At 32.3% G+C, this 288,358-nt stretch overlaps 4 protein-coding genes and 2 long non-coding RNA genes across 10 annotated transcripts in view; 1 reads left to right on the top strand and 5 right to left on the bottom strand.

The window, feature by feature from the left end:
- Positions 1–1,748: 1,748 nt before the first annotated feature.
- LOC146996183 (heat shock cognate 71 kDa protein-like) lies at positions 1,749–2,522 on the bottom strand (the record flags this gene model as incomplete). Its single annotated transcript, XM_085821383.1, has 1 exon — positions 1,749–2,522. A coding segment is annotated over one exon (774 nt), but the record flags the coding sequence as incomplete, so codon positions are not given.
- Positions 2,523–13,460: 10,938 nt separating this feature from the next.
- Positions 13,461–14,225, bottom strand: LOC146996182 (heat shock cognate 71 kDa protein-like; the record flags this gene model as incomplete). Its single annotated transcript, XM_085821382.1, has 1 exon — positions 13,461–14,225. A coding segment is annotated over one exon (765 nt), but the record flags the coding sequence as incomplete, so codon positions are not given.
- A 5,106-nt stretch (positions 14,226–19,331) lies between these two features.
- Positions 19,332–20,096, bottom strand: LOC146996181 (heat shock cognate 71 kDa protein-like; the record flags this gene model as incomplete). The annotated part of the gene is made up of 1 exon (XM_085821381.1): positions 19,332–20,096. A coding segment is annotated over one exon (765 nt), but the record flags the coding sequence as incomplete, so codon positions are not given.
- A 45,488-nt stretch (positions 20,097–65,584) lies between these two features.
- LOC146996180 (uncharacterized) lies at positions 65,585–75,150 on the bottom strand. 3 transcript variants are annotated; one of them, XR_015042003.1, is made up of 4 exons: positions 75,018–75,150; positions 68,076–68,244; positions 66,601–66,681; positions 65,587–66,244 (listed from the first exon to the last, which is right to left on the bottom strand). It is a non-coding gene; the product is annotated as an uncharacterized LOC146996180 (long non-coding RNA). The 3 variants fall into 3 exon arrangements; XR_015042002.1 differs by having other exon boundaries at positions 68,076–68,663; positions 75,018–75,121; XR_015042004.1 differs by lacking the exons at positions 68,076–68,244; positions 75,018–75,150 and having other exon boundaries at positions 65,585–66,244; positions 66,601–68,067.
- Positions 69,222–258,680, top strand: LOC118195043 (solute carrier family 12 member 4-like). Of its 3 annotated transcripts, none has more exons than XM_085820197.1 (26): positions 69,222–69,590; positions 89,575–89,648; positions 90,183–90,287; positions 125,829–125,975; positions 135,008–135,062; positions 136,298–136,428; positions 143,143–143,375; positions 154,581–154,792; positions 165,518–165,679; positions 170,524–170,622; positions 178,906–178,963; positions 181,265–181,383; positions 184,442–184,616; positions 187,113–187,211; positions 190,038–190,157; positions 203,935–204,128; positions 211,033–211,112; positions 219,535–219,623; positions 220,775–220,881; positions 223,161–223,277; positions 233,135–233,224; positions 234,525–234,616; positions 237,101–237,214; positions 243,099–243,313; positions 243,887–244,020; positions 247,512–258,680. In XM_085820197.1, the coding sequence occupies exons 1-26, from the start codon at positions 69,464–69,466 to the stop codon at positions 247,601–247,603; spliced, it is 3,240 nt and encodes a 1,079-aa protein (XP_085676323.1). In that variant the 5' UTR covers positions 69,222–69,463; the 3' UTR covers positions 247,604–258,680. The 3 variants fall into 3 exon arrangements, 2 of the variants coding, with proteins under 2 accessions (XP_085676323.1, XP_085676322.1); XM_085820196.1 differs by lacking the exon at positions 69,222–69,590 and adding an exon at positions 75,191–75,562; XR_015042001.1 differs by lacking the exons at positions 69,222–69,590; positions 243,887–244,020; positions 247,512–258,680 and adding exons at positions 75,191–75,562; positions 234,834–234,885 and having other exon boundaries at positions 243,099–243,113.
- A 17,816-nt stretch (positions 258,681–276,496) lies between these two features.
- The window catches only part of LOC146996179 (uncharacterized), a 16,372-nt gene continuing 4,510 nt past the window's right edge, over positions 276,497–288,358 (bottom strand). The window contains exon 2 of the long non-coding RNA XR_015042000.1: positions 276,497–276,948. This is a non-coding gene — a long non-coding RNA (uncharacterized LOC146996179). The remainder of the gene's footprint in view (positions 276,949–288,358) is intronic.

Below are 288,358 nucleotides of genomic sequence, written 5' to 3'. Positions count from 1 at the left end.
TGTAACGTCAGAAACCTATGCCAATTGTCTAAAACAAATATTTCAAATACAAGTCCCCGAAAAAATTCTGAGTGACAGGAATGCAGCCTTCACTTCCTCTACATTCAAAAAAATTTCTTAAAAAGCATAATGTTAAACAACTTTAAACTTCATCTCACCATCCCCAGACAAATGGTAAAGTAGAAAGAGTAAATCAATCAATAGTAAGTCGACTAAAATGTAAAGTAAATTCTTCTTCTAAAAAAGTACCATGGACTAAAGTGCTAGAGCAAGTTGTTATCGAATATAACAACTCCCCTCATACGGTAACTAAGTTCACCCCAGCATACTTACTATTTGGTAACCTCCCTTTTGAATCTCCAATTGATCAAAATAAATACCCTTCCTTAAATGAAGCAAGGGCTTTTGCAAAGAAAAGAACTATCGAATACCACCGAAAGAATAAAACTAGATATGACATCAGATTTGTAGAATCTAAATTTCAACCTGGAGATTTTGTCCTTTACGAGGAATTTGAATACCCAAATACTAGAAAATTGACTTCACCCTATTCAGGCCCTTAGGATTATGAATAAATTATCTGAAGTTAATTATGAAATCGACAGGGAAAATGTTCACACGAAGAAACCAACTGAGATTGTACATGCGTCAAAATTAAGGTTCTATTATCCACCCGAGAACTTTAAATTACATCATGAATAAATCAAAATTTATAAATCAATAAACTATCCATAACCCTTCTTTTAGTTTTCATCCTGTTGTCCCCCTTAATAGTTGATTTATCTCTCAGTGTCTGAAAAGTTTGTCTGGCCTTTTCTTTTACTGGGCTTCTTCAAACTTGAGTTTCAGGTTCAATACACTTTCCGTGTGGGAAACACTCAATTGAGGCTATACTACAAGTAGAGTACTATACCCTCACATTTCCTTGAGCTCATGTTTTCCTATGTTTGTGTTATAAATTGTAGCAACAGTTGAAAAAGTTAAATTTCAGTTGTTGAAATTTCTGAATTTCATTTTATGTTTCTGCAGCATCGTGTACAAAAAACTGGTATGGATGTTGGAAGTTAAATTTTGTTTTGTTATCATTAATAAGAGAAAAATAGAGTGACAAAATATGTTAAAAACCTAGCAAAATGTGTATTTTCAACAAGAGTATAAGAGCTCTAGTATCGTGACATAAAACTCAAATGTTTTCAGTGCCAATGCTAATCCATAATTCTAGCGCTAATTAAATGATCCGGAGATCTCGAAAGACCAGTAAAAGACTGAAGATGAGCCTGAATGACAACTCTAATGATTGTACGGACTCTAATGATTACACAAACTGTGAATGGCATACCCTTAGATATAAACTTACAAATTCAGTTATATTACTATTTCCTACTGCCACGTAGCTAACCAGCAATATGTTATTAGTGCTTTATTTGTTCTGCACTTAGTTACTATATTATAATTTCATTAATCATTTATTATATTTTATATACTGTATTCATTATATTCAAATATTTTATGTCATATTTCATGTAAACATTTTGTGTGCCTTGAGATAAATCCAATCAGTTTTCCTACTAACTTAATTTCCTAATAACTAAATTTTCTGCTCTCAATATCTGGACTGACTTGGGTCGACGGCCGCGACTGCAAGCCTTTTCAGATGGGGGGGGGATAATCTGTAATGATATTTTTAAATCAATTGATTAAATTAAATTCTATGAATATTGCTTAATAACGTGTTGGCGATTCTCTACCTAAATTGCATCCCTGTTCCTAAATTTTAGCGAAATCCTTTCTTTATCATTCGTAATAGTGATCTTGTTCTCTTTTCCAGTACTCTTATCTACAGCAGACACATTCAATATGCCATTGGCATCAATATCGAAGGTAACTTCAATCTGTGGGACACCTCTAGGTGCAGGAGGAATGCCAGTTAATTCAAACTTTCGAAGAAGATTATTGTCCTTGGTCATTGCACGCTCACCCTCGTAAACTTGGATCAAGACACCTGGTTGATTATCAGAGTAAGTTGTAAATGTTTGTGTCTGACGAGTTGGAATGGTTGTATTACGTTTGATGAGCACAGTCATTACACCACCAGCAGTTTCAATTCCTAGAGACAGTGGGGTTACATCCAACAGCAACAGATCTTGCACTTGTTCAGATTTATCACCATTCAAAATTGCAGCTTGGACTGCAGCACCATATGCGACAGCTTCATCTGGATTAATACTTTTGTTAAGTTCTTTACAATTAAAGAAATCTTGCAGTAGCTTCTGAATTTTAGGAATACGAGTAGATCCACCTACCAGGACAATATCGTGGACTTGAGCTTTATCTAATTTTGCATCTTGCAAAGCCTTTTCAACAGGTTCCAATGTGCTTCTAAACAAATCAGCATTCAGTTCTTCAAAACGGGCTCTTGTTATGGTTGAATAGAAATCTACACCTTCAAAGAGAGAATCAATTTCGATGCTGGCTTGAGTACTTGAGGACAGGGTTCTCTTAGCCCTTTCACAGGCAGTATGTATGAGAAATTACATTTCATATATATAGAGAGAGACAGATATTGAAGACAGATAAATTTAAACACCTAAAACCAATATTAATTTGGAATCAAAGCAAGGCAATTCCTCAACAATATTAATAATCGCAACCTCGTATAAGAGTTTTAACACAATTATAAAAAATAATCGAAATTAAAATAAGAATTAATAATTGAACAAACTCGAAAAATAAAAATGCGAAAGGGAAAATATACAAATTGTTAACATGTAAGAATTAATCTCCTTTTAAAGAGCTCGGTTACCCAAAGAAAGTTTTCTCGGTTACATGAAATTCTAATTCATATTACAAGAATATATTAATTAAATAGTTCAGTATTTAAAATCATTCTCTGGGATTTGGATATACTTATGGATTACGAGGAAATGACGACGCCCTTATACTTATACTTATAGACTCCGCCCTAAGGGGGTCTGAAGTCTCGTAATTTTGCCTGAAAGGGCAATATTTTATGATTCATGCAGTGTCTCAAGAATAAAGCTTTGAATATTATAATGAATCATAAATAAATAATAATAAACGAAAATCCTTAATACAAATGAGATGAAAAGACGGAATGATTCAAATTTTATTGGAGAGCCAAAAGTGTTAATTTTACATTTAATTTTGAATAAAAGTCTAAACATTATAACGCGTTCGAAATTTTTTTTTTTGAAATAATAATAATAAATAAAATTGTAATGAAAAATATAATCAAAAATTTAAAAATAAGTAAATCAAGTTCAAAAATATAATAATAATAGTAATAAAATAAATAATATAAAAATTAATGGTAAGGAAAGTAAAATATTAAGAAGAAATAAATATAAAATGTAAAAAGTAACAATAAGAAAATACAAAAAACACAAAAGTAAATATTAATAAACAAATAAGTAAAAATAAATAGCATTAAAATTGAATATGATATAAAAATAGTAAAAAAATCCATTAAATGCAAAAATATACATAAAAAAGTTCTTAATCTTTAATTAAGGGCTTTAAGTTTGGCTAAAATGCACAGTTTAGTCGCATTCAAGCCGCATCCTTGGCTCCCCACTTCATGTCTTTTTTATTAAATAAATATAATTCAGCTTATGAGCTCAATTTTTTATCAGTCACAGGTCCGTCAAGGAGGTCCCCACTTAGTCACTCACTGGTCAATCAGCGTGCAATTTTTTAGCCAGCCACTGGTCAATCATCGAGATCGTCATTTAGTAAGTCTCTGGTGTGTCAATGAACAATTTTGGTCAGATTGATGTCATTTCGAACAAATTTATGACGAATATAAACTGAAAGTATGTCAACTTAGCTCAGATCTTGATAGGTTGCTTTAAAGTGTTGTGTTTATTTTTAATTTTCTTAGAGCAAAAATATTTGAGTAACGCTTTTCTTAGGTTTGAAAATGTGAAACGCCGGCTACGATGTGAGGAAGGAGGCTGAGTATTCTCGTCATCAACGTAGATAACAGCGACAGTATCAACGACGATATCAATAAGGCGTTCTTGAAATTCTTGAATTGGTTTCACTTCTATACTGTCCATTTTGCCTTTTATTTCTATTTCATTATTTGTGTTGATGAGATTGCCGAAATCGATGTCCCCTTGTGCTCCAAGATCGTTATGCGATACAAAGCATTCAGCATCCAATGATTTAATAGAGGTATTCAAACTGAGTTCTTCCTGGTTAAAGGTGGTTGTAGCGGTATTCATGCCTGTTTGATTACCTGAGTTATAATGTTTTGGAAAATCAAAATTCTTTTCTGTTTCTTGATGAAGGTAACTAAATTCATTTTCATCACTGAAAAGGTACACATCAGTGGGATTATTATCGAAATCATTTTGAAAAAGGTCGATGTGGTCAGTGGCACTATCAATATGCAAATTAAGATGGTTATTATCAAAAGCTACGTTAGAAACTTGGAGGAAATCGGTGTCATTGTCTATATCCACTTCAAAGGAATCGTCATTAAATTCATTAATATCAGCATATGAATCAAGGAAATCTACATTATGTACCTTCTTTCCGGCATTAAGGTTGCGTTCATTACGGTTAATGGTGTTTTCATCATTACTTTTCCGAGTTTTCTCTTCTCTTCGAGGAAACAAGATGAAGGCAGTCGCAAAACAAATAAGTATGCCCAATAGGCTGTCGATAAACGGTGTTGGTATAAAAACGTAACACAGTACTGTCAACAAAAAGAAGCCCATTTTAAAAATGGCCCCAATTCGATTTTAGCAATAAAAATAATATATTTAAGCAAATAAGATCCACACGTAAGATTTTAGCACCACTAGATTTGATATCTCTAATGATTATGGTTTATAAGCATTGTTAAAAAAGTATTCATTAACTTTGTTGTAATTCAACAGAAGCTGAAAAACAATTATTGGTAACTTGATTGTTACAAATCTTATTAAAAGAATTCTTTGAATATGTAGCAATGAAAGATCTTCTGATATATAATTCATAATAAAAAGGAAGTTTCTTTGTGTGTCTTTCGTTCATGCTGCGTGTAAGCTAATAGACCCAGGGCTACGAATTTGGTACATAGGTGCATCTAGGCAAGAGCCAGTGTACCTCGAAGGGAGTATTTCAAAATTGGAATATGTTTTTTTTATCGTATGTTTTTTCATGAAATCGCATCAAATCGATAATTCTCTGTCATTATATTAGCAATAATGCTATTGTATCACTATTGCCACTGTTTATTGTATCAGGACTGTTGCCATTCGGAAAGATTAAGGCGAAAATTAGCGTTTTAAGAGATTTTAATTAATATCTCTGATCTTTGCTATTTTTTTGGATAAAAGAGGAAGCGGAAAAGCGGACAAAAGAACGAACGCTAAACTACCGCTCCCATAAATATTCAAATAAATATTTTTTGGGGGTTTCTTGTGATACAAAACATAAACGTAATCCTCATATATATATATAACCAAAGATTATTATTATTATTAAAACGAAAATTATGGGAAACATATATTTCAATTGAAAAAATACTTTCAAAACTTGATGTTTTCCTGGTTTTATGAGTGCAAAGCGCAGAATATCATGTTTACCGTAGACTCTCATGCAAAGCGTTTCTTCTACCTTTGGTTACGTGAAAATGAATTTAAATATGAACACAATATAAAATATATAAAAATGTTTTTAATTCTTTAATAGGCACCTATTTATGATAAAATCAACTGATTAGCATAAAATTAACTTATATTAGCGTTATATTCTTAGTGGGAAGGTATTCATGCCTAGGAAGGCCTTTAAATGATAAGCTCAACAATATGCTTCCATACAAAACCATCACAAGACACAACATTCTGACATCATACCAGGCTACGACAGTCATAACAAACATTCTGAACATGGTAAACCGAGTGAATAGAATATAACGTGTCAATTCTCTACATTCCTCAAAAATAAGATATAATAATTTGAGTCAACGTGGAGTGTTCAGAACGCCTACATTACTAAGGGATTCAGCGAATGGATTTAAGTTCGCTCGTGCGATGGTCACTTTCTCGTCCAACAGATTATGACTAGAGAGTGGAAGGGAGAAAGGAATTTATATGTCATCTTCGGTGCACGAACAGAGCTAAATTATGCGCCTGCTTAAAGCTGTTAGGTGAATATCATTCTAACACTTACACACAAGCACGAAAAAATTCATGAGACTTAAAATGGAAATCTTTATTATCTTTATACTACTTAGTGGGTCACAATCACAGAGTTAAGGGAAGTGGGAGTTTAATTAAACTTTTCTTTTGTGTCTCCTCTAAAATCTCAGAATATTATATTGGATATAAAAAGTCTCACATCGCTTTTCCTCCTACTGAAACCCTTTGATTCTTATTAATATAAATAATAATAATTGTTTTCCGTCACTACTTACCTGACATGAACGTATATGTAATTTAGGCACACGCACCCAACAAAATATCTGATTTCGATACCACACGACTTCCCTGTAAGGACTACTAATTTATAGACATTTCTGCTTCAATTGATTTGCCCCTGTGTCCTCGAATTTTAATTAGATATATATTTATATTTCAATTAATTCAGTTCTCACTTCGCGGCGTAGCAAAAATCAATGGAGATTCAAAACACCTTCATTGAAAACTGTAAAATATATAAAAATCTAAAACATTAAATGCAGTTAAAAACAATTTTTACAATTAAAATTAGAGTTTCTGCGTCCAAACAAGCAACTCAACCAACAGGTAGACAGACCAAAATTTTTGGTGTACAGTTTGGAAAGTTAATGTTCAGTCTACCTTTGCAAAACGACATGGAAGTTGGCGCACCAAATGATTTAATCAACAGTTCTAATAACAGTGTCTGGCCTCGTTACGCCTACTATCACTTTTACATTGCTCATAATTCGAGAGCTATCGCATACACGAAAGGTGTAAAATCCATAACCGAAATATAAGAACAACATAAATCGACCTTTTAAAGGGTTAAAAGGCAAAAATGCAAAATTTATTAATATATAAGAACAAAAATACAGAGCTAAACGAGCCGGTGTAAGAAGACAGGAATATATATATATATTTATACATGTTAAAGTGACCGATTGCAAGGAAAAAGCGAGGAGTACAACTAGATGTTATAGCATTCCCGTATACTAAAACATTCTACGGCTACTCATTCTCGAGGTATTCGAGATACGTATCTCACGAAACGAAAATTCTTGAAAATACCGCTAATCTCTGTGCTGAATCTATTTTACAATCCGTTTTTATAAAAAAAGTGCGCCATATATTTTATGTCCAGATACTATGCCAAAACAAGTCATTCCAATTGATTTAAAGCGGTAGAAATGAATACTTTTCTTAAAATCTGCTACCCTAAATTTTTCGCAACTATAGTTCTTCATTTAACTCGTACAGGGAACTAGAAGGTGACAGTTTTGTAATTTCAATTCTGCAGAGCCGATTAACGGAATTTAGCTTGCATTTTTCATACCGAAAAAGCGCGTCTTATAATGCATCTTATTAATCTGTAATGATATTTTTAAATCAATTGATTAAATTAAATTCTATTAATATTGCTTAATAACGTGTTGGCGATTCTCTACCTAAATTGCATCCCTGTTCCTAAATTTTGGCGAAAACCTTTCTTTAGTATAAAATATATTAACCTGTTGGCGCCCGCCAAATCGCCAAACTCATAAATCTGTCATATTACATAAAGTTCTTAAGAACACTCCTGATGAGAAGATAGCGTCACCTCGTGATTTCAATTAATATCGCTGATTGGAGGAGCCTCGTGACGCACACATATGTATAAGTAGGGCTTCTGCTAAAGGTACGAGGAGAACGCTTGTGAGATGGATGCTAAAATAAACCTACCACTTTATATTCCAAAATTTGTCTCATTCCTGTTGCCCCGGCTGCACAAAACAAATAATGTATGAGAAATTACATTTCAGAAAGCCGGTAGGATACCACCTTCAAAGGGATTATCTAAAAAAGGAAGATACCCCAAGGATTATACGGATAAAATGTTACGCACTTAAGATGAATTTGCCGCTGTGCGACTTCTATGTTTCTACATTTTTCTCTAGGCGTTCTTGCTTCAAGAGAATCATCCTTCTGTTACCTGTATTCTGGTATTCTGCAGATTATTTTACGTCCAGAGAAGCACCCTTCTGCCCCCTGTGATGCGTGATCTGTGTTTCCATCGAAAGTTCGTCGTTCATCAAATGTGCTCTTACCGTTGACCTACGTTTGAGGATGGAAATCTTTCCCTACGTCTACGGCGTTCTGTGTTGCTCTCGAGAGCTTTGTGCTTGTGTGGTGATTGATCGTGTTTTGCGAAAATCTAATTAAGAGTGCACAAAAATGTGTATTTTCGTGTCGATTTCATCACTCGTATTCTCGTCACATTAAGTCAAACAGAAGCAATTAGTAAAAGGATTGGCGATGCAAATGATATTATTACTATTGAATTATAATTACTGATTTAATAATAGTGTCTTTATTTTGAAAATTTTAAAAAGTATTATTTTGGTATAAATGTATTTTAAATTTGGTATTTAAAGGATGTATTTTGGTTTTAATATTGTTTTGGGAAAATTTAAAGAGTATTATTTTTGAGTTAGTTTTATTTATGAAAGTATTATTAGTTTTATTTATGAAAGTATTATTGAAAGAATAATGGCTAATGAAAACCTCTCTGATCCTCATGTTTCATTAAGGGCAGCTAGCGCTGAACCTGAAACAAGTATAATTCCCTTTTACGCGCAGAATGATATGGATATAAATTCATGGCTTGAGTACTTTAACAAAACTCATTTAGATAAAGATGAAACGTGGAAGTTTAATAATGTAGCTCGATATCTAAAAGGTAATGCACTTAGCGTATATGTTAAAAACTGCCATAAAATTACTAAATATGTGGAGTTAGTCCAAATTTTAAAAGAAAATATTTTCGACTCCACTTTAACTACGTTTGGTGATTTTGCTAATTACAAGTACAATCATAAAGAGGACATAACGCAATATTTTCGCAAAAAATTAGATATTGGTAAAAAATTAAATCTAACTCATGAAATGATCTTGGAAGGTCTGACGGATGGCCTTCCTATAGAATTAAAATCCTTAATGACGGTCAACGCACCCTCTGACCCTATCTCTTGGCTTACTCATGTCCATAAGCTTATTAAGATTAGCGAAAATCAACAAATCAAAAGTGCACCTCCCAGATTTGTTACTCCGATTGGGAACAGTCCCCAAGATTACAATCGATTTAATAGAAGTAGAATTTCAGCTACTGTGAGACAAGATTCTCCTAGACCCAACAATTTCCAACATTTTCAGAGACCAAGTAATTTTTATAATCGGTTCAGTGGTCCAGGATTTACAAGTCATCATAATTATAATTCTCAAAATAGATTGCCATTGCCACCCAGTCCCTGTAGACTTTGCACCCGGAACGGAATCCCAAATGCTTTTCACTGGTTTAAGGTTTGTCCTTTCAGAGGGGAGAGATCTGATACACCTAATGTTACGCCCCTTGCAATAGAACCAACCCCAGAAACCCCTCACAGTAGTTGACTATTAAAGGTGTCGGGATATTTGTCCAATAAGAAACGTCTAGAGTGTGTTGTAGACAGTGGTGCAACTATATCGATAATTTCTTCCAAACGGCTAGACAATTACGTTTAAAAGTACAAAAAATTACGTTTAAAAGTACAAAGAGTTAGGTCATTTTCAGTAACCCAAACTAAAGGAAACATAATCTTTAATAAAATATGTTGTATACAAATGAAAATTGGACGGATTAGTAACCAAATTACCTTGTTTGTTCTTGATAATAATTTGAATTATGTAATTTTAGGACTTTATGAATGCAAATTATTTGAGTTGAGTATTGATTGTAGTAATTTAAAAATTAAACAGAGAGCTATTGTACTTGACTGCCATTTTGACAGCCGACCCATATCTCCACACCTCCAACTTCAAGGTGGTACAACAAATGTTTATCCATGTGTTAATAATGATGATGATGTAAGAAATTTTCCAACCTGTAAATATCGAACTACAAATCCAAAGGAATTAGTTTCTCAGTCTAACATTTATGTGAAAAATGCTGTTTCTAATACTGTCGATAACAAAGAGTATAACTTAAAAAAATTGTTAAATGATTATTCATCTGTGTTTTCTAAAAATAAGTATGATGTAGGAAAAATTACTATTGAACCTCAACGAATTAATTTAAATTCTGATTTGCCTGTATCATTAAGACCTTATAGAACATCCCCTATGGAAGAAGAGGAAATTAAGACCCAAATTGATCAAAAATGCACCTGCAATTTTTAAGAGAACAATTAGACGAATATTAACAAAAAATAAAATTAATTTCGCTTGCAGTTACATTGATGATATAATCGTTTACTCTTCCTCTGAGAAAGAACATTTAGAACATTTAAAAATTTTATTTGAGGTGTTTAAAGAGGAGCATATTAAATTGAATCGAAACAAGTGTGTGTTCGCCAGAGATCAGATCACATTTCTTGGCTATGAAATAAAAAAATGGTAGAATAATTCCCCATAACCATAATATAGAAGTTATTAAGAAACTTAAAAAACCCCAGTAACACCAAAGAGTTACAAAGAGTTTTGGGAAGTGTGAATGTGTATCATAGATTCATTCCGAATTATGCAACTATTAGAGCTCCATTAAACAGACTCTTGAAAAAAGATGTCAAGTGGAAATGGGATGACTAATGTCAAAAAGCTTTTGACGAAATGAAAAGAATACTGATTTGCAAACCTGTTTTACAATTGTATGATTCCAGTAGGCCATGTCATATTTTTGTTGACGCTTCTCAAACTGCTGTTGGAGCTGTTTTGAAACAACCAGATGAAAATGATGTCCTTCACCCTGTATCATATCATTCCCGAACTTTAAGAAATTATGAGAAAAATTATACGATTACTGAGTTAGAATGTTTGGCCATAGTAGATGCCCTAGACAAATTCTATTACTATCTGCATGGACAAAAATTTGTTATACATACGGACCATGCGGCCCTCGTTTGGCTCAAAAATGTTAAAAATTTAAAAGGTAGACTCTTCCGTTGGTCACTCAAACTACGTATGTTCAATTATGAAGTAAAGTATCAGAAGGGCTCTACCAATATTGAAGCTGACATGCTTTCTAGACATCCTGTTTCACAGCACCTCCAACATTATGTACATTTACGTGATAGAAATGAAATAATCCAACAACAAAAAACTGATAATGTCTGCGGAAAAAAATTACCAAGAGATAAATGATATGATGGTAATTAAGAAAAAGAATTTTTATAAAATTGTAGTACCTAAATCTTTAAGATTAAAATTGTTGAATAAAACCCATGAAAATTTTGGTCACCCGGGAGTTCAAATTATGCTTAACTTAATCAACCCTCAATATTATTGGCCTCATATTAGCGAAGATATCGGAAATTTTGTTAAACATTGTCATACTTGTCAACATAATAAAAAGAAAAAACAGAAAAAATTTGGTCTTATGCAAGACGTACCCCCAACCGACAAACCTTTCGAATGTCTCTCTATTGACACTGTGGGAGGATTTAATTATTATAATTCTACAAAAAAATATTTACATATAGTTATTGACCATGCAACAAGATATGTCTGGGCTTTTCCCTCGAAACGTGTAACTTCAGAAACCTATGCCAATTGTCTAAAACAAATATTTCAAATACAAGTCCCCGAAAAAATTCTGAGTGACAGGAATGCAGCCTTCACTTCCTCTACATTCAAAAAAATTTCTTAAAAAGCATAATATTAAACAACTTTAAACTTCATCTCACCATCCCCAGACAAATGGTAAAGTAGAAAGAGTAAATCAATCAATAGTAAGTCGACTAAAATGTAAAGTAAATTCTTCTTCTAAAAAAGTACCATGGACTAAAGTGCTAGAGCAAGTTGTTATCGAATATAACAACTCCCCTCATACGGTAACTAAGTTCACCCCAGCATACTTACTATTTGGTAGCCTCCCTTTTGAATCTCCAATTGATCAAAATAAATACCCTTCCTTAAATGAAGCAAGGGCTTTTGCAAAGAAAAGAACTATCGAATACCACCGAAAGAATAAAACTAGATATGACATCAGATTTGTAGAATCTAAATTTCAACCTGGAGATTTTGTCCTTTACGAGGAATTTGAATACCCAAATACTAGAAAATTGACTTCACCCTATTCAGGCCCTTAGGATTATGAATAAATTATCTGAAGTTAATTATGAAATCGACAGGGAAAATGTTCACACGAAGAAACCAACTGAGATTGTACATGCGTCAAAATTAAGGTTCTATTATCCACCCGAGAACTTTAAATTACATCATGAATAAATCAAAATTTATAAATCAATAAACTATCCATAACCCTTCTTTTAGTTTTCATCCTGTTGTCCCCCTTAATAGTTGATTTATCTCTCAGTGTCTGAAAAGTTTGTCTGGCCTTTTCTTTTACTGGGCTTCTTCAAACTTGAGTTTCAGGTTCAATACACTTTCCGTGTGGGAAACACTCAATTGAGGCTATACTACAAGTAGAGTACTATACCCTCACATTTCCTTGAGCTCATGTTTTCCTATGTTTGTGTTATAAATTGTAGCAACAGTTGAAAAAGTTAAATTTCAGTTGTTGAAATTTCTGAATTTCATTTTATGTTTCTGCAGCATCGTGTACATGCATGAACTGGTATGGATGTTGGAAGTTAAATTTTGTTTTGTTATCATTAATAAGAGAAAAATAGAGTGACAAAATATGTTAAAAACCTAGCAAAATGTGTATTTTCAACAAGAGTATAAGAGCTCTAGTATCGTGACATAAAAACTCAAATGTTTTCAGTGCCAATGCTAATCCATAATTCTAGCGCTAATTAAATGATCCGGAGATCTCCAAAGACCAGTAAAAGACTGAAGATGAGCCTGAATGACAACTCTAATGATTGTACGGACTCTAATGATTACACAAACTGTGAATGGCATACCCTAAGATATAAACTTACAAATTCAGTTATATTACTATTTCCTACTGCCACGTAGCTAACCAGCAATATGTTATTAGTGCTTTATTTGTTCTGCACTTAGTTACTATATTATAATTTCATTAATCATTTATTATATTTTATATACTGTATTCATTATATTCAAATATTTTATGTCATATTTCATGTAAACATTTTGTGTGCCTTGAGATAAATCCAATCAGTTTTCCTACTAACTTAATTTCCTAATAACTAAATTTTCTGCTCTCAATATCTGGACTGACTTGGGTCGACGGCCGCGACTGCAAGCCTTTTCAGATGGGGGGGGGATAATCTGTAATGATATTTTTAAATCAATTGATTAAATTAAATTCTATGAATATTGCTTAATAACGTGTTGGCGATTCTCTACCTAAATTGCATCCCTGTTCCTAAATTTTGGCGAAATCCTTTCTTTATCATTCGTAATAGTGATCTTGTTCTCTTTTCCAGTACTCTTATCTACAGCAGACACATTCAATATGCCATTGGCATCAATATCGAAGGTAACTTCAATCTGTGGGACACCTCTAGGTGCAGGAGGAATGCCAGTTAATTCAAACTTTCGAAGAAGATTATTGTCCTTGGTCATTGCACGCTCACCCTCGTAAACTTGGATCAAGACACCTGGTTGATTATCAGAGTAAGTTGTAAATGTTTGTGTCTGACGAGTTGGAATGGTTGTATTACGTTTGATGAGCACAGTCATTACACCACCAGCAGTTTCAATTCCTAGAGACAGTGGGGTTACATCCAACAGCAACAGATCTTGCACTTGTTCAGATTTATCACCATTCAAAATTGCAGCTTGGACTGCAGCACCATATGCGACAGCTTCATCTGGATTAATACTTTTGTTAAGTTCTTTACAATTAAAGAAATCTTGCAGTAGCTTCTGAATTTTAGGAATACGAGTAGATCCACCTACCAGGACAATATCGTGGACTTGAGCTTTATCTAATTTTGCATCTTGCAAAGCCTTTTCAACAGGTTCCAATGTGCTTCTAAACAAATCAGCATTCAGTTCTTCAAAACGGGCTCTTGTTATGGTTGAATAGAAATCTACACCTTCAAAGAGAGAATCAATTTCGATGCTGGCTTGAGTACTTGAGGACAGGGTTCTCTTAGCCCTTTCAAAGGCAGTATGTATGAGAAATTACATTTCATATATATATATAGAGAGATATATAGAAGACAGATAAATTTAAACACCTAAAACCAATATTAATTTGGAATCAAAGCAAGGCAATTCCTCAACAATATTAATAATCGCAACCTCGTATAAGAGTTTTAACAAAATTATAAAAAATAATCGAAATTAAAATAAGAATTAATAATTGAACAAACTCGAAAAGTAAAAATGCGAAAGGGAAAATATACAAATTGTTAACATGTAAGAATTAATCTCCTTTTAAAGAGCTCGGTTACCCAAAGAAAGTTTTCTCGGTTACATGAAATTCGAATTCATATTACAAGAATTTATTAAGTAAATAGTTCAGTATTTAAAATCATTCTCTGGGATTTGGATATACGTATGGATTACGAGGAAATGACGACGCACTTATACTTATAGACTCCGCCCTAAGGGGGTCTGAAGTCTCGTAATTTTGCCTGAAAGGGCAATATTTTATGATTCATGCAGTGTCTCAAGAATAAAGCTTTGAATATTATAATGAATCATAAATAAATAATAATAAACGAAAGTCCTTAATACAAATGAGATGAAAAGACGGAATGATTCAAATTTTATTGGAGAGCCAAAAGTGTTAATTTTACATTTAATTTTGAATAAAAGTCTAAACATTATAACGCGTTCGAAATTTTTTTTTTGAAATAATAATAATAAATAAAATTGTAATGAAAAATATAATCAAAAATTTAAAAATAAGTAAATCAAGTTCAAAAATATAATAATAATAGTAATAAAATAAATAATATAAAAATTAATGGTAAGGAAAGTAAAATATTAAGAAGAAATAAATATAAAATGTAAAAAGTAACAATAAGAAAATACAAAAAACACAAAAGTAAATATTAATAAACAAATAAGTAAAAATAAATAGCATTAAAATTGAATATGATATAAAAATAGTAAAAAAATCCATTAAATGCAAAAATATACATAAAAAAGTTCTTAATCTTTAATTAAGGGCTTTAAGTTTGGCTAAAATGCACAGTTTAGTCGCATTCAAGCCGCATCCTTGGCTCCCCACTTCATGTCTTTTTTATTAAATAAATATAATTCAGCTTATGAGCTCAATTTTTTATCAGTCACAGGTCCGTCAAGGAGGTCCCCACTTAGTCACTCACTGGTCAATCAGCGTGCAATTTTTTAGCCAGCCACTGGTCAATCATCGAGATCGTCATTTAGTAAGTCTCTGGTGTGTCAATGAACAATTTTGGTCAGATTGATGTCATTTCGAACAAATTTATGACGAATATAAACTGAAAGTATGTCAACTTAGCTCAGATCTTGATAGGTTGCTTTAAAGTGTTATGTTTATTTTTAATTTTCTTAGAGCAAAAATATTTGAGTAACGCTTTTCTTAGGTTTGAAAATGTGAAACGCCGGCTACGATGTGAGGAAGGAGGCTGAGTATTCTCGTCATCAACGTAGATAACAGCGACAGTATCAACGACGATATCAATAAGACGTTCTTGAAATTCTTGAATTGGTTTCCCTTCTATTCTGTCTACATGATCCATTTTGCCTTTTATTTCTATTTCATTATTTGTGTTGATGAGATTGCCGAAATCGATGTCCCCTTGTGCTCCAAGATCGTTATGCGATACAAAGCTTTCAGCATCCAATGATTTAATAGAGGTATTCAAACTGAGTTGTTCCTGGTTAAAGGTGGTTGTAGCGGTATTCATGCCTGTTTGATTACCTGAGTTATAAGGTTTTGGAAAATCAAAATTCTTTTCTGTTTCTTGATGAAGGTAACTAAATTCATTTTCATCACTGAAAAGGTACACATCAGTGGGATTATTATCGAAATCATTTTGAAAAAGGTCGATGTGGTCAGTGGCACTATCAATATGCAAATTAAGATGGTTATTATCAAAAGCTACGTTAGAAACTTGGAGGAAATCGGTGTCATTGTCTATATCCACTTCAAAGGAATCGTCATTAAATTCATTAATATCAGCATATGAATCAAGGAAATCTACATTATGTACCTTCTTTCCGGCATTAAGGTTGCGTTCATTACGGTTAATGGTGTTTTCATCATTACTTTTCCGAGTTTTCTCTTCTCTTCGAGGAAACAAGATGAAGGCAGTCGCAAAACAAATAAGTATGCCCAATAGGCTGTCGATAAACGGTGTTGGTATAAAAACGTAACACAGTACTGTCAACAAAAAGAAGCCCATTTTAAAAATGGCCCCAATTCGATTTTAGCAATAAAAATAATATATTTAAGCAAATAAGATCCACACGTAAGATTTTAGCACCACTAGATTTGATATCTCTAATGATTATGGTTTATAAGCATTGTTAAAAAAGTATTCATTAACTTTGTTGTAATTCAACAGAAGCTGAAAAACAATTATTGGTAACTTGATTGTTACAAATCTTATTAAAAGGATTCTTTGAATATGTAGCAATGAAAGATCTTCTGATATATAATTCATAATAAAAAGGAAGTTTCTTTGTGTGTCTTTCGTTCATGCTGCGTGTAAGCTAATAGACCCAGGGCTACGAATTTGGTACATAGGTGCATCTAGGCAAGAGCCAGTGTACCTCGAAGCGAGTATTTCAAAATTGGAATATGTTTTTTTTATCGTATGTTTTTTCATGAAATCGCATCAAATCGATAATTCTCTCTCATTATATCAGCAATAATGCTATTGTATCACTATTGCCACTGTTTATTGTATCAGGACTGTTGCCATTCGGAAAGATTAAGGCGAAAATTAGCGTTTTAAGAGATTTTAATTAATATCTCTGATCTTTGCTATTTTTTTGGATAAAAGAGGAAGCGGAAAAGCGGACAAAAGAACGAACGCTAAACTACCGCTCCCATAAATATTCAAATAAATATTTTTTGGGGGTTTCTTGTGATACAAAACATAAACGTAATCCTCATATATATATATAACCAAAGATTATTATTATTATTAAAACGAAAATTATGGGAAACATATATTTCAATTGAAAAAATACTTTCAAAACTTGATGTTTTCCTGGTTTTATGAGTGCAAAGCGCAGAATATCATGTTTACCGTAGACTCTCATGCAAAGCGTTTCTTCTACCTTTGGTTACGTGAAAATGAATTTAAATATGAACACAATATAAAATATATAAAAATGTTTTTAATTCTTTAATAGGCACCTATTTATGATAAAATCAACTGATTAGCATAAAATTAACTTATATTAGCGTTATATTCTTAGTGGGAAGGTATTCATGCCTAGGAAGGCCTTTAAATGATAAGCTCAACAATATGCTTCCATACAAAACCATCACAAGACACAACATTCTGACATCATACCAGGCTACGACAGTCATAACAAACATTCTGAACATGGTAAACCGAGTGAATAGAATATAACGTTTCAATTCTCTACATTCCTCAAAAATAAGATATAATAATTTGAGTCAACGTGGAGTGTTCAGAACGCCTACATTACTAAGGGATTCAGCGAATGGATTTAAGTTCGCTCGTGCGATGGTCACTTTCTCGTCCAACAGATTATGACTAGAGAGTGGAAGGGAGAAAGGAACTTATATGTCATCTTCGGTGCACGAACAGAGCTAAATTATGCGCCTGCTTAAAGCTGTTAGGTGAATATCATTCTAAGACTTACACACAAGCCTGAAAAAATTCATGAGACTTAAAATGGAAATCTTTATTATCTTTATACTGCTTAGTGGGTCACAATCACAGAGTTAAGGGAAGTGGGAGTTTAATTAAACTTTTCTTTTGTGTCTCCTCTAAAATCTCAGAATATTATATTGGATATAAAAAGTCTCACATCGCTTTTCCTCCTACTGAAACCCTTTGATTCTTATTAATATAAATAATAATAATTGTTTTCCGTCACTACTTACCTGACATGAACGTATATGTAATTTAGGCACACGCACCCAACAAAATATCTGATTTCGATACCACACGACTTCCCTGTAAGGACTACTAATTTATAGACATTTCTGCTTCAATTGATTTGCCCCTGTGTCCTCGAATTTTAATTAGATATATATTTATATTTCAATTAATTCAGTTCTCAATTCGCGGCGTAGCAAAAATCAATGGAGATTCAAAACACCTTCATTGAAAACTGTAAAATATATAAAAATCTAAAACATTAAATGCAGTTAAAAACAATTTTTACAATTAAAATTAGAGTTTCTGCGTCCAAACAAGCAACTCAACCAACAGGTAGACAGACCAAAATTTTTGGTGTACAGTTTTGAAAGTTAATGTTTAGTCTACCTTTGCAAAAAGACATGGAAGTTGGCGCACCAAATGACTTAATCAACAGTTCTAATAACAGTGTCTGGCCTCGTTACGCCTACTATCACTTTTACATTGCTCATAATTCGAGAGCTATCGCATACACGAAAGGTGTAAAATCCATAACCGAAATATAAGAACAACATAAATCGACCTTTTAAAGGGTTAAAAGGCAAAAATGCAAAATTTATTAATATATAAGAACAAAAATACAGAGCTAAACGAGCCGGTGTAAGAAGACAGGAATATATATATATATTTATGCATGTTAAAGTGACCGATTGCAAGGAAAAAGCGAGGAGTACAACTAGATGTTATAGCATTCCCGTATACTAAAACATTCTACGGCTACTCATTCTCGAGGTATTCGAGATACGTATCTCACGAAACGAAAATTCTTGAAAATACCGCTAATCTCTGTGATGAATCTATTTTACAATCCGTTTTTATAAAAAAGTGCGCCATATATTTTATGTCCAGATACTATGCCAAAACAAGTCATTCCAATTGATTTAAAGCGGTAGAAATGAATACTTTTCTTAAAATCTGCTACCCTAAATTTTTCGCAACTATAGTTCTTCATTTAACTCGTACAGGGAACTAGAAGGTGACAGTTTTGTAATTTCAATTCTGCAGAGACGATTAACGGAATTTAGCTTGCATTTTTCATACCGAAAAAGCGCGTCTTATGATGCATCTTATTAATCTGTAATGATATTTTTAAATCAATTGATTAAATTAAATTCTATGAATATTGCTTAATAACGTGTTGGCGATTCTCTACCTAAATTGCATCCCTGTTCCTAAATTTTGGCGAAATCCTTTCTTTATCATTCGTAATAGTGATCTTGTTCTCTTTTCCAGTACTCTTATCTACAGCAGACACATTCAATATGCCATTGGCATCAATATCGAAGGTAACTTCAATCTGTGGGACACCTCTAGGTGCAGGAGGAATGCCAGTTAATTCAAACTTTCGAAGAAGATTATTGTCCTTGGTCATTGCACGCTCACCCTCGTAAACTTGGATCAAGACACCTGGTTGATTATCAGAGTAAGTTGTAAATGTTTGTGTCTGACGAGTTGGAATGGTTGTATTACGTTTGATGAGCACAGTCATTACACCACCAGCAGTTTCAATTCCTAGAGACAGTGGGGTTACATCCAACAGCAACAGATCTTGCACTTGTTCAGATTTATCACCATTCAAAATTGCAGCTTGGACTGCAGCACCATATGCGACAGCTTCATCTGGATTAATACTTTTGTTAAGTTCTTTACAATTAAAGAAATCTTGCAGTAGCTTCTGAATTTTAGGAATACGAGTAGATCCACCTACCAGGACAATATCGTGGACTTGAGCTTTATCTAATTTTGCATCTTGCAAAGCCTTTTCAACAGGTTCCAATGTGCTTCTAAACAAATCAGCATTCAGTTCTTCAAAACGGGCTCTTGTTATGGTTGAATAGAAATCTACACCTTCAAAGAGAGAATCAATTTCGATGCTGGCTTGAGTACTTGAGGACAGGGTTCTCTTAGCCCTTTCAAAGGCAGTATGTATGAGAAATTACATTTCATATATATATATAGAGAGATATATAGAAGACAGATAAATTTAAACACCTAAAACCAATATTAATTTGGAATCAAAGCAAGGCAATTCCTCAACAATATTAATAATCGCAACCTCGTATAAGAGTTTTAACAAAATTATAAAAAATAATCGAAATTAAAATAAGAATTAATAATTGAACAAACTCGAAAAGTAAAAATGCGAAAGGGAAAATATACAAATTGTTAACATGTAAGAATTAATCTCCTTTTAAAGAGCTCGGTTACCCAAAGAAAGTTTTCTCGGTTACATGAAATTCGAATTCATATTACAAGAATTTATTAAGTAAATAGTTCAGTATTTAAAATCATTCTCTGGGATTTGGATATACGTATGGATTACGAGGAAATGACGACGCCCTTATACTTATAGACTCCGCCCTAAGGGGGTCTGAAGTCTCGTAATTTTGCCTGAAAGGGCAATATTTTATGATTCATGCAGTGTCTCAAGAATAAAGCTTTGAATATTATAATGAATCATAAATAAATAATAATAAACGAAAGTCCTTAATACAAATGAGATGAAAAGACGGAATGATTCAAATTTTATTGGAGAGCCAAAAGTGTTAATTTTACATTTAATTTTGAATAAAAGTCTAAACATTATAACGCGTTCGAAATTTTTTTTTTGAAATAATAATAATAAATAAAATTGTAATGAAAAATATAATCAAAAATTTAAAAATAAGTAAATCAAGTTCAAAAATATAATAATAATAGTAATAAAATAAATAATATAAAAATTAATGGTAAGGAAAGTAAAATATTAAGAAGAAATAAATATAAAATGTAAAAAGTAACAATAAGAAAATACAAAAAACACAAAAGTAAATATTAATAAACAAATAAGTAAAAATAAATAGCATTAAAATTGAATATGATATAAAAATAGTAAAAAAATCCATTAAATGCAAAAATATACATAAAAAAGTTCTTAATCTTTAATTAAGGGCTTTAAGTTTGGCTAAAATGCACAGTTTAGTCGCATTCAAGCCGCATCCTTGGCTCCCCACTTCATGTCTTTTTTATTAAATAAATATAATTCAGCTTATGAGCTCAATTTTTTATCAGTCACAGGTCCGTCAAGGAGGTCCCCACTTAGTCACTCACTGGTCAATCAGCGTGCAATTTTTTAGCCAGCCACTGGTCAATCATCGAGATCGTCATTTAGTAAGTCTCTGGTGTGTCAATGAACAATTTTGGTCAGATTGATGTCATTTCGAACAAATTTATGACGAATATAAACTGAAAGTATGTCAACTTAGCTCAGATCTTGATAGGTTGCTTTAAAGTGTTATGTTTATTTTTAATTTTCTTAGAGCAAAAATATTTGAGTAACGCTTTTCTTAGGTTTGAAAATGTGAAACGCCGGCTACGATGTGAGGAAGGAGGCTGAGTATTCTCGTCATCAACGTAGATAACAGCGACAGTATCAACGACGATATCAATAAGGCGTTCTTGAAATTCTTGAATTGGTTTCACTTCTATACTGTCCATTTTGCCTTTTATTTCTATTTCATTATTTGTGTTGATGAGATTGCCGAAATCGATGTCCCCTTGTGCTCCAAGATCGTTATGCGATACAAAGCATTCAGCATCCAATGATTTAATAGAGGTATTCAAACTGAGTTCTTCCTGGTTAAAGGTGGTTGTAGCGGTATTCATGCCTGTTTGATTACCTGAGTTATAATGTTTTGGAAAATCAAAATTCTTTTCTGTTTCTTGATGAAGGTAACTAAATTCATTTTCATCACTGAAAAGGTACACATCAGTGGGATTATTATCGAAATCATTTTGAAAAAGGTCGATGTGGTCAGTGGCACTATCAATATGCAAATTAAGATGGTTATTATCAAAAGCTACGTTAGAAACTTGGAGGAAATCGGTGTCATTGTCTATATCCACTTCAAAGGAATCGTCATTAAATTCATTAATATCAGCATATGAATCAAGGAAATCTACATTATGTACCTTCTTTCCGGCATTAAGGTTGCGTTCATTACGGTTAATGGTGTTTTCATCATTACTTTTCCGAGTTTTCTCTTCTCTTCGAGGAAACAAGATGAAGGCAGTCGCAAAACAAATAAGTATGCCCAATAGGCTGTCGATAAACGGTGTTGGTATAAAAACGTAACACAGTACTGTCAACAAAAAGAAGCCCATTTTAAAAATGGCCCCAATTCGATTTTAGCAATAAAAATAATATATTTAAGCAAATAAGATCCACACGTAAGATTTTAGCACCACTAGATTTGATATCTCTAATGATTATGGTTTATAAGCATTGTTAAAAAAGTATTCATTAACTTTGTTGTAATTCAACAGAAGCTGAAAAACAATTATTGGTAACTTGATTGTTACAAATCTTATTAAAAGGATTCTTTGAATATGTAGCAATGAAAGATCTTCTGATATATAATTCATAATAAAAAGGAAGTTTCTTTGTGTGTCTTTCGTTCATGCTGCGTGTAAGCTAATAGACCCAGGGCTACGAATTTGGTACATAGGTGCATCTAGGCAAGAGCCAGTGTACCTCGAAGCGAGTATTTCAAAATTGGAATATGTTTTTTTTATCGTATGTTTTTTCATGAAATCGCATCAAATCGATAATTCTCTCTCATTATATCAGCAATAATGCTATTGTATCACTATTGCCACTGTTTATTGTATCAGGACTGTTGCCATTCGGAAAGATTAAGGCGAAAATTAGCGTTTTAAGAGATTTTAATTAATATCTCTGATCTTTGCTATTTTTTTGGATAAAAGAGGAAGCGGAAAAGCGGACAAAAGAACGAACGCTAAACTACCGCTCCCATAAATATTCAAATAAATATTTTTTGGGGGTTTCTTGTGATACAAAACATAAACGTAATCCTCATATATATATATAACCAAAGATTATTATTATTATTAAAACGAAAATTATGGGAAACATATATTTCAATTGAAAAAATACTTTCAAAACTTGATGTTTTCCTGGTTTTATGAGTGCAAAGCGCAGAATATCATGTTTACCGTAGACTCTCATGCAAAGCGTTTCTTCTACCTTTGGTTACGTGAAAATGAATTTAAATATGAACACAATATAAAATATATAAAAATGTTTTTAATTCTTTAATAGGCACCTATTTATGATAAAATCAACTGATTAGCATAAAATTAACTTATATTAGCGTTATATTCTTAGTGGGAAGGTATTCATGCCTAGGAAGGCCTTTAAATGATAAGCTCAACAATATGCTTCCATACAAAACCATCACAAGACACAACATTCTGACATCATACCAGGCTACGACAGTCATAACAAACATTCTGAACATGGTAAACCGAGTGAATAGAATATAACGTTTCAATTCTCTACATTCCTCAAAAATAAGATATAATAATTTGAGTCAACGTGGAGTGTTCAGAACGCCTACATTACTAAGGGATTCAGCGAATGGATTTAAGTTCGCTCGTGCGATGGTCACTTTCTCGTCCAACAGATTATGACTAGAGAGTGGAAGGGAGAAAGGAACTTATATGTCATCTTCGGTGCACGAACAGAGCTAAATTATGCGCCTGCTTAAAGCTGTTAGGTGAATATCATTCTAAGACTTACACACAAGCCTGAAAAAATTCATGAGACTTAAAATGGAAATCTTTATTATCTTTATACTGCTTAGTGGGTCACAATCACAGAGTTAAGGGAAGTGGGAGTTTAATTAAACTTTTCTTTTGTGTCTCCTCTAAAATCTCAGAATATTATATTGGATATAAAAAGTCTCACATCGCTTTTCCTCCTACTGAAACCCTTTGATTCTTATTAATATAAATAATAATAATTGTTTTCCGTCACTACTTACCTGACATGAACGTATATGTAATTTAGGCACACGCACCCAACAAAATATCTGATTTCGATACCACACGACTTCCCTGTAAGGACTACTAATTTATAGACATTTCTGCTTCAATTGATTTGCCCCTGTGTCCTCGAATTTTAATTAGATATATATTTATATTTCAATTAATTCAGTTCTCAATTCGCGGCGTAGCAAAAATCAATGGAGATTCAAAACACCTTCATTGAAAACTGTAAAATATATAAAAATCTAAAACATTAAATGCAGTTAAAAACAATTTTTACAATTAAAATTAGAGTTTCTGCGTCCAAACAAGCAACTCAACCAACAGGTAGACAGACCAAAATTTTTGGTGTACAGTTTTGAAAGTTAATGTTTAGTCTACCTTTGCAAAAAGACATGGAAGTTGGCGCACCAAATGACTTAATCAACAGTTCTAATAACAGTGTCTGGCCTCGTTACGCCTACTATCACTTTTACATTGCTCATAATTCGAGAGCTATCGCATACACGAAAGGTGTAAAATCCATAACCGAAATATAAGAACAACATAAATCGACCTTTTAAAGGGTTAAAAGGCAAAAATGCAAAATTTATTAATATATAAGAACAAAAATACAGAGCTAAACGAGCCGGTGTAAGAAGACAGGAATATATATATATATTTATGCATGTTAAAGTGACCGATTGCAAGGAAAAAGCGAGGAGTACAACTAGATGTTATAGCATTCCCGTATACTAAAACATTCTACGGCTACTCATTCTCGAGGTATTCGAGATACGTATCTCACGAAACGAAAATTCTTGAAAATACCGCTAATCTCTGTGATGAATCTATTTTACAATCCGTTTTTATAAAAAAGTGCGCCATATATTTTATGTCCAGATACTATGCCAAAACAAGTCATTCCAATTGATTTAAAGCGGTAGAAATGAATACTTTTCTTAAAATCTGCTACCCTAAATTTTTCGCAACTATAGTTCTTCATTTAACTCGTACAGGGAACTAGAAGGTGACAGTTTTGTAATTTCAATTCTGCAGAGACGATTAACGGAATTTAGCTTGCATTTTTCATACCGAAAAAGCGCGTCTTATGATGCATCTTATTAATCTGTAATGATATTTTTAAATCAATTGATTAAATTAAATTCTATTAATATTGCTTAATAACGTGTTGGCGATTCTCTACCTAAATTGCATCCCTGTTCCTAAATTTTGGCGAAAACCTTTCTTTAGTATAAAATATATTAACCTGTTGGCGCCCGCCAAATCGCCAAACTCATAAATCTGTCATATTACATAAAGTTCTTAAGAACACTCCTGATGAGAAGATAGCGTCACCTCGTGATTTCAATTAATATCGCTGATTGGAGGAGCCTCGTGACGCACACATATGTATAAGTAGGGCTTCTGCTAAAGGTACGAGGAGAACGCTTGTGAGATGGATGCTAAAATAAACCTACCACTTTATATTCCAAAATTTGTCTCATTCCTGTTGCCCCGGCTGCACAAAACAAATAATGTATGAGAAATTACATTTCAGAAAGCCGGTAGGATACCACCTTCAAAGGGATTATCTAAAAAAGGAAGATACCCCAAGGATTATACGGATAAAATGTTACGACTTAAGATGAATTTGCCGCTGTGCGACTTCTATGTTTCTACATTTTTCTCTAGGCGTTCTTGCTTCAAGAGAATCATCCTTCTGTTACCTGTATTCTGATATTCTGCAGATTATTTTACGTCCAGAGAAGCACCCTTCTGCCCCCTGTGATGCGTGATCTGTGTTTCCATCGAAAGTTCGTCGTTCATCAAATGTGCTCTTACCGTTGACCTACTTTTGAGGATGGAAATCTTTCTTTACGTCTACGGCGTTCTGTGTTGCTCTCGAGAGCTTTGTGCTTGTGTGGTGATTGATCGTGTTTTGCGAAAATCTAATTAAGAGTGCACAAAAATGTGTATTTTCGTGTCGATTTCATCACTCGTATTCTCGTCACAATAAGTCAAACAGAAGCAATTAGTAAAAAGATTGGCGATGCAAATGATAATATTACTATTGAATTATAATTACTGATTTAATAATAGTGTTTTTATTTTGAAAATTTTAAAAGGTATTATTTTGGTATAAATGTATTTTAAATTTGGTATTTAAAGGATGTATTTTGGTTTTAATATTGTTTTGGGAAAATTTCAAGAGTAATATTTTTGAGTTAGTTTTATTTATAAAAGTATTATTAGTTTTATTTATGAAAGTATTATTAAAAGAATAATGGCTAATGAAAACCTCTCTGATCCTGATGATTCATTAAGGACAGCTAGCGCTAAACCTGAAACAAGTATAATTCCCTTTGACGCGCAGAATGGTATGGATATAAATTCATGGCTTGAGTACTTTAACAAAACTCATTTAGATAAAGATGAAACGTGGAAGCTTAATAATGTAGCTCGATATCTAAAAGGTAATGCACTTAGCGTATATGTCAAAAACTGCCATAAAATTACTAAATATGTGGAATTAGTCCAAATTTTAAAAGAAAATTTTTTCGACTCCACTTTAACTACGTTTGGTGATTTTGCCAATTACAAGTACAATCATAAAGAGGACATAACACAATATTTTCGCAAAAAATTAGATATTGGTAAAAAATTAAATCTAACTCATGAAATGATCTTGGAAGGTCTGACGGATGGCCTTCCTATAGAATTAAAATCCTTAATGACGGTCAACGCACCCTCTGACCCTATCTCTTGGCTTACTCAAGTCCATAAGCTTATTAAGATTAGCGAAAATCAACAAATCAAAAGTGCACCTCCCAGTTTTGTTACTCCGATTGGGAACAGTGCCCAAGATTACAATCGATTTAATAGAAGTAGAATTTCAGCTACTGTGAGACAAGATTCTCCTAGACCCAACAATTTCCAACGTTTTCAGAGACCAAGTAATTTTTATAATCGGTTCAGTGGTCCAGGATTTACAAGCCATCATAATTATAATTCTCAAAATAGATTGCCATTGCCACCCAGTCCCTGTAGACTTTGCACCCGGAACGGAATCCCAAATGCTTTTCACTGGTTTAAGGTTTGTCCTTTCAGAGGGGAGAGATCTGATACACCTAATGTTACGCCCCTTGCAATAGAACCAACCCCAGAAACCCCTCACAGTAGTTGACTATTAAAGGTGTCGGGATATTTGTCCAATAAGAAACGTCTAGAGTGTGTTGTAGACAGTGGTGCAACTATATCGATAATTTCTTCCAAACGGCTAGACAATTACATTTAAAAGTACAAAAAATTACGTTTAAAAGTACAAAGAGTTAGGTCATTTTCAGTAACCCAAACTAAAGGAAACATAATCTTTAATAAAATATGTTGTATACAAATGAAAATTGGACGGATTAGTAACCAAATTACCTTGTTTGTTCTTGATAATAATTTGAATTATGTAATTTTAGGACTTTTTGAATGCAAATTATTTGAGTATTGATTGTAGTAATTTAAAAATTAAACACAGAGCTATTGTACTTGACTGCCATTTTGACAGCCGACCCATATCTCCACACCTCCAACTTCAAGGTGGTACAACAAATGTTTATCCATGTGTTAATAATGATGATGATGTAAGAAATTTTCCAACCTGTAAATATCGAACTACAAATTCAAAGGAATTAGTTTCTCAGTCTAACATTTATGTGCAAAATGCTGTTTCTAATACTGTCGATAACAAAGAGTATAACTTAAAAAAAATGTTAAATGATTATTCATCTGTGTTTTCTAAAAATAAGTATGATGTAGGAAAAATTTATATTGAACCTCAACGAATTAATTTAAATTCTGATTTGCCTGTATCATTAAGACCTTATAGAACATCCCCTATGGAAGAAGAGGAAATTAAGACCCAAATTGATCAATTATTACAAGCAGGTATAATTAAAGAAAGTTGTAGCCCATATTCGTCCCCCGTGACTTTAGTATTTAAACGTGAGGAAGGTAAGAAAACTAGATTGTGTATAGATTATCGAAAATTGAATTCCCTGGCTAAAACAGATGCAAACCCTCTTCCTCGCATTGACACTTTGTTAGACAAATTAATTAAAGCAAAAGTATTTTCTACAATTGATTTGAGATCTGGTTTCTGGCATACCCCGATTCACCTTGCAGATACTGAGAAATTAGCTTTTTGCACGAATTTTGGATTATTCGAATGGTTAAGACTCCCTTTTGGTTTCAAAAATGCACCTGTAATTTTTAACAGAACAATTAGACGAATATTAACAAAAAATAAAATTAATTTCGCTTGCAGTTACTTTGATGATATAATCGTTTACTCTTCCTCTGAGAAAGAACATTTAGAACATTTAAAAATTTTATTTGAGGTGTTTAAAGAGGAGCATATTAAATTGAATCGAAACAAGTGTGTGTTCGCCAGAGATCAGATCACATTTCTTGGCTATGAAATAAAAAATGGTAGAATAATTCCCGATAACCATAATATAGAAGTTATTAAGAAACTTAAAAAACCCCAGTAACACCAAAGAGTTACAAAGAGTTTTGGGAAGTGTGAATGTGTATCATAGATTCATTCCGAATTATGCAACTATTAGAGCTCCATTAAACAGACTCTTGAAAAAAGATGTCAAGTGGAAATGGGATGACTAATGTCAAAAAGCTTTTGACGAAATGAAAAGAATACTGATTTCCAAACCTGTTTTACAATTGTATGATTCCAGTAGGCCATGTCATATTTTTGTTGACGCTTCTCAAACTGCTGTTGGAGCTGTTTTGAAACAACCAGATGAAAATGATGTCCTTCACCCTGTATCATATCATTCCCGAACTTTAAGAAATTATGAGAAAAATTATACGATTACTGAGTTAGAATGTTTGGCCATAGTAGATGCCCTAGACAAATTCTATTACTATCTGCATGGACAAAAATTTGTTATACATACGGACCATGCGGCCCTCGTTTGGCTCAAAAATGTTAAAAATTTAAAAGGTAGACTCATCCGTTGGTCACTCAAACTACGTATGTTCAATTATGAAGTAAAGTATCAGAAGGGCTCTACCAATATTGAAGCTGACATGCTTTCTAGACATCCTGTTTCACAGCACCTCCAACATTATGTACATTTACGTGATAGAAATGAAATAATCCAACAACAAAAAACTGATAATGTCTGCGGAAAAAAATTACCAAGAGATAAATGATATGATGGTAATTAAGAAAAAGAATTTTTATAAAATTGTAGTACCTAAATCTTTAAGATTAAAATTGTTGAATAAAACCCATGAAAATTTTGGTCACCCGGGAGTTCAAATTATGCTTAACTTAATCGCCCCTCAATATTATTGGCCTCATATTAGCGAAGATATCGGAAATTTTGTTAAACATTATCATACTTGTCAACTTAATAAAAAGTAAAGACAGAAAAAATTTGGTCTTATGCAAGACGTACCCCCAACCGACAAACCTTTCGATTGTCTCTCTATTGACACTGTGGGAGGATTTAATTATTATAATTCTACAAAAAAATATTTACATATAGTTATTGACCATGCAACAAGATATGTCTGGGCTTTTCCCTCGAAACGTGTAACTTCAGAAACCTATGCCAATTGTCTAAAACAAATATTTCAAATACAAGTCCCCCAAAAAATTCTGAGTGACAGGAATGCAGCCTTCACTTCCTCTAGATTCAAAAAAATTCCTTAAAAAGCATAATGTTAAACAACTTTTAACTTCATCTCACCATCCCCAGACAAATGGTAAAGTAGAAAGAGTAAATCAATCAATAGTAAGTCGACTAAAATGTAAAGTAAATTCTTCTTCTAAAAAAGTACCATGGACTAAAGTGCTAGAGCAAGATGTTATCGAATATAACAACTCCCCTCATACGGTAACTAAGTTCACCCCAGCATACTTACTTTTTGGTAACCTCCCTTTTGAATCTCCAATTGATCAAAATAAATACCCTTCCTTAAATGAAGCAAGGGCTTTAGCAAAGAAAAGAACTATCGAATACCACCGAAAGAATAAAACTAGATATGACATCAGATTTGTAGAATCTAAATTTCAACCTGGAGATTTTGTCCTTTACGAGGAATTTGAATACCCAGATACTAGAGAATTGACTTCACCCTATTCAGGCCCTTATCGGATTATGAATAAATTATCTGAAGTTAATTATGAAATCGACAGGGAAAATGTTCACACGAAGAAACCAACTGAGATTGTACTTGCGTCAAAATTAAGGTTTTATTATCCACCCGAGAACTTTAAATTACATCATGAATAAATCAAAATTTATAAATCAATAAACTATCCATAACCCTTCTTTTAGTTTTCATCCTGTTGTCCCCTTTAATAGTTGATTTATCTCTCAGTGTCTGAAAAGTTTGTCTGGCCTTTTCTTTTACTGGGCTCCTTCAAACTTGAGTTTCAGGTTCAATACACTTTCCGTGTGGGAAACACTCAATTGAGGCTATACTACAAGTAGAGTACTATACCCTCACGTTTCCTTGAGCTCATGTTTTCCTATGTTTGTGTTATAAATTGTAGCAACAGTTGAAAAAGTTAAATTTCAGTTGTTGAAATTTCTGAATTTCATTTTATGTTTCTGCAGCATCGTGTACATGCATGAACTGGTATGGATGTTGGAAGTTAAATTTTGTTTTGTTATCATTAATAAGAGAAAAATAGAGTGACAAAATATGTTAAAAACCTAGCAAAATGTGTATTTTCAACAAGAGTATAAGAGCTCTAGTATCGTGACATAAAAACTCAAATGTTTTCAGTGCCAATGCTAATCCATAATTCTAGCGCTAATTAAATGATCCGGAGATCTCCAAAGACCAGTAAAAGACTGAAGATGAGCCTGAATGACAACTCTAATGATTGTACGGACTCTAATGATTACACAAACTGTGAATGGCATGCCCTAAGATATAAACTTACAAATTCAGTTATATTACTATTTCCTATTGCCACGTAGCTAACCAGCAATATGTTATTAGTGCTTTATTTGTTCTGCACTTAGTTACTATATTATAATTTCATTAATCATTTATTATATTTTATATACTGTATTCATTATATTCAAATATTTTATGTCATATTTCATGTAAACATTTTGTGTGCCTTGAGATAAATCCAATCAGTTTTCCTACTAACTTAATTTCCTAATAACTAAATTTTCTGCTCTCACTATCTGGACTGACTTGGGTCGACGGCCGCGACTGCAAGCCTTTTCAGATGGGGGGGATAATCTGTAATGATATTTTTAAATCAATTGATTAAATTAAATTCTATTAATATTGCTTAATAACGTTGTAGGGTTTATATTTATTTTAACTAAGATTTATTTTAAGTTTAAACTATCTTTCCTGTCAAGCCTTACTTTCCCCTGGAACTGCCGATGCCGGAATATGTAAATTTGAGTAGAACGCGCAAGGATTCAAATTATCAGCGGAGGTATTCGGATTTAAATAGAAGGAAACAAGTTCGGTGTGAGAGATTCTCTTACTTAGCGAGCGCGGAGGTAGTTAGCGAGAATTGAAGAACCCCGCGTTGCGGCCTATGTGCTTGGCGGGAAGTAGTGGTCATCGTTCCAGTGAGCTTCAAGTCTGCTGAATTAGCAGCGGTATTGTAAAACGCGGTGAGTTAGTTATTTTAGAGAGCCTTGTAGTTAGAATCTTGTCTTTACTTTCTTTTCAGGTTATTATTTTTATTTTGACTGCCAAGTTGGCACAGTTTGTAAGCGTCAAGAGGACGCAATTGTAATTTATTACGTTGAATAAAAAGGGACTTAAACCCTTTACAAGACTCTGTGGTTTATACAAGCTTTCACAGTCACCTTTGGTTGCGTGCAAGTTGGAGGCGCGCAACGTTATATTGGCACCCGAACACTTATCGAACTGAAATGGCCGAAAACTGGATGGAAGCCGCTGGACAACACCAAGAAATGACAACGCAGTTAGAAGGATTTGGATACCTGGTCCAGACTTTGAGAGCATCAATCAAGCCAAACGTCTATTTCGACGGAAAAAATTCGGTGTCCGTATTTTTAGAAGGTATAGAAAACCACTTTCAGCTCTACCCTGTGCCTGAAAGACAAAAAGTTGCCATCGCCACATCAGCACTAAGAGGACAGGCCGCGCTATTGTGGAAAAATATAGGCAAATTTCTTCTAGGTGAATTTGGAAGCCCGACGTATACATTTGAAAATTTCAAAAAATCGTTAGTAAAGGCCTTTCCCATAGTGAAAGATCGCGCACGGCTGGAAGTCGAGCTATATAGTTTCTATCAACGGGATACAGGAGATTTGTCGGACTTTATTTTACGAAAAATCAAGCTAACGTATATGCTGTATGGGAAAAAACCCGATGCGGAGATTATTGAAATAATATTACCAAGATTGTTACCCGCTGTCCAAGACTACTTTGAAATTAGAAACCCAAACACATTGCAGGAACTTTTCGAATTGGCGGTGAAGTTTCAAAATCGCAGAATAGCGGAAAAAGCGAGAGGGGAAACATATTCTCAACATACCCGAAGGAAGGAGGAAACCAGAAATGGAAATCGCTCATATGGGGGAAAGAACTATCAAGCTAACGCATCGAAACTCTAAGGTCAAGGCCCAAAAAGAAAATTTGAAAATAAGCATCCGCGTACCCAGAAGACACAGATTGAAAGGAAAGCTTTAAACGACTAGAGGGGCCTGTGAAAGGGAGGGTCCAGACCCCGGAAGTTTTAAAAAAACCCTCAAATAGACATTTAAATACAATCATCGTAAAAAACTCACAGCTACCAATTATACAAGTCCTGGTTGGCGATGTACCAGTAGAAGCCCTCATCGATACAGGAGCAGAAGGAAATTTCATGAGTGAAAAGTTCTTCAAAAAGAATTTTTATAGGATAAGACTATTTAAAACCAGAAATACGGAAATTATAGCGGCGCAAGGAAAAACATGTCACTGCATCGGGAAAGTATCATTAAACGTACAGGTAAAAGAGGAAAATCTCAAAGTATTAATTTTTGTGGTGAAACACCTGCAACACTCTCTTATTTTAGGTATGGACTTTTTAAGGGCCGCGAGGGCCAAATTAAATTTTCAAGATAGTTTCGTGGTGCTGGAGATGGACCAGAGGGTGGTGGAACCTGTGGAGACACCTGAATTGGACCTTAGCCATTTGAATGACCAGGAAATTAAAGGAATACAGCAAGTGGTGAGTAATTTTTCTCATTTGTTTTCAGAAAAACCAGGAAACTGTCAAATCGTGACTCACAAGATTCAATTAAATGCCGAAAAACCTTGTAGGAGTAAACCGTATCGCTATGATAAACAAAAAGACTTAATCATCGAAGAACATATTCAGGAGATGTTAAAGAATAAAATAATAACGCCCATAAATAGTGAGTACGCGAGTCCAGTCGTACTATGTAGGAAAAAGAACGAGTTTCCTCCTTCCGATAAAAGGGCTTGGAGGTTTGCTATCGATTACAGAAAACTAAATAGCATTACTAAATTTCCAGTTTACCCTTTGCCGGTTATAGACGAGATCATTAGACAGATCAAATCGACAAGATATATGTCTACTTTGGACTTAACGTCTGGCTACTATCAAATAGCTATGAGACCCGAAGATATACATAAAACCACGTTTATAACAAAATCGGGTACTTATGCATTTTTACGCATGCCCTTTGGGTTGTGTGGGGCCCCATCAACATTCCAGAGAGCTATGGACATTGTTCTAAAGCCTGTCCTAGAAAAATCAACTTTAATTTATCTAGATGATATAATTATAACGAGTAGTACGTTGGAACAACACATTAATGACCTCGAACAAGTTTTTAAATTATTAAAAGAGGCCGGTCTTACAATTAACGCCTCAAAATGCAAGTTCGCAACTAAAGAACTTAAATATCTCGGTTATAAAATTTCGCAAAAGGGTATAGAAACGCAAGATTCAAAAATAAAGGCTATTAAGAATTTCCCACCGCCCAACACCGCCAAGAAACTTTCATCGTTCCTTGGATTATGTTCTTACTATCGATCTTTCATAAAAGATTTCGCTAATATTGTTGAACCACTCTTAGTAATCAAAAGAAAAAAGAGTAAATTTACGTGGACAGCGGAAGCTAACACAGCTTTTGAAAGATTAAAAGAAGCGCTTATTAATGCCCCTGTTTTAAAATTCCCTGAGGGGGACGAAAACCTAGAAATTGCGGCAGATGCGTCAGACTATGCGGTGGGTTTGGTTCTTATGCAAAATAACCATCCGCTGGCATTTTTTAGTAAAACATTGAATCAGACACAAAGGAATTATACAGCTACAGAAAGAGAAACATTAGCCGTATTAATGGCTGTACACAAATTTCGAGTTTATTTCGGCAAATCGCCAGTAACAGTCTTTTCGGATCATGCGGCTGTTGGTAGACTTTACTCGGGGAAAAATCTAACGCCCAGGTTAATAAGATGGGCTTTAAAACTCCAAGAATATAATATCACAATTAAATATAAACCGGGTAAGGAAAACAATGTAGCTGACGCACTTTTTCGTATAAAACTGGACGACGAAGGAAATGAACTTAAATGCGCTGTGTTGACTTCAAAAATTTTAGATTCTATAGAGATACGGTTATTACTGAACTGAAAGCTGATCCTGAATTTGGAAATATCTATGCTTATTTGAAAGACCCCGAAAGCTTTGAGCACACAGATATCGATGCGATAAGAAATAGAGCAAAAAACTATGAAATAATAGATAATTTATTATTCTATACGAAAACAACAAACGAAAATCTTGAGTATAAGCCAGTCATCCCAGCCTCGCTTCGATTAAGCATTTTGAGGGAGTTGCACGAAAAAAAAAAACAGCGGGCCACCTCGGGGTCAGAAAGACTATAAAAAGGGTACGCGAGGCGGTATATTTCCCGCAATTATACAAAATAGTAACGGCGTATGTCAGGTCCTGCAATCAATGTCAGTTAATAAATGATATTAATTACAGCCCGGCCGGGTACTTAAATAGCATTCGCGCTACATTTCCGAATGAAATTTTAGGAATAGATCTCCTTGGTCCCTTCCCCCAGAGCGAGTTAAATAAAAATCGTTTTCTTTTAGTAATAGTAGATCATTTTTCAAAATGGATAGAAATTGTTCCTCTTAAACGCGCGTCAGCCAAAACAGTCGCAGATGCATTCTTACACAGATACATTTTAAAATACGGTGCACCGATAAAAGTCATTAGCGATAACGGAAAACAATTCATTAGTCAAGTATTTGAAAACATATGCAATGGACTTGGCATACGCCATATCAAAATGGTTTCGTATAGACCACAGGCTAACATAGCAGAAAGAGTTAATAAAAACATAGTAAAAATAATTCGCAGTTACGTGAGCACACATCACAAGCGCTGGGATGGCTACATAAATGAATTAGCTTATGCTTTAAGAACGGCACATCATGATACTACGGGAAAAACTCCAGCAGAATTATTTTTAGGCAGAAAGTTAATTACGCCTTTAGATAAATTATTCTTTGTGCAACAAAGAGAGCAGGAGTTTAAACAACAAGATGTGCAAAAGTTGATTGATCAGGCGCTTAAAACCTCGGATACGGCAAGAAATAGACAAAAGTTATATTATGATAGAAAACGCCGTGAAGCAGATTTTAAAGTTGGGGATAAAGTATTGAAGCGGAAATTTTCTTTATCAAGTGCCCCAGACAATTTTATGGCAAAGCTAGCTCCAAAGTTTGAAGGCCCCTATGTAATTCAGGAAATCAAAGGGGTAGTATTATATCTTAAGAACGACAGAGGGGAAATCTGTAAAGCAAGTCCCGACCAGGTGAAAAAATACTATAATCCAAATGATTTTGAAATCCTTAAAAGTTTCTTGCAGGACTCAAGTCTAAACGAAATAGAAGGGCCAGAGACTGCAACAACTATTCCACCACCCAAGAAACGGAGAACTGAAGAGAGACCTAGCACTTCTACAACCCGGACGTCGGTATCAAAAAGAAAAAATGATTTTCAAACTCCGGCGTTTAAGAAAAGCAAAAATACAGAATAACCGGGTAAAGAAACCGTGGTAAAGACGAAAGCATCACCTACAAAGGATGTCAGGAGAAATTACACATCAAGGAGAACGCGCACACGGCCACAGAGTCAGGTGCCAGCAAGGCCGCCGTTCCGGAAACTGAAACGCCAGCAGGAGGCACAAAAATACGAGGAACAGAAGAAATTCAAGAAGGACTCCAGACCGGAGGACGTCAAGACCAGCCGCCCCAGGCAGAAACGCAAAGGCCAACAACCAGACGATTACTCCGTCAAGAGGCCAGCATGTAGAGGACGCAAAAGAAAGAGCAACGTGGACGACACTCGGAGATCAATAAGGAGAAGATTGACATCCATGAAACCTCTAACTTGGGATCAATTTTGCCAAAAACGGATGACGGAGTTTCAAGCATCGAAAACTCAAAGATAAGTTAAAACCTTCTATAAATTTTTTTTCTCTTTTGCTCCGAAATGTTATGCATAAGTACGAAGTTCTATGTTTTGACGAAAGTCAATATGTCTCGGTTGAGACTTAGTTTTGTTTTACTTTATTTAGCTAAGGCAAAAGTATTATTTTCTTTAAGTGTAAAAGCTAAAAACAAGCATTTTCTGTTGGTCGAAAGACTAATTCTGTTATGTTAAAGCCAAAATTTGGCCGAAGATAAAAATAACTTCGTATTCTTGTATTAATAAGAATTTTAGTTTCAGTGCCGCCAGCTTGGCGAAGAATGAGTAAAGTAAAAATTTATTTTCTCTTATTCATTTTATGGTAAATTGTAAAAAGCATATGTATAAAATTTTGTAAATGTATGTAAATACTTGAAGGTTATGTAAAAGTAGAATTTAGTCTAGAAGCATAAAATTGTAGATGCTAAAAGTGAATGCTTAAAAGCAATGAAGTCAAAATTTAAGTAGTAAATTGTAGATAAAGTCATGCTTTAGAGCGAAAGCCTGCATGTTTAAAGATGAATGAGGGGGAAGTTAGAATGAATGTGTTTTGTAGGGTTCTCCACCTACATTTGAATTTTTAAGACTATTAAAGTAGCTCATTGAGTTGTAGAATGTCGAGTAAGGTGTGTCTATTTGGTCGTTGAATTCTAACAAATCATGGTGGTTAGGGGAAGTGTTGTAAGACTAAAACACGAATATTCCCGTTTGACACCACACACGGTGGAGAGCCAGGGTAAAGTTAAATTAATACTTGAAAAATTGAATGAATGTGAAGTAAGCAATAACTAAGAAAAACGAATCGTTTAAAAACAAAAATTTATTGTGTCAAGAAAGTGTAAATTATAATGTATGTAGAAAGATACTGATACTTATTCCTTCCAGATGCTGGAAGGAAGGAAACAGATTGATTGCTGAAGTCCAGGAAAAGTTGCTGTAAGAAGAGAGAATTAAATAAGTATACACAGAAATTTATTATACCTTTTGTGAGATAACAGTTTTTTTTTTTTTTTTTTTTTTTTTTTTTTATGTAAACGAGGCTCTTAAAATTTAGTTCAGAATTGTAGAAACTTTTCAACAGGTCTTTTGTAGGACCTGCTTCCAAGTTTTCCAAATTCTGGCAGCGGCAAATGTATGGTTTATATTTATTTTAACTAACATTTATTTTAAGTTTAAACTATCTTTCTTGTCAAGCCTTACTTTCCCCTGGAATTGCCAATGCCAGAGTATGTAAATTTTAGTAGAACGCGCAAGGATTCAAATTATCAGCGGAAGTATTCTGAGTTAAATAGAAAGGAAACGAGTTCGAAGGAGTGCTTTCTTGCTTCACGAGTGTGGAGGTGGCTAGTTAGAAATTGAAGAACCACGCGTTTCGGCCTGTGTGCTTGCCTCGGCAAATTGTTAATCTTTCAACGTAATATTCAGAGTTTGCTGAATTATCAGCGGTATTTTAGAACGCGGTGAGGTTAGTTACGTTTAGAGAGCCTCGTTGTTAGTCACTTGTTATTATCTCTTTTCAGTTTCTTATTTTTATTTTATCGCCGGGTCGGCGTAGTTTGTGAGCGTCAAGAGCACGCATTTGTAATTTCTAAAGTTGAATAAAAAGGGATTTAAATCCTTCTCAAGACTTTGGTCTATTTCCAGTTCTCAGCAGTCACCACTTTGTTGCGTGCAGGTTGGAAGCGCGCAACTTTAAAGGTGTATGGAAACAGACTCTTGTCCATCGATCCCCCCCCCCATTTTGTTAAGAGTGGATTTTCAGTTAACTCATTTTTCACTATAGATCCTTCTCCCTGTTTCATCAAGCCCTCTCTATCGCTCTGCATGAAAGATATGTATCCATTAACTTCCCACGACCCCCTTTCCCTAGCCAAGATTGGATTCAAGAGGTTATCGAAAAAAACTGGGTTGAGTAAAGGAAAAAGTACATTGGATAAGACCCGTTTGTTTCTTCCTTTCCAATGTACTATTTCCTTCACTCAATGCGGTTTTTTTCGCCTCCTCCCTGACAGACGGGGAAAAAAACAAAGAGGAGGAGGTCCCGTATAAAGATCGTCCAAAATAATACCATCCCTTTTATATAGACCGCGTGATTCCACCTCATCTCATCATGATTTCTTTTTTTTATGGGGGAACTCGATGATGAAACTTTAATAATACAGGTGAGAGTCCAAGATGGGCTTAAAAAGCCATTGCATTGAGCATGCATAAATCTGCTCGAAATAATGTCGAATAAGAAGAAGAATATAAAAAAGGGGGAAGGGGGGATACGAGTCCTTTTCTCTCTATATAATATTTCTCTCGTTTTGGAAGGGTTTCAAGCCGACCCGTTCTCTTTTTTGAAAAAAAAAAAAAAAAAAAAACACTCTAACCAGATGAGTCTTTTTTTCGCCCCAAGGTGACCTTTACAGGATAACTCTTTCAGGGTCCATCCATCCTCTTACGTGAAACGGTGACCCTGACGAGATCGAGATAAACAAGTCCTGTGAGTTGTTTTGTGATCTTGACGCGATCCAAGAAAGACTTTTTGTTTTTTTGGAATAGGCGGGGGAGAAAACGTTCTCACGACCCTCAGATATCCTTTCATAAATATATTTTTTATCAAAGTGTTTCTTTCATCCCGATCCTTTTGAGAAAAAGGTTGGAATGACCCTGACATTTGGATGGGGTCGCGATCCCGACAGATGTCGCGCGAGTATAAAAGTGTGTGTCCTCCGCGAGATTTCTTCAGAGAACAGAAGACGTGAACTGAGCTGGTAAGTCCCTTTGGTCCTATGAATATGGTTATAAAATCGATTTGATTCTTTTTTTAATAATAATAATAATCATAATAATAACTTCATTTAAAGAACTCTCTTCTTAGCCCTTTGTGTATACGAGCCAGTTTCCCTTAGAAAGTCCTCCACGAAAGGCATCCCTCCCCTTAGGCAGATAGCCCTAGTGTGCTTTGCCATAATTAAATACACCAACACCAACAACCTTCTTAGCCCTTTGAAAAGAAAATGTCTCTTTCAGGACGATGATTCTAAAACGTTTTATTTTTTTTTCTTTCTAGATCTTCCCTGTTATATATATATATACCTTTTCGATTCTTTTTTTCCTGTTTGTGGGAGACATCACCGTATTTATCGCCATGGCGTGTTCAGAAAACTTTATCGTGCTCGATCTAGAGGGTTTCCAGTCCTACAACTACAAGAAGGGTGAATTTACCTACGTTTTAAAAGAATTGGGCTATGCGACAAAAGATTTTTGGACCGCTGGATCGTTGACGTTTGCTCCTCCTCAACCCTTCCACCAACTGAGTGACAAAAACCAAAAGAAGAATGCCTGGCTGACGAGAAACCGGTACGGGCTTCGTTGGAACGAGAGCCATATTCCCTACAACCATTTAGGACGCATTCTCCAATCGCTCACTCACAGCTTCTCCACGATTTATGTGGTGGGATGCCAGAAAGCTAAATTCTTTGCTTAAGCCTTGGACTATCAGAAACCCGTGACGGAAATGTATGTGCCATATGGAATCATTTGGAGGTATCGGGGAAAATGTGCCCGACATCATCAAAGGAGGAAATATTTTCATTGTGCCGAAAACAAAGTGCGCAACTATCGGTGGCACATTACGGAAGGGGATTTTCATATCAATCACGTCTATCCAGACGGAACGGAAGAGGAGAGGATCCAGGAGGAAGAAGACAATCCTCTGCAAGCTTTTGATAAGGCCTACGATCAGTTAGAGAAGGATCCGCCCCCGAAAGCGTATGCTGAGCTCCTCCAGAAATGGGATAATCTGTCCTGTTTCCAAGTGATGGAACATCCGGATGAGCATACGCCTTTCCACTTGATGGGCTCTCCTTCTTCGTCGTCATCGACTTCCTCCAATAGCTCGAAGAAGACGGAGGGTTGCTGAGACGTACCTGAAAATATTCCCCATTACGATCCAGCAGCCTGTTGGGACGAACCTCCCAAAGAATCTCTTGAGACCCCCAAAATATCTTCAGAGAATCCAAAGACAAAATCCACTGAGACTATGTCAGAGTGTTGGGACGATGACCTGAGGACCCATGCTCCAAAAGCCACTGAAACTATGTCAGAGTGTTGGGACGATGAACTGACGACCCATGCTCCAAAATCCACTGAGACTAAGTTAGAGTGTTGGGACGATGAAACCGAAAAGACGACAGAGAATTGCGATGACCGTTCTTAAAAGTATTTGAATTGATATATAAACTCAGGAAAAAGAAGATTTTTAGAAATAAGTAGGGAAAGGTTCTCCGCTTTCCCTATATTTGTGGAAATGGACTAAGAAGAGAGAGATAGACGAATCAGGAGACCAAAAATATGAGTCTTGGAAGAAATGAGTGCAAATGCGTTCGATTCCTTCCGAGACCCATTTTTTTGGGTCCCTCTCTCTCCTCCAATCTTGGAAAAGAACTTTGTCCTATTTTTCTAGGTCCATTCAAAAAGAAATGAATCCATCCATAAATTTTCTAAAAAAAGATCCTTCACCTCTTGACGGTCCAAAGTCGGGAATCTTGGAAAAAGTCATCCACTCTCCATCCAGTCAAGCTTCTCTGTAGAAAATCTAGTAGGTGCATCTGCATTCTTGAATACCCGGCAGTTATTATTGGACGCGAAACGTCGAATGCTGAAATAGTTAACAGTGAGCCCATTCTTAAAAAACGGTGATGTTTTATTCATCAAGTCGAGTGGGAAAAATTTCTGAGAGGCGGAAAAAAATTTCTCTGGCTAAAAGTTAAATATGAAAAAAAAAATTGTTAATTTTATCATGTCTTTTAGACATGATAAAAATTAATGACCTCCCTTTTTGTCTGGGAATGATGTCTCACCCTTTCGAAAAACAAACCGTGATTCATTCTTGAAATAATAGCAAGTAGAAAGAAATCGATTAAGGAAATTCCATTCTTAAAACAGTCTTTTCTTGTGAATTGACTGTGGGAAAAAAAAAGAATTACCCCCCTTTTCTCAATTGAAAATGATGTCTCAAATTTTTTGAAAAAACAAACCGTGACTCTATCTTACATTGGGTGCAATTAGAAAAATAAATTATGCTGTGTAGAGAATTTGTCTGATCGCGTTATAAAAACTAGGTGAATGATTTTCTGATTTATGGAAATCTTAATTTTATTTGATTCTGAATTATTTATTTTAATGCTTTAATTTTGGGGAAAAACAGATGCTTCTGGGAATATTATTTAGTTTAAAGGATATTATTTATTTTACTTTTATTTGCAATTTTTGTACAAGCTTTGATTCATTGTGAAAAGAAGCAAAGAAAGGAAGGCAATTTTGCTAAGTCTTGATTTCGCGCGCTTTGTCCTTTAGAATGTTCTAGAAAAAATTTCATTGTGCAGTTGATCTTAGGACAGGAAGTACGTGACAGAAGGGTCAGAGGTTGCCGCTTAACCTTCGATGGAAGTCATTCAGGTTTTGGCGATCGGAAGGTCCAGTTGTTAGCTAATTGAAGAGGGGCGCGCATGCGCGTTCACCCTTATTTCCTCATTCAGGGGTTGAAACGCAAAATTTGCCCAAATTAAGGGGGCGATAATTGAAGCCATAGTGGGAGCCCGCGTTTGTGAAGGAGAGGAAGAAAATTCGAGTTTGAATGACTTTTTCGTGCGAGACTTACTGTATGGATGTTACTCTTGAAACTTGCTCTGGGGTTGAGCTTTAGAAACGATGTAATTTACGAAGAGAGATGCTCCCCGGCCGCGTTTTGACTAAGAGGCGAGAGACTTTACTCACTTACTCTTGGAATCACTTACTGGGTGGACTTACTTACTTTTGGGCTAAGATTGTAACTTCGAGCTTGCTCTTGGGATGAGCGAGAGAAGGAGAGCTGTAATTGCCTAGAGAGACGTTTCCGGCAGGCTCCTGTTTCTGGTTTCCAGAGTGAAAATTGCTCCGTCGTTATGAAAACCAGTTACCTGCCGTGTGTGTTTCGCCAATAGTGCCAGGACAGGACGATGTCCTCTGAAACTTCCATTTGCAACCATGAATAAGTTCCGCCGACGTCAACTCTTATTAGGATACGAGTCCTCCACTTCAAGATGTACACCACAAGATAAGTTTCATTTTTTTGTGTGTTTGAACTTTAAGTAAGGTTTCAACAACTTCCTTGGAATGTAAAAACAATGTCGAATCTTAAATTAATTCTCAGACTTTCAATTGTTTCCCTTTCCCCTTCTAAATTACCGAGACAAACCTTAAGGTCTTTATATGAATTAGGATGTAATAATTTAAGTTGTTTGTGTAATCTTCCTTAGAACAGATGTGAATTGCAAATAATATGTTTTCTTTAACCTCTTAGAAATTATAGAACGGGTACCCGTTAAATTAAAAGAGTCATGTAATAGATTTGCAAATCATGAATTTAAATGTAACAAAAAGTAAATGACAAATTGAAGAATTCCCCTGTGTCTAAAATAAGTAAATTGAAAATGTAACACAAATAAGAAATTTGACTCTCTGATTAGGATAAGATTTAATTTTTATTGTGAGGAATTTGAATAAACTGATATTTAATCTGGAAACCTATTACTTATGTTTTCTTTATATCTGTTATGTGTTTTTCTTATATATATATTGGTTTTACATGTTGTTTATTCGATCCTCTCACGGCGTGGTCGCGGATGCATTTTCACAACGCAATGCATTAAAAATTCACTTATACGATCACTAAAAGTTTGGTAATTAGCAAACTCTTAAGAGTTTAGTTTCTCAGTTGATATTTAGTTAGTTGCGGTTTCACCTGTCTGTTTCTGCATTAGTTTCCTCCCTAAGAGGAAGTTGTAACACAGCATTGTTGCCCATGTTTTTTCGGCAAAGTAAAGAAGCAGAACACAGGTTCCTCTTACATAACAATTACCCCCCTTTTCGTCCGAAAATGATGTCTCACAATTTCGAAAAATTGAATACATCAATTTCAGACGACAAGGGGGGATATTTTTTTTTTTTTTTTTTTTTGTGAAATTATTAACAGTGAAACATCAATTTTTAAACAACATTTTTACTATTCTGTATCTTTTTCGTTTGTCTTTCCATCCTTACCTTTATGTACTATTACAAACTCGGGAATTTCTGTTTTATATTCTTGTAAACGATGAAAATAAACCAAAGCTTCCTGAGAAGCGCAATATTTTGTTCGGCCTAAATGTTTAGAACAAAACGATGTTTATGTATTTGTACAAGATACACTAGTTGAATCGCATAAATTTTCCTTTGAATCAGATAAATTTTCCCTCTCTGATCGAAAATTCACTATAACTGGACGAGCGAGAGTCTCAGATAAAAGATTAATCTTCCAATAATCAGGACAATAAATGGTTTTATATCTTTTAGTTAATGAAATAAGGAATGCTTGTACTTCATCATATGGTAAATGTCCTTCGTTCCACGAAAAGCCATGCGTGCTGTCAGCTAAAGGTAAGTAAATGGAAGTGAAACATTGTTGAGTAGAATAAGATAATTGTGTCCATGGTATAGGTGGTTCTACATAAATGATTCCTTTCGACTGGTCACTTGTTATATAAGCCAGTTCTTTTATTATGTATTTGGGAAGCTCATCGCTGCAAGACATATGCAACTCTTTGAGAGTTTTTTCATTTTCAATTTCAAAACCTTCGTAATTAAGAATAATATACGATTCCATATTTTTGCTATATATATCTTGATTGTTAAAAAAACTTAAATTTGAATACATCATTTTTAGACAAAACGTTTTTATGTATTCTTTCGGTAAGATGTAATTTTCATGGATCTCTTAATCATAGTATAAGAAGGATTTAAATTTCGATTAGGAAAAATGTAATTCAATTTTCGTTTTAATTGGGACAGATATGTCATGCGTGTTTTGGGGAAAATGGGACCACCTGGAATTGACGCTAAATATTCGTACAGGTACCGATTTTTTTTAATCTGATCTGGAGATCTTTCTTCCGGCCCTCAGAATTTTTTCCCAGCCAACTCGATGGACAAGATAGGATTCAATTCTTTCTAGAATGGACTCTCGCTTGCCCATTTAAACCCTTCAAGTTTCGCTTCAAATCCCTCTGTGTTGTGGAAACAGTTGGTAAATCATTCATTTCTCAAGTCATTACCCCTCAGTTCGCTTTTCAAGGGGGTTGGGGGTCTATCCAAAAGATTTTGTGTAGGAAATTTGGTTTCTTGAAGATTTAGCTATCTATATATAACATTATGTTTTCTTTTAAAAAAAAAATCCAGTCTTAATCGAAATGGACTTTACGCACAATTTATTGTGACCCCCTTTCCAAGATTGGCTTGAAGAAGTTATTAAAAAAAATGGGTCTGGAAGGAAAAGAGTGCATTTCGAGAAAAAAAGAGGACCCTCTTTTTCTCGCAATGCACCCGTTTCCTTCCAGACCCATTTCTTTTGCCTCCTCAAACCTCTCTTCCTTTTCTCCTCCCTCTCTCTCTTAAGAGGGATTGAAAGAAAGACGCTAGATGGGGAAGTTTCTTTTTTTCTTTCGAGAAGTAGTTGTTTTTTTTTAGAAGGTAATGACTTTGGTGACATTTAAAGAGACCACCAGGGGATCCGTTTGAGTCTCGGCGACCTTCTCTTGACGGTGGTCTGTCTGGCAATAAGCGCTGGCATATTGTTTAGGGTAAGTAGAAGAGTCCGTCATGCCTGGATGCGGAGGTATGTAGCGCACTCTCAGATTAAATAGCGTGATGAAGGGAAATCTCTCCCCCCGGATAGAGCAGTCGGTAAACGGGTTGACTGGGTACAACTCGAACCAGCGGCTGAGTTAAAATGCTATACACCCAGGCCAGAAGCTGATTATTTTTCGGATTATTTTCGGCCAGATGTAACATTTCTTCGCTGGAGAGGACATATCCCTCTTGAGAACTGCCGAGACTCTCAAGATCTTTTATTTTCCTGAAGACGTGGTGTTCGTCGAAAAACACGGAGAGAATGTCCCAGGTTCTTTTACTGGAAGTATGAATCAGAGGCAAAATGTCCGTAGCGTTCCAAAACAATCTTCCGTCATCCACATAACAGCGAATGCTCACAAACTCATTATATAAGACGCGGATCATCATCTTGAGTAGAAATATGGATACGCACAGCAGTCTCTCTCTCTGGGAAATAGAGTCTGTCTTCCACTCGCCTCTCTATATATACGAGAAGACGACGTGATGGGCGACGTGACGGTTGACTTCTAGAAAAAAAAATCAACTTTGTCTACCTCTCTCTATGACCTTCTATTTTTTTCCTAAAGGACACCCCGTCACCTTCTCAAAGGTCATGAGATTGAGAGGAACGAAAATATAACCATCCTTTCTATACTACCTATGACTTTCTCCTAGAGACCCCTATCATCTTCTTCTCGAAAGCTACGTGATGACAGCTTATTTTTTGTTCTAGAGTTTATCAACTTTGTAGACACATGACCCCGTCACCTTCTCAAAGGCCATGTCGTATGGAATGGGACCCTTTTGGTTTTTCTTTTGAGGAAATAAAAAATAAAACAACTTTATAGTCACCTCTCTATGACCTTCACAAACACTCATGTTTTATCATTTTTTTTATTTTAGGATTCATCAACTTTGTTCCTCCTCCCCTCTCCCTCTCTCTCTCTCTGAGGAGTCTATATAAACGGATCGCCAGCGAGCTCTTGTTCATATCAGACGAGTGTTTCGCCTTGAGAACGGAAAAACAAAAGCCATACTGCTCAAACTGGAATATAACGATGACTATTACGTGCACGTGTATGTGTATCTAGGATTTCTGTACTGGAATGCCAAAGATATCTTGACTCTCTCGCCTACGAACGTCTCGCATACGACGAGTGTTCTTTAAGTCTTTTTTCCCAATCAACACCATTTTCTTCGACTAGGCGATTTGGACAACTACTCCAAAGAATGGGGTCATTCGAACCAGATTGTCCTCACCTCGAATGAAGCGGCCTTCATCGCTTCGAAATCCCTACATAACAAGTCGCTCTTCCCTTGGATGTGTAAAATATTCATGAGACCTCTGACGAAAATCGTGGAGGACGGGGAAACGTATATCACCCTCCGAGAGACCGTGCAAGACGAACAAGAAAGGAAAAAGAGTCCCCTCTTTTTCCTCACTCAATTCGGGATCCATCACCTTCCCAAAATCATCCAGAGGCAACAAGCCTTAGTTGAAAAGTATGAGAAGGATGATGATGATGCGCTATGGTCTCCAGTCGCTTAAGGAAGGGGAAACGTTCTCCGCTTTCCCTATTCCATAGGCTGGAGAGTTGAATCAGGAGACCAAAAAGAAATGGGTCTTGGAAGGAATGAGTGTATTTCAAGATGCATTCGATTCCTTCCGAGACCCATTTTTTTGGGTCACTCTCTTCTCCAATCTTGGGAGAGAGAGAGAGAGAGAAAAGAAATTTATCCTCTCCTGTCCACCCAAAAAGAAGTTATGTATTTTTTTTCTAGATGCGGCCGAATTTGTATAGGAATCGTCTAGAAACCGGCCCTCAAGCCCATTTTCAGACTTTTCTATACACATTTGGTCATCAAGATGGTCCGTGGACGACTCTGTTTGGACTCAGCGATGACATCATTTCTATATAGACGGTGGAATTTGTATAGGAAGAGTCTAGAAACCGACTCGAACGCCCGTTTTCAGTATATTGCAATACAAATAGGGCTGTTCACAAAATAAAAAAGACATCATTTTTTCGTAAATAGAGCTCCATTTGTATAGAAATAGTCTAGAAACTGCCTCGAACGCCCGTTTTCAGTATATTGCAATACAAATAGGGGCCGCTCTCTCATCCAATCTTGGGAGAGAAAGATCCGGTTTCCATAGTCATTCTGTCCATTCAAAAACACATTCTTCTTGTTTCTGAATGCAACCGAATTTATATAGGAGTATACTAGAAAGCGGCCCCCAAGCCCATTTTCAGTATATTTCTATACAAATTCGGTATAAGATTGTCCGGGGACGACTTTGTCCGGGTAGACTCTGTTTGGACTCAACGATGACGTCATTTTGATACGGTGGAATGTGTATAGAAATAGTCTGAAAACAGACTCGAACGCCCGTTTTCAGTATATTCCAATACAAATTGGCTGTCCACAAAATAAATAAAGACATCATTTTTTTTCTTGGATTGAGCTCCATTTGTATTAGAATATACTGAAAACCGACTCGAACGCCCGTTTTCAGTATATTCCAATACAAAATTGGTTGTCCACAAAATAAAAAAAGACATCATTTTTTTCTTGGATCGGGCTCCATTTGTATTAGAATATACTGAAAACCGACTCGAACGCCCGTTTTCAGTATATTCCAATAAAATGGCTGTCCACAAAATAAAAAAAAGACATCTTTTTTTCTTGGATCGAGCTCCAATTGTGTAGAAATAGCCTAGAAATCGGTTAGAACTCCCGTTTGCACTATATTGTAATACAAATGAAATGACATGAAAAAATTCAAAAGAAGGAAAAGAGGAAAAGGAGCCTACCTTAAGGGAAATTCTATTCCAGAAGGGGGAAACTTGTATCCAGGTGGGCCCACAACACGGCCGGAACTCAAGCGAAACTCGATAGGCTGAAATCGATCCAGGAAATAACATTCTTATAAATCGGTGAAGTTTTATTCACATCGAATCGAGTCGGTTGTGAAATATTTTTGAGAGCCGGATAAAAATTTCTGTGGCTCAAAGTTAGATTTAAAAAAAAGAAAAGAAAAAAACCCACTTTTTGTTAATTTTTATCATGCCTTTTAGACATGATAAAAATTAATGAACCCACCTTTTTGTCCGGGAATGATGTCTCACTCTTTCGAAAAAAGAAACCGTGACACATTCTTGAAATAGTAGCAAGTAGAAAGAAATCGATCAAGGAAATGATGTCTCACAATTTCGAAAAATTGAAGACATCAATTTCAGACGAAAAGAGGGGTAATTTATTTTTCTAATTGCACCCAATGTAAGATAGAACCACGTTTTTGTTTTCAAAAAAATTGAGACATCATTTTCAGACGAAAAGGGGGGTAATTTTTTTTTCCTACAGTCAATCCACAAGGAATGAAATTTCCTTAATCGATTTCTTTCTACTTGCTATTATTTCAAGAATGAATCACGATTTGTTTTTCGAAAGGGTGAGACATCATTCCCAGACAAAAAGGGGGGTCATTAATTTTTATCATGTCTAAAAGACATAATAAAAATTAACAAAAAGGTTTTTTTTTTTCATATTTAGCTTTCAGCCAGAGAAATTTTTTTCCGGCTCTCAGAAATTTTTCCCACTCGACTTGATGAATAAAACATCACTGATTTTTAAGAATGGGCTCACTGTTAACTATTTCAGCATTCGACGTTTCGCGTCCAATAATAACTGTCGGTGTTCAAGAATGCAGATGCACCTACTAGATTTTCTACAGAGAAGCTTGACTGGATGGAGAGTGGATGACTTTTTCCAAGATTCCCGACTTCGGACCGTCAAGAGGTGAAGGATCTTTTTTTAGAAAATTTATGGATGGATTCATTTCTTTTTGAATGGACCTAGAAAAATAGGACAAAGTTCTTTTCCAAGATTGGATGAGAGAGGGACCCAACAAAATGGGTCTTGGAAGGAATCGAATGCATTTGCACTCATTCCTTCTAAGACCCATTTTTTGGTCTCCTGATTAGTCTCTCTCTCTCTTCTTAGTCTACTTCCATAAATATAGTTTCCATAAATTTATAATGTCTAAGACATGATAAAAATTAACAAAAAAAAATTTTTTTTTTTTGAGTTACAGAATTTTTTCTCAGCTCTGAAAATTTTTTTTTCAGCCGACTCGAGACTTTACCATTTATATTTACGAATGATCTTTGGATTATTTATTTATTTTCTTTTAAAAGAAAATTCTGAGCTAGACCTATCTATTGGCTTAACTTTCTGGTCATAGAAACAGTCTAGAAACTCATTTTTCGAGGCTAATGTACAGGTTCTCCAATCAAAAGGGTTACTATAAAAGGATTGGTTTGAATGCATTTATCTGCAAATGTTGTAAGATTCTGTTGTTGAGAGGGGGTGGGTATATTATTATGATGATTGTGACAGAGTCGTTTTCTACATGGAAGTCTAGTCTCATCCAAAGATCTTTTCTGAGGATCGTTGATAAATTATTTTTCAATAGGAATGGTTTCCCTCGGATCCTCAAGAGATATAGAGGGGCCTGTCTTGAGACAGGGAACGGTCTCTCCTCCTCCTCCTCGAGGAGTCTTGAGAAAGGGAGAGGAGTCTCGGTTCCCTTATCCTCGAGGGGCCTTGACAAATCGAGAGGCCCTCCTCTTCGAAAGGGAGAGATCTCTGCTCTTCGAGAAGTCTTGAGAAAGAGAGAGGAGTTTCGGTTCCCTTATCCCTGAGGGGTCTTGACAAATCGAAAGGTCCCTCCTTTTCGAGGGGTCTTGATAAATGGAGAGGTTTTTCATCTTCGAGGAGGTTTGACAAAGGAAAAGATCCCTCCTTCTCGAGCGGTCTTGAGAAAGGGAGAGGTTTTTCATCTTCGAGGAGGTTTGACAATGGGAGAGATCTCTCCTTCTCGAGGGGTCTCTCCTCCTCGAGGGGTCTTGAGAAAGGGAGAAGTTTTTCATCCTCGACGAGTTTTGACAAACGGAGAGGAATCTGAACAGGCTTCTCCTCATCCTCATCATCGAGGAGGATGAGGATAGGCTTTTGGAAAGGTTTCTTCTTTTTCTTCTGAACAGGCTCCTCCTGATTATCGGGGAGAGGGATGGGGTAGTTGTTCCACCATTCTATTTATTCTTGCTCGAGGATTATTTCAAAAGTCGTGGCCTGCTTAAGATAAGACGAAGGAGGAGAGTCCTCGAGAAGAATATAATAGGCATTCTTCCCAGTCCTCTCGATCGAGAGAGGTTCGTGCAGACATTTGTGTAACCATTCACTAAAATGAACGAGAATCCCCTTTTTCTTCTCAAGACGATCCATAATACTATTCATTTGCGAGACGGTTAGAAAGTTGGACGCGTAAAAATATTTGGCTCGTTTCATTAACAAAATTTGTGCATCCAAAGGTGGAATGTCACGAGACATCAAAACGTTTTCGTCGGACAAAAATTCGTCCCGCATCTTTTGACAGCTCCCCACGGTATGATAACCCGCACATTTTGAAAAATCGGAGGCTTTCAAGTAAACGACTCCTTGGATGATATAAAAAGAAAGGTCAACATATTTATATTTGGAAGGAATACACGTGGTGAGCTGGCGATGCCTCCTCATGATACACTTCGAGAAAAATATGACTTTTGGGCTCTCCCCTTTTATTCATATAGAGAATAAGAGTGTGACCTTCCCCCCCTTTCTCTCCCTTCTTCCTCGATCTCTGGACGTCCTTGGGATGGAAAGGGTGACTCTAAAAAAGGAAGGTCATGGTTGGTTAGATTTTAAAATAAATTATTACTTTCACTTCCTCATTCCCACCCACTCATCTTTAAAAAAACAGGTCATGGAGATAAGATTTCTTGGAAAGGAGAGAGAGAGAGAAACAAAAAACAAACAAATAAAACGGACGTCATAGAGCCTCTATGTGTCTGTGTGTGTGTATATTTATAAAAGGGAGAGATTACCGGGCGAGATCATTTCTTTCCATTGGGAGCCATGTCGCTGTTAGATGTTTTTCCGACTCAACGGATTTCGAACGGGGAGGATTTGAAGACGCTGAAGCATATCGCCAACCTGAAAATCTTTTTGGCGTGTCATTGTGCGACATTTTTTCCGCATTTACCAGCTCATCAAGAGATCGTTTCTTTCAATCAAGATGTCGAACCCTCCAACCTGCTCGTTCAAAATATATATAGAAATTTATTCGAATCGCAACAAACGAAAGAAGCATCTCGCTTCTCTTGGAACCGAATGGATCGAGCTTTGAGACGGCCCATTCAAAAAGACCGGAGATATACGGATCCGCGCACGAGTTTTCGGTGGGAGAATATTTTTCTCACGAAACGATACTTTACGTTTGGAGTGAGAACGACGGCCGAAGACGAAGTTCATATTGTTCAGACCACAGCCGCTCCCCTCGCCTATTACGAATCATCGTCCCCCAATCTGAAGGAAAGAAGTTTTAAAGTCACCGACAGGATGAAATATAAGAAATATATCCTAAGACCTTTCCAAAACTATGTCGTCCCTCCGAAAACGCAATATCTCATCGCCACGACCCAGAAGAGCCTCTTTCTCGTCGATCGGTGCTCGTGGACGCTTTGGAAACAATTGAAAAAGGAGATTCCTTTCCAATCGCCGATGGTGTTTCAAGAAGAAGAGAACCCGCAGCCAGCTTTACCCATCCCTTCCTTAGATGATAAGAGGAGCTGGACCAAACCGTCATGGCCCGAAACAAAATCGACCCGGCAACGGAATGAAATTGAAGTCATCATCGTCAAGATGAGGAGGAAGAAAAAAAATTACATCTTAGAAAACGGTCGACTTACCGCAACTTACCTGGCGTGCAAGATCCGCTCCAGAACCCAGAAGCTTCTTCTTCCCCGACTTGTTCAGACAGAAAGCCTCTTTCGGACTCCTCTCAGACAGAACCTCTTCCAGTATCCTCTTCTTCTTCTCCAACCTGTCCCGACATCGTAGAGGTAGAATGTCAGCCGGGTCCACAAATTTCAACGGGTCCAAAAATCATAGAGGTAGAATTTCAGCCGGGTCCACAAGCTCCAACGGGTCCAAAAATCATGGAGGCAGAATCACAGCCTGGTCCACAAGTTCCAACGGGTCCAGAAATCGTAGAGGTAGAATTTCAGCCGGGTCCAAAAGTTCCAACGGGTCCAGAAATTATGGAGGCAGAATCGCAGCTGGTTTCAGACATCCTAGATCCTTCCACTCATCCTAAAGAGACTCCAAGTGTTTCAAGGCAGCCTTGCAAGGATCCAGCCCTTCCCGTATGGAATGATTATATGGACTTACAAAGTTTGATGAAACAGGAAGAAGAAAATAATAATACGGATGGATGGGTCAAAGATTGTTTAGATCAGTTAACCTCAAATGAAATTGAACTGTTATGGAATTGCATTTCTGAAATCACATCGAAAATAGGATTTAAAAAAAATTTAACAAATTGGAGGAGGGTCTTGATATCAATAAAAAATATTATATAGAGTCCAATCTTGGTGGTTCACTTCAGTTTTCCAACAAGAGGTGCTCCACGTTTCCCGAAATATGGATCCCATTCAAAGAAAGATTGTATAGAGCCTTCACTTCAGTTCTTTTTCTACCAAGAGGAGAGGGTCAAAGAGAGAAGGTGTAGAGCGTTCATTTCAGTTTTCCGAAGTTAGGATGGGGGGGCGGAGAATCCTCCAAAATGGCTACTCATTTCAAAGAGAGAGAGAGAGAAGGTGTAGAGCGTTCATTTCAGTTTTCCAAGATTAGAAGGTCCCGAAATACCTTCTGAATTCAAAGAGAGGTTGTATATAGCGTTCATTTCCGATTCTCCAAGATCAGAAGAAGAGGGTCCGCTTTTCCCAAAATGGCTTCCCATTTCAAAGAGAGAGGGAGGGGCGTTCATTTCCGTTCTCCAAGATAGGGTCGTCTGCTTTTTACCAAAATGGCTTCCCAATTCAAAGAGAGAGAGAGAGAAAAGGTGTGTAGAGCGGTCATGTTCATTCTCCAAGATAGAGTCGTCTGCTTTTTCTCAAAAGGACCTCCCCATTCAGAGAGAGATCGTGACCATTTTTTCCAGTTTATTCCAAGATGGGGGAAGAAGAAAACTTAGGATGGAATAACACGACACACACAGAGAGAGAGAAAAAAACGCCATCTTGTCATTTTCTGATAGGGTACCGGTGTTCGAATACTTTTGTGGCCGACTGTACAAAAACGAACACAATCAAACTCAGCACAGACACTATCAACTCAAATTATCAAGTAGGAACACCTCAATACACAACACTAATAAACAGAATTTAACACTAAACATTATTACAACAAACCAAAATAACTACTCACCACAATCTACACAATGGAATACCTTTCAGTTTCGATTTCCGCGCAACATATATTCGCATATCGCCACACTATATTTTCACATAAAATTCGATGATACACATTATTACCATCACATTCTCACCCAACCCCACTCCTGACACCAAAAAATGTTCACCTCGTTTGTAAAGGGGGTAGAAATTGAACATTGAACTCCACACTCATCAAAAGATCGACGCTACCTTTCAGAACAACACATTTTTATTCCTACTCACTAACATATACTATGATACAGAAAAACTAGCAAGATTAAACAGCGCCCCTTACGGCGGGCAATGGGTGGCGTAACAGTTACAATTCCTGATCGTTACCCAGTCCCACGCATTCAAGACTGTATGCAAGTTTTAGAGGGAAAACTATTTTTACAACCCTTGATCTTGAGCGGGCGTATCACCAAGTGCCCGTTAACCCAGCTGATATTCCAAAAGCTGCGGTTATTACCTTTTGGACTATTTCAGTTTCCGGTCATGACTTTTGGTCTATGTAATGCTGCTCAAACGTTTCAACGCTTCATGAATCAGATGTTAATCGGCCTCGACTTTTGTGTACCTTATTTTGATGACGTCTTAATCGCATCCTCTTCAGAGCAAGAACACCTATCACATTTGAGAACAGTTTTTGAACGTTTTCAAAGATACGGTGTCAGTCTTAAGGCTTCCAAATGCGTTTTCGGCCAACCAAGAGTATCCTTTCTTGGTCATGAAATTTCCGCTGATGGCGTTCGACCCCTTCCAGATAGATTCACCGCTATCCGCGATATGCCCGAACCATCTACAGCGAAGATTTCTTGCTATGCTCAATTTTAAAGACTTTTTTACCTCATGCAGCAACCATACAAGCACCTCTAAATTCTTTTTTGGTTGGAAAAACGATAAACGTGTTATAACCTGGACCACAGAATCTCGCGAAGCGTTCCAAAAATGCAAAAATGATTTAATTTCGGCAACAAATTTGAAGTATCCTTCAGCATCTAAACCATTATCACTCTATGTTGACGCATCAGCAACAGGTATAGGAGCAGTTTTACAACAGAAAGATCAAGGGTTATGGAGACCATTTTCATATTTTTCTAAAAAACTCTCACCAGCACAAACCAGATACAGCACTTACGATCGCGAATTATTAGGAATTTATGAAGCTGTCAAATATTTTCGACATATGCTAGAGGGACGGGTTTTCATGATCTTCACAGATCCCAAACCCTTAACCTATGCTTTTCAAAAGCGTTCGGATAAAGCTTCTCCTCGTCAAATGAGACACCTAGACTTCATAGGGCAACTTTCAACAGATATCCGTTATATTGAGGTTTCGCAGAATATTGTTGCAGACACCTTGGTTTCGTATTGAAGAACTAGATGTTCCTTCGCCAATAAACTTTGCTGCCCTTGCGGATGAACAACACCGGGATTCAGAACTACAAACCCTCTTGAAAAGCAAATCTTCCACCAAACTCAACTTGCAGCCTATGCAGCTGTCACGTGAAAAACCACTTTATTGTGATGTTCAGGATTCAAGATTTCAACCTTATGTTCCCTCTGGATTTCGCCATGCCATTTTTAGTCAGTTACATCGTCTGTCACATCCTGGCATCAAGGCTTCGAGGAAACTGATACAACAACGTTTCGTATGGCCTAGCATGCAAAAGGATATATTAAGGCTACTCTAGACCAGGCTGAATCACCAACTTTTCCCTCTTGGCGAGTAAGGGAAAGCGCTGCCAATTTTGGCGCGTTAATCGCACACACTGGCTGAATGTCTGCTGTTTTTTTAAAGAAAGATTTTATAGACGAGCGGTATTTAGCGCATATAAACTTTTCTGATAATTTATTAGTTCTCCACTAGTATATAAACGTTTTCACTTAAATAAAAGTTTCGCTTATATTTTGTAAAACATATTCAAAATAACTTATGCTTTAGATGTTTCAGTTTAGTTAGCAGAGTAAAATAAATAAGATATGAATAAAAACTTTCAATAATGTCAAATGGGGAAGTAAAGTGTAGAGTGTGCAAATAAATTTATCTTAATGACATTTTAACAAAAATTTCAGTAGAAACATTGTAAATTCATACTCAAAAAATAACTTTAGAATATGTCGTCAGTTAAGACAGAGATATATGGAAATAATTATGCGAGACTCTGAAGAAACACTTTCTTTTAAATGTGTGAAATATTTCATAACATATATGGAAGAAGAAAGTACAGCATTCTAAGTTTTGGATGCTTTTCTCCAAATGTAATATAAATAGGAATTAGAAACCATAATAAAAAGCCCTTCCCCTCCAATCAGATCCCCTTTGTGTTGCATTGTATTTGTAAAACTTCTAAAAATCCAATTTTTACCTAAATTAAAAAACAATTATTACATTAAAGATAATAAATTTGAACGTATAAGAATGAATTTTGTGATTTGAGTTATGTTACAAAATAATTCATAGTTTAAATATTTTATACAAATAATTTAGATAAAATCTTCCTTTGACAATTTAAGAATGTGTGTTAACCACAGTCTTAACCTGTAAAAGGACGTTTTAACCACATGTAATTCATTTCAAAGCATAAAAGAAAGCCTATTTTTTTTTATTTTAAACAGCAGTTTCATGCAGTCAAGTTTTTTTAATTGCTAGTTATTATACATAATACTTAATTTTAAAAACATTCTTATTAGAAAGCATAACTAAGAAACCTCTTTTTAAAGCACAACAGTGATTACAAAGAACGTTGTTAAATTTGCATAAGTACTGAAGATATATTGAACAGCATTGTAACAAGAAAGTACTGTACAAAATATGTAAATTTAGCATGACTTTTTTTTAGTGTTTGCATAGTTTCCTCCAAATGAACCTTAATGGAAACTCATTTAAAATTTTAAAGTATTAAAATTTAAAAGTATTAAAATGGCCTCTAATTAAGATGTAACTACATTTATAATTATTTTGTAATTGTGAATAGATTATATTATTTCGATTAGATTATGCACTTACAACATAATTGCATAAAGTAATGAAATTAGGAGTTCACAGATACAATGTAATATAATTATAATGTAATTACCTAAATTGTAATTATAATCACTTATTTGATGCCACAATATTATTACAATTACAATATAATTTAAATTGTGTACTATAATTGCATACCCTCCACTCAAAAGGAGGTACTGATAAGCCTGGAAGTTGTTATCAACAAAAAGCCTGTTAAGGACAGTTTGATGACAATTTCCACCGGGCGGAAAGTACATTCTTAAGCCCAAGCAAATCATGACAATAAAAATAATTTAGTCTCATGATTCACTATATTTTCTATATATTTATCCATGTAAGTCCCATATCCTAAATTTGAATTCTGCACAAAATTATTTACCTATATTTTAACATACTTTATGAATTATTAGAGGCGATATGGCAAATATCTTCTAAAAATAACTGTCAAATATTTGTATCCATTAATTGATTCAGATACACACTTTTATTATTTAAGTATATCAAAATAACAGTTTGATGTTTCTGAAATACAAAAGTTATGGAAAAAGTTAAAGTAATATTCTTAGAAGCGTATGATACTAATCACAAGATGCAAAATTATAGTTAATTTTTTGCCATAAATACAAGTTTATTACACAGTAGTAAAATGTGTAACTTGACAATATGTTATATAAAAAATTAATGATAATAAGTTTATCAGAAGTGAATTAATTCTGCAAATAAACTTTCTGCACTTGAAAATTACTTGAAACTTTTCTACACCTGAAGGGAGGGGGAGGTCTAGTAGAATTAGATTTGTTATAACAATTGAAATTTTGTTATTATTTCATTTGGACCAAACACCTTCTCTCTCTCTATATATATACATATACACTGGTGTGCAAAAATTAAGGACGAAGTCGAAAAATTAGCATATCAGCTGAACGAAGAGGCAGAGCGGACAGAAAGACCAATCAGGAGATTAAGTAAGATGATGTACGGTAGCACATGCGCAGATATGCAGGTAGACGTAATGGGGGAGTGTCTGAGTAGTATAAAGCATGTTGTCGGTGTAAGATCAGTATTTCTGGCAAAGAGACTGCACGCCGTATAGCAGTTAAAATCACACCGAGTTGCTGCCTCAGAGAGAAATGGCGAATAATCAATCTTTTAGACGACATCTGGATGCTTTTACCCGAGGTCGAATCATTGGGAAGTTGGAGGAAGGCCGCAGTGTGACAAGTGTGGCTGCAGAGTTCGGAATTGCTCACAGCATCGTTTCACGACTTTGGAGACAATTTCAAACTACAAGAACAGCTATGCGGGGGTTTAGTGGTCGTCCACGAGGAACCACACCCGCAGATGACCGGTATATTGCCTTACAGGCCAGAAGAAACAGGCGGAAGACAGTGGGAGAAATCGCTAGACACACGACACAGGCGACTGGACGACCGATATCGCGTTTTACCGTGCCCAGAAGACTGCACGGTGATGGTCTGTTTGCACGACGTCCTGTACGGTGTGTACCTCTAACGCCTGCCCATCGGAGAAGGCGTTCTCTGTGGTGCCGGGAACACCGGAATTGGAGAGACAATGGGGACGAGTACTCTTTACAGATGAGAGTAGATTCAGTCTGAGTAGCGATTCTCATCGCATACTCATCTGGAGAGAGCGAGGAAGCCGCAATCATTCCTCGAACATCATTGAAAGGGACAGGTATGGAGGTGGCGGTGTTCTCGTTTGGGGAGGCATCATGCTTGGTAGTCGTACAGACCTTCACACCTTCGACGCAGGTTCAGTCAATGGGACCCGTTATTGTAACGAGATTCTTCTTAGATATGTGCGTCTTTTTAGAGGCGCTATGGGTCCGCAGTTCCTTTTCATGGACGACAATGCGCCATGTCATCGCACAGTAGCTGCCGAACAGTTCTTAGAGAGTGAGGATATTGAACGTATGGATTGGCCGACACGATCTCCGGATCTCAATCCCATCGAGCATGTATGGGATTTTCTAGGCAGACGCTTGGCAGCTCGTACCTTACCACCAGTAACGATTCCGGAGCTTCGATTGGCGCTGCAAGATGAATGGGCAGCAATACCTCAACAACTCATTGACACCCTCATTCTCAGCATGGGCAGACGCTGTGAAACCTGCCTAGCAGTCAGGGGAGATCATATCCCCTATTAAAGACCGGATGTTTCTTGCTGGACACCCATCACTGCGATGTTTCGGCCTTCAGTCGCATTGCGCTCCATGCTACTTTTTCAATAAAGCTTCTTTTTATCCCTCTGATTTCTCTTTTAGTAAGTGTTGCTTACATTACTCATGTCCTTACGTATTGGTGATCTTACGGTATTAAATGTGTTGATTTGGAAAGCTTTTGTACAAAGTTATATTGAAAAAACCGTCTCGTCCTTAATTTTTGCACACCAGTGTACATATATATATATATATATATGCATCACTAAAGAAATAAATAAAATTATCATGCTTAAAAAACAGATGAACATACCAGTTTTTTTTCCCTTGTTACCCTTTACATTGAGAAATAACACACAGTACAACGCCGAAAAATATTATCCTTGAAATTTTGTTAAAATGAAGGAACACACACCATCTTTTTATTTAAGCATTACACTTCGAAAACAGATATACACACCAATTTATTTTCACTATCCTTTATACTGAGAAATAACATGCCGTATAAAAATGAAAAAGTTTATCCTTGAAATTTAGAAAAATGAAGAAACACATACCATCTTTTATTCATGCATTACTAAAATAATAAATGAATACAACGATTTGCTTCAAAACAGGATACACATAATATACAGGATACACATTCTGACACATATTCATGAAGGTTTACTGACACAGCACAATCATCCAATACTTCAAATAAAGCAATATGGAATAACATAATGGGAAAATTTATGCACGCTGGACATCTTTTTTCTATTGCATGTTGTCTGACATGATCCACAAGTGCCTACAAATGTACACATTTCAATATTAACAAAAAAATTGGGAAAATAATTAGATATCATTCCAACGATATTGCAACTCATTATGTTACATATATCTTCAGCAAACATTCAGATTTTAACTTGCGTTTCCAAATTATTATTCTCAAATTAATTTTTATTTTTTAATAAATTTCAATATGCTAATGATTTTTATGTTACATTAGTATAAATTCCACAATTAACACAGGAAAACAAAATCTGCGCTTTAAATTAGAAGAGAAATTTTTTTTCCACATTCAAAACATCCACATTGGCGATGTTTGGCGACGGGTACATTAACCCTAGACCAATTTAATTATAGCTATTATGACAGAAATTAGCAGATACTTAGGTTATTGTACACAAGAATTTCACTTTACTTGCACATTATAAACATCGGAGAAGATATAAACTCTAAATGAAGGCGTAAATAATGTTATAGTTACTAAGCAAAGTTGAGCGCCTGGACCAGGTTTCCAATTTCCTCTTCGGCAATTATTTACCCATATTTCTCTTCTTTCTTCATTTTTAGGAAATTTTACCAATATATGACCTTTCCGTGAAGCGTAATGGCAGACGCACATTGAGTTGAACCCAAGGTTTCTAAAATATCCTAATTTTACTGTATTTTACTGATCTTGAGTTGAACCAAGGCCAACTTATACCAAATTATTTTTTGGCCCAGTACAGCCGATAGAAATATTTTGAAAATTTTACACTGAAATAGTACATGATCTGAAGCTATCTGTTAACTTCTTACTCTATAAATAATTAAAAAATAAGGTGTATACTCTGAATTACCTTTAAATTAGAATAAATAGTTGTAATGCGTACAATTCAGAATAGCGCATGTCTAGATGAAAGCAGGAATTAAAATCGAGATCAAATAGCTGGTGTTTATGTGTTAAAAAAAAAAGGTGAGATAGCTTAAAATTCCATGTTTTCCTTCTAATTAAAATATTTTTACTAATAAGAAATCAACAATTTCTGACTACTGTAGATTAATCGTTTTTAAACTTTGCATATAACAAGACAGAATTCGTTTTTGGTACTTTTCCGATTTTTGTAAACATCGCAAAGTGTAGCAGAATTGTAGCGCCATCTTGCGGTCAGTAGGAATATCACGCGGGCAACCGAAAACACAAAAGAATATTTTCACACTGGCAGGCCTTGAGTATAAGTTGGCCTTGGTGCCTGCCACACTGAACGAAATTCCGGTTCCCAGTTTACAGTGGCTTTCGCGAAATTCATCACTAGGTGGCGCTCGCATTCTGCTACAATTTTGCTATACGCTCACTATTTGTAACGTGGCTCGCTATTAACAAAAAGTGTATTTTCTGTCTAGCTGCTGTATATTTAAGGGCTATACTTAACAAGCTTGGTTTTTTTTGCGTAACTTTATATGCATATAGGTTTAAAATTGTGTATAAAGCTCATTGAACTCAGTTCTGAAATTCCTCATTCTGCTTATTTAATTCTGAAATCTTTGTGCATGTAATGCTGTTATTTTCAAAATTTTGTTTGTAACTTTCTTCTGATTAATCTGGAATGGGAATGGTACACATGGATTTATGTCAGGTAGTTACATGTAGGTAATGTATCAAGATGGCACTCATGTATATGTGTGCTTAATAGTGATAATATTGTTTTGTGAAATTCAGTAATTTTATTTCATGTATACATTATTCTTGATAATGAACTATATCAGTATCTCACGCTGCCAGCCATAAAATTTTGTACACATGTCATTCTGATAAATGTTGTATGTGTGTAAAAATGTCTACCTGCTGTATATTTAAGTGATGCATTTAATAAGCTTGTTTTTTTGCCTAACTTTAAATGCATATATATCTAAAATTGTGTATATACCTCATTCTACTTAGCATTGTGGGCATGTGTGATGGATATATTATTTATATTCAGCCATTGCAAGTTTTCAAATTTTATCCTTGATATACAGAACTGAACGTTTTCTTAATTATATATTGTGATTATGAGAGTTATTATTTTTTTGTGTGCTGTTAAAATATATTTTATGATGTTGTGTCTCTTTTATTTATAACAAAGAGATTGATTTGATCAATAGCTTTATCAAAAATTTCATTATTTTCATTTGGAAAATTGAAGTTTCTCTAACACTGAAAATGTAAATTGCTGCAATGCACTTAATTCAATTAATAGTTTCTTAATGTTAACATCAATGAAATTTAGAATACAAATGAAAGTGAAGAGAAACACACCTGTGTTATATTAAAATTAGTCAAAAAAGCAACTCTGGGTTTGAGTTTCATTCACAATCTATGCCACAGTAAGACTTTCTTTTTTATTTGCCTTATAATTTTAGAATGTCTTTGAATATCTGCAATGCAAATACTGCACAGAAATCAAAATCTGCATTATTTAAACTTTTATTGTTTAAGATTTCCTAAAAACAGTTATTTAATAATTAAAAAAAATTCTCCAGTATGTAAAAATTTCTTTAAGTAATATTTTTACTTTAATCTCTTTAAGTAATATTTTTACTCCAATGTCGTGAAAACAGGTATACAAATTTTAGATCACGGTGTATTAATATGCTAATTACATCTTTGATAGGGAATACTAAATTATTTTTTGGCCCAGTACAGCTGATAGAAATATTTTGAAAATGTTTCACTGAAATAGTACATGATCTGAAGCTATCTGTTAACTTCTTACTCTATAAATAATTAAAAAATAAGGTGTATACTCTGGATTACCTTTAAATTAAAATAAATAGTTGTAATGTGTACAATTCAGAATAGCGCATGTCTAGATGAAAGCAGGAATTAAATTCGAGATCAAATAGCTGGTGTTTATGTGTGAAAAAAAAAAGAAAAAAAAATAGGTGAGATAGCTTAAAATTACATGTTTTCCTTCTAATTAAAATAATTTTACTAATAAGAAATCAACAATTTCTGACTACTATAGATTAATCGTTTTTAAACTTTGCATATAACAAGACAGAATTCGTTTTTGGTAATTTTCCGATTTTTGTAAACATCGCAAAGTGTAGCAGAATTGTAGCGCCATCTTGCGGTCAGTAGGAATATCACGCAGGCAACCGAAAACACAAAAGAATATTTTCACACTGGCAGGCCTTGAGTATAAGTTGGCCTTGGTTCAACTCAATGTGCGGTCTGCCATTACGCTTCCGTGAATGATTTGAGCAATTAATAGCTGCACATCCGCCTATTTTACACAAAAAAGCACAAGAAATTGTTGCATCGCTAACTATGCAGCCGCCATTAATACTCCCACTTGGGATCCCGAATGCCTGATGATTTAGCCTGGTATATAGGAACCTTAAGACATAAGACAACTGGACACGTTCCTGCTTGGAGTGCCAAAAATCTAAAATTGTCAGACACACCACCAGCCAAGTTAAAAATTTTAATTTGCCCTCACCTTGCTTTAATCACGTGCACCTCGACTTGGTCGGGCCATTGCCGCCTTCTAATGGATATTCCTATATTCTTACTTGCATTGATCGATTTACTCGCTGGCCCGAAGCCGTTCCTTTGGTAGATATTTCAGCTGATACGGTGGCAAAGGCATTTTACACCGTTTAGATTTCTCGATTTGGAGCAGGGGTGGCCCAAGAGCGATGCGTAGTGCCGGGAGTAAATTATGCCGCGTGCGCATGACGTCATGTGAGTGACAGTCGTTAGTTCTTGGCGTTTGTTTACATTCGTTGCATCAACAGTTTCATTTGATTTGTGTTGTTGATTTGCTATTATACCTGGTCAGAAATTGAAAATTGTGCTGTATCGTTATGTCAGAATTTAGAAGGAAAACTAGAAGTCAGGGTATCACATACCATCGTTTTCCAAGTGAATCTAGAACTTCGTAAGTTTATGGATTGTTCGCGGCAAAAAAGCAGATAATTCCAACATCGAAAATGCAAGAATATGTGCTCTTCATTTTACACCTGATAACTACGTACGAGATCTAAATGCAAAATTGCTTGGTTCAACTTCTAAAAGGGTGCTGAAAGCCAATGCTGTTCCCACTTTACATCTCACATAATCATCGTGTGAAAATTATATATGTAGTACTTCAGAAAACAGAAATATTTCTAACACGAATGATTCATCCAAATTTATGCTAAAAAGAGATGGCGCAAGCAGGCGTCAGGCTCGCGAAACAAGGAAACGAGCATTGGAAAATTTAGCTTCCCTTTCCCCAAAAAAGAAAAGGCTATAAGCTGATAAGATAGACTGTGCAATTCAGTTTACACCCAGTGACAAATTTGAGTTAGTCATTACAACCAGATAAAATATCTGCTTACTTTTTTAATGAATTTATGTAGTTTTCATACATAACTGTGATCGAATGGATACATCATATATGTAATTGTACATTTATAGATCATTTTACTAATATTTTACATTTAATTTTTTTCTCACCTTAAATCACTTTTTATCATAATCTTCATTTTGTGAATGAGACTTATATCACAATGAGATATTTAAACTCAGTATCATGTTTACAAATATTGACTACCTAAATGATTAGCTAATTATTAAATTCGCTTATACAACTTCAATTACATGCCTATGTGTTTTGGTTACTTTCTTTAAATCCCAAAAGTAATTCTATATATGGAAGCAGTGTTTGGGTTAAGCATTGCGTACAAGGTAAACTGATATATGCTTCAGCCTGAAGAAAGAACAGTTTCTCGACCACACTACCATGCAAATATCGAATCAGTGAGTGACATATTCTCATCAGTGTTATTTAACTGAATCATATGTCTAATGTAATTTAATTAACATAACTAAGTGAATTTCCCCATGCTTGACCCTGAAGGAAAACAAATATGTGTATTGTGTTGGAATACAAATAGCGAAAGAGTAAGATATTCTCTTCAATGTTATTTAACTGCTGCATATGTTTTTAATTTTAATTCCATATAATTTGTTTTTAATTATAACAGAAAGAAAAATATTTAAATAATGAACACTATTTCGAGTATAACAAAAGCATTTTAAGAAACAAGGTGATATAAATACAATAGTTATTAAAAACATTTAATTTGTACGCAGGCTTAATTGAAATTAAGAATTAGGGAAAGAGTACTTTTAGATAGTACTGAAAATATATGTACTTCTGCTGACATCTGAAGTGAATCAATATAAGTCACTTTTCACCTTAAAAAGAATGTGATAAGTCTATTTAAAAAGTATACTGACGTGGTAAAGAAATTTGTAGAATTTTATATTAATTAAGTATGAATTTGGTGATTCAAATCATTTTATATATTTTTTTTATTTGAGATATGTAATTTAAACTGAAAATCACGTTCATATATTACTCACAGAGTATCAAAATTCATTTGTATTAAAAAAAGTGCATGAGCAATGAAAACATATGGGAAAATACTTTTTGATTATGTTATTACCATGGTTTTGGCAGTTCTGCCTTCATGTATTCTATTCAACAAGATTTATTAAGTGCAGGCAATGCAACGTAAATACCGCGTTTTGCAATACTTAGTTTCATTAACTGAAATATCATTTTTCATATTCTAAAGCTTTCCTTTAAGAAAAGGATGTTTACAATTATATAAGCATTTGTACGAATTTTTAATATAAAATAAACATTTGCTTTGACAAAATATTTAATAGGAAAGTATATACCCCGTATTTTAAATATGTTATTATACATACTACATATAAAATGATCATTTTGCTTTAGTTTACATTTTTTCCATTACTGAAATCATGCAGCAGACGCGTCGACCGATGTAACTTGTCAATCGGGTGACGTCACTACCAGCAACCAATGGCATGCTTTTTCCGTTCCTGGCCTAACCTTTAGTATATTAAAGAACCTTGGATTTGGAGTTCTGGAGCAGATTTCTACTGACCAGGGGCGTCAGTTCGAGTCCCAACTCTTCACGTCACTAAGTATTTGGGCACTTACAAAGTGAGAACCAGCCCCTACCATGCGTTGCGTAAGCTTTATTTCTTAAAAGCTTGGTATATTTTTATGTAAAAATAAGTAACATGTTGCAAACAAGACTGGAAATTATAAAAATAAATATACTGTATCTTTTAAGACTAAAATAAGCATTTATTTCATTTATGAAATGCTCTGGCTGATCAGTTTCGATTTCGCTTATTCATCAAATCCACACATACAATTCATAAATTCAACATGAAAATTAAGTTTTATTAGCGTTTTAGGTACATATTAGTAGTAGTATTACAATAACATTATTTTTTTATTTTCGTGAAATGCCTTGAAGCAATTTCTAGTAGTTGTAAAGCATAGAAAAACCTTGCAGTCTGTACATTGTACAGTTAAGGTCAAGCACTTCATATTACCTACACCTACTTTCATGAGTCCTATCTCCAGCCATTTCAGGCATGTGCCTAGCTTGTTTGTTACGAGCTGCTTGATGGAGAATGCAAGTCCTAACTCTGCGTTTTGGAGAGGCTCATCATTTTAATCTTCGGCTAACGAAGGTGTGGGAGATAGCTTTTTCAGTAAGCCGTGGATGAGTGTACTTGTAATACTGAGTGTAAACGCAAAATAGTCCAGCCTGTTTTCCCATTGAGTTGGAGCAGAAAAGTCAAAAGTTATATCCTGATCTTCATCATCATCATCCATCTCACTTCCATTACCGCTTTGATAATCACCTTCATCTGACAGTGAACTCAAATCAGAATCATCGCGATTCATCAGCTCTAAAATTTCATCTGGTGTCAAATATTTCACTGAAAAAAAAAAAAAAAAAACTTATGAACTAAAAAATTATTAAGAAAAAATGGGTAAAAATGGAAAGCAAACACCTCAACTAAAGATTTTAAGTTAAGAAATACTTCTATCAGTCTTCAAATCCCCCCAAAATATAACTAAAAATTAAAACAAAATTGACTTAAAAGTATGCTCATAAGTGATTGGGTCCCATTGTATAACAAGTGATACAAACAAATTTCACTTTGCTTCACAATGCTTTAATATTTTAGTAATTTTTTTTTCTGTTAACTAGTAAAAGGTACATATAGTACAAAGAAAAAGAATATTTTAAAAATAATTTAATATTTTTATATAAATAAGAAAAAATACTTACTTTGACGACGCGCAGACATCTTGCTTCGATTCAGAGACGCTACTAGAAATCGCTATCATGGACAGGTACTGCCAACTGTTGCTAAACGAGGAAATTATATGAAGTATTTCACTTTCATGTGAGACAGACAAAGTAGACAGATGTCTTTTGTTGCACCCACAAGTCTTTCTGCACCGATGGGCGAAAAATCAAGATAGGTGCGAAGGAAAGGTATATAGAATGGGGGGCAATTTTTCGTAATTCAGAGGAGAGTAAAAAGGAACTTCGTATATTTTATACGAGTTCGAAAGGCCAGGAAGAAAAGATGGGACAAAAAATAAATAAATAAATAAATAAATAGCCCAAAATTTTATATTAATATTAATAATTTAAAAAAAAGTGCCTATAGAAAGAAAAGGAAAGGAAGTAAGAGAATTTTCTTTTAAAAAGAAGGACGATTGTGTCCATGAGTGTAGTCAAAAAGGGGAGGAAGTTATCATTTACATTAAATAGAGTCTTCCAGGTGTGTGTAATGAGTGTGTTTTGTAAAGCTGAATAGATGTGAAGATGGGGGGAAAATTAATTATAAAAATATAAATATTGGGGGTACAGTGACATAACAATATAAGTCTAGTTTAGAAGCTAACTTTTGCTATGACAGGGAAACTAAAGTTTAAAGTTTTTAATTATTTATTTTTTTTAACATGGGAAACAATATGTTAGCCTCTACCTTGAGACACATAAGATCATAACAAAAGACACATAAGATCAAAATACATATAATATCAGGCAAAATTATATATTAACTAAAGTAACATCATCTATCGCGGTTTCCAACATATTCATACATTATTCAAAAAACAGAATCAGACAAAATCATAAATCCAAACAGTGCGAGAACATATCAACAAAAATAAATAAGTAAATAAATTAGAGTTTATTTTAATTTTAATAATAATTAATTAAAAAATATATAAGCATTTTATTTATTTATTAATTTAACCGTCATAATTTACTATATTTGAACTAGTTTATCAAGTTGAAGCACACTGTTTTAATATCTGCTTTTAATTTAAATAGATAGGAAATATAGATTAATCTTAATATGATAATCTAAATAGATTAATCTCTCACACGCGGAAGGAGCAAAACCGCAAATCTATACATTCATCGAGCCCAAGATCGTGTTTTTTCCCTCTCCAGAAATTCCTCAATCTATTCATCTAATAAACAGCACATCGCAAACGTATGAACTACAATATAATATAAACAATGTTAAATAAATAAAATGTTGTATTAACAATCACTTTGAAAAATCTGACACCACTTCTGAACTTCAATGTAAATTTTTAAGCAACTTGTTGCTCCTTTTAATGTTTCCCCATTTGTTAATATTTCAGTAGTCCATTATAAACGATGCAACTAACAACTATGATATGGCATTTTTATTTTGGCGATTCTAAATAATAAATTTTCGCCGAAAGTGGTAAACTTACACATAAGGCCCTAGCTCTAGTGTTAATGCCGACGTCCCAAGGAATGAAAACCACGTGACCTATATTAACCAATCAGCATTAGATATCGCATTTTCCTCTTCTGGTCTTGAGACGCTTCTGGCCCGATGGGTAGTGCTAACAGACGACACTACTGATAAGGATAGCGTCCCTACGAAATGGTAACCAAAAACAAAACAAAACAAAACAAAAAAAAAAAAAAAAAAAAAAAAAAAAAACCACATAGTTTAAAACAATTACTAAGTATTTAATGCCAGAACATAATAAATAAATGAGTTTAAAGGTACTTTACTGACAGATATTTGATTTAGTTTAGAGAAAAGAAGTTCTACTTATCTGAATGTTCCGTCTTCGTGCTGTAAAAGATAACAAGGAAGATAAGACCTATGGGTACAAGAGAACTTTCGGTTTTGAGAGCGAGACATTGTAGAGGATATTAGCGAAAATTTTTCTTAAGCAAATGAAAATTTTCTGAAAAACACATTTGAAAATTTAGGACCTCTTCTAAGATCCTGCCTCCATCGTACTTGATTACCGTCTCATGTCATACAACCAGTTCCAAATTTGTTTCTGCAGTTAAAAAATCACAAAAAATTATGAAACTTTTGTGTCACATGTGATACAAAAGAACCGAGGAGGCTAAAACACCACCACCTGTTTTATGAAAAGAAAAAGCATATCATAAAAAATTTTCGACTATTCAGATACTAGAAGTTTACGAAAGCAAAATTATAAAATGTTATATGGCATCTCGCTTCTAATTCTTAAGAATATGTTACATGTGAATAATTTTCGATATAACAAATACTGCAGTTTTTATTTTATACAAGGGGGAATTATTTCATTTTATTGAAAAGGAAAAAAAAAATCTAATTTACTGTTGCCAAACTTTTTCCTCCTCTACTTATTATGAATGATGTCATTGAACTAACCAAGCAAAGTTTTATTAAACTTCCAATTAAACTCGGCTTGGTTTCTTTCATATAACACGAGCCTTTACTAAAAACCTGATTTTTCATCCCTTTAATTTATATAAAATGCTAGGCATATATAATTTTATATAATTATCCTCAACTCGTAAAGACAAGCTTTTTTTTTTTTTTTTTTTTTTTACTTTATATTTTTTAAAGAAGCGCATTGAGCATTCAAGAAAAGAAACACATACAATCTCTCCATATAAGACTGTTATAGAAATGGAGAGCGTTACGTAAAGCTTTTGCTTCAAATATCCTTTCCAGTTAACCTATTTTCATTCATGCATTCACCCTTACGTGGGTGTTCGAATTAATGAGAAGTCATAATACGAAAGCCGCTGCGCGCAGCGGTCTTCTTTTCCATTGCAATCGTACTTACGAGGAAAATATCTAACGATGTCAGAGCGATTCACTGTCACTAAGTCATCGACAGATCAAAGGACTGTCACCGGATTGGAAAGAAATTACGGATCGACACAGTATTTTGACGAATCAGTTAGACTTCAGGATGACGCATGCTACGGTAGGTTAACGTGGCAAAATGTAAACAATGGCTTTTAAATATAGCTTGCTCAGCTGCTCTGCGACGAAACAGTCTGCTTCATGGGCTCACATGTATCTGATAAACCCTCCGATTTTAGCCAACACAGTAATGGGAAATGGGTATTTGTTTTATTAATAAGGCAAATAATGTTTCCTGTAATTTGAGTCAGGAAATGGTCTGCTCAAAAATAACCTTTTAAAAGGTTATTTTTAATAATGATACAAAGTGGTTATTTTTTAATATAACAGTATCATTATTTTTATTCCCAAAACTGAAGCTATACAGAATTTAACTTATGTGTTTAATAAAAACACACATGTTTAGGAAATAGAATGCATTAGCAATAAATTAATTTTAATAAACTAATTATTGGTAATAATTAAAGTATATTAACGAATCTTCAGAATTACACATTTTTATGCCTAATATATCACTAACTATTATTTACTCTATCACTAAATATTTCTATACTTTTAAAGTTGCTCTGAATACATTTTTAAATCATATTGTATCATCGTATTTTTTTTATTTTACATAATCATCATTATTTAAAATTTTTGTTTTTTTTCATATTACCATTAAGAGAATCTTTAATTTCGATGCAGTTATATAATGTTTTAAAATTCTGTACCATAAAGTTTGATGTACTTGAAAATATATTTCCTTCCTTATACCAAAATGCTTCTCATATTTTGAGAACACAAAACATTGTTTTTCCCAATAATGCTTCTTATGTTTAATTACAGTATATCGTCATTGACAAAAGTGTTTTCTGGATAACTCCCCCCCCACAAAAAAGAAAATAAATTTTTCTTTTGAATTTTAATGTAGAAATATGTCAATATTTCATGGAATAAATTTTCACCTGAAACTGGAAAAGAAATAGCTATCATTAGAATGCTTCAGAGTTCCATAATTGTAGCTTTCATATTGCCATTACACTTGCTATGTTTAGAAAAAGTATATTGTCTGATTTCTAAGTGTTATTTCCCTGTGCAAAGTAACATTTATGGATTTTTCTCTCTATGTGAGAGCCAACTATACTTATATCAAACATAAGTTTTGAATATATAAATGTTTTCTTTCATAATGTAGTACTTTATGCGTGCTTATAATTTATTTCTAGAAACCTGACATATCACTAAATGCTTAATTTAAGAGATTAATTAAAAATGAAGTTTATGAGATTGGTAATTTAAAACCACAAACTTCATGAATTCAAAATATGTATAATGCTGAAAAGTGAAAAAATTCAATCAGTAGGAAAATTTTTTATTTACATATTTTTCTTGTGATTTAAATATTTGAATAAAGATATTTATAAATCTGCACTCATTCTATACCTTTATTATAATTTAAAGTATTTCTTAAGGCTAGGAATATAGACCCAGAATCTGTAATATACAATTCATAGGCTTTCCAAGGTACTTTCAATATATTTCAGCACAAACAAAATATAGAAACATTTCACTGCATAAGAGCACTTTTTTATCACTGTGTGCAGTCTATCTAATTTATACTATATTATGCAATTGTACATAAAACTTGTACTATATTATGCAATTTAGATTGTTTACTGTTGTAATCTACAACAACTATGTTAACATAATGATTAAACAGTTGAAATTTTTAGGAATTGTTTAGTTTTATCTTGAATATAATTTAAAACAAATGCATCATGATCCTTTTATGAAATTTTCTATAAAAGTCATCAGAGTAAAAAAAAAAAAAAAAAAAAAAAAAAAAAACAGTTATTTAAACTTTATTTTTTAAAGTTTTATATTTAATCTCAAGAAATTCATTTAGTAATTTGTATACTTGCTTGGATAAATGGCACACAATAATGATAAAAACATAGTTAACATGTATATAGGAAAATAGGAATATGCAGTGGCTCTTAATACTCTTTGATATTCAACTTCAATTCAACCATATATTATATTACAATGATATTATTAAGTTTCTTTTTTGGAAATGTTAAATGGAACAGTAAAAACAGAATACTTCATTCTAATTTTACTGTTTGTGATGGAACATTTAAATGATCTTTTTAAATAATTCATATGAATTTAAATTTACATTTTTTCAAAATAAATAGCTGAAAGAAATTTTAAAATGTACTGGACTTTTCTAAATAACATACAACATTGAAAACTGCAATGCTTTTTGCAGTTTACATTCAGTACTCATTAAAAAACAAAATTCTGTAATTTTTTTTATTTATTCCTCAAGTTTTTAAGTTATTCCTTGAGAAAGCACAAAATTATTTTGCTACATATTGGAACACTTGTATCAGGCTGTAAAAAATTTATGGGGGAGGATTGGTTGATATTTAATTTTCTACCTGTAATTAACAGTAAGATGCTTTTATAAACTAGGAAATGAAATCACATTACTTAAAAAAAATAATATTACATATTATTATTATTAATTATAAATAGAAAGATAAAGTTTGTGTGGGGATCTAACCTGTATTCACCTGTTCTGTTTCTGTATACCTCCTAGCTATAGAGAGCTTCTGACATTTGACAGTCAAATTAAGCTGTGCTTAATAGTCACAATTTAATTACTATGTCTACAATTAATTTTAATTCTTAATTATTAAGCAGTAAATTACTTTTATGCAATATAATATTTGTTATGAAACAAAATACCTTTCTCAGTTTTTGATGCATATGAAAGAGAAATGTGTAGTTTTACCACAGGAACAATATACAAGATGATTTTAAGAGAAACGAGACTTTAATTATATCATATTTACATTATAAATAATATGATTTTAGATATTGTGTATGATATATTGAACAAATCTCCTGTTTTGAATTAAGTCCACTGATACAGAAAATTTAAGTCGTAACTTAATAATGGCTAATTTTCATATCACTTGTAGTGTTTGAGGTACTGTTCTGTTATTAGGACCAGGCTGAGAAATGTATATATATGTAAGTGCATATGTGTGTAACACATAGATTTGTGTGTACATATATATATGCATATACGAACACATGCATCCATACATACGTGCATAAATACATCCATTTCTGAACTTGGTCCTTATAACAGAATAGTACCCTGTTTAAGATCAGAAATACTGATAATAATAGCGATATTTTTCACGTGCATGTTTGAGAAAAATTTATAAATGCAAGTATATATAAATTAATGAAAGTATTATAGAAATTTTTTTACAACCAAAATATCACAAAATGCTGCTAAAAATTAATTAATTAATTAGAGACTAAAGATAGATCATAAATCATTTAATGAAAAAAAATTTTTAGGCATGCAGTGAGCTATTATATTAAATTTACCTTTATCATATCAGATTACATGAAATTAAAGAATGTATGTAGTATAGACAGTAAAATTTTTAGAGAAGGATAATGATTCAAAGTGCACAACAGCTGCTTTAATTCAATTAATACATTTTAAGATAAATTCTGTTTCAGTACATAAAATGATAATTGCATTAGACTGCCAGGACACAAGAGAGTTGTTTGGTTAAGCTCTATTTCCAGTTCTGAACAATTTCACAGGATCTAATCCAAGTGTTATTACTCCTATTTATCTTTATTATTAATTTCTTGAGAAGATTTTTCCTGTTTACAGATTTAGAGCATTTCTATTTCATAAAGATACAATACTCACATACATTTTTGCTTTGTTTGGTATTTTATTCTAAATCCAAACATATGGCAATCTATCTTCATGAACCAGCATACAAATATGCCAAATTAAATGCTGAATTATCAAAATGTATTAATCTTGTGTATTACTTGAAATATGATCTTCCTGCATTATGATAATGAAAGCATGATCAAATAATGAAACAAACAAATTGTAGAGAATTGTTTCAGATATAGGTTCAAGAGTGAATGTTGCATTCTTCGGATCTCTTTAATGCCAGAGAAAATTTTCTGGAGAGGCAATGTTAATTTTAAGAAGGGAAAGTAATTACAAGGACACAAGTCTAGAAAATAGGCATATGCTTTAGTATGTATAGTCATGAAAATAGGCATATGCTTGTTTTTGGTCCAGAAACTGCTGTACACAGACAGACCAGAAATTAAAAAAAAAAAATGCCTCCTTTTTTTAACCCCTTTAGAAAAAAGGGTAAAAAACCTTTTGTTATCCAAGTGAACAAAATATGTTATAAATGAGGTTGATTTGCTCATTTGTGTACAACGAGTACAGCGGTGTCTTGATTTTCCAACTACTGGAAGATGATCCCCAGTATTCAGGAAATTCATACTTTTTAACCCAGCAATAATTTTTAAACTTTTAGTGGGACATGTTCCACTAGTAGTCAAAAGGTTAAAATACTGGCAGACATTTAAATGCCTATAGTATTTTTACATAAAAAATGTGTTTGCACTAATGACTGCTTGATTAAAACTGGAAAATGCTAGTTTTTGCATATTTTTTTTATTAAACTGAGTACAGCTAAACGAAGGTACTTTTCACTCACAGTAGCTCCTTTATTCTAATTAGTCCAGTTTCCAGCATTTTTTGCACCTTAAACATTGATGCTGTGCTGGGCCGTTCTTAGCAGGGTGCAGAGCATTAAAGTAAAGCGGCCAAAATCAGGGGTAGACGGACTCTCGCGATACCATGTCTAAATATTTTAAATTCATTGTAAATACTTGTCATATATAAGTACTTTTTATACAATTTGTCATATGTAAGTACTTAGTGAGTATGAAATTTCATTTGAGCATTTTTTTTTTTTAAATTTGGGGGTGGCAATCTTAAGAAAGTATGTTGGCAGCCAATGGCCTAGGAATGACTCTGATGCCGTTAAGTTAAACAAGTTAATAATTATAAGTAAAGTATACATGAAAGTATATTGCATTTCTTAGTTTATTATTATTTATTATAACTGCATTTATTAAGTTGGAACAAATTAGCTAGTACCCTCTGAAATTCAGCTGTCTATTAACTTTCTGATTCTAATGACACCAAAGCTTTTATAATATTACTTTTTACTTCACAAATGCAAACATTGGTTGAATTAGCCGATACAGTGCAATTAAAGCATTAAAAAATTTAACAAAATATAAAACTGGAAAATTGACCAAGCAAATGAATTATTTATCATTTGACATATTAACTTATTTCCACAAAATAAATTATTATATATTAGGTTATATATTTTGCATTCATTCTGTTTGATATTACAAAGTCATTATTTATTGTTATGTCATTTTTTGGATAAATTACGCTTGATTCTGAAATTAATATATTAATTTATATAAAAACATAGTCCATAATATTTTTTTTTAATTACCGTCCAGTATTAAAGGAATTAAAATAATATTTTAATCAGAAGTTTAATCATTTCATTAAACTGAGTATAAAATAAATAATTAAAATGATTAATAACTATTAGCCAAAATTAAAAATTACCATTGCGAAAATTAGTTGCAGTGAGTAACCTGCCGGCTTTCATTCTGCACCGATTTATCAACTTTTCGCAGCTGGATGTGCAGTATATCAATATTTCACTTCCGTGTAAATAATATATGAAAAAGGAACCGATTGGGAACCACGTGTATAATTCTAGGGAAAATAGGGGTGAGGGTACATCGCACGCATGCGCACTTCAGATTTGAACTAACTATTGTTGACTGCCAGCTGAGTGTATATTGGGGTGTTAGTAACTTTCATTTGCGTAGCTCTGTTTTAATATAGTGACTGCATAGTTGATAAAGTTTGAAAGAAAATGCCACTTATTGACGATAAAGAAAGAACAGCAGATTACTCTGATTGTAGCAGCAATCATTCTTCACCACTTTTATTTGGCAGAAAATTTGAGATATTATGTGTGGACAATACGCCGGTAGAAGATAATGCATTCGATAACGAGTTGACAACACCGAACTCCGTTACATCACATGAGACTTCAGAAAACGTAGCAAATGATAAGAATGCATCAGATTTGTTGTTACAAGGTTAGTTTATCTTTTTCTCTTTTTGAGTTATCTCTTACTTGGGCGCCTTATTTATTTATTATTTTGGATGTTGGAGCTAAAGTGCCTCTCGTAGTTTCAGTTTCACATTGCTACGTAGAGGAGCATTTTTTTTCCTTAGTCATTCACAGTACGTTCAAATGATAGATGGTTATATTGGGTTTTAGGTGTACTTAAAAATTATTTCTGGCATAAATTCTTATCAAATTTCAGTTAAGATATTAGAATTTAAATTAAATCTTATTGCAGAAACTTAATTGTTCATATCACATGGTAAATTTGCTGTTAACTGCGCTGCGTGTTTTTTAATCATAGTACAGCTCACATCTGTTTTCGGACACTTAGTTTTTCAGATTTATTTGCAGATATTATTAGTGAAATTACTTTTATTTTTTTCTCATATACTGTCACATATGCATCTTTTTTTAAAACCTGCTTGTTTCGAAAATAATTATTTAAAATGTTTTTGGAAAATACAATAATTTAATTGGAAAGTTTTAAAAATGAGCTCACAAGTATCATTAATTTTTTGTAATATCTGCATCAATGTTACTTCATTCTTGCAACATTACTGTTTTTAGTTCGTTTTTTGTTTTAATGTTATGCCGTCTTGTAATTCTCTCCAGATGTGTTCTGTTGGGTTTAAATCTGATGTCTGAGGTAGTGTTTTCAGAACTTGAGGACAATTATAGACACACCAAAGGCAAACATTGAGGGCAGTGTGCTTAGGATCATTATTCTGATAAAAATTAAAGTTGTTTCCAGTATCTAAATTTTTAGGGAATAATTAAAAATTATCTTTTAAGATATTTAAATAAAGAGCATGGTTCATTTTGTGCTATCAATAAATAGTATATTATTTAATCCTGATGCTGACATGAATCCTCACACAAGAACACCTTCGCTGCTATACTTTATTGTTCCAACTAAGGTCTTCGGATTAAGTTTATCATTTTCCCTCCCTTACAGTTATATGCCCATCAGAACCAAAAATGTTAAATTTGCTTTCATCTGCAAATAATACAATTCTAATATGCTTCAGGCTTATTTACCACTGATTTTGCGAAGAAAGGTGTAAGGTCGGCTAATCTTCGGAATATGGTAACAGGTAGATTGGCGACATTTTGGAGGCGATAAAGGTTACTACCTAGGACTTTGGGAATAATGTGAGCAGTACTCAGTTCCAATTACGCATTATTTTGTGTGAGGGAAATGAGAGATCATGAGATATGTCATGTGACATTAATGGACGAATTACAGTTCTTTAATCAGAAAAGGTGGGAAATTTGGAAAAATATCTGCAGTACTATAGTATTTTGTATTAAGCTTCATTGTGTGTTGTGTGAAAGAGTGTTGATTAATTTTTGGATCACATGGTGCTATCTAAAGTGAATTCTAAATTTTTAATGCGTTTATCTGATAATTCAAAAGAATTGGTTGAATGGTGTATGAGTGTAGGATTAATTGCGGATAAGTATGAATGTCCAACATGTGGGAATGAAATGAGATTGTGTGAAAGGAAGGATATTACAGATAAGTTTGAATGGCGGTGCAAGAAATCTGCTGAAAATGGGCATTTTGTGATCCGCCATGCACTCAAGATTTTGTAGAAGATTAGGTAAGTTACTATTTTTAATCATTTGAGGATATTATTTTTATGCATTGTTCTAAATGTAAGGAGTAAATAAATTAATATGGTATTATTGGAAAATTGTTATTAGCAATGATTTAGTTTAAAGTAATTAGGATAGTAAGCTAATTTTTATTAATTTAATGTACGGGCTTATTTATATTTTAAGTAGTGTTTTTTAATTTAATTATACAGTCAAAAGTCGTTGATTCGGACACCCATAATCCGGAATGATCTATAATCTGGACATCAAAGCTAAAAACTTTCTGCGCATGTGCCGCGTTGACACATGCGCATAGGCGTTTTTGCGTGCGCGTAAGACCTTTACGACTGCGCATATGCGTGGGCGCAAATGCAGAATACGTTTTCGCGTGCGCGTTTAATGTATAACGGACAGTATAAGCTAAAATTATCTATTTCAGTTAATGTTGATGATTGCGTTGTTCCTTAATCTTCGAACTGGATCCGGCTTATTACTTTTTTCAGACTGTAAGAGCAATTTTATAAAAGTAAACTTGAACTTTCGATTATGTCAAATAGAATTTCGGATGCTGGAGCTCCCAAAGGATCTAAAAAACGAAAATATGTTTCGATGTCCATCAAACAAAAGTGAAATTGCTGCAAAAAATGGATAAAGACATGAAGAAGGTGACAGAGAGGTTGGTGAAAACGAAAAAATTTTGATTGACAAGTTAGTCGGCATTCTCGGCACAGCAATTACGGGACTTGAACAGCGGAACTTTGTAACTGAGCAAGAAATTATGTCTGTTTATAGAATTAAAGAGAAAGTATTATCACATAAAGCGGAGCAACTTAAACAACTTAGATTGAAAGAAATGTTTAATAAAGTAAACAAATAAATATTAAGCTTTTTTTTTTTTTTTTTTTTGTAAATTTTGATACCCTTTAGGGTTGATCTTTACATTATGGTAACTTGGCGATTTTTTGGCGAAAATTTGGCAACCAACTCTCCTACAGCAACCCTCTATTTTTTTTTCCCCGCCTTGTCTTCACAAAGTAAAGACATGTTTCTTTTCTTTTTATCTACTGAACACTTCTTCCAACAATCTACTAGCCAAATTACACTTATGCTAGAAATTTTATCAAACAAAACTGCTTAATCATGACAAATATTCACTGCAAAATTGGGAAAAGGGCACAATACCATACTCCTTACGCGTTTTTCAAAATAACACATACACATAAACCATGTACACGCCGACTTATTTTTACTTAAAAATACATCCCAGAATTGCACAAAAATGGCATTACGCACACTCTTCACTATATCCATGTACACTGCTTTTTTCTCATAAATTAGAAAAATTTCACGAAAATACATGACAATTTTCTCAATCTTTAAACCCGGTAAAAAGAACATATATGAAATTACCTGATCGCGAAAAAGTATTTATGCTTTACAAATATGAACATTTCCACATATAAAATAAATAAAATATCCAAAAACTTTTACCTCTAAATCATCTATTACATTATACACGTCACCAACGAATTCATACCGCAAGCATTACAAATACTTAGTATCAAATATTTAAATTATTTCCATGCACGTTTACTTCAACTTAAACGTATACCAAATTCCTACAAACATAAAATTCACAAAATAACTATCATTTAATTAAAATATAATTAAATTCAAAAACACTACTTAAAATATAAATGAGCACATACATTAAATTAATAAAAATTACCTTACAATCCTAATTACTTTAAACTAAATCATTGCTAATAACAATTTTCCCAATAATACCAAATTCATTTCCACCTTACATTTAGAACAATGCATAAAAATAATATCCTCAAATAATTAAAAATACTAACTTACCTAATCTTCTTCAGAATCTTAATTACGTGGCGGATACACTTTTCTAATTCATTCAATAAAATTATTGAAAGATTTTTTCTGCGAATTTTTCCTCCATACTTCCTCCGCTAAATAAAAATTTTTCGCCAAAAAATTGCCAAGTTACCATAATGTAAAGATCAACCCTCATTTCCCTCACGCAAAATAATAAATATTCTCTTTATCACAATGCCTAAATACCCATTTCGAATTCACTTTAGTTAGGGCCATGGCATCCAAAAATTAACCAACACTGTTTCACACAACACAGAATGAAGCTAAATGCAAAATTTCCAGATTTTTTCCCCGATTTCCCCCCTTTTCCGACTAAAGAACCGTAATTCGTCCATTAATATCACATGACATATCCCATGATCTCTCATTTCGGTTGATCTTTACAATATGGTAACTGGTAGTTTGGCGACATTTTGGAGGCGATAAAGGTTACTACCTGGGACTAATGTGAGCAGTACTCAGTTCCTAATGACTTCCTCCAGTAATAATGTGAGCAGTACTCAGTTCCGATTACGCATTATTTTGCGTGAGGGAAATGAGAGATCATGGGATATGTCATGTGATATTAATAGACGAATTACGGTTCTTTAATCGGAAAAGGGGGGAAATCGGGAAAAAATGTGGAAATTTTGTATTTAGCTTTATTCTGTGTTGTGTGAAACAGTGTTGTGTAATTTTTGGATCTCATGGCCCTAAGTAAAGTGAATTCGAAATCGGTATTTAGGCATTGTGAGAAAGAGAAGTTTGCTTTTTATTTAGCGGAGAAAGTATGGAGGAAAAATTCGCAGAAAACATCTTTCAATAATTTTATTGAATGAATTAGAAAAGTGTATCCGCCACGTAATCAAGATTCTGAAGAAGATTAGGTAAGTTAGTATTTTTAATTATTTGAGGATATTATTTTTATGCATTGTTCTAAATGTAAGGTGGAAAGGAATTTGGTATTATTGGGAAAATTGTTATTAGCAATGATTTAGTTTAAAGTAATTAGGATTGTAAGGTAATTTTTTTTTAATTTAATGTATGTGCTCATTTATATTTTAAGTAGTGTTTTTGAATTTAATTATATTTTAATGAAATGATAGTTATTTTGTGAATTTTATGTTTGTAGGAATTTGGTATACGTTTAAGTTGAAATAAACGTGCATGGAAATAATTTAAATATTTGATACTAAGTATTTGTAATGCTTGCGGTATGAATTCGTTGGTGACGTGTATAATGTAATAGATGATTTAGAGGTAAAAGTTTTTGGATATTTTATTTATTTTATATGTGGAAATGTTCATATTCGTAAAGGGTAAATACTTTTTCGCGATCAGGTAATTTCATATATGTTATTTTTACCGGGTTTAAAGATTGAGAAAATTGTCATGTATTTTCGTGAAATTTTTCTAATTTATGAGAAAAAAGCAGTGTACATGGATATAGTGAAGAGTGTGCGCAATGCCATTTTTGTGCAATTCTGGGATGTTTTTTAAAGTTAAAATAAGTCGGCGTGTACATGGTTTATGTGTATGTGTTATTTTGAAAAACGCGTAAGGAGTATGGTATTGTGCACTTTTTCCCAATTTTGCAGTGAATATTTGTTATGATTAAGCAGTTTTGTTTGATAAAATTTCTAGCATAAGTGTAATTTGGCTAGTAGATTGTTGGAAGAAGTGTTCAGTAGATAAGAAGAAAAGAAACATGTCTTTACTTTGTGAAGACAAGACGGGGAAAAAAAAATAGAGGGTTGCTGTAGGAGAGTTGGTTGCCAAATTTTCGCCAAAAAATCGCCAAGTTACCATAATGTAAAGATCAACCCTCATTTCCCTCACGCAAAATAATGCGTAATCGGAACTGAGTACTGCTCACATTATTGCCAAAGTCCCAGGTAGTAACCTTTATCACCTCCAAAATGTCGCCAAACTACCAGTTACTATATTGTAAAGATCAACCGCCTTTAGATCATAATTGTTCTTTATTTCATAAATTACAGTTTCATATTTTTAATTTTATAATTTCTGCATGCCATCTTACGATATTTAAACTGATGATCTATAATCCGGAAAAATCGATAATCCGGAATCGCCGAAGTCCCGACGAGTCCGGATTAACGACTTTTGACTGTATTTTAATTTAATGATCATGATTTTGTGAGTTATATGTTTGTAGTATTTTGGAATACGTTTGAGAAGAAGTAAATGTGCATGGAAAGAATTTAAATATTTGACACTAAGTATTTGGAACCATTTTTGGTTAATCTTTGGATTATGGTAACTTGGCGATTTTTTGGCGAAAATTTGGCGACCAACTCTGCTACAGCAACACTCTACTTTTTTTATCGCCGCCATTTTGTCTTCATGAAGTAAAGACATGCTTCTTTTCTTTTTATTTACTCAACACTTTTTCCAACAATCTGCTAGTCGAATTACACTTATGCTCGAAATTTTATGGAACAAAACTGCTTAATCATGACAAATATTAACTGCAAAATTGGGGATAAAGTGCAAAATCGCAAGCTCCTTGCCGCGTTTTTCAGAATCGCACATACACAGTAACCATGTACATGTCGACTTATTTTTACTTAAAAAAAATCCCAGAATTGCACAAAAATGGCATTGCGCACACTCTTGACTTTATCCATGTACACTGCTTTTTTCTCATAAATTAGAAAAATTTGCATGAAAATGCCGGAAAATTTTGTGAAACTTTAAATTCGGTAAAAAGAACATATATGAAATTACCTGATCGCGAAAAAGTATATACCCTTTCCAAGGATGAACATTTGCACATATAAAATAAATATAATATCCAAAAACTTTTCCCTCTAAATTATCTATTATAAACGTCACCTGCCAATTTATAATGTAAACATTAAAAATGGTTCCAAATACTTAGTGTCAAATATTTAAATTCTTTCCATGCACATTTACTTCTACTCAAACATATTCCAAAATACTAAAAACATATAACTCACAAAATCATGACCATTAAATTAAAATATAATTAAATTAAAAAACTTTACTTAAAATATTAATAAGCACATGCATTAAATTAATAAAAATTAGCTTACAATCCTAATTTCTTTAAACTAAATCATTGCTAATAACAATTTTCTAATAATACCATATTAATTTATTTATTCCTTATATTTAGAACAATGCATAAAATTAATATCCTCAAATGATTAAAAATACTAACTTATGTAATCTTCTTTAGAATCTTGATTACGTGGCGGATAAACTTTTCTTATAGATTCAATAAAATTATTGAATGATTTTTTCTGCGAATTTTTCCGCCATACTTCCTCCGCTAAATAAAAAGCAAAATTCTCCTTATCATAATGCTTCGGAATAGCGCTTTTTATAGCACTCCACGTTCCCTCTGTTGTATTCGTATGTGCGCCTGTTTCAGGATCTTTAAAATGATACTTATGGTTAACAGCAAGATGTTGAAAACCTTCATTCTCCAAACATGCATATGACTTCCAGCAGTCAGATATTATTATTGTACCAGGTAGAATATACTGCTTAATAAAACTTAATAAGCAATCTTTACTTCTATCTTGCACAACCTTAAAAAACACTTATTACTACCCCTTTCAATCCCACCAAATACTCATTTTCCTTCCATTCTCCTACCTCTCTGATACTTGCGCTTCCCAAACTTACTTTCATCAATTTCAACAATAACATTCATACCCATATCATTCTCGCAAAATTCCACGCACACTTCCCTACAGAAAGAGTTCCAATCGGCTGCAGTACTACTGCTAATTTCTAAATCTGAAATCCAGTAGTCAACTGGCAGTCTATTCACCCAGTAATAAGAAATTAATAAAATTTCACCCATACTCAAACGACTTTCAGCAAACCACGTATCCTTCCTTACACTCCGTTTCACAAAATGTCCATTTTCACCAGATTTCTTGCATGGCCATTCAAACTTATCTGTAATATCCTTCCTTTCACACAATCTCATTTCATTCCCACATGTTGGACATTCATACTTATCCGCAATTAATCCTACACTCATACACCATTCAAGCAATTCTTTTGGATTATCAGATAAATGCAATAAAAATTTAGAATTTACTTTAGATAGGGCCATGCAATCCAAAAATTAATCAACACTCTTTCACACAACACACAATGAAGCTTAATACAAAATACTATACTACTGCAGATATTTTTCCAAATTTCCCCCCCCCCTTTTCCGATTAAAGAACTGTAATTCGTCCATAAATGTCACATGACATATCTTATTATCTCTCATTTCCCTCACACAAAATAATGCGTAATCGGAACTGAGTACTTCTCACATTAGTCCCTAGTCCTAGGTAATAACCTTTATTGCCTACCAAAATGTCGTCAAACTACCTGTTACCATATTCCAAAGATTAGCCGGCTATATTTATTACCAGAAAAATGGCCAAAAGAAGATTTTAGTGCTGATGAAGAAGAAATAGCTCTTGAGAAAAAGAAAAAAATTATTTCGTCCTTAATAAATCTTAATGCTAGTGAAATAGTTGCTACTAGATTCTCAAGTTATGGTAAGACAATCAGACTGGTAGCGTGGATGTGTCGTTTTGTTTACAACTGTAAACATCAAAACAAGAATAAGGATGAACTTACTGTATCCGAGTTAAATGAAGCTGAGAATATCTTGATTCGTTTAATACAAAATGAGTCCTTTAATGGAATAGAAGATAAACGGATTTTAAGTCTTAATCCATTCATTGATTGTGGTATCATCAGAACTAAAACAGCGATATTTCAAAGAGAAGATACATCTGAGTTCAGAACTCCTGCTATTTTGCCAAATGATCATCCTCTTATAAGAAGTTTAATAATGGAAGAACATAAGTTGAAAGGACATGTTGGAATTTCTCACGTGCTTGAATTCCTTAAGAGAAAGATTTTGGATATTAGTGGGAAGAAGAGTTGTGTCATCCGTTTTGAAAACTTGTATAACCTGTAAGCGTTATTCAAACAAAAATGTTAACCCACCAACACCACCACTTCCTAGAGATCGGGTACAGGATGCCTCAGTGTTTCAAATAACCGGCATAGATTATGCTGGACCTGTATTTCTAAGAGACTACAAGAAGGCATGGATTTGCCTATTTACTTTCGCAGTGTACCGTTGTGTTCATTTGGAACTGGTTACATCCTTAACGACAGATACATTTCTACAAGCGTTTCATCGTTTTTCTGCTAGACATGGGAAGCTATCCATAATTTATACTGATAGTGGAACAAATTTTGTTGGAGCATGCAATACACTTGCTTCAATCCATTTCAATAAAATTGCAAAAAAAGGAGCTAATGAACGTATTATTTATTATTATTCCACCATGGAGCATCTGGAGGAATGAACTTATACGTTCATTCCTCCAGGTGCTCCATGGTGGGGTGGCTGGTGGGAACGCCGCATAGGAATGATGAAAAGAATATTAAGGAAAGTTCTTGGGAGAGCCTGCCTTAGTTGTGAGGAAATGTGTACCGTTTTGTGTAACTGTGAAGCTATCCTAAATGATAGACCTTTAACAGTTGTATCAGCTGATTCAAGTCTCACTTCCATAAAACCTGGAAATTTTTTACGAGAAATACAAAACTATTCAGGGCCAATTGTGAAACATGACTTCAATTCTAACTTTTATAAACGGAGATTGCATTATATCCAAAATGGTAATTAAATTAACCAGGTTTTCAAGAAAAGATTTTTGCCAGGAATATCTGGGAACTTTAAAAACAACAAGCAAAAAATTTGCTAGAAGTTGTAAGTTAAAAGAAGGAAACTTGTCTTGATTGGAAGCGATGACAAAAGGAGATTAAATGGTTGATCTTTGGATTATGGTAACTTGGCGAAAATTTGGCGACCAACTCTGCTACAGCAACCCCCTATTTTTTTTTCGCCACCCTTTTGTCTTCACGAAGTAAAGACATGTTTCTTTTCTTTTTATTTACTCAACGCTTTTTCCAACAATCTGCTAGCTGAATTACACTTATGCTCAAAATTTTATGGAACAAAACTGCTTAATCATGACAAATATTTACTGCAAAATTGGGAAAAAGTGAAGAATCGCAAACTCCTTGCCACGTTTTTCAAAATCGCACATACACAGTAACCATGTACACGTCGACTTATTTTTACTTAAAAAAACATCCCAGAATTGCACAAAAATGGCATTGTGCACACTCTTGACTTTATCCATCTACACTGCTATTTTCTCATAAATTACAAAAAATTGCACGAAAATGCAGGAAAATTTTGTGAACCTTTAAACTCGGTAAAAAAGCACATATATGTAGTGGGGGAGTTGAAGATGCTAAATAACAATTCCAATGTTGTTTTCCACACCACAGAACATTTAATAAAGATAATCAGAAAAGGTACAAATTAGATTAATCACAAGGGCCGTTTGATACAAACAGGATTCTATATAGTTTAACAGTCTCATCACATAACGGAGTAGTGCCTACTCGCACTTCCTGATGTATTATACCGTTCAATTTACCACCTCACGCTTGCTGATGTATTATACAGTCAATTTACCACCTTCGCGTGGAAAACTACAGTTCCTTATTCTACACCTTCACGTATAAACAGACATCTCACCACCTTCGCGTGGGATAGCAGAAGAGTCTCTGTCATACTCCTCTTTCACCTCGCTGCTGGCGCATTGGTGAGGCCCTCTGGTGGTTGTGTCGCACATACAGATACTACATATATATGAAATTACCTGATCGCGAAAAAGTATATACCCTATCCAAGGATGAACATTTCCATGTATAATATAAATAAAGTATCCAAAAACTTTTACTTCTAAATTATCTATTATAAACGTCACTAACGAATTCATAACAAAACATTAAAAATGGTTACAAATACTTAGTGTCAAATATTTAAATTATTTCCATGCACGTTTACTTCCACTCAAACGTATACCAAATTGCTACAAAACATAAAATTCACAAAATAACTATCATTTAATTAAAATATAATTAAACCATGTACACGTCGACTTATTTTTACTTAAAAAAAATCCCAGAATTGCACAAAAATGGCATTGCGCACACTCTTCACTATATCCATTTACACTGCTATTTTCTCATAAATTACAAAAATTTGCACGAAAATGCATGAACATTTTGTGAATCTTTAAATTCGGTAAAAAGGACATATATGAAATTATCTGATCGCGAAAAAGTATATGCCCTTTCCAAGGATGGACATTTGCACATATAAAATAAATAAAATATCCAAAAACTTTTACCTCTAAATTATCTATTATAAACGTCACCAACGAATTTATAACAAAACATTAAAAATGATTACAAATACTTAGTGTCAAATACTTAAATTCTTTCCATGCACATTTACTTCTACTCAAACGTATTCCAAAATACTACAAACATATAACTCTCAAAATCACGATCATTAAATTAAAATATAATTAAATTGAAAAACACTACTTAAAATATAAATAAGCACGTACATTAAATTAATAAAAATTAGCTTACAATCCTAATTACATTAAACTAAATCATTGCTAATAACAATTTGTCAATAATACCATATTAATTTATTTACTCCTTACATTTAGAACAATGCATAAAAATAATATCCTCAAATAATAAAAAATACTAACTTACCTAATCTTCTACAGAATCTTGAGTGCATGGCGGATCACAAAATGTCCATTTTCACCAGGTTTCTTGCACCGCCATTCAAACTATCTGTAATATCCTTCCTTTCACACAATCTCATTTCATTCCCACATATTGGACATTCATACTTATCCGCAATTAAGCAATTCTTTTCAATTACACCTAAACACAATAAAAATTTCAGATCTACTTTATATATGGCCATGGGATCCAAATATTAAACAACACTGTTTCACAGAACATAGAATGAAACTACTGCTATAAAAAACAGCAGATATTTTTACAAATATACCCCCTTTTCTGATTAAAGAACAGTGATTCGTCCATTAATGTCACATGACATATTTAATGATCTCTCATTTCCCTCACACAAAATAATGCGTAATCGGAACTGAGTACTTCTCACATTATTCCCAAAGTCCTAGGTAGTAACCTTTATCGCTTCCAAAATGTCGCCAAACTACCTGTTACCATATTCCAAAGATCAGCCGATTAAATTGGCCTTAAAAAAAATCATACAATTATTTCCAGGTACCGATGGTATTCTGGCTCGTCTTTCGACAAGCCAGAATTAAAGTGCAAAATGGAGAAGTCATAAGAGCTGTACAAAATCTTTATCCTTTGGAATTACCGATTGCCGAGGAACTTCCATCGAAATTCAGCGGAAGTCAAAGATGCGAAAATATTTCAGTAGAGCAAACTCCAATTGATAATGTACCTGTAGGAAAAAATAGAATAATCCATACCCATTTAAAATCGCCCACGATAACGAAATCAGGAAGGACGATTAGAGTTCCTTATCGATTGGACTTATGAGAACAATGCTTAATTTTTTATTATTTTGCAATACTCAATCCCAAATTTCATATTGCAAGGCGGGAGGAGAACAATATTTTGACTCTAATATTTTTGTTTATATTTTTTTCTAACTGCAGCTTCTGAGTAATATTGCATGAGCTTCAAGCAGATGTAATCGTTTTTTTTACTCTAGAGGTTTTTTTTTTATTCATTATCTATTCATATTATTATTATCTATGTTTTGTAACAGTTTGTTTCAGAGAATGGCAATATGCTATGTTGTTGTTGTTCTTTTTAGAGAGTTAGTGTAAACATTTTATGTGCATGTGTAGATGCATATGCGCATGCATAAAGGTATTATGTGCATGCATTAATGTATTATGCGTTGACGCATGCACAGAAAGTTTGTAGCTTTGAGGTCTGGATTATAGATCATTCCAGATTATAGACGTCCAGATTAAAGACTTTTGACTGTACATTATTGGCTGTGTGTTACAAGATTGGTGACTAAAGTCGTTTTGCTAAATTTTGTCTTGCTCCTATTGTGTACTGAATTAAGCCTTAATTGTATTAGTTTAGTTATTTAGTATTTACTGTTTATTTCTTGCACATGCTTCAAATTAATCCAAGTCCTGAATAAATAAGCTCCCACATATATTTAAGGCTTTAATCTAGGGCCGGCACTTGATACCGCCTGGTGCAGTCTCTACGGGTCCTAAATTCTGCTACAAAACACTTTCCTAAGTTCTAAATTTTCACCGTGCCAAAACTTTGGATACCAGTGCTTTCCCTAAATCGTAAATACTTCTCATCCCTTAATTTTGCCTCTCGATGCTTCCCCAAATTCCAAAAATTTCGTGTTCTCTGAATTCTGCTGTCTAGTGCTGACATATTCTCCCTCCGCTTCTGGGTTTATGGTGAATAACATATCAGTTATTCTTAATTAAAATAGCACTAAATATAATCTTTTGTCCTATGAGTTTCATTAACAAAATCTGTTTTTAGCATATGAAAAGAAATTTTTGTTGAATTTATCCTCGTCAACATTTCTTAGAGCATTTAAAAATCTATAATCATCACCAAGCGTAATGTTAATAATCACGGAGTATAATACTTTATACTCCGTGGTTAGCATAAAAGGTTGCCATACTCTTGTTATTCAATTACTAATATAAAAAAAGTTTAGACATCACAGAATGAGTGATTATTGGAAGCTGTCGTGTATTCATAAACATGCGGTGATGAAAGCAAAATATAATAATGACTCGCCAGGTTGATGTCAGGGATGTAAATAAGGTGAATGTTTCGCTTTGAGATGTATACCAAATAGATACTCAGCTATGGAACCAAATTATTAATCTCATAAATTTATGCTTACATGATTCTTTTTCCATAACGATGTATTTTATTTAGTGCCTAAGTGAAATTAAGAATCGGAATTTTTAAGTGAAAATCTCCACATGTTTTATTATGGAAGAAAAAATCAAATGCACATGCGTAAAGCATTAATAAAAAAAAGTTTGTTGCTTTGAGGTCCAGATTTTAGATCATTCCGGATAATGGACGTCCGGAATTTGGCCTTTGTACTGTACTAAATGTATGGGAAAATGTTAATGTGCTGTATGACTAAAATTTCTGTGTCAGAAAAGTGTGTGCATGGAGGCAAATCTTAAATAATGAAAAACTTTTGTAAATGTGCCCATAATTTTATATATCTGCTAAAGTAATTGACTGTGAACTTTAAAACTGTATTCTGATTATAAGAAATGTATTAATAACTGTTTATTTAATGGATATTAATATCAGAACATCTTGTTAATTTTCAATTAGTATGATAATTTGATCTATCTAGTGGTTTCCAGCCAATTTAAAAAAATTCATATTTTAGTTGACAAAAAATTCATATTCAAGCTTTAAAGTTCTTGCTAGTTTACTTTTTCAGAGCTGTCACTTCATTACACTTGTCTTTTTTTTTTTTTTTTCCCTCCTGAAATTTAAAAAGTAATTGAATTTTTTTTTCTTTTCTATTAGATCACAGAGATGCAGAACCTATTATTCTGGAAGGAAATCTTTCCAGTTATGAAAAGAATCTTTATTTATATCATGTAAGTTTATTCCTCTGTTATTTCATATATGTTTTGAAACTGCTGTCTGTATTATCTTGGAGAGGGGAAAACTAAGGATTCAAGGAAATGTTTTATTGCTTAAAGAAAAAGGTTTATTCATCAAGACCTTTTCTAAGTCATAAGTATAAAATTATATATATGTGTAAGACGCTAAAATATGAAGAAAAATGTATCACCAAATAAAACTTAATTGCAAGCAACTATCAGAAAATTCTTAATTTTAATTGCATACATCCCCTCTTCAAGTCTCCATATTATATCATGCTTTCCCTGCAGTACCCCCGCAGTACACTGCGAAATCTTTTGCCCAGTCACTGCTCAAGATTAAAACAAAGACTTTACAAGCTTCAGAATACTATTGCAACTATTACACATCATTCTTTTTTTAAAGTTTTTTCTTATATACGTAAAAAATTCCACATTTTCTAAGTAGTATTAATATAAAGGTTACTGCATTTTTGTTAATGTAAAGAATAGATTAAAAAACAAATATTGATCTTAAAACAATTTCAGGAGGAAATGCCCGAAAGACCTAGAGTTGCAACTCTATTGAATTCTTTAGCTAATTATAATGTTGCTATACCAAGTGTGTCAGAAAATTCTACATCTCTTCCAAAGGTAAGTTTTAAAATATTTTACACTTGTACCAACTTTTATGTTTTTTTTTTTTTTTGTAATTTTTGCTGAAACTTCTGTTGTTTTACAGTTTTTTGCTTGAAGACTCCCCTTTTTTACGGAGTTCACATTTATTATTATTATTATGGTTTGTTTTGCAAAGACTAGAAATGTTCCATTATATGGTTTGTTGCTAAATCTATCTTTGACATTAATTTTTATAAGATTTTAGGGTTACAATTACACTGTTCATCACATGATTGGACAAATCCTCTAGGAGAAGTAAAGAAATGGAACACAAAATGCCATTCTTACATTGGCAATTAATGTCCATTTTATTGACTTTAAAATAGGTTTAGTTTAGCAGTATGTGAATTGGTAATTTGTGAATTTCTTCATTACCTTATATATCCAGATGTAAGTTGACCTCCCCCCCCACACACACACGCACACTCTCTTGAGAAAAAATTTAAGGAAAAAAAATTACAAGAGAATCAATACTTTCACTAGGGATAAGTAATCAGCTGGGTTATCTTTGCCAGGAGAATGATGCACATAACCTCAGTTGTCAAGTCTTGTATCTCCTTCACACGGTTTGATACAAATTGTTTCCACTTTTTACTTGGGCTTTAAATCCAATATGGCCCAAAGGTCAAGAAAGCAGAAAAAAGGCACTGCAGGCCATGGCCCCTTAGGGCTGTTGCACCACAGAGTATAGTGTTTGAATCCAATATACGGTGACCTTTGAATCTCTCCCTAAAAAAAGCTTCTTGTATTTGTTTTTTTGTTGATTATTTCAGTTCACTAACTAATCTTATCACAAGTAAAGACCCATAAGCTCAAATCTTGGCAATGATAACTTCTTTGAAGGAGCCACTCTGAATTTTGAGATTGATTAAGATTTCATTCTCAACCTTTAACTTAATGAAAACAACTGCTCTGTAAGCCTCAGCACTGGCATCCAAAAATGTATGAATTTCCAGGTCTGCATCTTGATTAGTAATAGAACCAAGTATATATCTGGGAACTGTTAAATGTTTAAGTTCTGGAACTTCTTTACACCACCACATCCATTCCTCACTTGTATCAGGAGGTCTTCATCCCAAGAAAGTTTTCTTTGTCTGATCTCCTGGAACAATCATTTGAAATGGATAGTGAAGGGCATCACATGACCTAATGGGTCAAAGATTTTCTCAGCAGCCATTATTAGAAACCATTTAGTGTTGCTTTCCTGTTGGAGAAATTTTAGCCAACTACAGTACAAAGTCCGAAATCCGGACTCCATTATCCAGAATGATCTAAATTTCAGACCTCAAAACCACCAACAAACAGGTTTTCTCGTAGGCTTTACGCATGCACATTTGATGCCCCCCTCTGCGCATAAGAAAACATCTGGAGAGTCCTGATTCTTAATTTCACTTTGACACTGAATAAAATACCTTGTTATTGAAGAAACAATCATTTTAGCCTAAATTTTTACGATCAGTAATTTGGCCCCGTTGCTGCATACTTGCTTGGCATACATCTCGAACCAAAACATTCCACACAGATACATCATTGATCTGATGCCAACCTGGTGAATCATTATTTATTATGCTTTCCTTTCTTCACCGCATGTTTATCAAAACATGACAATTGAGTAATGAAACCTATAGCGATGCCTAAGCAATTTTTTTATGTTAGTAATTGAATAATAAAGGAGTGTGGTAACCTTTTATGTTGATATTACGCTTGGCGATGATTAGATTTTAGTTAAATGCGCTAAAAAATGTTGACAAGGAAAAATTTACCAAAGATTTCTTTGCATGTGCTAAAAATAGGTTTTGTTAATGATGCTCATAGACCCAAAGATTACATTTAGGGCTATTTAAATTAAGAATAACTGATTTGTTAGTCTCATAAACACAGAACCAGCGCCAGGGCTCATATGGCCGCATTCAATCGCAGATTTTAGGCACCACAGAGACTGTATCAGGTGGTAAGATATCTAGTGCCAGCCATCAATAAAGCTTAAATATATGGTGGCAATTTAATTATTCGGAACTCTGATAAGCCTTAAGCATGTGCAAGAAATAGACATAAATATAATAAATAACTAAACTAATACAATTCAGGCTTAATTGTCTCTGTGCGTGATAGAAGTAAGATAAAATTTAACAGAACAACTTGTTGTTAGTCGCCAAGATCATGATGCATAGCTAAATATGTATAGTGAAGGATAGCTAAATTTGCCGCTAATTTTAAAGGTTTTCGGATATTGCAAAGCAACAGTGAAATTTTTCTATTAACAGATTTTGTAAAGAAATGTAGAGAAGCAGTAATGAATGAAGATAATGTAAAAGAAATTTTTATATCATGAATGGCGAAATTGGCGTATGGTTTTAGATCCAGAAAATGCAGCTACCGATAGTGAAGAAAGTAACAGAGAAGTTACTGAAAACCAGAAAATTTCGATTGACAAGTTATTCAGAATTCTCGAAACAGCAGTTACAAAACTTCAACAATGTAACTAAACAAGCGATTATGTCTGTCTACAGAATTAAAGAGAAAGTATTAGCACAAAAAACGAATCAACTTAAAACAACTTACATCGAAAGAAATGTTTAATAAGGTAAACAAATAAATATTAAGCTTTTTTTTTATAAATTTTGATACCCTTTAGATCATAAATACAGTAAGACCCCCGCTTAACGCTGTTTCGTTTAGCGCTGTTTCGGTTTAGCGCTCTTTTATTTCAACCCGGGGATTCCACGAAATCGCTCGCAGCATACGGGGATTCCCTGAAATATTATGCAGCGATAGGTTTCAAATACATATCCGAAAGAGTGTACTTGTATTTCTTGTTTGGTGCGGTATTGTACAGACATATTTTGAAGGGGTAAATGGGGAAGATGTCAAAGAAATAATTCAAGAAGCAGCAGTTAGTCTTTCTAATGATGAGCTCAAGGAATTAACTGAACAAGAAGAAAACAAAAATGTTGACAGCAGTGATTCAGAAGAAGAGCAAAAAGAACTTTCGATGGCGTTTGTGAAAAGGAGTTTGTTTACCATAACTGAAATAATGGATCAATTCATTGAAAATGATCCGAATTTTGACAGGAGCTCAAAAGTAAGGCGAGGTGTTAGAGATGCTCTATCCGTTTATGAAGAACTTTTAAGAGAACAACGCAAAAGAAAAAGGCAAACAACATTAGATGCTTTTGTCACAAAATGGCAGAACACTGAAAACGCGGAAGGCTAACTAAATATGACTGACTTAGAATTTTATTTGTTTTTTTTTAAGAATGTTCGTTTTGTTATTTATATTTTGTTTTTATTTTTGCAAGAAATAATAATGTGGTATTAATTTGGGCTTTAAGAAATAAATGTTTGGTTTTATTTTTATTAAAAAAACATACTTTTTAAATTTAATACCTAACCAATTTCCTAGCCATCTTCCCCTAACCCAATATTTACATGTAAAGATAGCCTCGTTTTGCGCTGTTTCGCATTACGCTCTACTTTGATGGAACGTATCCCCCGCGTTAAGCGGGGTCTTACTGTACTTTATTATTTCATAAATCATGATTTCATATTTTTAATTTTATAATTTCTACATGCCATCTTACTAGATTTAAACTGATGATCTTGTTATCCGGAATCGCTGAAGTCCTGACGAGTCTGGATTTTGGACTTTGTATTAATTTCTATGAACATGAATCACTACATGGATCCCGCAAAAGGCTAAGAACTCTGTATAATCTATTTAAATCTTAAATCCCACAGCTTTCCTTTTCTTTATTAACTCATCAGAATATGAAATCCACTTTCTTGAGAGTATTTTAGCGTCTGTCATTATTTTCTCAGCAGTTTTAGAAATTTCAAAGGCAGATACTGTATCGTCACTACTTGTAACAAGGTCGTCTAGATAAAAATAGGTATCAAGCGTTTGTATTGTAGCAGGAAAGTTCTCTCGGTACATCTGTGTCTATATTTTTTTTAATGGTTACCGCTACTAAAAAGGGACTTGCATTGACAGCAAAAATTATTCCTTTTAATTTATGTACACATAAATTATACACATTAATTGTCTATGAAAAGAAATCTCACTGCATCTATCTCTTTCACATAAAGAAATTCGCAATAAAGCCTTCTCTATATTTGCCAAGAAGGCAATCTTCTTTAAGCAAAAGAATGCCAATAAATGAAATATATGTGAGTTTAAATTAACTCATTGATACAAACAGAACTTTCATCAAAAACAATTTATACCTTGGTAGTTATGCTGTCTTGCCTTACAACTGCATGGTGGGATGAGTAATATAAAGGTTTATTCAGTTCTTTAACTGAGCTGATATACGATTGATGAGAATCGTACGATTATAGTACGATTCTCAATAATTCTGTCACTCAAATAACTGTTCAAGCTATCGCATTATTCTAAATGCAAGGAATTATGTTTCATTCTCTTATCAAGATTTGAAAGTCGATTTTTGCAACATAGTAATTGTCTTTAAGTTCCTCCTAATTTCTCTTCCAAGGTTAACCAATCTCATATCGCCCGTCTCTAAAACAGACTATTTAACTGAACATCTCAAGGGCCTTATACTCCTCATTTCCGTATCTTGAATACCAAGCGATTTTACTTTCTAGAATTTTGTTGATTGATTATTTAAATCTTCAAAATTGTTTACTAATCCACAATGATAACTATCTTGCTTACTTAAAATTGTAGACCCACTCACTACCCAACCAAACACCATTTCTTATAGTACGATTGATTCATTATGCAATTGTATTTGATTTGGTTTGAGTAGCAGATAAAAGAAATGTCAGCTACTAGAAGAGCATTGATCTTGGTCATCTATAAAAATTTTGGTCAGCTTAATAAATACTTGTTGGAAAACAAATTTTAACATAAAGTTGTTTCGAAAGAGTAAGATAAGTAATATTATCTACAGTTAAAAAAGTCAACACTTCTTTTCAACATTTCAACAAATTCTCCATTTGAATTTTCCACTAATGATACTAGCTTGCTTTGAACAGATAGAATCAAATTATTCAGGCCAGATATAAGAGCATTTATCACTTGGTGGTTTACATGAAACATATCCTCAGTTTCCTTTCAAATCAGGCTGACTTGACTGCTAATGTCAAGAATTCGCGAAATGTTTTTTTTTTTTTTTTTTTCTCTGCTTATCATTCAAACCTTAATTACAGCAATAGACAAAAATGTTTAAGTGTTTCAACCTTGGAAAGGGAACTGCCGGTCTGGCACCGAAAAGGATTTATGTTACATTCATGGCACGCTCCAAAAAGTGATTGGTTTACGGAGGAAGTCACATTATTATTAGTTTTGAAACTAATCGCATTCAAATTTAATTTACTTTAAATGTTTATTTCAATAGCATTATTTCGTAAGAAGGCTGTTTTTTAAGAATGTATATTATGGGATGATTTATTATTTCTTTTCTCAAAGTGAATCAGGTGAATCAAAGTGAATCAGGGTGTTATGTTTTTTACCACACTTAGCGCATGAAAACTTTGAGGAACTGTGTTTTAAGAAAACTGTTTAAAGCATAGTCCTTGCTTTTTCCAAAATCCAACCCAATCATTCACTGATATGTCTTGAAATTTAGAACATTATTATATACCATATGTTCACAAATACCATGCACAGATTTTTTTGATAATTTTCATCAGAAAACTTGATATGCACAGCATACGCAAAACAGAGCAATATAGGCCAGATAAATGCATGGTTGGCATGCATTATTTCTTTTTGAAGTTACAGTATCCCCATAAAATATAACGTTATATGATGCTATTCTAAAATAATAAATTCTGGCCAGGGGGATTTGTAGAGGATATACTAATACTTTCACCAAACTATTATTCTCTGAATGGTTTTTGTGGAACGTGGCTTTTTAGTCAGGAACCTTGGACTAAGAAAGCATCACTGGAGCTCAGCTGATAAAGAAAAGGAATTCTGGTTTGCAAACCAGTTTCAAGACAAAAGCGGGGGAGGGGGTTGTTTTTGCCATTTCAGTTGGAGCCAGTGTCTGCTTGCAGGTGGCTGAAGTTGCAGCGCTTGGAGAAAAACCTGGGTAAAAATATATTTACGGGTGCCCTTTGATGATGATTGGTGATTTTTGGCTATACATGGACACCGAATTTGTGCAATTGTTTGACTTGTTATTTTGGCTTTGCGTAGGTTTTGTGTGGCAATTTTTGTACCAAAAATTGTCGCTACACAAATCCAAAATAACAAGTCAAAGAATTGCACAAACTCGGTATTCATGTACACATCGACCTTTTTTCACTTAAAAGAAATCAGAGAATTGCACAAACTGGGTGCTGCGCACTCTCTTGACTTTGTCCATGTACACTTCGATGTGTATTAACTTAAAAAGTCAAAGGAGCAGCCAACAAAAAATATATAGTCTCAAAAAACTACATTTTAAATCAAACAATGAAATAACATAAAAAAGGAAATTCATCTTAGCACTACACAAAGGAAATATCCACTTATCTTATTTACAGATTTCCCTGTCTTCAGTCAAACAAAATTCCTTAACAGCATCCAAAATTTTCCTAAGATTATCTGAACTAGAATGTGTATACTGGCGTCACCAGATAAATTCACAAAAATAACAGTAAAAAATATCCTCTGTGGTGCAGGTATCCTCAGACGTTCGACAATACATATTTCCTTCCTAACAAACACAGGGTTCGTATGATCCTTAAGAGTCCTCAAAAGTCCTTAGGTTTTTTTGGAATCGATTTTTGGTCCTTAAAAGTCCTTAATTTCTGCTAAAATTGGCAGAACGTCATTAATTTTAATCATCTGAAATTTCTGTTTTTACTACTGCCAGTTTGAGTGTGAATTAGCATTTTGGAGGAATATTTTTGGCTATTTACTGACAAATATGGTTATCTTTTGAATGGTTTCATGGGTTATAATTTGTTCGTATTTCTAATATAAATGGTGGAACCAGGTGCCAACCAGGGTTACGCTTCAGACGGTCGAACTATAAAAATGAGAACTCTACTATGAACAATTAATTTTTAGTCCAAAAGGGCTTTGTCCCTGAAGGACTATTGTTTTCATTTTGCGATTTTGCGTTGAATCACTATAAATGGTGAATCACTTTTCAAACTGTCGCCACCAAATGTTAGAGTCCTGCATTATATTTGAAGAAATTAAATAATGAATAAAAGTATGTATATTTCTCACATTGTGATAAAATAGTGGTACATAGAGCCATCGAATTTTGATTGATGTAATCCTCCTACGAATATGGCATGTAGAAGACCAAATTTGAAATTTGGAATTTGTTTTATTATCGATTTCATATTTTGTAAAACTTAAATGAATTTTTGAATAACAAACTCGGCGATTTAAAGACGAGTAATAGCAACACTTTCGGGGGGGGGGGACTTTTTATCTCCAGTGCATGGAACTGTGTATCGGAAGTTCTAAAGATATGCACATTTTAAAATTATTTTCTGTCATTGCTATTGAACTGAATTTTATGGTTTAAGTGCAAAGAACATGATATGTAGTAAATAAAGGTAACACACAAAATGTTAAAAAGATGCCCTTTTAGACGTAATTTAAAATCGGAAACCTTTCAGTTTTTTTTTTTTTTAAGTTGACAAAGAAACAATAATTTTTTAATACTAATAGATTACAAAAGTACTGTTTCATGAACAAACTGTCAGTCTTATAGCATTGTTACTTTATAGCATAATGCAGTATAGTTTTGATAATAAGCCCACCAGCAGCAGAGTGGTAGAGTCGCTGAACGCAGGTAGTTCAGTCCGAGGTTCGAATCCCGTGACCAGGCTGGCCGCATGGGAATTTTTGTGTCTTTTCCCATGTGTAACATGTATACGATCCAGTTTCCCTCAGAAAGACCTCCCTTAGAAACTAGTTTTAAGTCTTAATAAAATTACACACACACAGAAAAAAAGCCCAAAGGGGCATTTTTTGAACATTTTGCATGTTGCCTTTAATTATGAAGTATGATGTTCTTTGCACTTAAACCATAAAATTCAATTCAACAGCAATATCATATAATTTAAAAAGAGCATATCTTTAGAATTTCCAATACGCAGTCTTGCGCGCTAGAGATGAAAATGTTTTTTTCCTCTTTTTTTCCCCCCATACAGTGTTGCCATTGCTCGCTTTGAAATTATTGTTTCTTAATCATACACTCATAAATGCTTTACAAAATGTGAAATAGATAATAAAACAAATTCACAGTTCAAAATTTGGGCTTCCAGATGTTTATATTAGGGTGGAGGATTGCGTTATTCAAAATTTCATGGTACCGTTTTTCTAACACAATGCAAGAAACATTCATACATTTATGCAAATTCTTCATTATTCAATTTTTTTAAATATAATACAGTGCGATAATATTTGGTGGCAACAATTTGAAAAGTGAAATGCCACAAAATGGCAAAACGAAATTAATAGCCCTTCTGGGCTAAGGCCCTTTGCTCTAAAAATTATTTTTGAAAGTATCACACTAGTAATATTACTACTACTGAAAAAATAGTATAAAACTATTTTATAGTTTTACTATGATGAAAATTGCGACATTCCTTCCTTTTCTGGTGCATTGAAAAATCGGGTGAGCATCTTACTCTGTGGCGCATGGTATTCGTGAACATACAGTTCTTCAAGCAGAAACTATACCTCATATTAGTTAACAATATCAAACTTCCAGAATACTGCTTTTGGTTCGTGTTCTTAGAAACTCTAGATGCTTCTAATGTTCTCGCATGATTTTTTAGGAATTCAGTTAAGTCATTTAATTTGGGAATGTTATTTTTCTTACCAAATTTGTGTTCAACCATAATTTAGTTGACAGAACTAATTGTTGTCACAAAACTTATATGCAAACATTGTATCAGCAAACCCAGCAATTTTATGTTCTAAAATTTTTAATGATCTTTTAAAGCACTAGCAGATTCACTGTGAATAAATGGAATTAATATAAATCACTTAAGGTGCCAAAAACTTGTTCTGTGTGATTTGAAAATCTTTCTTCCAACAGTGACCAAGCAACTTCATAATTTTGATCTGAAATTGGCATTGATTTTATAACTTAAAGTGCATTGCCTTTAAGGGCCAATAGTAAATATTGGAGCTTTTGTCTTCTGATGAATTATTGCTGTTATGCACAACAGATTTAAATAAATCATTAAAAGTTATCCATTCATAAACATTGCCATTAAATGTAGGCAAACTCAATTTTGTAAGCATCACATCCGGCTATTTTAGAACAATTATCAGCACTTATTTTACCTTGTTCTTTCTCAGTACTTTTTACTATGTTTTAAAAATAGCGACAGAATTTTTCAGAGAAATTTCACAGAATTGTTCATATTTAATTTATGTAAAAGTGTTTTTAATCTTACTTCGATTTTCTCCAGACGAATTTTTGTGTCTTCTAATTCCGATTTTGCTTCACTAATATCCACTTTTGCAGGTAGTTTAAAATAATCCTTTTATAATTGAGCTATACATCCTTTCATGGTTAACACAGTTACTAATTTGACTTCTAATTCAGTTATAATATCTTTATTTATCGGTTCAGTCACCTGGTAAAAGTTTCTAAATGGGTGATTTTACACTTTAGCGTGGCTTTTTCACGCTTTAAGAAATTAATTTTTCTCTGATTTCGCTGATTTTTTTTTTCTTTTTTTTCAATATCTGCCTTAATGGGCCATGAAGATTTGATATAATTCACACTCAATAAATCTCAAAATGCATTATAAAGTTAGGACTGTAGCTTTTATTTTACAACTCTAGAACTCTTTCAACATTCTCACTACAATGCTGGGGACACACACAGAAAAGGGAACACATATTGGGTTTTTCCCTTTTTTGCACAGCACTGCCCACTGAAAACACATTTCATAAACCAAGGGAGGTAAGACTGAACAATGCTAATGCTGTATAATATCCGTAGAAAATATTTTTCCCTTTTAAAGAATTTTGTAAACATAGACATATTTTCCCAGAAAAGCTTTTTACCTTCTTTTTATTTGTGATTGGCCAAACCAGATAACTTTTTTTTGTTTGCATTCCATGGTAAGCCATAGCCTTGCCTTCTCATTACAGTAAAAAATTATTTTTAAAATTAATGCTAGAAAATAAAGATTTACCATAAAAATAAAAAATGTAAAATACTATTAAATCATTAAAGCAATTTGCCAAAACTGAGAAGAAGCAAATAAAAGAATAAGTTAAATCTTTTTCTCAGTAAAGAAAAGTCTGCACTGCTGTACCAATTTGTTACAGTATAACTAAACTGTCTTCGTTTCCCTTGGTTGGAGAATAAATATGTCATAAACTCTGTTCTTTAATAAGTCTACATGAAATTCTAAAAGTGCATTGTGAGCGAGATGAGGACTACCTGGGGAGTCAAATTTTTTTTTTTAAAGTGTAGTATATATTGTCTTTTCAGAACTGGCTTAATGCCATCATGGGCAAATCGTCTATGGCATCAAAACTCCCTTGTTTTTTTTTTTTTTTTTAATTATTATTTTAAATACAACAAATAAAAGTTCAGTAACAAAAATTAACTGTGGCAAACAGAATGCATTTACCTTTTACAAGGAGAACATGCATAGAAAATAATGATAGAAAGATAGATATATGATAAATGTCTACATTTTCTTTTGAAAACGGTTCGATTTGAAAATTTGTAGCTAAAAGAATGATGTGAAAAAGAAATGTTGGTATTTTAAAAGTGTTCTCTCAATTTTATAGTCTTGGGTAGTTTTTCTTGAGGAATATAATTGCCGTCCCTGCAACAGGATGAATGTCACAGTGACATCAAATTCGACACTTGATTATTTAGATAATTTAAGAAAATATGCGCTATAAACATGGAGGACTTAGAGATAATAAAACAAAAGAGGAAAATCATTAGAAGCACATTTACAAAAACAGCTAATAATTTGGAAGAGCAGATTTGATCAGATTATCTGGATTTGGATGATTTAGAAATTTGTTTAGATCAAATTTCTGAGAAACGTAAAACTTTATGAAATACTGATGACTCTTTTTGGAAATTCTTATAGAAATGGGCTGTAGTCAAGAAGAATGCAAAAGGGAATTAATTACAGATCAAGAATATTACAACAAATTATTTACAAACAAACAAATTATTATGAAAGTAAAAGCTAACAGAAAAAAAAAAAAAAAAAAGTAGTATTCACAGCCCTCTGCATTTGTAACAAATAGCAGTACTTCATCTGTAATAATTAAAACCACAAAACTGAAACTTCTCGAAATTGAGCTGATGAAATTTGATAGGGACCCCTGAAATTAACTGATGTTTTAGACGAGATTCAGTAAAATACATTAAGATACGCATAGAGAGAGAAAAGTTTCATTATTTGCTCCAGTCAACAAAATCCAAAACAGTACCAAGGGCACTAGTGGAAAATTTTCCTGCTAAGGAGGGAAAGTGCAGAAGAGCTGTGGAATACCTCAAAGAAAGATTTGGAAACAAAAACATTTTAATTCAAATTTATATCAGAGAACTCTTAAAATGATAATCAGTGATAAATAGAAAACAGTCTTATTAATTTTTTATGACAAGCTGCAAACTCAACTAAGTGCATTGGAATCCCTCAGTTTTAACGAAGGACCAATTTGCATGTGAAGGACCAATTTGCATGTTTATGTTTAGTTTAATACAAATTTGGGAAAGACAATGAGGTATATCTATTTGAACAACAGAAAAGAGAGATTTAGATTCATTAATTGATTTTCTAAAAGAAAATAGTAGGGCCAGTATTTAATGCAAGTTCTCAATTCATGTGGTTTCCTATTGCTGAACGATTGTTTATCTACCAAACCAAATTTTATTGAAGTGATATCCTCAATTCTTGATCGGTTTTGGAAGAACTACGTCAGTATCACTTCATATGTAGCAAAAGCATTCTTACAAATATCTATAAGGGAGCAAGATCGAGACTTGTAAAAAATTTATGTGGTTCAGTAGGGATAATCAGGAATAGGTTGAACTGTATCGGCATAGAAGAGTAATTTTTGGTATTAAATGTAGTCCATATTTATTGGCCACTACAATACAAGATAATTTGAGTGTTGTTCCTGAAAACTTAGGACATACAGTAGAGATTTTGAAAGCATCCTTTTGTGTAGATAACTGTGCAGCTAGCATGAATTCGGAAGTAGAAGTTTGAAAATGAATCACAAATTATTAGGCTTCGTGTCATTTTAGAAGATTCTGGAAATACAGTATAAGAAATGGACCTAAGGAAGCTTCCTCTGCAGGAGAAGAAGTGTCTGTTCTGGGCCTCATGTAGCATACAGATGTAGAAACCTTATGTTGCAAAATAGGTCAAGGGTATAAAATTGGGTGACCCAATTACTAAAAGACTAGTTTTAGTTGTAGTTCATCAAGTGTTTGACACTATAGGACATATGGCTCTTGTAATGTTGGTTCCAAAATTAATTTTACAGAAAATTTGGAATTTTAGGTTTAAATGGGATGATGTTCTTCCAGATGATTAAGTTAAATAATTCAGGTTTTGGTTGTACTTGTTTTCCAGTATCCAGATACCTAGATGGGTAGGTCTCAAATCGTTTAATGAAGCTGTAAGTATATATCTCTTTTATCACATTAGTAAAAGTGTGTATGGTGCATCAGTCTTAAGAGTCGAAAGTATCAAGAAGTATAAATTTAATTTAGTATATGTGAGATCAAAAGCGGCACCTTTGAAACCCATTGCGATTCCTCGCTTAGAACTTCTTGTCTGCAGTATAGGTGCAAAGTTATTGTTTTCAGTTATTAATCATCTTGGCTTGCATGAAGTTTGTATTCACTGTTGGACTGACTCCTCAATAGCTTTGTGTTAGATACGGTGAGATCAGCGTTGAATAGCATTTATTTTTAATTGTGTACAGGAAATCAAGTCTTTGGCCTTCCCCCATCGTATTGCGTCATGTCACAAGTAGTCTCAATTCTGCTGACGTATTTTCTAGACGTTGTTATGGAGAGGATCAACTGATAGAACAAAAGTGGTATGATGGACCTTTTTGGTTATTGGATGATGAGATGGCCTAAATCTAATGACGAACCAGATGAAGATTTGGTTAATTCAGAAATACGTAACACAGTTGTTATTATGTTGGCAAACAATAATAATTCTGTTGATTATTTCTATTCCTCATTATTTAAGAAAATTGTAAGAATATTAGCATGAATATTCAGATTTTTTTTAGGTCGATCCAGAAATAAGGTTCTCAAAGAGCTCCAGCCATACGGGAAGGTGTGAGGCAAAATCCAGCAACACCATTGTGTGCGGCTGTTCCCCCATTCTAGATTCCGGCCTGCCGCATTTCGCTATGCTGCTCATTCATGGTTCAGCAGCCGTCCACGATGGAGGTGCCCATTGTTGCTCCCTCCAAGTGCAAGATTGGTTCCATAATTCACTTTTTGCCCGCAAAAGTGACTTCACCCATGAATATTCATCATCAGTTGACAGAGATCTATGGAAATAAGTTTGTCCATTCAACACATCTGAAAGTGGTGCATGGAGTTTAGTGCCTGTTGGAAGGATGCCCTTGCTGAAGAACAGAGCAGAAGATTGTCAATTTTGGAAGTGATTATTGAGATGGTTCAATGCAAAGTGTTTCAATACAAAAGGAGGATCACCATCCGTGAACCTTTTGTTTGTATTCGTGGGAGCTCTTACGGTACAGTGGAAAGAGCTTTGACTGAAAAATTAGGGTGTCACAAGTGTTGTGCTTAATGAGTACTGCATATGTTGACAGCAGAACACAAGGTGAAATGCCTTGCCTGGGCTCACCAGTCTCTTCAACAGTGTCAAGAAGATAAGGAAGGATTGTTGGACTCCATTGTTACAGGAGACGAAACGTGGGTGTTTCATTTCACTCCGGAAACAAACAAAAGTCCAAACAATGGCGTCACTCAGGGTCACCAGTCGCAAAGAACTTCAAACAAACTCCATTTGCTGGCAAAGTCATGGTCAGTGTGTTTTGGAATCATAAGGAAATACTGCTGATCGGTTTCATGGAACCTGTGACAACAAGCAACTCGGACAGTTATTGTGCAACACCTAAGAAAAGGTGAGCTATCCAGAACTGCCGGTGAGGATGACTGACAGCCGGTGTAATGTTGTTTCACGACAATGCCCGACCTTGCGTCTTCCATCAAACCCAGAACTTTTTGACAAACTTTGGGTGAACTGTGATGCCCCACCCACTGTACAGTCTGGACCTCGCACCTAGTGATTCTCACTTGTTCTCCAAGTTAAAGGAACACTTGTGTGGCTAGCATTGCCGGAGTGACGATGAAGTCAAAGGAGAGGTCAAACGCTTCTTCAATGGGTTGGCGGCAGAGTTCTACAACATTATCATACAGAAATTGGAGCACTGGCTACAAAAATGCGTAGAAAAAGACGGCAATAATGTCGAAAAATAGAGCAAAGTGTATTCTTTCCAACAATGTACATTGTTATGGGAATAAACAATGTTGTCTATTTGTAAACATGATGGAAACCTTATTTCTTGACCAACCCTCATATAATAATGTACACATAAGGATAACAACTATCATTCTAAGGATTTGAATGTATCTGAAATAGAAAAGGGAGAAAAGTTGTAATGTTATTTAATGAAAAAAAAAAAAAAAAAAAAAGTTGTTCAATGGTGAAACAGATGATAAGCTTAAACAACTTGGACAATTTGTTGATAGACAAGGTCTGATAAGAGCTAAGTCTAATATGTTGCTTATTGTGGTAACTCGTAGCAACATTAAGTTCCCCTCATATTACCTACTGCATTGTTAATGGCCCATTTAAGAGAAAGGTATTGGATCTTAAAGTCATGTAAAACTATAAGAAGCTGTGTAAGAAAATGTTTAACTTGTCAGAGATTGAAGTTTAAAAGAGGTGAGACAACCCCAAGTATTTTACCAAATGATAGGGTTTGTGTTTAGCCATTTTTGAAATGTGGGATATGATCTTGCAGAACTCTTGCATTTAAAGGATGGATAAGAATCATATATTGTGTTTTTTTGCCTGTGTGGTGTATCACACCATCCACATGGAATTGATTACATTTTTAACAACTGAATTATTTTCTCAATCTTTGAGGTGTTTTATAGCACGTCATGGGTGCTCTTTTGTACATTCCGATAATGAGAGAAATTTTGTGGGCGCAGAGAGTGTTCTGCAAATTATCTACTGGGACTGTCAGCTGCTGAAAAGAAAATACAATGGAAGTTTAATGCTCCAATATGCAGTTTGGGATAGCGGATGGTAGGAGTATTTAATTCAAATTGTAAAATAGATATTAAGAAAAATTATAGTTCGTGCTTCTCTTGATTATGAGGAATAACTCACCATCTTTTCCAAGTGAAAGAGTTGTCACCATAAGACTTCTTACTTACGTGTGTGATGATATTGGAAGATAGATCCCTTGCCTTTGACACCTGAAAAATTTTTGCATGAAACTCCACAATCAGGTGTACCTTAAATTGACAGTGTGGATATGGAAAAACTAAGTAGAAGAGCAAAATATCTCCACAGAATGAGGGAACTAGAGATTTCACTCTAGTTCCCTCATTCTGTGTATGTAGGTATTCTGCTAAGTATGTAGGGAAATAAAGGTAGCAGTCTGTCAAAAATTGCAAAAATAAACCTCTCTTCATAGAAGAAATTGTCCTGCTGGAGGACCAGAATAAGAACAATGCATATTCGAACTTATTAGACATGATTCAGATGATTCATGGTCAAATTAAAGAGAGACTCTTGTAAAGACCAGTCATTTTGAGTTCTTGAGACCATTATAGAGATCATTGACTGGAACTAGATAATATAATAAATAATGCTCAAGGATCAAATTCTTTTCATAACCAGTAGTAGTAGAGTTGTGAAACCACAAATAATATAATTCGTGTATTTGAATTATTGTGATTTATTTTGTTGTACTGTATTATTTGTATCATTATTCATAAGTATTAATTTTATTTTTGAGTAATGTGATCTGTAAGAGGAATGCATTCAACTAATGTAAACCATTTTTAAATACAAAATATAATATTTTTTGTTCACAAACTCAAGTTTTAAAATATTTGCATCTGGAATTTGCCTGCACTTTAAGAAACTGTGGTAAAATTTCTGTAATGATTCAGTATTTTATTTCAAAATCGATAAAGGGAACATGATCTTTGCAGCACTGGATTGCGAGGTAATTTACCCATCTTCATTCAAAACTTTCTGAAGGACCGCACTTTCCAAGTTACTCAAGTATTTGAACAACAAGAAGGTGTACCCCAAGGTTCAGTGTTCAGTGTCAACTCTTTTCAGCCTGAAAATTAATTCCATTTTAAGAGAACTTCTTCCCACAGTGCATGGTTCCCTGTATGTTGATGATTTGATGACCTATTATCCTGGTGAAGATATGAGATACATTGAGAGACAACTACAAATTGCTCTAAACAGAATCATAAAGTGGTCCAATAACAATGGTTTTACATTTTCTACCCAGAAGACCATCTGCATGCATTTCTGTCGCATAAGAAATCTACATCCTGATCCAGAGCTACATCTTGATGGCTCTTTGATCTGCGTTGAGCCAGAAGTAAAATTCTTAGGAGTTATATTTGACAGAAAGCTCATTTTCCTTCTGCATAGCTTAAATCTAAAGAAAAAGTGTGCTAAAGCTCTCAACGTACTGAAAGTTCTGGCCAATACTTCATGGGGAGCAGAACGTTGTTCTATGCTCCACATTTAAAGAGCTTTAATTTTAATCCCTTCCAAACTTGACTAACTTGGCTGTGTTATCTATGGATCAGCAAGACCTTCAGTGCTACTGAAATTGGATCCAGTCCAACATCAAGTGCTACAGATTTGCTGTGGAGCTTTCAGAACATCTCCAGTCTAAAGTTTATGTCATCTGTTTTGAACCATCTCTGGAATTCAGACACAAGCAGTTGTCTATTGATCTTCATTATAAAGTAATGTCACAAGCCGAACATCCTGTCTGACTCATGACATCTGATAAGTACTGGCATTTCTACCAAGCCCATCCTTTATATATCCTACCTTTTGAACTTCACATTCAATGACTGATTGAAGAATTCAACCTAAAAGATCTGCATCCCAAAAGCTTTAACTTTTTCGGTATTGCTCCTTGGCAAGAAGTGAATATTCACCTAATTAACATTTTTGGAGAACTAAAGAAGAGCAGTACCAATGAAGTCCAATATCAACAAATTTTCCTAGAGCATAGAAGCAGTTATTCTAACTATAAATTTTTACTGATGGCTCAAAGAATCATGATCATGTTGGGGCAGCTTTTGTTTGTGATAAAGAAATCAAGAGTGGTAAACTTCATAAGGCTGCATCTGTCTTTACTGCAGAAACTTTTGCCATTTTGAATTCCTTAATCTTTATCTCTAGGCAGAATAACAGAAAGTTCATCTTGTACTCTGACTCTCTGAGTGCTCTTGAATCAATAACTACAAATACCAGCCACCCTTTGGTCTTAGAAATTTTAAAGCACACCTCCATTTGAGAAACGCAGGTTATTCTATTGTGGACATACTGGCATCAAAAGCAATGAACTCGCCTATATTGCAGCAAAATCTGCTGATATTACCTCTGAAAATGATGTCCCTTTTACAGATATATGGAATTACATCAGAACAAAGATCTTGTCCAGGTGGCAAGAACTCTGGGATTGGCAGACTCTGAACAAATTATGGCAGGTAAAGCCCAATTTGGAGTATTGGGAGTCGAGAGGGAATCGAAAAAAGGATGTATTACTGACTCGCCTACGAATTGGTCGCTGCAGACTGACACATCAGTTTCTCTTGAAAGGAGGTAATGAGCCTATTTGTGGCACTTGCAACATTCCCATTTCAGTCAATCACATTTTAACCTGCTGTCCTGCTTTTAGTCAGAAACGTGATTATTATTTTTACTCTACGAATGTTAACTTAACAGACCTCATTGGAAGAAACTCTCACATCAACCTCACGAGATTTTTAAAATACACTTCTTTTTACCATATGATTTGAATTTTTCTTTTCCCCTTTTATCCTGCTGTACCTGTTGCTAGAGCATTTCTCAGTCACTTCTCCATGCCTTCATCAGCATTACAGGTTCATTTCAACAATTTATCTGATAAAGTATGTTTGTGCATTTAGGATTTTATTCACCATTCGTTTGGCACATTAATAACCTTCAAGGTTTTGTGCCATTAAAAGTCAACCAACCAACCGCTAAAGGGAACAATTGCTTTGATTCTCTTCTTCAAGCAATCTCTACAAAAGTATCTTCAGAACATTTGTAAATAGGTATACTGAATGTCTGTTGGAAAAAATACATATTTCAAATGTAAAATAAGTCTTTAAAAATAAATTTGTATCCAAAATTTAATTTTTTACTAGACATCACTCATTTTCTTCTGTAAATCTTACCAAACTGAACTAAGGTAGTTGTGTTAATACATAACTATTGATTTGCCTTAAGTAATATAACATACTTTGGCGTAGAATAATATGGTTTTTGATGTTAGAAACATCTTTAGCAGAGTTTTAATTTTAGTTAAACAGGGTTATATATTTAGACAAATAAAAAAATTTGATGTGTACACCGCATGACTTCCTTGTACAGAATATTAACCCTGCAATGGAGGAGCCAGCGTACAGAGGACGCCAATGCCATCTTTTGGGCTGTAATTTTTAGACAACTCCTTCCTGAATTCCTTCCCTTCATCTACCCTCCTAGAAACATTCCATGAGTGCAACGCATCTGGTATTTCTGGTCAATCTGGTTTTCGCCTTTCTTCTGGAAGCAGTTATTGTGAACATGTTGCATGGGCGAACACAGTACGCCGCTCCTCCAAGTATGTGCAGAAAGAATGTTGTACCTCCTGAAGATTATTTGCGCGTTTTAGAAGAAGTCTCGGTTGATGAAAACACCGACAATTTGGATAACGCATCTCATGTCGATGAATCGGAAGTCATTGAACATTCTGATTATGAAAGTGACTCGGAAATTGAGGGAAATGTTTCTAAACATCCTCATTTTCCTTCATCAAATAATGTTTCCCAAACAAATGACGATTTTAGTAAAGTTGAAAATGACATAAGTGATTTACAATATGAGGAGGTTTGTAAAAACAATTTACAAAAAGAAGAAAGTTGGAGGAAAGTTTCTGCAAGAAGAAAAGGAAACTTATAAGTGGAATAAAATTTCTCTCAAGAGCAAATTCGCCAGAACGTCTCGAAAAAATTTGATGAAAAAAATATTCCCAAGTGCCAAATCTTATGACAATTTAAATGATGAGCTTTCTGCTTTCCAGTAAATCATAAATACAAATATGATTGATGCAATTGTACAATATACGAATATTTATCTCAAAGAGAAGCTTGTATGATACTAATAGAGCAGAAGTATTGGCCTTCTTAGGAATTTTATTTGTATTAGGGTGAAAAAAAAAAAAATTCAAAACCGAATTTGGAGGAAGCATGGGCAAAAGACGGTACTGGAATTTTGCAAGTGGACGTGGGTCTCAAGCGATTCAGAAACCTGTGTGCTACTCTTAGATTCGATGATAAAGGCACAAGATATGTCCGAAGAAAAACTGATAAGCTTGCTGCCCAAAGAGAATTTTTTGAATCTTTCAATCAGAACTGTCAAAACTTTTATACACCAGGTGACGAACTCACAGTTGACGAGAAGTTGGAACCCTTTCGCGGGAGATGCTCTTTTATTCAATTCATCCCCAACAAGCCCGCAAATGACAGTCTGAAAAAGTTTGCAGTTGTTTGACTCACAAACGTTTTATACATTGAAGCTTGAACTTTATTGTGGCAATCAACCCCTAGGACCTTACGAGGCTTCTAATTCAAGTATTGACATTGTCAAAAGGCTAATTGGCGCGTACGATGGTTCCAACCATAGCCTGACGGCCGATAATTGGTATACGAGCTAACCACTAGCTCAATATCTTCTTACCAAAGGTATAACACTTGTGGGCATGCTGAAAAAAAAAATAAAAATAAATTCCAGCCATCAAAAACAAGAGAAGTCGGCAGTTGACTGTTTGGTTTTCAAAAGGATATAACAATTGTTTCATATGCAACGAAAAAAAAAATAAGTGTGTAATACTGCTCAGTACTTTACACGATGATGACAAAATTGACCAGGAAACGGATAAACTTCACATAATCCTGGATTATAACAAATGTAAAGGTGGTGTTGACACCATAGACCAAATTTGTAGTAATTTCACTGTCGCCTGAAAAAGTACAAGATGGACAATGGCAATATTTTTTGCACTGCTAAACATAGCGGGCATAAATTCGCAAGTGCTGTTGAACTTCTCCAAACTTAATAAAACCATCAAGTTTAGAGTATATTTTATTTGAAAAATCTAACTACATCTTTGATGAAACCACATTTTCAGAGTCGTCTAAAAATGCCATTTCTTCTGTCGTATTCCAAAGTTATTATTAGAAGGCTGGTAACAACAGAAACGGACAAGACTGCCAAAAAAGACGAGGAACCACCTGCAAAAAAGATCAAAGGACGCTACGCTGAGTGCGGTAGAATGAAGAATAATTACACTACCAATATAATATTCTGAGTGTTCTAAGTTTACCTACAAAAATCTTTTCGGCAAGACAGTACAACTTTGCAAACCCTGTTGCAGGGAACAGGGACAATCTGAAGAGGATTAAAGTAGCAAAAGGTTTTTAATTTTTTCATTTGTGAAATTTATTACTTACAGAACTTTTTTATGGAATATTTATAATTTTTAAATATGATTTATGATCTTATAATTTTTATACAGAAAATAATACAGAATACTATATAACTTTAAATTACATTTCCAGTGCATTCCATTTTTTGAATTAATTAAAAATTCGTAATTTCCATCTTTACTGCATTTTTTTCTGTTATTCCTTTTCTTATATCCTTTTTTACTATGACAAATCACTTTATTAACCCATTGCCGGTTTTCACTTTGACGGCAAAAATAGACCAAAATGTCTCACAAAAGTTTTCACTTTTGTCCTCAAAACGGGCTTGCCTCCAAGATTCAGGGTGTCTCAAAATGGTTTTGCCTAGAGCAAAAACATTTCTTCCCCCTATTCGTTTTCCATCTGTTAAGCATTCAAGAAGAGAGAGTTGTAAAACTGAAGCGTACTCAAAGCTTAGATCCTCCTAATTTTCCCCTCGGGTTATTTGGGGCAGGGATGAACCATAAAGCCTTCAACTTGTGTTCTGTAAAAACGTTAGCCCGTGTCCCTGACTTATTCTATGACTGAGGTGGTTGTGTGAAGCAAAAATTAAGGATTAGAGTTTCTACAGCGTTTCAGCAAGATAGCCTTTCTTATTAATCTAGATATTACAATATAAAGCAATAAATGTTTCTATGGAAACCCTACAATAATATTTAATTTTCATTTTATGCTTCTTATAACCACATTTATGAATACAGAAGTCTATTATACGATTATATTTCCATTAAATATTTGAAATTAAATTCTGTAGAGATTTTTGTGGAAATTAAACTATATATTAAAAAATTTTTCCTGCGAACTGATTGGTTGTGTAAAGCATTATTAAGTTGGGTCAAAAATAAAATAAAGGCACTTATTTCTGTTACAACTAAAATTATTATGCTTATTACTATTGTTGTATTTAATTTATCAAGAAATGTAAACATATCCCATTTCTTTCACGATTAGTAATATTGTATCCTCAAAATTTTTGTTATAAGAAGGAAATACTTTTTACCAAGTTGGATGTCAATTACGTCAAATTATGTGCATTTTTCTTTTATTTATTGGTTATTAATAATAAAGCTTCATCTTAAAATCGTTCAGTCTTTGATTCATGCCTAATTGCTTCAAAAGAAATGCACAGTATTGTCATTCAGGTTGAATAATTGTTAAAAATTTCACAAATGTCAAATTTATTAATACAGTCAAAAGTCGTTAATCCGGACTCGTCGGGATTTCGGCGATTCCGGATTATAGATCATCAGTTTAAATCTCGTAAGATGGCATGTGGAAATTCTAAAATTAAAAATATGAAACCGTAATTTATGAAATAAAGAACAATTATGATCTAAAGGGTATCAAAATTTATATTAAAAAAAAAAGCTTAATATTTATTTGTTTACTTTATTAAACATTTCTTTCAATGTAAGTTGTTTAAGTTGCTTCATTTTATGTGATAATACTTTCTCTTTAATTCTATAAACAGACATAATTTCTTGTTCAGTTACTAAATTCCACTGTTCAAGTCCCGTTAATTGCTGTGCCGAAAATACCGACTAACTTGTCAATCGAATTTTTTTCGTTTTCACTAACTTCTCTGTCACATTCTTCATGTCTTTATCCATTTTTTGCAGCAATTCCACTTTTTGTTTGTTGGACATCGAAACATACTTTCGTTTTGTAGATCCTTTGGAAGTTCCAGCATCGGAAATTCTATTTGACATAATCGAAAGTTCAAGTTTACTTTTATAAAATTGCTCTTACAGTCTGCAAAAAAAAAAAAAAATAATAAGCGGGATCCAATTCGAAGATTAAGAAACAACGCAATCGTTAACATTAAGTGAAATAGATAATTAGATAATTTTAGCTTACACCGTCTGTTATACATTAAACGTGCAGACAAAAACATATTCTGCACTTGGGCACACGCATATGCGCAGTAGTCAAGGTCTTACGCGCACGCATAAAATGCCTGTGCGCATGTGCCAACGCGGCGCATGCGCAGAAAGTTTTTAGCTTTGAGGTCCGGATTATAGATCATTCCGGATTATGGGTGTCCGAATTAACGACTTTTGACTGTACTACCTTTAAATTTTTAAGTTCTAAATTAGAACTGCGTTTTAACTTTCACAAGGATTGCTGAGGTATTCGTCCATGAAAGTTTAGTGAATTATCACAGTTTTAATTCATAAACTTAAAATTTTAACTAAAAATTTAATATTCTATAATGTTATAATTATTCAGTTTAAAGTAACCTTTTTTATTACAAAATAAAATGTTATATTATTTACAACTTTTAATAAGCAAGCAATCTTAATGCCATCGTTTAAATATTTCAGTGTCAGTTGCTGTATAAATTTGAATGAAATAATCAAAACATTTGAATGAAATTATTTTCGAGTTTCTTTCCCTGCTACTATAAGTTAATATACAACTTTAATGTACATTATAAACGATATTTCTGTTTGAAAAATTAGTGACAGTAAACTTCTAGAAACTAGAGACTATGTTTTAATGTTACATGCAAACTTCTTTCCATCACATTCACGAAATATTAAATTTTTAACGTTCCAGAGAAAGTTAATATGAAACATTCTGCGCTTATAATAGAGAGAAGCTTATGTCCGCGTCAAGTTGCAGTTCACGGATATGAAAACTCTCCAACACATAAATAAATAGTGGAAAAAATACGAATTCACGTAAATTTTATGTAAAGTAACATCGATTGATCGATGTGTATTTTTTGCATTGAAGAGGGGGAAAAAAAGAAAACTGCAGTTTTTGACACCATTAGGAGTCATACATTAAAAAAAGATTCTTCTGTCTAATAGAAAAGGTTATGCTATTAGAATATGACAGAGTAGATGAGGGCTATTTGCATAAGAAGAGGAATGCTTTCGTGAAGGAGTTTTGTAGGAAAACTGACTCGTATTCGCATTCCACAGGTGGAAAACCACGAAAACAAATCATGCGCTCAATGTTTTCGCCTGGAATCGAATACCGGTTGAACTACCAGTCTTCGGCTGCCACATGTAGGACCTTTACATTTACAAAGAGCCTTTCGCTTAAGAACTGTTTATCACCTTTTTCCTTCTCCGATGTTAGGTTTCTGTCATTATTAGGGGACGTTGTTTACTGTTGTTTGATTTCGATGAATAAAGGCAAAGCCTCTCAACCTGAAAGATAAAATGCCTTCAGGCAGGATTTATAGGAACCTGGTTCGCGTTCGTTTCATGCATCAGGGAATTGCATGCATCCGAATTTTGTTTACGTTTCTTTCATTTAGCTCAAAACATATGAGGACTCTCTATTTTAAGAAAAGAATGTTTTGGGGAAGTACTTTATAAGGGTAAATTGCTTGTATTAATGTTACACATGGAGGGAAAATCACGAAAAGTTCCGTACAGTTAGCTCGTTCATCAGTATTCGGAGCCATGTTTAACTACTGTGGTTCAATGACCTTAATCACTTGTGTTCTAATGGGCCTCATGAGCACTGCATTTTTGTTGATCAGGCTAATTTATGTCAAAATCGCACGAAATTTATCAAAATTTAAAAAACTGCTTTCTGATGAAATATTCCAGTAATTTTGATTTATCTTAAATTTCGAAATTTGTCAGGTTTCTGGAGTATGTGTACATGTAAACATATAACATTTAAATTTAGTCATTTTAAACATAAATCAGATAGTATATCTTTATGTTACATTGAGTAATCTTCAGTGCTATGTAATTAATTCCCTAAATATGAAATGTGAAACTTAAATTAGGAACTATAGCAAATCATTCCATAGAAATATGCTATGCCTGTATTAGTCTAGAAAGGATCAATTATGTGTAAATATTGTATTATGCATGTCAAGTAACAATTTGTCAGCGGTATAGATATCATTAATTTAAAGGAGATAATTACGATATGTGTGGCTTTTCTTTTAGCACAGTTTTGCTCCCATCACTTTTAAGCTAAACATATCAGTTGAAATAAATTTTTTTCTAAATTCATAGGGATATTATTAACAATTCTTCTTTATAAATATAAAGTTTATATTTTATTATATAAATAATTGAAATGCTTAAATTTGACATTCTAATAAATATTTTATCTTAACTTTCTGAAAAATTGAATTTCTTTTAAAATGTATAAAAATGAATTAAATCCTTAATTTTTTCCAGTCTTATGATAATAAAATTTTAGAATCATCAGTTTGCATATCCGTATATATTATAAGAAAGTATCTCATTCTTTTTTTAGGGCTGTTGTGATGTAAGTGATAGTAGATCGGACTAGCAGTCAGAAGGTCTGCGGTTCGTATCCGTGAGAGAGCATAGAAAATTTTTCGTATTTTCTCCTCAGAAAAACGGAATGTATGGAAACGTGATAGACAATAATTCGTGAACACATGAATTAGGCCGACAGAGTCTCGTGCTTCTTCTCTTTCACCCTTTAAGAGGGAAAAAATAAGGAATTATGCTATTCTCCCTATCTTGCTACAAATGGATGTTTTTTTTAATTAGAATTTGGAAGACTTTGTTGGTAGAAGAATAATGACAGCCTTGCTGAATTTTTGCATTTCTAGCTTCGAAAAAATCCAAGGTCCGCCTATTATTCCGCCTTTCGCCAATTTTTCAAATTTACTTTTTGTGGTATTGCTTTTCCATTACAGTATGTTGATAGGTGAAACAACCCCGTAAAACTTTTTTACATAATTTACATTCAAGTTACTTTGAAACACAATTTTCGGAATTAAACTTCCTACATACGGGTTCCCTCTTTTTTGATACTTCTAGTAAATTTATATTAAGAAATAATATAATCAATATTTCTTTAGTAAATAAATTATTATTATCTTACTTTGTGCAAGTATTAGAAAAACTTGTTTCGAGCTAAGTGAATTTTAGATCATTTAACATTATACTTTAGAGAGTATATCTTTTCTAGTAGATTTCATATTGCTTGAATTTTGAGGGAAAAGGAAAGTCAAGATTTCTACAATTAAAAAAAAAAAAAAAAAAAAAAAAAAAAAAAAAAAAAAGAATGTACTTTCCTCTATTCAGTGCTGTATCTCTTTACTGACAAATTAACACCAATAGATAGGCAGTTTTCTCCTGAAGGTTCAGCCTTTGTGTAAACGATTAGGGGAAACCGGAAAAGCAATAAAATAATTTTTCACTCGTGAAACGGCATCTTCAAGAAGCATCGACTCCCAGTGAGTAAAAGCGACCATCTGGGAAGATGTATTTTAGCATAAAATGGTTTGCAAATCCAAATAACATTAATTTAGAGAAATTTTTATGGATGCAATATATAATTCTTAGATAAAAGTATAAAAGTAAGTAAAAGGGGGCGATGTAGGGTGTTTTTCGCTACTTTGAATTTTTAGAATAGGGCCCCAAACATATTACTGTCGACCCTGTATTTAGATTTGCTAACTTTACTAAAGCACGTGATGTCTATCTTCTAAGATAGGAATATTTCACTTCCGGCGAACTGTCTAAGGAAAACTTACATGCATTTAGGTTTACATATAGAGAAAACCATGAAAATTCCATGCAGATGATCTATTCCTTCGCTGAAAATAGAAGCGTAGAAGAATTGATAGTGTTGTGTTTATTCAACGACTAGATTTCTCACTTTGATTTTGGAATTAGAAATATAATTACAAAGATCTCCACTAGAGGAGATCATAATTCATTATTTTTTTCACACATATAAAATCTGGTTAAATATGTTTCCTCGTTTATAAATTACAGAAGTTTTTTTTTTTTTTTTTTTTTTCCAATAATTCCTGATATTTTAAAGGAAAATTTTCATGTATTTTTTTTTCCCCCTTGTAGCAGGTTTAAATAGTCGTTGATTGAAACCACACTAATTTTACCTAACAATCGGAAAATGACACAAATGACGTGAACTCTTTCATAATTATATTACTCAAATTAGCATTAAAAAAAACTTAACTTGGGCTGAAGATTACCTCAGAAGAGTTTTTTTTTAATTTCTTAATTTAGATGTCATACAGTTTGGTAATACATATCTTATATAATACAAGTCTGGTTATACTACAGCCATATCAGTGGCCGATAAGACATCTAAATATTAGTTGTTCGATTTGGATCAAACTCAGACAAACGAATGTGATGGCTGTGTGGTTATTTTCCATGTATAACATGAGTATGAGCTATTCATTAGAAAGTCCTCTATGAAGGCATCTTCCTACTTAAAAGCAGGTAGTCCTCGTATGTTTTGCTGTATTCAAATAATCCTAGCCTTCAAACTACGACACCTGTCACTCTAAATCAAGAGGAAAGTTTTCTAAACAAGATTTTTAAATCTGGCTGTGGGGGTTCAAGTGGCCAATCGCTAAAACCGCTGAATACTGGTAATTCGACATGGGTTCAAATCCGGACGAACGCGCTTGTTCTGTGAAAGTTTTCCAGGGTTTTTCTACGTTCAGTATGGATGAGATCTAGTTTCCCTTAGAAATTCCCTCCATGATAGTTTCAGTCCTCTTGCGCAGATTCCAAATCCATTAAATTTTCTTTATTAAATACAATTATAATTCTTTCTTTTTAGAGAAATCGCAGGGAAAAAAAAACTGTAAACATCAAATTGAGTGCGATTACGAATATTTTAAAATAGTTAAATGTTTGAGTGGAAAGCTTTTTTAATACTTTCATAAGCAACTGATAATTAGGGGAAGAAAAACATTTTAAATTGGCATAAAACTGTGTCTATTTCTACAATAATCTATATAAATGCGTTTTCAAAAACTTCTGCTGAAATATGAAGAGTCGTATTTGTAAAACATTTATTAGTGAGATCTGTTATTATATACTCAGCTTTTAGTTTTCATAACCTTCCAGTCATCAGAATAAAGTCATTAAGCGTAAGGGGGGGGGACGAAAAAGAAATTTTAAAGAAAAGATTTTTTTTACAAAATGACTCAAAATTTCCTGAGCTGGTATAAGTAATTATGTAACTCAAATAATTAAATATTTGTGAAAATTTTGTTGACCTCTCTCAGTCTTACCAATATTTCTGTATAGATATAGAACATAATTATCGATAATGAGTATCATAGATAGTGGAGGATATAGAATGAATGATTTTGCGACAATATAATTGTCGTAAAAGCAGCCACTTTGATCAATGAACATAGCTGTCGGGAATCGCGTATGAATGTCACATACATGCTTTATAATACCAAGAATGTTATAAAAATGATGGTTATTTGATATCAACATTTACCGAACTTTCCAAAATGTTTAAAAATATAATATTTAAGAGTCGGCAAGTTTGTTTAAAAAATTGTATGCATTTCAATCACGGTGTTTGTCGCTATAATCAGAAGCTCGTCATCGATATTTAGACTATTTCTCGATAACCTACCGAGTTCAAATTTTGTACTCACACCATTTACAGATGGAAATACGCGTAGTAAACCAAGTTTTATAAAATTCGATTTAGAGGTCTTAAAATTTAATGTTGAAAAAAATTTTTGCGCATATTTCCATTTAAAGAATAAACTAAAAATCTCACAGATTTTAAGTTTGCAGCACTTTACAAAGCGTAAAATAGTTTTCGAAATAAAATTTGCACAAAATTAATATAATTTCTGATTTGGGGCAAATTTTTAAAACTTTTAACTTTTATGAGGTAAGAGGAATTTTGGAAGTAAAGAACTGTACCAAAAGGAGAAAAATAATTTGTTGTACAGATTAATAGGAATAAGAGCCCCTTTGAAAAATTCCTGTACAGTTTTTATAAGAAGAATAATAGATTCTTAAGTAACGAAATCAAATATCGAATCGCATTGTCAAAAGTATAAGATTTATAAATTTATCAAGAGAACCGCACGTTTGTTATTCGTGATATAAATTTGTCGAAATTTTTTTAAAGAGAATTATTTAATCACGTGTTTCCAGTAAATTATAGAACACATTATTTTTCTCATTTTAATTCATTAATAATTTTATGAGTCATAAATAAAAGTTTATTTTGTAAAAACTTGTTTATTTTATTCAATAATTGTTCTAAAATGAAAATTCTTAATTCCTTTTATATATACATTTACTTTGTAACTGGTAATAAATTTGTTTCCTTAGAGTCAGTGTAAGGCCTTTATCTCAAAACATCAAGACTTCTCCTCGCGATAATGACAGCCATTACCCATTGTCGTCAGGGGTGCGTGGACCCTTGTACCCTTAGGCAATGGGGGTTGGAAGACGTACAAAAATACGGGCTGGTCGTTTTTGGCGCATTTTTTTCGCTAATACAATAACACGGATGATCCATTTTCGAGGGTACATTTAATCTTACAATAACCGTTAAGAGACCTGCATAAAAGAACGAGATAATCCGGGTCAAACCGTTAAAGGGTTAATGCCATGTATAAGATTAAATAGTTTCAAACACGAAGCAGTGGCTCGAAAAATGACCTGGCATACTTCATATGCCGCACCTCTAAAATTGTACCATACACCAGCCCCTCCAGCTGAGGGTTAAATTATATGCATTTTTTCTTGCATTTCATTTAAACTTATTTTATTGAATTAAATCTACTTCGCCGACAGCGCATAAACCACAATAGAATAAATGCATTCTTTAAAATTCACTCTAGTATTTGTTTACCATAGCGACACTCTGGCGCTAGATTCACTTAACAGTATTATATTTCGTTCATATTATAACTCATAATGCACAAAATTTATATCACTTAAAGAATAGAATTATCTAATCGTTGCCACATGTTGTATTCAAATACTATAATAAAGCTAGAATGATGTATAAAAGAAATTAAACAAACAAAACACAAACAGTTTTTCACAGGCGATTAAATATTTCTCATTCAATTCAGTTCTCACTTGGCGAGAAGGCAAAAATACATAAAAACTCAAAATATCTATATTAAAAATTACGAAGTAAATCTTAAACACTTATTTTCTCGAAACAATTCCAGAAAGGATTAAGCATAATTTAATTGGCAATAATAAATGAAGGCGTTATCTTTGTTGTTGCGAAGCTAAGTTTCTCTAGATTGGCAACAAATCCACTAGTCTGCTGTTTCAAATGTAAACAATCAATGGCCGCCATAAAAAAACGCTTAGCAGCACTTAAACAAATTTAAAATTGTTGATAATTCTAAAAATATTGCATACAGATTTACTAAAGGCATAAAAACCTTAACTGGAAGATAAAAACAACATAATTCAATCATTTTGAAAGCAAAAAATGTACAATTTACAAACATATACGAGTAAGGAAACTGAGATCGCTGAGCCGGGTAACAGAGTGGATATATATATATAAATATATTTAAAGAAAAAATTGAATTTAGTTAAATAAATTTAATTTAAATACAAATTTAGTTAAATATTCTTTGCGCCATTGCTGCAAGGAATGAAATTTAAACAAATCTAAATTTAAATTTTAACAAACACGTAAAAAAGTAAAATAGCAAATTTAAAGCCAAAATAAAGAAAAAAACCAAAATAATTTTTTTTTAAAATGTGCAAACATATAAAAGATTTAATTCTCGAACTAATCTACAATATCATTTAAATTCAGAAGCATAAGCAAATCAAGTGCAAAACCAATCCATGAAAATAAATTCACTAATTTAGCAAATTAAAATTAAAATTAAACCAAACATTTTTTTAAAATGCATAAGTGAATGACTGTTGAGTAGGCAGGAGACAGACTTATCAAGGGGAAGTTGCCTCCAAACCTAACTCTCCAATCATTTAATTCGTGTTTCGTCATTCATGCAGGCAAGGGTAAAAGGTACCTTTATAAATTAACATTTAAGAATTAAAGTTCTAAAAGGAAAATACTAAAGAAGTCTTTTGAAAAACAAGCAAGTAAAGTCAAGTATTAAATTAAACGTTTTTAAAAAAATTTAAATTTTTTAAAAAATAAATTTTTTATAAAAAATAAAAAATAATCTAGAAACCAATGTATTTTAGAAATCCTTGTCTACAGAAACCTCCCCGACACGAATATGCATATCAATAAAAAGAAACTAAAAAAGAACTAGACATAATCTGTATAAACCAATAAGAAACAAAAAGAACTAATTCACAATTTTTAAAAAACAAATATAAATTTTAAAATATAATTTCATATTTAGAAAATACTTAAATGCTACATAAAAAATTTTAAAAAATACTTAAAGCAAGTAAATAGTAAGTTTTAATTCTAACTTACCTACTATATGAGTGTTGGGGTCTGCAAAAGTGTTGTTAAAGAGAAGTAAGTGTGTTCTTCAAATTATATAGATGGCATTTATGTAGGTAAAGTGGAGTGTCAAGCTGCTATCTTTGTTATATTAAAAATTTTTTGTAAACATTAATATTAAAATTAAATTAAAAATTAAAAATTCTAAAGGTAGTAATTATCAATTATTTAGGGAGTTAAGCCAATCAAGAGATGTAAGTTTGCTTGAAGGAAAATAAAGTTAAGTGGTATTGTGAATTAAAAAATGTAAACTGTTTGTAATGTGAAATGTGTGTTCTGTTGAAAAATTGTGTAAAAATGGTAAATAACATTAAGTGAAAAATTTTATTGTGTGAAAATTGCAAATAATTAAAGTAATTAAGTAAAACTGAAATGTTTTAAAATTAAAGTTTAAAAGTAAAAATTCCCTAAATTTTTTGAAACGAAGTCCTTAAAAAACCTCTAAAAAATTCCCAGAAATTTCCCAAAAATTCCTTAAGGAAGTTAATTAAAAGTTATATTTAATGAAAGAAAATATTAAAAGTTTAATGAACTTGATTTCAATTGGTATATCAAAACTTAACTAAATACTGGCTAAAGTATGTAAAATTAGAAGAAGAAGATTTAAATCTTCACCCAATTCAGGCTATAATTGAGACTTTTGAAAAGAGTTGGCCCTTTTTTAGTAAAAGGAAAGAATCCAGTATTGATTAAATATACATATTTACAAATTTATTTACAATAAAAATTTACAAGATAATTTCTTTACTCTTCTATATCCTTCATTACCCTCCAGCTAAGGTTTAAGGTAATGTTATCGTATCCAAAAGAGCCAAAAAATCATAAAAAAAAGTCAATGCCTGCCTTTTTAATATATAAATTAATAAATTTTGGTGGTACTTGGTTATCAACTAGAACATTAATTAGCTTTATTATTTCTTCTTTTAAATCGTCTATTTCAGTACATATATTTTTAATTCTGATTATTTGGCTATGAAACGTGTTTTCTATTACTTTTCTAGAGATATTAGAGTTCCAATTAAGTAGTTTAATAGTATGAAAATGGAAATTCCTTCTTTTATCAAATAATTTAATTTTGCTGTGCTAATTTGCAGGTCTAGGTATTCAATAGTATCTTGATTCGTATTCGTTTTATTAAGTGTTAAACTATTTGGGTAAATTTTGAATTGCTTAAAAGTAGAATTATTATTGAAAGTTATAATATCATCTATGTATCTAAAAGTATGAGCAAATAGCTTTAATTCATTTTTATTTAAACTTAGTTGGAATTTATATTCAAAAGTAAAAAGAAATAGGTTACAAATTTGTGTAGAACTGTTTGCTCCCTCTAACTTGCTGAAAGATCTTATTATTGAATTTAATATATAAAATTAGTTATTAAATAATGCACAATTCAGATAAGTATTCCATCTTTCAATAAAAAGGATGTCATGTATGTCAGGAAAAAGTTGTGGGAGTTGCATTAAACTAGTAAAAATTTCTTCTAATGGTAGAGAAGTATAAAGGTTTTCAAAGTCATAGCAGTAAATGTTCTTGATTGTTAAACTTTTAAAACTGCTGAGAACTGGAGCATTATTATAAATAATCCAACTATAATTGTGTTGTTTGTTAACGAGTTGTTGGATTAAATTACAGATTTTTTTTAAGTATAATTGCAAATATGTAATCTATATTCTTTTTGTAATTATTTGTACCATTAACAATAAATCTAAATTTGAGTGGTGATTTATGAAATTTTGGGAGAGCATATAGATTTGCTAATCTATTGTAGCTAGATGGTTGTGAAATTTTCAGTTTCTTATGAAATGCTTTTAGCTTTTTTGGAATAACATTTTCTTGTAGATTGGTGAGTTTGTAAGTAATGGCATTATTTAGTTCAGTATTAATTAATGAGACATAAAAAAATTTTCATATTATGCTAAAGTTATTATTGGCTTTGTCAATTTTGGTACTTTTGTTTTAAATCCTGTAAAAGAGGAATGAGAATATTCCACTGTAAATTGCTATCAAATTCAATTCTTCGAATTCTTTGCTTGAATTCTTCTAATATTGCATGTTTCCAAGCCATAAAGGTAGAATTTGGAATATTTAATTTGAAACTAGTTTTAACTATAAATTCGTCTATATTTTTTATGAATCTTTTAAAACTGTGATGTTTGTTAATTTTTAGTACTGGTCTAAATTTGGTACCTTTTTCCATTAAAATTCTTAACACACTTACTTCTCTTTAACAACCCTTTTGCAGACCCCAAAACTCATATAGTAGGTAAGTTAGAATTAAAACTTACTATTTACTTGCTTTAAGTATTTTTTAAAATTTTTTATGTAGTATTTAAGTATTATCTAAATATGAAATTATATTTTTAAATTTATATTTGTTTTTTAAAAATTGTGAATTAGTTCTTTTTGTTTCTTATTGGTTTATATGGATTATGTCTAGTTCTTTTTTAGTTTCTTTTTATTGATATGCATATTCGTGTCGGGGAGGTTTCTGTAAACAAGGATTTTTAAAATACATTGGTTTCTAGATTATTATATATTTTTTATAAAAAATTAATTTTTTTAAAAATTTATTTTTTTTTTAAAGTTTAATTTAATACTTGACTTTACTTGCTTGTTTCTCAAAAGACTTCTTTAGTATTTTCCTTTTAGAACTTTAATTCTTAAATGTTAATTTATAAAGGTACCACTTTATTGGTATTTCTTTTTACTTTTGGTTTTGACTTTTGGTCTAAACTGCATGAATGACGAAACACGAATTGAATGATTGGAGAGTTAGGTTTGGAGGCAACTTCCCCTTGATAAGTCTGTCTCCTGCCTACTCAACAGTCATTCACTTATGCATTTAAAAAAAAAAAAATTGTTTGGTTTAATTTTAATTTGCTAAATTAGTGAATTTATTGTCATGGATTGGTTTTGCACTTGATTTGCTTATGCTTCTGAATTTAAATGATATTTTAGATTAATTCGAGAATTAAATCTTTTATATGTTTGCACATTTTTAAAAAAATTATTTTGGTTTTTTTCTTTATTTTGGCTTTAAATTTGCTTTTTTACGTGTTTGTTAAAATTTAAATTTAGATTTGTATAAATATATTTATATATGTTTGGTGTGGCCAATTGCAACCAAAGTATGAGGTGTACATCTACATGTTACAGCAGTCCTATATACAAAATTTCAACATTCTGAGGCTACTCGTTTTTGAGTTATGCGAGATACGAACGTATGTACGCACGCACATACGTACGTACATACATTCGTACAGACGCCATGAAAAATTCTCTTCAGAATTAATTTTAAAGCAGTTTTATAATTTTTTTAGAGGAAACGAGTCTTTTATTCTGTCTTTACGTACAGATATCACGCAAAAACATCGTTAAATTGCATTCAATAGCGGTCAAAATGGATATTTTCATTGAAATATGCTGTCTGAAACTTTTCGCGATTACAATACTTCCTTTTTACTTCGTACAAGGAAGTAAAAAGAGTCCCATCATTTAATCTTGTTAGAAAAAAGGCACTGCATTATGTTTTATGAAAGTAAAAGTTTTGTTTTTTACTGTTCAAGTAAAATGCAATAAATAAAAACAAATTCCTTTATTTGTATTGTAGTAAAGGCTTATTTGGTCAATACACTTATCTAGACTTCTGTTTAATATTTGGTATGGACCACAGTCTGATTGTCCAGGTTCTACTGTGCAGAGCCTGAGTAAGGCAGGGGATCTGGGACACTTGTCAGAGGGAGCCTTAAATTGAATAGAAAGTTTGTTTCCTTCATTAATGAACTTTTTTTAAGCTTTTCTTTAAAAGCTTTGTAGCCTATTCTCTAAATTAAAGGACTTGCCTATTGTATTTTTCGTTAATTAATTCAAATTATTAAAAAATTTTTTAAGTTTTCTAATTATAAATTTAAATAGCATTTTTGTCAAATTTTGGCTTTTCAGATGTGCTATATCCTTTTAATAATGGACATAGAATTGTCAGAAAATCAATAAAATGGACAGAACAATATTTCATCTGACCATTGGGGGGAGGGGACTTAATAGCTATCTTAGGTTCTAGAGTCAGATTTTCTTACTATGTATCAATAATGAGGTAAAAAATTTAAATGCCTCCATAAAGTTCAGTTCTTCATTACTGAAGTAGTGAGGCAGAGGGGGGCCCCAAAGAAGTTTTTGCCTCGGGCCACAATTAGGCTAAGTCGGGGCATCAGTAATCAGGTGAAAATTTAAATACTTCCATAAAGTTCAGTTCTTCATTACTGAAGGAGTGAGGCAGATGGAAGCCCCCAAAGAAGCTTTTGCCTCGGGACACAATTAGGCTAAGTCGGGCTCTGCTACTGTGACAACGAATTTAAATGCAATTGTTTTATTGTCATCTATAGCAGAGTTATTTTTCTTTCTTTTGTTTTTCATTTATATATTTAGTCATACTGTAAATTATATTGTAAAATTTTAAAGAATGCTTACTAAGATTTAAGAACAATATATTGTTACCCATCTTTTTTTCCAGAAAGCTAACTTGGGTACTGTTGCAGGCGTTTATCTACCATGCATTCAAAATATTTTGGGAGTTATTTTTTTCATTCGAATGGGGTGGATTGTTGGAACAGCTGGTGTCCCTCTGGCTTTTGCCATAGTTTTCTTATCATGTTGTGTTGTAAGTATATTTATGAATTCAAATTTTAATAATTTATGCAACTATTGCATTTACATTTTGTACACTGATTGCTGATAAATGACTTGGTTATTTATTTTCATACTATTCCCCTTTTCTTGTATCTTGCTTTGCAGCTGCAGGAAAATCTCATGAAGTACAGTTAGTTCATCTATAATTTACTGAACATTAGACAGAATTGCATTAAGTAGGTGTAGCACATAATAAGAATAATTACAATTTTTCTATCAGTTAAGTTTAGATCTGGGAAAAAAATGAAAATTATTTTAGGGGATGTAAATATCAAAATGAAATGAGTCTTTTATGATATGAAAATAGCATTTCATGAAAATATATGATTTTGTTGGATGATTTAGTGTATGTAAATACGAGGGTTGAAACTTTAATACAGTCAAAAGTCGTTAATTCGGACACCCATAATTCGGAATGATCTATAATCCGGACATCAAAACTAAAAACTTTCTGTGCATGCGCCGCGTTGACACATGCGCATAGGCATTTACACGTGCGCGTAAGACCTTTTACGACTGCGCATATCAGTGTGCGCAAGTGCAGTATACGCTTTCGCGTGCGCGTTTTATGTATAATGGACGTATAAGCTCAAATTATCTAATTATCTATTTCAGTTAATGTTGATGATTGCGTTGTTCCTTAATTTTCGAATTGGATCCGTCTTATTATTTTTTGCAGACTGTAAGAGCAATTTTATAAAAGTAAGCTTAAACTTTCGATTATATCAAATAGAATTTCCGATATATATTTGTTAATATGTAAAGGATCTAAAGCGAAAGTATGTTTTGAAATCCGAAATCTGTTTATCAATTTCACGCTGCTCGGCGGGGGGAACGCCGCGCCGCGGCGGGCGCATAATGAATTGGAAGTTGATTTGTCAGCACTATCCTTATCTTCAGCGCAGATGTTTTTATTTGGCTTATAATTCCTTACCAAATGTAGTATTTCATCTCGATATGATCCGTTCTTTGATATGATTTAAAACAAGTTCCTGGTCATTATAATTCGCTTCCCATAGCAAAAAAAAGTAAGAGAGGTTATTGAAAACGAAAAAATTTCGATTGACAAATTAGTCAGTGTTCTTGACACAGCAATTATAGGACTTGAACAGCGGAACTTTGTAACTGAACAAGAAATTATGTCTGTTTAATAGAATTAAAGAGAAAGTATTATCACATGAAACGAAGCAAAACTTAAACAACTTACATTAAAAGAAATGTTTAATAAAGTAAACAAATAAATATTTAGCTTTTTCTTTTTGCAAATTTTGATACCCTTAGATCATAATTGTTCTTTATTTCATAAATTACGGTTTCATATTTTTAATTTTAGAATTTCTGCATGCCATCTTACGAGATTTAAACTGATGATCTATAATCCGGAAAAATCGATAATCCAGAATCGCCGAAGTCCCGACGAGTCCGGATTAACGACTTTTGACTGTAGTGGCAACACAGCTGAGAAAATGCTACGCAACAAAACCAAAGAATACCGCGTATACCAAACGTGAACTACATACCTACCTTACCTCTCAGCAAAAAGACTCGTCCTGCGTATGTCACGCGCATGCGGAGTGACGCGAAGAACGGATCCTTGTATTAACTCGCGGTCTAAAGTAAGTGTTGTCAGGATGTTTTCAAAACAAGAACAACAATGTTGGATAAAAATTGAATGTGCCAGAGGTCGTACAGCACGTCAGTGTCATCAAGGGCTTCAAGAGGCTAGCGAGGAATCTGCATTGCCTTACAGAACCGTAGCAAGATGGGCGAAAGCATTCAATGAAGGACGCCAAAACGTGGCAGACATGCTGCGGCCAGGTCGTCTGAGTGTCAGCGATGCAGACGTGCAAGCTGTTGCCGCACTAATGGACAGTAATCGACGCCAAACGATTCGTCAGCTGGCCGGACAAACAGGATTAGCGCATGCGATTGTGCTGCACATTCTGAAGGAATGCCTGTCCATGAGAAAAATTGCTTCACAATGGGTTCCACGTCAATTGACAGAAATGCAGAAATGGCTATGATACGATGCTGCCCCAACCCACCTGAGGCGCTATGAGCACGAAGGAGATGCTTTTTTACGCCGTATCATTACGCTGGATGAGACTTTGGCCCGATCATACCAACCAGAACTGAAACACCAATCAAACGAATGGCGTCATCACGGGTTACCATGACGTTCGAAATTTCGTCAGAACCACAGCAATGTGAAAGTTATGGTGATTCTCATGTACGACTGTGATGGTGTCATCCTAATGCATACCGTTCCCCCACAGCAGACCGTCACTGCGCAGTATTACTGCTCATTTTTGGAGCACAATCTCCGACCAGCTTTGAGAAAAAAACGGTGACACTTTCTGCAGAATGCTTCTCTCATTTTGCATGACAATGCTCGGCCACATGCAGCACAAGCTGTGACTGATTTGTTCAAGCGACGGGGCTGGGAAGTGCTTTACCATCCACCGTACTCCCCGATCTAAGCCCTTGTGACTATGACTTAATTCCTAAGATGAAGGAACCACTTCGTGGCACTCGCTTCCAAACTGTTCCTGAGATTCTTGCGGCAGTAGACCGGTCCATTCAAACTATCAACAAAACAGGCGCTGCTACAGGTGTTCTGCGACTTCCACATCGTTGGAAACGGGTTGTACACAATCCTGGCGACTATAGTGAAGGACTGTAAAACATGGTGACATGAATCAATCACTTTTGTATTCCTTGTAAATAAATAGTTGCTACTATTAAAGTTCCAACCCTCGTAATAAGGAAATTTAATAGAGACTTGCAAAATAAAGAAGACATTCATTAATAAAACACAAACATAGTGTTGGTTCAAACTAATTTTATTTCAAATTAGAAAATAAAGAAAAGCACATACTAAATAACTAATTAATAATATAAGAAAATGTAACTGTTAAAGTTTCGAATATCTTGGTAAGTTAGTAATGCATTAAGTCATTAACTTGATATTAATATGATATTTGATCATTAACATTCTCTGATAAGTTATTAATTTTTGTCATGTATTCTAATACATGTCATGGCAGCACTGTGTTGTTTTTTACATGCTCTCAAGTGAGCATATCTCTGGATTTGCTTTTTATTATAAGTTTTACAGAAGCCTGTTCACACAGGTATGTTGACCTAGAAAATGCTTTTATTGTTAGTACAGACATTAGTATGTTTTTGTATTTAAAAGGATCCCTTAGTTTAGAAACTTCATCAATATTATTTTATATGCTTTTGAGTGTTATATCAGTAGAAGGAGTAATAATATCTAATTCAGCCTCCGATTTGCTAATAAAACAAAATTTTTCCATTCATGGAATCACTTCTGTTATGCCTAATTTCAAGAAAGGATTTTTTTTATGAACAATAAAGGATTTCATAGAAAACATGTCTTGGAATCTTCCTTGAAATTCTGAGCTAATAACAGAAGACATGTTTCAACACGTTTAGAAGGATCATATTCCAGCATAAATTCCAGGACTAGAATGAGAGTAAATGACTGAAAATAATGGTCTTTCTCCAATAGGTTGTTTTTCCACTAATTGATTTTAACCGGAAAAGCAGATACTGAGCTCCATCATTTTTAAAACATGTTTTCCTTTTCCTTATTATGCCATATTTAGGTCATTGAGTTTTGCAGTGCTATCGGTTAAAAATGCCAAGTCAGCGAGCCCTCCATGTCATCAGTTTTTGTTCATAATTAATTGTCTTTTGATATGAGAAAATTTTTAATCTCTGCCAGCGTTTCAAGAAATCTTGTTAAAAACCTTTCGGCCACCTTACTTCTGCTTGGTAAATAACATCACCCTATCTACTATTAGCTCATCAAGCAAAGCTTTAAAAAGTTGATGATTCAAAGGTCATCCTCAGGTAAAATTTACAATGTGTACAATAACAGTCATTATGCGATTGAAGTTGAGCTGTTTAGTGGCCAGATTTTCTTGGTGAATGATGTAGTCATATGAAATACACTTGGAAAATGTGTCATCCTGCTTTTACAGAGCCCAATATACCCAGTGTTATTCCTGATCATAGTGGTGCACTGTTGGTTGTGACTGCAGTGAGTTTTCTTATTAATACTTTCTCTTTAGTATTATAATTTTTAACTGCGTCATACATGTCTTGCTCTCTAGTATGTTTTTCGAAACAAGAAGTCAACATGAATACTTCTGTGTGATTCTTTTCTTCATTTTTAAGGTTTAAAAGGCTACTTTGTTGAGTTTTAGAGAGAGTTTCAAAGATTAAACTTTGTCTACATTGGGCAATATTACTATTTACCATTGAAATCCTTATGAATGGTTTTATAATGATGTTCAACATTTGATTGCTTTGGTACTGCTACTGAAGTTTTGCAGAATAAACTAACTGCTTTTTGCCAATATTTGTAAATAATAGATCTTCATACTATTTGTTGTTGAAGTGGAAGGGTTTCTTTCTCTACGATAGCCACTTCACTATGTCGACAAGCACACTGTAAAATATATATAATAATTAAAGTGTTGCTTTAAAACTTGCGAGAAACAGCACAGATTTGTAGTCATTACAGCAAACTTTTATAAATTTTTTTCAACTGAACTGATGACTGACAACCATCAACTGCATAAGTAGATGGATGATTCATTCTTTATGCGTTGTGCAACTAAAGATAGCAAGCACTGTGGGCTACCAGGAACCCATGAACCACCAGTTGGACACTACTGGTTTACATATTTGTTTAAATTGTATTTTTGCAGGAACGTTGAATAGAGATACAGGGGTTGGACAAAAATATGGAAACACCTTTAAAAAAACATGTTTCTTTGCTTAATATGGTGTAGGAAACCCGTTGGCATCCAAAACAGCTTGCAGTCTTCTCGGAATGGATAAATACAGTTCCTGTATGTTTGCCAAGGGAATATTATACCATTCTTCCTGCAAAATGGTGGCAAGTTCAGATAACGATGTTGGCGGTGGATAATGAGAACACACTTTCCGTTCCAATGTAGACCACAACGGTTCGATAACATTCAGGTCTGGTGACTGTGGTGGCCAGGGGAGATGGGACAACTCATCCTCGTGCTCAGAAAACCAGTCCTGGACAATGTGAGCTGTGTGAACAGGGGCTTTGTCGTCTTGGAAGACACCATCACCATCGGGGAACAAAGTTTGTACCATGGGATGAACTTGATCGGCCAAAATGTTCACATAAGTCTTGGCAGTCATGTGCCCTGACACAGTTATCGTGGGGCTAGCAGAGAACCACGATATGGCTGCCCAAACCATAACAGAACCCCCGCCATGCTTCACTCTTGGCAACAAGCAGTCTGTATTATAGGCTTGAGATGGTGTTCTCCAGACGTAAACTCGGCCAGAAGTGAGAAACAATGTGAAAGAAGACTCGTCAGGCCATATTACTCGCTTCCACTGCTCTATAGTCCAGGCTTTATGACTTAAACACCACCTTTTCCTGCTACGGGCATTAGCATCACTGATGAGTGGCTTCTCAATTGCGGCACGGCCAGCAATTCCCTGTTTATGAAGCTCCCTTCTAATTGTTTTGGTACTCACAGGGTTTGGTAACACAACATTCATTTCAGCAGTAACTTTTGCAGCTGTGGTCTTCTTATTTTTCGTCACAATTGCCCTTAATGATCGTCTGTCACGATCACTCAGGAGACACTTTCGTCCGCGCTGTGATTTAGCAGATGATGTTTTTCCGCTTTTCAAATATGCGGAATAAATCTTCGATACAGTTTCGATACAGTACCTCTTGAAACACTAAACACCTCGGCTACCTTGCTTACGGAAGCACCTACCATACGTGCTCCAACAATTTGCCCACGTTCGAAGTCTGTTAACTCTGACATAATGCAATGACAACCTCACATAACAGTACTCCGACAACAACTGAACTGTTTAGCACATTTACGAAGTTGTATAGGTGGCGTCAGTAGTCAAAAACGCCAGCGCCCCCTACATATTTCATTAAAATCAATCTTTCTTTTCAAACATGCATTTCACAAGGTGTTTCCATATTTGTGTCCATCCACTGTATATCAATACTGCCTTTTTAAAAAGAAAAATAAAAAAAGTGCAAGGCAATCACTTATTCATTACTTATCATTGTATTATTCTATGATTTATCACAGTATCATTTTATGTTTTCAGTAACAGGATTGGCATCAAACAAAATTTTCTTACCATGCTGAATAAAATTGTAAAGTAGCTTTACAGTTAGTTCATTAATCTGATCCATTTTCAGTTTGAAATTAAATCTACAAACTAATGTGAATCGATCATTTTTTCTTGTAAAGAGAAGGGATTCTGCTTTTTTAATGCTTGATTTTAGGTATTGAAATTATTTAAAAATATTTCTTTTACCATTTATAAGTATTAAAATTCTGTTGCAGTATCTGTATAACAAAATATATTAATCTTTAACATTAAACAGTTGCTTAGAAATTTACTTCAGTAGCCTGCTATCTTTTTTAAAAAAAAAAATTAATTTAAAAATATTGCTGGATATATGACAGAATTTTCCCTGCAAATGAACAAGAACATTTTATTTAATGAATAAAAAAAAAAAAAAAAGTCTAATTACTGGTCAGTTAGTCATGTAAATCAGGAAATGGTATTTTGCTAAATTGTATTAACTAATTACATGCATTTAATTTGCATTAAGCAGTGTTTGCATGTAGGCGTAAGGTAGAATAAAAGTAAATAATAAAACGTAAAAGTGCAGAGAAAGTTAAAAAACGTGACACATCTGCATCCAGCAAATAATATATTTTATTGATAAGTGATGTTTGACAGAGAAAATGTCATCTCATGCATTGCCATACATATTGCAGAGTGAATATACACATGCAAATTATGCAAATGAATAAAATTTGTGCCCAGTCAGTTGATCAGTGCATGTGATTAAAGCAGACAACAAGCATGCAAAGCCATCATTTTGAGATGACATCATAGCTGCAGAAAGTATTTATTTTTGTTGCAACTATATTTGGACAACGAGCTTGAAATGCTTGTCGTATACAATTTCTTCAAATGAATGGGTTCAAAAGTAATTTCTTTATTCTTCAGGCTGCCACGTTTTCAACAAACAGAATACCGAATAGGCATTTTGACAGTTTTCCCTGTCTTAAGTATGAGCCACATAAGTATGAGCCAGGTTCTCTTAGATATTCCTCCCTGAAGATATTCTTCCCTGTAGACAAATAGTTCTCGATTTGCTTTGCCTTTATCCATTTACCTCTTGCATTTGGAGACTGCAGGTAAATGTATAATATGGTAGAGAGTGCTTAATGGTTATTTTTATTGATATGCTGAGGTCCCAGCTGTTTGTATACAAAAATATGGAGACCTTTTTTTTTTATTGTGATCAACAATTTGGTTAATATAATCAAACTATTATAGAATAAAGTCACCAGATAAGATTAAAAAGGATTATAAAAATTGCCAAGTGACAGAAATATCACTGTGTGAAGAGTTAAGTTGCGAGCAGCTTGGCTTTGATTTCATTCAACCATTTAAAATTAAGGAAAAAACAGCTGTAGATTTTGAATAACTATCAATTGGCATGTTCTCTTCCATTGATGGATGCCTTCCAGATATTAAGATTAAGAGTACAACATTATCAAAAAAGAAATGTGTACATTATGAACAGTTCATATATGAATTTTTGCATGAAAGACGTTATGAGCAGTTCAAAAACAAACTTTTGCAATTTTCCTAATTGAAATGTTGTGAAAATACCTAGCTATGTGTTTCTTGATATTTTTCTATTAAATTAATTAAATTACAGTACAGTCAAAAGTCGTTAATCCGGACTCGTCGGAACTTCGGCGATTCCAGATTATAGATCATCAGTTTAAATCTGGTATGATGGCATGCAAAAATTATAAAATTAAAAATATGAAACCGTAATTTAAGAAATAAAGAACAATTATGATCTAAAGAGTATCAAAATTAAAAAAAAAAAAAAAAAAAAAAAAAAAAAGCTCAATATTATTAAACATTTCAATGTAAGTTGTTTAAGTTGCTTTGTTTTATGTGCTAATACTTTCTCTTTAATTCTATATAAACACACATAATTTCTTGTTCAGTTACAAAGTTTCGCTGTTCAAGTCCTGTAATTGCTGTGCCGATATTACCGACTAACTTGTCAATCAAAATTTTTTCGTTTTCACTAACCTCTCTGTCACTTTCTTCATGCCTTTATCCATTTTTCGCAGCAATTCCACTTTTTGTTTGAGGGACATCGAAACATACTTTCGCTTTGTAGATCCTTTGGGAACTCCAGCATCGGAAATTCTATTTGACATAATCGAAAGTTCAAGCTTACTTGTATAAAATTGCTCTAACAGTCTGCAAAAAATAATAAGCCGGATCCAGTTCGAAGATTAAGGAACAACGCAATCTGCAACATTAACTGAAATAGATAATTAGATAATTTTAGTTTATACCGTCCGTTATACATTAAACGCGCATACGTAAACGTATTATGTGCTTGCGCACACACATATGCGCAGCCGTAAAGGTCTTATGCGTGAACGCCTATGCGTTGACGCATGCACAGAAAGTTTGTAGCTTTGAGGTCCAGATTATAGATTATTCTGGATCATGGGTGTCCGAATTAACGACTTTTGACTGTACTATTTTGAAGGCTATTTTTTCTCATAATTTAATGCTATCAAAATAGCAGTCATCTAACTTGATAACATTAAACAACAGGTACTGTATTCTGTATGTTTGGGATTAAAGAATAGCTGATTGAGGCCATTTTCCAGTGCTAATTTTGGAGGAGCTTCACTTGCTAGGATTAATCAACTATAAATCATTGACTTGTTTGCATACCTCCTTTCTATTTCAAATAAATTGCTGTAACTTTTTAATCCAAATAGCATTCGTGTTCAATAGATTGAGAAGATGCTGTTACTCTTTATATAATCAATTGCCAGTTATTTTATATCTTTTTTGTATTTAATATTGTATTATATCTTCTTTTGGTAGACATTTACAACTTGTATATCCTTGAGTGCAATTGCAACAAATGGCATTGTCCCAGGTAAATAATGCATTAATTTTTTTTACATTTTTCTCAAGTTATTTATGTATATTTGCGTGTCATATTTGCTAACTTTTTCAAAACTCTGTCATATGAACTTTTTGTTTTCATAAATATGTATAAGAATTAATAAAAGTAGCCTATTAATTGTGTGGATATTAACAAAAGATATGTAAGTGGTTTAAAATTTTATTGATCTTCTTTAATAGTTTTTTTTTAATATAAATGAGAAATGTTTCAGTGTGTAGGGGAATGATTTCTAATTTTTTTATTTGAAATTCTTTATGCATTTTTGTATACTTAATGTATTATATTTAATTGCTCTGTTGCATAATGTTAATTGCTCTGTTGTAATCATTACCTAATGTACTTAACCTGCATTGATCCTAGTTAATTCTTTTTTTAAACTGTAACATATAAAAAATTGCATTCCATCTTGATGTTAGTAGTAACAAACATTTCACTTTGTTATGGATTCTAAATTGTTCTCAAGCTTTATTTTTGTTGCAGAAATATTGTCGTATTGAGGTAAAGAAGAGACCATTCAAATCATTGGTACTTGGTCTCTTACAAATGACAGCTTTGACTTCAGATACAAATATCTAAGCATTTTTTGCAACATAACAGGATATTGAAACAAAATAAAATACATGGTTGCATGCTTAAAAATTTCTAAGGTTGGAGCTTTTGCAGGTAGCCACTCTGCTTTGTCATCTGGAATCTGAATGAATGGTTAGATAAGGTTGTTCATGGTGTTAAAAAATATTTACTTTCAACCCCTGCCCCCATTTTCCAACTAATTTTACTGCTAGAAAACCAAGAGAAGGAAACTTATGCAGTTGAGATGGCTTAAATAATAAATGTAACACATCAAAAGTTCACATAAAGAAAGGTACACTAATATGATTATATTATGCATACCAAAAGATAAATTTTTAATATTTTTTTAATTTACACAGGATAATATTTTATAATTATCATAAATTTCAATCATATTCTTTTTATTTACATAAAATGCTCTTCTGTTCATGCATACATTTCACATTATTACCGCAAATAAAAAATATCTAAATTGTATGCTGAAAAAACTGAGTATGTGAGTAACTTTGTTACTAAAAATAGCTGTCCCATTTAACTCGGGCATGCAGGTTCTGCTGTAAGTTAATATTTTGTATATATATATATAATCTTTCATTTCCCTTTTATAAAAATATTTCTTTTTTCTATTGTTTTAGCGGGTGGTTCATACTTTATGATATCCCGTTCCTTGGGACCTGAATTTGGTGGAGCAGTAGGTATTTTATTCTACTTAGCCACTTCAGTAGCTGCTGCTATGTACATCACTGGGGCAGTTGAAATTTTTTTGGTAAGTTAGTTCTGTAAAAATTTGGCTATGAAAATAGATCATAAAATTTCTGTGTTGTATATTTAAAATTAAAAACTAAGTAGGTAATACAGAGGCTGTTTACATATTTTCTAAACTATCTTCATTGTATTGACAGAAATATTTTACTTTAAATTTTTGTGTTTTAAATGTTCTATATGATAACATTTATTCTTTCCAAAGTCCAAGGAGGGTTGTAAGTCGTTTGGACAGTCCGCTTTTTAAAAGTCCAAAAATCCAAGGATGATACATCAGAATATTTAATAGGGATGTAAGTGAAGGGGTATGGATTTCATACCCATTTCTTGTTCTATTTCTCTCTGCAAATTAACAATGGATTTTGTGTTGAATCACTATAAACGGCGAATAACTTTTCAAACTGTTGCTACCAAATGTTAGAGTCCTGCATTTTATTTGAAGAAATTAAATAATGAAAAATCTGCATAAAAGTATTTATATTTCTCGCATTGTGATAAAACAGCGATACATAGATCCATCAAATTTTGAATGACGTAATCCTCCTACGAATACGGCATGTGGAAGACCAAATTAGAAATTTGGTATTTGTTTTATTATTGATTTCATATTTTGTAAAACTTTAACAAATTTTTGAGTAACAAACTCAACAATTTAAAAGCGAGCAATGCCAACACTCTACGGGGGAAGGCCTTTTTATCTCCAGGGCGCAGAACTGTGTATCAGAAATTCTAAAGGTATGCTCATTTTAAAATTATTTTGCTACATTTCTATTGAAGTGAGTTTTATGGTTCAAGTGCAAGGAACATGATATTTAATAAATAAAGGTAACACACAAAATGTAAAAGAAAGACCCTTTGGACGTAATTTAAAATTGGAAACCTTTCAGTTTTTTTTTTTTTTTTTTCCTTTTTAAGGTTCAAATCAACATTAATCGCTCTGAAAACAGAAGAGAAACATAAACTTGGTAATGCAACATTCTTGTGTTTGTCGTAGATTTAGTCAAGATCTCTATATATTTTGAGGGCAAATGGGTAGAGCTCCCTTTGTCAGAAGCTAAAAAATCTGCAAGATGTTGACTACTTTACGTTATTAATTTTATAAATCACTTTGTTTACATTTGACACTGAGCATCCTAATGATTTTGCATTTTTTTCTCCTCTTTTTTACTTGGCAGATTGTCTTTTAACCATAAAGATCTTATCTTCGCAACATTCGAAACGTTCCATTTTTTCCTTAGGATATATATGGGAAGAGTTTTTATACTTAAAGCCAAACTTTGAAATTTTTTCCTTTCCTTTTTGATAATATTATCTATTGTAACTTTGTATATCGAAAAACCGTGTATGTAACAACTAGATATGAATAATTTTCTTCAGAAAGAACACAAATACACTCTTCCATCCAGTGCTTCTTTAAAAATGCCATTTTGCATGAAAACAAAATTGTCAAGTATCAGATGATATGAAAAATATAATTGCAGTTCAGAAAAATTTTTGAAACGGACAATATTTTTTATATTTATGCAGCATTTTTTTATATTTTATTATGTCGGTCAAGTAAAATTGTCTAAAAAATGTGTGAACAGTCTCTGTATTATGATCCTTAATTTATGCTAAAAAAGTAAGTTTCAGTTTTTGATTTTTTCCTTTAAATAATATAAATGATAATTGTGCAATATAGTTTGAAGTGTACATAATAATTAGCTTTGGTACTTATGTTAAACTGATATTGCAGATAAATTTTGAGATTGCTTGCCATTGTCAATCTGAATAACTATGTCACACTTTTATTGCAAACTTTTTAAGACCCTGTATAGTAAATTATCCATATTCAGATTTGCCATGTGCTTTCGCTTATGAAATTAGTAACAAATATCTGTATGTGTTTTGTAAACTACTGATTCATTGGAAATATCAAATTTGAGGCTTGGTGGTGCAATACGTCTTTGCAATTAATTTTCATAGTCTTTCTTGTATAAATACGATTTATTGCAATTAATCCAATAACCAGAGTGAAGACATCTGATTTTTCTCAAGTGGTTGCATGCTGCTGATCATTGGAAAGTGCATAAGATCTTTTCTAAATAATATGTGTATCATCAATGATAGAATTTTATGGAAATATAATATTGGTAAATGTTGACAAACTTTGAGACTGTGAGATATTGGTTTGAAGGAAATTCATACTGTTAATTTATTTCTAATGTTAGAACCTGATTTTTCTAAGTCCAGTGACAAATTAAAAATTTCAGGTAAAGCTGTAGTAGGTTGGAATAATTGAACCTTTTTTTATTATAGGATAGCATTTGCTAAATATCTTTTAGAAATATATATGCCACAACTCTACACTTGTTTCTTATTTACATGCGAGTTCATGTTTAGACTTTAAAATAATGGTGAAAGCTCATCTCAACAGAATCAAACTCACATTGTTGACTGTTAGCCAATATACACTCATGTCCATAAATTAAGCATAATGCAAAATCAGGCAAAGGAAGAGTTAAAAGCAAAACAAATTTGACTTATTTGTAAAGCTTATTTATTAAACAAAAGGTAAAGAGCAAAAAAGATGCTATGTGTTTAATATTATTTAAAAAAATAGCTATTTTTTCTCTCTGGAACAAATTTTAAAAAATAAATAAATAAAAATAAAATAAAACTATTTACAGAAAACCAATATTACATGGTTGGTATGATTGTTAATACATTGTATGTCTCCCAGACGATGCAATACAGTCCGTACAACGCCTAGGCATGCTGAGTATCAAATTATCGATCTGATCTTGGAGATATTACACCACTCAAAAAGCAATACTCTCCGGTAGACATAGGAGGAGGTTGACAGGCTACAACTCTTCGGCCAATCATGTCCCACACGTGCTCTACTGGATTCAAGTCCGGTGAGAATTCTGGCAAGTCCATACGGGTGATATCCTGCGATTGAAGGCATTCGCTTACGATGTTTGCGCGGTGAGGACGGGCGTTATGCAATACAGTCCGTACAACGCCTAGGCATGCTGGGTATCAAATTATCGATCTGATCTTGGGGGATATTACACTGCTCAAAAAGCAATGCTCTCCGAAGTTCCGGTAGACATGTAGGAGGAGGTTGACAGCCTGCAACTCGTCGGCTAATCATGTCCCACATGTGCTCTACTGGATTCAAGTCCGGTGAGAATTCTGGCCAGTCGATACGGGTGATATCCTCTGATTGAAGGCATTCGCTTACGATGTTTGCGCGGTGAGGACGGGCGTTGTCATCCATAAACACAAATGTACATGTTGTTCCAGAATGACGTCCCGATAGATTTGGCTTTCATGGTTCCAATTTGAACATGCAGGTCAGTTCTGGAACCCAGAATAATTCAACCTCAAACGAGCACTCCTGCACCACTGTAACGGTGTTGTTCAATGATGTTTTCTTGGTGGTAACGGGTACCTGGAGCTCTCCATATGAAAGTCCGGCAAGAATCAGACTGCAAGCTAAACCTGGACTTTTCGGAAAAACATCACACAAGCCCACTGTTACTGTGTCCACAATTCATGCTCTCTACTCCAGGCTAACCGCAGGCGACAGTAAGTTGCAGTAAGTGGAATGCATCTGACAGGTCTACGAGGATATAGACCAATCTACCCTAAGTGTCTGTACACGGTCAGCCTTGAAGTTGTCCTACCAGTGGCTGAAGAGAGCTGACGAGACAGGTCTGAGGCTGTGCAAAACCTGTTTCTTTTGGCAGTAACTGCCAAATACCGGTCCTCATTCGGTGTTGTAACTCTGGGGCGACCTGTGCTGTAACGTCTACTCACGTTACCATCATCTTGGAATCGTTGCCAAAGCCTGGAGATGACACTTTGGGCAATTCCAAGTTCGTTTGATACTTCCAGTTGGGTACGCCCAAATTACAGACAGCCGATAATTCTACCACATAAAAAATCCTCCAAATGCGTCCTTTGTGTCATAACTATTCTTTTATTGCACTGAAATGCTTATAAAATGCCTGCAAACAATTTTATTTCTTTGCCTGTATTCCTTATATATCATTCTCTTACACTCTCGTCATTGTGGCATACCATCGGTGTCATCTGGTTACTTCCTGAAATTTGCATATGATTCTTGAAGATATGTGTAGTGATTTTACAGATGATATATATATTTTAGAGTTCGGTTTCTGTGTGACTCCGAATTATCCTTAATTTATGGACATGAGTGTATTAATTTAGATGTGTTGAATGGAATGTGTCTTTTAATAGAATGTTTTATTTTTAAGTATATTTTGTCACTAAAATAATTTTAAAGTGTCTCATTCAATTTTAGATCTTTGTTTGCTAAAATAACTAGCCTAAGTAGACTCATATTTCATAGCTAAATTTTTGTATTAATTTTTTTTTTATTTAAAAAAAAAAAAAACAACGAAGAAGATCCATGTAATCTATTAAAAATGTGCATATTGAAAATGGACTCAGAAAAATTCATGGAGAAGAAGGAAGGAGTGGCCAATCCGGCATTAGAAGTGAAGCATCGGTCACCAGATGGGGTGTTTTTTGTTTACATTCAGAAGCTCATTTAACAGCACTCTGATAGTATTTCGACACACAACAATTCCATACAAATCGAAAAACAGGACACTTCTGCATAAAAGAAAAATTCCTAGTGTGATGGATAATAGCAATTTGTATAGTTTAGTTACATTTACGCAAAAATCACATCTTGGTTATTTTTTGATAACTAACAACAGCGATTTGGATTATGAATTTGTTTTATAAAATTCTAAGCTATTGAACTACAAAAATATAGATTTTAGCAAAAAAGTTATGCTTAAAGAATGAAAAATACCTTACCGTACCTTTAAAATTGTATATATCTTTTGATACCCTTGATAGAGTATTTGCTGCTTTTATTTTATGTTCCAAACGCCAAAATGTTTTAACTAAAATTAATTTTTTTCACATCCACATATTATTGTAACATGTACTTTTTTAAAATTAATGTAAATTACTTTACTCGAAAAATATAGTGAATGCAAAGAAATTAAAGATTTCCACATACCGGAACTGAAAAATGGTATTTATGCATGTCCTAGCAAAAAGCATGTATCTGCCTTTAACAAAATACGTAAATATTTATTAAATTATTTATAAATGTATTTGAAATGAAGGATTTATTCATTCATAAACAACTGTGATAAAGTAAATATTTATTAAATTATTTATAAATGTATTTGAAATGAAGGATTTATTCATTCATAAACAACTGTGAAAAAATCTAATTATTAAATGTATCTAAATTTATAATGATTATAAATATTATCTAAATATATAATAACCTTAATATTGAATTGTAAACATAAATTGACATCCTGTTGACAAATACGTTATAAAACTATTTAAGCAAGAATTGTTCGTACTGGAAAGCAATCTGTTAAAAGGTATTCTAAAGCAATTTCTATGAGATGCGAGAAAGTAATAAAGAAGAGTTTTTGAATATATATTGTTGAAATTAAGGGTGAAAAGAATCTGATAAGTATAATTAAAGGAATTATTCCCCTTACATTTTATAATAACTCAGTTACAAGTTTTAAATAATATTTAAAAAATAATCATTATTTTATTCTCTTTCAGAAATATTCAGAGAAAGTTAAGTACTATTTAAAGCATTTCACTATTAAATTAAAAGGTGCTCTAATTGGAAATGGACCGAATAGAGCATTAATTATAAACTGAGTTATAGTTTTCGATTTAAAAGATGCCTCAGAAACTAAAAAATCATATCATATGTGAGAAAGTATTTTAGGAAGAAGCTCTATAAATAGAAAAGAAATAATGCATACTTTTAATAATGCAATAAACTTTGATCTTAATTTTTGTAAACCCTAACCGAATCAAGTCTAATTACCTTAATTTTTTTTTCTGATGTAATTAACTAAAACTTGTGAAAATATTTTTAATTAAACCATTCTGAGCAAATTGTTCTGTGAAAAGTGTAGCATTTAATTCCGTTCAGAATGAAATGTTTTTAAACCTGTATTCTTTTCATATACTTAGGACTCTGAAGTATTCTAGAAAAAGAAAATATATGCATTTATATGCATATTTACGATGTAATTACAAAATATTTACATCCGATCGTGTCAAAACCCATTGAACTCATTGGTAAATTACCCAATGTTTTAGTCACCAAAGAAGGGATCGCCAGTGCTTCAAAGTAGGGTATGGGGAAACTGGTTTAGGGCCACTCCATCTAACTTCCTACCTCCATAGAAAAATTGCGGGGGGGGGGGTAGAAAAGGTTCTTTATTCCTTGAATATTGCAGTCTGTGTCCAGAAAGTGTTGCTAATGAAAGTGAGATGGCCTGATTGCTGAAAAAAGCCAAACAGTATCACTTGAAGAGTTTTAATAATTTATTATTGTTTTAATAATTTTTCTAAAGCAGAAGAGAATTTGTAAATATATTTTTTATACTTAGAAAATTTTTATTTTTCCCACCTTGTTGTTCTGTAATGGAAAGGATACCAGTAATTGTTTATAAAAAATATTCGTGCTATATGTATCAAGATCTGTGATCAGAAAATGCTCGTGTTGCTAAACAAAGCCAAAAACATTGTAGCTGAAGTAAGCTAAATGTTACCCACCAAATTTTTGATTATTTGTTATTGCACATTTTGATTATTCACCTACATATCAGGCCTTTTATAATTTTTATTTTATTTTTTATTTTAGAATTATATGGCACCAAGTCTGTCACTGTTTGGAGACATAAGTGATCCATTTATCATGTCCAACAATTTTCGAATTTATGGTACAGTACTACTAATTATTGTTGGTACCATTGTTTTTATTGGTGTTAAATTTGTGAGCAAATTTGCACCTGTTGCGCTTTTCTGTGTCATCATATCTCTGATTGCTGTGTATGTTGGGGTATTTGTCAACTTTTATGGAAAAGAAGATACAAAGTAAGTTTGAATTGTATTTATTTTTTAGTAAATTAATTGGAGGCAAATTTATGTGTATAAAATAGACTCTGTGCATTTAGATTACAACATGAATCTGATTTGCATAGAGCAAGCATTTAAGCCAGAGGGAATTCCCTCCAGGTTGGTTTTTATCGTTTCAGGGGAGAATGTGATCAGCCATTTATTTATTTATAAAGTATAGGTTATGAATATTAAAAAAAAACTATTGTAATTTCCGGAAGAAAGGCTGCACATCAGTGTAAGTACCGTACTTGAGAAAAATGGCGGAAAAAAAATTAAAATATGCAGAAACGCTGAAATAGATTAAATCGCGCATGACATCGTCGTGGACCATATAGATGCAAAATCTTGACCTGTGTCCTCATACATGACACATTAGTTAAGAAAAATGCATGTCATGAAACTGTAACTCAAAAATAAGGTAAGAAATGTTGAAAATATATTTACGTTCACAAATATACGTATATTTACCCACTAAATAAGTCCATATTTGTCATACTCATATTATAAAAAAGTTGCAACAAAGAGATATTAAATTTGGATGACAAAAGAAAAATTTAAATTTTACTTACAAAGGAATTGCAGCAAACTGTACATCAAATGAAGTCATCAAAATCTGATTCTTTACTATCTGAATTAAAAAGATTAATAAATCCTGATCCAAGTCTTCCAGATCGTCACATTTATCATCTTGGTTATTTGAGGATATAATTTCAGCTTCTTTTAATGCTGCTGTTATTGACGATGTTTTTACTGATTTCCCCCGCACTTCCTACCCACTTTGCAACTTCTTCATAAGATGCTGTACGTATTTTGCTGCTTTTGGATACGTATGCAATCCTTCACTCATGCAACACTCCCACCGTTTTCAGACTTCAGCTTTGAAGGATTTATTATCTGACAAATCTAATGGTTGTAAGATTTTTGTCAAATCGCCAGGAGTTATTGCTATGGTCGTAGACAGTTTTTGACATCTGGTTTTCACTGACTCAAGTAAATGAGCATGCATGGAATCCATTATTAATAACCCTTTTGGTTGCATAAAAGATCCCTTTTGACACTGCCAAATTTTTTGTAGCCACTCATGCATGATTGTTTCGCACATCCATCCATTCCCGTTTGCACAAATAATTACGTCATTAGAAAAATCTCCCTTCAGAATAGTTTTTCTTTTAAAAATGATCATCAGCTTTAGCTTGTCACCGTTTGTGGTACAAGCTAACACTCATGTAAATGATGTTCTTTCATGCCCTGTCGTAAGCACAGATACAATTTTTGCACCAGTTTCATCAACAGTTTTGTTTGCAGGAGAGTCAAAAACTAACGCTGTTTCATCCACATTTATCTGTGATGGAAGAATTTTTTTTTGGTCAATAATAATATCTGTCACATATTTTAAAAAAGATGCCTTTTTATCCTGCCAGTCCATTGGTAATTGTTGCCCAACTGTTGTTCTAGTATGCACAGAAATATTTTTTCTTTTCATAAATCTGCTACACCAGCAAGGTCCTCCTTTGAAGTCATTTATGTTCATTTGTTTTGCCATAAATTTTGCTTATAAGCAAATTTTTACAGTTGAAATTGCCATTCCCTTTCCTCGTTGTTCCTTTATCCAGTTTGCAGTGTTGTCCTCTAGATTCGGCCTCCTTACAGTACCACTTCTTTTGGCTCTTTTCTGTCGCGGCAAATTTTTAAGTTCTTCTTTTTCAGTTTTCCAATGTCAAATGCATCTCTCATCCACTTCAAACTCCCGAGCTGCTGCTCTATTTCCAATTTGTTCAGCACAGGAAATTACATTAAGCTTAAAACCAACAGTATAGCTTCTGTGCTGTTTAGGTGCCATTTTCAAAAATTTTCCGCTCTGTTCTTGCTTAAAAACTATCCAACAAGTACTTGTACTCAAACTGATGGGATCTGTATCTGGCAGAATGCCAAGAAAAATCGATTCGTGCTGAAGGGGAAATACACCAGAATTCGTTATTGCAATGCAGGTGGTGTCCGCCTTTGAAAAAAATTGCACTAGATTTAAAATGGAAAAGGCAGGGGTGGGAAGAGGATGGGTCCTGGAAGATTCATCGAATGGCAGAGAAGAGAGACTTCAAACTGATGAGAATGCTGATTTGAAACAGGGAAGAATGTTATTGTTCTGAGATCCCGTTTAGGGTGAATAGGCACGTAGGTCTGTTCAAGGGAAAGAATGTAAACAAAATAAAGTTCGCAGAAAGCAACTGAGTGGTCTTTTGTGTGGGAACAACGCCAGTCTATGTACAATGACAAGGTCATCCAAACTATGCACATTAACAAGGTCATTCAAACTATGCACAATGACATCATAGGAAATATTTTTTAGTGCATTTTAAGTGCCGCATGGGTAGAAACGCCGCACCCGCTGAAAATTTTAAGTTTTAAACATGTAAACTCCACGTCGTTTCTTCTGGAAATGATGGTAGTTTTATTCAAGTTTTTGTATTGATCATAGCCCTTTCTATATATATATATATATATATATATATTACTATCTCTTCCAATAGTAGGACCTCGAGATCTATTTCTTCATTTTCTGTGGCTAGTTTGGCTTCTTGATCTGCTCTTTCATTATCCTTTGTGCCCTCATGCACTTGAGATCTTTGCACTGTTTAAACTGTAAAGCATGCTCTGACTATCTGTGAAGATTTTAACAGAAGTGGTGGGCCATATATTGTGGCCTATCTGTAGAATTGGGTGTTTTATGGCTTGAAACTTTGCATGAAATATTGTCACTTCATTGTTCAATTTTAATTGATGTTTGAATATTCACTTTGATTGTTTTATAACAAAAGGTGCTCCTACTTTGTCATTTATTTTGAAACTGTCAGAGAACACTTCTATTTCTTTATTATTTGGGATATTTTTCCTCATTTAATTTCTTCTATCAGGGCTGGGTGTTTTAAAATTGTGAGAAGTTTGTGTGGAATTGTGGGAAGTTACCTCCTCATGTCATATCATTACATCCTGTAGGGATATGTTTTCCTTGAAATGAAAGATTTTGTAAGTCTTGAGATTCCATATCAGCTTTTAGGTAAATTCTTTGCATCTGCTTAAGTTTAACTTTCATTCTTTTGATCCTCGTATACCAGACTGGGCACCCATATAGAATCATCTTTTCTATTGCTTTTAAGTAAAGCACTTTTAATAATTTTCCTTTGAGGTTCCAATTATGTATTCTGTTTAGATTGGTACCAATTTTAAGGTACTCTTTTTTTTTTTTTTTTTTTTTTTGTTGTTGTTTTTTGTTGTTTCACTTAAATGTGGGATCCATGTTAGTTTTCAATCTAGGACAAATGCTAGGTATTTGATTCACTCGCATCTCAGGGTGATCACCATTTTATTCTAGGTGGTGATTTTTGTAACTTGTTGCCTGTTGCAAAGAGAATTAGCTTTGTCTTTTGCACACTAATCTTTAATTTATATTTTAAGCTCCACTGATATATTTTTATCAAGGGCTCTGTGTGCTTTTTCTTCTAATCTATTACCACCAACTATTATTATTATGAAATTATTGGCATATGCCTTATTGTGGCATCTTCTTCAAATTCAGTATTAAGAAGAGTCCGCCAAGATGTTGCATAGAATTGGACCCAAGTTTGACCTTTGAGGGGCCCCTTTGTGATACTTATGGAAGATTTCTACTCCATCCCTGTTATAATAGATGCCTCTATCACTAAGATAGCTTTTGATTAGTTAAGTTCTTTGGGCACTTGACTTCTACATGTATCGCAAGATCTCAGACCACCACAGTCTGTTATATGTGGATGCCATATCCAGGGGATATTACACAGGTGTTTAAATTGCTCTTCCTGTTGTCCTGAATTTGTCTTGTTAGGTTTCTAAAGTTTCTGTGGTGATTCTATGTAGGGTAAACCGAAATTGTTTGTTGTTTAGGATCTTCTTTATGATGAAGAAATATGTCAGTCTTTTTTATATCAATTTATCCAGAACTTTCCTCCATGCCAATAAGAGACATATTGGTCTATAGGCACCCGGGTAGGTTTTTGTCTTTATGGAAGAAGACTAGGTTATCCACTTTGCACTGTTTCAGGAAGTAACATGTATTTAGCCATTCATTTAACAGTTTTACAAATAAGTTTTCATTTTCTGTAAATTGCTCTTCTACTGTTTCTATGGAAAGTTTGTCCTTTCCTGAAGGCGTTCCTTTTTTGTTGATTTAAATAATTTGCTTTAATTCCTCCTTGGAAAAATTAGTCATTTTCTGTGTTTGGGGAGGGGGTGCTTTGCTTTTGTTCTAATTTCTTTGTTCTTCATTATCTTCCTCAGAATTATCCTGCAGAAAATGGGATTAAATTATGAACTTTATTGTATCTTCTATACTTGACGTCCAGTCATTATTTCCTTTTTTTAATTCTACAGATTTTAAGTGGATTATAAGCTTTGCCTTTCAGTATGTCAAAATGTGTTCCGAAAGGAGAGTTTATCTGTAAGCTATCCCAAAAGTTCTCCCAGGATACTAGTTTAGCTTCAGATATTTGCTGTTTGTGTTTAGCCACTTATTTACAAATGTATATTAAATTCTTTCTTTTTGAGAGCTTGCATAGCTTCCCTCTTGAGTGTTGGTACTCCATCCTTAGTTTTCTTATTATTTTGCACTGTTCTGTTAGGCACCTTAACCACCAGGTTTTGATTTTCTTTGTATAGGGGGAGAATCTTTTGCTCTTTTTATTGAGGGTTTTATATGTATGCCGATTTTAATTGGTCTGAGATTTCTTGGATGTTTTTATCAATGTCCTCTTTATCTCTAATTTTGTATTTTTCTACAAAAATTTTGCTAATTGCCATTTTCAAGTTAAGCCATTATGTATTTAGAAGTTTCATTCTTAGGTCTTTTATAACATTTTCTAATTTTAAGTTAATTTCTAGATTTATGGGTTTGTGATCACTTAAGGTTTCTCTCTTGTATATTTCTTAGTTAGTTTTCCTTAGGGAGCTTGCATATCTCAAGAACATGATAGCTATCTATACCACAAGCCCCTACAAATGTCGGGACGCTGTCTGGGTTGTTTAGTACTGTGGATCTAGCTGCCTATAGGAAGTCTTCAACATTATCCCTCTGGGATATGTGAACCCTGTTCCCCAAAGATTACTTTTGGCATTAAAATAACCACAAACTAGTGTCAGAATGTCCTCATAATTTTGAAGAAGTTCCTCCATTTTGATTAGAACCAAACCCAAATCATTGTGTGTGGGCAGTACGCTGAGATTAATAGAAAAAGGGCTTCACCATCTATTTTAACTATGATGATTTCTGGTGGTGTGCTGATTTCCAGGACTGAAAGCCCTGGGTCCTTAATAAAAATTCTTGACTTTACTTATTTTTTGTTCTAATAGAGTCTATAATTTATGGAAAAATCACAAATTTCGTCTTTAATTTTAGAAGGTTCTTGAATGCAAGTGATCTTTGTTTCTACACTACCTTCGAGATCCTGTCTCGATTGTAAATTTGCTCTCCATGAGTGCTGAATTGCATTAGTTTGACTTTATCTATAGTTTATCTTTCATCTTAATAATTCAAGTTCCCTTATTTTGCATGCACAATCATTGTTAAGGCTACTGTGATGCATTTTTAGCACGAGGTTATATTATTGATTTGCCTTGCGGCAGTTTACAAATCTTTCCATTTTACCAAGGCATTCTTTTTTTATATGCCTTGTTTTGCCACATTTTGTGCACTGTTGAGCCTCTTGGCATGTATGTTTTGTACGGCCTAATTCATTGAGTAACTGTTATGAACTCTCGGATGTTTTTCCTTGTCCATTTTATATTTACTTTTCTAGTCTTCATTATGTTTAGGAAGGATGATGGGTCTAATGATATTACCCAACCGTTCGTGATTTTGAGTTTTTAAAGTCTTGACTAATGTTTTCTCTTTAGATCCTCTCCGACATAGTATATCATTATTTTCGGATTTATCTTTTTTGAGCCTTTGGGGTTCCACTGGGTCTTTTAGTTTCTTTTAGTTTCTTATTTTTTTTTTTTTTTTTTTAATGGCCTCTTCTAGAAACTTAAGGTCATCCTCTTTTATGGTTTCTATGGTAACACTACCTTTACATACATTTCTCACATTTTTAACACCAATTTTAAGGTTATTGGGATTCATGTTAGTCATTAGTTTATCCCTAACATCTTGCAATGTGGCATCATCATCTTATTAGCAAATGTTCCTTTCATTTAGCCAATCTCGACCAGGATCTTGGTCTTTGAGTAATCAATTTCTTTAACATATCTGCGTAAGTTTCTTTGGAAGCTTTGATTTCTAATAATCCAGTAAGATAATCTTCTACATTTTGATTTTGTTCTAATTGTCCATCTAATTTTGCTATTCTTAAATTCTGTTTGGATAACAGTTTTAAGATATTTAACGATTAGTCTTTGATGTCTTTTCCTTCTCTTTTAGGAATTTTCTCTTTATTTAAGTGCCCATCCAAGTTCTCTAGACACTCATGTTGCTTTGATAAGAAGTTCTCAGCATTAGCTGAACAGAAAGCTTCTTCACATGTTGGTGCACTACACTGTTTTTGAGCATTTTCTGACAGCCGGTCTCTCTGTTGTTCGTCTTTTGAAGCAGACATCACACTTTATATCTGTACTTCATGCTTTGTCTTGTAAGGGAGTGAGATCCTATAGGAAAACCACAACAGGCTCCTCGAAGGGAGCAACAAGTGCAATGGGTTGCCTTTTGTAAACTGGTACCATGGGGTTCTCACAGTACTTAGCTGTTGAGCATATTAGGAACCTCAAAAGAGAAAGCCTCCAGACCATGACAAGGTAAAGCTCAACTGGAAACGCTTATCTGCAAATAGACCACTCTTCCCGATCTGTACTCCTCATGTGTCAGCACGCAGATCCTTTAGAGGAGATCAGTTGTACTGGAGCTTGATATCAAATTCACTAAGTTTTCATGCCTTCAAAAAATAAACTACGGATTTATATAGAACTTATCGTAGGGGTCATAGTTGGTATGTGAAATAATATTTTGTTCTCTGGGCCAGCTATCGCATAATGCGGAACTAGATAAACAATACTTGCATGTTCTGTGCAAAACTGCTGCATATTCAATACGTTATTTTCCATTAGTCTTGCATGAGTCACTGAACAAAAATTTAAGCAGTCCATTTATAACTCCATTTATTTCTCAAGTAAATGAACCAAAAGTAAATAAATAAAATAAAAAAAAAGGTTTTGCATTTTAAACATTAGTTATAGAATATACATTTTGAGATGTAAATAATCAATTTCAGTATGCCAGGTATATTATTTAGTCTCTTCCTGTATGGCAAACACTTAAACACTGCATGCATTCACTACAGCAGTACTCGACGATTTATACAAGGGAATAAGTAACAAGTTATAGCTGCCAAATAAATTGAGTTTGCCAACTACAAGTATTCTCATTGTTGGCAGTGATCATACGAACAAACAATAGTGTATTTTCGAAACATCATCCAATTCTAAAAAAAATTATAATTGTTTTAATAATCAGTAGTTCGATTTGTTTTATTTTAAGTTGCATGATTAATACTTTTAAACAACTTCTTGTTGTGTGCTATTTCTGTGATTTAATAACAGTGGCATGAGATATGGGCTATCAGTCTAGCAGAAAACATAACATTAGCAGTGCTCTATGTGCTGATTCAATGATACTACATTATGCATTTGTTAGTAATGCTCCAGTGTTACAACATGCATTGGGGGGGGGGAACAAAACATATCTGATAATCCAGTTAAATGTAAGAGGTTAGCTTTTATCTTTTTGTTGGGCTTAAATAGTTGCATGGGAAGAGTAAACTATTTTTTATGCAAAAACTCTGCTTAGTTGATAGTAATATGTTTTAAATAATTCTCATGTATTACTTTACAGTTTCTCAGCAGAGCCATCTACCGATATCATTTGTTTTAATGTTAAAAAGAAAAAGTGCTATTTCCATGTTCCTATTTTAAAATCATTGCATTATTTTTCACATGAATGAGAAATTATTGTAAAGACTATTATGTGTTCTTTTTTAGTTTATATTCAATGAAATTGCTTGAGAATTTATAATCAGCATTGGATGCAAAAAACTGGAAGTTCAAAAAGAACCCTTTTTTGGGGGGGGGAGGTCTGAAAAAAGAATATTCATCACATTATATCAAATTTTGAATGTTATAGTAACATATTTTCCTGAATATAGCACAAGAACAATTTTTTTTTTCAATAAATAGTTACATTAATTGTAAAATGTCACTGTCAAATTATCTGAAGCATTTCTTTCTCGTCAGGAACTGTTTTGCTGCTTTTTAAATAATATTTAATGTGTAACTGTGGCTTTTCAGTGTACCTAAATTCAAACATGTGGCTCCTACTGACATGAAGTTTGGCCATCTCTGTTACAAAACTTGAAAGAAGTCAGTTACGTTTACTACTTTCATTACTATTCATTTTCTGTTCCACGATCTGTACTTACGAGGTCTCGGCCAAGGGGCTATAAAATCGGTCTTCACGGGGCTGGAACCATTGTTTATTCAGTGGAGTGTTCAGGCTTGGCAAGGAACATGTAGTACTGTCTTGTCTCTCCCTTGGTTATGGGCACACTACATGGTTAGATTTCAAAGGTTGTCCTTGGGAGTTTGGCTACAGTTTGTCAACACTTGGGGACGGACTACATTTTACTAGGTACTTTTCTTTGTTGGTGGATACATTGCCGTCAACCTCTGACTTCTGTGCAATTACCTAGACTGTGTGAATCATATAAGTCCCCCTTAGTTGAATGGGAGGTTATACCTCCTTGAATCACTTCTAGGGATTGGGACGATTATCTGTGTATGGCAAATTTTAGTTTGGGTGCCCCTCTCCCTGGTGTGCTCCTTACTACTTATCCATACCTTGAATATTGCTGTTATGAATTAAAAGTTCTTTAATCATAAACTGAAAATGCAGAGGGGAAAAAATAAATATGCAAGTAAATGCAGTATTGTTTATTTAGAAGACTTTTGTAAGTGCTTTAAAAGATGTGTGAACTAGATGGTTAAGATGGAATAAACATCCAGTGAAACTAAAATTATGGCTTTTAGTGTAAAATTTTTTCAGGGGAGGGAAAAAAAAAAAAAAAACTTTCATGATAGCCTACCCTATTAAAATAATAATCTAATAACATGCATAACAAGTATTAATTTAGAAGTCAAACAGCAAGAATCAGCGTTATATTTTCAAATTATCACAGGACTAGTTTCGATATTTTACAGACTAGTTTCGATGATGGAAAGATTAGCTATACATGCAATTTCTTTCCATCAATTAGCTATAAAATTGCACGTATTTTACAGAAATTTAACTTTTGGGTCGTTTACTCTCCTATCAATAAAATTCCGAGTTCCATACTCAAGGGCTCCATTTCGGATGTGAATTCCTGGGTATTTACAGGATTCCTTGCCAGTGTGGTAAGTGAGCCTTAAAATTTTTCATTAAGGAACATGAGGCATATGTTAGAAAAAAGGAAACACAAAAGTCTTCTGTTGCCCAGGATTGTTGGTCCGAAAATCACACTTTCAATTTTTCTGCAGCCAAAATTATTCAAAAAACATATTCCATTGGTGAATTAGATTTTCTAAAGGCATTTCACGTAAAAAAAATCTCTCTGTTCTAGTTAACGACCCTAATTCCAGTCCATCTTTGCCTTCTGCCTTTAAAAAAATTGTTTTAGTTCTCGTTCCATCAACAAATGGTACCAGTCACTCAACTCTTGTCCAGCTATTCTTATCAGTATATTTTATCTCATTCATTTGCACTTTAGCAGCTGAGGATGATGGTTCGGTAAAACCATCGAAACTAGTCCTGTGATAATTTGAAAATATAACACTGATTCTTGTTGTTTGACTTCTAAATTAAACCTACCAGCCTAAATTAAGTTATTCAGTACAGTAAAAGCCTGACTGTCTAATAATCAATTAACCAGATAGCTCAAATAACTAGATTATTGTAGAATGTTTTTAATAAAAGAATGCATAAATTAAGAGGCTGGTAAAAGCATCACAAAACATTTATATAGGTCTATTGCTCAGAATCCGACTTCTGACACCTAAAATGCGAATACAATTACATTTCTCTTTCAGAAGGTGTTGCTTAGCCCCCTCGCTCCTGTTGCTCAAGGATCAATCCTTGGAACTGATCATTCTTCACATGCCTTTCAAATAATGTCATCAAACCATTTTGAAAAAAAAAAAGGAATTGTTGCTAGACAATGTAATTTAGTACCAGTAATGAATAATTATGGTGGCACAAAACAGTCATAAGATCTTCACCGTGGTTTTATGTAAACCTGATTAATTCTCAATAAGCTTGTTTCGTTTTTGTAAAGAAAAATATGTTTGCTATTTAAGTACCTTTTCCTCACCGTTTTTAAAAAAAATAATTAAAATTTGAAACCTGCCATGTATGGAACAGCATGCAGCAGAATATTTTCAAAATTAAGGATCTTGGCATTAAAAAAAAAGTGACTTTATTTGAAAATGGATAAACAGTGATGATGCAGTGTGAAAAATTATTTAATGTAAGTGATTTAAGTTTTTGATATGCTTTGTCAGTGACTTGTGCCTGTTGATTATGTTACTCAATAATAAAGAGAGGTTTGTTTCATCAAACTTCTGCTGGTATTGCTGACACAAGTTTGGTGGAATCTCTGCCAGCTTCCATGGTTGATAGGATTTCATAATCAGTTGAGATGTTTTACTTTTATATGTTTTTTAAGGCCTGTGAAAATGCATCAGCTTTTATGCCTGAAATGCAATTTTTTTTTAAAATCTTGTTATTTTAAATGAATGCCTTTTACAACAGTTAAAAGGGATTGTTTTGATTAGTTAAGTTTCTTCTTCCATTCATTTGACTTGTGAATTGCAATTTTTAAATGCTAATTCTTCAGTATTTTCACAAATCCAGCATTCGGCTTTCCTGAGCTTTATGGCTAGTCAAGCTTTTACTGTATTTTGATTTATTTTCTTTATATGTAGAAATACTAAAAAAAAAATTAAGTTTCTGAAAACATATTATCCATTATTTAGGTACACATTTTTTTTAACTCATGCTATTGTATAAGTGGCTTTTTGTCTTTTTTAGAATTTATATATGTTACTGTATAAGTGGCTTTTTGTCTTTTGTAGAATTTGTATATTGGGTGATCGACTGCTAAGTAAAGGAAATTATTCTTGTTCAAAAGACCAGAATGAAACCAATTCATTATTTTATCTTTATTGCCAAGAGGTAAATAAAACAGAATCTGGAGAACCTATGTATTCATGTGATTCATATTTCGAAAATAATGAAGTGAAAATGAAATTAGGAATTCCTGGAATGTCAAATGATGTTTTTCATTGTGAGTATATTGTGTATAGTATAAAAACTGTGTATAGTATTTTGTAACTAATATATGTATATATTAGTTATTATTTTGTAACTGATATATATGTACATTATATCTATGTGTAATAATATTATAGAAATATTGATTTTAATACATATTGATCCATAATGACCAGCAGACTTGGCAGCCGAGGCATATTAAATATTCATTTTCTGTTTCAAAACATTCACATTTTTCATAGCTTTGCAGTAAGAAGAGAAACAGCAAACAGCAATTTGCCTTTGCTGAGGAGCAGATATAAAGTACATATTATCCAATATGAAAGCTTATTAAGAGAAAGGTTTCAGTTCTTGAAATTTTGAGTTCCAAATTAGCTGTGTTATCATCATTATGCAAAAGGCATATGATATAGATTAATCTAGAAATGATGCGGTCCGGAAAAAGTTATTAAGCAATTGTTATTTTTAGAACAAAGAAGGGAAACATTGGGGCATGAACACTTTATCATTAATAAAACCCTGTAGGCAAAAATCTGCCTCCAGCTTATCTTGCAAATTCTCACTGAAAGCTTTACGTAACAGTTTGTTGGAACACCTGCAGCATCTGAAACGTGTATGGCTGTAATTGTAGACATTTCCATAACACACGCATATTTAAATTGCAGAAAAATTGGGAACAAGAGCATAATGCATTGGGTTTGGATTTCACACAATATGTTGATTTTGTGGGACTTTGTAAAAACATTTCACAAATGTTTTCAATCACTTCGGTAAACACATTTCACAAATTTTTTTCAATCACTTCGGTAAGCACATTTCACAATTTTTTTTCAGTCACTTCAGTTTTGGCTGGTGTTTGTGATAGGCTGGTTTTTCTTACACAAGCAGCCCATTTCCTGGAACTGCTTCACTCACTGTTCAATGCTGTGATGATGCGGTGCTTATTCACCAAATTTTGGGCAAGAATATGGTCTTTGAACAGTGATGTTTTGGTGTATTCCAAAACAGAGTTGAGAAAGATAACCACTAATTTTGCTTTCACAGACAAAATTAAAAATTCATCTGATATGTAGCGAAAACTAAAATAGATTTTAGTTTGAAACAGTTTTTAGTGCGCTGTCAGATGTCAAATCTATCAGTGTTTTGTATTAAGTGATTTGAAGCACCCTGTACATTATATAATTAATTAACTAATTGTAACATTCTTTTAACATAAACTCAAATGAATTTTTTCTAGAAATTTTACTTTTCAATTATATTACTCATATAAATTCTATTACAGTTACTTGGTTACTCAAATTTTTAATTATTATTCATTATTCAATATAACAATAATCAATGTTCTAAACTATTTTCTCTGTTATACTCAGAACATTTGTTTACCATATTGTATACTAGTTTTTCAGAATTATTTTATTCTTTTTCATATTCACATCATTCCCAAATAATTATAAAATTTCTAGCAATAATTAAAAATCTTCAACATAAATTCAGAAATGTAATTAATTATCTTAATCTTTTGGAGACAGAATGGCCATTATGTTAGCTTTGGTATTCTGTGTTTGAAAGGGAGAGGATGACCACTTTAGTGGTCATGCCTTTTTCCTCTGTTTTCCAAGCTGAAAAGGTAGAGTGAACTGTCAAGTTTGATGTTGCTGGAGTCTTAACCACTTATTACTTTCAAAGATCTTTGTGTTAAGGATCCGGTTTTCCCTGTAATTCCCATTTCCTTCTTGTAGCTTCGGAATTTGAAGATAATCTCATTCATAACTATCTTGTAACTTCTTCCTATTTTTTCGAAAATTATATGCATCTCACAAATTTCTCCTTCCAACTTGAAATCCTTTTGATAAAAAATTGCAATACGAAATATACGAATAATGTGAAGTAGAAGTCGCATTTGAACTAAACACTGCATATTTTAAATTGTTAGTTTTCTCTCTTAAGCATTACATTTTCATGCAAATTTTTAATATTTATTTAGATTTTAAATTTGAATTTTTCTGCAATTTAAATTTTAACATTTCCATATAGTTTGTTTTTACTCATTTTTGTAGCCATGATATTTTACTTTTCTAAATGTTCCTTCCATGAAGAAAATTTTAAAGAATTTGGATAATATCAATAAAATTTACAGCAAAAAAAAATTAAATGCTACAAGGAAATATGACAATAAATAACGTTTGTGTTTATTACAACATTTGCATGATATTTCTCTGTTTACAAAGCCATGAATGTTTTTAAATTTAAGAAAATATGTTACAAAATTTGTTGGAGATCTGATAAAAGCAACTAAAATTATCTATACAATAGCAGATATGGAAGAATTTTATAACATAACATTAAAATATTGTAGAATTAATTTTTATTATTACTTTATAAAGGCACGTAATTTTGTAAGATAAGACCATTACTTAAAATGTTGTACACCTTTTTCAAGAAAGGCATGGACTGTGATATGGAGAAATAGAATGACATTATATCTATATATACATTCCCTTCTGTGTATCACTGAGTGATCTGATTTGGAATCAACTGCACCTTTAAATTTTCCCTTCGTAAGAGAAACCATCTAAACAGTTTAGACAATAATCGCTACATTTCTCTTCCTTTTGTAAGGGAAAGCCTCTCTTTCATAATAAATCGAACTACCTAAAAGTATCATTATTGCGAAAAGCAAAGGTTTTCTTAGAAGGGGCAAAGCATAAGGTATGAAAAATCCCAACTTTGTTTCAAGGATCTTACAGGAGTCAAACCTGGACCTCAAAAGATTAATGTTCTTCCCTAAATAAAGTAATTAAATTTTTTTTAAATTCTTTACTTAATTTTATTAAACTTAATTATGAAAAGTTTAATCTTTTTAACCATAAAACTTTAATCATTTTCATAAAATATTGCTAAATTTTTAAAATCCATATTGTATATGTAAGATAAAAAATGTGTAAAAGATAGATCATAATTTAAATTGCTGCCCAAAAGGGATAGTGGTTAGTGACTCTAAGTGCCATACTGAAGACCCCAGGCTTGAATCCTGGAGAAAGCATGAATGTTTGTAGATGTATTGTGTCTGTGCGGCATAGCGCACTCTAAATATGTGGCAAGCCAAAAGTCTTCTCGAGAGGTTGTTGGTAGGGGAAGAAGGATGGGAGACCTTTGGACACATTCCCCTGAGAGGCTCTTCAAAATTGGGGCCAGAACTGAGCAAAATCATACTGTCACGTGTATGGTACCCAAGGCTTTTGCAACACGACTGGTTCGATCTAGCCTCCTTCCCACAATGAATTTCGTGGTCTTGCTCTGGTATCAGATAAGTGATATTATTCTCAACAACAGCCTAATTTAAATTAGCATTAGCCCTTTTATGTTTAATTTGGTATTTCCTCTTTCTATTCTATAAATAGTAATCTTTTTCTGCACTGCCTCAAGACTAATCCATGTCATTTTTGATTCTTCATAACGCTGATGATGTAAATGGAACTAAAATTCAAACAGCCAATAATAATTTTACCGCAGCATTAATTAATTATCCAGTCAAATGCATTGAGAATCGAAACTAATTATAAATTTAGATGTCTTTTTGAAAACGACTTACACTTCTACACTTCAATTCAGCTGGACTGCTGTGCTTCTCTTTTCTTATTGCAAAGCTATCAGAAATGTAAACATTTTGAAATAGGCATAAGTAGTGTGCCAAGTTGTTTGTGGCTGCAACATGTTTTTTAAAAGAAAGATCAATATTTATTCAGCCTTGGCTACCCAAGTTGCCCTTCTTTATGGATCAACATTACATGTTTTATACTATCAATGTTTCTGTAGCGTAATTACTTCTAAGTCTGCTTTCATTATAGTGAGTGTCTGCTTCATTACATATATTATATATACTGCATATTTTAAATTTCACCTGACTGTCTTTTAAATTTCATCTACTTTATCATCACCTCATTTTGCTTCAAAAGTAAAAAATATATATATATAATTATTTATATAATGTTTTTCATGCATTAACATTTTTTATCGTGTTTCAAATAATTTAGTTTTCTTTAGACAAATAAGTTTAGGGAGACAAAAGTATTAAAAACTGTTATGCAGTACAGGTAATATTGCAATCAGACAATGTTAAAGTGCATAATTATTTTTTTTATAAAAGTAGATCTAAGATGTTTTAACACACTTTTGCATCACAATTTTACTTCTAATTCTTTTTAGATTTACAACATGTTGTAAATTTTTATGTAAAATTACATAATGCTTTAATAAAATTTCTTTTGCTAAATTTACATAAAATATATCTTGTCTTCACAATTATATAATTACTTTTTGCTTTTTGAACTGCAGATACCTTATTAATTTCTTTAACATCCAGTTTGTGTTATCTGAGGTTTTAATGGAAAGACGTTTTGGACCTTCTTCATTCATTGAAATTAAGTAATATTTTATTAGCTATGGAAAATGATATCTTCGTCCTAAGGTTGTAGATGTTGACATGACAGTGTATGAGATATATGTTATCTTTAATCTCTGTTATTAACAGGGGCGTAGCTAGAGGGGGGCAAGGGGGGACACCTATCCCCGGGTGCAGAATCCAAGGGGCACCAAATTGATGTTACGACATTTTAGAATTAAATGTTTTCCATCCTTGGCAGGCACTAGGGGGTGCGAAATCTTCAGTTGCCCCTGGGTGCTGAAAACCCTAGCTACGACTCTGGTTATTAATCTTAGGATGGCTAGGGGTAAGTTGGGCTTTTCATTCAATCGGATTAACTCATGCATTTTATAAATTCTTTATTATTACAGTAAATATATACATATATACATATCATTACAGAACATTCTTAACCTTAGTCACATTCTCTCGCTTCCCGATTCTCAATTGCCATCATGCGCCCCCTATCGCGACTTTTCTACAATGCCATCTTTCGGCTGATAATACATATAAGAGAAAATGTCTTTCAAATCCTTTAATAATTTTATTGTTATGCTGTTGGATAGTGAAAAATGAAATAAAAATGTTCTAGGTTGACAAGCTAAAACCATTAGTAAAATAGTAGCTTCCACAAATGGCCTGTATGCTTCATCAGCTGGACCTGAAATGAATGGCTGAGTCGAGTTTCCCCTCCTTGCTGTATTTCTGGGAATTGATATTTAAATGTATTGGTAGGTTGAAAGGAAGGTGTGTGTTGCAAGGTGGTCTAGTAGCATTTCTGGCACTTCTTTGATTTTAAGGCTGCTTTCAAGGTGGAATTTGAAAACTCCATGCACCCAGCCATTTCACTGGCAGTGAAATCTAGGTCAAACTATCAGTGTTCAACATTTGTATCTCTGCAGGCTTTTAGTGTAGCCCAGCTGTTAATTAGACTTTCTTTTTGTATGTTGAAATTCTTAATGCCTTAAATATTCTGAATACTTCATGTAAATAACTGTTAAAATTTTTCTTTCGAGAATTTTTCTTAGTTACAGCCCTGAAGAATTTATTTGTAGATGGTAGTTTTCTCCAAAAATGAGCTGTTCTCAACTTTAATAAGAAAAATTACCTTTTCACAACTGCACATGTAATGCAGCTGGAATCTCTGAATTAAATAATACTTACTAAGTATGTAGCTTTTTGCTTTGTTTTTGTCAATTCAGAACTCTTCAATAATATCTGGCATTCCATTTGTCAGTTTCACTGTAGTACCTAACTGCAGCAAGCTCTTTCCTGTTGAACTACTTTAATGATTTGTTGACTTAGATAAGAGTGTTGTATCAGATCACAGTACATGTGAGAAGATATGTATCATAATCTCTATGAATGGATGAGGTCTTTTTTTTTTTTTTTTAATTTTATTTTAACTTTTCCAAGGCACACATACTATATTTTGAATCTTATAAGGAAGTGCCCCCTTGTGGCAAGACTGGCTATTAAACAAGAAATATAAAGATATAAAAGTATATTTTGAAATTTTATTATATTGAGACTTATTTTTTGAACTGCGATTTGGATACAGTCAAGATTTCAGAAATTAAAAGCAAGTAAATGTTTATTCAGCAGTAAATCCAACTCGATTTTTTTCACTTTTTATGAATGACTTTGGCCACTGTAAGGTCTGATACTCCCTGCTGTTGTAGAACCGTTTAACTTGCTTATAAAACAGCGTATGCTGATGTAGGTATAAAAAAACAAGTCACAGTGAGACAACATTGTGAACCTTAAAGTATAAAAAAGTGAGAAATTTCTTCTTTGTGGGTTTGAAAGATGAGAGGTGATTGGTTGCTTCCATTATACAAAATCAGTTTGTGAAATTCAGCAGTGCTAAATGTAGCATATTCAACTCTGAATGCTGATGTTTTGAAGTAAGAAGCTTCAGAAGTTCTAGCCATTTAGTTCAATTCTATGCTAACTATGCTGTTTGACAAATAGGAGGTTACTAAGAAAATGTGTAGAATCAGCTGGGAACATTCATGAAAAATGTTACTGTGCTTCTGTATTTAATGTCTTCATTTACAGTTGTATAATTTTTGTTTCAATAAGAAAACAGCTGTACATGTGCCATATATTAGCTCAACTATTATCAAGGATTGCTTAGTAAGGTATAAAGTGATATGTAGCTGGGATTTGGAACAATGGCAATATGGTATGTGTAGCTATCTATCAATCACTATCTAGAAATGTAATAGATGTGTGTGGATATGGAGGATGCTAGATGAATGATACTTAATTGATATTGTTCCTCAGGCTAAATTTGGCTCAGGGAACATTATGATATGGTCTATTTTTTTGTGTTTATGCCTCCTGGTTTCCAGGAAGAAAATTTTAAATACAGAGACCTATCTTAAAAGTTTTTCACATTTCAAAGTTTCTCATGCTATGATCACATTTTGATATGAAACCATTCCAGTTTAAGCTTTGTTGGGCTGCAATTCATATATGTAGCTTATACTGATAACAAATGATTTTCATATTTCGATGTTACCTCAGAGTTTCTGCTTAAAACATACAGAATGTCTCTAGGATGGAAATGGGTTGTCATTGTGAGTCAGGCTATAATGCCTAAAATTGCTGACTGAACTAATTACTGTTGTTTCTAAGAATGGGAAGACATTCCAATTGCAAAATTTACTGGGTGGCATTCTTAATAGCATAGCTAGTGTCAGCACATTCAAAGGTGTTTCTGCTCCCTACTAATTCCTATTCTACAACTGGGTATGCATATGCATCATAACTCTATCCTAAAAATGTCTGGATATTTCTGCTCACATACTATGTGTATTATATTTATGTACGATTAAAATTGCAACACCAGGAATGAATGATCTGCCAAATGCCAAAATAACATAAAAGAAAGAAGAGGTTGGAATATGCAAATGATTGGTATTTCAGCGCATTTAGACAACGCAGGAGGGAGAAATAACGTCTGAAGCACTGCATAAAAGAAAAGTTGTATACTGGATTTCTCATTCAGAAAATGCTTTGTAAGGTTGCAGTTTGCTCTGAATATTGTGTTATGCCTCAAATAATAAGAAATGCTTACCAGCAAGTGTCAGAATTTGATAGATGCAGGATCGATGCCTATTGAGAGTGTGAATTATCCTTCCATGATATCACCCATCGCACTGGTCAACATCCAACTACCGTCATGCGAATGTGGAATCAGTGGGTTGCTGAGGGTCATACTGAACTAAATGCAGTATCTCAACGTCCTCCCATGACTAACGCCCGAGAGGAGAGACATATTGTGAGGTCAGCCCTGCAAAACTGTACAACCACATCACGGACCATTAGTCAGGAAAGAGGCATGTTTGCAGCATGCCCAATATTCGCTCATAGAGTGTGTCGACGTTTGCAGCAGCGTGGACTATCATCAAGGCCTGCCCTATCTTCGAGTGTAGGTGGTTGCGCTCTATCTTCGAGGCCTGCTAAACGCCATCTTTCAACAAGATAATGCAAGACCACATGCTGCATGTCGTGTTCTGACCTTCCTTGATGCACTGGGTATTTGATTGCTGCCCTGCCCTGCACAGTCTCCAGATCTGTCACCCACTGAAAAAAAAATCTGGTCATGGGTTTTCGAGAGACTGGCCTACCACCCCTCTCCAGCTAATACGGTCAATGAAGTGTTGTATAGACTTGAAGCAGCATGGAATGAGTTGCCCGTTTCTGTCACCCAAGCCCAGTTCGACTTCATGCCTAACCGGGCATTTTAGCTGCCAGGGCTGGCAGATGTTTCTACTAATTTCACACCCCTGTAAACCCCCAGACTGCTTTCAAATTTGATCATTTTGTCTTCATGCCATACTGTATACGCACAATGAATATCTTTTTTGTAGTTGCTTTCCTTCATGGTGTTGCAATTTTAATGGCCAGCAGTGTATTTTTAAGAATTATAAATTTAATTCTGCCAAAATTAAAAAAGTTAATAAAGTAGGTAGAGTATTTAAAAGTTAAAAGAAGTGTAGTTTTAATTTTAGATATTGTAATACATTGATAGAGTACATCAATGAAAAAGAAAATTTATAGACAAATATTATTATAAAAAACTTTTGTATGCTTTATTCTACTATGTATATACATGATCCAGACAATAGTATAAATTAGTTGCTTTTGAGTATTTGATGCTTAAAATTTTTTTAATGATTGATATTTAAATTAATTTATAAAAATTGACAAATTAGAAATATAGAAAGAAATGTGAATATTTATAATATTAAGTTGTGGTAATGTATAATTAAATTTTCGTTCAAACTTACAACTTTGCTAGTCAAAAAATTAAAACTTAAAAGGAAAATGATTTTGTTTAATCACATTTTATTTTCAAATGGTTAGTCATATATATGTATATATTTGGGGGGAAAGCATAATTTCACCTCAGCCTTTGCTGTAAACATAAAATATTTTGTGGTAGGAATAAAATAATCTCTTTTGTATTAGTTTGTATAATTTTCTATTATTTTGGTCATATTTCTATTGTATTATTTTAGCACTAGCTAAATTTTATATTAATATTCACTATTTTGGATTTAAGCTCATCACTAAATTCAGAATTATGTCTTTAAAAGATAATTTTAAAAACTTATGATTAGAAACAGTGTGGAATTTTCCTACTTAAGACCAAGAAGTCATTTTTAATTCTGACAGAATTATGGTTAAGCTACAGAGAACATCAATTAATATCTGTTATGGTGATACAGGGATTGGATCTAACTGTTGCCAAGTTTGGTGAATTTTGGCTGTTTGTCTCCAAGTTTGGTGAGAAAAATTAGTCACCAAACTTGGAGGTAGGCAGTTAGGAGATATTTCTGAAAATTAGCAAGATAGCCATTTACTCAATGTTAAATAGACTTGTCTCTGCATTCTTACTTTTCTGGCAAGCTTCGCTTCATTAAATTTTCATGTTACATTGTACAAAAGAAATACAACAATTTCACACACTATTGCACTAAATTCATTTATCTATATACAGAATTTGTAACAATATATTATTATAATTATTATTTGACACTCAAAAATCTTTAATCCGGACTCGTCGGGACTTCACCGATTCCGGATTATAGATAATCAGTTTAAATCTGGTAAGATGGCATGCAGAAATTATAAAATTAAATATATGAAATCGTAATTTCTGAAATAAAGAACAATTATGATCTAAAGGGTATCAAAATTTACAAAAAAAATCTTAATATTAAACATTTCTTTCAACGCGCGCATGTGTAAAACATACATTACCCATAGTCAAAATTAGAAAATTGCAACCAGAAAACTATTTGATGTGTATTCGTGATATTTATAATAAATTTGATTTAAATCATATCAGAGTACATCGAGATGAAATACTACATTTAGTAATGAACTATAAGCCGAATAAAATAAAAACATCTGCCCTGAAGATAAGGATAGTGCTGACAGATCAACTTCCAGTTCATTGCGCGCCGCGATGTTCCCCCCCCACACACACACACAGAGCAGTGTGAAATTGATAAACAGATTTCGGAATGGTTAGAGAAACAAAGGATACGCCTTTATCCATTTTTTGCAACAATTCCACTTTTTGTTTGATGGACATCGAAACATGCTTTCACTTTGTAGATCCTTTGGCAGTATCCAGCATCGAAATTCTATTTGACATAATCGAAAGTTCAAGTTTACTTTTATAAAATTGCTCTAACAGTCTGCAAAAAATAATAAGCCGGATCCAATTCGAAGATTAAGGAACAACGCAATCTGCAACATTAACTGAAATAGATAATTAGATAATTTTAGCTTAGCTTATACCGTCCGTTATACATTAAACGCGCATGCGTAAACATATTATGCACATGCATACATGCATATGCGCATACGTAAAGGTATTACATGCATGTGTAAACGCATATGCACATGCATGAACGCATTATGCGTTGACGCATGCACAGGAAGTTTGTAGCTTTGAGGTCCGGATTAACGACTTTTGACTGTAATGGACATAATAAAAACTTATTCTAGTAGGTGTAATAAAATAATTAATAATGCAAATAAAAAGGAAGTTGTAATTAAATAGAAAAAGATATTGTGACTGCATAGTACTTAGGTAGATTTTTAGTGTTTTAAAAATAAGACATAAAGCTGAAAAAGCTGTATGGCATTGATATCTTGTTAGAAAATATAATCCATACTCAAAATGATAACCAATAGTTTTGAAAAATCTTTAAAAAAATTAATACGGTCTACAATAACTGCTTGATAAAAGTTTAGATTTATCATACTCTTGTACTTTTTATGTTACAGCAAATATTCCAAGTCGTTTTCGTCAGAAAGGTGATTATGTATCCGAAAGTGTTAATCGTGAGGATGCCAATTCATATGGTCAAAAAACATACAACCAAATTTTAGTAGACATCACCACATCATTTACTTTATTGCTTGCTATATTTTTTCCGTCATGCACTGGTAAGTTTGCTTTTTCAAAGATTATGTAAATGTGTACTTGAATATGTGTAAAATTTTTCCACATAATTGATATTTGGTTATTAACATCTTAATATTTGATTATTGATATATGTGACAGTTTCTGCAATTTGTCCTCATTTCCAGGACTTTTTTCTGCTTAATATTTGTGATCCTGTTTTTTGAAACTGTAAATTATTTATCATTCTTACTTTTTAATGAATAAAAATTTAATTATAATTTAGTAAAAACATATTGAATCTATTGTGAAAGTTTAAAATTAGCTTTTCAAAGGTACATGAATAATGAAAATTACATTTCTGGATTACTTATAAAAAATTATAGTTTTCAAAAATATATTAAACTGTTAGTTTAATATTAGTTTGGCTCAGAACTTTGGCAGTGTTTATATCTTGATCTATGGACTTCATCAATGAATTAAAAATTTTGTTAGCCCAGAAAGGCTATTAGTTTAAAAACGTCATTTTGTATCAAATCACTAAAAGCATTCAGTCGCTTTTCAAATTGTTGCAACCAAATATTATCGCCCTATATTGTATTTAAGGAAATTAATAATGAAGAATCAGCACGAGTGTATGTTTCTCGCATCGTGAAAAAACAGTGGTAACCTAGAGCCATTAAATGTTAAATAACATAGTCCTCCACCTGAATATAGGCATCTGGAAGCTGGAATTTTGAATTTGTTTTATTCCCTGTGTCATATTTTGTAAACCTTTAATGAATTTTTTTATTAGAAAACTCAACAATTTCAGCCTGAGCAGGGGCAACACTGTATGGAATAAAACATTTTTATTTCCAGTGCATGAGGCTATCTGTTGGAAATGTTAAAGCTATGCTGATTTTAAATATTTGTAGCCCAAATGCTCTCGAAACATGTATGTATGTGTAAATGAAAAAAAAAAAAAAAAGCCCCTTTTGGGCTTAATATAAAATCTGAAATTTTCAGATTTTTTTTCCTTCTGTTAGAGTGGTCCTTTGTTGTGAAAATAATATGCTTTTATCTTAATAGGGTGTTGGACAAGTCGAGATTCAATATAATGATGGTTTAGTTTGTTTAATTATGGAAAATCTTTGCAAGGGCTATCTGCTTAGGAGGGATGCCTTTGTGAATGACTTTCCAAGGGAAACTGTCTTGTAGACACACTAAACATTGGGAAAATAACAAAAATACCCTTGCAGTCAGCTTGTTCGCTGGGACTCGGAACTCTGGACTGAACGACCAGTTTGGCAACTTTACCACTCGGGCACTGTTGGGGTCCTGAATATAACGAATAAATGTCCAAAGTATATAGTGTAATAGTAGGTATATAAAACATTCTAAATCCTCTATCTGTTTGGTAAATTTTTTAAGAGCTAACATGAATGACAAACAAAAAGCGTTTTGCTGGGGAGAGACGTATTTCTCTGTGAATCGTTTCTCATTTGAACTTGATGGCTAAATACCTTATACGTCATTTACTGGCATATCAAGACCTTGTTGCTTATTAACTAAATTTTACTTATTTCACTGGTTATGCCCCACCAATAGGCAAGTGGTTAAAATGCTAAATACTGGTAGTTTGAACTGGCTTGGGTTTGATCCCAGACGAACAGTTGCATGGCTGCATAGTTGGTTTTCCCCTTGTGTAATGACAGTATGAACCAGTTCCCTTAGAAACTCCTTTATGAAGCACACCTCCTCTTACACAAATAGCCCTCGTGGCTTTATGATATTCAAATACCCTAACCTCTCCACTAGTGACAGTTATTCCATAGTGAACAAACACTCCCCTAGATTGAATTGCCAAAATTTAGTTTTCACAGCTTGTATGTTTCAATAGATTAATAAGTAGTGATATTCAAAGCATATGCATGTAGAATGAAAACTAAGCAGAAGTGAAAAGTTTTATCATTAGTAAAACTAAATTTTTTTAAGCCTGATATAGGTGTAATTCTTTGATAAATTCTATAATTTATATTATCTTTGACATTTTCCCTCTGGATTTATTAAAATTGTGAATAAATATGATTTTTTCATTTATATATATATATATAACATGCAAAAATACTAGGTATAATTATCTTTTTTAAAAAAATTGTTTTATAATTATATATATTGTTGCGTTTTTCTTCTGACACCAGTTGTTACGTTATTTTCTTCCTTCACGTTCGTACAGGGTTCGGGAGGATTTGGAGTGAATAATGACAATACTACTTGATGAAGTATCAAAAAAAGCATTTTATTGGCCAGTATTGTCAAGACAGCTCCAAAACACGTTTTTACAGTCGTCGATGAACTACTATAAACACGCTGACATGATCAGCGACACAGCCTCCAGGTTATCAGGCTATCACGGTGGAGATAGCTTCATGGCAAAGCACTAGAGTACAGCTCCCGACTCTGCTTGATCATTCTGGGAACTCCACGTACTCTCAAGACTCTCCACGCTACAATTCGCGATGCACTCGACGACACACAGAGTACAGCTCCCGACTCTTCGGTTAATTCGTTCCCGGAGCTCAACACGCTCTCTTGACAATGCACTAACCGTGATACACTACGAGACTCTTTCAGTGCACTCAACGACCTACTCGGCACTCGCTGCCCAACTATCAACTCGATCGACTCCGCAGGGATTAACTAGCTAGATGAGACACCAACTCGATACTATTTATCTTGTATTCTCAGTGACTGCGGACCAGCAGGGTTTATAGTGGTTGCCAAAATTGTGGACACTTTTGGAAATTTTTATGTTTTTGAACTTTGTTTGCTTATAGAAAATGTTGCATTTTGCAAAATGCAAACTTGTATATATCATTTTAAAGCGAATTTATTACTGAATTCAATACAAAACACAGAATTCAATTATTTGCAATACAAAAAAATTTGTACTTTAATTAATTTAATTAAAGTATATGTACTTTAATATAAATAAAAAACACAGTTATGAAGTGGTTTGTAATGTGTAGCTTTACTGGCCAATCACTGTTCTTGTTCTGAGAACCAATCAAATGTTAGTAACTGCCAGTAGAAGCTGATATCATGTTTACACTTGAAACAATTCATTATTTTGCTTTGTTCTGTAGAAGGAGGACCTGTTTCTTATACACTGCAATTACAAGTAGGAATTTTTGTAAAATTTTTAATATTTAGTCAAGAAGCAATGACATCAAATAAAAGAGTAGATTGGACATCTAGAAAGAGATGTAATATTATTGTGTTACGAGAAAGTGGTTTTACCTATGCTGAAATTGCAAGACAGGTGGGTGGTTCAGTGACTACATCTGGAGTCCGAAAGTTTTGTTTATGATATCACTAGACAAATTCAATAAAAAACAAAGAAAGAAAAGGCCGAAAAAGGTGCACCACATCTATTGATGACAGAATAATAAAAAGACTATGTCACCAAGATAGAAAAATGTCATCAGCGGCAATCCGAAGTGATCTGAATGATGCTAGTGTTTCTGTCAGTTCAAGAACAATCGGGAGAAGATTAACAGATGTTAGACTGAGAGGTAGAATTCCACGAAAAAAGCCTTATCTTAATTTTCAGCAACGAAAAAAAAGACTACAGTGGGCAAAGGAACACATTAATTGGACAGATGATCAGTGGTCACAAGTTATATGGAGTGATGAAACTAAGATATCGTTATTCGGTAGTGATGGGCGAAAATATGTAAGACATAGAATAGGAGAAGAGCTACATCCTGACTGCATTCAAGCAACTGTGAAGAACCCAGTTAGTGTTATGATTTGGTCATGCATGTCAGCAGATGGCATTGGTCGCCTTCATGTCATCGATGGGACACTGAATGCCAGAAAATACATTGACACTATTCTAGAACCAAAACTTCTACCTTCCATCAGAGATCTCTTTCCCAACAATGCTTCGTTTATTTTTCAGCAGGATTCTGCTCCTTGCCACATGGCCAAAATTTCAAAAGAGTGGTTTCGTACAAAGAGCATTAAATTGTTGTCATGGCCAGGAAACAGTCCTGACCTCAATCCCATCGAAAATTTGTGGCACCATTTGAAAACTCTTGTCCGAATGAGGCACCCATCCAATAAAAGGGAACTAATTGAGGCTGTAATTGTTTCCTGGCATCATGTAATAATGAAAAAAGAGCTTAAAACTCTTGTCAGCTCAATGAAACATCGATGTGAAGCTGTAATCAAAAATAAAGGGTACCCTACTGAGTACTGATAACTCACTGCAATCATCACTATCTAATGTATATCGATAACTATTATCGTTTAACATTTTTTGTATTTCAAATAATTGAATTTTGTGTTTTGTATTGAATTCAGTAATAAATTCTCTTTAAAATGATATATACAAGTTTGCATTTTGTGAAACGTAACGTTTTCTATAAGCATACAAAGTTCAAAAACATAAAAATTTCCAAAAGTGTCCACAATTTTGGCCACCACTGTATATAGTTTTCGGCTTGTGTTCGAGAACATTCTAGGCTAAACCGGTAAGAATTTGTTCCAGAAGATTCTCTATCCGTCCATGACATATCAACAATTTTGTCACCAAATGTGTGATTTCTCATCAAATGTGCCAACCCTACCTTCCATTTCCATTTTATGGCAACCCTAAAAACTTTGCGGGGGCAGCTATCTTACCGCGCTTGTACATTTTGTAGCAATATAATATATATAATTTATTACCTTCATTGTTCTGCTTATTCTGTAGTGGTAGCAATCTGTAAAATCTTATTTTGTTTTTCTTTTGCCAATAGCAACTTGTGAATATGCCATGGGGATCTCTATCCAATAAAATTCATTGTAATACCATTTTTTATTCTTTGAATTTAAAACATATCACATTTTCTTATTTTAGGAATTTTAGCAGGCTCCAACAGATCTGGTGATTTGGCTGATGCACAGAAATCCATTCCTGCAGGCACATTAGCTGCTCAGCTTACAACTTCCATAATATGTATCCTCTTTTGTATTGACATTATACAGTACAAAGTCTTTAATCCGGACTCATCGGGACTTTGGCAATTCCGGATTAGGGGTTTTTCTGGATTATAGATCATCAATTTAAATCTGGTAAGATGGCATGCAGAAATTATAAAATTAAAAATATGAAACCGTAATTTATGAAATAAAGAGCAGTTTTAATCTAAAGGGTATCAGAATTTACCAAAAAAAAAAAAGCTTAATATTTATTTGTTTACTTTATTAAACATTTCCTTCGATGTAAGTTAAGTTGCTTCGTTTTATGTGCATCAAACAAACTTTTACACACTTAACTTTCTCTTTAAACAAACTTAACTTTCTCTTTAATTCTATAAACAGACATAATTTCTTGTTCAGTTACAAAGTTCCGCTGTTTAAGTCCTGTAATTGTTGTGCAGAGAAGACCGACTAACTTGTCAAATGAAATTTTTTCGTTTTCACTAACCTCTCTGTCACTTTCTTCATGCTTTTATCCATTTTTTGCAACAATTCCACTTTTTGTTTGATGGACATTGAAACATGGTTTCGCTTTGTGGATCCTTTGGCAGCTCCAGAATCGGAAACTCGTTTTTACATAATCAAAATTTCAAGCGTACTTTTTATAAAATTGCTCTAACAGTCTGCAAAAAATAATAAACTAGATCCAATTAGAAGATTAAGGAACAATGCAATCTGCAACATTAACTGAAATAGATATTTAGCCTAGCCTTTATACCGTCCGTTATACATTAAATGCGCATGCGTAAACGTATTATGCGCATGCATAAACGCATATGTGCATGTGTAAATGCTACGCAAGCTCAGAAAGTTTGTAGCTTTGAGTTCCGGATTAAAGACTTTGTAATGTATTACTGTTTTTTATTGAAAATAATTTTTACTTTTATTCATGTTCTACCTGTATTAGTTGCTACTTTGGTTGAATGTGTAGTTTTGCTTGTTTCAGCTAACTGATTTATAAATTTGTAAATTCAAATAAATAACTTCTGATACTTTGTTTCAATGTGGGAAAAGATTTTTTTATTAAGTGTAGATTAATTTATTTTGTATTATTGTAAAAAAAAAAGAGGAACTACAGTAGAAGTCCAGAAATCCGAGGTTGTGCGGATTTTAGGATTTTGCGGATTTCAGGACAGAAAAGATAGTATTCAGACTAAAACTGCAAAATAAATAAGGCGTATTAGATACATTTAATTAAATTATTATATACATTAATACAATAATTAATTATATGCATTAAATTATTATTACATATATAAACTGATTATATTATATTGTTCATTTACATTAGGCTCCTCTATTTTTAAATCAGCATGACTCTGCTTCCCCCTTTTCTCTCAGGAGTCCTGAAATTAGGTACCCCATCCGCTGCCGGAACTACGCGTACAACACAGCATCAAGGTTTGCCGATTTCACCTCATGTAAAGATTTCCGGTTTTGGATTCAGGTGTTAGAATCACTGTTGCTGTAAAATTTCAACAACTTTTCTTTATTGTTTCGTATATCATGCACAGTCCATGTGGCAATTCCATATGATTCTGCTATAAACTGAGCAGTAGCACCTACCTCCATCTTTAGCAGAATTTTCACTTTTTTCATTACCATCAATGCTCTGTGTGTACGTTTTTCAACATTGCAAGTAGTAAAATCACGAGCGCGTTTCTTATCTGTCATTGTATTAAAAAGCGCTGAAATTTAAAATATTCTTAATTTATCCACAAAATAATCCGAGTTAAAAAAAAAAAAAAAACGACATCACTAAACAATCTCGTGAAATAACAAAGCTCAGAAAGTACAACAACGTGAAGTGTGAACTTGAAAGAATTGAGTTTATCATCTGCTTTTTTACCTCGATGCAGATTGGAGGGGAAAAAACTATTATCATGATGTCAGTAATTTGGTATTTCCATTATGACTCATTATTATTCAGTAATTATGACATCATTATCCAGTAAGTATTACTCTTCGATATTTCGTACTCCATGTTGCGGTTTCCGGAACCTATAAATTTATATAAATGTTTATGTTTATATATATAAATGTTTATGTTTATATATATAAATGTTTATATTTTGAGAGGCAATGCGGATTTCCGGTATTTGACTGTATGTACCATTCCGTAACATTTAGTAATAAATACTGGATTACAATAATATGATAGTTATATGTTTAAAACTTTAAGGAATTTTTATGTGCAAAGTATCTCAAAAGTTTATTAGTAGGTATTTAAAATAACTTTCACAAAAAGTTTAAATTTCTTGCACACAAAATTTCACACCTTATGTAATTAATATACACCATGCCCACAAAAGTCCTTACCCAGCCTTTATTTTCTTAACCACTTAATGTAGATATATGCTTCCAATTTCAAAAATGTTTCAAATGCTGCAAATATGCATGTTTTGCCATTTTTATGTTTAAAAAAATTTAAATTGTGAAATCTAACTTTTGATGTGTGTTCTTGGTCCCTATATTTATATTTAGGAAACTTCTATACTCATCATAAGAACAAAAATGCAATAATTAGCAAAGATATTTAACAGCTAAAGATCCTACTCAGGGATCGTACACAAATTGAACAAAATATTTTCATTTGTATGTAACTAATATAAAAAGCCTGAAATATTTTCATCTGTATGTAAGTAAAAATAAAATATCAATTCAGAAAAAAAAAAATCTAATTAAGTGAGAAATACTTCTATGCAAATTGTCATGAAAAGTAAGCAATCTTATTTACAGACTTATAAATTTGTGTATTAAGGCTGGGTAAGGACTTCTGTGGATATGATATGTATATAGTATATATATAAGTTATTTTACTATGCACATAATTTTTGGTGCAATAGAAATCTAAATACTTTTGAGTACTGACTTAAAATACTTACTAAATTTTTTTCTAATAATTTATAGTTTTAATTAAATTTCTTTTTCTTGGAGATAATATATGTAAAATCTTTTCTGAAAATAAATTATTTATATATATGTATATAAACAGTAAAATCCCAACTTTCTGCCATTCAAGTAATCAGAATATTTTTTCTGCCAAAACATTTCATAAATGAGAGACCTGTAACAGCATTATAATGCTCATTGTATTCACTATGAATGTGAATACAATGTCACCAAATAATATGATTTAGCACCGATAATGGAGGAGTATGATATCACAACACAATGATGTTTGTTTTGGTTTAACATAAATTTGTTTATTCTTGATAAGTTGGTTTAATTTTTGTAAATATCGATTGACTTCTCTTCTTTCTTCGCATTTTGAAAAAAAAAAAAAAAATATATTAATACTTGGGATAGCATGAAGTGAAGTGTTTTCAAAGGTACAGAATCCGGATATCAAACAAAGCCACAATATGCAACTTTGAAAATGCATAAACCTTGGCAGTGTAATGTGAAAAATTATAAAAAGCAATTTAAGGTTTTTATATTACTATATCTATAATTTGTATTTCTTTATTATCTATCTAAATAAAGAGCCAACTGTTTGTTTAAACTTCTCCTAAAATGATTGCTGACATCTGCACTAACGTCCATGTTCGATGGAATTTCATAATCAGTTCAGATGTTTTACTTTCATATTTAAGGTCTGCAAAGTATGTTGATTCTAATGACTGAAGAACTTCCCCCCCCCAAAAAAAAAATCTCATATTATTTTAAATGTATGCTCTTAATATTCAAATCAGTATCAAATACAGTGATTGTTTTTATATTTTAGAGCAGGAACATTTTTCATTCATTTAGCTTTTCTAGTGTAATTCCACCTTTTAATGCTTTCAATTATCCATAATTCAGCATTTTCTGAGCTTTTATTGTACCTGTATATGAACAGGATGTGTTCATCACATTCTGTAATGTCTTCATGCTTGAAATCATTAAGCTTCTCTGTAATCCAAAATATTATTTAGAGAAGGAGCGGATATCAAATTGCCCAGGCAGCAAATAGTCAGTCTGATTTTAAGCTGAATATTCTGTTGTTTGGCTACCAGAAGTTAAATTTATTTTAGTCAAATTCTGTGTAAAATAAAGTTAAAATTAAAAAACAGTATTTATTGCAATATACTGAATTCACCAAATGGCACTGAATATAAATAACTGTTAAATAGGAAAATGTAGAATATACTGAAAAAAGGAGATTCAGGAGAAATTGTTTTAATTGTGTATAATTGATAATTATATATTGATGTGTTGTGAAAAATGCTTTGAATTTTTAAATGTATTAACAGATTTGAACCTAGCAGAACTCATCAGAAAATTCTGAATTATTATAGGTAATAAAACTGAGTTGTCCAGTGACTTTTTGTTTAAAATGTTTATATTTTAATAGTATGCAAATATTAAAATTCATCAGCAAGGCATTCAATTTTATTGAATGTCTCTATATCTTATATTTATATGTATCTTAATGAGATACCAGTGAAGTAACATTCTGAATTTTATTACTAAATTTGTATTCAGAATCAATCTCACAAGTGAAACAATTTAAAAGAATTATTCGATATAAGATCTACAAAAGATATGCTGAAAGAAAATGTCAACAAACTTAACTGAGTGATTGAATTGAATGAGCACTTTTCAAAGGCAACCACAAAGAACCCTTCTGTAGTTTCCCCTTTTGTAAGTGACTAGTATTTCTGATAAATTAATACAGGCACTAAGTATCATTGCTGTAAGATGGCCATCATTGCAACAGTATGAAATCAGCTTATACTGTTGGTGGTCTTTTTGGAGAATATTCACGGTATTTTGAATGAAGATTTAAAAATATGTTTTTTGATAAGGATCAGGGTCACCGTGAAGAGGCTAAAAATATTTTACCCGTATGAATGAAGAAAAGTTCCTAGTCATAATTTTCTCAAAAAAAAGGGGAGGAGTCTTCATGAACAAACAGGATTAGTCTCAAAATAAGGAAAATTCTGACCATGTTAATAAGATCCATATATCTTTGATGTTGTTTGTTAAAGTAGCCTGCATTTCAAATACGGGATGTGCAATTAAGTAAATATTTTTTAAGCCAGTTACAGAAAGAGAAACATCATGTGGTTGAAAATTAATACAGCTAATTAACTGAATGTATTGAAAATAGCTGAGTCATAGTGAAGAAAATGTCTTTCTTCACGAGGCAATAGAACGTATAGTGTGAGGCTATTTCCTAAAATAGATATCCACAATGCTTGGGACCAGAGGTTGTGCAGATTTCAGAACAAAAAACATAAATCATAATATTTAGACCAAAAGTGCAAAATAAATAAGAACATATAACAATAAAGAACATTTAAAAATGTTAAGGATATACACAAAGGCATATGAAAGAAAAGAATAAAGCATAAAATATTTTTTCTTTTCTCTCTCCCCATCTCTTTTTCCCACTACATGTTTCGACAAACATTTTTCTGATAGAGGTTTGTTTTAAAACTTTAGGGTGCTGCAGAGTAAGTTTGTTTATATATATATAAATTATCACAATCTCTTGCTTTATGATGCAGTTGTGTCACAGATTATGATATAGCTCTGTTCTAAAAATTTTAGGTATTTTTCACCATGCTCCAAACCTTCATTAAAAGATATTTTCTTACTCCTGTCAAGAATTTACTATCTTTATCTGTGTTGGAATTGTTTTCTTGCTGAGTCAAATTCAAACCAGAGCCAATAATTTCGTCATCAGTCATTTGACATGCCAGTGTTGGCTCATTTGGACACATTATCCATTCAACAGTTTTTTCTTCTTGCAAAGCCGCCTCATTTGTTTGCGTACCAAAGCAATTCTCTTTCTTTAACCTTTGCTGTGCTGACCCTAAAACCAGAAAGTTCACCGTCGTTGCTCTCAGCTTCAGTAAATAACAGCGAAAATGGCCATACATTATGCCAGACATTTGTTAATGTTGTTTGGAAAACATAACTCCACGATTCTGTTGAGAAATAGATGCAATCCTTGATGGTGAAATTTTTCATGAAAGTGAAACAGAATGGTCTCTTGAAAGAATTTTTTTTTAGAAACCCCAGTTTTAATGATATTTAATACTGTGTATTATAGTCCACTGGTATTATGGCTTCCTGGTCCATTATTTCGATCAATGATGTATTTGGGGGCAAAAAAGGACAGTGACATGATCATATGTTAAAATGGTTGCATCTGGATGAGTTGTCTAACAATAGTAAAATCTTGCAGTGTGGTGGTAACACTACAATGTTAAAATGCATCCTAGGCTTTTTAACAAAATGTTCCATGAACCATTCAGTCATAAGTTTTTTCATGAACCAGAAATTTTTATTATTCTTGTAAATCATTTGTAAAGATTTTTTTCCCTTCAGAGCTTTGGGATTGGTGCTTTTACCCACTACCATAGGTTTGCATTTGTAAGTTTGTGCTGCATACTAAAATAGTAATCCTTTCTTTAGCTACTTTCACCCGTGATGGTGCTCTTTCTTCACTTGTCACAAATGTCTTCGGCAAAAATTGCCAATAAAGTCCAAGCTCATCCTTATTAAAAAATTCTGTTTTGGGCTAAGATTTTCTTCTACCACCAGCACACAAAATTCATTAATAAATTTCTTTGCACCATCTTTATCTGCTGAAGTTTTTCCAACATGCTTTCAGATAATGTATAGCATGTCTGCTTAAATCTGTTCAGCCAATTGCTGCTGAAATGACATATGCCCTCTATTTTTAAACCAGCATGAATCCGTTTTCCCTTTTCTCTCAGGAACACACCTGAGAATAGTACCCCATCATTCCACTGCTGCCAGAACTACTCATACAAGACAGCATTACTGCTGATTTCGTCTTGTGCAACGATTTCCGGTTTTGGATTTTGCTGTTAAAATCACTGTTGCATTGAATTTTCATCAGATTTTTTAGAAATTTCAGCACATTTTTCCATATGTCATATGCGGTTCATGTCACAATTCTATACGATTCTGCTATAAACCGAGGAGTAGCAGCTCCCTTCATCTTTCAAAAATTTCCACCTCTTGCATTACCATCATTGCAATGTGTTTACATTTATACTTTTCACCACTGCAAGCAGTAAAATCATGAACATGTTTCTTACCTGCCATTGTATTAAAAATATTTTGTATTTTATCATTATTTTGTATATTGCAAAAAATCCCGATAAAACAACAAAACGGTAGTACTAAGCAATCTCGGGAAATAACAAAGCCTGCATTTCAAATATGGTTGTAATTCAACCATGCGAGTCACAAACTTGAAATGAATGTTTAATGAAGTCATCTGCTTCTGTATCTCGATTAAAGGTGGTAAAACAAAAAATTGGACTGAAAAAAAACTTTTACCAGGACTTCAACGATTTGATAACTATTTCTCTTTTCTTTGGTATTTTGTTATCCATATTATGGTTTCCTGATTCTATAAACTGAATGTTTACATTTTGAGAGGTTGTATGCATTTCAAGTGTGCTGATTTTTGGTATCTGACAGAAGTCCAACACAATTTTGCCTAAAAGTTCTGAATAATTATCCTTAAATTACTTCATACTTTTACCAGTTCTGGAAATGACAAAAATATGTAAACCCCTCTATAAGGAAGGTTTGAAATGTTTTGCTTCTTTCTAAAATTTACAAATTTGGTTTAAAAAGGAATTTTCCCCCTTCTAAATAATAAAAAAATTTGATATTTTAAATCAATGAAATTTTAATAAAAGCCTTAACGTATTAAAAAGGTGATTAAAAGAACAACATTTTTGCCAAGTAATCATAGTATTTGGTTGTCATTAAAATGGTCAGCATTTAGATGGGGTATGCTTAGTGGTAGATATTTGCTGGATATCCCTTGCATCTCAGTTGCCATCTGATTGATTTAGAATTTCCAATGTTTTTGAAAAGCGTTGAGTTCTTCAAGCCACTTAAATTTAGTTTTTGTGTACAATAAATAAGTTTTTTATCTTTTCATATAAGAATGAATATACAAAATATTATGAGCTTGAGAGGTTTTGCATTTTGTTATATTTGTTGGAGTAATTGATTTCTTTTGCATGCCACAAGATAAAATATTTGTCAGAAGATTTAGTGCTGATTTTAAACATTATTATTATTATTGGAATTTGTAGCTTTATTAATAAATTCTGAGGTAGCAAATAATCTTTTAGTGTCTTAAAACTTAAATTGTAAAGATATTTTTTCATTATACTGCAGACAAATTTTATGTATGTGTGTGGGTTATATATAATGAATTCCTATAACTGAGTCCTTTTTGCTGTTACTTGTATTTATTTTAACTTAATTTATGTAGATTTGTCAGGTGTTTTGTTATTTGGAGCAACTTTTAACAATCTTTTCATGCGAGATAAGTAAGTGGTATTGACTTTTTTGCATGTTTAATACTGAAGATGCTATTTAAAAATTTGTGAAATTTCTTCAGAATTTTTATTAACTTGTATTATGCTTTATTTTCCGTTGTCATCTGCAAATAAGTGTACTGAAATGGAACCATAAATCCGAGTGTCATTTGAATGAAAAGCCTTTTCAAAGCTATTTTATGTTACTGTGTTCCATACCTCCCACAACTCTTTATAGACTTCATTTATGAAATTAAATAATTTTTCTGCACTTTTGATTTAAAGAAGAGGAAGAAGCTTCATTGAAATAAAGCTAGTAAAATAAATGAAGTAAAAGGCAACTTCCATGTTTCTGAAACCAAAATCTCCTGCTTGGCAAACATATAGGTGGCACAGACTTATCACAATCTTTCTAATGCTTAATTCATCTGATAAAATTACTGATGTGGGATTTAAGACTATCCTGCAAACTTATAGAACATGAATTGCTTTTCAAGAAATTTAAACATTTTGGAAATCAAGAATGCTCATCACTTTAGAAGGATATTAAACCATTTTGAAAAACTGTTTTCAAAGTTATGAGTGGGTTAGTATTTGAATTATGGACTATGTCATTTTCACTAAAAGCTTACTGAAACATTCTGCGAGTTTTTGCATCTCTAAATTCAAAGAAAATTTAATGCACTGATACTGTTTTATCATACCATGCATTTTCACTACCTTCTTTTTCATTATTCATTTTCAATATAGGGTGTAATTCATGCCAGTTAAATAGTCTGAGTACATGGAGTTTTCATGGTTTTATCATGTAACATAAGTATAAGCATGTTTCTTACAGAAAATCTGTTATAAAAATTTATTTCTCTGAGGCAATAGCCCTGTCATGTTTTGCAATTATTCATGATTAATCTAGCCTAATCCTAAACTGTATTAAATAATCTTAATTTTCCTTTATTATTTAACTCATGTATACTGAACGAAACAGGAGAGGATAGTTTTATGTCTCCCATTTTAATAGGCTGATAGACAAAATTTAGCTTGCATTCTTCATATTTTGAAAATGTGACTTGGAGTTTTCTAGTGCAAAGTCCAGGATTTGAAATCGGGACATGAGTAATTCGAGATTTCGAAAATTTCCGGATTTTAAATCATTAGTTTTAATCTAGTGAGATGGCATGTAGAATTTATAAAATTTAAAGTATGCAGTGGTTGGTTGTGAAATAATGAAGCATTTATGGCTTTGAAGGAATGAATATTTATAAAAAAGCTCAGTGCTATATTTTATTTCATTTAGCATTTCTTTCAACACGAGTTGTTTTAAGCAGTTTTGTTTTATGTGTTAATGCTTTCTCTTTAATTATGAGACATAACTTCTTGCTCAATTAACTTTCTTCACTATCAGTGACAATATTTTCTGGATAAAAAACCATACTGCAGATTTCACTGTCCACTAATTGATTATTGATTGAGGCATTGTCTTGAAGACTTCTGGCTTCTTAGCCTCATTTGCATTTTTTCCTATTTCTTCACACATTCCATTGGTTGGAAAATTTTGCTGTTCTTGCTTCTCTTTTTGCATCTTTTCTGTCAAAGAAACTTGTCACTTTTTCGTGCTTGGCATACTTCCTTAGTGCAGTACATTACCTAATCTGATTTAGCTTCTTTTCTGACAAAATTAGGTTTTTCATACACATACCTTTTTAGGGGGGGGGAGAGGGAATTGATTTTTTAAGATTTGGGATTTGCCAAGAAATGAACAAGTGGCTGCCCTATTTATAGATGCTGGAAGATATGCTGCACAAAGAATGACTATGAATGACGCTAAATTTAAATGTGACTTGAATCCAAAATTGAAGAAAATGTCTTGCAGACTTAAAAATGAAATAGGAACTGTGTATTAGTTGTTTGATCTTTTGCTATGAAAATAACACAAATAACAAGAAAATGTCTTGCAGACCTAAAAATGAAATAGGAACTGTGTATTAGTTGTTTGATCTTTTGCTATGAAAATAACACATCTTTATTAGTGTTGTTTAGCAACTTACTTATTCTGTAACTAGTTTTATTCTAAATGAAGAATTCTATGCTGTCTTCCAGAAAGAATGAGGATAACAGACAAACTGATTAAATATATAATGATAAGTAACTTAGTAAACACATGTTTTATAAATGTGTGGATGTTTATTCCTTATTAATCCAATCATTTTAAATTCTTTTCCCTCTAATATTGTATAAAATGAGGATTTTTTGTTTAAGATTTTAAACTTTTGCCTTATTAAATGTAGAAATTCACCTTTGTTTTGATATTCTTAGATTTGGTGAGAGTATAGGAGGAGGATTAGCAGTTGCAAATTTAGCTTGGCCTCATCCATGGGTAGTAATCATTGGTTCTTTATTGTCAACAGTTGGTGCTGGTCTGCAGTCTCTTACAGGTATAGAGCAGGATTTTCATTTATTATATTGAAAGATTTTAAAAGTGTTAAAAATTTTTTAAAGAATTGTAATCTTATATTGAACTAACTTTTAATATTCTGAAGTGATATTTAAATTTTATGTCGTAAGAAAAGCATTGTAATCAGACAGATGAATGTGCATGCGAGCGAAAATGATTTTGGGAAATATTTTTTGTGGATAAGATTAAATGTCAGTCATATTTAATATATATATGTATACATTATATATTTAGGGAGATTCAAAATTTGAAAACTTATTTGAGCTTTTAAATACAAAACAGACTTATTTTTAAATGTTGTTTCTCACCTCCCTACGAAAAATAATGTGTTTTTCTTTTTAATTCTTCTTTGTACCCTTCAAAAAAGTTTTCTTTGAGATTGCTTCGTAATATTTAATGGCTTTGCTGGTGATAGTTTTGACTCATTAACCCTTTCTGGCACGCTACTCTTTAAAGTTGGAATTTTACCAAAAAAATTTGTAGGCAGTCTATTTAGGCCTAGGAGAGTATGCAGGTATAATTTTACAAAGACTGCACAAACAGTTTCCATTTTGTGGGTGTGTCCGAAGTGAACACACTGAGCCGCACGAGCTGCGATAGGTGAGCATTGCTGTGAAGCATGTATTACAGTAAAATACGTATTACAATAAAATATTTGTCTATGATTTAAAAACAGTAAAATCTGATCTCTGTATGAGATTTAGCATAACCCAGGGTGCACCACGAGGATTCCCGCTGCTCTCCCCTTTCCCAAAACTGGAAACCTGGTGGGAAAAGGAAACTCTCATTGCTGAGGCCTCTCCGAGCCATTTACACAATTTAAAAAATTTTAAGAAAAATAATTAAAATACTATAATATTTACAATTAATTATTGACTAGAAAAAAATAATTATTAAATATATATACAAATAAAAATATACAGAAATCAAAACTAAGCAAACTACGCACGATGAAAGCAAGAGAAAAAAAGGGTCTGCTCTCGCTGAAAATCAAATAGCTAAGAAAAAACAAAGCACCGGGGTCTTCAAAACCCAAAACAGAAAAGAATAAAAACAAATATAAATAAATCTGCGCTCTCAGCCTCTCCCGTGTTACAAGCACGAGACCAGATTCTGTGACTCACTCCCATGTGACAGACGCTACCAGTACAGTGTGTTCAGGCCGAACACACCATACACTAAAGGCTTCACTATATGCAGTATTTCAAAGATTAAAAATTAAAAGTAATGCAGAATAGGCAGATTAGCATACGAACAACAAAATTATATAAAGATTTTTTTTTCATTGATATTCTTTATATTTAAAAAAAAATCTGAAACATTTCTTTAAAAAAATCAGTCTTTAAAAACAGATTATATCTCAACGTTAATGATTTGCTTGTCTGGTGCTGCCATCTATTATTCATAAAGGAGATTAAAAGTAACCATTAGTGTAGTTTTCATCATATTTATCGGTTATTTTCAGTGTCAAAAGAGGGAATATTTTTGGTGTATTCACACCAAACACACTGCGCCGGAAAGGATTAAAGTAGCTTAGAATGAGTTTCAGCCCGTAATGATGTATTGTTCATGTTTTATAGATTTTTGAAGCAAGCACTATAGAAACAAAAATGAATTCTGTGCAATGATAAAACGTTTTTGTTTAAAATAGTAGACAGCTGTCCAGATCAAAATAAAGTTGGATGAAATTGATAGGAATTTGCATCAAGACTGATAATTGTTAATTCTTGGATAAATCATTTTAAATTTACTTGAACATGCATTGAAGATGAAATATATTGTACTTGTCTAGTTGAAGTCACTATGTTTGATAGCATTGTAAAAGTCCATGATATCATTATATGATAGAAAATGCATGAGCTTGCTGATCTGGCTGTCGTCACTGTTAAATGAAAATGATGATTATGTGTTTCAACAAAGTATCTCAGCCAAAATTTGCCCCCCCCCAAATTAAAATAAATATAAAGGTAAAGACCAAAATAAATAAACACAATTTGCAAGAATATTTTGATCAAAACTTGTCACTGATTTGGATAGGGCACACAGAATGAGATGATGATGCATTAATACATTGGCCGTCTCTTTCTTTGGATTTAAATCCTTGTGACTTTCTTGATGGGGTCTGTCTAGGATGCAGTCTTTGTAAAAGTCTTTGTACTTCTGTTCCGTGCTAATCTCTGTTACTTTCTCAACTGTATCAGTAATAATATAGCTTTGAGTGATTTTATGTATTGGTATGTTTATGAGATGAAACAGATACCAATATCTGATACAGTATCATCTGATCTATAATTGATACAATAGACATATAGCTGATGCATTATTATCTGATATAGCTGATTCTATCAGCTTAAGTTATAAGGTATATCTCCCACTTTCCTAGTGTGCCTTCGTGGTATAACGGTAGCATACTGGGCCGGTATTCCAGAGGTCTGTGGTTCGATTCCCGGCGAAGGCGTTTGCTATTTTTAATTTTTTCTGCCTCTAAAAAAAATCCTAATGACTCTACAACGGCGCCGAACTAAAAGGGTTGTGGATGATGATTCTCTGCACCCAGGATTTGGCAACTAGATCCCCTAAAACCCTAGTTGCCCTTTAAAAAGGGGAGTATATAAGGTATTTCTCCCACTTCCCTAGTGTGCCTTCGTGGTGTAATGGTAGCACGCTGGGCCGGTATTCCAGAGGTCCGTGGTTCGATTCCCGGCGAATGCGGTTGTTAATTTTTCATCTTGCCTCTTCCTAAAAAATACCAAATGTCTCTGCAAAGTGACTACATTAAGTATTTGTGAATTGCGTAAAAATGTGGTGAATGTGCCTTTATTTCAGTATAATAAAATTTGGTATCTCTTGCATAGCTTATGTAGTATAATGCATTTTTCAAAATATACCATGGAAATTATGAATAACCCTTTATTATACACGCCTTACTTACTTAATTTCATACATTTCAGCAATCATGAATTATTATAACTTCTTTCTCTTTTTTGTATAAATTATTGGAATAAATTGGATGATTAATTGTTGCATTTCTTCTTTAGGAGCTCCACGACTGCTGCAGGCTATTGCAAAAGATCAAATTATACCATTTTTAAATGCATTTTCATATAGTTCAACACGAAATGAGCCTACTAGAGCTTTGTTCCTTACGCTTTTTATCTGCGAAATTGGTATATTAATTGGAAATCTGGATCACATTGCACCCATTCTAACAATGTAAGATTTTAGTTATATGGTATAATTATTTTGTAGAATAGTTATATAATTTAAGTGAAAAAAAAATTATTTTTCAAGTTCAAGGCCAGAATGTTTTTTTTATATATGAATAAATTTTATCATGTAAATTTCATTTTGATACTGCAATTAGAACCTGTCCTAGTAATGTTTTTGTAAGTTTTATTTGTTAAAAGTGCTTTACAAGTCCTGTCACTTTTGCATTTTTATTACTTCAAATGTCTAAATTCTTATAACTTAAAAGTTTATTGACAAAATGCTTTGAAATCATGCTTGTAGTACAGTTTTTAAGGTAACTTTATTTTAGACTATTACATTATATTAACAGAAATTGTGAAAGATTATTTTTAAAATTATTGAAAGTCTTAAACTTTACTATAAGTATGTAAAAGAAGCATTATTAATTATAGAAAGATCAAAATTAACTCTATGATTGCTTATTCTGTGATTTCCAAGGGCAACGTGAAAGTAAAAAAAAAAATGCTCATTGTTCAATTTTTGTGGATATGCAGTTTTTCCTTTTATTAAAAAGCGCATCCTGCTTTTCTCACGTTTAATCTTCAACAATGCACTTTTTACAATATTTAGACTTTCAGTCCTGCTTTGGTATTATTATCACAAAAATTTTCTAATTTGCATAGAGTTTACTAACTGATTTTGTAAGCTGTTCTGTTGTTTTCATTTTCTTTTTTTTTTTATATTCAGAATATGGCTTGCATGAAATGTTTAGCAAGTAATAAAACGTGTGTCTTATGATATTTTTGATACTGAAGCTGATTTTAGTTATTTTAAAGATGGCAATAGCAAAAAGAGTTTATTTCTGTGACTCAATCTCTAGATAGTGATGACTCTGAAAGTGATTTAGTAAACATTTTGATAAAAATAACTGAGCAGTCAGAGGGTTCATTATGGCATAACATTCTTAAGCCCAAGTTTTAAAATAAGTTGTGCAAATGTTTAGTACTGTAAACTAATTAATTATATCAAGCACAAAATTTATTTGTTTGTTTCTTAAGTTGAAAGTTTTTTTGGGGGGTAGTTTTTTATTATAAATACAAATTTGCAATGTAATGAGAGTATTATAAAAAAGGGAAAAACTTAGTGTGTATAAATCAATTTAGTCTTAAATATTTATTCTCAAGTTTAGATATTCTAATACATAAACAAATTTTACTGCTGTGTGTTTTTATTTGCCATTTTGTTGTAGTTGAATAGCATATTTATGTGGACTGCTATATATAATGTAACTTACTGATTACCCCCCTCCCAAATATATCAATTTTTAATATTTTGTCAGAGACAGTAGAAAATAAAGCAAATTTTCAATATATGCAGTAAGTAAATGTCATTAATTAGAAACTTCTGAAATCGAACCAGAAATTTCCAAAAATACTAATTTCCACATTTAAGAAAAAGATTTGAAAACTGTGAGAAGCAGACTCCTTAAGAAGAAAACGAAAAATATTTTGGAAAAGGAATTTGCTTGTTTATAGGGCCTTCTTTCAGAAGGAAAGTAATTGTAGATTGGTTGTAGAAACTTGTATATTTTGGGGTAATTTTCTCCTTCCCCTGCACTCTTAAAAGTTTTTCAGAACTGAGTTGTACACTAAAGAAGAGATTTTATACCAATCAATTTTCTTTATTAGAATATCATAATATTTTAGTTCTTTCACCTTGAAACTTGTTTTCTTTGATGTAATATTTCCAGTTTTTAAAATCTTATTTTATATTAAAACTTCTTATTTTGCCTTTTGCTTGTTAATTTTTTTATATTGATTGTAATTTTTTGTTATTTATTTTCTGTTAATTTTGGCTTTCGCATGTTTTATTGATACATATTTTTACTATTACTTTTTATTTGCTCTAAGAAGGAAAAAATTATAATTTTAGGTAATTATATAATTAAAATTTTTAAAGCTGAACATTTTAGATGTAAGATATTTTATAGCCTAAGTGTACTCCTAAAGCTTTGTCTTTTTGATCACAATTGAATATTAATTTAATTCAAAACTAAGCCAACATTTTTTTAACTATGCAGGTGAGGGAGGACACACTGTAACTAAAGATTTTTCTGGTGAAAATGCTATGTCTTATTCATTTAGGTAGATTACATTTGCAATTTGTTACTTAAAATATGCAGTTATTATAATTATTGTATTTATTATGGTGTGTAGGCTTAATGCATTTGAGAATGATAAAATGAATACCCTGTAGAAAACTGTTTCAGAGTATCCCATATTCAGTCATCTTGGTGTATTTTAGAAATAGCTTACTAATAATACTGGGTTAATTTTCTTTTTTGGTCCTCCCGAAATACTTATTATGAACTAAAACAAAACTTATGTATATCTCATTTGTTTCTTTCACATTACATATTTTAGTGAGTGAATTAATGTAAGAATATCCTAACATTTAAAGAATTTTAATATTAATTTATTTTCATATTAGTATTTAAATGTTTTAAACCTAATGTTTCAGGTTTTTTCTGATGTGCTATATGTTTGTAAACCTTGCTTGTGCTTTACAAAGCCTTCTTCATACACCTAATTGGCGTCCACGTTTCAAATATTATCATTGGTAAAATAAATTCCTTCACTCAGTTATAAATTAGTTGTTGCTTCTTTAACCTGTTGTTTGCTTTCTGTGTGTTAAAATATTGTATTGTTTGCTGTGTATGTTGTATGTCTTTTTGTTATGTTAAGTTTTTCCTGAAAATAATCAGTTCTTATTTAATTCTTTGAAATTATTTTTGATGCTATATAAGCATGCTATAGAATAAACAAAAAAGATTAAAACTATTTTGTAGTCTGATGATGTTTAATTTGATTGATTATACATGGTATGTCAATAAAGTTCTGTGAATGTGTTTATAAGCAAAAAGTCCATACTTAAATCAGAAAATAAAAGTCTTATATTCCTTCAAAATAATGTTCGCCATTTACAATGCACTTTCGACAATGATTGTGCAATTCTGGAAAACTGCAGACATTCTTTTAGTATCATATGAAGAATCCTAATCACATGGATATTTGTGAATATTCCAAAACCATTTTCCTGGATGATCGAGAACTACATGCCATAAATTGTTTCACAGTGACAACCAAATGTTGCCAAGCATTATCTTGGACAAAAAAACAGGAGTCAGCCATAGAATATTCTGGATGTACACGAGAGATTCTTTGCAATAGATATGCCAGAACAATCTCGTACATGTTAGCATTCATTGTTCCTCTTCTTGGCTAACATAATTTTCACCAATGTTTTCATCACTACAGAAAATTAGAGGGCCATCACTTCAAGCAATATCGTCATTGGAATCCCATCCACACTAAAAGCATTTAAATCATTCATAAACATGCTTTAAAGATATTGGTTCACCTCTATAAACTTGCATTGGCATCTTATGTTCTTTCATAGATTTATTAAGGTAAATTTGTTCGCTGCTCTGTTTTACAGCCACTAGTATGCCTTTGCATGCTTTTGTGTTAGTTATAGAAATTTGTAATGAGTATTCCTAAACTGTGTTCAGACATATATACGCTCAGACACATTGTGGAGTATCTTTCCCATGATTCACCATTGGTTGGTTCACTACTGCATATTTCATCTTATGATGTCATTCACCAAACTTGATTGTCAAAGCATTCAAGGGTTGGTTTTGGAAACAAGATTAATATAACTTCTTCCATTCATTAGCATGTGCATATGCTGTAAGTAAAACTGTATTAGGATTAATGTATAGCTGTTTAAAATTGTGTCATGATAATTTATTAAAGCAGTTTAAAAAAGTAATTCTGTAAAACTTAAGAACTTTAAACGAATAGTGTTAAAAGGAACTCATATTTATTTGTTGCCCTTTAATAAGCTAATTTATAAAAAAACTGTTTATGCATACCATAAGCTATACAAATTTAATATTAATTTATAATATTCTAAGTTTAAAACTTTGATAATAAATTATTAATTCATAAATAAATTTATTAATTAAAATGTACAAATTTTGGCCCTTTATAAATAGTTTACTAAGTTTTGCTGTTAATCATAGAGTAGTCCTGCATCCTTGGGTTATATTAGTGTACTTGAGTAATTACAGTGGAGTTTCATTGATAAATTATGCAAGTACTACTAAATTAGTGTAAAATATACTGTGCATTAGATATATATATTGCATTTTTTTCTCTTGTACATATGGAAGTAAGATATTCAGACATAATAACCAGTATGCAGAAAATGAGCTAGAAATGAAGAAATGCAGTTCTTATACTGTACAGTATAACAATTGTTTAAAGTATAGTAGAAGTAATTGTTCATTTTCCCAGCAATAATAGCAGGCTAATAATTCGAGAGAGTTTGCAGCATTACCTTGATTACGGTAATTAGAATTTAAAAATAAGTCAGGTATGATACCATATTACTAATGAGAATAGGATAGATGCTTTAAATAAGATTACAGGAAAGCTTAAAAAGAGGAATTACAGAATGAGTGCTCTCCAACAGCAGAGACTGCCAACCAACATATCTGACTGTTAGATTAGGGTGTGAGCAGAAGAGTTTGAGTGATTTCCTCTGATCTGAGATTATAACGTAGGGTTTTGTGGTAAGCATTCTCATTCTCCATGTGTAATTCATACAGACCATGTGCAGAGCATATTCAGCATGTTTGAACTGCTGTGTTAATAGATTGTTGACACATTGCTGAGATCTTATAACTTATGAAACTTTTGGCCTTTTGTTTCCCCTGTGGTTGTGAAAAATAGACAATCAGCAGATAAAAGTTCATGACCAATATACTATTTACATGTTACATTTTTATTGAGCAATAATTAGTTCTCGCATATGTTTTAAGTTGAAGCACAGGCAGATGAAAGCCAGTATAAAACATTTTCATTCCATTTAATGTTTAATTACATATTTAAATGTAATTAAATGTCCGTTTATGAGATTGGTATTGTTACTACTTAAATACTACTGCAAATAAGTTTATTTATTAGAGTAATTCTTTTTACAGAAATGAACTGTGTTTCTCAAATTTTCAAGTCAGATATATTAAGAAAATCTACCAGTAGCCAAATTTATGAAACTGCTGAACATTGGTTGTTGACCACAGTTTTGGATGAACATATTGCCTTCATGAGGTTTTTGGGGTTTTACTCTTGTATAGTGTGAATACAAGCCAATTCTTGTATTGTCCAAAAAATTCCATGAATTTCTTTCCTTTCCCTAGCTGGATAACCCTTACATACTTTGCTTTCATTCATTAAGCTAGCTCAGCCATATTTAAAAATATTAATTTCTTTTAATAACTTTAATTTATAATTGTCTGACCATTCCTTTTTATCATGAATGTCTGTAATATTAAGAAAATTGTAAAACTATTATTTATTGTCTTGTATGTTTTCTCAGGTCACTTTCAATGGCAGGTGCAATATTGTGTTTAGTTGTTATGTTTCTGAGTAGCTGGTATTATGCATTAATTGCCATTGCTATAGCTGGATGTGTTTATAAATACATTGAATATTGTGGGTATGTATAATTTTTTTTCAGTTGAATTATAATTTAATTATAAGAACTTTTTCTGAAAGTAAAATTTTCATATTTTATAGGATCATTAAATTAAATTTTAGCTCATAATTTTCATCTATAATACACAACAGTTAATCCACAGTATACAAATATATTAAATGTTATTTTATGCAAAGCGGCAATTCAGTAATTTTAAATGCTTAATTTATTTAATTAATATTTAACATAGTACTTTTTTAGCTATGCAATTCACCACACACTGTTAAAATACAGGTATAGTTTATATAGATCCTTAATGTAGTACAGTAAATTAAATATTATGTAAAATGAATTGTTTGAATTTTAATACAAGAAAGCTGAGTCACTATAAAATGTTTTATTGTAATGTGTTATATAATGGCATATCAGCTTATCATTCACGTGATTTATGCAAGAGTTACACCTGCACAAAATACAAAATCTTTAATTTCTCTTCCAAATGACCTTGCTGATAGCCTGTTCACAAAATGGTGCTGTTTAGCAAAGTATAATAACTTTAATCTGTTGTTTAAATTTTAACCAATCTGTTTTTGTTTTCACAAACTGAGTGATCTGAAAGCAACAAATACATTTCTTGATAATTTAAACCTTTATTTTATTTTTAATACCGTACAAAGTCTTTAATCCGGACTCGTCGGGAATTGTTCAGATTAAAAGATTTTTTTTCTTTTTAATAAATGTCTTATTTGTAATTTTGTAGTAATTTTTTTTAAATAATAATAATTAATCATCTAAGCTAACAATTTAATATATCTGTGTTTGCCTAAATACCATTTGTTATTGTAATTCAACTTTTAATCTTTTTAAATCTTAGAGTAAATAACTTTTAATGTTATTCATTTCATGTGATGCAACTTCTTCATTCTAAATTTATTCATTATTAGATAGTAATAACAAATTTCTGGCAATTTTTTTTTGGTATACTCATGAAACTAATTCTATCAATATGCTGATATACTGTAACAAAGTTTAGTACACATATTTTTTATTTATATAAAATTCTCAAATTTATTTTTAAATAGATTTAGTAGAAACATATTGGTATTTCTGACATTAATTTTAAATAAATTTATCGCCTTCCATTTCAAAAGGACCCACCAGCGGCCAAGCGGTAAAGTCGCTGAACACTGGTAGTTGAGTCCGAGGCTCAAATCCCGCAAATGGGCTGGCTGCATGGACGTTTTCGTGGTTTTCCCCATGTGTAACGTGTATACGAGCCAGTTTCCCTTAGAAAGTCCTCCCCTTAGGCAGATAGCCCTGCTTTGCCGTAACTTCATAATCGTATTCAACCCATTTCATCAGTATTTGGTCAGAGCCTTTATCAGTCTTTAGAGGCTAGACATTTTGAAGGCATGAGACGAAAGGAAAGACTGGTTTTATCAAGAGAGAAAAACGTCTTTAGATTATATCCATATACGTCACTGGATAAATTTCTGAATCTTCAAATAATTCGACTGAGAAATTGTGGGATGCTCCGTTTATGATATGATGTGATGTTCTATGAAGTAATTTAAATTTATACAACCATACAGTCAAATTACAGTCGCTCATCACTTTAATATGCAATGATATCTTCTGTGCCTTTTCCGTTAGCACAAACTCCGTTGATGCTTTTGCTGGTTTACACGTCCAAGTATTTTCTCTTTGAACACCCAACTAATTTGAAGTAGATTCCTCTTTAAATTTTTGTTTTTCACTCCTAATTTTTTTCTTTCCATCTACATTTGTTTTCAGTGCTGACACAAGCAAATTTAGATTTTTTGTTTGTTAAAACGTATCCCAAATTTTCGATTGTTAAAAAAAAGGATACACAAATAATGAAATAAATTTTAAAATTAGGAATCTTTCATAAGCTATGATCATCAATGGAAACTTAAGGGACTGGTATCAGCTAATTAAAAATCATAGTATAACACCAGAAAGAAATTTTAATATTAAAAAAAAATTAAAAGCAAATAATATAGTGATCTATAAAGTTTAAAATCTATATAATCTGATTTTAAAATTAAAATTCTGAGTTAATGTATGAAATTGTTTAAATTAACTTTCTAAATAAAATCTACTAGTTTAAGATTTACAATAAACCTGTTGCCAAAAGAGCTATGAATATTTTTTCTCAGATAAAAAAATATATAGAATCATCCAAATTGCCAAAGACTATGTCATTTGAAAGACTGAGAAAAGCCATTTAAGATAAGCTTCTTTTGGCAAAAATCTTTTATTTCTGTTGCAGTAGTTCTACATCTATTTCTAAATCATTTCAGACAACTGATGTTGTGTGCTCTTTTCTGTACACATTTTTCCAAAGTATGCCAAGTCAGCTTCTATCAAAATTTGCCAAAAGAGATTTACTGCGAAGGGCAAAAACTACTCAAAAATTGATAGATATATGTGGGTATTGCTGCTGGTGCTAGTTTTGCTGCAAGTGGGAGTGTCTGAGGTATAAAGAAAAAAGAATTCGGTTCTGAACCTTTTTGTTTGCATCAAAAATAGTTGAAGGAAGCCCATTTAAGTATAGCTTGGTCAAATACATTTCTTCATTAGATACCGAGTTCATTACATCTAATGAATTTTTATGTAAGAAAAAAGGATGGAGAGGTTATTGGATATACTGTATGAAAGCAAATTGATAAATTGCTGCAGGTAAATATACAGTTCAGTTTAAATAATTGTTATTCATAAGTAAGGGTGTTTGGAAAGACACTTTTGTTAACTATGCTGCAATGCTACTTGATCACTTTTATAATGTTTTGATTAATAATTCAGATTGTGAAAAACTTTGGAGTGTTGTAAAACTGGTTCTAATTTTATTTAATGGCAGTGCCACAGTAGAAATTGGTTTCTGAGTTGGTAATGATATTATGGTGGAAATCTTCAGGAAAATTATTTAACAGCAATGAAAACTGTTTATGATGCCTTAAAAGTAAATGGAGTTGTAATGAATATTGATATAACTCCTGTTATGTTACAATATACCTGATCTGCTTGTGATGTATATCATCAAGCACTCAAAAACAAGAAGCTGTGTGATAGTGAAGATTTAAAAAAAAAAAAAAAAAAAAAAATTTACTGGACAAAAGGGAAAACACAAGCACAAATTCAAATTTTGGAGAGAATGGAAATTAGCAGATATGTATCTTCCATTGACTCGCAAATTGCAGACTTAAAAACAATACAATCTAGTTTTGTGCTAATTTTTAAGCATTTTGCCCTATTAATATTTTGTTTAGTTACTCTGTCTTTCTTTCGTAGTCGTCTTCTCTTTTTTTGGGGGGGAGGTTGGTGGTGGTGGTGGTGGTGGTGTTGTTGTGTGTCTGTCCGTCCTCAGATCTAGTTAAAAAAAATTACATTTACTTTGTATTATACGTATGTGTGTATATTAAAAGTTTTTCGTCAAAGTCTGTTGTCTTCTTTTAAAAAAAGAAAAACTGCTTTTTTTACCTTTTTGAGTTTACCAACTGTTGTACTATTGCAGTGGTAATTGGTTGGCAGTTATGTTTTATTTAGTAGGATAGATGTAACTGCTCTCCCATTGCCATTTTGTGAATGATAACTTACATACTAGAATATATTTGTAGTACTTTTTAAAACAACAGAGCTGTCATCCGTGACATAACATTTTATTACAGTTAATGATGAAAAAAATCTTGCATTTAAATGTTTTTACATGGCATAAAAAATCAATGAATTTGATTTCTTTTGTTTATTACTTAGGTGGAATGATTTGTATTTAATTTCTTTTGAAAATGTATAGTTTTATGCATGTAAAATTAATTTTTAAGTTATACTTTTAACTAATTAACACATCGTTTAATAAGCCTCGAGACTAACTGACAAATAACGTTAGTAATATCAACTTGACTTCGTTGTTTGAAAAAACTAACCTTCAAATAACACGTGTCTGAGTTTCATGGCATTCGGACCAAAAACAGTGAAGCTGCTGTAGTGAAAGTGACACTACTTGTGCATTTGTGGACAAAATGGAGAAAAACTAATTTCAAGTGTTGATCAAACATTGCAATTTAATGGATAAAAATACTGTTCAAGCTCAGCAATGGCTTAAAAAATGTTATCCAGACTGTGCTCCATTGAAAACAACCATTTTCCTTTGGTACGCTAACTTCAAGTGCAGTCGTACAAATGATGCAGCACACTCGGGTAGGCCAAATGAAGCAGTCACTCCGAAAAATTTGAAACAAGAGTTGAAAATCATGAATAACCGCAAAGTGAAAGTTAATGAGATTGCTGAGATGGTAAACATATCAACTGGAAGTGCGTGTGCGATTTTACATGAAAAGTTGGGCATGGTAAAAGTGTTTTCTGAATGGATGCCACATGTGCTCACAATGGAACAAAAGCAACAACAAGTTGACGATTCACAGAGCTGTTTGTCACTGTTTACTTGCAATAAACAGAATTTCTTGCATCGGTATGTGACAATGGACGAAACATGGATCCACTATTTCACTACGGAGTTGAAGTGGCAGTCAGCTGAGTGGTGTGCAGCTGGTGAAAGCCATCTGAAGCGTTTAAAAATGCAACAGTCACTTGTCAAAGTCATGGTGGAAGTGTTTTGGAATGTGCAATAATTTACATCAACTACCTTGAAAAGGGAAAATCTATCAATAGCGCCTATTACAGTGAGTTATTGGTGCATCTGAAGGATGAAATCGCAAAAAAAAAAAAAAAAAAAGACCGTACATGAACAAGAAAAAAATCATCTTCCATCAAGACAATGCCCCGTGTCACAAGTCAATGCAAACACTGGTTACATTGAACAAGTTCGGCTTCACTCTGTTTCCCCACCCACCATACTGTTCAGATGTAGCCCCCAGCGGCTATGAAATTTGTGAAATGGATGTTGTTTTCTTAGTTAGTCCCAGGACTTATTGAATGATGTGTTATATTTATGTTGATATTTTATTATAAATGTATTTCAGTGTCAGTGACTGCATGCATTTCAGATGCACTAACAATCACTTCTGGTATTATATAACATGTAGTTAAAAAGGAAACTTATTTGGACTTAACTAATTTTGTGATGCAACTGATTGCTGATGAGAATGTTGTTTAGTATGTACACTGATCATCAAAATTAAAGGATAATGAGAAAAAATATGCTCACAAAGTTAATGTTGCAACTAATGTCCAATGCTGTAATTATTTATGTTAATTAAATACAATTGAACACAAAATTGCACTTCTGCACATACATTAGCACAGAAAATACACTAATTCAGTGACTTACAAAGTAGTGCACAACGTATTCATGTTGGATTTCCTGTCTGTAGCATGGTATCAAAACGTTTGTAGCTTGGTTTAAAGTGAGTGTGGTTTCTGAGAGAAATCAATATTCAGTAGTTATGGCTCAAAGGCATTTAAATAAAGGTCAAAAGTGGCAAATAATTGGTAGAGTACTGTGGAGCCTACTGTGGTACCGAAAGGGCCGGGTTCGAATCTCAGAAAATGGCATGGATGTTTGAAAATGTATAGTGTCTTTGCGACATAGGGGCACTCTAAATATATGGTGAGCCAAAAGTGCTCTCTTGTGTTTGATGGTAGGGAAGAGGGGTGGGAGACCCTTGAACCACCTACTGGAATGCACTCCCTCAAAATTGAGGTTGAAGTCCAACCTTCTTGAGGCTATGGCAACCATTCTTTCAGGAAGTACATGGACAAGACAACTACAACAACGACAATTGATAGAGTCAAGAGAGGTCAAACACAAATAAATGGATGTCAGCCAAGATTTTAATATCCCTCAAAATGTCATATCAATTCTCGGCCTCATCGAGCATATGTAGTGTCAGAATATTTGCAAACAGAAGATATCAGCCAAATGGATTGGGCACCTTACTAATCTGACTTGAACCCAATTGTGCATTTGTGGGATGCCTTAGAGTACCAAATTCCTCCCCCTCAGACCCTCCAGGGACTGGGCGGGAGGAACGAGAGGAGTGGTGTGCAGTTCCACGAGACTTGATCAAGACATTGCTAAAATCTATGAGATCAAGATGCATATTTACGTAATATTACAGTATGCATATTTGTCTGAGGTGACCATACACCATATTAACCCTTTAACTGTCAAGTTATTTTTATGATTTGGGTACACAAAATGTCAAAATTTTTTATTGGAAAAATCAAATGTTTAGTACAAAATAAAATATACTTATGTAGTTAAAAATTGATATTTTGATGTACATGGGTAAAATTTTTAAAGTTTTGTAGCCACTGCATATTTGCTTGAGGCGGCGGCCACTCAACATGGCAGTTGTAAAATTCGCTTCTAGTGGAGCATTATTTTTTTAAATGAAAAAAAATATATATTTTTTCTAAAAAATAAATAAATAAATAAATAAAATAAAAGTGAATACCTATTAGTAGTTTAGTAATTCAGTCTTGTGTGGTACAACTGGAAACACTTTTCCAAGCACAAACCAACTCCACAATCACTACACCAGAATCGTGTTTCCTTCCTTATCTTTTTCCCATTTTTACCCTTTTTCGAACAACACACTTTGCACTGTCTTGTAGACTCACGTTTCACAGGAGTAGGAGGAATATGGGAAATAAAATGTCGTTCAGTAAGACGGGCAGGTTTTTCTATTGTAGGTGGTCTGCCAACATTCTTTAGTCCAGAAGCTGCATCATCATATTTATGTAAAAGCTCTTCTACAACTTGGATTCGAAATTTTAAAAATGTAATACGTTTCTCAACTACATTTTTATAGAGCAAATATGAGTTCCACCAAAGTACCTTATCTAGTAAATGTAAAAATATCTTTTTATAATATTCTTTCTGACGTTTTCGGATTGTTGGATGAAAGGATATTTCCTAATCACAGCGATCTACACCACCCATAGTTAGACTGTAGTCAGAAACAATCTTCGGCTTGAGTATATCTTCATTTTTTATTTGTTTTTTATTTTTGAGGCTGACCATGGAAGTATCATAAATACTGCTCATCAAATACACATCCTTCATCTTGGGTTGAAGAATCTAAATCTATATAACATTTCAAAAAAGAAGATGCCATTTTACAACAAAAAGATCCCATGCACTTTAAACCAAAGCACTTAAACCTCTAACCTTTGAAATCTTCAGTTAAGTGCTGTCATCTATTGAATTGAGCGCACATTAACTTTCCCCGGGATACAGTCGGGTTAGACAAAGAGATGAAGCTGAAATAAAAGTCTCCCGATATATATTCGGGTATAACAACACGATGCACTCAAAAAAATTACCCCGAGAGATACTCGGGCATGACATTTTCGAACACCAGTGCTGTGCCCGAGATAATCTCGGGCATGACAGTTAAAAGGTTAAAGAAAAGTTTTTCACAAGAGGTGACTTAATTTTTCCATCATTTTGCTGTTTCCATAAATTTTGTTTTAATTTCAATGTTTTGTGAATAATCAACTGCCAAGCATAGTAATTTACTGTCATATTATAAAGTTTCATTTTAGCAACTTATTATACAATATTTTTAATCTGAAAAATAAACAAGGTATAATGCTATAAAGCATAATTTACGAAATAGCTCTTAGTAAAAGCAAAATTAGTTATGTAATTAATTAAAAATGTCTTCTTTTTAATTTTTTCATAGTAAGCATTTTACCCATGTAATTCTCTCAGATTATTCGAAATTCTCAGAATATGCATCAGTTTTCTGTATAAAATTAAAATTAATTTTACACTTTTATTTCTTTCTTTTTTTTTTTTTTTTTTTTTCCCCCAAAAATATTTCTGGCTTTTTGCTATTACAGAATTGGTTGGGATAACTAATGCTGTTGCATAAATTTATGTTAATAATTTTTCATTAAGTATCAGTTACATTTTATTTCTGTTATTATTCTTGAATTTTGATGACCAGTGTAAATACTGTATAGCAGGTTTCCTTAGTTTGGCAAAAACTTAATTTTACTGAAAAGAACAACTCCTATTATAGTTATAATGGTAATGTTTTGAAGATTAAAAAATTGAGGGTTTTTTTTTTAATCAAATTATCAAAGTCGTAACTAACTAGCAAATTTTTGTGTTTTCCAAGTAGTACCATAAATAATTTATTCCCAGCACAGCCAACACATGCTGTGCAGCTAGACAGAAATTTTTCCTGAAACACTCCTGGAAAATTCAGGGAATTTCATTCTCCTGTTTGAGTGGCAACCCTGGTTCTTTCACATAAATATGTCATTCAGAATTGGGTAAGAAAGAGATTGAAATGCCATTGTGCAGGATTTGATAATGGGCTGGATTAAACAATTAAATGGCCATATTTGGCACATAGACTGGCTTTTCCCAGGTTTCAACTTTTTAGCAACTTTAACCGTTTTTGCAGTATAGTGACAGCTGCATCAGTGTTTTGAGGTTAGGCATAGGTTCTTCTTAAGGAGCCAAAAATAATAATAATAAAATTAGGCTTTTTGAATTTGCTACCCTCCCCCCCCCCAATAATATATTTATACTAATCTAAGGTTGCATTTTTGCCAATATTAAGTTCTACATTAGCATGCTTCTCTTCTAGTTACAAATTGTGTCAAGTGATGGCAATAGCAGGATTTGTACAGTCCTTAAGAGTCCTTAAAAGTCCTTAAATTTTTTTGAATCAATTTTTGGTCCTTAAAAGTCCTTAATTTTGATCAAAATCAGCAGAAGGTTCTTAATTTTAATCATCTGAAATTTCTCTCTGTTTTTACGACTGCCATTTTAAGTGTGAATTAGCATTTTGGAGGAATATTTTTTACAATTCACTGATGTTTATGGTTATCTTTTGAATGGTTTCATGGGTTATAATTTGTTTCTATTTCTAATATAAATGATGGGATACTCGAGTTTCTAAGCAAGAAGTGAAACATAAGCATTTTGAAATTCATTTTTTCTAATAAAGAGCTCTTAAACAATTTTTCGCTTTTGGAGTTGTGAATTCTTTTATTAAACGATTATAAATTTGATGACTTGTCAACATTTTGGTGATTTTAAGATCAGTTTCTATAGAAAATTTTTAATTCCAAGATCTGAGAATTTTTCGGCGATTTTTTTTTTTTTTTTAAAGCATCATAACATTGATAAATTTAATTAAAATAATGGTAATATATTAGAATTATATTTAAAAAATAACATTAAAAAAGCATTTTTTTCGCTGTCATATTATAAAGTTTCATTTTAGCAACTTATTATACAATATTTTTAATCTGAAAAATAAACAAGGTATAATGCTATAAAGCATAATTTACGAAATAGCTCTTAATAAAAGCAAAATTAGTTATGTAATTAATTAAAAATGTCTTCTTTTTAATTTTTTCATAGTAAGCATTTTACCCATGTAATTCTCTCAGATTATTCGAAATTCTCAGAATATGCATCAGTTTTCTGTATAAAATTAATTTTACACTTTTTCCTTCTCTTTTTTTTTTTTTTTTTTTTTTTCCTTTCCCCAAAATATTTCTGGCTTTTTGCTGTTACAGAATTGGTTGGGATAATTTTTCTTTAGTATTTTAGACATTGCAGCTTAAAAGGTTTAGAAGGATTTGAAGGCAAGATTTTATAGATCCACGATTCTAGAAGATTCAAGAAATATGTAACAAAATAAAAAATGTCTCCATGTTATCAACACATAATGGATGTATTTTACAGAAAGTTTGCAATGAATTTCTTACTTTTTGGAGAACGTCTGGAAGAATAATGGAAACAATATTTGAATGTTTTACTTCTGATATTAGAATCTTACCTGTTTATCTTCCCTTTATTTTCTCTACTTTTCATTAGACTCAAGCATGGAAAATATCAAAAATGCTTCTAATCTTATCACATGGGCAGACATTATAGAAAGGGATTTTTTTTATTAAAAAAGAAATTGAAAACTTATGATTTTTAAACCTTTGTCTGATATTGTAGTTACTTTCAGCCATAATGATAATTTGCTTCACGTCTATCGGGGGGTTTGGGACTATTTAACTTTTACCAGATCAAGTAAACCCTCATAGGTACATTTTGGAGAGCTTGACAAGCTAGGAGATAAAGCACACAGAAACTAGCTAGAACATTAGTTTGCATATTGAGACAAATTTCTAATTATTGTCAGAAAGGATGCTTGAAGAGAACTAAATTGATATAAACTAGCCAAAATGTTTGCGAAGGCTTGTAGAAACATTAGTTATTTTTGAAAGCAGGAAAGATAAAAAATTAACACCTTCGCCGGGAATCGAACTGCAGACCCCTGTAATATTGGCCCAGTGTGCAAACCACTGCACCAAGAAGATGTGAGAAATACCTTATATACTTCCCCTTTTAAAGGGCGACTGGGGTTTTTAGGGGACCCAATCGCCAAATCCTGGGTTTGGAAAACCGTCATCCAACACCCTTTTAGTTCGAGTGCCACTGTACAGACATTAGGTATTTTTGAAAGCATGAAAGATGAAAAATTAACAACGCCTTCGCCGGAATTCGATTTGCGGACCTCTGGAATATCGGCTCAATATGCAAACTACTACATGAAGGCTCGCCAAGAAGGTGGGAGAAACACCTTATAGGCTTCAAATTAAAATGACGGATAAATATTTTGTTGAGTGTTGTTACAAAGCATAAATGATTTGTAGCTTTTAATGTGTAATTATTCTAATATAGTTTAAGAATCAATGTCATAAATTACATGTATTTTAAACTGCAAAATTTTATTAGATTTTGATTTTAATAGGGCCTTTTTTTTAACAAATATTGTTAAAAAATAAAATTTAATAGTGGCCATGTAAATCCATAATGACTAAGATTATCTAGTTACCCAATTTAATTATTTATAACTAACTACTTGTCCTTAAAAATTATCTCTACATATTAAAGCGAGTTATTGCCTTTCATTTATACTCGCTGTGGTCACAAGATAAAACACAAAAATGTAAAAATTCAATTAAAACTTATTTTTTGCATCTACTGAGACTTAGAATAATATATACAAAACAACTTACCACCTCTGGTGCTTTAATGGCTTATTGGAACCTTAAAGTATATTAACTGAGTTACAACCCCTGGAACTCTACACAAAGCTATGACATTAACTGCATTAATCAGAGCCTGACTATGTTAACAAATAAAATTTAATAGTGGCCATGTAAATCCATAATGACTAAGATTATCTAGTTACCTAATTTAATTATTTATAACTAACTACTTGCCCTTAAAAATTATCTCTACATATTAAAGCGAGTTATTGCCTTTCATTAATACTCGCTGTGGTCACAAGATAAAACACAAAAATGTAATGTTGCCAACCGTGCCTTCATTAGGCTTTTCAGGTTTGTTCCAATCAGCAGGTCTCTTTCTAGACAAGCAGCAGAGGGACAACATTCAGTCAGTTGTTATGAATCATGCTGATTATGATCTTACTTCTCATTTGAACTTATGCCGTTTGACATAAAATCTCCCTGCTATTTACTAAACCTCTAGACTGACCAAGTATGTGACAAAATGAGACAAAAAAAATTTAAAAAAAAAAAAAAAAATCAACATAAAGCTAACTATTAGTAAAACGTAAATGTCACTTATCTTCTTTCAAATATATCCAACTATTATAAATCGAAAATATTTAATGCAACTTGATAAACTGTATGTAGTTTATTTTATTGTCAAACTTATTAATAATTATGTTGGTTAATTCATGTGTAGTAATAATGCATACTACTTAGGGATCTATTTTATTTTTAGGATGGTATTACAAAAGTGAAATTCAGGCATAGAATAATGTTTTGAATTGAATTTATTCAGTTCCCATTTGCTCATAGGTCCTTAATTTTTTTTCAATGGTCCTTAACCTTTTCGCAACGGCGCACCTTTGTTTAAGATGCTCGTGCGGGACGGAAGAGAATCAAAGGCAGTTACCGTACAGGACGGAGGTTTGGCATCGCTAAGCCTAATTTTATAACAAAAATCAGAAAAACAAAAGTTTCGCTTCTAGCATCGTAATTTTTGTTATCATTTTAGATTATTACTTGAGCTCTTATATATGTTAAAATTAGCCCTTAAAACATTTTTTTCTTTATTTTACATGAAAATATACTTAAAAAATTGCTTATCTTCTAAAGTAATTTTCGGAAGCGCTATTCAAATTATTCCAAAGTTTTAATTGATAAAATCCATCAATAAAGTTTAAAATTAATAAAAAGAACACAATAAAGACTATTTACAGTAAGAAGTAACACAATTTAAAATGAAAACGAGTGTGCTAAATTTCGAAGCACAGAGAAGTATCACTTTGTAACTCTTAGAAAAAGTATCACTTTTTAACTCTGTAGAAAATGAATCAGCACTCTCATTTGCATTAGTAAATGGTTCACTAACCATACTAGGGTATTCTTTCTCTGATAAATAGCGCCTTCCCGCCATAATAGACTGGAGGTGAGGCTTTCCTAAATAAAAAAAGAAGGAACGGAAATATATCTGAAGGCAATGTAAAACGTAAAAGAACTCTGCACAGTAACCCTAAATGACCGTAGATAGTAGAGGGGGGAGAAATAGAATAAAAAGAGGGAATTTGATATAAATCAGATATGAGAATGTTTTCATTAGCACGCAGCGATATAAAGAGCCCACCTCTGTTTACGCTTTCCCTCCCCCCCTCGAACAGCTGATGAGTAAAATACCAAAGTCAAGTAGAATATATCAAACTCAAGGTCAGGAACCTAAAACTGTGTTTATTTCAAAAGTAATGGACACAGGATGCCATCTAGTGGCCTTCAGAAAAACGTTCCACCTTAAAATGCGTATACGCATCACCCGTCCTCTGAATGCGATTTTTACTGATGCGCGGATGGGCCGCCCGGCTGTAAGAGACGTTCTTAGGGAATGTGCCTGTCCTGAAAGGGTTAAAAGTGCTTAATTTCCATGTGCAGAAATGTGTACGAACCATGAATAGCTGTAAGCCATATTTGAAGGTTTATGGAAGTAAATTTTATTATTATTTTCTGATTTCTGTTAACATGATTTTTCTCCTTTTGTATATGCTTTTAAAAAAATTGTCACCAGAACATTGTTTTTGAAACCTTAGTCCAAAAGAGATTTCTTAATTGTATAATTGTGTAAATAAATGCATTACCTTATACTTCCAAGATCATAGTGAAAAAGAAAACATTTGTGGATTATTATGGAAACCTGTATATCTAAGTTACCCAGTCTTTCTATATGAAAGGCAGCTGCTTCAAAATTATGCATGGGGATGATAAATTAAATGTCTTATGTTTTGTATTGCAACACTAGCAAACGACTGGTTCTATATTCTTTCCATTCATGTTGATCAATTTTCAAGGCATGATTTTGTATACAGATTTTATTTTGTTAGGCAGGATTTTGTATTTTAAGTGAAACCATATGCCTTCTTTGAGATATAATAGTAGTCTTTTGGAGATTTAATTAGTAAATATTATGTTATAATTTAAGAGACCATCATATGTTATGTGTCTTTTGTTTAATTTCGATATGTTAATAATGGGAATTATGATCCAAGCAAGCAGATAAGTGGTTTCTAAAGTAGAGCCTGTATACTTATTAGCTTCTGCTGAATTACTGCAATATTTTGATTTATTATGAAAGTTCTAAATATCTGCTAACTGCAGTTAAAGCCTTGTTAATATCTATATAACCAAAAAATCAAATTTACTTCTAAAATTAATGTCTTTGTTTGTAATTAGTGGATTCATAGAAAATTAAGTGTTAATTATGGGTCATTAAAATATGTTGATTTTTCAGTGCTGAAAAAGAATGGGGAGATGGTATAAGAGGTCTAGCTCTATCAGCTGCTCGTTACAGTTTACTGAGATTAGAAGAAGGACCTCCGCATACAAAGAACTGGAGACCACAAGTTTTGATTTTGTGCAAATTAGATGAAGAACTGAATCCAAAATATCCAAGAATGTTTTCTTTTGCTTCTCAGCTGAAAGCTGGTAAACTACAACTTTTATTAAGTTCTAGAAAATTTGACTTTTTATTTTTGTATGTATGTTTTTTTAACTTCTATTGATTTCTTATTTTATACATTTTTTATGTGTGTTTTCTCATGCATTTTCATCATTCACCTTGTTTGAAACATTTTTAAAAACAAAACATGCAAAACTAAGTGTCATATTGTAAAATCTTTTAGAGTTTTTTTCCAAGAACCATAAGTCATAAAAATTTATAGTTTTATAATTGTTTGCAAATATAAAAATATGTAACTCTTTGAGAATTTTGCATTTGCATTTAGTATTACTTTATGAAATTCCAAAATTTGTAATTGTTCTGGGGGGGGTGCTATCCAAAAATTAACAAGTTAAAAAAAAGAAAAGGAAACGGGGAAAAAAAAAAAAGAATGAAAAAGAAACCTCCAACTACCTGTTAAGACTGTGATTTATCAAATATGAAAATTATTGATTTGAAAGAACAGTGTATGTGTATTGAATTTTGTTTCAAACTTATTAAAAGTGAACCTGAAGTTTGCACTACCTGTTAAGACTGTTTGTGATTTATCAAATGTGAAAATTATTGATTTGGAAGAACAGTGTATGTGTATTGAATTTTGTTTCAAACTTATTAAAAGGGAACCTGAAGTTTGCCTGTTATTTAACTATTTCATTTCAGAAATAATCATACATTGATTGCAGATAATGATTGTTCCAGGCTTTAGCTGGGAAAACCTCAGAAAAAATTTTTCATATCTTATATAAAAACATCTTATTTGATTATAGGCAGAAGATTTTTAGTACCTATGAGTTCTGGATAATGTCATGACACAGATTAGGGAATTAATTGGATGAACTGAACATAAGAATATTGCTGATAAGTTTATGGCATGAATGTGTTTGCTATGCAGCAGTTTATAGCATTATTTGACATGATTTTTGTTCTTCTTCCTTATTCCCCCAAATTAACTCTGGAACTTTTTCTTCTTTAGCAAATGTTAAATATAGCTTGAAAGGAAAAGATCTAGTGCTGTAATTGAAATGTTAAAAAAAAAAAAAAAAAAAAGAAAGAAAGAAAGAAAAAGAAAAATCACAAATGTTATTACATAAAACTGCAAAGCAGATTTATTTGAAGGGGGAATAAGGCATTATAATGTCAGTTAATTGATATTTTTAAAAGAATTTCATGAATATCGGGGTGGCTGCTTTTAATTGTTGAGTTTGCTTGATAGGTAATTAGTTACAAGAAATTAATTAATAAGTAATACTGAAAGGTGGCCTTTTTTGCTAATTCTGCAATAATTATGAATGTTTTGGCATAATGATAGACACACTTACATAGAGATGCTGTTAATATACTAACTAGAAAGTATGCCAGCTTAGCATGGGAATGTAATGGCAAAAACGTAAATAAAGTGATTACAACTCTTTTTAAGCACTCTGTAAGTGATTTCCAAATATTTCATTTAATTTTACAGTAGGAAAATGACAAGTCTTCCAAAAGATATGTATGATTTCTGATTCTAGCTCTGATCTTTACAGTTTGATTTGAAATTAAATTTAATTGATATATCAGCAATATATATATATATAATTCATAATAGTAAGAAAACTTTCTGTATACCATCTCCAAGGAACACAAGTTGAAAACCATTTTTTTTTTACTAGAAATTAAATTAGTATTTTAAACAGTAATTTCAATCTCCTTGTTTAAAAAAAATCTGCTAAGCAAAATCTTTAATCGCAAAAATACCAATAGTAAATTTTAAGTATTGAAAAAGTAGCTATTGTAATTGATCACAGATTAATCGACTTATCAAGGGTATAAACCAAACTACCGTCAATTAACAATAACTAAATTAAAGAGAGTGTTTCATCTTACTTCCAAGTAAGCATCAAATTATTTTCTAGATCCAAAACATAAGTCACAATTAATACTCAATCCAAATAAAGACAGTAGTCCATTTCAGCCAAAAGAATCCTGTAAAACAAAATAGTAAAAAATCGTAAAATTAAAGTTTCTCATGAAGAACACAATCTGAACGAGATGCTTACTTTAGAAGACGTATCCCCTATGTTCTCATTTTCAAACTCAAAAACAGAAGTAAACATTAGAGTATTAAAAATTAATTCAAAATCACAAGAAATAAGGAGATTGAAATTACTGTTTAAAATACTAATTTAATTTCTAATATTTTTTTTTCCATTCATTCAGGGTTTTTAACCTGTGTTTCTTGGAGATGGTATATGGAAAGTTTTCTTATTATGAATTATTGGTTTATTACTTTGCAGCTTTAGCGCAAGTCATAGGCTTTTTAATTTTCTTTTAATTACTTTATTTTGAATATATATATATATTTCACCAGATTTGCAATTTATCTGGTGAAATTAATTTTTTATTTTATTTCTAGTTCTTTACATCCACAATTAAACTTGCTAGATTAATTAATGCAACACAGTAATATTGGGTGCAGTATTTATTTATCTAATGTATACAACACTGTTATTTCAAGTATAATATGCTGATAAACTGTGGAGAAAGTAGCAGTAATATATAAAGAAGTATTGGATGCTTACTGAAATACCATCAGTCTTTAAGAGCATTTATTTAATTAAAAGTAAAACAAAACAATGTGTATATGTAATACATGCTATGTGACAATTTAATAGTAATATTGTATATATATATATTGAAAAGTTTAGTATACATATTAAACTTATATATATATTAAATGTTGAATGATCTAAAATTCACTTAGTTTGAAAACAAGTTTTTCTAATACTTGCGCAACAGCTGCAAAGTAAGATAATAATAATTTATGTACTAAAGGAATGTTGATTATATTATCGCCTAACAATTTTCGGAGTTAAACTTCCTACATATGTGTTCCCTCTTTTTTGATTCTTCTACTAAATTTATATTAGACGATAATATAATCAATATTTCTTTAGTAAATAAATTATATATATATTAAACTTTCACTTTGAGTGGGTGATTACTATAGTCAAAAGGTAAGAAAGAATGCTAAGCCATCTTTTTGTTTTTACAGAACTAGTAGTTTTGCACTTTAAAGACACAAAGATTCGTAACAACTAAGCTTTATAAAAGAGTGGGCAAGCACTGTACCTTTGTAGCATGAGCTTCTGATTCTGTATTTATTGCTTGTTAAAGTGGCGCAACTCCTGTTACTTTACTGCCACTAGACTTTGATGCGGTTTTAGGTAACAGGATTATCAGAGCCCTGGGAAAGACTCTACGGGTTTGTTAATATCTTTGAATTTTAAGTTTAGTTCTTGTTAGTGGAGTTACTGCCCAAGTGAGGTGCAGTTTGAAGCGTCAAGTTGATGCATTGTGAATTTTGAAGAATCTAATAAAGGATTCTTTTAACCTTTTTCCTGTCTGGTTCCTGCACTTACTTCAGCAGACACCATGAAAGCTTATATCAACTAATATATACAAAATTCCTTACATCCTTATAAGCGCTTCCCTAATTGGGTTTTGAATTATTACATTTTGTCACAGGAAAATATATGCATTATGGTATGAGTTGGAAGTGTAATTTTTGTATGAAATCTAATGGAACATTATTGTTATAAAATAATTCAATGTGCAAAAACAACAGCATATAATGGAATGATACATTTTACTTAAATTTGAGATCTTTAACGGCATATCTAATGTTTTGACTTAAATTGTGTATTCAGTCAAAATGCTGTTCATTTGATATAATTGCATTCTAATAAACCATTGCTTATATAAGACCTGTTTTTAATCCTTTATGCTTAAAAATTTATTAAAATTTTTTAATTAATTTTTTGTGATACAAATTCCCATACATTAAAGCTTAGATATTCATAAGTCTGGCATGATCCAGGCTTGCTAGGGAAGAAAAATCTGTATGTTTTATCCATAGAATTTATTGATGCACATGATGTTTCATTTTGTCCATACTACATGATTTCAGTATTTTTTGTTATTAATTTTATTTTTGGAAAGTTGTTTATTACTTTCTGACCAGCGAATGTTTTAAGCTAAGAATTAAACATACAAATTTTAATGCTTGCACCAGTCAGTTAAAAACTTTTTTTTTTTTTCTCATCAGTTAGTATGCACGTAAAAGTTTTGGTCCTAAAACATGTGTATGTATTCGAATATCTCCAGTGTTCTGCAGATTGGTTTCTTTGAAGTTTCTTTCTCTACTTAAAATTAAAAGGCTCATTCTGACATTTGAAAAATCTAAAAAGCATATATTTCTTTTTTCTTTATATAATTTGATCATGCCACTGTAAGCGTTTTTACTCGAGAATATGCACCAAATCAAGGTTGGTTTTCTGCTGCCAGAAAATTGTATTTTGCCTTTCCAGGGCAGAAGCTGGTTGCAGTCAATCAAAACAACAGGAATTAATAAAAGTATTTAAAATGCTTTATAATTTGGTAATACTTATAAATTTACTAAATTATTTTGATATATAAAAATTGCATATATTTTAATAAATACAAGGTAACCAAAAAGGTTCTTACTCTTTCTGATATGACATTTGAAGAGTGAACTCCTACATAAAAATAGTTGCCAAACCTGGTGATGAAGTGGTTAGGATGGAAGTCCGGACATTAGCCAAGAATATAAAAGTGCATTGCATCGGTACTTCAAACATAACTCACACAGCCACTGATTGAAATGAACGCATCAAAGGCGCTTGTTCGGAGTTATTTGCTGTATGATTTTAAAGTGGGCCAGTCACCAGCAGAATCAAGTCACCAAATTTGCCAGGCCTTTGGGGATGATGCCGTTAACGAACGAACCGCTAGGAAATGGTTCTAGAAGTTCTGGTCAGGGGATATGTCTCTTAGTCTTAGTGATTCACCATGCAGCAGTCGGCCACAAGTGCTGGATGATGAGGCCCTGAGAGCAGCCATAGAGTGTGACAGTAGCCAAACATGTGATGAGCTTGTTGCACTCTTCCAGGTATCTGATGAAATGATCAGACTCCATTTGCACCACACACAAGCTGAGAAAGTGGGTACCCCACTCTTGCTTACTCGGCATCGCAATGCATCCATATTTGATCAAGTGCTCACCAGCGATGAAAAGTGGGTCCAGTATGACACACCCAGTCATTCCAGACATTGGTTGTCACCCCGGGACAATGTGCCTCACACTGCGAGACCTTCTCTCCACCCAAACAAGATCATGCTCTCTATCTGGCAGACTAGTCACCAAGTGGTGCACTATGAGCTCCTGCCAGTAGGCTAAACCATCACGGCAGGCCTGTGCTCGCAACAGTTCAAACGTGTGCATCAGGCACTGATGCATAAAGAGCCAGCATTGGTCAATCGTAAGGATGTACTACTCCATGACAATGCGAGGCTGCATGTGACTCAGGAGGCCAGGAATACCATCCAGCGGCTGAGCTGGGAGACTCTACCCCATCCACCATACTCCACAGACCTCACACCAACAGATTACTACCTTTTCCATTCCCTGGACAACTAACTTTTGGGAAATCCTTCAATAACCGGCCAGTCATCGAAAAGGCCCTCACAGACTTCTTTGCATTCAAGACTCCTAAGTTTTACCGCGACAACATCGCACAGCTAGCCACTTATTAGGAAAAGGCACTGGATGCCGATGGTGATTACTTTAAGGATTAGTAGTGATTATTATTTGTTTTATGACTCTTTTTTTTCCGACTGTCCCAAATGGCAAGAAAGTTTTTTGTTACCTTGTATATATTAATAAAAATATTTGTTGCTGTGAACAGCATGTAATTTTAATAGTGGAAAAAGAATAAATATGTTCAATTGTCTTTAATTATATTGCTATGTACAAAATTATGTGTTCCAATTTGATCTTAACAAGGACAAATAGAATGCATTGCCTCCCCTTTTAGGTAGATGGTGTCGTATGGTCTTGCCAATTAAGCCATTAAAAAAACAAAAATAATCTAGTCTCATTGAGTTGTGACTGTCTTCTAAATGCATCAGTGAGAAAAACTGATTTATTGAAGTTAATAAACTGCAGCTTTTTAACCTCCTAACAAGATGTCTTGGGCCTTCAATTATTAATTCTCACAACTACTCAAGAGCTGAAAGCGTGGTCATAATTGATGTCAATCATCATATTGACATTGGCTAGAAAATAATTCCCTAGACAGTATATGTTTGAAAGTGTCATGCAGAAATCTGTTTGTCAAGAGCAAAATATCTTTTATGGCACTGCTGATGGTCCTGAGGTCTGAATATTACATGTCCAGATTTCAGACCCTCTATTGTACTATAAATTCCTTAGTTATTTTATGAATTTTTGCCAATTATTGCTCCTTTTATGTCATAAATTGTTTTCAGTATGCGGGTTTTAACCAAGTCATTATAACCACTTTAGCAAAACATGCAGTCTCATTACTTGCATGCAACACTGCGTATTTATTTTCCAAGCCTCTAATATTTGAAATAAACATTCATACAGATGTTCTTGCAATTCATTGCTTTCAAGTCTTTTGCCTTTCCCAAAGAAATCTGTCATTAACATTAGTGTCGTCATTTCTAAAGCCTCTACTTCACAAATATTCACAGGTACATTGTTCTGTCCACAGTTCTTCGCATATGTTTCCTCAGTAATTTTGGGGGGTCGAGGAGGGTAAAACAAAAAATCATATGAGGAAATTAATGTATTTTATTATGTTCACTCTTTACCTGCAGCAAAAATGAAGTAAGATATCATAGATAAATTTTAAAATTACATGTGAGTATCTTCTCAAAGTAAGTACCTTACTTGTGAGCTTTGTAAAATGTAAAAACTCAACTTGCAGCTTCTGTATACAGTTAGATGAACTTTTGCAAATATCTAATTCTGAATATATTATAATGTTGTATATCTTGCATAAAGATATATTTTTGTGATTTTTATAGGGAAAGGTTTGACCATAGTATGTTCTGTGCTGGAAGGTGCTTTTGATAAGATGTACAGTGAAGCCCAAGCAGCAAAACTGGTTAGTTATTCTAAACAATTTGAACTTGGCATAACTCATTTTAGCTGGTTATGATTCTTGTGTTTACTTTCCATGTGTAACCATAATTTTTTTTTAAAATATTTTATTATCATCTTTAATAATGTAGAAATCGCTATCATAATCTGCATGTCATTAAAATAAACAGTAAATCAAGAATTATTTTACATTGTGGTTTTGGGCATTATATTTGTTTTGGTCACAATTTCTAAGTATTAAAAACAGCATTGTTGTTTAAGTTTTGAATTATAACTATTGAAGAATTGTAGTCTTGATTTTCACTTGACTCTGCTCTACTTCTTATGCAAATAATTCTCTTCTTTATATTTAATAGAAATTTGCAAAAAACAAAATGTATTGTTATCTGTAGCAAAATAGTTGATAATTAAATATTTTTATTGAATAAAAAGAACCTTCACAAGCAATAAAAGGAGAGGTTTGCATTGTGAATCTGCAGAATGCTTCAAAAGAAATTTTACTGTTAAGGGAAATAAAGATAAAACTATTACCAGCTAATAAAACTAGATCTTTATTATTAAATAAATACTATTAAATAAAGCTCAGAATCAGAATTTAATTTTGAAAGCTCTGACATTTCTCTTTGGATTTATTTTTCAATAAAAATATATCTAAAAAAGAATATTATTATCAGAATATTTTGAAATAATATGTAATATTGTTTAGCAGGAAAATTACCTGTGAACAAAATTAGAAAATGAATCATATACAGTCAAAAGTTGTTAATTCGGACACCCATAATCCGGAATGATCTATAATCCGGACATCAAAGCTACAAACTTTCTGTGCATGCGTCGCATTTCCGAGTGCGCGTAAGACCTTTACGGCTGCAAATATGCGTGTGCGCATTTAATGTGTAACGGATGGTATAAGCTAAGCTAAACTTATCTAATTCAGTTGCAGATTCCTTAATCTTCGAATTGGATCCGGCTTATTATTTTTTGCAGACTGTTAGAACAATTTTATAAAAGTAAGCTTGAACTTTTGATTATGTCAAATAGAATTTCCGATATATATTTACTAATATGTCAAGGATCTACAGAGCAAAAGTATGTTTCGAAATCCGAAATCTGTTTATCAATTTCACGCCGCGGCACGTAATGAATTGGAAGTTGATCTGTCAGCACTATCCTTATCTTCAGGGCAGATGTTTTTATTTTATTTGGCTTATAATTCCTTACTAAATGTAGTATTTCATCTTGATGTACTTTGTCTTTGATATGATTTAAATCAAGTTTCTCGTCATTATAATTCGCTTCCGATAGTGAAGAAAGTGACCCAGAGGTTATTGAAAATGAAAAAATTTCAATTGACAAATTAGTCGGTATTCTCCACACAGCAATTATAGGACTTGAACAGCGGAACTTTGTAACTAAACAAGAAATTATGTCTGTTTAATAGAATTAAAGAGAAAGTATTATCACATGAAACGAAGCAATTTAAACAACTTACATTGAAAGAAATGTTTAATAAAGTAAACAAATAAATATTAAGCTTTTTCTTTTTGTAAATTTTGATACTCTTTAGATCATAATTGTTCTTTATTTCATAAATTACGGTTTCATATTTTTTATTTTGTAATTTCTGCATGCCATCTTACCAGATTTAAACTGATGATCTATAATCCGGAATCGCCGAAGTCCCGACGAGTCCGGATTAACGACTTTCGACTGTAATGAGAACTGTAAGCTGAAATCTTATTACAAAATATTGTCATAACTATCCAGTTTACTTTGTAGACAATGCATAAAATAGTTCGAAATTTTGAAATTAATATATGGTAAGGTATCAGAAGTTTATTTAATTTATTGTACTATTGGTATAAATTAATATTTACTGTAAAATGTTATTAAAAAATAGAGATAAGAGGACATTTTTTATTGATTAATGTTGTTCTCATAGTCGGTGTGCTTTTATAATGTAGTAGGCGGTAAATGAATAATTTTAGACCTCATTCATGGGCAACAATTTCTTGTCTTTATCTAAAGCAAACAAAAGTCGCTATTTGAAAAAAAATGCATTTTGTTTTAAGATGGTAACAAACATCAAAGTTTTAAAATAATAATAAACATCCTAACCTGGTTTAATCCTAACCTGATCATTTGTAAAAACATTTTACCTTGGCCAATAAGAAAGGTTATAAGGTATTTCTCCCGCCTTCTTAGCATGCCTTCATAGTGTGGTGGTCTGCACACTGGGTACATAGTCCAGAGGTCCGTGGTTCAATTCCCGTTGAAGGCGTTGCTCATTTTTCACATCTCCTGCTTCTAAAAACCTAATGTCTCTAAAAGGTAACATATTTTGTTGTAACTGGCAATCACCTAAAGTTGTATCTGATCTTATGGAACTGAGCTTTGATTGGCCACTTAACAGTGTGTAGCTGTAAATTAGAAAACTTGAATTAATCTTATTTGTGATATTTATGCTCTAGTGTGAATGAAAATTTTTGTTTATTGAAAAGATAATTATAACACGTAGTTTTACAGAAAACATGTAAATAAGGAGACCGTTGTGTATTACAGAAAGTAAAATTGCCAAAAAATGTGGAACTGCCAAATATAACTTATTCACAATACTTAAAGATTGCAAAAAAATTCTTAATGCTGCTGCATCTTGTTCCAGAAACAAATCTAAGTGACTTTAAAATGCTAAGTGTGAATATTGTGAACCTTTACCTTTAAAATGGTTCAATCATATGTACTCTTCCACTGTATTTTTAAGTGGACCTGTAATTCATTCAAAAGGAAAAAAGACAGCAAAATATTTAGCTATTCTTAAATTTCACTTATTCTGCTGGTTGGTTGTACTAATTGCAAAAGAAACTCTCAGTTTCATCATTAGTGATTTGTAGTGAAACAAATAAAGTTGATGAAGCAGCAAATAGAGTTATTGATTTAAGTGAACAGGGGCGTATGCAGATTCTAGGCCCTTGAAGATTTTGAGCCCTTTCACATAATATCATAACAAGACTGTTTCAACCGTTATATAAAACTTGGCAGAATCTTGCTAAACCTAACCAGGTAAAAATCAGTAGTAAATACTTGAGCAAAAATTGGGTTGAAGAATAGGATGATATCTTTGCAATAAATCATTGGAGCTTTCAAGTTCAAGCTAACAGTTAAAGTTCTTCTACAAGTTTATGTTCAAAACTATTGTTGAAGCATGCTAAAAGCTGAATTATATAGATTTCTACATTACTTTCCTAGTGTTGAATGTAAAGTAGAATTTTGAATGTGCAGTTTGCAAAATTTTACTGCTGCTAGACCATGGTGGATCGCAAGTGTGCTCAGAGGAATCAAGCCTGCCTTCATGCTGATGGCTGAGTGCTTGTTTGGTTGAAATCTTACAAAGCAATAAAAATTGTTGTTTCTTTATTGTCAGACTGGTATCCTACAGCCAAGTGGCAGTGATTTCACAATCTGGAGAGCATTTACTTGGATATTCTTAGGATCTCATGGCGAGATAGTTCCCTAAACTGACTGAGGATATGCTAACATGTTATTTGATGATTTGAACTCAATTATCATCATCTTTCTGCTGAAGAATAATGTAATTGTTCTGTTTGATAATGCCCCTTCATGAACACACAAACATATGGCTCAGAATTAGCAGAGAATTTCTAGAGCATACTACTGAGTTTAAATGTGGTTTCACTGTTCCCCAGATCTCAGTCCCTTTGGGAATTTTTGGAATGAGCTATAGCACTCCCTTCAAGCTCTCGACTCATTGCCACATTCTGTGAAGGATTTGAAAGTGGTATTTATACAATGCTATAAAATAATTTTAGCCTGTCAGTTAAACTGAATCTGTCCAGATATATACCTGCTGTTATTTGAGTGAAAAATGAACTAAAATTCTACTAATAATAATTTATCTAATTTTTCTTCATTCAAGATAATGAATGTTATAGAAATGCAACATTTTCCTCTTTCTCTGGCTCCTGTGGCTAACATATACCTTGTTTATTGCTATAAAAAAATTAAAACATTTTTGCATGCATCAGATGATCAAACAAAAAGCACTAAAAACAGCTAATATTGCCTATTTAGTGCTTCTTTTATTGCATTTATTATTGCATGTCTGCATTGATTCCATATACTCAAAATATGGTTAAATGTATTTATTCTGAAAAAAGAAAAAGGTTTTGTCTTGATAATGGAAGTCTAACCACCACTTAACAAAATGTCTAATGGTCTTGTCTGGTAGCCTGAAACACATATTTTATTTTCATTAAAATTTGCTACTATACTATAAAGGATTACAATTTTGTGAACTAGTATTGTTAAGCAAAGTAATTATGTAATTACTACCATGCAATTAATGTGCATTTATTATTTTATTTAATTGTTAATTAGGTGAGAAATTATAAGTCTTAAAACAATCAAAAGTCATCAGTTCCCCCCCCCAAAATGTGAGAATTAGCAACTTTTTGATAAAATATTTTTGATTTAGTCCTTTTCTATGTATTATAGTAACATGTATTCTATTGTTTCTATGTGTTTCTTGTATTAGCATATATGACCATTTATACCAGTTTTTGTAACTCAACAACTGCAAAATACTTGACAACTTTTACATATTATTTAGTTTTATAAGTCATATTTCCAAATAAATGAAATATATTAATTCATAGAATTTATGTATGTTTAAAAATAATATAAAGTAAATGAAACTTAAAAAAAATCATATTTGCCTCTGAATTTCACAAAATGATAGAAATTGTTCCCATAAAAGATATAGAAAATTTATTAGGCACTCTAAATGTGCAGTACAGTATCTGAAATTCAAACATCCAGTATCTAAAATCCAGGCTACCAGCAACTTTTTTGTGTGTTTTATGCAAGAGCATTTGATTTTTATTTTTGTGATAAAACATGTGATGTGTAGTGTTTTGATTCTTAATTTCACTTCAACACTAAAGAAAATACCCCAGTAGTAAAGATACTATCATATAGGTTACAGCCAAAAACATCGCAGACGAAAACGTTGCGGAGAAAACAATGCAAAGCGAAAACGTCGTGCTACAAAACAGCGTGGGAAAAAGCATCGCAAAGTGAAGACATCGCAGTTCTAAAACATCATGGTACAAATCATCATCGTCGAAAATAAAGCGGTTCAAAACCTTTCCAGTTAAAAAACATCATCGTCGAAAATATCATGGTAAAAAATAAAGTATCTACAAATCATCGTATGACGATAAGATCGCAGACATGCTTTATTCAGGCTTTAGCATGGCATTTTTACTTTCATTTTTTTTTTCTTAACTAATAAATTTTTTGCTGAGGAAATAAGAAGGAAACTTAAGCATAGAAAATTAATGCAACTATAGCACTTTATGGAATTTTAAACCGACATCGTTAACTAACAAAGACCATTAATAAATCATTTTTTATAAAGTTTTTACTGGTAATTTTTCATGAGAAGTATAATCTATAAGTTGCATTTAATTTTCTATGCTTAAGTTTTCTTCTTACTTTTTCAGCAAACATTTATTAGTTAATAAAATATGTGAAGGTAAAAATTATCCTTCTTTACATCTTGCGCTCCCAAATCATTATGGGAATATCCATTTAAAATTATTAAAACCTGAAAAAAGCATGACTGCAATGTTATCATCATGCGATGATTTGTAGATACTTTATTTTTTACCACGATATTTTCGATGATGATGTTTTTAAACTACGAAGTTTTTTAACCGCTTTATTTTCGACAACGATGTTTTGTACTACGATGTTTTCTCCCACGATGTTTTGTAGCACGACGTTTTCGCCTTGCGTTGTTTTCTCCGTGACATTTTCGTGCATGATGTTATCAGCGGACACCTATCATATATTAGCATAAAATCTGTATAATCACTGATTTAGCTCCATAGCTTCCTTTTTGCTTGGCATATATCTTAAATAAAATGTTCTGCTTTGAAACATTGTTGGATTTATACTTATACCTGAAGCCAACCTAACAAATCATTATTTATTATTTTTTGCTTTCATCACAGCATGACTCTCAAGACATGGCAGCCTGAGAAATGACTCATGCAGCAATGTCTGAACAATTTTCACTTCCTTGCAAGAAAAAAAGGTGTATTGTAATCATAAGAAATTTGGGTATCAAATTCCAACGAAAATAGCCATTTTAGCTACTCTCAAATTCTTTGAATGATGTTTTTGCATGTGATCTGTATGTACAGACAGAATAAAGGACTGTCTTTTCTAAAACAATTATAAAATGGATTTAAAATGCATTCAGAAGTTTTTTTTTTTTTTTTTTTTTTTTTTTTTTTTTTTGTGTGTGTGTGTGTGTATGATGTTTTTATGTATGTATGTCACATAAGTCAAAAACGAGTAGCCATAGAACATTGAAATATTGTGCATGGGACTGCTATAACATAAATTGTGCACTTCCCTATTTTATTGCTATATTGGCCTCATCAAACATGTACATATAATTTGATTTATGAAAAATTCCCATCCTATTACCCAGCATGGTGAGCTCATTATTTTTATTCTAATATGATGGTAAATTGTGCATGTTTTGCTTTAAAAGTGATTGAATTATGTTGTTCTAATGTTCCAGTTAAGGTTTTTATACCCTTAGTTAATCTGCATGCAGTTGTAGAATTACCAACAATTTAAAAGTTGTTTAAGTGGTTTCTAAGTTTAACGAATCCGCCATTTGTTTGCATTTAAAACTCTTAGTAGAATAGTGAATTAAGCCAGTTTCTGCAATTTCATTGTCTTTTTGCCAAGTGGTACCAAACGTCAACTTTTAGTTTTGTTCACCAAAAAATCTGTCTTCCTGCCCACTGGCTGAATGTCTTGCTTTTGCATAGAAATTGCAATTTTAATCATAATTTTTTTAATCTGCTCTTAACTATATTTAGTGTTTTATGTATTTTTGTATTCCAATGAAGTGAGAAATGAGTTAATTGAATAAAAAGTATATCTCTAATGAAATTCCAGGAAATAAGTTTAAAACGAAATGCAGCAAAAATTGTGTGTAATCTAATAGGCTATACAAGGAAGTAATGACGCCCTTATCAATTTTTTTTTATATATTAGTAACTGAATACCAAAGAACAATTATAACATTTTATGTTGGCATTACACTTGGCGATGGTTACATACTTCAGTTAATTGTGCTGCATGTTAAGAGTGTTGGCAAGCTTTCTAACAGAAATTTCATTCCATATGCAAAAAATAGATTTTGTTAATGATACTCATAGGCCATTTAGTGCTTTTTGAACTGAGAATAATTGATTTGTTGTTTAGATAAGCCCAGGACCAGCGCTTAAGCTGGTACAGCTACACCGAGCGTCAGAATTTTAGAGGAGCCAACATTTTTAGAATTTAGAAAAGCACTGAGACACAAAATTTAGGGAGGTGCTTGGCTGCAGAATTTAGAAAAGGCAGAGACTGCACTGGTACTCAAAGTATCTACTACTGGCCCTGAATGAGCTTTAAGCATATGTAAGAATTTATTTATTTGAGATTCGGGTAATCTTTAAGCATGTGTAGGAAATAGGCTTAAGTATAATAAATAAGTAAATTAATATATTTCAGGCTTACCTTCATCATTGTGCGATAGAAGCAAGAAAACATTTAGCAGAATATTGTGTCATAGTTGGCAGTCTCATGAGACATCGCCATTAGTATATAGCAGACTCTAGCTTAGCTTTATGATGATAGCCATGAATTTGAAACTTTTCAAATATTGCAAACAAAAAAGAAATTTTTCAAGAGATGGAATTTGTGGAGAACAAAGATCATGTAACAAAATTTTTCATTGTCATGACAATGCAGCAGTCATCAGTCAACTAATGGATGATGAAACCTGTAGTATGATTCTAAATCCAGTAAATATCACTACTGATAGGGAAGAAAGTGACAGAGAGGTTGTGAGAACAAAAAAATTTCAATTGGTAGTTGAAATTAGTTATTCAGTGGACAAAATTTCAGTTGGTAATTCTGGATGTGTCAGTTGCAGGACTTGAACATTGGAACTTTGTAATTGAGCAAGACATTATGTCTATAGAATTAAAAAAAATATATATTAGCGCAAAAATGAAGCTACTAAAACAATTGTTAAATAAAACAAACAAGTAAATGTTGAGCTCCCCACCCACCCCCTTTTTTTCCAAACTTTGATTTTCTTAATGGTTACTATTTCAAATCTTTAATTGTATAATTTCTACATGTCATCTTACTTTATTTAAACTGATGATCTAATATCTGGAAAAATCCCAAAGCTGGAATTGCTGAAGTTGCTATAAGTCTGGATGTCATACTTTTATATTGTAATATGAAGAATAATTTAATTTCCCCAAAAAAGTGATTGCCAAAAATAAAATTTCTTGCTCATTTTGTTAATTATAAATTATATATTTTAGAGTTTAAAAAGAACAATGGATGAAGAAAAAGTAAAAGGTTTTGCTGATGTTTTAGTAGCCAAAGATCTCACTGAAGGCATTTGTCATTTGTAAGTAAACTTTTTTTTTTTTTTTTTTAATGTTTGCTGTTAATAGTAATTTTGAAATCAAAAATTGAAGTAGTTAATAGTCTGATTTTTGAACTGTGTTGGAAATGTTTAGTATGGCAACATATCTAGATAGATTAGCTACCTGGTTGTAAGAAATTTTAATGCAGCAAAACTCCAGAGACCCTGTATATAACCTTCCACACACCATAATGGACTAGAGTTTGCAGCACAGTGCTAGAAAACCAAGGACCATAGTGCCAGTAGCTTAACCCTTGTCTAGCCATTCTTATCTTATCTAATCATTATATCTTATCTAGTTCATTTGCACTTTGGCAGCTGAGGTTGATGGTTCGGTAAAACCATTAAAACTAGTCCTGTGAAAATTTGAAAATATAACCGTGATTTTTGTTGTTTAACTTCTAAATTAATACTTGTCCAGCGCGTTTATTGTATCTTAATCCAAGGACCATCCATTGAGACCAAATTCTGTCTTAACCATACTGTGAGCTTTTATAATGATGATAAATTTCTCATGAATAAAAGCAAGTTTCTGCCATTGACAGCATGCAGCCATTTAATATGTAAAACACAAAAGTCCATGTTAATGTAAAACATTTGTTAACCTTGTTAAACATTTATTAACAAACCTTCGTTAATGTAAAACACAAAAGTCTGTGTTATTTGTCAATTTTTCTTGTTAAAAAAGATAAATTTACAATGAGTGTTTTTATTGCAGTTTTATTTCTTTCTTGCTCTATCCCCATCATACTCAAGCTGTTGAAATCATTTGATTATAAGCAGCTCATTGTATGCATGTATCTGTTTTTGTCACTTTCAGCAGATGAATGATTACATGAAACGTTTTATACTCCATATGTAAGTCTCAATTTGCAGTTTATTTATTAAGCATGATAATAAGTGAGGAAAAAGAGCTTTTTAACATTGATGGTTTTATACTTAATGCAAAAGTTAATTTGAAATTTTTTAGGTTAATATGTATTTCCTTCTGAACTTCTTTCAGATTATTCTTCGTCACCCTGTTGTTGCCATCTTTTTACAGTTCATATTTCTTGATCTGCCTATGAAGTTTCAAAAATGCATTAACTTAGTTAAGCATGTGTAAATCTATGATTGGATTTTTTTCTTTTCAGGATTCAAACAGCTGGTATTGGAGGTCTAAAGCATAATACTGTAATCCTTGGCTGGCCATATGGCTGGAGACAGAGTGCAGATGAGAAGCAATGGAGAGTATTTCTTCGTAAGTTATCTCCTTCCCTTTTTCCCTTTATTTTTTAAAATTGTAATAAGTGTTTGTTTGTAGTCAACAGAATGATTTGATAGGCATTGCTTTGAGAAGTATACTGATATTGTTGAAAAGTTTTGATTTTCGTCCACGGTTACCATTTCATGCATTACCTGAAGTACTCAGTCAGTTTGCATGAGCTAATTTTAAATTTTGAGTAGAAATATTATCTTTTTTTTTTTTTTTTTTTTTTTTTTTCAGTGCTGTGTGTTTCTTTTGGTCATATCAGTATCATGAAGTGTCATGGGTGTGAGAATATGGGTGCATTCTTTTGCCTAAAAAACCTTTGCCACCTCTGTTGACAATATGACTTATGTCAACATTATCCTACTTGACAGTATCTGAGAATCTTACAGTCTGTCTTTTCTTAAAGTCTGCATTTGGAGTCAAATTTTGAATCAGTGTTATATTTTATTTTATTTTTTAAATATTTATTGCTCATTTTTACTTCATGTACAAACACTAGCTGCAGAGAGTGATGCTCTGCACTCAAGATCCAAACACCAGCTCAGCAGTATTGGGAACTGCTTTCACTTACTTCCATATCAATTGCAGATCAGTGTTATATTTTATTTTATTTTTTAAATATTTATTGCTCATTTTTACTTCATGTACAAACACTAGCTGCAGAGAGTGATGCTCTGCACTCAAGATCCAAACACCAGCTCAGCAGTATTGGGAACTGCTTTCACTTACTTCCATATCAATTGCAGAGCTGTAGTATCATATGATTGCAAAGGTTAAGCTGATATTAGAGACACTAGAGTACACGTATGTTTAAAAATTTTGTTTAAAAGCTTGTAAAGCTGTTTTATTTAAAATGTAAAAAGAAAATATATCAACCAATCATCTTCAAAGTAACATCCACCAGAACGCATGTTCATCCTACTGCTTATAGACTAGCCTATTTGACAGCTTGGATTATCTGAAAATATTGATCTTATTAAGAGAGAACACCTGAATTGGTTAAAAAGTCTAGTTTGGAGCATGACAGAGATTTGTTTCTGTTTAAAAGAAATCCAAATTTCTTTGCTCAGATGCTCTTTTGTCAAAATGTGATATTAACTCTGCACTACAACATGAACCGAGCTGTCCCAAATAATGTCACTTCAGACATTTCATTTGTAGGGAGTGTGCATGCTAATAACTTCCAACATCCAAATTCAAGTAATGCAAGTTTCACATAAACAGGATTTTTCTACAGATTTTTGACAACAGGACTCTTTTGCACTGTGGTAGAAGCAACTTCCTCTACTGTCATCAATAAAACTGAAAAAATCAAAAGTATCTAAACTTTGACTGCTAAATTTGGGTTGTAGTGGGTTATTACTCCTACTTTTGTAATGATTTCTGTAATGTGTTTAGTTACCCATTTCTTTAAAATAACTAAATATCTGAAATTTTAATTTTAGTAGTAATGAGTACTAAACATCGGATGTTAAAAATAGACACATTAGGAATGAAAAATTTTTACTGACTTGGAGTAGTTGTAACTCAGTTGTCTCTTTTGAGTTTTACAGACTTGGAGTAGATTTTTGAAATGGATCTACTGTAAATCATACTCAAGTAGCCTAAATCTACTCCATTTCAAGCTAAAACATAAATATTATGCTTCTGTGTTCTAGGAGTGGGTAAATTACATGCCTGCTGCATTCTGTGGATGTGGTGGGTTCTGTTTCCAAAACTGAACCCTAATTCCCCATCACACATAATGACCATGACAGGCACATAACCTACCATTGACAGCTGATAAAGCAAGCATTTGAAATATACATCGCCGGGACAAGCCCGTGCAATCAGCCTAAAGTTATACAGTTAGCACTTAATATGGAAACAAGGTCTGATCTTGTGTGTGTTTTAAGCTTTTGATATTCAAATAAACGTGGACATCTTAAACTAATCTTAACTCTCCAAGGATTATGGATGTAAAATTCTAGATTACACATGAAAATTTCTGCCAGCTCATGATGTATCCAATTTCTGGTTGGATACATATTAAAAGAAGGGGAATTAAAGCACAATGTGAGAGGGTCATTTTGGAACTGTAATTGAGAAAATACCTTTTATTCTTGATATTTTGAGCAATATTGAAGTTTTAGGGCCAAATTCATAATGCTTGGAGGGTTATTATATGTGTGATTTAGTATTTTGAGCATATATATTATTGTAAAAAAATCAGAGATAAGAAAAATAGTAGTTTGTTAATAGATTTGCTTGTTTCTTATTGTATTTAGATACTATCCGTAGTGTGTCAGCCAGCAAGAATGCTCTTTTGGTTCCAAAAGGTATTAATCTTTTTCCAAGTAACAATGAAAAAGTGTCCGGAAATATTGACGTTTGGTGGATTGTACGTATCCTTTTACTGAGCTCCTATGGCTGATAGTAATAAATATATTGAAATTGCAGAGGTTGTAAATACAAGATTAATAATTTTTTGCACTGGAGGAAAATCAAGTTTGTTATTTATGATTATGATATGTAAAGCAGCTAATATATTAAATATGCAATAAAACTGTATTGCATGTGTACCTACTACTAACCATGTAGGTAAATTATATTTTATTTTTAATTTGGTTATTTGTCAGTGCCTAAACCATTATTTGAATATTTCCCTGTCAGACTTTCAGATCAGTAATTTTGTTGGCATACATTACTGTAAAGTTTCGTTCACATGGTGGCTTTAACATCATAAGTGTTCACTAAGCAGCCAATTTTCTTGCTACATCAAAAAAACTGGTTTAAGTATTTTGCCTAAATGTTCTAACTTTTCAACTTTATGCCACGTGGTATAAGAGCTGGCACAGCAAAGCAAGCATCAGTTTATGGTTTCGCTGAATCAGCTATGTTTACGCGCATGCGCAATTTCCCCTTTCCTGGTTGGTTGTGGTTTAAACTAAGCAGGACTTAATGACTTCTATTCCTTAAACCACAGAGCATTATGACTACAAAACCTTCATCTGAATGAAGCATAAAAGTTTAGAACCTGAAGAATCTTGGAAATTGATCCCATTTCCTGGTTTTACCAACCGTAATTTGTAAAAGCCCAATTACTTGAAAAATATTAACTTTTAATCTTAACAAAGAGATAGCCATAGATTTGAGAATTTATCTATCAGCTCTCTTGAAAGTAATCATTATGTATTATTTTAATGATATTATGTATACATTAATGATAAAAAAATAAAACTAGCTCAACAGTGTATTAAAAATTATTAGACTTGCCGGGAAAAAACTTCATTATATTTAAAACAAAGAAAATAGCATTTTGCTTACTAGTGAACAGATTCTTTATATATGCTACAATTTTTGAATCTTCTGATCTCTTAAAAAAATATTACATTTATTTTAGTTAAACAGAAATTGTTTCTTAGTTACTGAAAAAAGCTCATGAAACCATTTTTATGGTAATATTACTGATGTTGATGTACCAAATAAAAATAAACAACTGTTATAAGTAATATTCCAACATATGTAAGAGATAAAAATCTGAAATCAGATTTAAACTAGGTTTTGCTAATTTATATCAGTAAGTCTTATTTTGCTTGATAATTTTGGGCATTTACTATTTGATAATGGTAGATGTTAAAATACAGCGATAAGCTTATGAGATTTACTGGTTTTTTAAAATTGTATTCATTTTTGCACATTGCATGCCATGGCATACACATATCAGTAGGCATGTAGCATGTTAAAATGAATGAATAGTGAACTCTTTCATGAAATGACATTATTCATGTATCTTTGACATGGAAAGCAATGAGTTGAAATGAGTGATGAATCTACAGGAGTTTCTTTCTATGAGTTAAAGAGACTCCTGCAGATTCATCCCTAATAAAGGCACAGTGTATTTAGTGCTCACAGATAGAGCATGCTTTTAGTCCACTCACTAAAGTATTCATCTATAAACTCAAAGGTGTGTAGCTTGATGCTCTCTGAATGAAACTGAAATGTTTCAAACCCATGTCAATAGCTGGCACCACCACTGTAATCCATCATGAAAGTCTAAGACTTAATTTAATTTCAGTCATTTGCAAACATATTTAATTAAAATCTAGTAGTATTAAAAATCTGTTCAAATTTCTGCGGAGATTTTTTACGTGCTTTTAGTTTTGGATAATTAGTGAAAATAGAAGAATTATATAGCTAAATGTAAAATACTGTTACTAAAACATAAACCAGATGGCAGTTGTTCTCAGTATACCATGAGTTCCGGTTTGACTAGAAACTTTTACTATGCCGATGTTCCGGTTTGATTAGAAACAAACTTTTCTCTGCCTCAGAATGGCAACAGTGAGAACTTGACTTTCGATTTGTTATGATGCAGCTAGAACGCTGCTCCTGAGATGTAACATTAGATTCGATTCTAGATTCTAGATTAGATTAATTTTAGTATTTAATAAATCCTTTTAAAACTAGATTGAGTATTTGATCATAGAATTAAAGCTGAACCACCGCTTGCAGAAATTTAGATGTGGCATTTGGATATGTCGTTAGATAGTTAGATGCATAGGCAGCGACATTCATGATTTGAATAGTGTACATTAGTGCGTACATAAACATTTTTTGGTGCATCGGCCGGGAAGTCGGCTAATATTCGAAAATATGGATTCATAAGTATGGATTGCACTGTGTGAAGTGTGTGAAGCCTGCAAAAGGTAGGATAAGTTTTCTATTTTAAAGTAATTATGGAAGATCCTAAAGCTGAGCTTAAATCGAAACGCAAAGTATTAAGGACAGCAGTGTCCAAGGTACTAAAGAAAATTGAGACAGAATTAAGCAAAGATGATGTTAGTATAAATGTAATAGAAGAAACTTTAGACATATTAAACGAAAAGGCAAAAACTCTGAGTGATTTAAACACTCAAATAGAACAGGATTTGAAGGTCCCAGAGGATGAATTTGAACTTGAAGTTTCATCCGCTCTAGAATATGAAGAAAAAATCCAACTGTGGCAATTTAGAGCAAGAAAAAAATTGAGGGAATTACACAAACTCGAAAATTCGGATAAGGAAAGTATGAACATTCCTAATGAAACCGCTATAGATTCCAAACTTGAAAATAATAAAATTATTCGCCTTCCAAAATTGACTATCGCTAAATTTTTTGGTGGTTCTAGCAATTGGCAGGAATTTTGGAGTCAATTCGTGGCAGCTATCCATAACAATGACTCATTATCAAAAGTAAATAAGTTCAGTTACTTAAAGTCATTACTAGGTGGGGTAGCTTATAATGCAATTTCCGGACCCTCACTTACAAATGAGAACTACGATTCAGCTATAGAATTGTTAACTAGCAGGTTTGAGAGAAAAGATTTGGTAATAAATGCTCACATGAATAAACTGTAAAATCTTTCCACTGTTAGAAATGTAAGGGATATAGAAAATCTTAGGAATTTATATGATCAGTGTGAAACTCAAATTCGATGCTTAAAGTCAATGAACGTCATATCAGAAACTTAATCGTAATGTAACAGGTAGTTAAACTTAAAACGTATCGTAACAGGTAGTTTACTTTGCCCAATATTGTTAAAATTAATTCCATCAGAGATAACATTAGAATATGGTCGCAGTAAAAACAGTGACCAAACATAGAACGTTAACGAATTAATGGAATTTATTCGTAAAGAAATAGAAAGCCGCGAAAGAGCTAGTTAAATGAGAGTAGAGAAACAAAAACAAAACATCGAGCGGAAATGATTCATAACTGGAGGCATAAATTAAACAGTCGTCTCCACTCCGCTCACGATAATGTAAACAACAAGCGCAGTAAACAGCTTGAAAGAAGTTCGCCTAAAACGTATGAATATGTTGCTCCAGTCTCTAGCAGTAAATTCATGTATTGTGACGAACTACACGATTCGAAGCGCTGTGAAATTAAAACCGTGGAGGAGAAAAGAAATATTTTAAAATCTCAAGCACGATGTTTTTTGTGCCTAAAATCTCAGCATAAAATTAAGCAGTGTAAGGAAAGAAAAATGTGCGAAATATGTAATAAAAAACACAATAGGTCTATTTGTTTCCAACTCGAAACCAAAGCGGAGAAAAACCAGGTTGTGTCGACAATTCCATCCAGTAAAGAAAATGTTCAGATTAGTCAATTAAAAACCGAAACTTTCCGCAGTGCATTGCTACAAACGTTCTGAGAAGGATAATTTAGAACCAGTTTGTATTCTATTAGACAATGGATCGATGAGAAGTTTTATAATTCGGGACATTTCAGAGAAGTATAAATTACCTGTTATTCGAAAGGAGACTTTGTCCGTATTTGCCTTTGGGGTTAACCAGGCAACAGAACAAACTTACAATGTTGTTAAAGTTAAACTAGAAAGCAGAAGTAAACCATCCCTAAATATAGAAATTGAAGCTTTAGAAACTAACCAAATATGTGCAACTAATTTAGCTTTTACTGATATCCCAGTTTCCATAATTAACAAAGAGTTAATAGGATTACAATTAGCTGATTCTTGTGAATTCAGTGACAAAAATATTGCTGTTTTGATCGGAGCAGATTACTATCATGAAGTAATAACTGGTAGACTTAAACGTTTTAAAAATAAACTTACAGCTTCCGAAACAATATTTGGATAGTGCCTTCAAGGCCGGACTGATTCTAACAGTGAATTGTTAAACATGGACATTATTGTTGATGACAAATTGGTCTCAACACAGTTAAAGCAGTTTTGGGAATTGGAAACATTGGGAGAACAAGGGAAGGAAATTAGTAAAATAGATAATGACATTTTAGAGAATTTTAACAGAACTATCAAATTTAAAGAAACGCGATATGAGGTTAACCTCCCTTGGAATGAACATTCGTCTGAATTAAAAACGAATTACGTAAATGCAGAAGTTCGCTTTAATAAACTGGTTAAAAGGTTAAGAAATGATCCACTGCTTCATCAGCAGTATCACTCAGTTATAGAGCAACATTTAAAAATGGGTATAGCTGAGGAAATTGATCCAAGTTCTGAAGAAACAGAAAGAATTTATTACATGCCTCACCAGCCAGTTATTCGACCTGACAAACCTGTGAGAATTGTATTTGATGCATCCAGCCATTCGAAAAATGAATACTCTTTAAACGATTGTCTCTATTCTGGTCCTAATTTAAATCCACCATTGTTAGAGATATTAATACAATTTCGTACACATAGCATAGCATTGACTGCTGACATTGAACAAGCCTTTCTCCAGATTTCTCTGTCACCTGAAGATAGGGATGCTGTAAGATTTTTGTGGGCAAATAACCTTACAGATAAGGATGGGAAACCTAACACAAAAATACTTAGAATGACTCATGTTTTGTTTGGAGCTACATCCAGCCCATTTTTGCTTGCCGCTACTATCAAACATCACATAAATACCTTTAAAGAAACAAATCAGAAAGCAGTTAAACTATTGAACGAATGTTTATACGTAGACGATTTAATAGGCGAGGATGAAGACGAAAATGAAGCTAAACTCATATATGAAGATATTAGATATATATTGAAGGCTGCTGGTTTCAACATGCGAAAATGGAAAACAAATTGTAGGAATCTGCAGGAAGTTTTAGATGAATACGAAAATGGTGAAATCCAGAAAGTTCTGGAACAGAAGGTATTGGAATATAAATGGAATTACAAGGAAGACCTTCTGAAGATAGAATCACAAAATCTAACTCATCAAGGGAAAACAAAGTTAATGACAAAAAGAGAAGTTCTTAAAATCATTGGAAAGCTTTACTATCCCATTGGATTTATAAGTCCATTCACTATTAGGGCAAAAATACTAATGCAGGAAATTTGGCAATTTGGGATGATCCGTTACCATTGGACTTTGAAAACAGAATGAAAAAACGGATTAATGAACTGTCAGCGATTCAGGATGTAAACATTCAGCGACATTACTTCCGAAAGACTAACAAGTCTGAATTGAGAGATATTTAAATGCATTGCTTTACCGACGCAAGTCAGAAGGGATATGGAGCTGTGATATATCTGCGATACGTCACAACGGACAGTGAAATAGGAAGTAGTTTTGTCATTTCCAAAGCCAGAGTAGCTCCACTGAGGAAGCTGTCCCTTCCAAGATTAGAGCTGATAGGGGCGCTCATCGGAGCAAGATTAGCCTCAGATGTGAAAGAACAGTTAGAGAAAAGACTCCAGATGAATGTATATTTTTGGTCAGACTCTTCTGTTATGTTACATTGGATAAAGGGCGATTTAAATAAATGGAAGCCATTCATCCAACATCGAGTAATGGAAATACGAGAGAAAACATCACCTGAGTCCTGGAATTATTGCCCTGGGGATGAAAATCCGGCTGATATGCTGACCAGAGGAACAAAGACAAATTCCACAAAAGGAATAACGTTGTCTGAACTACGAAATAGTGACATGTGGTGGCATGGACCTAAGTGGCTATTACAGAGCATCGATTCGTGGCCTAAACTTGCAGAATCAGTAAGAGATTTCAAGGATCATGAAGAGCTAAACAAACTTTTCTCTGCCTCAGAAAGTCAAGTTCTCACTGTTGCCATTCTGAGGCAGAGAAAAGTTTGTTTCTAATCAGACCGGAACATCGGCATAGTGAAAGTTTCTAGTCAAACCGGAACATCCCGGCCCCCATTGGACGATTGTCCAACATCATTTGGAAATGTGAGTGGACTGATATTGGAGACGGCTCGACGAAAGATTCCATCTAAAGTTCTGACGTCTCCAATATCAGTCCACTCCCATTTCCAAATGATGTTGGACAATCGTCCAACAGGGGCCAGGATGTTCCGGTTTGACTAGAAACTTTCACTATGCCGATGTTCCGGTTTGATTAGAAACAAACTTTTCTCTGCCTCAGAATGGCAACAGCGAGAACTTGACTTTCGATTTGTTATGACGCAGCTAGAACGCTGCTCCTGAGATGTAACATTAGATTCGATTCTAGATTCTAGATTAGATTAATTTTAGTATTTAATAAATCCTTTTAAAACTAGATTGAGTATTTGATCATAGAATTATAGCTGAACCACCGCTTGCAGAAATTTAGATGTGGCATTTGGATACGTCGTTAGATAATTAGATGCGTAGGCAGCGACATTCGTGATTCGAATAGTGTACATTAGTGCATACATAAACACCATGGTAGATATTGTTGTTGGAAATGCATGCAGTTAAATTGAAATAATTGTAAGCTGTTAGCTATTGAAAATTGCAGCTCAGTCTGAATATATGAGTTTAAAAAATGTGAGTATTTGTTGAAAAGAATGAAGATTCTTGAATATTATTAAAGCATATTAACTACATCTCTAATTTGTATTTTATAATATCATAATGATCAGTTTTTATTCTTAATCATGTTGAGTTTCAAAATGTGAGTATTTGTTGAAAAGAGTGAAAATGCATGAATAAAGCATATTAGCTATATCTCTTAATTTGTATTTTGTAATATGATTATAAGTTTTTTCTTCTTAATCATGTCGTTAAGCATAATTAAGAATAAAAAAACTTTTACACTTCAAATTTTACTTACTTTTGCTACTTTTATTTACTTAAGGCTTTTACACTTCAAATGAAATTGCTTTTACACTTAGGATAGATACATTGTTTTACTACCATGTAAAATCCTGTTCTTGCAAAATAAATCCGTAGTTACTCTCATGTTTGGAAAATTGGTGAAGTAAAGAACAGAAAGAACACAAAAGCAATCGAAGTGATTTTTCAAAAGTGGTGACCTAGAGCAAAAATCTTGAAGAAATCCACCTTCATAATTTTATTCATTATTATGTCTTCATTATATACTGAATAATATATAATTTTATAATTCATTCATCTACATTGATTTCAGTTCTGCTATGAAAGATTTCCTGAAAGAGCCTAACAATTCAATAATTTTCTATTTAATTTTTTTGTACTTTCAGGCCTGAAAGAAAAAAGAACAAAATTTGTTTTGTCTTCATGATTTCATTTTATAATGGGCTGAATAAAGTGCACTGATGTTCAAAATCAAGGTTACAAACTCAAAACATATGATATATTGAAAAGTAATTGCTTTATTATAATTAAATTTTATACATAGATGCCTAGTACAATTAGAGAATCAGCAGTAACATAACAAAGCAAGCGTAAGGTAATTATTTTTCAACATGTAATTGAAACTCAAAAGGGTCAGAACGTAACCTCTTATACTTCCAGAATGTTCTGGCTTATAAGGAGTGGGACTATCCCACATAATAACAGCCCCTCAAGAGGCTGTTATACTGCAAATGAAATTATTGATCATAGGTTGTGGCAACAAATCCCACTTTTTTAATAGAAGATTTTTATGTCTTGAGAGTCCTGGAAGAATACTAATGTTAGACAGTGGCTCTTCCATAAGGCTTCCAAATGTGCTGTATAGGGTTTAGATCCAGTAAGTTTGTTGGCTGCATCATACAGTTATTACCCTCTTTCTCCAGGAAATCATCATTCATTTGAACTTTATATGGCCTTACATTTTTATCAATAAAAATAAAATTGTCCCCAACAGCTTCTTATAAGGTTCAGGAGCCTCATTCCTATGAAGCTTAAACTGTAGTTATAGTGCCTATACCAAAGACATGCAGTAGTGTGCAGTCATCTGGCAGGTGCTTCCTCACACTGTCATTCCACTCCCACCAAACTGCTCGGTTTTCCTTATATTGATGGGAGGATAGCAGGCCCCCAGGCTGTCTGGAAATAAATGGTTGTCACTCTATGACTGAATTTTAGTCAATAAAATTACTCTTTTACTAAATCTCGATTCATCAGATCCTCTGCGTGATCTTTCATCACCAATCTTGCCATGTCTAGGAATGGTGTACATGAGATAAAAGATGGGATTTATGGAGATAAAAGATGGGCTGTGTCTTAGAAACTGTTAAGGGAAACACATACAGCTAGTTGCTGGGCATAAAGGTCCTTCTCTGCTATGCACCTGCAAATTGTGGTTCTAGACATACTAACAAAGTTTTGAAAGAGTTCTTTAGCCATCATCTTTCTTTGACATCATGCGTTTAATAATGTGTGCTAGTCCTTCACAGGTGTTTCAGCTCATGGGCAACCATAGTCAGGGTCACCAGGGGAGGATACTTATACTTTAGAATTGTTACCATAAACTGGATATGACAGTTTAGGGACTTGTGGCCATTTATTGTCCTCCACGTGAGATTCCTCTGCTTCAAGCTTGCCATTTGCTCTTTATTTGAGTCCATCATCTTAAGGGTTGTACGAATTCATTTTAACTGAAATCAATCAGTCTTGTGGTTTTTCTTGCAAGAAACGCAGTTCTATAGATAAATTTCACTGATTCAGAAACTGTTCACTTTCTCATTTAAAAAAAAAAAAAAATTTCCTTTTTAATCTTTAAACAACCTTCAGATACTCACATTGCATTTATCTTTTCCCAAATTATATATGGTATGAAATTTTAAACTGTTAGTAACAGCTATTTTGAATTATCACAAAAGAAATGTGTTTGTAACTATAATTTTGGACATTAGTTGTATATTTTGTATAAAAATTTTATTTTTTCTGAAAGTTTAGATTAGGTTGATTGAGTGAGGTAAAGCATACAAAGCCTTACTGCCTAGAACTAGTAGTTGGGCAGGAAATGAGGATAGACTAAACTAGAGTATTACAGGAAAAAAGAGAGAGAATCTTGGGAATTCTTAAATCCTTTCACTCTCTGCTTCTTATTTTACATAATCTAGGATTGAAAAAGTAAGAAAATTTTGACATAAGAATTTGGAAGCCTCATTAAACTTGAAGGTCTGGGACAAGTGCTCCATTTTCCCTTCTATAAATCAAGCTGTGAAAACAATCCTTGGCAAGTATACAACTGTTCAAAATGTAAGGCTTTTTGTTTATTTTGTTTACCTGCTTTTGTGCATAGTGGATTTTGAGAGTGTTGCCATTTGGAAAAGAATAAGATCTTTAATTTACTTTCAAATTTCTAAGTCTGTTATTGATAAACCAACTGAGTAATTTAAAAATAATATGTTGTTGCAGCATAAAGCAAAAGCCTTTAATTTTTCTTTCACACCCTTTACCCGTAGTTGTTTCTTTTTCTAGTTTTCTTCAATAAAATATAAGATCTTTTAATTTACCTTTGAAATTTAATCAGTCCATTTACTGATAAATTTAAAAGCAACAAATGCATTTCTTAATAATTTAAATCTGTAATTTAATGTGTATGGCTCTTTAACATAAGGCTAGATGATGGTGGTTTATTAATGTTACTACCATTTTTACTCAAACAGCACAAGACATGGAAAAATTGCAAGCTGAGAATATTTACTGTTGCCCGTATCCTTTGCAAATTTTTTGGTACTTTTATAAGAAACATAATAATCTCAATATCGATAAATAATGAATTGTTGACTTTTCCTTAAATATGTCATCGTTTATTATATAAGAATTAAGTATTTTAAAAATGCTTTATTTCTAAATTTTATTCTTTGAATTTCCAGGTGCTAGTGAGATGTTAGTTTTATTATTAAATTTATTAACTGAAATATCAATTTTATTAGCTACATTTAGAATTTTAAATATTTAGAATATCTATCATAAGGTAGTTTCTCCAGAGCTAAATTTAGTTAATTTAAATTAAAGTGTAAGTAAATACTATTTATGTATAAAATATTTAATTATATGTAACATAGCTGCCATCTGTCCCAGTTGTTCATAAGCTCTTCTGGTCTATTGGTAGATTACCAAGAAAGTGTTCCCAGCAATTAATTTTATTTTAATTAAATTAAAAGTACATTGATAAATAAAAGCTTTCCTTTTACTACCCGGAATTTTCTCAGTATAAAAGTATAAGGAAATTAAATGAAATTAGCTAAAGAACTTAAAATTTAGAATATCCAGTTAAATGCTAAGGTATTTTACATCAGAACTGAATTTCAGATAGTTCAGTAATCTGAGCCATGCATTATAAAGCGAATTAAAATCAATTTGAAATTCCTTTGAAATGAAGTTATTGCACAGCATGACAACCTCCCAGTTTCTCCCATTTTTCTCTAAAAAATCTCCTGATTTTTAGGATCTCAAGGTTGGCAGCTGTGAAATGATAATAACAATAATTTAGAGTACACTCCCTAATGAATCAGACAATTAATAACAATTCAAATAAAAACTATTTGGTTTTAAAGTAGTGTTAAGTATATGCCTGTTGTCTAGAAATGAAGGAAATTTTGTTAAAATTGTCTGTGGGTTGATAAGACAACAACATAAATAGATGTTGGACAATCTTAGAAGATTCATAAGTTAAATATTAATTTAACTATAACATAAATTTGATAAGTATATCATACTATAAATATAGTTATAGATTTCTTGGAACTTTATATGTTGATTTTATTATTTTTAAATTTTAGATCTTTTTGTGTGTGCTATTCAAAACATAATTTTTAACATAGCCTTTTTGCTTTCAAACTTAATTATTTTAGCATAAGTTGTCATTCCTTAAATATAAATAAAAATAATCTTTCTTTAAATTCATAACCTAAAGCATTACAGTCTAAATCTGTAATTTTAATTCACAATAAAAGTATCAGATTTTTATTAAACTTTTTTGTAGTTATTCCTTGATTGTATTTTGTAGAGCTTGAAGACAATAGCATACAAATGAAAAAAGATTTGTCGAAGTTTTTATATCATTTAAGAATAGAAGCTGATGTAGAAGTTGTGGAGATGGTTGGTTTCATGTTTACTTTTGAAACAAAATATTTATCTTGTTAAAAAACTTTCAATATTTCATAATCCAACTGTACAATTTTATTTTTTACTCTAAAATGAATCCTGAAATTTAGATGTTTATGTGTTTGTTCTAAATATATCTATACTGTATATGTTTTTCTCAACCTATGTGTCCTGACTCTTTCTGTTTATTTTATTTTTCAAACTCTTTTAGGTCTACTTCTTGACCTTGGGCTTGCCTCATTTCTATTGCAGATATGCTACTGGTATATATTTTGTGCTTCACTAAAAATATATCACTTAGCTTATTTTAACAAAACAGCTTGTGTTTTTCTGTACATTTGCATTTTATTTTATTTAAAAGATTTTGTTTAGCCTAATTTTAGTGCATGATTTCTGTTTCATTTTCTTCTAACTTTATTTAATATCCTTACTTTTCCCTAGTGTCAGTCTCTGAGTTTTTTATGTATGAATACAGAAAGTATTGTCAAAAAATTGTTGAATAATTTTCTTAATGATGTTCTTTACCGTCATTACCCCCATTAATTTTGTTTGCTTTTTATGCATGGAAAAAAATTATTAATAAATCAGAAATTCATAAACTAGTCTCCATCAGTAATATTATTAATTTAGTTGAATATGTATAATACATATTGGCTTGGAATGCTCAGCAAATATTTAGCTTATGAGCATAAATTGGAAATAGTCGTGTTCTGTGGATAGGCCTATAGCTCATTTTTTATGCCTTAGTGCTAAGCCAAACAGGTACCCACTTTTTTTAAATATATCATTATTAATTTTATTTTTATGACACAAAAATATTTTAATTGTATTGAAATAAGTCTTGCTTTTTATTAATTTTAAAGCAATAAAAATAAAAGAAATATTTATTTTTTATATTACATATATAACTTACAGTATTAAAAATATTAAATGATTTAATTATAGGCTAATTATACTTGGCCCATAAAAAACAGAAAGTGATCCAGCTGATTCGAGTTTTGCTGTAATCAGTTTGATTCTGATTTTAATTATTAAGCATAATCATGGCATTTTGATTTTAAATTTTAACAACAAAGTAAAACTTGTTATTATTTGCTCTATTATTTTGTAATATTTAACAATGAAGTAAAACTAAATATTATTTGCTCTATTAATTTGTAATATTTAGATTTGAATGTCAATCTAATTTTTAGTCCTCACTAAAATCAATGATTTAAATAAATCAATGGATTAAAAAAATCATTGGTTAAAATCATGTATCCTCTTATTTATTAATTTATTTAAATGATGATTAAGTTAATCTAGAAAGTTTTTAAAAGAGATTTTAATTGCTGATTAGAAAAACTTAAAAACATTTTAAAAAAGTAAAATGAACAATTTAAGCTACCCATGCTAGTACAAGTGTCCCTTCCATGCCTGTCTAGTCTCAAATACGGTGATAAGTGCCCTAAGTCATCACCATATTTGAGACTAGTCTTATATCGTATATAAGACTATATCATATATAAGACAGGCATAATGTAAGATTTTGTTGTTCAGCACATATACTTAATATATTGCACAGCAATTTAAATATATCAAATATTAGTGAGCATGTTATTCAGTGCATCGACTACTTTAGAAATGACCAGCATTTAATGAATATAAAGGAACTGGTTTAAATATACTTAATAAGGTATTTCTCCCGCCTTTGTAGTGTAGTGGTCAGCACGCTCAACGTATATTCAAGAGGCCTGTGGTTCGAGTTCCGGTGAAGGCATTGCTTATTTTTTCATCTATCCTGCTTCCAAGATAACCTAATGTCTCTACATACTATCTGAAGTATATTATGAATCAATATGCAGCTCCACTGAAAACTATTTTAAGAACTGTCCAGTTTTCACACAAAACTGTAGATGAAAATCAAGATGCAATATATAAAAATATTCATTTAAAAGTTCTTCATATGCAGTCAAGCAAAATCTACAAGATCTCTTATTTATTTGAAGCCAGTTTCAGTTCACTTTGCATAAAATCCAAAAGGCTAAGTACAGCATTAAAGCTGTTAAAGTTTGGAAGGATTGTCAAAACACCGTATTAAATCTTGATAAACCACACAAAATTATTTAAAACACAATATTAATAAGCATTGTCATCAGCACATTTGTTAGGATATATTTTTCTCCAAAATATAAAGCTACACTAACAAGTGAACAGGAACAGGCTTTGGAATAAAATATGCGGGCATTGTTTTGATAAACAGATTTCAATGCAACTTTACAGTCCTTTATATTCATGGAAAATGTGCCCGTTTCTCATTCCACATACTCGCAATCACTTCTAATCATTTGCATATCCAACCTCACTTTACATTTCTTGTAAGTTTGGTTCAATTTTCATAATTCCTTCGTGGTTTTGAAATTTTCACGAACAATAATGTATTTTTATATCTTGATTTGCATTGCTATATTGATCAATATGTTGTATGCATTATTATAGATGGATAGTGATATATCTGCATATACATATGAAAGGACATTATTGATGGAGCAGCGCAATGAAATATTGAAGCAGTTGAAACTTTCTTGTGGAGGTGGTACAACATTTAAAGATGTAAGTTTTATGTTATTTAAAATCTTTATTAATTTAAAAAGTTACACATCTGAGTAGAATGAAAAGTCTTAACACACGCACACACACACACACACATTTTTTTTATTAAAGTTAGTGTTTTATATAATTTAATTGTTTAGTGGCTTAGGTTTTTAATTATTTTACTAATATTTGGGGGCAAATAAAATGTGCATTTGAGGTTGCACATAAATAATCTAGACGTGCTTGCTGAAAGTAATTTTCATTTAGTCCCAAAGAAAAAGGCAAAGTAAGATTTTTAAAAATGTTTATTTTTGAGAAAATCCTCAAATTTTTAATTTGTAATCTCTTCTGTTTTATTGATAATCTTGTTAGCTTACAATATTGCTTTGATTAGGGAAGTAATTCTAGCCCCTAATGCCCTCCAAGGCTTAGAAATGTCCTGCTAGGCTCCTAGAAATAAATAATTATTTTTGCAAAATATGTAGTGTGTCTTTCATTTTTATATATTTTTAGTGATTTTTATTTTATGTAACTGTTATGTATTTTGGGTGATATACACGGGAAGAAAAAATAGCATTGTGCTACTGTCAAGCTTATGTAAACTATTTGCATTTCAATGAATGTAGCATAATGTCTTCAGCAATGTTTCCTGCATATTGGTGTGTGGAATAAAAGTTATCTTTTATCAAGTGGATAGGTTGCAGTGTTTGGAATAAACAAGTACAATTAAATCTTAATTTGCAACAAAGTAAGCTTTACTGTTCAAAAATAGGATATTGCAAATTACTTCTCTTCTTAATGGACTTTAAATTCAAAAAGGAACTTAGTTAAACAAAGATATCAAGTTAATTTCAATATGTTAAACAAAGTGTTCTTGTAAGATCTCTTACAAGAAGATTAATTTCTAAAACCTTAGAAAATGTAATCGAAGAAGAGTTGAAAGAACCTTCATAACAGATAAATTTCAAAATTGACACAGGTAAGAGAGATATTCAAAAAGTAAAATTACTAATGTGAAAAAATCAAAACTGAAATTATTAAATGTGATGAGCATCATGAAAAATTAATTAATTGCATATGTAAGTTCAAAACTGCTGTTAGCAAGTCCAAACCAGGTATATAAAAAATACAGCAGCAACCTACTAGCTTGTTAAAAATTAGAGATTTATTTAACATAGATAAATTTAATTCTATAAAGTCTTATTTAACTGGAGTAGCCACAAATGCTGTTAAAGGAATTGCACTTGCAAACTTTTCTGAAGCACCAGTTGAAACTTTAAAAGAAAGATTTGGCAAAAAGACTGTAGTTGTTAATTTTTATTTAAATAATCTAACACCTGTTTGGAAATCAACAGATGTCTCTTTGATTAGAGATTTATTAGATACTTGTGAATTGGAAGTTAGCAATTTAGAAGCATTAAGGATAAATTTAGAAACTTAAATCTCTGTTGTGTCCATACTGATTAAAGATATTGTTTTACAAATCAATAAAAAGTGTATCGTACAAAGATTGGAAGATTTCGAAAATTGTCAATATTTTAAAAATGGAAGTTGAAAACCTTATTTTTGATACAGAACAAGCATCCAAATAAATATGAAATAATATTTTAAACCTCATCAGAAAAAACTGGTAATCTAAGTGTGCAAAGCTTCAAAACCGACAGATTTTCATGGGAAAGATGTGTAAAGAATGTCTGTATGCATTTTTTGCATACAGACACCAGATGATTTCATTAAATGTAAAATGTCACTTCAGAAATTTTAAAGACTGCTAAACATTGTTTCAAAATGTATCACATTATCAAAAACTATTGTTCTAACAAACTTTCTTGTTTCAAATGTAAAAGCTAAAATCATAATAGTTCCATTTTCCTGGGTAGTAACCAAAATAATAATACTGCAAGAATTAATCAATCAAATAAGACTGTGGATAAACTTAAAGAATTGCAGAATTTAAATTTTAATGCTAAGGACATTCAATTCTTAAATAATTCTGATTCAGAAACTGTCATTTCAGTTTCACAGTGTAATGCAGGCATAACTTGTTCAAAAAAGGTTTATTTACAAACATATACAATATTTGCAAATTCCGAATTAAATTCTAAAGTAGCCAGGTTTTCATTAGACGATAGAAGCCAGCATTATTTTTGTCCTGTACATTTAACTAATACTCTCGAATTGAAACCATTTGTCACAAATACTTTCTACTTATTTCTTTAGAACGCAACAAGTAACAGAGAAAACAATTTCCAGTTTTAGAGTCTGAAATCGGTACTAGGAATGGAGTATTCAATTAAAATTAAAGCTCTTACTGTCGTAAGGATTAATGGCACCAAAATTTCCCTACCAGATGAACAAGTATCTGAGTTTATGGCTAGAGATGAATTACAGCTGGAATTCAAATAGGATCCAATTTATCTTGGAACTTTATCTTAGATGAAAAAAAATCACAACTAAATAAGCATTTGAACCCCATAAAAGAACTGTCTCTGGGCGGGTAATTTCAAGCTCAGAAGTTAGAAAAGAGAATGTTAAGGAGATATTGCTATTATGAAGAATGAGATAATGGATCATGAAAAAGCATTTTGGGAATTGGACGCAATTGCCATTTCAGAAAAAAGCATAGAATTATCTGTGAACAAATAGGTGATCGATTTGAAAATCCTTTAATGAAAATAAATATCAAACTAAATCACTTTTAACCCTAATAAATTTAATAATAGTTTTCAAATTGCGAAGAAGTATTTTGAAATTTCGAGAGAAAGAGTGGATAAGGATATAGAAATTCCTAAAGAATATTCAAAATCAGTTGAAGACAGTTTTAAGACTGAATTGTTGAAGTGTATCAAAATAAAGATCTTGAATATTATTATTATATGTCCCATAAAACATGCCATAACTTCACATGCCAAAAATAGATTTGGCAATAAAAGCCATGATGGAACAGTTTTTGGCATCTTATAGAGTTCCTCACTTTTATTCTGTCAAATTAAGCATTGAGGAACCTAGTGAACTGGTAAGCAAATAATTTATTAGTTCCAAGAACGGAAAACATAAATGCAAGAAGGTTAATGGCCCTTTATTCACTCAAAACAAGATTAACATTCGGCCCCTTTGTTCAGGCGTATAGCAAAGCTTCCACTTGGGCTTAAAGGTAAGAACTAACGACTAAGAGATTTAGGTGAAGCTAACACAGTTCTAAAGTAGTTGGCCCATAATCTTAAACTAGCTGGCAAACTATCAAAAGGCATGTAATACAGCCGAATGTAACAGTTTAGAGAGACAAAGGCAAATTCGCACTATTCAGGAATGCTAACTCTCTCTCAAGGTCAATTGAACTTGACTTAAATACTGTTCTCTTTGTCATTTGCATTCAACGTGATTCTAAGAACTCATTCTGGTAGGGAGTTGTAAGTTGAAGCGATATGAGACAGGAAAGGTTCACTAAATTAAAAAACCTGTCGTAAAATTAAAATGTACCTTACAATTAAGATACAATAACATGCCGAACAAATGTTAATTTAGAATTCAAACAACAAAAACTGTGAGCTGTAAAAATTTGAAAATATAACTCTGATTTTTGTTGTTTGACTTCTAAATTAATACCTTACAATCTTTACAAAACAAGCAAAAATGCAAAATTTAAAAATAACAAAAATTTGTAAGTATATTGCTATACTATGTATGTTTACATTTACATTTTACATTTACATAAAGTACTTTATAACTTACTTTTGAAGAAATGTACAATTTTCTGTATGCTTGTTATACCGATATTACAGTTAGCTAGAGAATTCAACAGAGTTGAAACTGTGGGTCATTGGGGCATTTCTTCCTGAAATTTTTATATGATTAATATGTACTAATTGTTTTGCATACTACTCTTTACATCAAAAACAGTGCAGCAATCTTTAAATTAACACTTTTTAAAAAGTGTGAAAAATTATCTACATACATGTAAGATAAAATTCAGATTTTGATTTATAGTAGGCCTGCAAGTCTTCTTTTCAATTCGATTAGCACCTTTCTGTATTCTAAAAACAGTTATATGCTTAAAATAAATCTTTCTGAAGCACAAAATCAATTCTTGTCTTATGTTAATTAGATTGTTATATAATGTAAATAACGCACATACTTGCATAACAGCAAAAGTGAAATTAAAATCTGTTCATGGTTATAATCAAGTTGAAATTTTGATCAAAACTAAACCAATAAAGTAATACTCAGTCCCTCTATTGAAAAATATAATAATTAAAAATTACTAAAAGAAAAAGGAAATGCAGCTACTTTGAGCAACCATCATTTCCTGATTTTTTGGAACTTCCTATGCTGTAATGCATTACATGTAACTTCCTGTGTTTTTCACTGTTTGAAAACATAATTGTAGAAAAACAACTGCTTTATCAGTGAAAGTTTTTAGTTTTAGTGTAAAGTGAAAAATTTTAACTTTAATTGCTTTCTAAATGTTAATGACTTGTAGATAAGCATAAAATGAATTATTGTTATGTGTCAAAGTGGCAACGATATGCATGGAAAAATAATTTCGAAGCAATTAGATTTAATGTACATGCTATTAAAGTATAGAAAGACGCAATTAGATTTGGCATCTATGTTATTTAAATATAGAACGATAGTGAAAATTACTATAAGCATACAAATCATATTGATAGCAATTTTGTATAGTTTGTATAGAGGTATTTTGGCAGAAAATTAAAAAAAAAATGCTTTAAACATGAAATTTTTTATGATACAATTAGCGTAATAAAGGATTGCCAGTCCACTATTGTACTTAAATTCTGAGAATTGCATATTTTGATTTCATTGATACTGTTTTGATGCAATGTGTAAAAAATCTGGTTGAAGTATTATGTACTGATGCATATGATGATTCATTGTGGTTAATGGTGCACAGATGTTCCTGCAAGTAACACAACAAAATTTATTAACAACAAAAATGTAACAATAATTGCATAATTAATGATATATTATTAGGCATCTCAGCATCCTCTAGCCAAATTGCATAGGAATTATACAACACATACATTTTTTTATAGCTTTTAACTAGATTTTATGTGTTAAGTAACCATAATGTTGTGAAAACAGCATGATCTGTAATTTTTTTTAATATAATGTGATGTTCATGTGTATAAATCATGCAGAATTTATTTGCTAATTGTTTTAAAACAAAGCTGAGTAAATATACTATTTAGTGTATTAAACATTTGCATTGTACTTTCTTTTCCTTTTATTTAGATAACATAGATTTTAATGGCAGGTAGATTATACCACTGTACAAAATCCTCTGTCTGGAAGTTTTCTTCAGACACTTTCATGTAACTCTGTTGCGGTTGTGCTTGATGATATTGTTAAATAATGCCTCGTGAAGGTACTTTTGAACCTACTGATTTAAAGTGGTCATGAAACTGGACTAAGCATTAAATCAATCTGTGTGGAAATTCCTTCTTCAGATAGTCTTTCACAACTTAATTTCCATATTATTGCTCTGTGATGCTTGAATATACGAAGAATATAGAGAATTATAAGAAAAAAAATTTGCCACACCAAGTAAAATTCATATGGAAACAACAGGTTTGATTAAAAAATTAAAATCCATTGAAAAAATTAAGAAAAAAACATGTATTACTATAAACTAAACTAATCGTTTGCTAATTTTTTTATTAATAATTTCTTTAATTTATTAAATACTTTTTGAAAAATTTGCCATTTTTTAATGAAGCTGAAACCTTCATATCCTTGTAATCATCTGTATACATTTTGTAATTGTATCACAACTGAAATTATTATTCATTTGACATTGATGCTGAAAATGAGTGTTTATAAAAGAAATTATTTCACTTTTCTGCACAGTTGTTTGATTTTCCTGTAAAATATGAATATACAGGTTCAAAATATTGTTGATCACCATCACCATCACATTGGTCCTAAGCCTGGTTCAAGAGTGAGGTTTAATGATGTCACTGAAGAGATAAAGAATATTGAGCTCGTTGATGTCACATCAGAAAACGGAGCTGGAGATACTGTTTTGGAGGAAGATTTACCAAATCCTGATGAAATTGACAAAGAAAGTTCATTTGATAAACTTTTAACAATAAGACCGTAAGTAATATGTCTTTATTTAGTGCATTTTTCAACTTTTTTATCTATAGTGTTTAAAAATCTTCATTTTAAATCAGTCATGAATTGGAAAATATTGGAAGTAAGCAGAAAGGATAATTGAACCCCCATTTTCTTGTCTTATTAGTCAGTTATAATGAAAGCAGAAAGGGGAAATTTTTTATAAATTGCTGTGTAAATATAATGTGTAACCCAGAAGAGCAATCTGTAGTGTTCTATGTAGAAGTTGTTAATAATGTGGTGAAGAATGCAGTATTTTTCCCTGGTTATTTTTTGCGGCTGATTTGTATGTGCATTTTAGATTTATTAACTCATTGCTTGAGTTTATAAATCAGATCTATATCAGATATATTTAATTATGTGCAACTGAATTTACCATTTGGTGTGTATATATATTTTTTTATTCATTTACAGCATAACGAATTTCGAATGATAACAATAAATGTATTTGATTATTATTTTGAATTGATGTTGCATAGTTAAGTTAGAGTTAATGTTCTGTATTTGAACAGTAAATTTTGCAAATCCTAAACATTTTGTGTGTTTGTTTTTTAGAGATGAAGCTAATGTACGCAGAATGCATACAGCAGTCAAATTGAATGAAGTAATTGTGGCAAAATCTCACAATGCTCAATTAGTTATTTTAAATCTTCCAGGTTTACCGAAGGCTTCTACTATAAAAGCTAACTGTATCCTTCATAACTGTCTTTATCTTTAATGCTGAGTTGCAATTTTAAATGTATAATTTAGATACAAAACAGTTTTTAATAATTAATTATTATTAAAAATTTATAGTCCTTTTCTGTTAATGGGATGCCACTTAGTGCCAAATATTAAATATTGGTCCAGAATCTAATTAACTTATATAGAGCTTCATGAAAGAGTAACTATTTCACCTTCCTTTTGTAATGTGAATATGCGCCTGCACCAGTTTAAGTCCAGAATAAAGTTTTAAAAAATATGAAAGGGATTTTTACTAGATTAATTTCAGATTACAAAATGAAGCATAAAGCTGCTGGTTTCATTTACATTGCCGTAAACATGTGTGTCTTCTCATGTGGTCAACACCGCATGAATTTGATTAGGTAGGAAGGTGGTAGGTATAAGAAGGGTGGGTAGAGCCACATTGAAGTTTATTTCATCATTTTGCCCTGCTTCACAACCTTAAAATAGTTTTTGAGAAAATTTCACCATTTAAACAAAAAAAATTAATAAAAATTTTTTAAAAAACTGAAAATCAAGAGAAAAAATTAATGGACTGATGTTCATTTTTCCTGCTTCACTGCATAGTTGCTTGTGATGCAGTATAAATTAAGTTACCACATTTGGTGCTTTGGCATGCAATTACAACTAGTGCTCCATTAACAGAAAAGAAAAAATGCATTTTTTGTTATTAGTATTAAGTAGTTTTCATTATTAGTATTAGTATTTCATACTTCATTATTTGTTAAGTAATTGTCATATTTGATTTCTGAAATTTATAAAACTGCAGTAAAAAGTCATTTTAACAAGTTTAAAGCCAAAAAAGTTGTGCCTGTTGTTGCAAAGTCAGTTAAGTTAAATGTATTTAAAAAAATTGTATATATTAAAATATAAGTTACTAAATAAATGCTGTTGGACACATTCATATGTAACATACAAAAAATAATTTAAGAAAGAAAAAAGTAAAATAATACATTATTTGTTTAGGTTAAATGAATGAAGCACAACTTTCTAGAGCAGGAATAAGAAACTGAAATCATAAAAGAAGCTACCTGTTTCTTGCTAAATAAGGTTATAGTAAAATGTACAATTGTGGCTGATGTAGTTAATGTTGTGATTTTCCAGAAAGTACAAGTTGTAGTTTTATTTGCTTTACTTTTTTGTATTGCTTCTGAATTATATTATTACTTGTGTTAATGCTTGTAACAAGAAACATTAACAATATACTTAGCAAGCTTTTTAGTAGTTTGTTTTAAGGTCAACTCCCATAATAATATTTTTGTAATGTTGTTGAATAAATCCTTTTAATTCACCTATATCTTCAACTACTTTCCTGTGTCTCTGTTGTCAGCTGTAAAAGTTAAACCATCTCTTCACTCTTTACATGTGTTAGTTTCATAACTATGAGAAACTTTTTTACACTAAAAAATATGCTGTAGATACATCAATTCTGTTTTTTCTCTAACTCTGATTATTGTCAAAAGAAAAATTATTTTAATCAATTTAACATTTTACTTCTTGTTGAAAAGAATATTTGTGAATATCATGCATTTGCTTAGTAAAAATTGAATATTGCAATTGTATTTATTAAAAGTTTAAATACTGGTTATTTTATTTAGAAGCAAATACCTCTGTAGTCCCTGTAATTTTTCTTCCGTGTATGAAGTAAAGGAAGTATAATCCTGAAAAATTTTGGGTGTTGTATTTCAACCAAAATACCAATTTTGACCGCTCTTGAATCCATTTAAAAGATTTTTTTGTTTAACATCTGTATGTATGGATAGAATAAAGGACTTTTTTTTTTTTTTTTTTTTTTTTTCCAAAACAGATTTAAAATAGATTCAGATGAGGGGGGAGGATGTCTGTACATATGTATGTATCTTACATAACTCAAAAATCAGTAGCCTTAGAACGTGGAAATTTTGTACATGGGGTTGCTATAATATTTAGTTGTGCATCTCCCCCCCCTTTTTTTTTTTTGTCAATTGGCCGCACCAAATATGTATGTATGTATATTCCAACCTTGTTACCTGGCTCATTGAACTCAGTATTTTAATTATTATGTGTTGGTAAATTGTGTATTTTTTGCTTTAAAAGTGGTTGAATATTATGTTGTTTATATGTTCCAGTTAAAGATTTTATGCCATTAGTTAATGTGCATGCTGTAATTTTAGAAGTATCAACAATTTAAAATTTTAAGGGGCACTAGGCCTAACGAGGCCCCCATTTGTTTACATATGACACTCTTAGTAGAATAGTGAACTTAGTTGTGCACCAACTTCGGTATATTTTTGCCCAGTATAAAGAAAACTATTTGAAAAAAAAATAATAATGATACACGATGCACCTTTTATTTAAACTATGCAGTTCGAATGAGTAAATAGAAATTTTTAAAACAGTTATTTGAAAAAAACCATATAACTTAAACAATTAAAATTAAATTCGAAAAATATTTAAAATAATAACATAAAATATAATATTAAGAACATTATTTGAAAGAAAGAACATCGTGATTTTTTTCCCTCTCATGCACAATGTAAAAAGGAAAAGGAAAATAGGTTGCCGTATATTAAGAAGTTTGCCAAGTGAACTATTCTTTGTGCAAACTGGAAAAAAACGCAAGTTTCTCCATAAATTTTGCACCAAATTTTACAGACTTTAATATTTAGGCATAACTTGAATCGCAGAATCAAAATATGTAAAAATATTGGTATGTTATTTCAGAAAAAGTCCGATTTTGTGTCAAAATATGTATGTTAGAATAGTGCTATATGTAAATCCAATTAATATCCTATGCCGCGCTTGCGAGACATGAAAAACGCAATTTGAATTTTGTCAATCAGCCCAGTAGAATGGGAGATATAAAACTGTTCCTCCCTTTTTTTTGCCCCGCAGTGTACATAGATTCCCCCCCCCTGTGCAATCTGAATATAGCGTTCTTCTTACAGCAATAACATATGAGTTCACCAGTAGTGATTATCAATTTATAAATCACCTGTGACCAACCAACTGATTGACTTGACGTGTCCTTTGGTTTTGATGTTTTCTGAATTGGCTGCATTGCCCCAACTGGCCTGTGACCATTCATATGTAAGCCACTGGTAATCAACTGTCTTGATGGGCACTGTGTTTTTTCATTTCATTTTGTTTTTTAAATTATAGCTGTTATTAATATTTTTTAAATTATAGTTAAATCTGTTATTCCCTATCTAGACCTGCTAGGAACAATCAGCCTATTATCTTGCCAGTAATTAACAGATTTGATAGTCCCTTTTGCTTTTATTTTAATAATTTATCTAATTAGTATAATTTTAAGTATATTTAAGTTATAATATGTGGAACTGATAATTTTTATGAACATTTTCTGCATTATTTTAGTTAGAAAAAGATGTTTCTGACATCATATAGTATGTACCTTGTGCAGATTCTTTAATGCATTATATTTTAAATAAAATTACTTGTGCTTTAACATTTGAAGATATGGAATTTTTAGAAGTCCTTACTGAAGGTCTGGAACGAGTGCTTATGGTCAGAGGTGGAGGACGAGAAGTGATAACCATTTATTCATGAACATTGCCAGTTGTGTTCTGTACCTCTATAGTTTAAGTTACGTGCTAGATAATTTTTGTATGTATATATTTTCCTGTGATTCTGTATTTATTTATATAAATTTTTCTGTGATTCTGTATTTGTTTTAAAAGTTTTATTTTCACTGATCAATTATTGATCTGATTTTTTTAAGTATTTTATTTCTCTGTAAACTTTTGTATAAGTTATGCTTTTTTTCATAGTGTATGTTATTGTATCATGTTATTTATGAATTTATTATTATGATTTTGAATGATTAATAACAGGTGCCATTTTTCAACTATATACAAACTACTTACTTTTTAAGCTTTGTTTTTTACAGCTTAAGAATGTTAAGATTTTTAACAAATCCCACCATATTTCTTATGAAGTGTATATTTCAATTTTTAAGGCTACATTTTGCTGTATATTGGAAGCTTTATTATGTGTAATATTTATATTATATTTTTGGAATATAATTCTTGCAAGATAAACTATATATTTGCCTTCAAGTCTGTTAATAATAAGAATTTCTTGTGTTATGTTAAGAATCATTTTGCTGGCCACATGTGAGTTATTGATAAAAAGTACTTGTCAGACTTAAAATTTCAAATTTCATTTTTTTCCAGTATTTTATGTCAGTAAATGTTTTTGTGCTGTATTTGTCATAAAGTAACTTTCTTTATTTTATTTTTCCAGTGATTATATATGAGATTCTTAGTAGTTTATGTATTTCTCAATGATCAGCAAACTAAAATTGATTGTGTAGTTCTTTTTTTTTTTTTTTTTTTTTTTTTTTATGGTACTTGTTGCTTTTATTTATTTTTGCTAAATTTTCAAAATAATTTAATGTGTTTATAAACTTTGAACTTATTTGTACTGATTAGCTGCATAAAGAATAGAGATTTTTGACATGGGAGTATGAATGAATGTAGTTAAATTCTAAAAATTGTAAATATAATAAGGTAAGATATATCTTTCAAATGGCTGTTGAGGTTATTATTATGGAAATGCTGTTTATTTTAAGTTCAGTTAGTATTATTATATAAAATATTTCAAATAAATTTCTGGAAGGGCACGCTGTAAGCCTATTGTAATTTCAATCTGAAATTTTAATCCTGTGGCACCTGTAATTAAAAAACACAATATTTTAATTTTTATGCATGCTTTCTGTAAATAAATTGTTCCTTAAAGGTCTTTTAGAAGATCCAAATACATGCAAAATTCGCATTGAAAAATACATGTCAGAATTTGTCTTAGCCACTTTATCTCACAATGAAAATATTATATGCAAGTGGAAGAGTATAAAAGGAATTATATTATATAAAAAATTTTGAAGTTTAGCATTTCATAATTGGGAATTTAAAACTCACATATTTCTTGATATAAAAGCTGTGCTGAGAAATTTACATTTAAAATTTTAAATTAGTGATATTTGTATGCAAGCTCCCAAAATCTTGATTAAAAATGTTTCATGTAATTATGATCTTGTGAGGATCCCCCCCCCCTTGGATTAGTTTGGTTATGACAAACATTTTTCTCTTTGATACTCTTTTCTTAAGCTGGAATGATGGATAGGCAATCAGTCATTAAATATATGATTATCCATGTAGTCTTTCTCAAATACACTGTAAAAGCCTTTAATAAGATCTACTTTTTTTTCTGTTAGTAAAATGAATGGGAAAGGGTTATAAAAGCTGCTTTTGCTGAGTAGTGAAGTGTTGTGAATAATACTATAGAGATGTATAGAATATTCTAGGTTGCATATTACTTTATATCTGCCGAATATTGCAAACTTCTAACCAGAGCTGAATGTTTGCACTTTTAATTTTTAATTATTATCTTTCGCTTTTTTCTGTTATAAGCATTAAAATATCGTTATTATTTTTTTTAATTGTATAAATTTCAGTTTTTGTGTTTATTGAATATTTTTCAATATAGCTTCCTGTTTGAAAATAAATAATATGGAACTTTTCAAAATCAACATAAAATAAATTAAAGAAAAAAATTTGATTTTAAAGGTCTGTTTTAATCAGTTGAAGAAATTAATAGAAATATTTACCATGTACTTAATGTTTATGTCTGTAAAAATATGTACAATAATTAATATAATTTTAGTTAACTTAGTTAACTGTTGTAAAATTAATTAAAAGATAATTCTAAACAGTTATAAATGATAGCTTGCTGTTGCTTAACGAAATTACTGTGTGCTCTAATCTGTTCCCTTTGATTGTTCATACATCTTTCCGAGTTAAATAATATAAATGTATTTCCTAAAAAAGAAAACTGTTATGTTTTGAAAAAATTTTAGTTGAGCACAAAAACTTGAAGTAATAGTTAATGTAAGAAAATTTTTATTTTGTGACTCCATTTTTGTAAAAGCTCCATTTCTAATGTATATATTGTCACAAAAACTGCACATTCTGTGATTAGATTAATTCAGCTTTAAACTATTCATCTTTTATATATATCCAGTATTTACTTTGAACATTTTAATGACAGAGAATAAGCATTTGTGATATAAAATACAGATATTACATTTCACTTTTTATCAGTCTGAATGAAAGTAAGTTTCAATTCTCAAGATAAAAGTAATTTAATGTTGTTTTTATGTTTTAAAATCTGTGTTTTTAGAAACACTGATGACATGACACTTGATTCCATTAGTTCATTGGTGACTAGGGTTGTCATCGCAAATTATCTTTATTTATTATCACTGATCTACGTTTTTTCCCAAATTCCATTAATAGTAAAATTTTTCCTTCTGTAGTGTTCAAAATATACTCCAAAATAAGGTTGTTTTGCCTAATTTTGAAGTGGTACTTTTGTAAATGCAAATTGTACTAATTTCCCCCCCCCACACACTAGAAGACTGATTTAGTTCTTCAGCGTAACTGAAAATTCAAACTTTAATTTTGATGAGAGGGCTATAATAATAATAATAGTCTGCAGAAAATAATGAGCTGAGTCAAATTATTTAAGGAAGAATTCAGTTTGCTATATTAACTGAACGTAATTTCTTCTAAATCTAATTCTTTCTTCCTTCAGTTATGCCAACCCAAGAAAACTAGTATTAGCTTCACCCCATTCAGCTGATATGTCTTGAGGCTTCACATACTGTTTAGGTGAGAAAAATATTACTCTTGCTTCCAAACTTCACAGTCATTCAAGGGCCAATGGTCATGCTTAACATCAGTCATAGTCATTATATTGTCTTTGACCACAATAGTGTGATTCCCAGGCCAGCAAATTTAAAAGTGACACACAAGAATCTCAGTTAGTCAAAAGGAAAATAATTTTTACAACACACCTACTTTTATGGAGTATTATATTCTCCATTCCTAAATTCTGTAAAATAAATTCCTCATAGTCCAAAGGTCTGTATATTGGACATCCATATTTCAGGCTTTGTACTGTGTAAGCTGTTCTAAGTTTTGATAATTTTTCTTTCATCTTGAATCAACCAGCTCTGCATTTGTAATTCCTACAGAATTTATGTATGCTGTAAATTACTCTAGATGTTAAACTCTGTGATGTTTTTGATATTTTTATTGATGCTGTGATGAATTGCTAGTACATACATGTTATAAGTAGTAAAAGCTGTAGTTTTTACTTAATCAGAAGCAGAAAAAATGAGAAATTATTCTGCAGTTTGTTAAGTGATTGTTCTGAACTGTGTAAATTTTTGTGCTATTTCTGAAGATATATTGTACCACATTTTGTGGAATTATAATGGTTTCCTCATATTGTAGGAGTATTTCTGATCATTTAATTAGTTGCATGGCTCAGACAAATTGAATAAATTTTTCTGTTTTGGACTTATTAGGTATTGGAATCTTTTGTACATGAAAACAGAGAATATTAATGAAAAAGAGCTATATTATTATTAGCATGGGTGTTATATTATGTTATATTATTATTAGCATAAGAATTTATGTCTTAAAATGATGATTTTTTCTGGGATTTGAATTTTATATTTTTTAAGTGAAAAAACTGTTTAAAAATCATATAACGATCAATTTTTCATACTGTAATTAATTATAGAATAATTAAAACTTCATTCAAAATGTATGCTGTAGTAAATTGCAGGTTCTTTTATTATATTTAAATTGTTGATAATATGGCATTTTTATTATCGGTAAGAGTAGGCAAATTGCAGTTGTCTGATTTGAAACTTTCAAACATTTTCTACCATCTTGAATATTCCTCACTTTCAGAAAGTTTAGAGTTTTATATTATTAAAGAGTCTTTGTGGCTAAACTGATGTCCACTAAATAATATTAATTTTAAATAAGGATATTGAATTATGTTTGAAATATATACCATAATCATATTTTCATATTTGATTGTTTACATTTTAACTGTATTCATGGGATATGTTATCTGAAATCATCAAATCATTCACGTTTATGTAAAATTGGATGAATGTGGCATGTATAAAATAAGATTGTCTTTTAAAGTTTTTAATGATGTAATCAAAATGTGAAAATTTAAATTCAGTTATGTAAGTTGTATCTAATGCTGAAATACATGTAGAGCATTACCAGTCTTATAAAATTGTGATGGTGTATCAATTTCTTGTTCATCATAAAATAAGTTGTTTTAAAAGATTGTATAGCAAAACATCTTTTGAATCTTAAAAATTTATAGATTCCACTTTGAAACTGGAATCGAATAAAACTGGGTTTCAGATTATGACAGTTTCAGCAAAGACTGCAGAAATTTAACAAGAAAATGAAAGCTTAACTGTGTGGGATCAAATTTACTAAAATAGTATCAACTAATTTTTATTGTGTAATTATAGATAATAATCACATGTTGCTAGAGCTTGATATTTCTGACAGGTAGCCACCTTATCAGAGAAACATAAAGGGAGAAAAAAAAATCTGGAGGTATTCTGTTTTTGTAAGGTAATCCCCCTTTTTCCCTTATTGTTTAGGTCAGGGTTTCTTAAACTGTGTGTCGAGAGCAGGGGGTTGCCAAAAAATTTTAGCAGTTTTGATATTTCTTTAACTTATAATAATTTTACAGTTGCTAAATATTTTTACACAGTGTATCTGAAAATAGATAAAGATAAGACAATACAGACAAAAAAAAAAAAAAAAAACTTTTTGATGCATATTTTTTTTTTTTTTTTTAAATAATATAAAGGTTCATTTTACTTGCTTTGCACATGGCGCTGTCATTTCGTCTGTTACTTATTTAAAATTTTCCCATTGTTCTATGTCTTAAAATTAGAAATTAAAATTAATGACCTAAAACTGCAATAGTATATTAGAGTACAAGTGAAAAAGCTGTCAGTTTTACTCACTCGTGTGTCGGATTTGCGTAATACTTATGGAGTCCCACAAATTTTTTGTAAATATTATGGAATCCTGAGGGTCTCGAAAAAATCTCAGTGATAAAAAGGGTTTATGACTGAAAAAGGTTTTAAGAAACCCTGCTTTAGATGAAAGTGATTCATGTAATTGCAATGGCAAATTTTTGTGTATTGCAAAATATTTTCTTATTTTAAAAGATTTTTGTGAGATATCAAGAAGCTGACTAATTAAAACTTTGTTCATAAAGGCCCTGAGCAAAAGTTCTTAATTTATGTTTTTATTTTTAAAAAAATGTGATGATCAAAGTGTACCAATTTAATAGTTCTCTCCTTAGCTTGCTTCATTTCTTGGAACAGGAACATTTGCTAAGAGATATTCAATGACCTAACTTTTTCAGAACACCTTATATAAACCATACCTTGAATCTTCTTATGCTTGACTACTATTATACCATTCAATAAGGAGGAAAAATGTATTAAATTATGTTATATAACTTTGGCGAAGGACATTGAGGCTATCTACATATAGGCATGGTTTTTATGGGAAACTTTCTAAAAGAACTCATACATATTTATTAACATTATATTTTATGCCTTTAGCTTATTTACTTATTAGGAACAGTAATTAGGACAAACTATCAATAGTTTACAATTTTACCTACATGGCTGCAATCTCTGTAATTTTTTGCTTCTTGCTAATATTTTCATGTCCTAAGAAGATTGCGTCAGTTTTAAAGTTTTTATTTTGTTGCAATCCTGCAGAAAATTTCGAACAAAATTTTAAACACACTTTTTAAGGATAAATATCTTTTATATATATCTGAAAGATTTTATTGTTATCTCCATGTGTTGATATGACTCCAGAAGCACTGAAATCCATTGTATAACTGCAAAATTCTTTATTATGTTAAAAATTGTGCCTTTAAATGGGTAACTTTTAGAGATATGTTTGTCATAAATCCTACTTTTCTTTTGCTTTCCGGTGATAAACCACTATTAAATGTTCAACTGAAATTATAATATAGAGATCAGTTTTTCCACCGTGATATACAATTTTGAAACCATTTTCTTTCTATTTGAATCAGTATTAAGACTTTTCAGGATTGGAAAACTGTTTCTTTGAGCAAGCATCCCTTTTCTACTGCTGATGATAGTTCAAAGAGAAATGAATCAAAGAAACTTTGTTTTTATTGTTCAAACAGGTTTTTTAGCAATTAAAATCCCATTTCCTACTTGAATAGGATTATTTGGTTATGAAAAGCATACAGTAGATTTTTATATGGAAGAAGGGTTCCTTTCGGCGAAATTTTCTAAGGAAAATTGTTCGTATTAAATTACTCATGAGAAAAAAAGCTCATAAACACAAACCATTTAGTTGTCAGGGCTAGTCAGTGGACAAACTACTAGTTTGTTACAGATTTATCTCTTTGGCAGCTGGATGTTTCTTTTTAAAGGTGGAAATAAAACAAATTGGGAATTATAATGTCCTTATTTATGATTAAACTGGTAAATTTTTATGTAATTCCATCATTTAACATAAGCTTATACTAAAAATAAACAAACTTTTAAAAAATAAAATATTAGTATTTAATCTTTGGCTGTAGTTATCTAATGGGATATAAAATATTAAAAATTTATGAGATGTTTTCCTTCTTGTATTGAAGAATTAATTTATGATGTCTTTAACATGTAAGTAGTTTGAATACTTTTACCAGCTCATAAGTTTAATGCTGCTTTGTGTATTGGGAAAATTTTTTAATGGTGAGAATATAAAAATTTATGAGGTGCTTTCCTTCTTGTATTGAAGAATCAATTTATCATGTCTTTAACATGTTGAGTAATTTGAATACTTATTACCAGCTCATAAGTTTAATGCTGCTTTGTGTATTGGGAAAATTTCTTAATAGTGAGAATATTTAATCCATATGAACTAAAAATAATAATAATAATAATAATAATAAGCAAATACAACAATTTAGTATGAATTTAAAAAGAAATAAGTTTATAATGTATATCAGATTTTTAAAAAAACATCAAAGTTAATAAAAAGCAATTTTTTAAAGTTTTTATGTAATGTATAAACTTCTTTAAAAATGTCAAGTTAAGATGTTTAGTTTCAAATCTGATACTAGGTGGTAAAGTCCCCCCCCCCTTTTTTCTTTCCCTGTTGATGTAAAGGTGCTGTGCATTTCAAAATGCATTAGCCTAATTTTTATTTAATACTGAATTTTTTCTATTAAATTTAGCACAGTGTTTAATAATTTGTATTAATAAAGTGTATAAATTTCTAAAATTAATCTGTAGTAGCCAGGTTTTAACATTTTATCAAATAATGCTTCTTAAAAAAAGGGGTGTTATCTAATGTAAAAAATATCAAGAATTAGTTAATATCTATTGCAATATGAGAAATTGTATCATTTGTCTGAGTTACATTAACTAATTAATGCACATATCAAATTTGCATTAAGCATTTCATATAAATTACTTTTGTATTTAACACATTTCAATCTCTCATTTGTTTTAGTGATCTATATATCCTTCTGGTACTTATAAAAGTCTAGTTAGAAAATGCTGTGTATATACTGTTTGAGTAGATCCAAATTAGCAAGCTGAATGATTTGAGTATTCTGCAGAAACTAGATGTTGATGGAACATATAGTTTTTGATAATTATATATTAATTTCCCTCCAAACTAATGAGCTCCAGTTTGTATGAAAATTGCAAAGTGTTTTAATGTAATTTTGTGGTGTTACTTTACATCATGCTTGAAATATGCTACATATCCAAAAAAATGAAAAAGTTTCTTTTACTTGAATTTACTGTTTTTGTTTTGCTGATGAGATAATCATTACTGCAACATCTCATGTATTAATGCTATTGAAAAACGGTGACAATCACCACAGGCAGAGAAATTTGAAGAACAGAAGTGGCCATGAATAAACTCTGGCTAGTAACAAAACATTTTGTGATAAACTTCTATTTTATATTATTTATACACAAGGCTGATTTTCAGAAAGGAAACATTTTATTTGATGTCTGAAATTTGGTATGCAAAATAGAACTAGCATTTCTAATAAACTGTTTAGATAAATTGCTATTTTAAAATTTTTACTAGTCCCAATGAAAAGTATTTAGCAAGTGCTACTCTATCTGTGATGAATTTTATTTAATTTTTATATGTATGTTCTACGTTTTAAATGTGTAGCTAAAATATAACTATTTTTGAATATTTATAATTTAAATTTAGTAACCTTAAATTATAATTTAGATTTAAAAACAGAAATGTGCATTAATATTTGCTTTTAAAATGATATTCTGTTTTTTATTTCAAAAGAAGGATTAAGTATTTTCAGAAGTTATAAGAAATATTTTTTTTAATTTAAAGTTCCTCCCCCCCCCCCAAAAAAAAAAAAAGGTTTGACAAGCAATTTCTTTGCTAACAATGAACAGATTGTTTTGTAACCTAATATGTAGTATTAAAAATATCTTTTATTAACTGTGTTAAGGTAAACATTTGAAGAAAAAAAAATGCCATATAGTTTGTAGTCATTAGGTTTATTGATGCATGAAACTGAAGAAATCTTCACTGGATTCAAACTCCTGACCTCCCAGTTAGGCATCGCTTCGGAGGTGCTTCTAGTTACACCTTGAAGGCATGAAAGGAGGTAGAAAAGACCGTGTAAATTTTGTTATAATTAAAAAGCAAAATTATTAAGGAAGATGAATAATGCTATGTTTATTTTAATCTCTGCTGTTCATCTTTCTAATTTAAAATAACTTTCTCCTCAATTTTGGCAATTTGCCAGCTTGCGTAACTGAAAATGTTTCTTTTGACTAATTTTTATGATATGTGCTAAAATGTTGTACCACAGTTTTAGTTCTTTATTAAGTTACTTACAGCATAACATTCAAATTAATAAACTTTATTTAAAAAATAAAGTGTTTGTTTTGTAATTTTCCTTGTTGCTTTAACTATTTAAAGAAATTTATGTCTAAAAAATGATACCTATTTATTGATAAAGTTTTGTTGCTGTTAAAGGAATTTTAAACTTTTGAAATATTTCTTATTTTACTTATAGTTTTTGCATTTTTCTATTCTTAAAGAAATTTTAAATTAAAATTATCCATTTTAAATAGCTTGTGCATAGAAATTATACAAGCTTGAAATGTATTTAATAAATGTGTAAATTTGAATATTCTCTGTATTATTATTTTATAATAAATGCATGTATATTGAATGAATTTTATGTGTTCCTTAAAGATAGAACCATTTTGAAATTGAATTCAAATGTTAGAAAGTTTGATGAAACATGAAATCAAAATATATGCTAAGAAAATCATGCTATATGCATCCAAAAAATGAAAAAAAAAGTTTCCTTTTATTGAATTTACTGTTTTGTTTTGCTGATATGATAATCATTACTGCAACAATCTTGTATATTAATACTATTGAAAAACAGTGACAATCACCAAAGGCAGAGAAATTTGAAGAACAGAAGTGGCCATGAATAAACTCTGGCTATTAACAAAACATTTTGTGATAAACTTGTACTATGAAAAATTTCATTTAAATTTTCAGTGACCAAAAATCATTTTTCTTTAAATTTTTGATTGAGATAATGTAACAAAGTGATAGAAGCCTTTAAGTAAAGTGCTCCTATGATGCAGTTTTATAGTAATATATCTAATTCGACTGAGAAAGAAATGTAACTTGCTATGTCAAAATTTGGTTGTACAATTTTCGTTCCTGTCGGATGTTTCTCATGTAACATTAATCTGTTAGACTTCCTTGTTTGACTAAATACAATAACAAAAAGGTATTTGAATGAATCAAATATCCTATAGTATAAACCATAAATGTCACAGAGTTACATGGAATGCTAAAAAAAAGTTGAATGTATGCGAATAACACACTGTTTGTTATGACTTCAGGAAAGTATGATTTTGCTATAGTATTTTATCAGACAGTATCGTTTCATGATTGCAAGTATTTTTGCAGTCTTTTATAAAACAATACACATAGTAATTTGAGAGACCTTTTTGCTCTAAGATGATTGAACTTGTCTGGTATTTAAGTTCTTGTATTTAAATTTTTCATTTAGTGTGAAATCGTTCATTTTCGATATTAGGTCAGTTTTGAATAGCAACTAAAACATTTGTTGTTTGTTATATTATCCATTAATTTAAAAAAAATATGAAATAACACAGTAGGAATGATTAATGAAATTCAGAATGCATTGAATCCACAGTAAATTCTGATGTGATTCATCAAAATATCATTATTCCTGTGCTATTAATTTTTTTCATACACCACAACGAATAAATTTAGGCCAGGAGAAGGAAAGCTGTTATCAAATTAAATTCCATTGTATTCCTACAGTAAAAAATTGTCTGATGAGTGGTAGTAAAATTATTTAGTCAAATGGTTTTATCATTTTGAAATATTATTGCTCTTAAAAAATAAAAGTAATAATAGTGATTTTTGATGAGCCTAATTTTATTCCATTTTTTTATAGGAAAACACATAAAATTCCTGGAACATATTTTGATTTCATACTTACTTCAGTGAAATTTTAGAATTTAAAAAATTCAACTTCTATCATTTTCAGGTCACTGTTTATTTTGCTTGTTGTATGATTTGTCTTTAAAATAGAAGTTAATTGCATTTCTGTGCATTTTTAAATGGTAACAAATGTTAGTTCTTGTGATGATTATATTATTCTTTGTCTTTTAACTAATAAAGAAAATAAATTAATTGCAGTTTTTTATTCTTCCTTTGTTTATTTTCTCAATATATTTTCAGCCTTTCCAAAGAAATACTTAAGTACCTACAATATAAGAACTTTATAAGCCATCATTATTTATTAAGAGGATTTTTAGTTTTATAATTCTTTTAAAATGAAGATAATGAATTCGAACATCCTTGCAAACACCATGCTTATTTATTATCTTTCACATATAATGTCTTTCACATTTATAAACTAAAAAATACCATATTAAGTGTCTAGAAAAGGTGACAAACAGGTTTTATTTTCTTAAATATTGATCATAGATATGTATTTTCAGCTACAAAATTCACAAAACAGTAGAAACAAATTTCTGAGAGCAGTTTCAACATTGGGATTTTTAGGCTTCTGTATGTATAAAATCTTAAGTTTATTTATAGTTGGTGCCTGATTTACAAAATGTGAGGTCAGGGGCAAAATCTGTTGTAGAAGTTTCCTCCAATTTCTCTTTGTAATAGATTTCCTAAAATTGGGAAACCTAAACCTAAATTCAACTTACAAACTATCAAAGAACCAAATTAAAATACTGGGTAGCTCGTCCTCCAAGGAAGATTCTCTGATTTCCCAGCAGGGTTACCTCAACCCTTATTCTGATAAATTATACATAATAGTTTGAGTAGTACATGATAGAACTAAATATTTTGTGTTAACAGTTTTGTGAATGGAGATTTTCCATCTTTGTAAAACATTGAATCACTTATTCATTTAAATTAATCAGTTTTACATAACTTTTAACATAAATTCACAATTGTGAAATACATTATTGCTTATTACATAATCTTACTAATTAAATTACATTAATTAATCAGAAATATAAAATTCAACTTAGAATTTTTTAGAAATTTAATTATTTTAAAACTATTTTTCTCTGATAGAGATTGTCTGTGTGCATTCACACAAATAGTGTATAAAGTCTGCATTTTACCACATTTACATTTTACTTTCTGTAGAATCTCTTTAAATATTCCGGACTTTGTCCATGACCTGCCAGTGCTTGATTTATTCTTTTATCACTAGACAATCTTATTGTCTTAACTTTAGGAGAAATCAAAAAGACTTTTCTTTTAGAATTGGGGAAAATGAAAAAAAATTTTACATACATTGGAACCTTGCTGTAATGATCAAATCTTGGTCCCATTCAAAAGTGTTTAAAGCTATTTTATAATTAACCTGTAGAAGTATGAACATCGGATATAACTAACTGCATGGATATCTTAGGTTGATTTTTTTAAATCATATTTTTTACAGATTTCTGTAATTTTTAACAAAAAAAAATGTTAGCCATTAAGTTAATCCACATTTAGAGTATTGCGATCCACATTCCATCTAGCATTACTTTTATCTTTACCCCCACTTTTTTTAAACAAAGGCTATGAGAGATGGGTGTGACCCTCAACTCTAGAGGAATGAGGATAAATAAAGTACCATTTGGTACATGACCATTGAATTAAAAAATATGAATAGGTTTTCTAATTTCATTGAAATTCTTTGATTGAGCTGATACTATGATGCAAATTTTGGCCGTTTAAGGGGTAATGGTGAATCTTATGAGCCTGCAGTTGTGAAGTTGATTTTCCTTTTAGGGAATGAAAAGTTTTGGTTTGAGATTTATTTTTTGATTTGTTTGGGTTTGAGGATAAATGCTCTCCAAAGTCTATCTTCTGAATAGAGATTTTGCATTCATTAAGTTTTTTGCAAGAAAAGAATGTAAAAATTATTGAATCTTTTGTTGCAAACACATATCTTGAAGCAAATGATTATGTTGTCACTTCATGTTTTATAAGGACACGCAAGTTACGAAATTACCTTCCAATTTTATATTTCCCAGAAGAGCAAAACTCGGATATTCCTTGATGAAATTTGACATTTTCTCTGCATTTCTGTGTTAAGCATTTATTAGGATTGCGAGCTATAAACATTCAGCCTGGATTCGAAAAGGGCAAAATGGATGCATCGATGTTTGCCAGAAATACAGGTCAACAAAATCTACAGTTGGCACATATGAAAATATCAAAGCTGTATAATTTTTGCTCATGTAAAAAATTTGGATATGTTTGCAAAAGCTGAGGAAGGTGCACCTCTAAGATGTTAAAAAGAAGTTTGCCATTCAAAGAAGTCGTAATCTGTTAATATCTGGACAAATGCTTCAGACAGAAGCTAGTGAATTTGTCAGAACTTTGAAGAGACTGGAACAGAACAAATTTAATAACAAAGCATAATAATAATTGCAGTTAGATCTTAATATATTTTGTTTTGATTAAATTTAGCATTCTTTTGGTAAATGTGACATTGTTGATCAATATTTTCTTTATGCGTCATTCATTTTTTATACATTTTAGTGAGGTAATCTATTTTTCTTAGAGGTATCTATTTGATCGGATATATAGCAAACCAAACTTCTGGTTCTCTGAAAATCGGCATATTGGGGTTCAACTATTTGTACTACAGGAGAATATGCCCTTCCAAAAAGTCACTGTACGTAATTACTATAGAGCCCGCATCACCGACACATATCCTTGAGTGCCTGGAGTTGTCTCTTGGGAACCTTTACGGGTCTCCTAAGCTTATTTTCGATTTTTTAAAGGTGAATGGACTCGTGGACCTCGTCTAGTATATTCCTAGGCATGAAGATTAGTAACAACAACACTATAGAGCAGAGCCAAAGCCAGCTGCCTTGCCCCTGCTAACTAGATATTTAGTTGGCCTTGGCAGCGGTCACCAAACTACGGCCTGGCCCGCGATTGCTACTGGCTTGTTGTTATTTTTGCTGTGGTAAGTTGGATAATAGACTAATAATAACTTCAAAATCGTAAAAACAACCTTGTATTTAGCGTAAGTATATTGAAACAATCGATTTCGAGGGCAGCGAAAGGTCCCTCCTCATCAGGAGAAAGAAATACCTAGAAAGAAGAAAAATAAAGGGGAAGGAGTCTCAGAAACACATAGTACTTATCAGCACTGCACGTGGTTATAACCGGATTTTTAATCATAGTTACACTGGCCGCCTACTTTTACTGAGCCAGGCTATCTGATCAAACATGTAACACAAAGGACAAGAAAAATTAGCGAAGTTAAAAATAGGGAGCGAGGGGCAACTGCACCTTTACGCTCAAAATCTGAACTTCGAATAATGGAAAGCAACCACAGAACGAAATGTTATACCCTCTGGTAGTACCAAACGCGAGGAGGTAACGCCATCTATCGACAAAAATAACTGAATTAAGATAGTATAATTTTAAAGGCATTAGGAAGGACTGGATTGGACTTCAAATCATTAACTAAACATTGTAAATCTTTGTGAATATGAAAAGCCTCAAGAAAATCCAATTCACCTATGGAAGAAGCCTTTTGGATAATTTTTGCAGACCCAAAGTCAAAATTATGGTTAAATGTCCAACTATGATACGCTATTGAAGACTTGTTAATTTCGCCTTTTCTGGCATAAGATTCATGTTCCTTGATACGAAACTTCAACGCTCATTTTGTTTGGCCAATATATCTTAAACCACACTGACATGATATACTATAAATTCCCCAAGAATTCAAGACAGAAACGCAATCTTTTAGAATCGAAGGGTGAATTTTATTAATAGGGGAGAAATCGACTTGAAAATTGAATTTCTGGAGAATCCGTGCAATTTTATAGCTAACAGAAGGATAAAATGGAAGCACGACAAGGTCATTAATATTATTTCTAACAGTGGAATGTCTTCTTTGATGGGAATCTGAAAAAAAAAAAAAAAAAAAATTTAACGGTTTTATCAATAATCACGGGAGAAAATCCACGGTCAATCGCAACTGCTCTCAAATTGTTAAGTTCATTGGTAAGCAAAGATTCAGAGGAACAAATTTTAAGCGCGCGGAATACATAATAGTAAAAAGAAGCCATTTTTTGCTTAACAGGGTGGCATGACATGGCATGGGGTGGTAAACAAACTGCAAAGGGTTTACGGTACACAGTAGTGCTAAAATCAGTTTCATTGCGGATTATAAGAATATCAAGGAAGAGGAGGGAATTGTTGGATTCAATTTCAAGAGTGAATTGGATGGCTGGATCAATTGAATTCATAATAGATAGAATCTCGGATAAATCCTCTTTATAACCGTCAAAAAGTGCGAAAGTGTCGTCAACATACCGAATCCAAAGACGAAAAGATAGTTTATCAAATAATTTCATCTCAAAGTAGTGCATATAAATGTCAGCAAGTACCGGACTGAGAGGATTACCCATAGCCAATCCTTCAACTTGACGAAAATATGCATTTTGAAAACAAAGTGGGTTTGACTCAGAGAGACTTTAGTAAGCGAAACCATCTCATTAATTTCAGTATGTGGGAAGTGAAATTCCCGAAGCCTAGTTTCAAGACAATTTAGTGCTCCTTCAACCGGAACATTAGTAAATAGTGATTTGACATCAAATGAAACCATAATGGAACGAAGTGGAGAAATATTTTTAAGTTTATCAATGACTTCAACAGAATTTTTTACAGTGTGAATATTGTTAGCAAGTAGAAGAGAAAAATCTGGAAACTAAATAAACTTGAAACTAGGCTTCGATCTTCGAATTTCACTTCACACATACTGAAATTAATGAGTTGGTTTCGCTTACAGTTACTTTGAGTTGGTCTCTCTAAGTCAAACCCACTTTGTTTTCCAAAATGCATATTTTCGTCAAGTTGAAGGATTGGCTATGGGTAATCCTCTCAGTCCGGTACTTGCTGACATTTATATGCACTACTTTGAGATGAAATTATTTGATAAACTATCTTTTCGTCTTTGGATTCGGTATGTTGACGACACTTTCGCACTTTTTGACGGTTATAAAGAGGATTTATCCGAGATTCTATCTATTATAAATTCAATTGATCCAGCCATCCAATTCACTCTTGAAATTGAATCCAACAATTCCTTCCTCTTCCTTGATATTCTTATAATCCGCAATGAAACTGATTTTAGCACTACTGTGTACCGTAAACCCTTTGCAGTTTGTTTACCACCCCATGCCATGTCATGCCACCCTGTTAAGCAAAAAATGGCTTCTTTTTACTATTATGTATTCCGCGCGCTTAAAATTTGTTCCTCTGAATCTTTGCTTACCAATGAACTTAACAATTTGAGAGCAGTTGCGATTGACCGTGGATTTTCTCCCGTGATTATTGATAAAACCGTTAATTTTTTTTTTTTTTTTTTTTTTTTTCAGATTCCCATCAAAGAAGACATTCCACTGTTAGAAATAATATTAATGACCTTGTCGTGCTTCCATTTTATCCTTCTGTTAGCTATAAAATTGCACGGATTCTCCAGAAATTCAATTTTCAAGTCGATTTCTCCCCTATTAATAAAATTCACCCTTCGATTCTAAAAGATTGCGTTTCTGTCTTGAATTCTTGGGGAATTTATAGTATATCATGTCAGTGTGGTTTAAGATATATTGGCCAAACAAAATGAGCGTTGAAGTTTCGTATCAAGGAACATGAATCTTATGCCAGAAAAGGCGAAATTAACAAGTCTTCAATAGCGTATCATAGTTGGACATTTAACCATAATTTTGACTTTGGGTCTGCAAAAATTATCCAAAAGGCTTCTTCCATAGGTGAATTGGATTTTCTTGAGGCTTTTCATATTCACAAAGATTTACAATGTTTAGTTAATGATTTGAAGTCCAATCCAGTCCTTCCTAATGCCTTTAAAATTATACTATCTTAATTCAGTTATTTTTGTCGATAGATGGCGTTACCTCCTCGCGTTTGGTACTACCAGAGGGTATAACATTTCGTTCTGTGGTTGCTTTCCATTATTCGAAGTTCAGATTTTGAGCGTAAAGGTGCAGTTGCCCCTCGCTCCCTATTTTTAACTTCGCTAATTTTTCTTGTCCTTTGTGTTACATGTTTGATCAGATAGCCTGGCTCAGTAAAAGTAGGCGGCCAGTGTAACTATGATTAAAAGTCCGGTTATAACCACGTGCAGTGCTGAAAAGGACCATGTGTTTCTGAAACTCCTTGCCCTTTATTTTTCTTCTTTCTAGGTATTTCTTTCTCCTGATGAGGAGGGACCTTTAGCTGCCCTCGAAATCGATTGAGTGTTTCAATATACTTACTGTAAATACAATGTTGTTTTTACCATTTTGATTGTCACATTAGCATGTTCCTCTTCTAGTCTAATAATAACTTGTTTTTATTTACTTGCTAGGTAAAGCTTAATGTTAAGTATCCATTTTTAAAAAGTACTAATGTAATTTATGTAATTGTGATTTTCCGTGCGGCATGGGGCTTGACCTTCGAGAGAGAGAAGGCCATGACACTTTAAAAACGTGGCGGAGCTTTCCGTCCAATGTTTTCGTCGGAAATATAACTTTGTATTTGACGGCATATAAGACGCACTTTTTTTCCTAAATTTCATCTCAAAAAAGTTACCTGCGTCTTAATCGTGAAGGTAATTACATTCAATAATTGTTTATTTGGCTTTTACGAAACGTGAGAACTAAAAGAAACCACGCTATTGAAACTTTTTCCCCTTGTGTGTGGCCGTCTAAATAAGGGTGCGTCTTATATGCCGTCAAATACGGTAATTAAAATAGCTGAAAGAAAGGAGGCTTTATATACATTATTTTCTTTAGCTTTTTAGGCTTTTTACAGATATTTTGATTAACTTTGTGCATAAATATAATAGAGAGAACCAAAGAACAAACGAACATTTAACAAAAAATTAAACGCTGATTGAAAATTGCCACGGTCATGATAAATTGGAAAGGGGTTCTTAAGATAATAATTAATACTTTACCTGGGCTCAAGTATTAATTTATTCGCGTTTCAGAGCCAAATATATAACCATCAACTTCTATATCTCCCACTTATGTAAATGAAATGCTATATAAATTAGCTAATAAATGTGATAAAAATATTTCGTACAAGAAACATACCTAAATCTTATAACAAAAAAGCCATTATCCTAAAATTTAGAAACTAAAAATATGTATATACACCTGCATATGTGTGTGTGTGATTATGGAAAAGCCTCGAGGGCTATCTGCCTTAGGGGGTATGCCTTCGCGGAGGACTTTCTAAGGGAAACTGGCTCGTATACACGTTACACATGGGGAAAACCATACACCTGCATATGATTGAAAGTAATGGTGTTAAGAAACATCAGCATTACTACTAAATAGTGTAATTCATAGTTATTGCATTTTTAATCATATAATATTTAAAAACATTAAATTTTACGTTAAGTGCAAATTGTAGTTCTGTTATTTTTCTCTTGGAATATCTCTTGGTATGAATACGAGTGTTGCAAGGTTTTTTAATTATTACATTTGAATACATTCCATTTTCATTGTTAATTTTTTTACATGCTTGTGATAGCAATAAAATTCATGATAAATGGGAAAAAAACTTTTTGTTGTGTGCTATTTAATGAAGAGCAGATTTAAATGTGCATTTCTTACTATTGTGTATATTATTCAAATCATTTCTGTGCAGTATCCAAAGGAATGCTATTGATTTGAAAAAATGAATAAAATGGCCATGAGAATCTGCCATTGTCTAAAACAAGTGTATATATATATATATTACATATAATCGAAAGAAATTATGTTAAAAATCATCAGCATTGCTACAAATTATTGTACTTTTAACAGCTTGCTATTTAAAAAACACTAAAGGATTTTTATTAATTGGAAATAGTAGTTCTGTTATTTTTTCTGGTAACTTTCGAACACTGCATAGTTTATGTGTTTTTTTAAATATTGCCACATACACTAAATATGCCAACATACACAACATACAACTTTTTTGTTATAAGATTTAGGTACGTTTCTTGTACGAAATATTTTTATTACATTTATTAGCTAATTTATATAGTATTTCATTTACGTACGTTGGAGATATAGAAGTTGATGGTTGTATATTTGGCTCTGAAACGCGAATAAATTATGACTTTCCGACGATAACATCGGACGGAAAGCTCCGCCATGCTTATAAAGTGTCATGGCCTCCCTCTCGAAGGTCACGCATGGGGGCACTGTAAATATGCAAGACGAAAGTTCTCTCGAAAGGTTGACGGTGGGAGACGTTAGGACACCCCCCAGGATGCTCTCCATCGAAATTGGGAACGAAACTGAGCTAAATCGCACTGTCACCTGTAAGGTGCCAAGGGCAGGCGTATCTTGCGCTCCTTGCAAGAGGACATTCGTGGGTTGGGCTGACTATAGGTCAGACAAGTGGGCATTAGTCAACAACACGTTATAAAAACGTAACACTGCAAGCAAAGCGAAATAATATACTAAACGCATTGGATACCAAATGTATTGCTGAACACTATTTATTATCTTAAAATTAAAAACAATATAATTTAGATATCTAATAAGTTTGCACTGAATAAATTGTTGTTTGCAGCGTAGTATACGACAAGGTTCAAAGGGCACAAAAAATGCTCTAGGGCTTATATCTAGGGATATATCCAAAATTCTTTTTTGCACACCGCTATGTTTTTGACAACGATATAGCTTAGAGTTTCAACCGGCGATGCTACATTTCCTCTAAAAGTTTGAAAATACTGCAGTTCATGCATAAGATTTATACTATTTATATTGCTTTCATTTTTATCACTTAATGCTTTTTGCAGTTTTTGACATTTGATCTTATAAATACATTCGCTTCCAAAAGTTAAGCCCGAAGATGTAAAATGCAAAAAAATCAACAAATACTGCTTTGATTGACACAAAATTCGGCAGGAAAGTAGCATATATATTTATACATAAAACAAAATCAATAATCAATAATTAAATTTTTGTAAATTATCAGATAATGCATAAAGTGAAAATAAACAGCATTAAATGGAAAAAAAACACATTAATAGGGTATGTGTTCCCCCCTCATCTGTATACAAAGTTTACACCTTATGACCATGCCTTCAATTAGGTGGTCAACCACCGCAGAATTAAGCAATCGCCATTCTTCTTGTAGAGCAATTTCCAGCTCAATAAGAGTGGCTGGGGGTGGGAAACGTGAAGATACAGCACGGCCGAGAGCATCCTAAAGATTTTCAATGGGATTAAGGTCGGGCGAATATGCTGGCCACGCCATACGCGCAATCCCTTCACTCTCCACATTGGTGTATTTAATTATGGCAAAGCACACTGGGGCTACCTGCCTAAGGGGAGGGATGCCTTCGTGGAGGACTTTCTAAGGAAAACTGGCTCGTATACACGCTACACATGGGGAAAACCACGAAAACTTTACCGCTCAGCCGCTGGTGGGCGATCACTCTCCAGGTAGTCATCGACGATGTCAGCTCTATGGGCACGTGCGTTATCGTCCATTAAGGCTGTGTTCAGACGAGGGCGTAATAGGCATAAGTGGTTAAAGCCGAGCTGCGTTGCCAAAGCAACCAGTCTGTGCTACGTCACATAATCTGGTTTAAGGCTCGTGGCACAAGGTTCCAAGTTTTCAACCTTACGCCGAGTTTGGGATAAGCGTCGACTAATCAGAGCGAAGCTAAAACGAAGCGGCTTTCATTAGACGATTTCGCTGTCACATCGAAGGCGACATTTCTTTTAATATGGAGCATATCGTATCCGAATAAGTTGTAATCGTATCTGAAAGAAATAAGGAATTGATCTCGCAAGAAATCTACGATGATGACATGCCTTTTTTAATGAGTTTTCACAATAAATTGCAAAATATGGATGAAACTCGTAAAGCGAAAGTTAAGCTCAGGATCATGCACGCTGTGTATGATCCTGTAGATGATTGATCCCGTCCATTATTTTATTATTATAAAAATTTTTTTAAAAATGTATGCTTGCAAAAATTTTATTTTTTCTGTGTAAATTATTATTATTACTTTCTTTCTGTTTATTATTTTGTATAAATTATTACTATCATTTTCTTCCTATTTAATTATTTTTGTATGTAAGAATAAATTTATTGAAAAAGCTGAAAATATTGTATTGCTATTTGCTTCAAATGCTGATTTTCTTTCCAAACAAACTTCATGAATTAATTTTACTAAAACAACAAATCAATATCAAGAATCTGCTGGTTTTTTACAGTAAAAATATTACTTTAAAAAAAGGAAAAAATTATTTTCACTTATTTAAGAATAGTCACAGTAGTCAATTTAATGGTATAAGCTTTATATAAGTAATAAAAGATTAACCTTTTGAGAAAATGCTCTTACAGTTTTGTCTCCTGTTGATGTTCTGTTCTGTTTTTTAATTACGTTCTCCATGAAAGGAATTTACTTTTAACGAAACTGAATAGCACACATAATTCATAACATGGACTATAATTTAATGAATAGTATTTGTTATTATTATCTACTCTTTATTACTATCATTTGAATGGAATTTTGATCATTAAATTCATGTTATTTCTCTGGTAGAAATTCCTGGATAAGGTATGAATGTTTATAATTTTGTTGCATTTGAAGAAGTGGGTACCTAAAATTTGTCAATGTGAAATTACTTTTGAGATATTGGTCGTAAATAGAAATGGCAGCATATGTTGAATTAAATTTTTTGGGGTACTTTAATATGCATGTCTGCCAGTGAATGAAGAATTGTCATAATCTGTCTGCAAATGAAGAATCATTAAAAGTAATTACTTCTGACAACAGATGTGGATGAAACTTACATCTATGATATCTCACAGCAGAGCAGAGTTTAATCTGAATTACTCATATGATGTAAACATACCAGTTTGCAGAGTTATCCACAAAAATTCCTGAAAGTTAGTGTTTACTATGTACTGTAGTCTCTCGAGTGTAAACTCCTTTTTGTTTTCAGAAAAAGCATATGAATTTCAGGGGTGCGGCTTATACATGCAAATTATTAGAAATAGGTGTATACAAACAACTGGCAACACATCAAAATATATTTAATTATTGAGCATAAAATACATTGTTGGGAGAACGTTTCATAGTATTGTACTAGTTGTGGTTGCTGGTTATGGTGACCAGTTGGGGGTACTAATACTAGTGATAATTGATACTGGTAGTGCAGCCAACTACTGTAGCGATCGACAGTGACAGTGAATAAGGAGTGCTAAGCACAGAAACATGTTTCTTTTCTGCTTAACTGCTTTCACACCTGCAAAATGGAAAAATATTGTATACAGATTATCTGCCACTTATCCTCAAGATTTTTTTTTTTTTTTTTAATTAGGCATATTTAGAATATCGTATTTCTCTTAAGAGAAATTATATATAAAAATTGAAGAAAGTTTTATATATATAAATATGCATGTGTATTTTTATAGTATAGAGAGTACTACAGTACAATGCAGAAATATTCCATACTGCTTTGCACAGAAATATGTGCCAACCAAGTATTGGTCTTTCCAAAAAATATCTCTAGACCATTTCGTTCTTTTTCTTTTTTTACCTTCTTCCGTTGCCTCTTGGCTTATAAGAGAGCAGATAAAAGAGCATTCTGTTGAACCAGTAAAACGTTGTGGTGAGCTGAAAAAGTCATGACACAAAATGACGAAAACAAGCAGAGCGAGCGCGGGAAATCAATCGAGCTAGAAAAGTGTAGATAACAGAGCTCGAAAGGTGTAGATAAACCCACGCATGCGCATATTTAGCTTCTTTCATTGGCCACAGCTTAGAGCCCCGTCTCGCGGGTGTGAACGGAACTCCCGTATTTTATGCCCTTATGACTATGCCTCTATGCTCTTTATGCCGCCGTCTGACCGCAGCTTAAAACAAAAGTAAGGTCAACTGCTGCAAAGTACAATCTCACAATGGGTTCTAGGACTTCATCTCGATACCGGATAGCCGTCAAAGAACCCCGTTTAAAGATGTGCAGGTCGCTGCGGTATCCTAACGAAATCCCTGCCCACACCATAATGCTTCCGCCTCGGAATGCGTGATGTTCGGTTATGTTTTCGGACTGATTGCGCGTTCGTTGTTCACGCCATATCCTTATACGCTTGTCATCTCGCTCCAAAGCAAATCTTGACTCACCAGTAAACATGACATTGCCCCAGTCAGACGCATTCCAACTGACATGTTCTCGGCGCCACTGTAATCGTGCTTTTCTTGATTGGACGAATAGAGGAACACAAACTCGAGATACCCGGGCGTACAATCCACTCATATGTAATCTTCGGCGTACAGAAGCTGCAGATATCGCCTTGCCAATGGGCGCTGTAACCATAGATATCACACGTCTGGAGGTCGCTCTTCGATTCCGCTTGGCTACAATAGCTAGATATCGATCTTCCACGGGGGTTGTTACCCTTGTGCGACCGGCTACGGGCCTTCGGACAACTGTCTGTGTGGTTTGGAATTGTTTCCATAAACGTGAATTTACAGAATGATGAACGCCGAAGAAGAGAGCAACATGTGTGATCGACTGTCCTGCTTCAATGCGGCCACAGCCCGCCAGCGCTCAGAATCTTCCATTCGTTTTCTGGAAGTCATAGAAACTTGTCTTGAAAACAAATCGTACGAAAGTTTTAAACACCTTCTATCAGCACTTGCAATCAATATACTGTTATGCCGAGCTGTCGCTGTCTTGAACGCAACGTTGCCAGCTCAATGACATTTTTTCCAATAAGGGCACATGACGTTGGGGAAGTGGGAGGAATCGGAATTGAAAAAGGAGAGGTGACCAAAGTCACAAGGAGGAGAAAGAACCATGATTGCCGTGAAAAAGGAGAGGCTAAGATTTAGTGGAAATCTGAAAGTGTGTGTTCGTGATGTGTAGATGGCAAGAATTCAAAAGTATTACAATGAAAAAATTTTATTTTCAACATTTAATATCTTAAAATACATGAATACACAAATAAAATATGAAAATGCAGAAATGCAAGTAATACAGTTATGAATAAAAATAGGCGTAAATAGGAGAAAATAGTATATACACTATATCCCACCGGGCGGCTCGCATTCAAATCTATTTATGTCTCGAAAACTGCAGTAAAAACTAACCATGTTTACATTTTTTTTTTCATTTAGAGTGAACCAAAATTGTCCTGAAAACGGCCTTTGTTAGATTTTCTTCCCCCCTCCTTGTAGCATGGAGGTAGGAAAGGAAGGAGGGGCCATTCCGCGCTAGAAGTGAAGCACTGCTTTGAAGCTTGGGTCACCAGACGGGGTGTTTTTTGTTTACATTCAGAAGCTCGCTTGACAAAATTCTGATAGTATTTCGACACACGACAGTTCCATAGAAATCGAAAAAGGGACACTCTCGCATGAAAGAAACATTCATAGTGTGATGGATAATAGCAATTTGTATAGTTTACTGACATTTACGCAAAAATCACATCTTGGTTATTTTTCGATAACTAACAACAGCGATTTTGATTATGAATTTGTTTTATAAAATTCTAAGCTGTTGCACTACAAAAATATAGATTTTAAGAAAATTGCTAAAAGAGATCTGCCAAAATTTATTTTCTAGAAGATTTGAAAAGTTTGAAACTTGATGGCTAAATGTAAATATAAAATTATGTATGTTAAAATATTTGTAATTAGGCACATAGGTCAGATTAAGTTTTTATTAAATAGAGTAACGCATGCAAGGGCTATCTGCCTAAAGAGAGAGATGCCATCGTGGGGGAATTTTGAAGAAAAACTTACCTTTGAGTGGGTATTAAAAATAATACTTATAATTTTCATTCAAATTATATTCATATATATTTTTTATGTAAAACTTTCGGGTGTATGCTAAATTAGTGTAAATTACTTTACACGAAAAATATAGTGAATGCACAGAAATTAAAGATTTGCACATGCCGGAAATGATAAATAGGAAATATGTATGGGTATTTATGCATGTGCTTGCAAAAAGCATGTATCTGCCTTTGACAAAATACTTAAATATTCATTAAATTATTTATAAATGTATTTGAAATGAAGAATTTATTCACTTATAAACAACTTTGATAGTACTGTGAAGAAATCTAATGATTAAATGTATCTAATTTATAATGATTATAAATGTTATCTAAATATATAATAACCTTAATATTGAATTGTAAACATAAATTGAAATCCTGTTGACAAATACGTTAACAAACTATTTAAGCAAGAATTGTTCGTATTGGAAAGCAATCTGTTAAAAGGTATTGTAAAGCAAATGCTATGAGATGCGCACTTAAGAACGTAATAAAGAGTTTTGGAATATGTATTGTTGAAATGAAGGGTAAAAAAAAAAAAATCTGATAAGTATAATTAAAAGAATTATTCACTTTACATTTTATAATAACTCAGTTACAAGTTTTAAATAATACTTAAAAAAAAAAAAAAAATTATTTTATTCCCTTTCAGAAATGTTCAGAGAAAGTCAAATACTATTTTCCTAATAATTCTCTAATTTAAAATGAACCGAATAGAGCATTAATTATAAATTGACTTACATTTTTCGATTTAAAAGAAGCCAAAAATTCATGTCATATTTAAGAAAGTATTTTAGGAAGAAGCTCTATAAATAGAAAAGAAATAATGCATAATTTTAATATTAATAATACAATAAACTTTGATCTTAATTTTTGTACCTTAACCGAATAAAATCGAACTACCTTAATTTTTTTTTCTAATGTAATTAACGAAAACTTGTGAAAATATTTCATTCAAATTAAACCATTCTGAGAAAACTGTCCTGTGAAAAGTATAGCATTTAATTCCGTTCAGAATGAAATGTTGTTTAAAAATATGTTGTTTTCACATACTTAGGACTCTGAAGTGTTGTAGAAAAAGAAAATATATACATTTATATGTATATTTGCGACGTAATTACAAAATATTTACACCCGAACGCGTCAAATCCCATAGAACTCAATGGTAAATGACCCAATGTTTTGGTCACCACGTAGGGATCGCCGGTGCTTCAGAGCAGGGTACGGTGAAACTTGTTTAGGGCGACTCCTTCTTACTTCCTACCTCCATGCCTTGTAGGGCGATCAACAAGTCGTTTCACTAATGTGATGGTTTCCTACTGTCCTTTGATTACCGCCCAGAGGTGATTAAGCAGATGGGCTGCTTTTGCCCTTACGGAGGAAGGAACACGTTTTGTGTCCATGCTTTGGTTAGACGAAAAAAGATATTTTTTTCTGGAAATCTAAAACAGAAAAGGAAGTTTTGTATTGCCTTGTTACTAATTTTGTGCATATTTTTAATCTTAATTGCTTATCAGAGCCGTGCCAAGATATTTTTTCACCTGAGGCAGAAAGGTCAATGCGCGTCCATATAAATATAAAAATAGCTACACTTGTATTAAGCAAAAGTAATTGTATTAAATCAAAATGTCATAACTATTATAGCATAATTATACCATAATTCTTAAAGTATTTTTTTATCGTAGTTTTATAAATTCAGAGAAATAATGTAGCCAATTATTTATAATTTTCAAATGAAAAACGTTAAAAAATTCGTTTTTGATAAATAAGAAATAACACTGAAATGCATATTGCATTAATTTCCAGGTTTTCTTGCAATTTTTTTTGGTTTGTTTTATTGATTTAAGTTTGACGAAGCCTATTTCCCCTAATAATTAAAGTAATTTTCGATTTCGTATAGCCAATTTGGCGCCTCTTCTAGTGATTCACATGAGCCCGGCTTTGTTGCTTTTTAAGTATAAATGTTATTGATTTTTATTGCGTTTCGGTATTTTAATGTACGTTTATAGAATGTTAATTTGTTTTTATATGCATATTTCAGTAATATAATCTTACGACTAGTGAGACAGTGTAGTTTAACTAATTTTCTGCTTTTGATTCATGTTATCGAGCTTTAACGCTAAGAAAAAATTTATAAGAGGCTTAAAATACCTAATTCCTATTTAAAGCTACATGTAATTGATAATTAAATTACTATTAAAATAACAAACACATGCTCAGTGTCAGTCATTTCGACATAATGTTTGTAATTCATTTTACCACAAATTTATTTCGTTTATCTTGTTTCATATTTATAAAAGGGGAGTTTACCTTTATCGCATTTATTGGTTGATAGAAGTTATGAAATTTTCTTATCTATTGTAAGAGCACTATAGCAAGAAATATAAAGTTTTATTTTAGTTGTTTTTAATGTTATAGCAAAACACTACTTCATTTAATTTTTGGATAATGTTCTAAAGAACACTTTAAATTATAGGCAAAAAATAAATATTGGATAATTAAATTCTGCCCAAGCTTACAAGATGCTGCTGCTGATATGTTAGACATGGTTTATTTATTGTTTCAGTTTTTTATAATACTGGGCCTAATTTAATTACCTGCATATTTATTTATTGCCTATACTTACTTACAGTTCATGCTTGCTGCCTTTGGCACAACCTCACTGTGTGGTTTGTTTTTTGTACTTTTATTTATTTTGTATACTTTTTTTTATTACTTTATGTATTTACAGGATCATTTTGAGGAATCTCAATTTGAGTCACTATGCAAAGATAGAAAATAACTAAGAAAAACTGCAGTACCAACACTCTTTAGCATTCCAAATCCACCACCATCTGTAACTGACAAGAGGATAAGAGAAGTAAGATGTCCTAAGCCAAATACTGAAGTGGTAATTTATTTAATATTTTCCAAAAAAAATTGTTGAAAAAATCATTGTTATTACAAATATATTAATTCATCCAACCATTGTTTAAAAAAATAATCACAGCATAACATGTTTACTATTTCTTTTTGAATTTAGGAAACTCTACTTGCTTCAAATGAAGAGTTGTTAAAAAAAAATAGAATTCCTTGAGCAACAGCTTCAAGAAAAAGATGCAAAATTGACATCATTTTTGTCCGATGAGCAAGTAGGAGCCCTTGCTGTGCAGTCAAAAAGGAACTGGTCAGAAAAGTCCATTATAAAAGGACTGAAGATGCGATTTGCTTTGGGCAAACATGGATATAATTACCTCAGAAGTACTGGATATCCAGCACCATCGTACAGTACCTTGAACAGGAGGATTAGGGAAATAAAAATAAATTTCAGCATTTTAGAAAATTTGTTTTTTTTCCTCAAGACAAAAGTTCATTCATTGGATGCTCTTGATAGGAACTGCTGCCTTTTAGTTGACAAAATGGAAATAGCTTCATATCAAAATTTTGATACATCGTCTAAGTCATTCATTGGAAATGTTACGTTAGGAAAACCTGCAGTTGCTAAGCATTACACTATTGTAATGCTTAGAGGCCTTAAAACATCATGGAAACAGATTGTTGCCAATGAATTAACAGGGCCTTCAACATCAGGTTCTGACATGAAAGATCTTATTCATAGAACTGTAGTAGCAGCTACAGAAATAGGTTTAACTGTAAGAGCCTCTGTTTCAGATATGGGAAGCAATAACAGAGCAATGTGGTCGTCATTGGATGTATCTGTCTCTAGGACAGATAGGAAGACAAATTACAATATTGGAGGACTTGATGTTTTCATTCACAGTATTGCAGATGTACCACATCTCATTAAAAACATGAGAAATGCATTTCTTTCAAGTATTATGATATTACCAGAGGAATTTCGCCAGCAGCATGCCTTGCCATCGAGGATAGTATCTTCAGTGTATGTGAAACGACTCTGGTCAAGTGAGATAGAATCAGATGCTGCCTTGAGATCTCTACATCACTTGAACAGAGTTCATCTCTTCCCAACACACTTTTCCTCGATGAATGTGGCATCTGCTGTGCAATTGTTGTCTGTAAAAACAGCTGCTGCTATTGAAAAAGCAGTTATTTTACACCAAGTTGCAAAAGAAGCATTAACTTCTGCATGGTGGCTGAGACTTGTAGCAGAATGGTTTACAATTATGACTGCAAGGCATCCGAAAAAAGGCATCACTATCAAAAATCAAGATGAGAAATTTAATATTTTATTGAAATTCATTCATGTGACTGAAACTGTTCAGTTTGGGAAAGCATGGAAGCCATTTCAAACTTGCATTATTATGAGCTCATTGAGTGTTGTGAAACTCTCAAAAGAATTATTTTCCGAGGGGTTTACATTTTTCTTACCAGGCAGGTTGACACAAGATGCGCTGGAAAATGCCTTTTCACAGATTAGACGAAAGTCGGGTGCAAAGCCTACTGCTTTGCAAGCCAAGAGAGCACTGAAATTAGTGTGCCTATCACAGTTCATTTCAGATATCAATAATCCAAATTATTGTTCTGAAAGTGACCACAGCCTCTTTGATGCTTCTGAATTAGAGGTTGCTATCAGAAAGGAGGTCTTGCATCCTATCTCCAATTCTGTAGTGCCATCTACCTCTTCTGCAGTGGCAGTGAAACGTCGCTTGCCCCCAGCTGTGGAAGAAAATGATATACATTACATCGCAGGAGCCATATATAATAAGTTGTTGAAAAAAAAAGCATATGTGAAAATTGTAAAACAGCTATGATCATTTCAGAAGACATGCTGGAACCTGACATACCCGAGCATCGCACAATTCTTACAAAACATAGCAATAAAGGTGGACTGAAGGTCATCTCTTCAGGAATGTATCGAATATGTAGGGAAGCTGAACGAGAATTTCAAAAATGTAAAGATGTACTCCTTGGTTTACAATCAGCCATCACAAAAGAATTAGTTGAAAGAATAATTGATAAATGTACGCATGTGGCCATGCCAGAATGCTGTAATCTTAAGAAAGTAATTATTGATAATTTTTTTATTACTAGATGCAAAGGCCTTACACAGCATCTTATCAACAAAAGAGCCCATAACGTTTCATATTCATCAGCATCGGCCAATAAGAAACAAAAAGTAAAATAATTTTAGAAGGTATGTAGGTTTTATATTAAATAATTTATGTGTTTTATGTAATATGTATTACTTTTTCCTAGGTTACAAGTATATAAATTTCTGTGTTTGATGTTATATATGTTACTTTCTGCTAGGCTATGAGTATATTATTATGGTATTATTTTCTTGTTTCTAATATATAGAAATATAGCATATTTTCCAGTATAAAATTTCAGTTAAGTTTTACTTAAAAATATGGGAAAGCAGATTTGTTTCATGCATGATCTTTATAATACTGGTATGAAATAAATGAATTTTAATCTGTAAACAATTTTTTGTTAATATTGAAATGTGTTTCTTTGGATACATTTTTAGGCACTTGTGGATCATGTCAGACAACATGCAATAGAGAAAAGATGTCCGTGTGCATAAATTTTCCCATTGTGTTACTTCATTTTATCTAAATTTCAAGGATAATTCTTTTCATTTTTATATGGCATGTTATCAGTATAAAGGCTAGTGAAAATAAATTGGTATGTGTATTTGTTTTTGAAGTGTAATGCTTAAATAAAAAGATGGTGTGTGTTTCTTCATTTAAACAAAATTTCAAGGATAGTATTTTTCAGCGTTGTACTGTTTGTTATTTCTCAATGTAAAGGGTAACAAGGGGGAAAAAACTGGTATGGTACATCTGTTTTTTAAGCATGATAATTTTATTTATTTCTTTAGTGATGCATATATATAGAGAGAAGGTATTTGGTCCAACTGAAGTTATAATAAATCTAATTTTACTAGATCTCTTTCTTCCCTCAGGTGTAGAAAATTTTCAAATGCAGAAAGTTTATTTGCAGAATTCATTCATTTCTGATAAACTTATTATCATTAATTTTTTATATAACATGTTATTAAGTTACACGTTTGACTACTGTGTAATAAACTTGTATTTAGGGCAAAAAATTAACTATTTTGCAGCTGGTGACTAATATCATATGCTTCTAAGAATATTACTTTTAACTTTTTTCATAATTTTTGTATTTCAGGAACATGAAACTGTTATTTTGATATACTTAAATAATAAAAGTGTGTATCTGAATCAATTAATGGATACAAATATTTTACAGTTATTTTTAGAAGATATTTGCCATATCGCTTCTAATAATTCATAAAGTATGTTAAAATATAGGTAAATAATTTGGTGCAGAATTCAAATTTAGGGTTTGAAATATAGTGAATCATGAGACTAAATGATTTTTATTGTCATGATTTGCCTGGGCTTAAGAATGTACTTTTCGCCCGGTGGAAATTGTCATCAAGCTGTCCTGAACAGGCTTTTTGTTGATAATAACTTCCAGGCTTATCAGTACCTCCTTTTGAGTGGAGGGTATACAAATATAGGACCCAATTTAAATTACATTGTGATTGTAATAATATTGTGGTATTAAATAAGTGATTATAATTACAATTTAGAATTGTAATTATATTACATTGTATCTGTGAACTCTTAATTTCATTACTTTATGCAATTATGTTGTAAGTGCATAATCTAATTGCAATAATATAATCTATTCACAATTACAAAATAATTATAAATGCAGTTACATCTTAAATAGAGGCCATTTTAATACTTTTAAATTTTCGCAAGATAACTTCCCATTGAGGTTTATTTGGAGGAAACTATGCAAATACTAAAAAAGAAATTATGCTAAATTTACATATTTTGTACAGTAGTTTCTTGTTATAATGCTGTTCAATATATCTTCAATACTTTTGTAAATTTAACGACATTCTTTGCAATCACTGTGGTGCTTTAAAAAGAAGTTTCTTAGTTATGCTTTCTAATAAGAATGTGTTAAAAATTAAGTATTATGTATAATAACTAGCAATTAAAAAACCTTGACTGCATGAAAATGCTGTTGCTGTGTAAAATAGAAAATAAGCTTTCTTTTATGCTTTGAAATGAATTACGTGGGGTTAAGTCGTCCTTTTACAATTTAAGAATGTGGTTAACACACATTCTTAAATTGGACAGGTTTTATCTAAATTATTAGTATAAAATATATAAACTATGAATTATTTTGTAACATAACTCAAATTACAAAATTCATTCTATATACGTTCAAAGTTATTATCTTTTATGGAATAACTGTTTTTTAATTTAGGTAAAAATTGGATTTTTAGAAGTATTACAAATACAATGCAACACAAAGGTGATCTGATTGAAGAGGAAGGACATTTTATTATGGTTTCTAGTTCGTATTTATATTACATTTGATGAAAAGCATCCAAAACACAGAATGCTGTACTTTCTTCTTCCATATATGTTATGAAATATTTCACACATTTAAAAGAAAGTGTTTCTTCAGAGTCTTGCACAATTATTTCCATATACCTCAGACTAAAATGACAACATATTCTTAAGTTATTTTTTTAGTATGAATTTAGTGTTTTTATGGAAATATTTGTTAAAATGTCATTAAGATAAATTTATTTGCACACTCTACGCTTTAACTATTTCCCCATTTGACACTATTGAAAGTTTTTATTCATATCTTATTTATTTTAGTCTGCTAACAAAACTGAAACATCTAAAGAATAATTTATTTTGAATATGTTTACAAAATATACGCGAAATTTTTATTTAAGTGAAAACGTCTATATACTATTCGAGAATTAATAAATTATCCGAAAAGTTTATGTGCGCTGAATGCCGCGCGTCTATAAAATAAATCTTTAAAAAAACAGCAGACATTCAGCCAGCGTGTGCGATAAACGCGCCAAAATTGGTAGCGCGTTCCCTCCCTCGCCAAGAGAGAAAAGTTGGTGATTCAGCCTGGTTTAGAGGAGCCTTACTAAAACGTACTCGCCGTACCCCCTGCTGTGACAATGCTGAATCACTATTGGCTGACCGACTTGCTACGTAAAAAACGTCACTTCTTTGGTCACGTGACAAGCCGATTGCATGGATTCTTAACTGTTGTGGAAGTGTAATTTGTAGTTTGCTGTATAAGACGTAATAAATTTTGTATGCATATACAATTCTGAATTAATAATAAACCGCTAAAAGGTACAGCTGGTAAAGAATATAGAACACCAACCTTTTCAGACATAACGCTTGAAGTATTTTATTTGGACGGCATAAGATATGTTTACTAGGAAGACAAATTTCGGCAAACAAAATATATAATTATGCAAAAGAAATTTCGTTACCGGAGCATAAAAGTATTTATTATTGTACTTTAGAGGTATTAAATATTAGATATCAGAGTAGATTAAATATCAGAGGTTGTGATATAACATTAGAGATTCAATTTTGAGGGAGTTGGAGCTTGGCATGAAGGGATTTTTTATTTATTTTTCAATAAAACAAGATTGGTTTTGTACTTTTGAAAATTTTTGACAGAAGAACAGTTTAATCTTTCAATATTTCATTGGTATGTTAATATTTTCTGGAACTAAAATTAAAAAATGGAGGACTGTTAATATTTGCAGTAATAACCAATATTCTGAAAAAGAATATTGTTTTCGATTATTTAAAAATATAGAGCAACTTCTGATGATGTCTGTCTTTTAAAAAGGTACAAAAAGGCAAACTAGAACACTACTTTGTCATTGTCACAAGTAATGTATCAAAAAACATTGTTTCAGTTTTGGATGTGGGTATTCAGTTGCATACTAATTTATGTGAATCACAGGAAAAAAATAAGCATTCAAAAACTTGGAAACAGTCATTATGGTATTTCTAGGCAAAGTTTGGCATGGTGAATTAATAATTTCAAAAAGTTGTGTAGTGGATTTGTCATTCGGAAAGCACTTTGCAAGGTTGGAATGTGCTCAGAATATCATGGTATGCCTTGAATAATAAGAAGAAATGCTTACCAGCAAGGGTTAGAATTCAATAGAGCCAGGATTGTTGCCTATAGAGTGTGTGGATTATTGTTCTGTGATATCGCCCGTTGCACTAGTCGACATCCAACCACTGTTAAGCGAATATGGCATGTATGGAATGCTGAGGATTATACTGAACGGCATGCAGGATCTCATTGCCGTCCCATGATTAATACCCGAAAGGACAGGCATATTGTGAGGTCAGCCCTCCAAATTTACAACCACATCACAGACCATTAGTCAGAAAACGGGCATATTTGCAGCATGCCCAGTATCTGCTCGTACGGTGTGTCAACGTTTGCATCAGCATGGATTATCAGCACAATGTCCATTACTTTAGCTTTCCTTAACAATGCAGCACAGAGAAAGATGGCTACTGTGGTGTGTCCAACAACAAAGCTGGATATAGGAGGGGTACAATGTCGTCTTTTCAGACGAGTCCCGTTTCTGTGTGCATTATTCTGATGGTCGTATAAGTGTCTAGAGGCTCCAAGGAGACCGCACATCGCCTGGTTGCATTCAGTATCAGCATAGGAACCATAATGTGATGGTATAGGCAGCCACTGAGCACATGGCACACACATCTTTAGTTCGGATCGATGGTAATTTGAATGCCAGATCGGTACATTTGTGACATTTTACATCCAGGAGTTGTGCTCTATCTTTGAGGCCTGCCAAATGCAATCTTCCAACAGGATAATTCAAGACCACATGTTGGACATTGTGTTCTGACCTTCCTCGGTATGCAGTGCATTTGATTGCTGCCCTGGCTTGTACGGTCTCCAGATCTGTCACCCATTGAAAATACCTGCTCGTGGTTTGCTGAGGACTGGCCTAGCAACCCTCTCCATCTCATACGATTGATGAAGTGTGGCATGGACTTGAATCAGAATGGAATGAGATGCCGATTTCTGTCATTCAAGTGAAATTCTACTCAGTGCCTAACTGGATAAGGGCCGTTTTTAGCTGCCAGGTGGAGCAGTTGTTTCGACTGATTTCGCACCCTTGTAAACCCCCAAGCTGCTTACAAATTTAATCATTTTGTCTTCATGCCATACTATTTATGCACAACAAATATTTTTTTTTATTTGCTTTCCTTCATGCTATAGCAATTTTAATGGCTATTAGTGTATTATTGATTAACAGTTATCTAAGAGACTTCAAGAGTAAGTACTTTACATAGTTTATAAAACTATTGCATATTTCTGTATAAAAAATTATTGATGCAGGATAGATAGCGCCTAAAGACTTCATGCAGCCATCAATGGAGTTGACAACACATTCATATTAGATGATTTTCTTTTATAGTACTTTTCCCAACCACCAGTAGATTGCAAATAAAAAACAAAGTGACTTACAATTACAACATAGCCAAACTGTCCTGAAGTAAACATTAACAATATATACAAAGCCAAAATAATTATATTCACTTATATGTGCATGACACTTTGTTACTAATAAATATCAGAGTGTCTTGGATCAAATTAATATTTGAATATATATTAATTAGGGATATCTTTGAAGATATAATTAATAGCATCATTACAACAAGGTAAAGTATAGTAAAACCACCCACTACTAGACAGTTACAGGATTGCTATATATGTGTACAGTGGTTCTCTGCTTCGAAATCAGGAACTCTCTATTTAATGGGGTATATCTGATAATGTGAAGTGTGCATTGCTGGAGGCTCGACTTACATTATCATCATGTTGGGAAAATATTTTGCATCATGACATAATTTATGTGCATGATAAGATACATAAAACTGTTTTGAGTGATATCAGCTGTAAATTTAGAAAGACACTTGGTACACTCCCTTATTAAAGTGGCTTTTCGATAGGTCTTAGGCATTGTTTAAGATTACATAAAGCAGTCAAGTTGATTCATGATGAATTACTAACTCAGATTTTATTATACTTATGAAAGCTACAGATCGTGTTTAATAAAAAACACCAGAAATAATCACTGTCTTATTGACTAGCCATTTAGTCGCTCTCATACCATTTGCCATTGTGCATAATGATATAAAACTAATGCCTTAGTAGCATTGCTCAGTCAACATCATGATATTCATGAAATTTTCTAAGGGATAAATCAAACAAAAATGTAAGCAAAAGTCTTCTAAAAGATTATCTTCCCTAGAAAATACCAGCCAGATTTAAGACAAAAATACAGCATGTCTTCTGAGAAGAAAATAATTACTTACAAAATCATGTTTCCAACACTAATAAAGCACCTAATTATATATTAAAATTTCAAAAGATCTACACAATTGATATTCAACTAAGTCTTGTATATCTATTATTTGGCTTCATAAAGTAATATGTTGTCTAAAATGAAGTAGTCATATAAAAACAATATATTTTTCTTAATGATGGTTATATAAAATTTCTTAATAGAATGGTTTTTCTGAGTAAATGAATTAGAGTTTAAAACAATAAATATAATAGTGCTATAATAAAGCTTCGTAGGACTAAGGCTGGATTTCCTGCTAATTTATAATTTAGATTTTTTTTCTGCTTTGTGAAACTTTTCTCTTCTTCATAACATCATACTTTTAATGTACCTTTAAAAGCTAATTAATTAATTTTGACAAGTATTTTGCTTGAGAGATGCTCTCATGGAAGCTACTAAATGATATTTGTCTCATACCTGCTTTTCTGATTAGAAAATACATGAAAGACCAAGCCAGCCATGACCTGCCTGAGATCAGTGTACAAATGTTTTGTGTCTTTAAATATGAAGCTAGGTTAAGTGATGTATGTTTAGTAAAACTCTTAATCTTTATAATAAAATATATCATAAATATATTATACCTACATAAATATATATCTCAGAACATTTGCTTAGATACAGCTAGGATAACTTCTCTTATTAATGTTATTTTGCACAGATTTTTTAATCAAAATTGTCTCTAAAGTAATGTGCTATAGATTTGTTTTGAGATTTAGAATGATGTCAGACAAAACTGGACAAACTGTATATTTTCCTAGATCCAAATTTTCCAACTTAATGGAAATAATGCTTATTCATCACATGAAGTAAAATTCTGAGAAGGAAAAAAAAAAAAACTTCTGAAAGCATTTTAATGAAAAATTAATAACAAACAGCAATACCGGTTTCTAGGAAATGATGATTTAAGTGAAAGAAATATTAATTAGAAAATATGTAAACTGACGTTTAACATGTATGTTACAAAAGTGCATAAAAGATAAGTTAAGTAAAATGTGTTTCATCAAAGAGTAAAATCGGTAAAATCCTAGTATACGGTGCAGTCTTGGCGCGATTTTGAAATTATCGCCAACACCAAAATGACCCGTTTAACTACTCATCGTATATGTCCCGTTTACTGCTCATCATAAAGTCGCCAAATCCCTTGTGCACCGGATACTAGGATTGAACCGTAAAATCTTCTATTAATGATTTACTATGAATAAATTATTAGTAGTTATGTGTACATTTGAGAAAGAGTATGAAAATCATCAGTACGGCGAATATGTTCTACTGATATTATCACTTAACGCAGTTACCATTTGACTGTTAATAGACAAAAATATAAAAATTTCCTCAATTTATTTGCAGAATGAGTGTGGATGAATCTAAACAACATAGGAACATTTCTTTAGATCAGGGGTTTTCAACCATGGTATACAAAGAAGCAAAGTATTTTTAACTATTAAATTAAAAAATTAAAACCCAACATCCTGATTGAGTTTTTTTTCTAACACTCATAAATTTATGTGATTTGAGCTTTGTTCAGGAGTGGTGGTGATATTAAAGGTTTTCAATTTTTGTTTAGATGGTACGCGTTAGTCAAAAGGTTGAGAACCGTTGCTTTAGATTAAATATTAGAAGAAAATGATAATTGCAGTTTGTCTAATTTGTAGATTTCCACAATGATTTAATATTTTGGGGGGTTAACATTAATATAAATAACTGTTGTAATCTTAAAACACTGATGGCCTTTAAAAGCATAACATTATTGAAGACGGGAGATAAAGCCATATTTATTATACAAATAAATTTTAATACATGGTTTAACTGTACATGTGTAAGCAAATCAGTTAGACTTAAAGTACATGGTTTAAAAAACAGTTAAACTTGGAGTATACCACCTCGTACAGCCATTGCATGAAGATAAACAGATACTGGATGTGCATCTAGAATATGTGAGAAAAGTAGATTTCAGTTATTACCAGTTTTCAGCTGATGTAGCCATGGGTAGGCTGTGGTACGTTAGTTTTTTTATAATCATAGGCCTGATATATTCAGTAGATAACAGATCTGATGAAATCATAGATCAAGGGATTAATAGATCAATAAAAAAATAGTGGGAATTTAGGATTTGTTCTCTGTTATGTGCCATACATTCCTTGTTGATCACTAGTTCTAGACAACCTCTAAAGATAGACAGCAGTGAGCTTCGAAAACCTCAGAGTAATAATAAATGATTCATCAGATTTTAAAAACACTGCCTTTTCATAAATGGTATACATACAATAATCAATTTTTGGAAATGAACTAGAAACTAAAAAATTACCTCGCATGCTACATACATTTTATGAACATTGATCACCTAGCACACTTCCAAATGGCTATTGATTTCACATTTTTTGTACGAGTTTCCATACTGCATCATCTATCACATTTGAAGTCTTCGATTGGGCAAACATTAAGGAGTGCATTTTTGTACATAATGTACTGTTAATATGTTATGTACAAAATGCACCTGGTGTTCACATGGTATTTTTGTACATAATGTAGCTGGTGCTCACATAACATACACAGCAAAACATTTGTTGTACGTAAAGAAAATTTGGATAATTTCTCATTCTTTACTTGGATTCAATCATTATAATATGCATAATATTTTCGATATTAGAATTTTTAAATCTGATAAATCATTTACAGTAGCCCTAAACAATGGCGCCTGTTCAACTGCACATTAAACATGGACGCTGTTTTTTTTGGGGGGGTGTTTAATTTATTTGATTACAGTATAGTAACTTGGCTAATGGTAGAGGTACTTTCAAAGAGAAGTTAGCTTATACATATTTCATATATGCAGAAAACTATGAAAACACACGTGCAGCCAACCTGTTCGCTAGAATGTAAACCCAGGTCGAATTATCAGTATTCAACTACTTTACTGCTTGGTTGCTAGCGAAGCCAGAGCTAGATATTTTATCACCTAAATAGAATAACTGCTGCTTGCAAATTATGCCTTCCAGTTCCTGCTAAAATTCTAAAAATTTTGACGCTCCTGTGTCTTGTTGCCCATTGCACTCATACAGGTTGCCCTGGCCACCGATGAGCATTAAACGTGAAGGCAACTGGAATGTAATGGACCATACGATTACACTTGGTTTCAGACCTGTATGGGGATGCATAATGCATGACATAATGCATTTAAAATGTGAAGCAACTGCAAGCATTAAACGTGAAGGCAACTGGTATGTAATGGACCATACGATTACACTTGGTTTCAGACCTGTATGGGAATACATAATGCATGACATAACGTGGCATTTTTTTGATGCAGACCATGGATGTGATCCTTGATGGTGTTGATGTATTAAGATTCATCTGGAAAAAATTCATTTATATTATTTATCCTTCTATTTGCAAAGTTCTATGCACAACTATAGCTGTAGTCACTTATAATGTTCTAACGAGGGTTTGGTTAGGTTACTTGAACATGACAAAGCATCTAAGGGCTGCTTATTTTTTCTACCAAAGTTAGCTGAAACAATGGTCACTTTAAAAAAAAACTACTTTAACTTTTTGCTATGTAGCACTTACTTAGTTCTGAACTGAAGAATAATATAACTGTAACAGCCATACATACAGATTATGTTATCTTAATCAATGAGTCAAACTAGTGAGTTCATTCACCAGCTCAAGTAGGAAAACCAGATCAAGTAGGATAGTGCTTTTTTTTTTTTAACATAATTAAATATAAAGTATAAAGCATATGTGCTTTAAAAATGATAATTCAAATTGTGACAAAGGTATCTATTTATTATTAATACATGTCAGATTTTTAGAGGTAGTTATTTCCCAGCAATGATGTCTGTGTGTTTTCTTTGGTGGTAAAATAAAAATCTCATAGATTGAAATAATAACCATTCCAAAAACATATTGCAATAGTAAAGTTCTGATATATGCAAATAAATCATTATGTGGAAGAAAGGAAATTGGTTTGAGGGAAGCACAGCTTATTAATTTTTGTTCATCACAGTTCACAAAGTGTATAACTTACTCAAAATAATTCTAAAATGATGAATTTTAGTACTTTCTAATTTTCTGAACCTCACCAGAATGCTGTGAAAAAGTAATGATGGTCTAGACCATGATGCGAAGAAAAAATTATGTGGCTACACATGTCACTAAAAATCATTTATATGGCAACCCAAGTATACACATAGCATTCTCCCAGACAGCACTTCTCCAGATATTTTCACCAGTGTGGTTGCAGATTGTGATCCCTCCTATGGGAATTTCAGCATTCAGGTGGACCACATACCACAGTTTCTGTTGTGTCTGGTAAAATCTTTGGCGATGTTGCTTTCTGCATGCATACAACATAAAAGGCATCACATGCCTCTCTTTCCTTTCTCATTTTAGGATTCTGGTGCCAAAATTTTGCAATTTTCTGTTTTTTTTTTTTTTTTTTTAAATTTTATTAAAAAGATTTATAGGGAAAACAACGGTGAAAAAAAGCCTAGAATTGTGCGTGTCTTGTATTGAAGAAGAAAAATGTAAAACAATAGGTGGTGGTGGATGCATCGTTGAAATAAATTTAAAGATATGCAAACAAACATCCCTCTCCTAACTCACCAACAAGTTTGCAAATGCTCTTCAAAGTTGCCAATGAGTTCATGACTTACCACATCTGTGGTAAGAATGTAAATTCCATATATTTTATGGCTGTTGTTAAAGATAGAATTAAACACAGGAATTTTAATTTAATAACTTATATTATTATATTTGTTTTCCTTAATGGGAGAGCAAACATAAATATTGGTGCAAAATGTAGTTTAAAATATTAATGGTAAATGCGTACCGAAAACATTACTAGAC

Source organism: Stegodyphus dumicola, chromosome 7, assembly GCF_044657685.1.
Source record: "Stegodyphus dumicola isolate Sdum_Otavi_A_Nest chromosome 7, ASM4465768v1".
Taxonomy (NCBI): domain Eukaryota; kingdom Metazoa; phylum Arthropoda; class Arachnida; order Araneae; family Eresidae; genus Stegodyphus; species Stegodyphus dumicola.
This window is presented reverse-complemented; position numbering and strand designations above follow the sequence as displayed.

Excerpts from the sequence above, each read along its gene's own strand:
- LOC118195043 (XM_085820196.1), top strand. The coding sequence starts at position 75,334 with ATGCCACTTATTGACGATAAAGAAAGAACAGCAGATTACTCTGATTGT. Across the intron at positions 243,314-243,886 it reads AAACTTTTAACAATAAGACC|AGATGAAGCTAATGTACGCA; the intron begins GTAAGTAATATG and ends TTTGTTTTTTAG. Across the intron at positions 244,021-247,511 it reads TTCTACTATAAAAGCTAACT|ATATGGAATTTTTAGAAGTC; the intron begins GTATCCTTCATA and ends TAACATTTGAAG.